Source organism: Aquila chrysaetos, chromosome 4 (genome assembly GCF_900496995.4).
Source record: "Aquila chrysaetos chrysaetos chromosome 4, bAquChr1.4, whole genome shotgun sequence".
NCBI lineage: Eukaryota > Metazoa > Chordata > Aves > Accipitriformes > Accipitridae > Aquila > Aquila chrysaetos.
Genome location: NC_044007.1, coordinates 65,914,051 through 66,150,156, shown reverse-complemented (window position 1 = coordinate 66,150,156; position 236,106 = coordinate 65,914,051). Strand labels below are relative to the sequence as shown.

Here is a 236,106-nt window from a genome sequence, read left to right as displayed (position 1 = left end):
AAGACTCAGAGTGAATTCTTCATGTTTTTCAAAGTGTTTTTCTGTACCACCCATTACTTTCATTTCTGATCAGCTCCAAACGAATAATCTGACATGACTGATGTCTGGCAAAACGTAATGGAGGTCTGTGGAATTTTATATCTTCCCTTCACAGTGATATGTGGGTTTGTTTTTATATTTCCAGGCTGTTCGGGGTTGTCATACTGAATCTTGTGTGAACTCCCAGTGTGGATGAGCTACGCGTGAGCTTTAACACAAACTCCAGGGGCAAATATCACCCACTTTTTCATATTCCCAATATTTCATATTGGGAAATACTACTTCAAAATTCTACTTTTTCAAAGTAGATTCAAAATACTACTTTTAGTCCAGACCGGGATGAATCCAACAAACTTTAAAATGAAGCTCAGATGCATCTGCTGGGTTTTATCTATCATTACAATGAGACTGCAAGATTTACCTGGTTACGTCAGACCAGAAAAACTGACGATGACGGCTCTTTGGATGACCCTACTATGAGATTCAAATGGCAACGAAACCTGAAACCCCGCCAGCCACCACTCTCCAGTTACACCAGTGCATGCGGCAAGGCTTGCAGCCCTCCTGTCCAACCTTCAGTGGTCTCACAGCAGGACCTGAGATAGGGAAGGGCTTCAGGGGTCCTTTGCAACACAGCTGGTGTGCTCCAGACCCGCTTCTTAGCCTTGCTCTTACCTGGTAAAGGATATGCTGGGGTGGCAGGGTGGGGGGTGGTGTACGGTAACCTCTTTCTTGAGATGTAGGGAACACTTAGGGTAAGAAACACACACGTATTTGCTAAGGCGAAGCTTATAGGAATGCAATCAGGTGCCTAAATTGCCAACTCCTTGGAGGAGAGGTCATTTTGTCAAGTCACGGAACAAGGGCCTCGCACAGCGGTGACAGGGTTACGAGTGGCACTCTGGGGATTACTGTAATACCAAAAGTGAAGTTAGAATATAGAAACATAGAAGAAAGATATGTATGTGTATATATACATATATATATCTCTATATATGTAAAGGAAAGTAAGAAATGCTGACCACGCCTACCAGTGCAGTACTGACATGGACACGCTAAAGCTTTATCGAGCTCGCTCTTGGCACCCCTGCTTCCTCACATTGCCAGGGATGTGCAGCAGCGGGGTTGGGGTTTCAGACACAGACCATGGTTTTGTGACCAGAGCGCACATGGGTTTCTGTAGGGCATCCGAAAATCCGTGAATCTCCTCCCGCTCTGGGGTCCACGCAGAGCGCAGCACCCGTAGACCTGCAGACGGATGAACTTCAGCCCATACTTCAGAGGCTGAAAAAGGCCCCGTTTCTCCGACGGGCACCTTCGCCCACCCCGGGATTGCTCCACGCTCCTTGCCTCCCCCCGAGCTCTCTCTCCCCAGGGACCGACGCCGTGGCTCCTCCACGTCGCAGGAGCTCACGTACACACCGGGCGCGGAGAATCAGGATGAAATTACGCACCGTCACCTTCATGCATAAAACATGGCATGGCGACGGAGGGACGGCAGGGCCTCGGCAGCCGCTCGCCCCATCCTCCCGGCGGCCTGGGGCTCGGCCGGGGGTTGCCGCGGGTTTGCCCAGCGGGGAGCGGACCGTCCCGGGTGGCCCCGGGGACGGGCAGCCCCTCGAGCCATGGACCTGTCCCCGTGCCTGCACTGGGTGCGGACGCGGCTCTGGCGACGTGTGGCCAGGCGACGGCGGTTCTGCAGTAAGTGTTGCGTCCGATCCCCCCCCCCCCCCCCGGCCCCTATCCCCCTTTCCCACCCCCGTTCCCTCGCCGGCTAGCACCCATCCCGGCTAGCACCCATCCCGCCGCGCGGATGGGGCCGGCACGGAGCGGAGCTCCACGGCTCCCCAGAGCCCACGGGCATCCCCAGGTCCAGGGCTCTTTGCTTGGTCGCTGAGGGCACGGCGAGAGGGCAGGGGCACCGCCACGGCTGTCCGTCCGTCCGTCCCCTACGGCCCCGAGATGGGGGAGTCCCCGCTGAGCAAAGCCCTGCGGCTGGCGGAGCACCTTTGGGAGAGGCTGGTTTGAAAGGGTCCTTTCCTAAGGCGGCTAGGCGCTTTTTCGCATTTCTAAGAGAGTTTTAAGAGGGGATGGTTTGCGCGTTGGAAGAGGAACGCAGGATAATACCTACCCCGCTTTTTTTGAGGGGCTGCACGAAGCGAAAAAAGTTTGATTGAGAAGAACATAACCAGATCGGTGGCTTGTGAAATGTCACAGTGCAATGTCCTGAGCCTTCCCGCTTCTTCGGCTGGTAGGAGCCGTGCACGTCACTGAGCTAATGTATATATAGCCTTGCTGCAAGTTGCTGGAGTACATTATTCACCATTTCACCGTGGTTTTAGTGGAGGCAGTTTTCTTGCCTTCCATGACAGACCTTATATACTGCAGCAGGTGCTGCTGTACGGAGATCCAGCCACTTCTAGCTGATTTATTCAGGCTCGCTTTCAGCTGGCACCTTGGAGAGATATGCTACCAATGGTTCTGCAGACACTCAGCAAGGGTAACGCATCCGTGACAAGCTGGGGAAACAGAGGGGATTTCTTTGGTTCAGGCAGCTGTAGCGTCTAATTACTCCTAAGGAGATGCAACGTAGTGGCTCAGGACGATGGGCTGAGTTGGCTGGCAAACTGAAGCATCCTCTCCCCTATCAAGGGGGTGATATATTGTAAAAGGGATTTTGAAATAAAAATGCCATTCAGACTACACTGCAAAAGGATAAATATGATAAAATGAGCATGCTGTGTCTCAACACCTCTGCCCAGAGCTCATGTCACTTCACTATCCTAGTTTATCCATGGAGATACCAAGGCCTGTTTGAATTTTTCTAACTCATAGCATTGCAGCATAGACACCCAGCTCTCACATTTACTTTCTTAAATATTGTTTTGTTAGGAGTTCAACTCCAGTTTGCCTTTCAGATTCAAAATACTACTGGTAGATATCAGAAAGTCTGCTTTTCCTAGTTGTCGGTTGGCTGTGCTCAGTTGCTCACTGTTTTTTGACGCTTGCAGCTTTGTGAGTATTTTGGTTTGCCACAGCTTTATGATCAATTTTCTAGTTGTTAATGAAGTAGAAAAAAAGCAATTCTGTTTAATATCTACTTAGGATTACATTTACCTTTTCCATTTGAAGATCCTTGCTCTTTACAAATACGCATTTGGCAGATAGTTTGGGAATGTATATGGAAAATTCTTACCACAACATGCACTTTAGACATTAATTATCCTACGAATACATATGTTCCTTACTCGAGCTGTCCTCTGAGTTGATAAGAACTACTGCCAAATGCATGCAGCAGCACTTAGCTCAAGCTGTAAGAATGGGAAATTTGAGAACTGCAGATACTCTGAATAATTGAAGGAGGTTTCTTTGGTTGACAATGGTGCTATCTTTGCACATCTCTCCCACCCTGTCTTTTTATCTTGCCTCTGGCTTAGGGAAACATTGCAGCACTGAACAAAGAGAAAATGAGGGATAGAGATTTTTTTTTTTTTTTTTTATAATGAGTCTGAAAAATACTAATCGGCTAGAAGAGTGTTTGTTGGCTTTGTTACTAGAAATAACTTCTGGCAGCTTTAATTAGACTGCTTTAGCCTGCATTGGTGAAGGATCACGGCTTTCTGTGACCTGGCGTGGCCGGTACTGAGACCAGTAGTGAGGGTCTGCTCCTTGCAAGTTTCTCATGTCCAGACTCGGCTTGTCCTCCCTAGCTGCCTTCTGCTGAGGTGCTGCGGCAAAACTGCTGCTATTACAGGAGACGTGCTACTCTTCTGTTTGGAAATGTGCAGTTTAGAATTAAAGAAAAAAAAAAAAAAAAGTCTAGTAAGGAAACTACTGCTGGCTGGTTTCCGAAGTCCCTGTGAGCACAGGCTGTGGCTGTACCTCCTTGTTAAAGCAGTCATTCAAAGGAACAGCCAGGCGACTCTGCCGTCGCTCTGCGCCAGACCCTGCGGCCCCATTTTCCAGCCGGGTCCCTGAAGGAAGCTCCCTGCAGGCACGTGTGTGCTCATGGCAAAAACCGCTGCTTTGAACAAAGGCATGTTTTCAAATGGAGAGCGACTCTGTCCTCGCTGCCTCGCTGGATGTGGCCGTCCCTCCGGCCAAGGGAAAGAAACCGCAGCTCGCGCCTGAGAAGCCCTCCGAGAGGCTTTTGACATTCACAAAATTGACTCTCCGTTCTCACCTCGCAGAGGGGGCTGGTTCCAATACTGTGGGAGACATCGGCCAGAGAGCACAAGTTCGTGATACTGCTGTAAAAACCAATGCTAGAACTAATGAAATCTGCTTTCCTGCTGGACGCTCCAGTGTCCACGCAGATGAAAAACGTTGCGAGGTTTTCCCGGAGCCGGGCATCCGGAGCATCCCCCTCTCCGTGGGCTCTCTGGGTCTCATACAGGTTGACTTGCTTTTTCTTTCATTTCCCTTGGCCCAGCCACATGTGGTTCGTGAACCCTGTAGGAGCTTGGGGTCTCCAAGACTGCTGCCTGGCTGCGAGGTTTGATTGAAGCTGGCCAGTGGGTTAAGAAATATTATTGATGAGAGTGTCATCACATGTACAGCGTTTCCTTAGGAAAGCAGGCTAAAAGGTCCTGCTCATGCCAGGGTTGGAAGCTGAGTTTGAATCACGCTTGTAATAACTGCGTGGATCAAGTCCTAAAACTGTGTTGGGAAGAGTCTGAAAAGCAGCTGTTTGCTGCTACTCCCTAAAATGTACTTGGCTTCTGGCCACCAACACATGTTGAAGCCCTGGGAATCTGTGGGGAGGTGGTTTCTCTGGGTTTTCCTGAAATTTAACAGAAGGGGTTTGCACAAAACAAGTAAAACTTCACACAGAGAAAAAGGATTGTACGTCCCTGATGCAGGATGGCAAATCAGGAAATTTTGCTGGCTGTGTGGCTGAGGAGCATTTTGGATGGCTTTTGCTGGTTTGCCACGCCAGCCGGGTGCTCAGAGGTTGCGAGGTCCCCGGTCTTGGGTGGTCTCTGCGGCTATTCTGCTGGGTTGGACCCGTCCATACCACTTCACATATCACTGTAAGCATTTGGTGAAAGGGAAGAGGTGGGGAAGCTGCAGCAGAAACGTTAAGTGACTCATTTAGAACTATAATCCCAGCTGGGGCTGGGAGGCAAGGCATGGGGGGGCCCATCCGCGTGTTCATCCCACGAGCCCCAGCCACCCGCGGCACCGTGCTGGATCTGGTTCGGGGTCGGAGTCCGGGTCCCGGTTCGGGTCCAGGTCTGGGTCCAGCCCTTGGCAGCACTGCCCGTCACCACCACAAACCCATCCTGGGGCATTGCCAGGTATCAGGGGTCCAGCCTCAGTGTTTGCCCAGCAAGAGTGGGCCTAAAAAGCTGTATCCTTCTGGTGCTAATGCACCTTTCACAACCTGTAACCTTTAGGGCAAAGAATCGATGGCGAGCCTTGATCAAATCTCATTAGGTGTTCATTGTTAGGCACGTTTTCACCTCACCAGCAAGGCCTACTACAGTAATGTTGTGAACAGCCTTTTATTATTTCTGCTCCAAACTGGCTGTGCAATTTAGACAGTAAAATGTCTGCTGTGTATTTTGATTTGCTTCCAAGTGAAAAAAAAAAAAAAACAAACCAAACCAATTGCCACCAAAACTAAGAGAAAAGCAAGAAGCTAGGAGCAAAAATGTCATCCAGAAAAGAAAAAAGGCAAAAGCTCAATTTGTACATGAACCGCATAGCCTCACACAATATCAAAACCTACCATATTTCATGGTACATGTAATTTGTTCATAGGAAAAAAAAAGTATTTATACAAGTCACTGGTATTAGGGAAAGCAGTACCAAAATACTGTTCATATTTGTAAATGGAAATAATCTTCTATAAGGTAATAGATAAGCCTGGCTTTAAACTACCCTTAAATGGCAATAAAAATAAAGTGCACTGTTTGTCCTGCTCGTTCTTGGTAACAATGTAATTTTAAATAGTGTTTTTGTTTTGGGAAGGGAGAAGGAGACTGCTTTCCTGCAGAGGAGTAGACTTTATGCAATATTGGATACAAGAGCTATATTTTGCCTCTTACCTCAGGGAAATGTTCTTTGGAAAACATAGTGTAACATACCCAGCGGCATGACGCCCCGTGCAGTGCTGCGGTACTTGTGTGGGCAAAAAGCCTTTCCACTTGGAGGGGTCCATTCAGGAACGAGAGAGATTGATGGATTTCAAAACTGTCCAGGGCACGGCTCTTTGTCTCCTCAGACCTTTAACGTGTGGAAAGAAGAATACGCAAGTATGACTAATGTTCACCCATTGCTGTGCAAAACCTCTTCCCACCGAGGCTTTGTTAGGGCTGTACCCGTGCGATGCTTAGACTCCAGCCTTCAGTGACTGGAAAATCATAATGGGTTTCTAGGTATGTTTTGTATACAAAGTAAAATACTGAGAATTTCACATCAATAAGTACTTGAGAACAACCTCAAGAACATTTGCGTGGTTTGTTTTGTTTTCCTTAATGTGACCCCCCCCAACCATTCATTTTTAGGTGTGTTTCAGAGAAGCTGGAACTGCTTTGTCATTACTCCTTACAACCAGGGAACCTGACAGCTTAATTGTAAGGCTGCAGCAGACCCCTGGCAGGGCAGCTGGTGTTGGAAATGTAGTAGATAACTTTTGTATAACAGCCAATAATTCACAGGTGCCAATATTAAGAATTCCTAGGAAATGGGTGATAATTGCAATTGCCTGAGCAAGACAGACAAAAACTTTTGTAACTTAAACCAGTAGCAATAGTTATTTTGTTTGTTGTGTTTTTACCCTTCCTTTGGAGGGCTATACTCTGCTTTATAGTTATAGACTTAGCATATAAACCCCCCTCCATTTCATCCTTTTGGATACTACAAAACTTCAGCAATTCTCAGCTGAATTATCAGCAAATCTGATAACTCTTACGCAGAGCGATAGCGGTCTCGCATTCAGCATCAGTTAAAAAGTATGGTGCTGATGCAATAACTCCTGTTGTGAGGGCACTACTGCTCCTCACTCTTATCCAGCTCAAGCTTACAGATGTCCAGCGAAGCCTCATCAAAGATGCCTTGACCTTAGAAGACAACTGCTGAACAAAAGGAAGGTGTTCAGCCACTAAACTTCTCCCACCACTTGTGGGACTCACAAAAATTTCATTGGGTCATGAAACAATACTTGCCAAAAACTAGGGGCAGTGTAAGGGAATAACTCTGTCCAACAGCCAAATGTTTTCCCCCTTTTTTTTTGGCATTAAAACTGTTATGTTCCTAAAGCATGGACTTCACTGTTCTGCTGAACATTTGGAAAACCCACAAGCCCTACATCTTCAGAGCAGGCTACATCTCCTAATGCCTTGCACTAAATAGCTTTGGTGACTGCTTACATAAAATCCAAAGGAATTAAATCCCTGAGTGGGCCTAGGGCCAATCTCCCTTAAATCCCACTTAGACTGCACTTTGAGGAGGTGCGTGAGCCTTGCGCTACGCAGGGGAGATGGGAACTGCCCCACAGCATCTTCTCCCAAGCGGAGGGCACAGCGTGGCCTCTGGGTCTGAGCGTAACACCCTCAGCTCCTGCTCTGAAGACAAAGGGAATGGAGCAGTCTAGACATTTTGTATTGCTATATCACTCTCTCCTGCTGAATTACCCCACTGACGATCCTCAGTTCCTCCCCTCTCCTCCCTGAGAACAGTACGTGCTTAAGCTAGTCCCAAAACTTTTAGATGGATAAAATTAGTCAAGATAAATCCCACTCATAGTGATCTTCTAAAGAGGGTTTCAACCCTAACTTTTTTTCAAAATAGGTAAGGATTTAGCAGTCAGCTGAAAAAAAAATAATGAGCTGGTCCAAAGCTGGTCTTTTAAACAGAATGGTTACAGTGTCCGCAGCATAGGCACTAGCAAACCTGTGCCAAATATAATGACTGCTTTACTTAAGCTTTCTAGCTCTGTTAATCCTTTTGATCTGAGTAAGGAGTGACATGTTGGAAAACTAAGCTGGAAAGCAAAGAGAAAGTGATGAAAAGGAACAACAGATTATGCCTGTGCAGAGTGGAGGGCACCAGGGCTAAAGAAATGCAAAAGACACGCAAGACCCTTAAAGGCACTAGTAGAGTCACCAGGCACAGAGTGGTCACTGCCCTGAGCATCTGGTTTGGGAAGTCCAGTTAAAAGCTTGTAACTTTTATTTTAAAAGATGAGAAAGAACCACACTTAGGTCTTATCAGATGGAGATTTAAACCCAAGCAGGATAAGTACGTCATCGGGGTAGATGCTATGGCATGGCGTTTATGATGAAATGGTTTTTAATCCCTTGTGGATTATGATCCTGTGCCGGAGGCAGCTGTTGCATTTCCCAAAGCTTCTGAGTGCTGGTGGCATCAAAGCCACCGGATCCTGAAGTCCTCTTTGCAAGTCACCTTCAAAAGCCAGCGTGGGCTGTAGTCGCCCACGGCTGAGCTCTAGTAGCTCTGCAAGAGCTGGGTGTTTCTCTTGAGGAGAAACTGAATAACAGAAGTATTTGTAAAGCATCTGTATTAAATAATGGAAAGCAGCTACTTTCTAAGTGATGGACAGCTATAGGGAATATCAGTATGCATCACGCAGATTCTGGGAGGAATACAGACCTCCACTGAAATATTACCATTGTGCTATTAAAATTGAAAAATGCTTTTTGTTTAACTTAGAGTTGCCAAATTTTTTCAAGTGAGTTCTTCGCTTTTAATTTTCTTATCAGTTATTCTCCAACATACACACCAAAAGGTGCTTTCATGTTTGTGACGAGCAAAACTCTCCACTTCCAGAAATGTTACACCACTTGCTCTGATGCAGAAGTCAAATTGCTGGGGTAAATTCTCTGGATGCAAACTAGCATATTCGAAAACAACAAAGAAATTAAGCTTAAATTTCCAATTTTGTTTTTAACATCCAGATTTTAGGCCACTAAGACAAAACTGAAAAAAGATTAACATATTCCAAGCATTAAGGAAACAGTGTGCAGTAAAATAACAGCAATAAGCTTGTCACCAAGTGTGCAAAACTGCTTAGCAGGAGTACCCATTATATACTTTTTGCCTAAGATGAACAGCCTTATAATGCTTTCACACAACCACGCTTCAGTGAAACTAGGCCCTTTTATTTAATATAAAATCCGAGATAAAACTTGAACCCTTATATTAAAATAACGTCTGTTGCATTCACCAAATGTTGGCACGGTAGTGGATAGACCCACAGTTATGAAGAAGAGCTCTGCAATGCAGAAGTGTCTCCGTTTCCCACTCCTGATCATCCACAGAGCGTGAGGAGTTTGGCATCTCCCAGTAGGAGAAAACACAGCCAGGGACCTGAGACCCCAGCCAGGGCAGAGGCATCGTCTGATGGAAAATATGGAAGGTAAAGTAGCTCCCACAACCAGCTTTACCCTACTTATCCTTTCTATTTAAAACCTGTGCTGAAGGGAGTTCAGGTTCTGAGAGGGTTTAGTTTTGGGGAAGGGGTGGGCTGATGCATAATTGAATCGTTTCTTGTTTGGAGCAGCAACACAAAGCCAGGCTCCCGCACTGAGTTCCTAAAGTCTAACCCAAAAACGTCAAATCACCTTGAAGTGGAAAAAAACTTCTAAGAAGAAGGTAGACAGAGCAATTCAGTTTGCCTGTAATTGCTTGTATTTCCTTTGCTTTCCTAGTGCAAGATAAACCCAGTATGGTTTAAAACTTAAGTAATTAATATTTTACCTACACATGCATATGGGGTCTTTTTAATACACCCACATGCTCTTTAGAAACACCGAAGTATTTCTGCAAGTTTTTCGGCAGGAATTGAGAAACTGCAACATCTTCTTGATGCTGAGATGAGCGCTAGCTGATGATATCTCTGTAATGAAAATTGGCATTATATTAGAAACCCACTCCTTTTTAAGCAGATGAGGTAAGCCCACAGCTCATGAGTGAACTAATTATTGCTCATTAGCACTCTGCTTGTGGATAAGCTTGGTTAAGCCATTTCCAATTGCCCTGTGTACAATTTTATGAACGTGTCTGCCTGCTAACAGGGACTAACTTGAGAGCTTGACTCAGGCACATACTTTCATGGTGCTTCCTATGCACCTATAATGGGAAAAAAAAAGAAATTATTCCAATCCCAAGATGCTGAATAATGAGAGATGTGCTGCCATGGCCCTAGCCGGAGGGACCTAAAGGGGGATTGCACAAAAATGCCATTTCTGTCCAATATACAGGTGGGATGCAGAGCTAATCAGTCCAGCCCAGCAAGCCTGGGCTCCCTCTGACATGCAGCTGAAAAGCTGCAAGCTGTCAGGGGTAGAGGATAAGGAGAAAAGCTTCACAGCATTTTGCCAGCTACATGGACCACCTGCACAGTGATCGACAGCCACAGGGAAAGGCAGCAGATGTGCGGGGAGAAGTCCCCACGAGAGATGCTTGGTTCCCGGTCCAGAGTGGTCCAACGTGAGCCTGCCATGCTGGCCTTCCCTCCTGGCTGATGGGCCAGCTGGTGGAGGGGAGGATGGACTTCTCCAGGAGGTGCCGCTCCTCACTCCAGAGTGAAATGCTGTCTGCTTAGGTCATTTGCTAGGAAATGTTTTTAGGTGCATACGAAGTGATCCTCTCCCCTTCTTCACTATGTATTTCTGCAGGCCGTGGGGCAGGGGAGAGAATGTCAGGAACGTCTGTACTGACACCTCCTCAAGCAGCTCATAGCTTGGGCAGATGTTCCTTGGTTACACTCTGTGAACAATTTTCACAGTTTATGTTACAGTCACAAGGGTAAGAGATTTTCAATACTTATATAAATAAGCTGACATTGCAGAGAACAAGTTGGTAAATTTTGAGACAAATGAATGCATATAAAACTGAGTCCCGGCCAGCCTGAATAAGTCCCAACCATGATATCTGAAGAAACACTTGTAACTTGTTTAGTGAAATTTTCTGCAGTTGCAGGGTCTGATGGCACAGGTTGGGTGTGACAGTACAGCTGAGCTGATCAAAGCCAGCCACCACTGGAAGTTGTGAAGAGAAACCGCATTAGCAGGTTTAGACCCTCAAAAGATGTCAAAGGTACCGAAGTCCCTTTGCAAATACCAGCAGAAGATACCTAAATACTTTTGATGAGCACGAGTTTGCACGCTTCCCCTTCTTGCAGCACTCAGTAATCAAGGCAGGTGCCACCAAGCACAAGTAAACCATGTATTTAAACGTCGTATCGGGGATGCCAGGAAGGAGAAAGGCTGCCTTCCCTCTCAAACCAGGGGCTGGGTTGTGTCCTGCTTACCCCGCTGAGCCCTCAACTGCCTCTGCAGAAGTCCATGTGTGAAATCCACATCAACCCCACAGCCCTGGCTCAGGACAGGGGCCCAGGGAAACCAAGGAGCTTTCAAAAAGCCATAAGTTCATCAAGAAGAGGTTTCCTTCAGGGCAGGAGACAGCGTGATCCTCCTCCCATGGAGCCAGGGGCTCCTTCACAGCCACTGCCTGCCTCCTCTGCCGTCAGCACGTCAATATTTCACATGATTACTCTGGAAGCACAATGAAACAGTTATTTCTAAGATCACGAGCCATGTTCAAGCGTTATCCTGCCAAAGGAAGGGCAGTAAAACCACCTTTCTTTGCAGCAGGTCTGCACGGCTTCTGAAAGTGGGTCTGAGCTGCAGCGGGAGCTTGCCCGAGCCAAGCCCAGATGATCAAGCACCGACAAATAGTCCTTCTCATTTCTCATTTTGGTATTTCATAACTGTATGTCTTCAGTGCAGCTATGACCTGCCCCCTAAACTCCAGCTGAGCAGTAGAAATTTCAGCCCATGTCACTAATATTTTTTACTTTGGTTGGCAAAGTAAGGGCAGCTTAAGTTTAAGTAAGCACTGGTAACGTACATGCCCTTGGTTTGGTTTGCAAAGGCTGTATCAAATCCAGCTAAAACAGGAAACTGACTTGATGAACTCAAAAAAATCTCCTATTGTGATTTTATCTACCCTTTCTAATAGTCCTTATCGCAGTGTTTGTTATGCCTCAGCATTCGTTGTCTAAGGAGAACACAGTCACCTATTATTTGTCAATCAGATCAGTTATCTGAGACCAGTCATTACTACTGACCTTAATGTTGTCACTATTTAAAAGATACATTTTTTAAAAATGCTTTGGTCTTTGGGGAGTCTTTAACCTGTTGCAGTCAATTTGATACATTAAAATGACAGGAAAACTTCGCTTTAAATAATTTGGGTGCTATTGTCATACTGCCATTTGTATTCAATTGTCCATTCAAGTACCGATCAACAGAGTCTCTGAAAAGGCCAGAGGGAGGTCTGGTAGACTAAAATCAATCATTTCCACGGTGCTACCCTGCTGAATTAATCAATTAGAAGTGTTTTCAAGGATCTTTTATGTCACTTCCAACACTTGTGTATTGCTACACTATATATTCAAAGAGTCATGCTGCATGAATTAGCTTTTGTGGAGGATGTGCCTTTCTTTTATTCTTACAAAAAGACTATTTAGTTGGTTGCAGGAAATCAGTCTTGTCCAGTGAGTGTTCCCCTGAGCAAATGGCCAAAGATGTGTCCATATGAAGGCACTAGCCAAAGAAAATCCCTACCAACAGAATCGCAGATTATATTTTAACACACAAAGAAGATTTGAAAAACAAAAGAAAGTGAGGAACGTGAGAACACTTGAAGCTGATTCTTTGGCTAATTGTGTTGCAACTCTAAGAAAAGGGACTGTTGTGATCTCTCTCTGCATCTTTATGTGACAGGGTGTCCTGCACCATACATCAAAAGCTACACAGTTCTTCTCTCTCATATGCACGTTGAATTAAGCCCTATAAAAGTATTAGTAAAGCATTATCTCTTCTGGAACTATGACTGGAGGTCATAATCTTATTTTTTTGGCACAGAGAAATATGTGCATTAGTTTTGTACTATGACACACTTATTTTGGTATTGCTTTAATTAGCAACCATAATTGCTAATCGAAAGGAAAACAAGGTACTTTGTGTCTCAGGTATTTTCATTAAATGTAATTTACTTTAAAAAAACCACCCAAACAGTAGCAACAACAGATTTCGTGTATCTTCTAAGCTCAAGTTTTCTTCCAGCACGGGCTCGGTGCATACGCATGACAGTAACGGGAGGGAGGTGGACGCGCTGGCTGCAGGTGCTGTGTGTGCCGGGAGGCTGGCAGGGTGCCGTGGGAGGGGATGCTCTCGGGAGGGTGCAGTACCCCCCCACGGGAGAGGAACGGGAGATCTGCACTTCTGCACAGCCCCAAAGACCCCCTCTCCTGAAATTGCTCTCTACTCTAAAATAGCCCATCCTGCAGCGCACTCCCCCGTGGAAGGCTTTAGCTCTGATTTTCCTTCTTTTGTGGGTTTTTCTTTCGCTGTTGTGGAAAAGCAGAAGCTTAAAACTCTCTTGCTGCGGTGGCAGATGGCATTTGGGGGGCATTTCTTCCTTGAAGGCAAAAATGTGTGTCCATTTTGTGATTTCATTTGTGTGGTAACCTTACAATGTGGCTGGAGCAGAGATGCTGAGTTGATTATGCCAGCCTCCTCTAATCAAGTTCTCTATAGAAAGAAAGTGCCAAAAATAAGGGACAATTTTTTTTTTCTTCATGAGGACTGTTCAGTCACATAGAAACAAAATATGTCCAAACACAACTATTCAGGTTGGTATTGCAAGAATCCAATTGGAGGCAGGATAAGGCTCAATAAATGCAAATAAAGTGTGTGCCTGGTAAATCTATATATGCTGCTAAATCCACTTGCATTACTAACACAATATAGGGCAAGTCCACTGGTCACAGCTCTTTGGTGGCACATTTTTGATACAGCAAACACTTAACTGGGGGTTCGAGTGGTCCGTGCCCCCTGCCCTGCAAGATAAACCTGCCTCATTTTCCTTCCACACCCCGTGGGTCCCACCAGAGACTGTAACTGCTTATTTTCCCCAGGAAGGGGTGCAGAGCAAATATCTGCAGCCTGTCCTGCCCACTCTGCAGCCATGCAACCCCCCTATACAGGGACCACGTCTCCTCTCCCAGGTGCTAGGAGTGAGGACCACTGATGGACTTGCAATCAGCTCATCAAAGATGCAGCACAAAGTCCTAAAATCTCCCAAGGGAAAGTTTTCCACTAGATCACCTGAAGAGAAGAAGGTACTCTGGAGGCTGTGGCTTTCAGCATGATACATCTGATGTTCAGCTGTCCCCAAATTATGCAGAATTAGGTACAATTTGTCAGGCATTTATGTCCTTGCAAGTGAAAAAACCCCAAACCAAACAAACTACCCGCTAAAGCGGAGGAAGAGAGGTGTAATTCTCCCATCCTTGGTTTAGGTGAGACCATAAAAGGACTAAGGACTAAACCATCCTGCTCTGTCTGCCAAAGGTTAAGCTTGCTGTGACCTCCTTACTAACAATCATCACAGTCATCCCCTTTGAGGGACCCTGCTCATCCAGCCCACCAACAGGAGAACCAGATCTTCGCTCAGACGAAGTCAGGCCCTGCTATCCCGTCTGCAGTCTCTTATTGCCAAGGTCTCTGCACTCCATTGGGCGTACCGCCTGTGCAGCCACACAAAATAAGACTTACATAGACTCTTCTATCAGCCACAGGTCTCTAACAGAGATCACAAAAGTGTGGCTCCTACAGAAAGCACTTTCATTACAGGCTTACCCTGTGTTGGGCTCAAAACACATGCCCACCTCCTCACAGATGGCTTGTCCTCCCGCCCGCTAATTCATAGGGATGAGTTTGTCTCTGTGATGCTCTTCCCGAGCTGTTATGTCTGGTCTAGAGAAACAGGTTTGGGGAAACCGAGCAGACAAGTCACCAGCAGCCTTACCAACAACGAGCCTCCAAGCTACTCTGCCCAGGCAGACCGACTCCAGCTCCCTCCACCCAAGTTTCCTGATTCTGCGGAGAAAAAAGTCCTGTCATATTCCCAATGCCTTCGTAATTTCTTGCTACAAGAAAGGCAGCTGGCCATCATCACAAAAGGATTTCCTCATAGTATTTATTCAATATTTCTGTAATACACATCATAATGCAACTGCTTTTTGCTCCTAAGCATTGTGTGGCTTAATTTAGATGGAAAAATTAGCACAATTATCAACTGAAGCTAAAAAAGCCATGCTGAGATGATGCAGCTCGTAATATTAAAATGCAAGATAAGATGAATGAATACACTTTTATTCAGATAATGGGGCAGCCTGTAAGGAAGGCATTTCTCATCGCGTGTGAGATGTTTTTCCGAGAGCTGTGATTTTTATAAGATAACAGCTCCCCGCTGGAGCAGAAGCACAGCTACTGCTGGTCGCTCCAGTGCAGGTGCTCTGTGCTGGCCCATACTGGTGCAGGCAGCTGGGCAGCTACCCACCGCCCAGGGACTGCTCATGTCCGAGCAACGCCCATTTTCAGATGGCAGAAAAGGAGAAAAAAACATGAGGGATGCAGAACAGATTGGTTGGAGCAGTGAACAGTACCGGGAACTGGGGAAGGGTCACTGTTCTCCTGTTAGCACTGGCCTGATCCTGCACGGGGAAGAGCTTTCTGCAAAGGTGCAAAGTAAATGCACGGGGGTATGCAGCTGGAGGGTTATTCGCACTAATGTTCCTCCACATTTGTTCAGTTTGTGCCTCCTTATTACTGTGGTCAAGCTTTGGCATGATCTGGAGGAAGCTGACTTTGGTCTCATGACCTTCAGTTCCTGATTTCATGCTAATTAGCCACAATAGTTTCGCGCAAGATTTAAATGGTCTAAACACCTCCCTTCCCTGTCTTTTTCTGTTATTAACTTACCACTGTAGTTCCTTTGTTAAATATCCAGAGATTCTGTAAATAGAGATGTTGATAGAAATTAATTCTTTAGCTTGTTTGAGTGATGCTAAGGACCTGTGACATTCATTAACAGCCAGATACATTTCCCTTTACAGACAGGGCTGCCGGTACCATCCGGCTTTGTCTGCAGGCACCTATAGCTGTCATCTAGAAGCACTGAAAGTATTTTGAATGTGTTGCTAATTAAAGCCCAGAGCTACAAGAGGATTTAGGCGTGGCCAGCATCCCTGACAATCGTAAATGTTGAATAATAAAGTGACACAGCTGCTTTGCGCTGTGCCAAACCACACACTGGTGCGTATGTTAGGAGTACCATGAGCACACCCAGGAGACCCAGCTGCTCGGGGGAATTTTTTTGTAGGTTAGGTTTTCCTGATCGAGCTCCATTAAAAGGCTCATGGTGGGAGTAAATGAGTGCTGGTGTCAGCAGCAGGGTGGATGGGACCACCACAAGACCCGCATAAATGGCTTTATCCTGTGAAGGAGCCTCCTCCTGCTGCCTGGGGAGAGCAGGCTGCTGAGCTGAAAATAGCCTTAGGTCTAAGAGGTGCTCGGATATTCGGTACCCTCTCTGGGGGTCAGTAGTGAAACTTCGGGTATGCCTGCTTACTTGTGAAAATTTTGATGCCTATGACCTTTGAGGAGCTTTGGCTAGTTTGGGTCTCAATGCCACCGGTGGACTGAGGTGGCCAGTTTCTACCAAAGTTGCACTGTGGGTGCAAGCATGTTTTGCTCTTCTTTGTTTGGGTTTTTTCTTTTTCTTAGCCCGTCCGTTGTGCATAAGCACGCAGGACCACACAACAGAGTAGGTGGAATTCTTGTTTCATAACACTTTCTGAGATCTTTGTGATAGGTTTCCTCTGCGCTTCACTCACTGCCTTTTAATGTGTCTAAATTTATGCTTGTAACAACTCTTGTAATTCGGAAAAATATTGCCCTTTCCCTTCATTCTCTCTGCAATTAGCATTGCACCAATAGTCATGAGGGATTCAGGATTGGTAAAATTCTTTGGAGCCTCTTTCTTTTTGGAGAATGATATTAAGACAGTATAACTGGTAACCTGTGTATTTTCTAGTGACCTAGTACAAGTAGATTAGTTATTGCTAAAAGACATTTTTAAGGTGTCAAGAATAAGACCAAAGGTTTGTTTTGGATTGGAAGGCATCCTGCTGGAATATCATTTATATGTGAGTGGTTTTACTTGCTAACTGCTGACATTTAATATTTAGCAATAGGAATACTTAGGGAGGAGAACCTGGAAAAGCTATGAAGCTGCAGTACATTACTAGAGTCTGTGGGAGGACCGGATGCCAGATACAAACCACTAACTTTGTCATTATGTCTAATTATATAAACTGTATAATGGAGGGGTCAGTAATATAACCAAGTTGTTCTGAATTTCAGCATCTTCTAAGTCTGTTCTCTCACTGCGAGCTAGTTGCTCTGTCTGAAATAAGACTCCTCACAGGAGATACGGACGCACACTCACTCACTGGTTTCCACGTTAAAACTGCTCAGAATTTTTTTCGCCTTTGACCGTTGACCCCTTTAAGATAACGAGAACATTTGTGCACCAGACTGCCTTTCTTCAAGTTTTGTTCATTGCCCGAGAGGACCACTAGAAGCAGTGGCAAAAATAGTGGAGAGAAAACCCTTTTACAGCAGTGTTTGCTTCATTTTAACAACAGCAACATTAAAAAGGGAGACCGGGTCATTATTTCAGACATTTGTATACCCTTTGGGCCAGGTGCCCATCCCTTTACTTCATTCAGATGAGCAGGCAGTAGGGCTGACTCTGTCTTCCTAGTCCTCTGCCATATACCCTTTCACTTCTTGGCACAGAGACTGTGTTTGTTTTGCACGTCTATGCTAGTCAACAGGTTCAAAAATCTCTGACGTTAGTGAGACAGAGTAATAAATTAATAGTTGCAGTGAGGCAAGACCGAAGGGGACCTTCTCTTGTTCAACCTACAGATATAACTGAAAATGCAAAGACATGCTTTTGGGCACAGAAGCTCTTCTTCAGGTTGGAAGCAGCAGAGTTTAACACCAAGTCCCATGTACTGGGAGTGAAGTAATAGCTTCAGAAAACTGCAGGGTTTATCCTAACCATGCTAATCTTTTAGATATCTCTCAAGAGAAGAGGGTGGCTTGTAACTGTGGAGTAATGGGGAATGCTAGACAGAAAAGGGGTGATGAAGTCATTAGCCCCTGTCATACAGACAGCAAGAGAGAGGTAGCTATCACATTAAGGTATTAGTTGGGATAAGACATGGGAGAATTATTATGTGCCATGAAATCAATTTCTCTGTTGCATTTATTGTTTTTTAATATTAGTAGAGTTATGAATTTCAGTTCTCAGTCTAGTCTTTAGAAATATTTTGTGGGCCTACCTTAGTTTTTTAGGTTTAGGGGATGTCACGACATGCAGCAAGAAAGTCCCTGCATGATGAAAGCAGAACTCAAATGCAGAGAGTGATGATATTGCAGTGTTGGAAAGAATAACACACCACCTTCCTTCTGTGCCCTGGGCAGACACAAGGCCTTTGGGACACTTCTCTATTTTAGGTGATGTTGTGGGCACTCACGAGGAACTGATAGTGCTATTTAACACCCAGCAACCTGGTTTCAAGAACAAGCCAGCCCACAAAGCAAGAACAGTTCCTACTACGGCTGCATCTTAAACCTCAGTCTCAAATGTCTTCAACCCCAAAACTGTCAGACGTGGATCATTAAAACCAAGTGGTCCTCTCCGAAATGTAAGAGGCCACTGCATGTCACTGTCTGAGAGTGTAGAGCAGTGAAAGGTGTGTGCTAAGTTAATGAGGTTGACCAGGAATGAAGAATAAAGAATTTGTGTAAAAGCAAGGGAGGAAAGCCTGCTAGACTACTTAGATCCCAAAGAAATCGTCACTGGCTGCAACGGTTTTGAAGAGAAGTTTTTCTACTTGGCTATAACTGGGTTTCTGTAAACACAGAAAATGTTGTTTGATGGGTTCAGGGAGGAAAATGGTGGTAAGGGAAGGAGTGCCTGCAAATGCCTTCTCCAAGCATTGAATTCTAGTCTATGTCTCTTTAAGCAATGGGAAGATTTCCCTTTTTTCTCCCTTTTCCTTTTCTTTTTTCTTTTTCTTTAACAAGAGTGTTGCCAAGGGGTGTGCTATGGCAGCAGCATCCTGCAGTACGTTATTTGCTTCCTTCCTAATCAAAATATTATGGAGTTGTTATTGCATATCCCTGCTGTAATTTTGGAAATTTAATCCCCAGCATTTGGGGGATCACACTCCTCCCTGCCATGCAAATTTCCTAAGCAAATTCTCTGCCAAGTTTTCAAGTGTTCCAATTTCAAGTTATTTTGATCTTATCTCCATTGTGTTTCCTTAACGTATCTTGTCTTTAAAGATTCTATATCACAGTCAAAAATTACATACAATTACACTCAGGCTCTGCGAAAACAGTCCATGCAGTCCGGAGCTCCCACATTTAAAGAAGATGGAGCAAAAAGTTACCTGGGCTGCTCCAGTAACTCAGTTTGAGAAGAGGCGCAGGCTTTCTAGCTTCCGTTTGAACTGCTGGAATTTGGCTCACCTAACTTCAGCAGACCGTGTGTTATACATCTAGATGGCCCCCCTAACTTCAGCTAGTTTGGAGTATAAATCTTACTAAAGATTGCTAGACTTTTCTAGTCTAAAAGCTGCAAAGTTCTGCCAATAGAGCCATGCTAGCACAGGTATAAAAATGAAGAAGTTCTGAGTTGTGACTAGTATCCCTGGAACAGAGAGGTGGTCGATGCCCCATCCCTGGAAACATTCCAGGCCAGGTTGGACGGGGCTCTGAGCGACCTGGTCTAGTGGAAGATGTCCCTGCTTATTGCAGGGGGATCGGACTAGATGACCTTTAAAGGTCCCTTCCAATCTAAGCTATTCTATGATTCTATGAATAACAGAAATAGGAAATAAATGTCCCTGATTCCTAAAAGCCTTCTGTAGAGGCAGGGTCTCCTGAGGGAATTCCCCCGGCAGCTGCTTTTCGGCAGTTGTCGAAATGCCTGCCGTGCGTAGCAAGGGCACTGAAGGTTTGAGCTCCCTTCACACCGACTTGCCGGTCGGTTGTCAGCTGCACTGCTGAAGACGGCTCCCGTTGGTGCCTCCCAGCCGCACGGCTTGGAAACACCAGCAGCAGCTCTGGCACGGCTGCGCTGCCTTTGCTCCTCACACACAGATTAGTCCGGAGCCAGAGAACAGCACGTAACATCTCGAATCTTTATGCTGATCCTGGAGCTGTTCTTCCTTAATGGGAAAGAACTTTGTGTACTTTTGGATGATTTCATATTTGATTATTTATTTTTTATAAAACATCTTTCTTGAGCCGCCTCTGTTCTGATCTTTTGGACACGCAGGCTCTCCCAGCCTGGTAGTCCTGCAGCAGCACAGAGCGTTGCGTGGCACTGGGAGGCACATTCGTCCCGGTGAGACTTAGGCGATGTAACCCAGGGATTCATTTGCACTCACACACTCGGAGACTTATTTTCACAGCCTGTGTTAAATTCAGGGATTGGCATACTTGATAGGAAGCGTACCTTCTAGTATGGCTGTTTGGAAACATCCATAGCATCTCTTGGGTCAATGAAACATGTCACGCACCAAAATGATGTATTATGCACAAAGTGCACTTGTGTAGATATGTTGAGGTAGATGGAGGCAGAGACTATAACCAAGAAACCTACGCAATGTGAGGTGCTAAGGTCCCATGTAAAAGCAGAGGGCTTAATTTATCTGCCTCGGAAGCATTTGAGCTTGCTGCTCCACAGTACTGATGACACTTGGCCATGGCAAGGTGAGCACTGCATGCTCAGCCAGTCACTGAACAAGAGGCTAAAGAAAATATTCATACACAGTAGGACATCAGTAGCTCCACCATACCACGTGCTAGTGAGGAATAACTATTCACATCTCCCACAAAAACTGGGTGGGCATCACACCCTCGTGAAGCAAGCAGCAGCAGAAACATCCACAATGTCATTCTGAGTCCTGCCTCTTATTGCCACCCAGGAATAGCTTTTAAAAAGTTTTAACAAATGTTTTTTATCAGCCACAATCTTGATAATGCACAGAAAGACTCTGTGTCAAAACCTCCCTGTGATACTGAGGAGGCAAGCAAAACATTCATTTAGGAGAGTTTTTCTCCCCTGCGTGCTGCTGGGGTTGCTGGACCATGCTTTGCAATCTTGGGTGAGCGTTCCCTTGTTTACACCCTGTCCTCCCTGGGATTTCAGACCTTGTGCAAAACAGCGTTCTCCTGCTGGGACAGTCATACAAATGAGCAACTCACTGCTATTTTATGGCTTTCCTTGATTTACTCAGTGAGACATTTCTAAGCAGCAATTAATGAAAGCAATACCACATAGCATCATCTCTTTGCGCTGTTAGTTGGAGTGCTCTAGCACTTGCAGCTGGGCACTGCACATTCCCAAATGTGGGCTGACAGATACGAACCTCTCTGTCCTCCATTTTCATTATTACTGGTTTTAATAAGCCTTTACTTACGTAAAGTATTTCCTTTGCTTATGAAAACTACCAGTGACAGATGACGTGTAACGCTATTTAGAAAACTACCAGCAACAGATGATGCTAGCCAGCTGAATCAACCCATTCATTCCCCACCACAAGCAACACAGCTTTTGCCCCTCTTTGTCATGTACAAAAAGCGTTTTCCCACCAAGACCAACTCAAAACTGCTTCACCTGGACACGGCTGCTCTCCACCTCACCCTGTACCTCCCACCAACTTGCATCCCTGTTACACCTCATGTGCAGCGCGGTATCAGATGCTCGCTAGCGCAAGCCGCCAGCAACAAGCAGAGCTTGAACCAGCGCCAAGCACGAGGGCTGCGGCGACGCTTAAGCATCCGAAACCTCCCCTCCTGGCAACAACAAGTATCAGGTGTGGTTCGGTTTTCTCCTGCAAACGCAGCTGTGAGGTCAGGGCAGGACAGTGCGGGAGGAATCCCTGGCAGGGCACGGAGAGGCACTGGGGACAGGGAGAGGTGCTTGTGGGGTGCCAGGCCAGCACCGGGATGGGGGACCGGGAGCAGCTCTGCCTTGGATTTCAGCAAGGGGTCCGCTCACCCACGGCAGTCGTCTTGCTGCCCACCCGGTTGGGGTCCCAGAGCCAGCCACTCCGCAGCGAGCCCGGTCGTTCAACCCATCGCATCCACCCCTCGGCACAAGCCCAGGTGTTTCGGCTCTGCAGCCCATGGCTATTGTAAAGTTGAGGGTATGACATGAAACCGCAGCGTTCATTTCACTTCAGAAAGGGGATGTTAGACTCAAAACCGTAACTCTTTTTGACACGTGAATATTTTTGTTTCCTAAAACAATCTTTGCTCTTGTGTCACTCCTTTGGCAAGTGACTGTCAAGAAGGAATTCAGGGGAGAGGCTTGAGATTATTGTGAATAAAGGCTTCCTAAATGTCTTGCTCAAGAAAAGTAAGGAAAAAATCCCTAATCAAGATATTTCCTTTAAAATGTACATAAATTCCACATATTTGCTAAAAGGTAAATGTTGCATCGATGTTTGGTCTTAAACTGTAGCAGGACAGAGCAGGGTTGGACTTTGGGCAACCTTTTTTAAGGGTGGAGACCACGGAGCAGTGGGACAGGCTGCTGGGAAAGGCTCAGATCCCCCATCACATGAAGTCTCAGGGAACAATTTAGCCAATATCTGTCTAGAGTGGACTTGCCTTGGGGCAGGAGGATTAATTTCTGCGGGTCTCTTCCAGCCCTATTTTAGTTTTCTACGCTTCTAGATTTTTCCCTCTGTACCTCTGTCCTGAACTGATGTCCCCGGTCAGCGTTGGGTGGCAGCCACCAGCAGCTCCCGGCTGGGTGCCGAGGGGGAAGGTGGGTGCCCTGTGGGGTACGGGGGGGACCAGGGGGGACAGAGGTCTCAGGCACTTGCCTCGTCCCCAAGCCACAGGGATGGCGACGGATGCAGAAACACCATCTCCCGCCGGGGAGACAGGGCTGCTCCACATCACACATCGCAGGCCGGGAGCCCATCGCAGCCAGCACCGAGCCGTGTCTTCACCGCCTGGCTGGGCTGCTTTTATAATCAGGCATTTGTTGTGCTGAAAAATTAACACAATTACCAAAACGTTGTCCTTTTAAGTTATCCCATGAATAAGATGGTCAGCCTTTAGTGGCACTTTATTTTCCTTGGCTGTCAAAAATCCGCTGACAAGGAAAAGAGCTGAGGGTTTATTTTGTGACAAGAGGGCACAAGGTATAGAACACACCCTGGGATTTGCATAAGGCAACTGAGCACATGCTGCAATAATTTGTAATTATTTTGTTGTGTCATTTTCAACATTTTTTTCCTGCTCTTTAAAGACCGTCTTACTGTCAGGAGGAGTAAAGTGTTTTCCATGAGGCAGAGAGCTCGTTGTCGGGCAATGACCTCCTGGCAATTGCACTACCATGCTCAGGTTCTGCCCTGAAAGGACATTTTGCCAAGTAGCTTCAGCAAGAAATCATTCTCTTCTATTCACTGCCACGGATTTGTCTGATGACTGCAGATGATAAACATTTTGTTGGTCTGTGCCTGAGTTTTCTCAACTCTCAAATGTTCACGAGAGTTATGTGGCTGCTGAGTATTTGCTGGTAAAGTGGGCCCTAGCAACTCCCCACATGACCACAATTTTCAGATCAAGGGGAAATCATAACTGATGGCCATTTCTGCCTCTACCAGAAGTTGCTTAACTTCACTGAGATGGCTTTGCAAGGTACAAAGTGTCCTGTCAGAAAGTTACTGGGGATTTTCTCCAGGAAAAAATTTTCAACTTCAGGTTAACTTTAACTTTCATTTAGGGTTTCAGCATCTCTCTCTGTCAGGAAGTGGCTCTCTGAGGTCTCCTAGCTAGCTGCTGAGTCTCAGCTGGGCCACGGGCTTTATATTTAGCTGATGCTATGTGATGAGTTCCCCAAATTCCTTCCTTCCTCGTCCCTTTTCTCTCCCTCTTTTCCTTCAGGGGAAAAATCTGGCACAGGTGTACCCATGGTTTAGCCGGGGTACCCCTGTGTCTTTCCCCCTCTGCTTCTTATAAATCGTCTTCTTGACAGCCATGTTTCCAGCCCATAACCAGATAAGTGATTGCATAGCCAGTACAAGCTGGTGTTTGGCTAACGTAAGAAGCTCTGCTCATGCTTCTCCTCTGCTGAGGCGCTCCCCTTGCCCACGAGCCTGCCAGTGGCTGTGGATGCTGCAGTCGAGGGTGCGATGCTGTGGCTTTCCACAAGCTGCTCTGGAAGCAGCTGAGGTGGATGGAGCCATCATCCTTCCCCAGCCCTCGGCAGCCTCGCCTGCTCCTCACCGCCGTGGGTTGTGAGGCTTCACATGGCGGCTGTCTCAGCTGTCACCACCGCTGGACTGTCCTGAGGAATGTCACTGGGACCTCTTTGAAAGCCTCCAGCCAAGGGGTTTATCTGCTGGCCGCATTCTGCACAGCGTCTGCAAGCTCCACGATGGGCTCGGGGCAAAAGCTGAGGGTAGGAGACCAGGACTGCTTCCTTGCCCTCAGAAAACCCCAGGAGGCTAGCCCCAAACCAAAAAGCTGACAACTGTGTGCATGGTGCGTTACTCTTGGTGGCACTAGTGTTGGCTCAACCCTCAGTTTTGGTCTGCAGTGCTTTGCGTCTGATGGTTCCTTGGCCTGTCCACAGCTTGGGAGCAGAGGAGAGCCCCTAACCCCAGCAGCCAGCGTTGATTTTTGGTGCATCTGGCCATTAAAAGCAGGTCTTTCTGTGCAGCTTGGGATGCCCAGCTTGGAGGCTCGCTAGCCTCCAGGGGACAACTGAATGCAAGACATGTTATACCCCTGGATCTTCCCATACCAGCCCTTTCCTCAGCACTAGAACACTCAGCAAAATAGCTGTGCAAGTAGTATTTTGAGAAACAAAGTGCAACAGTTCATTAAAGGGAACATTATGAACGGGATCAGAAGTGAAACCACGCAAGCGAAGCAGAGGAAAGCTCTAGGCAAAACCAGCCACCGCTGAGTCCTTGCCCCGGGGAGCGCGTTTCTGCCCGGGGCAGGTGACGGCGGGGCTGTGGGATCTGGGCAGAGAGGTGTGCGGAGCAGAGGGAGAGCCCAGGGCTGAGCACAGCAGGGCTGAGCAAGCGGCGGAGGCACTCCGGGCGTTTTCTAGCCATGCATCCAGCAGTACATCCGCACGGTCTTGTGCCCCGGGACGCTGGCGTGTAACAGCTCCAGTGTCTCCAAGGGCTGCTGCGACTGACTAGTGAATCACCGTGAATGCATCGACCATCGGGAGAAGGACTGTCTTCTGCCTAAGAGCGTTACCCTCTCTGGGCTCCTTGGGGTCATGCCCATCTGGCTGTTCCTCCCATCTCTGCAGCTTTGAGATACTGCGCAGGTCCTGGTGGTGCTCTGAGCATCACCGTCTTTTTCGTTCTCTATTCCACGTCCAGACAAAACTCTCAGTACCGGCTGCAGGTACCTACGTCCTCCTTGCTGAAGAATACCGGTCCTATTATTACGTGTCTGTCCCCCTGCAGTTCCTGAATGCCACCCGCATGCTCGCCTTCAGTAAGGACTGGCTGTTTTTTCAAGTGGCTGGGGTTTGTGGGTTTTTGCTTTGGGGTCTTTTGTACTAAGGGAAAGGTGAAACTGGAGGACTATAAAGAAACCAAAAAGATGTGTCTTCATTTATCCCCTTTTAAACCTGCATGAAACCTCTGACCATCTCACCTGGTCATTAAGGTCTGTACTTCTGTCACAGACAGAAACAAAACCCTGAGTGACAACATTCCCAAACCAGGTGATTTTGAACTCTATATTGCCTGTACCCAAAAGTAATGTCTTCTAACATTTCATTTGGATTTGGGCAGTAGATAGAAGACAGGAAAAGAAACCCTGCTCTTTAAAGTAAGGCTCACATTGGATCTTTCATTTTACACTCTGTGCAGATTTTATCTCCTAAATATTTGATGTTATCCCTTAAATGCCTACTTCCTGGCTCTTCGTTTTGCAAGTGATGAGAACAGATCTAGTCTAGCAACTGTGTATCTTCTGAACAGATCACACTGTATGCTTGTGCTGGCAGTCATTGCACCCTTGATGGAGGAAATGAAAGAAATCAAGTTTTTCACCATCTCGGTGATAAGAGATATTCAATACCTTCATTGCCTACGCAAGCAGAGAGTTCCTTTTTAATCACATCGTACTAAAAGCAAATGAGTCTACCTCCACATCTCCTACCATGGATTCATAACACCTCCCACATTCATCGCATAGAATAATGAATAAATAATGTATGAAGAATGCCTCCTAGCTATGAGTGGCATCCTTATTACAGGAACACATAGCATTGCAGACTGGGGAAATCTGAGGAAACTCACTGAAATGAGTTCTAAAATAGCTGCCATAAAAATTCACAGAAGGCTGGTATGAAATAGAGATGGCTTTTTCCCACCAGAAACATGGCCGGGCTATTAGCAACATGGAAAAAAAACCTATTATGACTATCACAGAAACAACAGGAGTAAGAGCCAGCCGGTACTGCGAGAGCACCTCGGCTGCCGCTTTGATCCCAGTGCTGCTGGTGGGTTCACTGGGCGATGGGTACAGGTTCACCCTGTTCTCGCAGCTGCTTCAGTCCTTGCTGCCAGGCAGCAACCAGGCTGCTGGCCGTCAGTCACGCAGGCATTAGGCCTTTATCACTGCATTTTAATTACTGCATTCTCAGCAAAGGAGAACCTCCCTGTCTCTAATTTCCACACCCTCTGGATAAACTGGCGAGGGGATGCCAACGTAACGTGAAATCTTCCTGGCTTTAACCTCAACATTGGCACCTGGCTTTTATTGGTGTTTTTAGGTTGTGGCCGGGGGGCTATACAGCTGTTGCAGCTTTCTTTTGCCTCTCGCAGAACCCTTGGATGACAAGTGGGTCTCCCTCTTGAACACACTGCTGACGGCTGGTCTGGTGGAGCAGAGCTGAGGACGGGTGGTGCGAGGAGATGCTGCCTGTGCAAGGAAGGGCTGCCCCGTGGGCTGCCCCCGTCAACCCGCTGCTGAGCTACCGCCTTGGCAGGGTTTGCTGGGGATGACAACCGAAGTAACAGAGTGGAAGTAGTATAAAACCCAGTCGCAAAAGAAAACTACATCAATGCACTGCATAGGGTTAGTCATTTATCCGCTGTTGGGTTTGGAGCGGTGAAATTAAAAAAGAAAGACAATAAATGAAGAGTAAAATTTAGTATAGGTGGTTTGTAAGTCAGTCAGCAAGAATCCTATACGCCTTTGTATGCAGAAAAGTACTCATAGTAACTAGCTTTGTAGCATTTTCCTTGTTCATTAAGGTTTTTTATGTCTTCAGCAAATCTCTCATCTTTTGTTAGTTCTTCTCTTGAACTAGCTATGCCATATAGGCATCTTCCTGACACAAGCGTAGCTGCCTTGCTGCTCTCTGCCACCCAAAGTGCTCGTTAAAAGCGTTATTTGTCCCAAGACTGAGTCCTTCATGAGCTTCTATTTGTATTTTGGTAATTCATCAAGGAATTATTTAGCTGCTCACGATACATATGAAGTAGCAACAATATAATATATCAACCCTTCCTGCCTTAATACCCTTTAAATACTCAATTTCCGAACTACCAGTTGGCTGTATGTGAGAAGGGAGCGACACCACAAATGAGCAAAGACCTCACTGCTGGTGGAAACGAGTGGGCTGACCCTCTGGGCTGCTGCAATTCTGGCACTTTGGAAGATCATTTCTAATCACAAAATAAGAGGAAAGGACTGAAAAGGAATGTGCTGCTTGGTGGAGCCTGTACTTCTATTACTGAGAAATAGCACAGAAAATTGCATTTGCTCCCGAATGGAGTCAGGATGTCACTGTGTGGGGATCAGATCATGTTGACTGAGTCTCTTTCACAACAGCCTTTGGATTGACTGTGAGAATCCAAAAGGCTTTTTATGTCATTCTGGTTGAAATAAAATCTTTTCCTTGCTGAAAATTAATTATTGAGCGTTCTGCTGCTTTATAATATATTTATGTGCTCTTGGGAACCTCTCTCTTTTAGAGCCCAGAAAGCATCATCTTAAACACAGCTCAGGCAAGAGAAGTGCCCAGCTCTGCTTTGTGATCCCTTTCCTGCAAGTAGTTCGGGAGGTAAGGCACAGACAGTGCTAACATGCCTGTTGCCAGACCTTCTGAGCACTGGCTATGAAATGGAAGATAACCCTGGTGTTCAGGATGGGTCGCTACTCTTACGCAAAGCGCTTTGCTCAAAGGGCTTTCCTCAAATGCAAGCTAAGTGAGCACTGTGCAAGCCTGCCAGGAGCTGTATTCCATTTTTTGCCAAGGTTCACGGTTGGGCTCATGCCTTCAGCAAGTGCACCCTTCCAGGGGCACGCCAGGCAGCGTGACTGGCATCGGCCATAGCTCCCTTATTCTCTTTCCCTGTCCCCAAAGGGACAAGCGTGTGCAGTGGAGTGTTTTGGTTTGGTCACCTGTTTGCTTCTGGCTTTTGAGGTTTTTTTTTTAATGAACGCAATTATACTGCGGCGCATGTATTATGAAAGGCCAGCTAACGAAGCGCAGTTTGGGCTGGCGACTGGGTCGAGGGAGCTCACCAGCTCTTGCAGTAGCCCTCTCCGCCAGCGTGGGCCAGCCGCTGAGGAACACGCGTCTGTCTCAGGCGGTTTTACTCCGCTCATCGAGCTGCGGAGCAAGCAACGGAGGGGTGAGACCTCACCCGCAGTCAGGTCTAAAAGGCGGAGGCTGTCCTGCGCAGCACAGCTTTGCTCTGCCTTCCCTGTTCTCAGAAAAGAGGGCTTGAGCAAGCAAGAGTTGCTCACCCTCGCTTGCTCAAGCTCGCCAGGGCCAGGCGGAGTCACTTGGCTGTGGCTGAGGGCGAGACTGAGATGAAGGAACAGGAGAGCATGGGCTAAAAGCTCGGTGTGTTGCTGTTCTGGTAGCTCCCGAGAGAGAGGGAAAAGCAATTAAGAAGGTAAAACTCGCAAATTCACGGGGCTGGGTCGGTCCTTCTGTTGCTGTTATGCCGTTAACATATTTTGTGATCCTCCCACACTCAGTTGCTTTCTTCTTATACTTAACCTTGACCACTAAAGAAAAAAAAAATCTGGCAACTGCAAATTTGGTGATTCATTCCACAAGTTATTGCATCTTCTAAAATGCAATCTACTCTAAAGGCTTAATTGCAGGCTTATTGCCTGCCTCAGAAGTCTAGTTTTGGCCTTGAAAATGGAAAAAGCCTTATTCAGGCACACTTACAGAGCTAGGCCTGCAAGCACAGCGGCGATGGATTGCTGACCTATCTGCTAAAGAAAGTAAGTGGGAACTAGTGGGGATTTCATTAAAACCTTCAAGAGAAGACTGTTTGCCTTGCTTTAATCGATGACAAGTCCACAGCCTCGGTCCAGGGATAAGCGGGCACTCTGGGAAGAGGTGTTTGGATGAGTTGGCATTAAGCAGCGTCCCAGCCTTGTGGAGCAAGGAGAGAAGACAAAGAGGCAGGCTGTCAGTCAGACAAGGCACTCGGAGGGCAAATCTCAACAAATGTGAAGAAATGAAGAGAAAAACTCGATGGAGATTTCAGTTTCCTAAGCCCTTGTGTGAGGAGGCTCACAGGTGTTTCCTTCCCACCTCCAGCTTCCCTGCCACCCCAACAACATCCTCCCTGCACGGCGATGCCTCATTTTGTCTGCTCCATTCATCAGCTGTGGGTTGGAACAGTAAAGTTTTGGGGTGGAAATAACATTGCTTGGATGCTAAGAGGAAAAAAAAAACAAAACCCATCATCCTTTGCTCTCAGGAAGGAAAACACAGCAAAAGCGAAGGGCTTGGATTCATTCAATTCTTTATTCAAGATGCAAGCCCTGAATATCAGCTCATGAGCGTAACCAGGTTCGGTTCATGGCCAGTTACCTAGGCCTGGATGTGTTTCAGCCGGGGGGCTTTGCCTGCTCCCCCTGCACACAGGAGGTGTGCAGTGCTGGCGGAGATCACCCCACGCTTCCCACGGCAGCCTCCGGGTTTGCCAACAGTTTCCCAGGCACCGCTGGCCACACCTGGGAACACTAACATAAATTTGTCTGCCTAGCATCTTTCTTTAGCCTCTTCTAAGTCTTAAATTTACCGGAAAAGTTGCCAGCAAGATTCAGAGACCAGATTGAGATTAATTTAAAATTTGGCCGATGAAAGAAGGCTCAGGCAGAGCCAGCGCTGCACTGAATATGTCACCAGCTGCCTTTCTTCTCTGCTCTGCTGCGCTCCAAAAGACAGTCTATCTACTTCAAACGGGCAGCCTTCATTTTCTACCTTTTTCAGATGTTTTTTGAGCAACCTAGTTTCACTGGAGAGCAGTCCATGGGGGCTGGGGTTTTCTTACTTTGAAAATGTGAGACCTTCTGGGCATCAGCTACCAGGAAAGCGCCAGTCACCAAAAGCAGGCGGTTTTGGACACTTACCAAAGCTGCTGCGGAGGCAATTCTCCACGGGGAGGAGAAAGGTTCAGAAATTGTTCTCAGCCAGCTTGGTCCACATGGTGAAACCCTTGCGAAAAGGAAACGGTCTTCCTACGTGTCAGTTTTGACATCGCCATCCTGTTTCTTGCCTGTATTTCAGCATGCTAATTGCTTGGAAAGGTGGGGGGGGGGGTAAAAGATTATACTTAGATCTTCGTGTAGGTGCTGTTGCTAAGTTGCATGACGAAAAAAAAAAAAATTAACCTTTTTTCTTTTGCCTTTGTATCCTGGCCAGCCTCTGCAGAGGAGCAGGGAGGAGGGGTCCCATCCCCGTCCCCCACCAGCCCGGGGTCCGGCGGGAGGGCAGGGGGCAACCACCCGGTGAGAGGTGGGGAGAGGGTCTCCCCAGGGCTCTGCCTCACACCGCGGCACCGACAAAGGTGAGCCCACCGCTGCCCACCAAGCCAATCCATGCCCGGGCTCCTCCATCCCTGCTGCCCTCCCCGAGCGGTAGCGTCTCTCTGCCTATTTCCAGAACTGGGCGGACACCATGAAGTCAAATTGAGATAAAATATAGTCATCCCCCCTCCATTAAAGCTTCTTCACAGGCTGCAGCACTCTCCTTGCAGGGAGCATGCAGTAGGGCATGCCGGTGTGTATTCCACATTAGCTACTTCGTCACTCACTGCAGGTCACTACTTTGCTATCACCAATTTCTTGCCTCTTCTGCAATAGCGAAGCCTGTACCGAGACTGTTACATCAACCACAGCACTGTTCTGTACTAGAACAAAGAGTCTGCCCTTGGGGATATGCTAGTTTCTGGTCTTCCTTTTGGCCAGCGTATGTTATTTTCTATCAGTCATGGATGTTATTTCTGAACTGCCTGTTGTGCAAAATACGAAAACTTATTAACACGTGTTCTTCAGACTGAGCCATTTGTTGTTTACTTTGAGAAGTTAACGCCATGGTCTACTGCTGTTTAGGAGAGCCTCTCACTAGCCTCAATACGTGTGTGCGGGGGGTGGTCTCTGCACAAGAGTTAAGCTTGCTAGAAAAAGAAAATTCAGGCGATGCAAACAGGAAAAAAAGTAATTGCATGGAGTGCCACATTTTGCTGAAACTCTTGTTGCTATTTTTACTTTTCTGTGTTGTACAGTTCTCTCAGAAGTAGCGCTCTCAGCAAACAAGGCCAGGATGAAAGACAGGCTGATTAACAAAATCAAGGCTGCTGAAGAAACACTGATGCAGTGGGTGCTGATCTTTTCCTGAGCCCACTAAGTATTAGTGCAGCAATGCAGCAGGAGGGAACCAAAATCCTCCCCATGTACAGTCAGTGGAAGGCTTTAGGTACGTTTTATGAGTGAAATTTGTTCAGGATACTACAGTCAAGTTTATGTACATCCATCATTTGAAGGTGGAAAGGCTGCTCTTCACTTCCCTTCTTAAACTACTATACCTTTGCGGGGTAGGGAATTGCAGATGCATGTAAATGTTTGCAGGGATTTCCTCGTTCTAGGATACTCTACAAATATTATCATTATTTGTCCACCCAGATGCCAGAATTTCTTCCTGGAAGACACAGATGCGGCTTTTCACGTCTTTCTTTTGATGGGCCCCAAATCCACATCCCTTCTTTTGACCCTCTGTGCTTTGCAGGGGAAGGAGAACTGTTACTCTTCAGTTAAAAGCAAACAAACCCACAAATGCCAAATCAGTCTGCTCTAGTCATTACACTGTTTCTGAGCTGCTAATCACAAACTGCAAAAAAGTGAGACACTGTGCTAAAAAAAAATAAAAATTGAACCCCCCCCTCTTTTCTGCCCTACTTCATAGGAGTAAAAATGAGGCAATTCCTCCAGGAGAGCTGTTACCAGCCCTGTGCACATCCAGTCCCCGCGCATGCCCTGTACCGCTTGCTCAAGGAGGAAGACAAGCAGGGTGGGGATCCCTTGCGGTGAGATTTCCTTTACCACAGGTTCCGTTCTCAGCTATGCTTTTATTCTAGGGCTTCAGAAAAAGGAGAAGTAAATCCTGCTGTTGCAATTATTCAGAGAACTCCATCCCAGAGTGGTACCAATGTACCAAGAGGTTGCAAATACGAAGCGGGGACATTTTTCAGAAAAACTTCTCGAAAAGCTGCCTGAAAGCCAGAACAGAATAGGCCTGTCTCAACTTTACAACCTTTTTGACTTTAACAAAAAAGCTCTCCTCTGCTGCCACATGCAAAACAGGCAATATAAGACAGCTTTTCCATCCTTTGGAGCCAACTGTTTGTTTCTCTGAAACCGAGGTGCTCCTGTTTTGATACAACCCCACTACTAACTGTGCCACAGTCACCTGCAGTGCATGGGTTGGACCAGGTAACTGGGGAAGGATCAAAAGCTTGAGTGCTGGCATTGCCACCAAGTTTGGGCTTAAATGCTCACATTCCCTGAGACCTTGGTACCAGGTGTGAGTGACACCTGGCCTGGAAGAGAGCACCTAAGTCAGGACCAGTATCAGCAAAGGTTTCACAGAAACCGGACTGGGCTAGAACCCAAGCTTCCTCACTGGTGTCCCCAGCCTGTGGTGAAGCTGGTGTCACACTGGCTTTGCAGTTACCTGTGTGAGCTGGGCTGAAGTGATGCCTTCCTACAAAATGGAGGAGGTTCAAGGTTTTAGGGCTGTTCCAGCTCTTGCAAATATAGAGTCTGGCAGAGAAAACCCTGCCAGAGAGGACCTGTGGTGTTTGAAACCTCTCCGTAACACAGCTTGGAAACAAAGGCATGGCCTGATTTTCATACTTCTGCCTGGAACATTATTTGCAGCAGCAGTTCTTTATGTCCACCAGCGCCTGCTAAGTGGTGCTCTGCCAGAGAGCCACAGAATCATGTTAAACAGTGATTTATAGCATTTTAGGGACTGATGAAAAAAGAATGCATTGTGGGTGAGGGGGAAATGCTGAGACTTGACAGTGTCCTGGTGATGGAAGCGGCTAAGTCAGACTGCCTTAGAGAAATGCATGCATGCTCTTTTTGTAGCTGCCCCAGGCAGGGTCTCAGCCATCTCCCAACTGCAGCTGCCCATTTTACCCATAGTTTGCGGGAATGTGGGAGAATGTCTTCAAAAATTCCTTTGGCAGAGAAAAAAACCCCACATTGTCTTACAAAACGCCTGGGGTCAGTGCTGTCGAGAACCAGAACAAACACTGTGCTGGTTGGAGCTGGAAGCAGCAGAGAAGACTGGGGGAGAAGGCCAACTCCTGAACTTCTTCCAGCAGCTGGAGAAACTGGAAACACAGTGTAAACAATGAGGAGCAGTAAAGGCCCCAAAATTGAATAGTCTACAAACAGAATTAATTTCATGTGAAGGAGAGGCATTCATCTACAGGCACCATTGGTTTGACAGTGTGACCCGGGAGTCTAAAATAAATGACCCAGGGCTTTCACTCTATTTCTAATAGTCTACCTAAAGGGAAAGAAAGGGAACTTGTATCTTTACGGAAATATTACTGAAATATTGCTGTGAATCAACTTGCGATATACGTTGCCTGGGATGGAAGACATACAGCTGAATAATGAGATCAGTTTCTTCCCTGTCTTTCCGCCAACACCCAAGAAAATTACTATTGAGGAAAAAATGTTTTATTAACAAATGCTATAGTAGAGAAAATTGGGAAGGCCTTGTGGCTTTGGCATAGGGATGAGAATATCGTAGAGACCTCTTTGGTCAATTTTAGAATTTGTTCAAATTGGTAAAAAGATTATGTAATTGATACATAACCCTTAGTAAGACGTAAGGTTTTGATGCTTAGCAGGATTGGGCATATATGTTGGTTATGCTGGGGATAGCATCAGCTAGTTTGCACGTTATTATGCTATGCAGACTGCTTCTCTTTAACAATTTATGGAAACAATCTGAAATACTTCTGAGAGAAACCCATGGGATTTAATCATCAAAGGATGAAAAAATCCATCATCTATTCTTTGCTGATGACAATGACCTCACTGGATCACAGAGGAATAGGTGTGAAAATAACTAGAAAGAAAGAACGAAGGCAAAAGCAACCAGACATGAAGAGTTCTTGCAGAAGGAGAAAGATAGTAGGGATACTGAAATTGGTTGAAGCAGCAAAGATATTCCCATCCCAGCCAAGAGCCACTGGAATGTGCTGGACCCCTCAAGCAGTGGGACAACTTAGCACTCAGCTAAGTGTCACCGAGAAATAAATCTAACAAGTAGAAATCCAGCATTACTCAATAGCTGCTCTAGCTAAACAGCATTGAGCCTAACCTCAAGAGACCCCCTACTCCCACTGCCCTTCCCTAAGGCAGAATCAACTATTCTTATATTATTCCCAATAGCTACTTGTCTACTCTGTTCTTCAAAAGCTTTACGGATGCTTTGTAAGTTAAAGCAGCACTCTGATTCACTCAGCACTGACTCACCCAAGCACTCGCTTTTGCTGCTTCACTGTCTTGACTGTTGTTAAGTTTTTTTTCCTAACTTGCTTCTTCCTAGTTTCTGCTAGTTTGCTTCCTAATTTGCTTCCTCCATTCTGCAGTCTAAGTCCATGACTTCTTGTGCACCACAGAGGTGGAGAAAAGGGCTTGAGGACTGCTCTTATCTCCTGTATTCATCTTCTCTCCCTCAAATGAAGTGGTTCCAGTTCCTCTTATCTTTCCCTTAATTTCCTGTTTTCTAGCCCTCTGAGCAGTCGGGTCGCTCCCCTCAGGACTGTCACCAAATGGTCTCTACCCTCCTTGAACTGAGATGCCTGAAAGCCGTGTCCTGCCTTGGCAGAGGTCTTGCTAAACCCAACCACAGTGACTGAACTACTTTGTGTATCTGCTTTTGATCGCACCTGATGGCAAGTTGTCTGCTGTTTCCAGGGGATATTGCTGAATCCCGTTTGGGTGCCTCCAGCCTCCTTTCTGAAAATGTGCTACTTAAGCAGCCATCCCTCAGCTTGCATTTATGAGGTTGATTATTCTTTCTCGAGCATATTACTTCACAGCTTGCTCTCTTGCATTTAATTTTTTCCAGACCACTTCTCCAGTTTGTCAATATTAGCTTGAATTTTGATTCTGTCCTCCAGTGCACGTACCCTCCTGGGCAGCCTGGTATCTGCAATTGTAATGAGTGTGATCATATCCATTCTATCATCTAGGATATTAAAGGATATATTGAATAATACCAGATCCAAGGCTGAGCCTAAAAAATCACACTTGACCATTTTCTTCTCTTTTGATAATGAACCACTGGGAACTACTTACTGAGTACAATTTTCAAGATTGTATTCATTCTGTAGGGGTTTCGTCGAGGATGGTTTGCTTCCTCCCTTTGAATTGAAATAGTATTTTGCTATGAGGAGGTAATGATTTACTTTCACAGGCCAAGTGATACTGGAATGAAAAATGGCTCTCTTAGCAGAAGAAGAAAGCCAAAGTCACCTTTGATGGCCCTGGTGGGATGTGCTGGGTGTTGTGGATTGCAGTGACACGCCTGAATGGACACACACACACAACTCACCTCCAGGGCATGTGATGGGTTCACCGCTCACAACGTCGCGGAGAACGTGAAATGAGACAGTAGGGCACCAACAACCCGCGCGTCGTGGTTCCTGCTCACTGCGATGTGCGTGTCCGCCGGGCTAGTGAGGACAAGGCTGTGCGCAGACCTCCCCCCAAGCCCCCAAACCGAGGCGTCCAAGATGGACGTGGACACCAGCTGGGCCAGGGGAGCCAGCCTGCCGTTCTTCAGCCACCATGGCTTTTGCCTAGCTCAAGTGCATCGAGCTACATCCCAAACTGGCACCATAACCTCCCTGGTGCAAGAGTGCAGTTTTCCCAGAGGCCAGCTCATACACCCAGCTCGTCTCCAGCATCTAATGCACCACAGGGGTCCTCAGGAACCACTGTCCTCTCTGTTGGGTGAACGGTTCCTGGAGCCTGCCCTTTTTTCAGCTCTCTGAAATACACAGTGTGTATTTTATAGCCTCATGAAGATTTGTGTACAGGTCTGCTAAGGTCTGTGAAGTTGTGTGGCGTGAGTCATGTCTTCTGCCATCCTGGCCTGCTGACTCTGTTCCAGACAGTAAGGGGGAGAATTTCTCCCAAGTTTTCTCTGGAACTGAATATCCCTATTTAAAAAAAGAATGAGCTTAGTTTTGGGGGAAAAAAGTGCAAGAAGTTTTAAGAGTTGGCAAAGAAAAAATTATACTAAGCTCAGTCAGTCACTGACACAGACTGTCTAAATATAATACAAGTCCCTGGCGTCCCTGTAACTTGCAAATGAGTTAACAACTAGACGAGTTATTGTAACTCCATCCTTCAGGTTTCTGCAGAGGATGTTTACCAGGAGAACTGAAACTGCAGCAACATCCAGAGCAAAACTTTTACAAGTACTCTAAATCTGTGTGAACACTCCCTTTCCCAAACTGACCAGTAACTGGTGTCAACCCCCTTTTCCTATGTCCTCCTTCATACTGTCTCCACTTTAGGGTCATCTGCCCTTCCTTTATCTCTTTTTTTTTCCTCCTTGTTTTCCATGTTATCCCCCCAAATGCAATCTTCACCCCCAAAATAGCCCCGGAACAAAGCAGGGCATTAGCCAACCTTCTGACACACAACTTTCCGTGTCTTGGGAATCCTCCTTGCGCTGGAGCAGGAGGAGATGTGAATAGGGCAGCAGCTGTTTAAGACACCTCCCTTCTGCACCAGCATAGCAGGGCAGAAAATAGCAAACTTGTCTCTCCTGCTGCTTGTGGAGGTGTTGGTAATTTAAGGTAGGGATGAATTAAAACAACCCCACCCAACACTGCTAAATGGCACAATTTTTTACACTTCTTTTTCATTAAGAATATCTTGGCTTTTAGTCCTGTATCTGAAGATAAAACATCAGAACACTTAATATTTCTTCTGGGTCAGAAATTCTAATAAAGTTACAGAGGAAGAAGAGTAAGGTTGGGGTGATTTAAAGGAGCTGTTCTAAAAGCTGCCTCCTCTTGCTTGATCCGCCCTTGTTTTTGACATTTCCCCAGTCTCCCCCGCTTTTTTGTTGACAGGTTCTTAGAGAATGGGTGGTGGCTTTTTCTGAGAGCAGCATCAGATGTGGTTACATGAAAAACACGCATGTGAGAGCTTTGCAGTGACTGCAAAATTGATTCGGGGGGGGTTTTTTGGTGTGGAGTGGGGCTTCATTAGCCAACAGGTGAAAAGAAAAGTTACCGTATTTTGGAACAGCTCAACAAGAACGAGATAAAAGTACTTCTTGTGGGTACAGAGGGCAAAAAAAAAGGCTGATACAAAATAAAGCAGGGAGGAAGCCACTTTGTTAGTCTGGATGGCTGAGATCAGTAAACAGCAAAGATACGGGCATGCAAACTGGCAGGGCAAAATTATGCTGCCCCAAATGCAAAGCTGGAGCGGGGAGAAGGGGGGGCCCGGGCATCCATGCGAAGTGGCCTGGTTTTGTCCGTGTTAACTTATCCTGTCTGGAGGGAAAGAACACGGCGTTCCCCTGGGGGACAGGTTTCCAGAGGAACGTGGCATGCTGCGAGCGATGTAGGTGAGGCTGCCGTCAAGGGACAATGTGGCAAACAGGAACGAATCAAAGCGACTCCTCTTTGTGCATCTGCAATGTTAGGCTGAGTCATTACCATTCATCACCAGCCCGGCTGGTGTGTTCATACTGGTGACAGTTGTTTTCGGGAGAGAGGACAGCTTTTGATGCCTTTTAATTCCTGAAAATAAAAGAAAAAAGGGCTGTCAAGGTAACCGGCATCCGGAGAGGCTGACTGAAAACAGTGGGTAAGGAAATAACTTTAAGTCCCAGGGAAATGCAGCACAAAAAGGAGCTGCCACAATAACCAGGACAGCGTGGCTTGCTCCTTCGTGTTTCTGAAGGAAGCGGTAAATGGCTAAAACTTCCCATGCTTGATTTACAAATGAGCTCCAACTGCAGGACAGCACAGAAAAGTTAGCGTTGTTGTTGCAGGGTATTTTCTCTGCATTTCTTCCTGCTAGGCTGTCTGAGTCATTCACATCTGTATGTGTAGCATCACTCATCTTGCAACTTACTCAAATCAAGCCCAAAAAACCTCCTCAGCAGGAATAGCGAAGCCTCTTCTGGCCCACGCTGGTTCTCATCAGAGATGGATGTGCTCCACAGCACCCTGGGGCAGTTTAGCCATTGACTTTACAGAGGCTCAAGATTTCTCCCATCCACCTCCTGCTGTTTCAAGGATACGATGCTGGGAGCGGCTCTTGCCGGGAAGTTTTAAGGCAAGGTACACCCTGTGACTGCCTTTCCTTCAGCACTTCTCCTTTCCCTCACCCCGGTTGGCCCCACCAGGCTCTGCAAGCTCAGCAGTTTCCAGCTCTGACCGTGGGAGGCTGTTCCCGTCTCCATCTTGTCATTCCTCTTCTCACACCTCTCTCCTTTTTCTTACTGATCCGCTCTCCTGCTCTGTGTCCCCTCATCACCCTGTAATAGTGTTTCTCTCTTTTCACCACTGTCTTCAGCTAGTCACCACCACGGCAGGAGAGCCTTATTGAGGCAGAGGGATGCTCCTGTTGAGCACAATAAGGTGTAGCTACCACCTAAACGGAGATCGTCCTTGCCTGAAGAAATCACTTCAAATAAGCAGGGCAGGAAAAAGGGTGAGGGAGAGGTCTAGAAAGGAGAAGTGACTTCCCCAAGCCTGTCCATCAGGGCCAGAAACAAGTCCTCTGTCTTACCCATTGGGCCAAACTGCCATCTTTACTCCATGGGGACTTCAACAAGTGTAATTTTAAAGCAAACCAAAGCACGAGAAGGGCCTCCTAGGAAGAGAGCTCCTCAAGGAGTCTTGCTGCTGGGGCGGAGGAACAACCAGGCAGTCAAGCCACGCCGCCCCGCCAACAACCAGTCCTAGGAAGCTCTTGGCTTTGGCCACGTCCACCTAGGAGAACACCGCTTCCCAGCCCCGGCAAGGCAGCAGCCCCCAGGTCGTGCAGCCAAGACGCCCAACGTGACGGCGAGGGAGAGCCACGAGCTCCGCGGGATGCGGTGCCACTTTCCGGGGACCGGGAGGCACCTTACCCTGCGCCCAGGGGAAGGCTGTGCTAGCGCTGGGGAGGGGATTTTCGCCTTCCTACGATGACCAAAGTGCTGCCACGGGACTTGCTACAGGAGATAACGAACACGGCTCTAAGGCCTGGGCTGGGGTTAGGTCAGGCACTCCAAAGGGACCTGTCCTGTCTTCTGTCTTGTCTTCTCCATCTGGACTAGTTCAAGTTGTGCACTGCCTAGGAGACCAGCTGTCTCCCTTTTCAGCCCTGCAGAAACCCACTTCTAGACCTTTAAAAAACACAACATAATAATTAGAGATGAGCTCATTATATCGGCTTGTGACTCATCTACCGGAAGCTGTAGCGAACACCGCTGCTGTGCTGGGAGTCTCGCTTTCAAGGGTGTGGCGACACATGCAATTACTAGACTGAGTAATCAAAACTTGGTACAGGTTTACTGTCATTACACGCTAACTTCTGACAGCAGAGATGTGAGGGACTACCGCTGTTAGGCCCCACACCTGTATGTGCACACGCATGCCCGTGACTATCCCTGAGTGGTCCAATAAAGTCAGCAGGACTGTGCGAGGCTGAGACGCTACCTGAAGCCCAAACGTATTTTTGTGCAAGTTTAGAGTAAGTTAGTTTGTAGGCAAGGTCCTCTCCTAAACTGAGAGGCCAGGCAGGAAGGAGTCAACTTGCTTTATAAAGTTCAGGAGACACAGCAACTCAATGGACCGGTGTGATGCAGAATCAGTAGTGACACAGATACTCAAATAATATGCCTACTATTGACAGACAGCAAGTTTACTTTGATATTCTTCTGTTGTTCACCTGCTCGTCAGAAAGGTCCTTAGGTTTGGTAATGCATCAAAGACGGTGACTCGGGAAAGCCTAACTGCAAGAATCACGTCCCTGCTAGTGCATCTGTCCGTGGGACAACTGGCATCACCTATGGCTTTCCAGCTTGTCAACATGTCCATTGCTGTGGGTCACCCACCCCAGCGTGGGTGAGAGCGTGCTGTCACTGCTGCCGTGCTAAATAAAAAAACTAAAATCCCGTGAACACACGGCACTGAGAGAGCCTGGGAGAGTTACTCTGGTCAAACTGTTCCTGGGGTGAAAGTGAGCTGCTCTGCAGCCCGAGCGGGGTGAGCTGTTCCCTGGCTCTACCTCTGCCACCAAAAAGGATTTACATTCATATGCAAAACCCCTACACCCGGGGCTGGCAGGGCTGCCGCTGCGCAGTGGCATTCACAGCGACGGGGCAGGGTGCATTTTGAACCCGTCCTGCCTGCCTCTGCTCTCAAAATCAACTTCTCTCTCAGCAGTGAGGACACCCCACCTCAAAACTCATCTCAAAGGCTGTCTGTAAAAACAAGAAGCGCTCTTCATATGAATGAGACTATTAATGTAAGTGCAGATGCGGAAGCTGTTACCACCAAAATGTTTAGGAAACTGGTGAAAGGAAATAGTTGAGCTGTAGCGTAGGAACCAGTTCAAGCACTCGGCTCTGGCTGCTCCCCGAGCCGCGTCCTCGCCACGATGCAGCACGCCCAAGAAGATCTGACTGCACCCGGAGAAGAAGATGATGCCTTTGGGGAAGGTAAAGTCATCTTTTATTAAACTAATCCCTCTCCTACTCAGACTAGAGACCGGTTTCTAGCTTGGGTGGTATTTCTTGGGTAAATCTGAAGTTGTCTATGGGATCCAAGGTCACAGGGTGACCAGGCTTTCTTTTTCTCCTAAGAGAATGGAGAACAAAAGCACCCCAGATACAATAAAAATAACTTTCACACTGGTTCGGCAGCTTGCTTCCTCAGCAAGGAGGTTACTGCAGAAGAAGAAAGCTGGGGGGACACCAAGTGTGTTTTCTACAGTGGCTGCCCTATGCAAAGTAACGCGTTGTGCATTCAACACCGCAGGTGCAGCTGTCGTTAAAGTAGTAGGGGCTCTTTACGGGGGCTAAAGGCGACTTGCTACTTAAATTGAGCAGAATTAGCCCCCTCCTCTCCGACTGCCACAACCCAGGGCACAAAGCCAGTGCCATAGCTTCTTATCGCTAAAACTGCTTCTGCCGGAGCTTGATCCCTCACTGCTTGCATCCTGTGCCGCCGTTTACGTGTGTGCCGAGTGCTACCAGGTCAAAATAGCAGAGACGCAGATAACAGGACCCAGAGGAGGGGGAAGAATCTGGCCCACAGTGTCTAATTTCTGCCGCTGCTCGCTGCTCCCCTTTGCACTCGAGCGGGGGCCCGGGGGAGAACTTGCTCATGCAAATCTTCTCCCGGCCCCCAGCCCTCTGCAGTTTCCAAGGGAGTTGAAGGCACAAAGAGCTGCCTGGATCCGCTCCAGAGACCGTGAACCTTTAAACTCACTTTCAGCACAGCTTCGGCAAACCTCATTTAAACAAAGCTCGGCTGCGGTTGGTATGGAAAACTTAGCATTGAATAGTGCCAAAGCAAGTTATCTGAGCCCCAGTGAAAGGCATCAATACAGAAAAGAAAGGAGTTTCAATGATGTACTGTCTGTACTCAAATATATTTCTCACGTATATATGACCCCACTCCTCACCCTGTGTCCCAGTTCGGGCTCAGAAGAGCAATGGATTTGCAGAAAGAGAGGTCAAAGCATTTGCATTCAGGAAAAAATCCCGATAGTCCAGGGAAGACCTGATGCCACTGGGCAAATCAACCGGCATCGAAAGTATCCTGTTGCATTCCCTGCATCCTGCCCTCACGCAGGTGGATGCTGTTTCCCAGGAAAACTAGCCGCATGCTCCCACTTGATATGGACATTTTCAAGTGCTCTGAAGAGCCAGTGGGATTTAGGCTTCGTTGCTGTTTCTGAAACCTCTAGCCTATGTTCTTAATCAGAAACGTAGGAGGGAAGGAGAGGAATGTGTGGAGGTTATTCGACATTTATATTGTGTTATCTGAAGGGAAAGATACAGTGCTTAAGAAATCCTTTCCAGCCTCGCAGCTAAGTTGTTTCTGGCAGGGCTGATCCAGCAACAGCTAGAGGAGGCTGGCTTTTCAAAGGCAGGAACATTTTAAAAACCTCTCCATGACCTTGCTTGGAGCAGGAGGTTGGACTAGATGACCTCCTGAGGTCCATTCCCACCCGAGTTTTCCTACAAGCCTATGAGTTGGTGACAGCCTCTTCAAGTCATCTGCGTGTAACTGGGAGCAAATCTACCCCAGCCGCTCTCTCGGCCAGAGGGTCTGTGGGCTCCCAAACCTGCCAGCTGGAAAGCCCAAATAACACAGGCGCGGGGCTAGCCTTCCCCTCCAGCCCCTTCTCCTCTCTCTCCAACGGGTTAGCAGAGAAACATTAACTTTTTTCACCGCTATTTCTGGAGCGCCGTTGACCCTGGACAAGCCAGCACGCTCCCCCGGGCTGGGTGGGATCCGAGCGTGGAGGAGCCGTGCCTGTTTCGGTCATAGGGCAGCCCCCACCCCGCTCACGCTGCAGAGACCTAGGCACTAGCCAAAACTTAGTCGCAGATTTTCAGGCCAGATGGAAGCATTTGTCAGGTGCTGAACTCCGACTCCCAGCTCAGCACAGACCACAGCTCTTAGGGCGTGGGCTATTTTTTTTTTTATTTTCCACATCCGGCTTGATTTGGAAAGCGGTGATGGCAGGTCTCCCATCTACCTTTTTAACTTGTCCCAGTGCTCAGCTACTGTCACAGTTAAAGATAATTACAGCTTATTTCTTCTAGTCTTGATTTGTCGAGTTTTTTGGAGTTTGTTGCCCTTTTGTCCAGGAGAGCAAAGGACTTGCTATTGCTTGTACATATAAATGTCTCATATAACTATCCACAGACTGTATTCAGACTGCTCTTACCCTTTGCCAAGCAGACTGTTATCATTGGCTGTGTCTTTATAAAATGCAAGTTTTAACCTTTTAAGCAATTTCATGGTTCTTCTTGGGACCATCCCCTTGGAGATGTGGACACCAGCATGGAGCCCACAACTCCAAAACTGTTACATTAGGGACAAATCCAGAAGTTACATGATCTGTTCACTCATACTTTATATATATGTGTGTGTATATATATATATATATATATATATATCTCAGGATCAGTTTGAGGATCAGCTAATATGTACAAGGACTGCTTCAGTCCTTTTGGGTCCCAGCATCACATGAGGGTCTCCTCTTCATCAGATTTTCTTTTATAACCCTCAAGTCTTTCAGCATCAAAATTTCTCAGGACAGGGTCAACACTATCCCATAATTATGGCTTATCTCCTTTGCTCCCAGCTATGCCCACACTAAAATCGGATGAATCAGCTCCCTTTCTCAAGTAGCCTGGTCTCGGAATGATTTACCACTTCCCCAGACACTGTGCCATCTGCATATTCAGTCAGTCACTGTTTAAAGTTCTCTTTCAGGTCACTGACATAGAAAGTGTTAAATCCCATAGGGATGGAACCAATCTGTGCAGGTCCTCGCTAGAAACTGGCATCCCCGATGATTCCTCAGCTGGGTTGTATCTGTCATTTGGACTTGTTTTGGATCCATTCAGCATGTCCCAAACTGATCTACTCTATTTTAAGTTTCTTAGTCAAGATCTCATGCAGTACCAAGTCTTAATTCTTACAACAGTCTAAGAAGTACACTATCAACAATTATTTTCTGTAAAACTAATCAGTGCCGCTGATTGTATTCCATTTCCTTTAATTTTGCTTATGTGACTCCTACATCAGCTATTCCGTAACGAGGCCAGGACCACTGCCAGGCTATCGCACCATTAGTGACACAACATTAACTCATAGCTCTCTGGAAATCCTCTGGTGTTTCAGGTTTTTTGAAAAAATCAGCAAAGAGCTCCTTGGATAGCTCTTATCAAAGCTACAGTTTAAAATCCTCCTTTGGCAAAGATAAAGGGAAAAATATTTTCTCATTGATATAGACCGTAAGCTGTCACTGATATTTTCCCACATGCACACAAAAACATTTGTCAAAAACTTCTGCATTTTCTGCAGCATTATCGATAATTCTGACATTTTCATCTACTTATGCTCCAATAGCATCGTTTTTCCTTATTGTACATTGAAAACTCAAGTCACAGAGCTGGGTGTGACAAGCTATAGTATATATATCTTCACAAAAAATCAGGCTGCTCTTGCAATAGGCATTCAAAGCTTGAAAATGTTGATCCTCAAAGAAAATCTGTTAGCTAATTTTCTTGTTTTCTAATAACAACCTTGCACTTACATTGTGCTATCTCCTTCAAAGGATCGGCGGAGACTTTGCGAATGACTGTGCTTAGGTTCAGTGAAGCGCAACTCCCTCTCCTCTGCAACACGGCCATCGTTTAACAGGGCACAGCTGTAGTATGCAAAAGTTTCGAGAAGGAGCTATTTTAGCCTCTTGAAAGTACAGGCAGTGATATGTTTCATTTCTTTTATGGCCTTACGCACTATATTAATTCAAGGCAAGTGACTTCAGTTAGTCCTACATACAGTCAAAACACCTACTTTGGGGAAAATGCTTTTTAATCTTTAGTGACTCTAAGTGCCTGAGATTCTGAAGTTGTATTTCATTAAAAAGAAATCACTTCTACTAGCACAAGTCTTCCCCTCATCACTGCAGCCAAACGGGCATGGGTTTTCCTTGGCTCTGTCTAAGCTGAGGAGCCAGGAAGGCTCCCGGGGCTCCCAAGCCCAGGGAGGGAGGGAGATTTGGGCACGAGTCAGTTCTCTTGGCAGACCCTGGTTTCCCCGGGAGGAGAGCTGACCGCTCACACGGAGGCATGGTGTCACTGCGCCAGGACAGCCTCTGACCGCGGCCAGGGGCTTGGCATGGCAGCAGCTCCTAGATCAACGCAGACACATCCATCCACAGAGTTTGCGAGCACTCAGCAAACACGGCAAGCGTATGGGTCCGGGCATTTCGCTAGCAGTGATCAACATATCCAAACTGAGAATGCACAGGAGAAATAGAAATTAGACCGCGATTTATTGCAGATCTTTTCACGCAGCTGCTCCACACCGACCTCTCCTCACATCTCCACTTCCCACCTCCTGTACGTGCCCTCCGGTTGTACCCGCAGTAACCACGACCTGCCTCTCAGGCCAGAGCCGAGACAAAAATCCCATCGTGTTTCCAAAGTATGGGGAAAAAAACCCAAAGCCGTCTTTTTCGTAATGGTCAGTAAGTAAGTGTGTGCTCCAGTTCAGCAGACCGGAGCCCCACGTTGGACGGTGCACGGCACGCTGTCAGAGTCCCAGGGCCCTCTCCTCGCCCAGGACTGACGCGCTGCTACGGCACACAGGCACGCTCCAGCACTGCCGCCCACCAAGGCTCCCGGCAGAACAGTAACTGCATCAAACTTTCAAGGTATGCTTCAAAAATGTACCAGATGCCTTTACATCCTTGTAAAGCCTGCCTGCCCTTTTTAAGAGAGAAAAGGGTTTTAGCTCTGGGGTTTGGGATCAGCTTTGAAGCTTAGCTGAAATGAAAGGTAGCTGCTGTTCATGGTTACGTGCACCGCCTGGTGTATTGTAACGTCGCTGCTGATGTTAGAGAAAAATGAGGATAAAGTCTTGGATGTTAACTTAAAGTTGAGACATGCTCTTGATTCAGCAACAATTCGGGTTGAGCAATCTCTCTCTTCCCCTAAAGCAATACAAGACACCATGCTTTCTGTGGACGTACAGCTGCAGTGACTTGTCCAAAAGTCACGCAGGCAGATCAATGTCACAGCTTGTCTGTGACCCACTGGGCCAGGCTTCCTTCCATGCCGTAGCTAGCCAGCCGCCCACCCGGCACCGCCAGCCCCGCTTTGGTGAGAGCCAGCTCAGGTATGTCCCCTCCTCACAGAGCGCATCAAACTGATGCAACTTTAAGCAAATTATATCTTCTAAGGATATTCATGTGTACGGTATTCCGGCAGATGTCTACCTCAGGGGTAGACGGAGATACTGGTTTTCCTATGTTTTCACCCCAAACAGAGTTTGACGTGTCTACTTTTTCCAGCATACGAGGGCCCAATATCTGAGAAGGCTGTAGTAAAGATGAGCAGCCTTGCAATGTATTAAGCATGGCAGCTTCTCCTCATTGACTGCTGGGAGACTACAGAGCATTGTCCTGAAAACATTTACAGGTCCCACCAGCCCTACCTGTCCTTTCGGCTTATCTCGCATTCCCAGAGATGGAGAACGCGTGTGCCGTACTCACCGCAGCCCAGAGGAAGAGAAGTCCCATCGCTTCATTGCCAAGGCAACAGTGTCTGCTTCAACCAGATAGGTAGATGGTAGTAAGAGATGTTTGGCCTATAAACTCAGACTTAAGCACCTTTCTCCAGGAGCATGGGCAGACCTACTTAACGTGCAGGACAAGGACGGTGTGAGAAAGCGGGTTCTCTCTTAGGAAGCATTTTTATTTATTCCTGTTTACACTAAATGCTTTGCTCACCTGCTTCTCGCAGCTGCTTCTTTTTGGTTGTGGTCCGTGGGCAGATACAGAGTTATGCAGACGGGTGAGAGAGCTTTTTGTGGTCGGAGGACTCGGTGCGAGGCGCCCGTCCCCACCCCGGGTGCCCCCACACCGACCCACCCGCAGCGCTCTGGCTCCCCGGCGCTTCCAGCTGTCCTGGGCAGCTGGAGGGCTATTTTTAACAGGGCATCGCACTCCATATCTGAAGCAGAAATGATTGAGTCCATGAGGCTCGAAATTAAAAAAAGATTGAAATGAGAGACACTTTCTGCTTTGTTGTCTCCCTGTTTTTTAATTAAAGATCTTTGATCTTGTTATTTCCTTCTCCATGTCTTGAAGGCAACTTGTTTGGTTCGTATTTGTCGGCAATATTTCTAGATCACTAATAATAACAACGGTGAGGGGAAAAACCAGGTCAAATAAACAAGTGGCATTTAACCAGCTCTCAGAGAAAAGAGGAAGGTATGTACAAGTCAGAGAGAAACCACTTATTAGGTGTTCTCGGGGCACCCTCTAAGCTTGCAAAACAAGTGTCTCACCAAAGGCTGAAGCAAAATTGCCTTCCTTTTCACCCATTTTTTCCCTCCTGTTTTTAGATAGCGTCTTTACAAAGCTCCGCGCAACACAAGCTATTTGTCGCCCAGTCCCGTCATTAAAGTCACAAAATAAATGTGGCTTGGCTAGCATGAGCTGGTGGTGTAAACAATTTCACCCCTTTAACAATTCGAGGCACAGCTCAGCTGCCTCTGAAATGAGTTCCGCCTGCCTGGATGCTAAAAGCAAAGCCTTGTGGTTGGTGTACCGAGGGTGTGACAGTCACAAAACAACCAGGTCAGGAAGTGCAGAGTTAAAAGGCGAGGAGTGAAAACAGTCTGAGAACATGAATTAGAGAGAGGACGGAGGAGTCAGGCACTTGACAATGTCACGGAGGCACTATAAAGTTGATGGTGGGATGATTTCCCCGATGGTGGGATTTCTCCTCTATCTCAGCATTGCCTGGGGGGTGAGGGGTGTTGTCAGGCCCCACAGAATTTTAAGCAATATTGTCTTGATCTGGCGTCTAAGAGCAGGGAAATGGCTTGACGAGGGGTCCCGCTGTGGCTGCCTCCTAAGCAATCCTTCCTGGCTGCTGAAATTCACAGCTCAACCTACAGACCTTCTGCCAAGGGGGGTGGGTGTACCTGTGTGCATTTGCACACCCCAGAGAAGGTTGGGTGGGGAGGGTGCAGGAATCATTTAGACTGTGAAGAGCCACTGATATCCCTCTGTCTTTGGCAACTGGAAAACAGGTGAAGAAAACCGCTATGGAAATCCTGAGCACAATAGGCTTAATGCTGCATAACTTATGGGGGCTGACATTGGCTTACTCCAGTTTAATTGCAGGTAGTCTGGGAATTGGAAAGTTCAGAGACCCAGAGCTTGGAAATGATGCCTAGAGTTCAAATAGTTGGCAAAAAGATGGAAAGACAAAAAGTGAGGTGGAAAGAAAGGAAGCCGCAGAGAGAGAGAGAGTGAGAAAATAAGGTGGGATTTGGGGGAAAGTCCCACTGCGACCCAGCCCCTGCCTGAACAAATGGCAGGGGATAAACACATCTAGCTGCAGCCAAATTGGGGCAGTTCAAATCACCTCTATTCCAACCTTCTCAGATATTTAGGGTCCTAACTCCTCAGACTGGTTACCTTAAGTTCCCCTTACAGTCAATAGTGAGTGTGTGTTGTGTGAGGAGAAGGGAGGGCAGGGATGGAAACAAGAAGCCCCTCCAGGTGCCAATCCAGAGCACGGAGATGGGGATCCTTCACTGCTGGAAGACTCCGGCTCTTTCCCTGCCCGTGGCAGTCCCCTGCTGCCAGCCTGGCAGAGGTGGGCACAAGCGTGGCTGGTGCCCATAGGGCAGCGTGCATGTCCATAGGGGTGTCTGGTCCCCAGGCAGGGTGACGATGGGCAGATCCACTGCACGAGCCAGGTAGACTCATCTTTGTGATAGCGGGTCCCAGCTTGGAAGCCCTGCGGCAACCGCCTACCATTAAAGTGATATTCTACTTTTATTTTGCCTCTAAACGGGACTCGGTAGCTAAGGTACTGCCCACACAGGCCTGGGGTTAGGTTCCTCGGGTGCACAGCGGTGCTTTTAGTTATGCCGCATTGGAAAAACTGCCTGCTTTTGGTGCTGCCCTGTTGCACCGTTGGGGGGGAGCTCAGCGCCCGGGCGGCTCCTGCAGCATCATTCACCAGACCTGTGCCAGGACAACGCCTGGTCTTTACTGCCCAAGTCATCGCATTGCATGAGCCTGCCTATAATTAATAACGATCCGTCCCGTAGAGAAGCAAAGACACTGAAAATAGCCCAGCCCCACAAATATTCAAGCCCATAATCCCAGGTGAAATGACCGCTCAGGGAAGCAAAACCCCAAACTGCCCCAAAAACTCGGACAGAACTGTCTGAGGTGCGTGTAGCATCGCACACAAGGGCTTGCAAGACCTCCCCTTTCATCATGCCTCCCCAGGCTGCTCCCCGGGCCAGCCCTGCCTTCCTGCCTGCCCCGTGCCCTGCCCAAGGGGAAGTCACCCGCGGTGACAAGCTTTTGTGCAAGAAATCCTCTCTTCACACCGTGCAGTACCAGAGTGGAAGGCCCCCCAGGCTCCCCCGAGGAGTGTGCCTATGGTTTGGGAACGGCAGCGGCCAAGCGGCGATCCGGGAGCTTCCCCGGAGGGGTGTCAGAGTCACCTGAGGCAGAAGAGAAAGGGACAGCCACTCTGAGGGGCTTGACGGGATGGCTAAAAGCTCTGTGAATATATTGTCATTACCACAGACATGCAGTTTTCAAGGACTCCTGCAGGACCCTCTTGGAGATGAGCTTATAAAATCTTATATCTTTGCCTTACGGCTCTCTGAAGTGTGAGATTAAGGTGCCGGTGGCTAATGAGGTTGGGCGGCATTCAGGCTCCACGGCATAAATGGAGCTTCGTTCGCATCCTTCTCGCTTCATGGTAGCTCAGGGCAGTGGAAAAGCTCTGCTGTGAACATGGATGCGACCTACAAGGCACTGCGTTCATTTTAGCAGGGTGGTTGTGACTGTGTAGAAGTGCAGTTTGCCAACTGAGAGCTCCCTGTAAGTTTTGGAGTCCCGCTCGTTGTGTTTTCTCACTCGAGAAGGAAGAAGAAAGAGATAGGACAGGGCCCGGGTAATGTTCACGGAGCTAAGAGAGGTAGCACCGAGCAAATGAGATCTTTTTCTGTCTCCACCAGCAGATCAGAGGTCGCTGCAGTTTCTTAATGGTGGTGATGTAAAGAGCAGAGCGAGCACAGCCTGCTTCCTCTAGGGAAGTTCTGGGGTGGCATCTGGAGAATCTATGTGATTTATAAATTGAATGATTTGGGGAGTTTGGGTTACATCAGGACTGAAGGATTAGGTCATAACGTGCAGCCTTCACATTGAACTAACAGATTTCCTTCTCTTGAGCGTCTTGGAGAAAAGAGAGATTTTATAGATGTAGATAGATTTGAAGCTAGATAGCATCTCTGAGATCCTCCTACAAACACATGGGAGGAGCGCCACACTAGCAATACTAGCATACGTTTAACAAGTGAGGCACTTTTTTTATTGAGAGGGGTGGGAACGTTGAAAAGGGTCCATATAAAAATATTCTCAAAGCGAAATGAAGCCACAGGAGGAGCAGTGCCCTCCAGCACTGCTGAGCTCAGCACCGCAGTTGGACAGCTATAGCTTTTTTTTAATGTTCCCGTGGAAAAGCAGGCAGCTCGGGAGGTCCTGATCTGCTCTGCCTCTTCTGTCACTCTGGGGAGCTTCCTGCCCTTTCTATTCCTGATGCCTGTTGTGAGCCAAGGAAGAGTTAGCTTAATCAGCAACACCAGCCACTGATTAGTGCCAAGCTGTTGTCATTAATCACTTCAAAAATCACTGCGCTGAAAATAGTACTCAGGGTCAGATGTTCAAAAACTGGTGTGGTTTAACTGATGTCATTTAACCTCAGCCACAAAGCCTGACCACACCCCTAAAGCAACACTATTTCTTTGCTTTACATTACATATTATTTGTAATTTTTTAATTCAAATCCACTCACAGCCCCAGTGACATGGCACAAAAAGCTGCTCTTCACCTTTCCTAGAGGAAACGACTGCTGTGAGTGGTTAAACACCTCCAGGTGAAGGCAGGCTGGACCAACAAGCAACCTGTATCACCCCAAAAGATGCATAGGGCTACTGGCCTGAGGGTTTGGTCGTGAGCTTCTCCGTGCAGTGGACCCCCCCTCTCCTTTGGAATCTCAGCCCAAAAACTTGGCAAATGCACTTGGGGCTCATTACGTTACAGAGGCAGCGTGTTCGTTGCGCTCCCCCGAATGGCATTTCATGTGCGCTGCACTTGTTTTGTATTTGCTATATTTAAGCCACAGAAATATGCGCTGATGAGGAAAAGAGGGCCATGGTGGTATCTTGGAGGCTGGAAGGGAATGAAAATCATTTCTGAAACTTGCAATCCTCTGTGCAGAACTGTGGCCCAGGAGAAGGAAAGAGGAGCGCGGTCAGCTTGGGTCGCTGGCCGCACTGCGGACCCGGCTGGGTCACCCATACCGCTGTCCATCTGGAAATGATTTCAGGGCAACTCTGGTTTTATACTAGCGTAACTGAGGATGGAAATTGCTTAGAGCCTTTGCCCCGGAGGACTCTTCCTGGGTTTCTATTATGAAACCGCCACGTTAGGAACATGCAGGAATACAGGTGTGCAGCTCTGCAGGATTTTTACATGGCGCTTGATTTTGAAACTTGTCTGGCGTTATTTGCTCCTTTCTCTCCAGCCTAGCCTTTGCATCCCTCTCCTACCTGACCACCGTTTTCCCCAGACCATGCTCTTCATCCCTGCAGCTCCTCCCCTTCTTGCCGTGACCTGTGGGACACGCTGAGCAGGAGGAAGGCAGAGGCTGTCTCGATGCTGCTGCTGGAGGGCACAGCAAGGCAGGGCAAAGCCCTGGGTTCTCCCGACCCGCTCTTTCAACCATGGACCTAGGATACCTTTGGTGGTTGCTAACATGTCCCACGGTGTCTGGCCCCATACAATAACTATCCTTTGTGATCTTTGGTCCTTCCAGGCCAAGTGCCTGCTTCATAGAGTGGAGTGGATGAGGATGGGGCTGGCCCAGCCATGCCTGGGACTGCTAACCAGAGTGTGCTTTGGCACGTACAAAGAAAGGCTTTCTTCCTCTGTGCTGCAGAGCATGACCAAAATTTGCCTCTCAAGTGCAGGTGAGGCTGCGAGGGGAGTCTGGAGGCAAACGTGGGCTGGGTCCTCATTTTAACTGCAGTCCTGATGTAGCCAGCAAGTTTCAGCAGCAGGTATTACTGCCTGGTAACTTGGGTAGAGATGGCATCAATCCCTAAGAGACCCCCAAACATAGTGGGGAGGTCAGCCCGCTGTTGTGATGGAAGATGAAGTCTGTGATAAGGAGCCAGGTCTGGGCACTTGAGAGCCCAGAATCAGGAAAGAGCCAAGAGATTACCTAAAGATTCAAGAGGATCCCAACAAGGAAGCTGGGATCAGATCGACTTTCTGTCTACAAAGCCGAATCCTTTCCTGGAGATGGTCTAGCAGGGCCTTCTTGATCTTATACGTGGTGGTTGTACTGGGAAAGGCAGCCCCGAGCGGGTATCCATCTATCTCACGTGCTGCAGACCTGTGGGAAGCACTGCATCCCACCCTCCGCACTCCTCCAGGCAAGGTGGGAGAGAGGGTTTTGAGGCTGTCCAGCAGCGGGACTTCAAGCCAGCCCATTGCCAACAGCATGGAAGAGGTTGTCTGACAGCCAAGCTCCCAAAAATCAGGCCAACAGCACCATACCTGTCGCTTCGGATCTCTGATCACTACCATAGCTTTGATCATCGCATTGCGTAGCTGACTTCCAGCTGTCCAGGAAAGCAAAAATAAGTTTCCAGCAGTTTTTCATGTGCCTTAATTAGAAAACAAGGAATGCTTTTCAAAAACAAGAGAGGGGAAAAAAATAAGGCAAGAGCTGCAGTACTAGACATGCCATCCACACACTTGGCGTGCACTTAAGAGCCGCTCAGCCGGCCCTGGTTGCTAAGCAGTCTGAGAAATGGGAATGTGCTGCTCCCTCCAACCCTCCATGAACATTGCCACTCAAAACCTGCCCAGAAGAGGCAGCGGGGCTGATTTTGAAATGGGGACACTTCTGGGGGAAAAAAATGTAATCGGTGGCTCCTTCGTCCTGCTCCCCTGAGTTATATTCGTGAGGGCAGGTAGGGTGTATGCTTGTGCATCCGACTCCCGGAGTTAAGTTGCTATCTTCAAATGCTGCCAGAGGCACAGGCCGTCGGTGGGAAGTGTTCTTGCTCTGAAGGCAACTATCTCAGACCACCACAAATGCAGCAAGGTGGGACAAAGAAGAGATAAAAGAAGGATTACCTATGGAAAGCGTTATGTCTTGCGGTACTTTAAAAGCTAAAGGCAACTCCCCTTTCCGTCCCTAGCCCCCTGCCTCCGCACCCATAGCTGTTCCTTGCTATACCAAGTGTGTCCTGACCACCGTGCCACAGGGCACAACCACCGCATTACACTTCGGTCATTCCCAAGGATCCAGCTGTGCTGAGCATCTGGCCAGAAGTCCCAGAGGATTGAATCTGTTCCTGAATCACTGCAGAAGATCAGCTCAAGTAACTTTTTCCCACAAAGTGCCCCGAGAGCTTCAGGTGGAAAGCTTTGCAAAAGCAACGTCAAAATAAATGAGGAACTTGAGGGTGGAGCAGCAATGCAGCAATGGGAAGTAAAAGGGGGGAAATAGTTGCACAGTGGTTAGAGGATGTCAGCAGTGAAAAACAAGTGGGTATCAAACTCTTTTAGAAGGAGAGCAAGAAGTGTTACAGGATGACAGTGAGCGCAAGCCAGATGCACTGGGCAGGCTCAGCTGACAAAGAAGGTATAAATATGGCAACGGAGTCAACCCAAAGAGCAGCATGGGCAGGGTGAGAGAGTAGGAGAGTTGTGGCAACACTCTAGTATGTTTAGCTGGAAAGGGTAATGGTGAACTTGCGTAAGGTCAGCAAGGTAAAGCTCGTGTCTTGTCCAGATTTCTTATGGCAGGGGTCAGGCTCTTGTCTTTTACTTCTCCCCTAAAAGCCTTTTCGAGTGATGGTTCTGGCACCTGCCATGCTCCCCACTCTCAAATATGATCATTCACCTCTTTTTTGGACCAAGGTCCCCAGGTAAGAGCGCTCAGGTTTGCTACCGGTGTTCCCACAGAAGGCTTGCCTGGGTGTGATACCTGCTGGACATGTCCTGTGGAGCATCCATCAGCCATATGAAGATGCCGTGTGCTTCCACGAACCCCCGTCTGAGCAAGGGAGTTACACAGAAACACAGCAAAGGGGAGTTAGGACAGAAAAAGCCCGTGTACGAATTGTCTTCCTTAAAGGCTAGGGCAGGCCTGATCTACCTCAGACATCCAAAGCTCAAAGCCATGGTCTGCCCACCCGTCCCCCCGCCTCCTTTGGCCTCTCACTGATCCACGCGTGCTAACGAGAGACCTCCATGCAAATTGCTAGCTGCATGGTCTGCTGAGCGCTGCCACCCACCACCAACCCTGGCTTTCAGGTGAACGAAGTCACCCGGGACTGGGCTAAGTCTTTGTATCTGCATAACAGACATACATCCCCACAGTAAGCAGGGCAACTGCAGCAATACCCCACGTTTTCACGAGGGTCCTCACAGAGTCTTCCCGCAGAACGTCTTATGGGGGAAAGAGGGTTTCCCCCAGACCTCCGTCCAGACTACCGGGTCCTGCTCCCCCTTTCCAGGTTTCTCTAGACACCTCTCCAATGGACCTAAAAGCCAGGGGGTCCTCCTGCTCTGCTGATTCGGGGGATTTAGCGGGTTGGAGCCTGTGGGGCAATGGGAAAAGTGGAGTACTTCTCATTATATCCACCCCCCAGAGTGATGTGTAACTGATGCATATCAGCCAGAAAATCCTGCTCAGCCCTTGCGAGAAGCCTTCCAGGTGCCTGGGAGTAGCAGAGCATTTAGGTATTCTGAGACTATAATCTCTTCTCTGATAATCCTGATTTACTCTTTGGCCCGGGAGCAAAGGCTAATAGAAAGCAAAGTGCTCCGACGAAGCCTAGCAGGTCATTTAGGAACTCTGCCTTAGTTGTCTCAAGTATAAAGTGGGGTTACCACTGCTGGGAATTAGTGTTTGTGAAGGTGCACTGGAGCTGGCAGGGAGATGGAAGTGCAGCATAATTGTCAATTACTGGTTTGGAAAGGTCACTGTTTTCTGGAGACAAAGCTAGAATCAGCTGTTGTCACTTAGAAATTTCTCTAGGGACATTCATGCTGACCTATTTTTAACATAACAGCAGATTACACTGCAATACAGTGAATAATTTATAGGAGTAGTAGCATGATCACAGTCACAATACAATGGCAACTTCGGTTCCTGCCTAATTATGGAGGGAGGCAGAGCTCTCTGGCATTTTCCACTGAATTAGCAAAACAAGGCACACGTGGAACAAGTGACCCGAGCCTTTCAAAAGCATGCGTGTCAGCATGAATACATGTCCGGAAGGACTAAGTGGGGCAAAGATTTTATCTAGAGCATCCGTAAACCTACTCAGTCTCCCAGCAGTTTCGTCAAGCTACAGCACTGGGAGCAGGGAAGTGGGAATGTGTGTAGGGTTGGGGGTGATGGGGAGGAGGAAATCAGTTTTTTGCGTTTGCTATGCAAAACTTATATTGAGAAACCAAGAGAAACAGCTCATACCTCCCTAGCACATGTATTTGCATAGGATAGAGAATATTTCCTTGAAAGAGGAGGCTGCAAATGAATGAGGTTATTTGCATCTGCAACCTTAAGTTGAAAAAATCTTCTGCAAGATAAGACCAAAAGGGCCAGAGGGAATTTGTAACATGGGTTACACATACAGTCATTGCCAAGAACTACTGTAGGAGGCTCAAGGTTGAAGTAAGATGCTGCAATTAGTATATGGCACTGAAAACCTTTAACAAATTAACCAGGCTTCCACAGTGAGAGCCGCCACCCCCTAAAAGGCTGAAATGGACTCAAAAGCATATTAAGTATGCATGATGAGACATTTATAGCTTTCAGCATTGCCACAAATATTCCCTCTCCTCTTCCCCTGGCATTCCACAGCCTGAAGCGCACAGCTGCTTTTTCCAGAAAGCAACTTCTCCGCCTTGGCCTCAGAGTTCACGTCCTCCGTGAAACGGGGGCATAGTCGATTCAGTCAGAGACACAGAAAGGTCACCCCCAAAATTTCACCTTGGAGCTACAGCAGTAGCACGGCGTTGGCAGCGGCCCCTACACTTTTTCCAGTGGAGAAGTGGGTGCCTCTGGAAATGCCACTGCTGTAGAGCCCATCTGAACTCAGAAACCTTGGAAACAGCCGGTAGGCCCCAGAGGTCTACACACCAGTATGAAGAGCATCCTTTTCTGCTTTTACTGTATCTGGAGTCGCTTTCTCTCATTTCTACTTCTTAAGGCTACAGGGCGCTGTTTATTTTCAGCATACAATATAAATAACACATGTTCATTATTCCTGCTGAAAATTACTTAAGACGGTAGGTCAGCTGGAATTGGCAGCCTGGATTTTTTATTCAGTGAGGTTTTTTTTCCCATGCATAATGCTCTGTGAAACCCCAACTCTTCTTCTTTCTTGTCATTTCCTAAATTTCTCCATACAGTATCATCCTCTGTGTGACAGGTCTGTGTGCTCCATGAAAAACATTTGCATTTGAAAGGGTGAGTCTACCTATCCTGACCCAAATGGGGAAAGATACAGGCATATGGGGAGGGTATCAGTATTGCCTCCTCAAGCCACCTTCCAAATTGTGTCTATTTACCAACCCCACAGACTTGCCAGGGATTCCCTTTGCCCCCCCCCCCCCCCAAAAAAAACCCCAAACACTTCCAGCTGCCTAAGAGGCACAAGGGAGAGTTTGTTGAAGGACTCTGCAACAGCTTTAAATGTTGGAACAGCAAATCATATAGAAAATATGACATGGGTGTTTGGTACTGCAGTTGGGTGATGGCTGATGTAAAGTCCAGTATGAAAAAAAGCTGCAGAAGAGAAATGGAGAAGTCCTAAGAGCAGCAATAAATATATGCAGAATCCTTACCTCTCTAGAGAGATGCATTTATAGAAAATAGGACCATACATTTTGGCAGGAAGACTGGATTTGAAGAAAATACCCCACAATACAGCATTCCTGCCTTTTTTTCTTTCTTGGGCTAATAGAGAAAAGATGCTCAAAGACCGAAAGGGAAGGTCCATTCATTGCAATGCTCCTTCATTCATATTCACCTTTTAACTGCTGTCTTCAGCCCTCCCAACATCCAAATGCAGAGCCTGCCCTCGCACACGCCGCCGAAGGCAACGCCGAGGAGCCCACCGCCCACGGGGAAGGGGGCCGGCGGCGGCGGCAGCCCGTTCCCAGCACCATTCCCCCGGGGAAGCACCGGAGGTCTTTTGCGGCTCTCCCATCTTTTGGCCGAACCGCCCGAGAGGCAACAAGCGTCGAAGGAAAAAATGGGAGAGTCGGGGCGAACCGGGGGGGGGGGTCCGCACCCCCCCCGGGGGGGCGGGCCGCGGCCGCGCAGCAGCAGCACCGCCTCCCCCTCCTCCTCTTCCTCCTCCTCCTTCTCTTCCTCCTCCTCCTCCTCTTCTTCCTCCTCCTCCTCCTCCGCCTTCTCCTCCTCCTCCTCCTCCTCCTCCCTCTCCCTCTCCCTCCCGCAGCTCCGCAAGGAAAAGCCGGCAGCGGCTACGCTGGCTGTCAGAGCGGCGGTGCGCTGCGATCGGAGACGGGCTGCCCCCGCTCCTCCTCCTTTTTTTTCTTTTTTTTTTTTTAATTTTTTTTCATTTTTAATTTTCTTTTTATTTTTAATTTTTTTAATTTTTATTTTTTATTTTAATTTTTTATTTTAATTTTTTATTTTAATTTTATTATTATTTTTAATTATGGGGATGGGTCGCCGGGGTGCCCGAGGAGCGCTGGGCGGCGACGGGGGGCGAGCGGCGTCCCGGGGCGGGCTGTGAGCGGCCCCGCCGGCAGCAACAGGTACCCGGCCGGGCTCGGGGGGGGGGACAGAAACCCGCGTGGGAAGGAAGCTGGAGGGGGGACACACACACACTTCTTGCTGCCGAGGCTGGACGTGAGCGAGCTGAGGTCGCGGGGGGTGAGGCGGCGACGGGGTTTTGAGGAGGGGAAAGGGGGCTTCTGTGGGGCTTCTTGGGTGTGGGTTTTAGGCTGGGAATGGGAGAAAAAGTCTTGGTTGTGGGTGTTCGGTGAGGGATGTGAAAAGCTGTGCGGGGGAACTGGTTTAATGTTTTCTCGCAGCGCGTGGAAGTGCTTAGCCTGGTTTCCATGAAAAAAAAAAAAAAAAAGTCTCAGCGTTTCCTTAGGTCTTGCCTTTCTATTTCCAGTGAGCTTTTATGGTATTACTGGTTGGAGGAAAGCTTAGACCCTCTTAAGTTCTCCTTTCAGTCTCTGGCTCATTCCCAAGAACTGATGCAAACATATTACACACTGGCATTGCACTTCAGTTTACCTTTGAATGCCCTGGTTACAAAAGGTCATCCTAATCCTATGACTGATCTTTCTATTGCTGTGTTAACTGAGCATTTTGCTGTCTCTCATTCAAAGTTTCAAAAAGCTTTCTGGAAACTCTGTGCGTGCGTTTGCGTGCGTGTGGCCATTCTGCCTTTGCACCCTTTCGTCCATCTCCCTGGGAAGAGCTGACTCTATTTTCAGCGTAATTTCTGTGTTCATTAATCTGGCCGTGCATTCTGCCACGCTCATCTTAATTACCGTGTTTGAGGCTGCTGTCACGCAGCTGGAGCCCGGGGCAGGGAACACACTCCCCAACAGAAACATTATCTTCATCTTCCCCAGTGGCTAATTAGGTTTCACAAGCATCCTTCTCCTTCTGAATAAACAAAAAAATGAGAGCATACCCAAACAGGGGGCTTGAGGAAGGAGGCGAGAGGAAGGTGTCTTTCCTGGAAGATTCCTGTGCTCGCTGCCCAGCCGTCTCTGAGATCTTCACATTTTGGGAAGAGATTTAATGGGATCTGGTTTATTGTGGCCAGACTCGAGGAAGGTATCCACTGGGACGGGTTAGAAACAGTGCTTTATAACCATAATGGGCAAACATGACAAGAGTGCTCCACACTTAAGTGTGGGTGGGTATATATTACACGATGGCAGCAAAATCTATCTTTTCTTCCGTAAATTCAGCGTTTTCTCAGCCAGTAACTAAATCACTAGGACAGTCGCTTAAGATGGTGTCTGTGCTGCTTGCAAGTGCAGATAAGCACTTGTGCAATGTGGACTTTTAAAATCCCAGCATCCATAACCTGATGCTGGTTTAACTTTTGACATCCAAGCAGCATTTCCTGGACAAGGTGTGGGCTTTGGGGTTTTGTTTGTTTGTTTTGCTTTTTAAGGAGCAACAGGTTGAATTTCTTTCCGGGCTCCTGCCTAAGGAACAGAGCAATTAGCTTTTCTGTGTCTCTCTACTCCTCTCAAGAATGACAGTACAGTTACATCTTAGAGGCATTTCTGTAGCAGAATTAATATTTCTTAAACACGTGGGAATGTGTAAGGGGAGAAGTCTGTGGTTTGTGAAGGAGCATCCCTAGGTGAGAAGGTTGCTTTACATCCTTGAGGTCTCAAGGCACATGACCATTTTATTCACCTGTATCACAGAGCAAATACTCAGGGTGACAGTGGTGCAAAACACGGACTCCATGCTCACAGCAGCGCGTTCAGCACGCCACACAGCATTACCTTTTGCTGTTTGATCTTTTTAAACCTGAGCAAGAAGAAAGGTAACTTCCAGACAAAGCAGGCGGCTGGAAAAGGTCCGGTTCCAGGGGGAAGGCGCTTTGCTTCCCTGCTAGGAAGAAGTGGGAGTGAGAACTAAAAGCAGCATTGGCTTTTTCCAAAAAAGGGATAGCTGGTCTGACTTTTTCTTTTTTTTTTTTTCCTCGTGCTATACGTGTGGCAGTGACAAGCTGCTCACGGACAACCCACTTACTGGGGTATTTTCATCAGCCAAGCTAAGCCGCAAGCAGCGGGGAGATAGGCAGCTTGTGTCTGTGGCCATTCAACCAGCACAGAGCATCAGCTGAAAGCAGACAGGGAAGGAAGCGAGGGGAGCGATGCCTGAACGCACGCTCCTGGCACGGGCTTGTTAGAGAGGACCGGGACATGAATTAGTATCGGGTAGGGGCCTGTCGCATCACTTCCAAGCTACGTGGTTCCTGGGTGACTCTATTAACAAAATGGAAAGAGACCTGGTTATTTTCCTACTTAGCAGGAGCTTGGAGGTCCCTGTTTTGTTCGCTCAGCTTCCAGTGCTCGTTGCTCTTCTGGCAGGGAGGTTGTTAAAGAAGTTTCTCAGTAAAAGATTTTCAAAATTAATCAGCAAGAGCATGCACTGACTGTTTTTCTTCCCTGCCAGTTTTGCACAGACTGTGTCACAGACTGCAGGATGTGCTCGCCCTTTTAGAAGGCAGAGAGAAAGAATTGGGCCCTCTGTGAATTTAAAATCAAATTTAAAGTCTTTTGACAGCAGAAGCAATTTTGCTCTGGGGGACTTCACAAACCGTGGTGGCTCCGCTTTGGATGTGCACCAGTGTAAACGAGAATTTAATTTCCTCCCTGTAGCAAAGTTGCCAACATCTTTGTTTCCCTCGCTGTCCTTCAGACAATTTAGTTTTACCAGAGCAAAGCAGGAGGGCAGTCTGGGCGGCTGGAGAAGGAACGGCAGGATGGGCTTTGCCAACTCGCCGTCAGAGGTCTAGAAAGAGAGCAGCAGCAGGAGCCAACCCTGGATGCAATAAACCGGATCATATTATGAGTCTCTGCCTAATGTCAGGAATGGCTTAGCTAAGGCTGGGCAGCCAGCTCACTTTGAGCCCCATGACCGTCCTTCCCTGCATATCCCAAATCAAAGCAGAAACTGCGTATTTTTCTGGCCACAGCTGCTCAGCAGCTGTATTTCTGCTCCTCAGTCCAAACGCTGCTCTTGCCCTCGCTTACCTGCACCCAGGTGGGCTGCGTGGCTGGGCTAGGGCTGGCTCACTCCAGTTCTGTCCCATCCCGCAAAGCTGGTGCCTCTGGCTCCTGCTCCTGGCAGGTATTCCAAAGGGGAAGCAGCGGGTACCAGGTTAATACTCTCCGGGAGCTGGTTTTACCCCCATTTGGCAATCTAGAGGCAGCTGCCATGACAAAACCTGGTCGAGCATCCTCCTGCGGGCGAGCACTGCTTGTTTGCTTCCCGGAGCACCTTGAGCTCTTCTTTTACTGCAAGTGGGCAGCGGTTTTGTCTCAACTTTCACGGAATCTTAGAATGGTTTGGGTTGGAAGGGACCTTTAAAGGTCATCTAGTCCAACCCCCCTGCAATAAGCAGGGACATCTTTAGCCAGATCAGGTTGCTCAGAGCCCCGTCCAACCTGACCTTGAATGTTTCCAGGGATGGGGCATCGACCACCTCTCTGGGCAACCTGTGCCAGTGTTTTACCACCCTCATCGTAAAAAATTTCTTCCTTATATCTAGTCTGAATCTGCCCTCTTTTTAGTTTAAAACCATTACCCCTTCTGCTTCGCTACACGTCTGCATTCAGGGGATTTGGATTCAATCCCCTGAATTTTGGCTCTCCCACTCTAGCTTTGAAGTATTTTGCTGCTGGGTCTGGTGCTGTTGGGAAGAAAGAGGATTCCCCCCGCCCCGACGACATCCAAGTTTATTGGGGAGCAGCAGAGAGGCTCCAGGAACTGGCTGTATCCCAACCGTTATCCAAAAGCAGGTCCCAGTATGCGCTGCCCCACTCACTGGAAGGTGTGGAGAAGAGCAGGTTCCTTGGTGCTCTTGAATTGCTTTTTGGCAGCCGCAAGCACAGACCTTGCCTTGGTCTTTGCATCCAGGCTCTGCACCCAGTGACCTCCATAAGAAGCGAGTCCTCTAAGCGTGACGCAAGGACTAACTCATTTTTTTTCCTAAAGTTATCTTTTTCTGCTGTGTTTTTTATGTTACAAGGGTATCCTGTAATTTTTATTCCCCAACCAGCACAAAAGAAATGACGGATTAGCACAGAAGTATGTGAGCATCTTTCTTCTTTTCAACGGGAAGAACAAATTAAAGCTGACAGTTCCCTGGAACCAGTGCAACACATGAAGTAGTCACAATAATACATTTTATCTTCCAGCCCTTTTAAAGCATGAGAAGCTCTCCGGTCTCTGATGCCTCCAGTAAGCTGACCTTGGCTGGCAGAGCCAGCCACCTCATTACTGCTGTCCCACTGCTCGCAGCCTGCCCTCTCTCTTGGCCCTCAAACAGCCCGATTAGCTGCAGCAGCTAGAGCTTCCCAGGTCAGGCAGCCTGCTGGTAACCCTTCAGTGACACCAGATCTCTTTCAAATACTCCCTTCTGCAAGAAACCACTTTTTTTTTTTTTTTTTTTTTTTTAATCCAGAAAACCCATTTAGCCGCAACACCCAGAGATTTGTCAGACTTGATTTTGTCCTGAAAACGTCACCAACAGGAAAACTTCAAGCCACCCATCAACTCCAAAAAGCAGTTGCAGCAGAGAAAATCTATCTAGTCGTCACTGAGGTTCTGGTTTTAGTTTGTGCCTTCACCTCTGCAAAAGACCAAGCTAGACAGACCCTATCTGTTACTATTTAAATCTTTCTATTCGAGCTGACCAAAGGGAGGAACTAATTTACAGTGAAATCTGTTGGAGGTAGGCAAATAAGCACCTGCAAATAGCTGCAGGAGGTTTATGTTTCAACAGACGGGGCAAGGTTGAGCACCGCAGCTTCCTTTCTCTTTCCCCAAATTACCATCACACTGTCTGAGCAGCCAAAACAGCTTGATTTGTCCCTCAATGAGGCATCTGTCTTCTTTGTCGAATTTGTCTTGCATCTGCTAGAAGACTGAGGCAAAACAGAGGAAAAAAAAAATGTGGTTTGTAGTCAACGAACCCCTTGAAGATGCCTCCGAAGTCTTGGGGAGCAGGGCTTGTGCTTGGGGCTGAGATGGTGGCACTGGTCCGTGGTACTGCCGCAGGCAGGTAGGGCAGTTCATGAAGTTCTGTATTCAAAGTCTGATGGGCGTTTTCTAGTCGTATAACATGAGGGAAAGGGCGTCTTCCATCATTAAGCAACTTGATGTCCTCTGTTGGAACTTAATTTAAAAATGTTTGGTTTTAAAACTTTAATTGTGGTACAGAATTAGGGGCTTATGTTACAGCTTTCTGCAATAACATCCCCACAAGTAGTCTTTGGCCAGGGAGTCTCTCCGGGTGTGGAGACACCTTTTTCTCCCCTCATCCTTGCAAGCATCGCTGGATCATAGTAGCAAGAGCTATCCCTGTGCACTTTCCCAACCATACAGGCACGTCAGTGGGTGATGATGCTGTTGAAAAAATGCCACTGCTCAATTAAGTGTATAATGTGTCAAGTCTTGCATGACTGACTGCACTTTCCTTGTCTTGTTCCGTACATCCGCAAAATACTGTTTTGTTAGTTCAAAGAAGGACTTGGGTTTTTGGCTAGAGATGATTGTGGGATAGGAAGCAATTGGCTGTGAGGTGCTCTTTGAACCATGAGGCTTTTTCCTGAATTCAGTGTAACGCTTGCAGGCCGCATCTACTTAGATATACACAAAATCTTATGAATAAGAATAGACATCTGCTAAAGTAAACAGAGATGAATGTTTAGTTTATTAGATGTTCAGATTAATAAAGCCAAGAGCTGGAAGTGCTCACTAAGTCATCTGTGCTACACAAAACCAAACCGAAGCCATATTAAAAATGCTAAGACTTCAGCTGAGGCTGGAGAATAATCAGCTTAAAATTCTGCCTGCATATACTAAGGTTTCGCTTTCTTTGAAATCAGAGGGAGACGTTGCCATCATCTCCCCAGATGGCAGCTGGACCACAAAGCCTTGTTTCCATGCATGCAGATGCTGGACTGGACGTGCTCGCAACATACTTGATTTCCATGCCCTACGCTGACAGCAGAAGCTCCCTGAAGGTTAGATGGCTTTTCATCTGCAGTTATCCAGCAAGAGGTTGCTTTTTCCCCATTCTTTCCTGGCTCTACCCTTAAAAAGAAAATAATCCTCCTTCTTCCTGGTAGAGGAGGCGGCACCGGTGGATCCAGCGTAACAGCTCCTATGTGAGCATAAACCGAACGCTGTTTGCGTGATTTCTCCAGCCACTGTATTTCTTGTGGGCATGTCGTGCTGCCACCAGGTGAGGAAGGCAATTGCTTCCATTGGCAAAAGGAGAAAATAGTTTTCCATCATCGTATAAAACCGTTAGATCCTCCTTTTCCTATACCCAGAATGACGGTCCATTACTACGATATGAATTGGAAAATGCAGAAATCTCAACAGAGAAGGAAAGGAGAAAAGAGTGGGAGGGCACCGGAGGACAAGCTGTGGGGTCACTCCTATAAGCTTGTCGTTAGCCTGCAATGGCCCCGGTGGGTTTTTCCTTTAAATGGCAGACTGTGGAAAAGCAGGGCTGTGCTGAGATGCGTGCTGCCTTAATTTGTGCAATGAAAAGTTACGCAAGATAATTACCTTGTAGTTCAGCCACAATAAACGCTGTCAGATCTGTTTAATCCACACTCAGTTTATCCGTAATGTCTCTGTGTCTAAAAGACTCAAATGGTAACTAATCCTATAGCACGACTGGAGCGTATGATGTTTTAAAATCAAGATTTCTTTTTTAAATGTTCACTACAGATTAAATTTACCAATTTAACCTGAATAGATCTACTTACCGTATATTTAAGGTTTTCATCAGATTAGCATTGGCTGTGTCCGTGACAGTAAACTACGGGCATTTGGGATTGTTCTCAGGTACTAATAGGAACAGGAACAGACCAGCCTGTATCCATGGCATTGAAGTCCCCTGTCCTCCAGAAGAGGGAAGCACCTGAAGACTGCTTTGGGAATGGTCCTTGGCCCACACGGCTTCCCAAACCATGCCTGGTAATTGTGTAGGGGAGTGCTAACCGGCCCAAGCCAAATCTGTGCCAGTGATCACTCAAACAGTGTAACCTCCTTTGCCCCAAGGAGCAGAAAGCCCTTGCAGATTCAAGAGGGAACAGCTTTTCTATACTGAGAAACTTGATAGCTACTGAAATGAAACGTGGTTTCAGAAAGCAGTGGCAAGGACAGCAGTCCTCCATAAAATTCTATGTATTTTTTCAAGCTGTTTCTGTAAACGCTTGTGTATCTATGAAGCTGTCCTGCTTTTTGCGCTGGTGGGCTGTGACTATTCCATGTAAAACAGTACCATGGGGGTGGAGACCTGTCCCTCCGGCCATCTGCACATAGCAATGAGGTTCCTGGTTTTGATCAGCTGCATCCCGTTGGTCATCAGACCTCTTCTCCAGTACCAGCATCTTTAACACAAGCTTTTCCAACAGGGACTCTTTACCTAGCACAGAGCCCCCTTACCCCTTTATCCTGCATCAGATCTCTTCCAGTTACATTTTACAGCTCCATTAATGATCCTGACTAGAGAAGATGGCGGTGGTCTGGGGGAAGTTTAGGCTATTGGTGGTATTAGATGTGCAGTTGTCTCCTATGCCTTTGAGAGTTTTTAAAATTGAAAAGATTTTAGCCAGAAGAATAATAACCTCTGCCATAAATTTTAAATAAAAGTTTTAGAGGTCATGCTCATAAGATCTTCTCTAGCACAAGATTCAAGTTTTTAATTTAAATGAACTGAAGCCAAGAGACAGCCTCTCTTGGTTGTGCATGGACAGTGCTCAACCGCTTGATGTACTAGAAGAAAGCTTCAGACACATGCTATAGCCAAATATAAATGAAGTTAACGCAGGACTTTTATGGCAATGCTCTTGAAATGGCCACACTTGTGAGGTGTCAAAAAGATTAAATAAATCCGTTGGTGCAATACACATATCTGGGACAAGAACGTCCAGCTTTAAAGATGTTCTGTCCTAAACATACAGCGATGCATCTTCAACAACATTTTAGTGAGCGATGTGCCATTAAGACACCCCTTGAAGTAGAATGATCATATAAACATCCAAGGCATTTTAAGTCACCCTAATCCCACGTATTTAAAGAGGAGAAGCAAAGCGTTTGTATCTCATTAGCGACTGAAAGGATTTGACAACAATGATGTTTTACTTTCCTTTCAGGGATGAAATGCCTGTCCTATTTGTTTAATTTAGCTCACTTATGCTTATATTAGGGCGTACCTGGAGTGGGTAGCAAGTACAGCTAGTGTTTGTCTGTCTTGGCCGAAGCAAACCAACTAATTTCTAGAGTAGCCCACTGGTTACCTAAACCATCCTACATGTGTTTACTTGATGCCTTTACTTTCCTGCAGATGCAAAGACGTAGTAGTCTCGGCTTGCTGTCCTTGCCCGTGCTGCTGCCGTCTGCATTAAATGAGGGTTGTAAACAGCAGAAGTACTGGTGCAAAGTATTAAAAGAAAGCAGCACTCTTAAGGGTGATTTTATATTAAACACTGCTGGGTCACTGCTTTTCTCTCCTGCCAGCGAGAAGGTTTTTATGTTCATTGCTTACACAGTCTGAGAAAGTGAAGCCACTCTGCTGCTTACACTTGACACACAAATTTAGGTCACCGCTCACGGTCGTCATGGATTTTGCCAAAAGTCTCCCACCAGAGTTGCATGTATTGACATGAGGGCTGACTTACCCTACTTGTTCTCAGATCTTACTCGTGGTCTCGTCCAAATGTTGGTCAGGAAGGGGCACGGGAGACCGCCAGCACCACTCATGATTTCCCAGGCCTCCCCTACTGCTAATGCTTGCAAAAGTGCAGAGTAGGTTGATCGCTTTTTATGACCTGAGCTGAGAAATTGAAATTCCACCCAATGCGTGTGGTCAATGGGGCAGTGTTCAGCGGCATATGCCAAAAGAGGTAGAGAAGTAGCCAGGCTGATGGTAGACAGAGTAATTCCCACAGCCTGTTTTCCATCCTGCTAGTCTAACTGCTTCTCACAAGATAGCTCTTTGTAGTTTATCTCCTAAAATAGGGATAGATGACAGAACAGGACAAAGCCTTCTACCTTTACTATTGCGTAGCGCTGCCGAAATGACAGCGTGATTCATTCCATGGACAGGTCACTCACGCTGAACCTCTGTTACGGATTTGGTGCAAGGTGGGTTTAAAGCACGAGAAGATCATTTTCAGTTGATTTTCAGAAATGCTTTTTCTTTAGATTATTTGCTGGTACTTGAACAGCAGGGGGGCTTTGTTTTTAATTAAATCTTTAATTGACATAAAGAATAATCAATGATGAGTAGAATTGGAGCTGACTTCTAATCAAAGATAATTCTGCATACCGGGGTGGGTTTGAAATGAATGAATGTCAAATCTAATTAGATGGCCGGATTCTGATCCCTCAGCCACACTCATACGTACTGTTACAGACCAAATATTGCTTATCTACACTAATGCCAGCTGAATATAATTGCTCTGTGTTTCTAGTGCTGTACGGGAACGGCATTAGGGAGGGCACCGCATGGGCTCGTGCGCGCGGTCACTCCAGCTGCCAGCGCGAAACAAATGTTGGAACTGAAAAAAAGGAGGTCAGCTACCACGAACCCATCTGTCGTGGGCGGGAGCCATTTAGGATCAAATTTATATTCCTTGGGTTTATTACGGTGAAATAGCTCATTTGCATTTCCCTCGCCTTACGTTTTCGGCACGTGCTATGCCAAGGGTAAGGAGCGGTGCTGTAGGTGTTTCTCTGAGGGGAGGTTAAGCAGAGGAAAGGGCAGTTTGTGGGTCTCCGGTGGGGGAAACCAGGCACGTACCGAGAGCTCTGGTGAAAGGCCAGCTACAAAAAGGGCAGGAAGAAAGCTAATCGTGGTACAAGACAGAAGGGAGGTGCTGCTTTTACCTTAGCCACAGCCAGTCATTATTTCTGTGCTAGTGAGGTGATGAGAGTTAGAGCCAAAGGCATGTTTTACAGTAAAAATAAAAGGTGAAGTTAGGAGTCCCCACGCTGACTTTGGCACCTAGGCTGGTGTGAAAAACGACCGATGCTTACAGAATTTGTGGAGCTATATTGCGGTGGGAGCATCAGGTATCAGGTCCTATGCATTTACAGCCACGTATACTTTACCATTTTGCTATTGACCTGGATTGTTAGCTTTTTTCTTACTATTACTATTGCTTTTAGGTTTATGTACTTCATCCAGTTTGGGTAGGAGGAGCAGAACAAACAGCATGAGCTATTCCAGATGGTAGACAATTTGTGTTTCTGCTCAGGGTGTCTAGTGATGAGCTAGCAAATACTGTAGCATTTGAGTTGAAAATGTCCTTACATACAACATAAAAAATGTTCTTAAGGAAATGAGACCATAAAGTACAAGTCTTGCGATTAGTATGAAGTCTTGGGAAAAATATTATTTGAAACAAAAGCTAAAATTTGATACCAAAATACCCAAAGCTAACGTTTTCGTTTATTAGAAACAGGTAACGGCACCTTGTGCTCACTCGCAGGGATTTCTGCATGACAAAGTAAAGCTCCCAGCTATGGGCTTAAGTAGAGCTGTAAAAGATGCACGAGTTGCATAAACACTTCTTTGTGCATTGTAAAAACTGAATCCGCCCAAACTGAAGGTATTGAAATACAATTAATAAAAGAAGGAATCACTGCAGGCGTCACTGACGCAGATGAAAAGCTATCAGTGAAAAGTGAGCACAAGCCTTCAGAGAGATCCTGCTGGATAGTCAGTGGCGAGCCTTGGATGTCCATGGTGGGGGAAGAGACCCAGCTCAGGCTGCCAGCGAGGGCAGGACGAGCTGCGGTGGGTTAAACTAAGATTCTTGTTGCCGCAAGAGATGGGGCAGAAGTTTGCTTCCTTGCGCTGGGGCAGGAATACGTGGCTACCGACGGCTTTGATGCCCATCTAAGCGTGACCCTGGTGCTCCTACATGTCCCATTGGAAGGAGAGGGAGCCATCTCGGCTATAGCTCCCTCTCTGTGCAATGCTGCTCTCCGCAGCCATGCTGGTAAGCCCACGTGGCTCTTTTTCTGTATGCTAAAATTAATGTTTGAAGCTCACAGATCTGCTGGCCTTTCACCGGCTGATGTAGGCTTGGGAAGTGTGCTTGTCAGTATAGCCATATGCTGCTATTTAGGAATATCTCATAGCCTTGGACTTTGATGGAACGAATGCACGTGATTTTGTTCTGGCAACCAAGAATAGTTCTTCAGATGGAGCTCACATGTCTGTACAACCCTGGCAAATGCTACCCTGCACAAGGGAGGAGCAGCCCAATCACTGGGAGCATAAAATATGCCATGAAAGTTGTAATGCATGTAATCTAATGACCAAGAGAAGACACCCTTCTAAAGGTGCTTCCAGGAGATCCCATCCCACAGAAATGTTCCTGACACATCCAGGAATTATGAGCCTGTGCGCTAATGCCTAAAAGTTTTTGTCCTAAAAGTGTCAAGGTTCTTGTGCAAGAATTAAATTTCTTGTGAAAGTTTTTATAATGCTCCTGAGTGCTCTTACCCATATATTATTGTCAAATTTTTATATTAAAAAATCATCCACAAGAATGTCTACGTTCTCATCCAAGATGCATGCCTCTGTGCCTTCTAGGAGTCTAGGGAACATGGAAACCATAAATTCCAGGTGCTTATTTGGGCTACTGGCCATGCTGGCCTCATATTGCCAGGGTGATTCAATTAAGTCAGAAGGAAGAAGTTGGAAAATAAATATTAAAAATTACTAGACTTTAGGCTACAAAAGCAAGCGACACCAGCCGAAGGTCTACTGAATGAGCTCAGCATTGAACTGAGCCTGAGTAAGTTTAGAATTGAATTGTGCTCTTTGGGTTTATGAATGCAAAGCAGAAAGAATTGGCTGGCTGGGAAGAAGACATGACTTCTAGGGTATAATCAGTTTCTTCCCTTATTGGATTTATTCTTTTGGAGATGCATGCTTCTAAATGTGATCTCATTGCAGTTAAAAGTTTTTACCTTTGTAAGCTAGTCTGACAAGCAGAACGCAGACCTTGACATAGATGACAGAGGAACATATTCTTTTCTTTCATTATTCAAGAAGATACCGGTTCATTTGTTAGGCATACCCCAGGTTTGCAGGTAAGAAATGTTCCTGGCGTGCAAAACAGAGTCAGTTGACTTCTGCAGCCATCCAGTTGCATCAGTTTAGTGGACCCCTTCAGCTTACCTTAACCTAAATAATTATCGCCAATTTTTAACGGGCAGCCTGCAGACCACATATCAGCAGAAGGAACAACATACAAACCCTCTCACTGTAGGGATTGCAGCTCCTTAGATCCAGAATGGGCCTTGAAACATGTGTCGCACAAAAAAATAAGATAGGAACAGGATTATCAAGGGTCGCTTCGGTCATTGAGTCCAACCCCATGTTCCCATTTAATCAAGGATTATACATAACCCCAAAGTATCCTCGAAGCCTCTATTCTACAAACCCTCAGCTGCAGACAGCTGTCTAACACCCTACAGCAAACCCTAGACCCAGAGCAATAACCGTCGCTGCTACAAAGAGAGAGCAGGAGGAATCAAGGGCAGCATCACCACTCGTGTATTTGTTGCAGCTTTACATGGCTGCTAGCACATGAGTAGCAAAACCAACTTCCACTCATCAATATGTGGTGAACAAAAAATACCATCTCCGGATTGGTCATGGGGAAGAAGCGAACAAAAAGGGACTGTGTGAAAGTCAGTCTAGATTTAGCAAATGTGTTTCCGACTGAACTTCCCCGCTCTTAGCTTGGATCGAAGTCCACACTGTTTATCAAATATTTCAGCATTACGGGAGGTGGAGGTCCATGCTGAGGGTGACGAAGAGAGGGCAGCCCTGTGGAAGTGATGGGCTCAATGGGCCCTTCCCCTCTCATTAGCTCAGGCTCAGCTGTTTCCCTGTTTCCAGACTGAAAGGAGAGCTGGGAGAGGGGACTTTTATTTCCCCAGGGACAGAGACATCGTCAATTATATGCCATTCCCTGCTGCAAGCTATTAGTGAATAGGGCAGAGAAAGAGTACTGATAGGATTTCACCTTATCCCTTGACTCACTGATGGGCTCATCGTTCAACTGCCGTGCACTTAGCACGGGCAGTACTAATTATATTAATTATGCTCCTACACAGTGCATGCTTATATTAGCAGTAAGCAGACTGGTGACTTTTTAAAATGAAACATCAGTGGTTCATTAGCTGTATAGATTTAAAAATGTAAGCATACTCATTACATCCACTGCTGAGGTGGATCTCTTGAATCTCAAAAGCATTTAATATCATTTTAAATGTGCAATATGCTTTATATTGAGACCAAAATGTATACTGTATCTAGGAGACAGTAGCATTATATCACTTACTTAACTACTAAATGCAGACTTAGAAACTTGATCACTACATTGGACTAGCACCAAAATCCCCCTAGTAGTGTTCATCTGTAGGGATACCGGTCAGGTCAGCCAGAGATCTGGGTAAGTCCTTGTGGGCTGAGCCTTACTGAAATTATACTAGTGACTACATCTATGAGTATAATCAGAATACAACTGTGTTATTAAATTCAGAGGTAGGTTTATTTAGTTGATAGCCCAGAGGCCTGTGAGTGGTTTAAGAGGCATGAAAATATAATCCTTCTCTACAAAGTATGTTACAACAATGTGACAAATACTCATCACTCAAAGTGTCTTTGCTAGATGTAGGTATCATAAATAATCTATCGACGTGGTGCCCATATGCAGCCACTGTCTATGTGAATCTAGGCTAAGGGGCTGCTGCTGCTAGGCAGAGTCAGTGCGATTTTGTGAGGTCAGTTGGAAGTATCTAAGATGTCAGCAATATAAGTTTAAATCTTATAAACAGATTGTGTTTGTACAGTAGAGTCAACCTCTAACCTGACAAACTGAAAAGTAACTGAACAGAACTGGGAGATTTCATCAGTTCTGACTCTGTTACCTCCTTTTATCACAGTTTTCTTCTGTACAGAAATTAAACATACATTAATCACCAAGATTATATATAATATATAGAGAGAGCACAAGCCTATCTGGGCACTGAGTTCTGACCATTTTAAGCAAAAGTAAAGCAAAAGTAGCTCCAGGCAGGTCTTCAATTTGCATTTCAATTGCACTTCTTCCACACTTCCTTCTGGTATCTTGAGGAAAGTCTTAGCTACTAAAGCATTGCAAAGCCATGCTTGAGCAAAATAAAGAAAATAAGTAAGTACATCCTTTTTCCAAAATTATTAATTTTTTAAGTTTCCCCAAAGGAAAAGAAAACCAAAACGCTTCCAGTGTATCTGGATACGGTCACACATGGACACAAAGATTTTGTTCAGAGCGAAACCCATTCATCTTTCATTCACATTAATACAGAAGATATTCATCATGTGGAAGATGTTAGCATTTTGACAAGAGTTTTGAATCTAAAGTAATTACATTTTTATAGCCAACGTGGTCATGATTAGCACCCAACTTCAAGTTTGGTTTTATTCCTGTTATTTTTTGAGGAATGGCTGATGTTTATGCAGTTAAATTACCTCTGACTGTCAGTGTTGTTTAGCTTCTACCCTCAGAGGTCTCCAGATGCTGTCGGGGGGTCTGTTAATCATCCTGTCAAACGATGCAAGCGAGCGCTGAACACTTGCAAGGGATTTTCTGCTCCTTGGCACTCTGGACCCAACTTTTAATGCAAATCCTTGTACACAAATAGAGGCATAGATCGTGCAGCCTAACCGTCTTAAGGTTATTTGCAAAACCAAAGGGAACTTGCTGCGCAGACCCCCAGAGTACTGTGATCGGGTGGTTTCTGCTTTGTCTCTCGGGAGCTGGTTCTCGGTGGGGTTTGAGCTGTTAGATGTCAGCTGGCGCGGGTAGACGCTGCACTGTCTACAGGGATGCGAGGTTTGACCTTGAAAGCTGCAAAGTGGCTTCTGCCAAGTGCCGGGTGTCAGCAAGCTGGAGCAGAGCTCAGCCCTGCGGAGGTGTGCTGAGAGCTTTAAGGAGCCAGGGGTGAGTGTAGGGCCAAATTTGGGCTCTCATTGACCAAAGACTCAAGTATCTCCGGCTGTGGCTGGAGCATGTTTATCCCTGTATGAGTAAGCCGAAGCTTGTGCTCGCTGCGGTTTCTCCTGAGCCTACGAGGAGCAGCTGCTCCCAAGACCCTCCTGCTCCTACCCTCTCCCCTTCATCCATCTCTCCTGGCCGTGAGTTTCTGCCCAGCGTGGGTGCTCACGGCCCTGGTCTGCCCGAGAGCGACTTCTCTATCCCAAGGGTTTGTCCTCGCTGTGGTTAAACTGGCTCGGCGCTGCGTCCGGGCTCAGCCGCGGACACAAATGGTGGAGCAGCGTTATCTGCTGACCACAGCGGAGGAGAAAACTTGCCCTAAGTGCAGCCCAGGTGGTATCTCTGAGGGCCGTCAAGTCACAGGGGGCAACCCTTGCTTCCAAAGCATACAGATTTACACTGGTTTGGTTGTGCAATAGAGAAAACTTTACGTTACCAGTAGCGCTGGCAGCGCTGGGACTGGAAGAAGTATTTCTGGCAGAGCTCTTGCAGACACGTTCCTGACAAAGCAGCTCCTGGGGCAATGCGGTCCTCTCCACGGAGAAGCAGTAGCTTGCCACGGCGCCTACTGCCGCCTCAAAGAGTATTTGGCCAGCTTAGCACTACAAATTAAACATAACTGGACGGCGCGCAACGTTTCCTCATGTATTTGCTTTCTCCAGTGAGTGTTTGCCGTGCAAGCACCACGTAGCTCTGGTGCTTATCTTTAATAAGTACGTTCGGCTGCGAAGGCTTATGTTGCAAATCTCTGGCCTTCACAAGTGGCTGCTTTTTTGGACGCTCGTGATCCTTGCTGGTGTGTGGGGATGAGAGGGTGGTTTAAACTCGGTCACCCCCTCAGCCCCGTAGGTCGTGGTTTCGCAGAGCATCAGCTCCGTCGCCTGCAGGCAGCTCCAGCCCTTGCCATGCCAACCTGCCTCTGCACCAAGCTCACCCCTCGGCCCAGCTGTTGGAGTGAAATGGACTGGGGGTGTGGGGCATGCTGGGTCCAACTTTTAAAACAAATGAAAAAAAAAAATTTAAAAAAATCTCTTTTTTCGTTTTTTGTCAGGTTATTTTTAAGCTGGCCTAGTTTCTCAATCCGTTTCACAGTGGAACGGCGTTAGCAGTCGTGCTGGTACCCCAGGAAGGGAGGAGGCAGTGAGGGGATGGATCCTGCGGGACAGAGGAGCTGGTCCCTGGCAGCACCTGAGGACCAGTTCCCTCTTCTCCAGCATTCCCCTTCCCCACACGCTCCCTGCTCTGCTGCCTGGCCTCAGCTGGCCGTAACGCTCCTCAGACGGCTCGGTGAGGCCATTCGTCTCACCAGAGCAGCACAAAACTGAGGCAGCGTAAAAGTCTGCTTTGTTGTCTGCCGAGGGCAGCGAGCGCCGGGGCCGGGACGTGGAAAACGGTGGAGCAAGGAGGAAAGGAAGGGGGAGATGTCTCTCTCTCCCCTTGTGGCAGCAGCAAGCTGATGGAGCTATTGTGAACCACGGCACTTGTTTGCTATTTCTTTACGGGTGGATTGAAACCACTTTAGTTTGGTGCAGATGCCGAGCTGGGCGTTGGAAATGAGCACACACAGAGCAAGTGTTTCCTCCCGGGGTGCTGAGCTCTCCTGAACGCATGAAGCGCAGAGCATACGGTGCCTGGAGCTTGTTTACTTGCCTCTCCTCGTGGCAGAGAGCATCCATCTCTCATCACGGCACGCCGTGGCTGCGCGTACACCCACCGTGTCTTCCTTCTCAGCAGTCAGGCGGGAACAGCCACGGGGAAAACGAGCAAGGATCAAAGGGGAGCTGCAGGACTTGATTCATGCTAAATGAACCCTGGTTTTTTTGCTTTAATGTATGTAATAACACTTCACGGGGATGGCGAGAGCCCCCTAAGAGCTCTGCACACTCCCAAAATAATCTCCAGGACACCCTGATGTAGCAGATGGGGACACCGGGGCTGGGGGAGAAGCGTGCCAGGCATGGCAGAAATCGGGGATGGCGTTGGGATTATCACGCTGAAGCATCTGGTTTCTAGTCCCACATCCAGACCCTCTTTGTGCCTCTGGCACATTTTCAGTAGACCATGGGCCATAAGTCAGAAGTGAAAATAGGACAATTTTGGTTTTGAGGCAGGACGATTTGGCAATGCAAACAGATTTGTGCCCTGGCTCGTGGCCCCTCGTGGGGTTCAGTTGCCCCTTACCGTGACTGATGGACACCAGGCAGTCCCTGCCTCACCGCCTGCCTCTCACCCTCCATCGTCGCTGACCTGCTTTCTGTTGTTTTTCAGGAATATCTTCCAGGCTTCCCGAAATCATGTCAATAGGATCACATTCATTCTCTCCAGGAGGTCCTAATGGGATTATTAGAAGCCAGTCCTTCGCTGGCTTCAGCGGGCTTCAGGAGAGACGCTCCAGGCAAGTGCTGTGCTCTCTAAGGGGAATTTCCAAATCAGGCCCTAAGGAGCCCCTGGGGTTTAGGGGGTGAAGGTGGAAAAGAAGCGAGAGAGGACTGCCTTCTCTCTGACTTGCCAAAGAAAGCCTTCTAGGCTAAAATCTCTCTACGTATTGTTTGTATAACTAAGCTGTTACCCTCTGCCTTAGCTACCACGTGCCTGTTTGCCTCTCCCCCATTAATGCAGGGCTTCCTCACATGTCTCAGAGCTCTGAGAGAATTTTGGAGAATCATTTTAATTTGCTAACTTGCACAGCGATCTTTTCAACATGTGAAATGTGCAGGAACACGGTACGCTTCCCACCGCCCCCGATTTAAGACCGTTGCTACCTAAGAGACAGTTTTCTCATTGCCATGCTGCTATGAATTCAAAAGAACTCTGTTTCCTTTGCGGGGCTGCCTTCATGTCCTGCTGGAAACGGGGCAGAGCTTGGCTGCGGAGCCTTTTCTTGCACCGCCCTTTAGCTAGACAGGACTTTGAGTCAGGCGCTTACCAAGTCCTCCGGTCCCCGATGCCCCCAGAGGCTGCTTTACAATTAATTTTAACTTGCGTAAAGTCTCCGAGCGCCCGACCACCAGTTAGTAATCGAGGAGGAATGGCAGGCAAAGGGTCACTTCCCACTGTCAGCTCAAGTCAGGGATGGTGGGTAGATGCTGACCTACCCCCAGCAGAGTCACCAGAGGCACCTATATGCAGCACAACTGTCCTCCCTTTGCCATACAGAGCTACCTATGGTCCATGCTCCAGACCAGCAGCGTGATGCTGTCCTCCAGACACGCTCTTAACCAAGCCCCAATCTTCCTTAGGAGCCCCCAGGCTTTACACCTGAGATTATCTGGGCTCCCCTTTGTTTTTAGGACCTGGATGTAGCTCAGCCCTTTTATGGCTGTGGCTGAGCAACGTGAGGCGGGACAGGCATGGTATAAGACAGAGAAATGTCTGATGAGCCTCAGGCTCAGCCTGGTGTTTCCAGACCAGCATTCATATCTCGGCAAGGCAACTGGCACATCAAAAGCTGACAGCGCATGTCCCAGGCTGCTCAGACCTCTTAACCTGTAAACAAATGCAGTCCTTTAACTGGCAGGCACAGAAGCAGATTCGTTTCTGCTAGCAGAGATAATATCAGAAGATTTCTTCAAGCTACGCTCCTTTGAGATCATTATGATTTATAGGGGTTTCCTCCTCTTTAATGTTCATTTTGCAGGTGTAACTCCTTTATTGAAAATTCCTCTGCACTCAAGAAGCCCCAAGCAAAGGTGAAGAAAATGCATAATTTGGGCCATAAGAACAGCACCACGCCCAAAGAGCCCCAGCCTAAAAGGATGGAAGAGGTCTACCGAGCCCTGAAGCATGGCCTGGAGTAAGAGCCTTTATTCTGCTTGCTGATTGAAGCTTTCTGTGACATTTTAGAGCCTAGAGAAACATATCACAGGAAGAGGGATCCTTAATCATAGGAGAGGAAAATATACCTCTTGGAGTCTGGATTGTAAGACTTAGGATCTGAAATATTTGTATGGGAAACGGGGCAGAATCCCACTTCCACTCCAATTGCTGGGAAAGCTCCCAAAAGCTGGGATTTCAACATTTTTTTCCTCCAAATTTCCTAGATCCCTATCAGAGGCTTGTATTGCCCTTAAGATAACATCCCAGACGATAACGGGGCTTCTACCAGCCAGATACAAGAGCAGCAATTGGAAGGCACCAGCCCCTAAATTAAGCAGCAGATTAGCTTACTTGAAACTGGTTGTTCAGCGTAAGGAGAACACCGAGCTCTTACACACAGCTAAATAAGTGGCTCCTATTTATTCCCAAACAGGCAGCAGGGAGCTGCTTTTAGGACAGATCAACGTAAATGAGTTTTTGTCTGAAAACGCATCCAGTGAGGAAAGCCATTTGTTGGGCAGATTTTCTTTCAGGATGGTCAGCAGCCAGCTTGATATGTGCTGCAAAGCTCATGCATCCCTTCTCTGGTTTGTGTTTACAGCGAGTATCTGGAAGTTCACCAGACAGAGCTGGATAAGTTGACTACTCAGTTAAAAGACATGAAAAGAAACTCACGCCTGGTACGTGTCACGCTTTTTCATCGTGCGGATGCACAGGAACCTTCTCGAGGTGCTGGAGCAGCCAGGGGGTAGGAGTGGGATATCAGGAGTTTGCATTGATACTCTTCTTCCCTTCCAGCCCTGGTCTTGTTTGTGATTTCTATTGACTGACAAACATTGCTTTCTCACGGTGCTGTTCTCTTGCAAAATTAATCACAGTTTCGTGTTTTCTGTTGCAGGGAGTCCTGTACGATTTAGATAAGGTACGTTATTCCCTTTGACACTGGTTTTGCGAGGAAGCGTTAGTATCCGTACAGTGTACGTAGCTGGCACGGGAAGCCTCTCACAGCCAGGTCTACCACCCGGGCCAACACCGCTGAGGGAGAAGTTACCTGACAATTTGCATTTGCGAAGGAAGAAGTCCCGCTCCCTTCCTCTTCCCAAGGGCTCTGGTACTTGCCAGGCACCTCCACCGGCCAGCTATGCTCACTAACCCGGCATCAAACTTACCCCGTCAGCCCTTTCCCGGGGTCTGTCGAGTTAAACTGGCTCCGGGACAGGCACAGGGAAGGAGGCAGACCCCTGCCAGGGGAGGAGGGAGGCGGAGGAGCGAGACCTCCTATTTCTGTCAGCTGCCAGCCATGAAATCCATCGCCTTGTGCAACTCTGCCCTGCCACGGGTGGCTGTGGGAGCCGGGTCAAGCCCCGGCTCATCCCTGCTCCCGCCAGTTCTGGGGAAGGAAAAATTGAAAATATTTTTTCCCCGCAGGAAAATTTGAGTGCAACAAAAGGAAAGCTTTCAAAAATGTTTCCTGAACCAGTCTGGCTTTTTTTCAGTCAGAATGCCAAGCTTGGTTTTGCTGTCAAAAACAGTTTGCTGAGGAAGAGAATGGATTTTGAAATGCAAACCCCAATCAATTTTAATACAGGTTTTCAAAGTACTGAAAATACTATATGTCGTGGTTTAACCCCAGCCAGCAACTAAGCAGCACGCAGCCGCTCGCTCACTTTCCCCTCACCCAGTGGGGTGGGGGAGAGAGTTGGGAAAAAAAAGGTAAAACTCATGTGTTGAGATAACTACCTACTAGAAAGAAAATTAACTCTATCCCAGTGAAAACCAGGGCACTATATTTTGAGCTACAAAAGCTCTGATCTTTTTTTTTCTCCTTTTTTAAGAATTCAAAAAACTAGGGAAATCCCATCGAAGAAGAACTCTTCTTTGTTCAAAAATATATTAGGTACAGACGTCAGTGAGCTCCATTTTCAGCAGCAGATTAATGGTAGTAAGGTGGGACAGCTAATTCCAGATTCATGGGCAACGAAACCCTGTGTGTTTTAAGGAGTTTCTCAGATTCATGGAGACTAGCAGAGCTAGCGTGGCGGTGTCTTACTGATTTATTTAAATGTGCCTCACCCTCTGCCTCTTCCTTTCCTTCAGCAAATCAAAGCGGTCGAAAGATACATGAGAAGGCTGGAGTTCCACATCAGCAAGGTAATGAGCGCTCCTATCATCTTTCTTCTGCATCTGCTCCTGTGTTATTAGGAAAACAAACCCTTGGTCTCCTGCTACCCTTCTGCTCCGGGGAAGCTGCCTTGACGATGCCTCTCCCAGATTCAGTATTTTATGGGCTGGTGGTCGAAGCCAAAGAAAGGGTTTCCACGTGGTTTGTAGCCCCCAAGGTCCAGCCGTGCCCTGAGACACTCCCACCCGCTTTTAGGTACAGAGAGAACACAGGGTCAGGCACTTGCTGGGAAAAATCTATCTCATTGCATGCTTATTGTTAAACTATAGGTAGAAAGAGAGTTGCATCTGAAAGTAATTTAATTCAGCAGTTGTCTCCACCGTACGCAGCAGCTAGATTGGATTTATTCCTGGATTTCACTGCTAACGCTTTTGCTGCTTGGTTTGGGGCCCACATCCACTTGATTACATCGGTGACAATATTCAGTAGAGGTACTTGTGATTTATACTAATACATTTTAGAGCTGGACAAAATCCACGGCGTGTGTTCTCTTAGTTATAAACATATCTGCTAGCGATTAGTTGCTTTTCTGAGCCTGACAAAAGAATGAATTATTTTTGATGGATTAAATGTCTTTTGAGAGTCATTTGAAAAGCGTTCGCACAGCTTGAAGTGCTCCAATTATGACAAACCATCCAAACCTTTTAATTTCAGACTTCTCTTACTCTTGGAGCCAAAAAAAAAAAAAAACCCCATAAGGTGATAGACTGAAATTTTGTTCCCCAAACCACCTTCTCTCTTGCTGGCAACATGAATGGCAAAATTAGTGCTTAAGGAACATTTCCATTCAAGTCCTTCCCACTCCAGCCTGCTCAGAGCTAATGGTTTCTGGGATTATAATAGGACTGAAAAGCACCAAAAGCAAGAGGTAACGCTGGTCAGTATTACTCAAGGTTGCCGAGTACATTAGTTCATTTTCTGTAACCCACAGCAACAGAAACAGAAGGAACCGAGCTGTGCTGCATTAAAGCTTACGGGCTCGGGCAGGTAAGGAAACATCTTTGTTTCTAACGATAGAGAAGGTCTTTTTCAGCAGTACCGAATCAGGGCCGCAGCGATGCCTTCTGCCGTCTACCCGCCGCTGCTCCGTACGGGAAGCAGAGCGAGGAAAACGGGATGTGCAGCAGCAGACCCCACGAATTTCGGGGGGCAGATGAGCGTGCCCTAGCCGCGCTCGCATGGGCAGGGGCAAGACATCAACCCCGGCTTAACGCTCCACCCTGATGGCAGAAGTAAATACCAAGTGACAGCTATTTATAGTAGCTGTCTTTAGCTTGCTGACTTGCAAGAGAAATAGGAGTGGATATGACTCCAAGAAGCTTTTTTTGTAACTTTGAAATGGCAAAATGCTACCTGTGCCTCCATTTCTCTTCGCCGAACTCTTTCACTTTGCAAAGCAGTCCCTGTTTTGGTTAGAGATCCCTCAAGTCAGGGGCTTCGGCCATCGGGAATCCAAGCTGGCCTTGTAAAAGTTGACCTAAGGCTTTGAAGCTGTCAGGAAGACCAGTCCCATTCCAAACAAATAAGCAACAGTGCTTTTTGTTAGAGGTTAAGCAGGCTTGGAAAATGGGATTTGGAACACGCCTGGATTGTCACATCAGGCTTATCTCTAATGCAGCAACACAAAGTCGTAGACTGAAGAAGCCAAGGTGCTGGATGCTTTCACAGAAGGAAATTCTGCTGTGAAAATCCACTACTGAGCAACAACAACCATGGGGCACAGGGTGATCGCTTGATGTCAGAGATAACAAAGTAAGAGTGTTATTCTAGGTAAAAACCAAATATCATCCTATCTTAGCAGGGACATTAGAAGTAGAAAGAAAAGACAGCTTCTGCTGTTCCTTTCCTTCTCCTCACCCTGACAAAGTCAGATTAGAAAACCTACATCTCCTGTATCTGCAGATTACATTTATATAAATATATACCACTATATATACCACTATATACAGCTGATATATATATATATATATATATATATACACACACACCAGCTATACCACTCCCAGCGACTCCCAGCAAACAGCTCAGATGGAGTAAATGTATACATTCAGTGCAGGAATCAGAGGGAAAAGGGAAACCAAAGCATAAGACACATGTAAATCCATTGCACTCTGAAGGTAGATCCAGGTGAGACTTCAGACTGTGTGAGTAGGTTTTGCAAAACTGCCAGAGTGCTTACAAAATGTTGGGTGCTTAAGTCATGCCAAAGGAGTTTAAGAAGATGACTAGGAAATTGCGTGAATGCCTGGGGGGCTGAAGTTCCAAATACTTTCTTAATTTGACATCAGCTGTTTCTAAGCCCTTTACTTGTGCTGATTCTGACTATGACTCCCAGTTTCTGGAGGATGGGCAGCAAGAATTCAAAAAAATCACTCCCTGCTTCCAATACTACCTATTAGTCAAGTATTGCAACAGCCTCGATCCACAGCTGACGTTAGCCATACAGAAGACATTGCTGGCCCTGTTAATGTGCCATTTAACGCATCCAGTCCCATTTGGCAGTGTAGACGTTGCAGTTTTCTTTGAAAGAGCTCTTCCACACCAATACATTGGAGAAGCCTGCTATATGCCTGCCTTACTGTTACGATTGGATGTAGCCCAGACGGGGGAGAGGGAGTAGCAATGGTTAAAGGCATGCAGGGTGAGCAGGTGAATTGCTGGCAGCACCTGGTGTTGCTCTAAAGAGATTTTTACAGTGGAAGTTACCTTCATCTTGTGTTTCTTTTTCATAGACTGTAACAGTATCACAGCTTCATTTGCTCAGCCCCCATTGGATCTAAGAATTTGGCTGAGTTTCCTTGTAATGCAAATGACTTCATTGTTTGTTGGTTTTATTTTGTTGGGTCAACACACCCTCGTTGTTCCCTCTAGGTGGATGAGCTTTATGAAGCCTATTGTATCCAAAGACGTCTCTGTGATGGTGCCAGCAAAATGAAGCAAGCCTTTGCAATGTCTCCTGCCAGCAAAGCAGCTCGAGAGAGTTTAACCGAAATCAACAGGAGTTACAAGGAGTACACAGAGGTACATCCTCATCTGTTTAGTCTTTTGCTTTCACACTGTTTGAAGGCCGCGGGAACTTTGCCACTGATTTCATGGAGAATTTCATCCAGATAAGAGAATTACAAGCAAAATCAGCAAAGAGGAATTATTGTTTCTTTGTTCACCTTCAGGTGAATACCTGATGACTTACAGAGATGGGTGACATGGGCCCAAAGAGCTCCTTGAAATAATAATGTTTATGCTCTATGAGGGCAGGGTTATACCCAGGAACTGCTGCATAAGAAAAAAACATAAATCTGCCCCAAACCTACATAAATGCTAACTCTGTCCTTCCCACCCTGCAGATTTTGGGATAGCAGGTTGGCTGGAACCCATGTGTATACAGATATCTGCTGCATCCTATCCTGTTTTACTTGCTGTGATCAGCAGCTGTTTTATTAAACAGGCAGTATATGAAGAAGGGTCTAATAATGTCACAAACATCCCAGCGCGCAAGCTGTGACAGCCTTCCAAAATCTGAAGGAAGAACTGGAGAGGGTCCGGTACCCATCTCCCACAGTCTGTTTTTTTCTTAAGGTGGTCCCCGTTTCTTGAGAGATTAAAACCATGCTGGGAGCCACTCTGGCATGGAGCTGCTGCCGCTGGCACATGTCCTGGCTGGAGAGGACTGGGGCAGTGACCAGGTGACGTTTCAAGGGCCACAACTGCCTTCTGCCCACAGGAGGATTAGAACACAACAGAAGAAGAGCACGGGGTTACATTCAGCTCCGGCACGAGCAGGCGTAGCTGCCATTTTTAGGGCCAGACCTCGGTAAACAGCAAGGATGGCTCTGGCAGATTGACTTTATTGCAAAGTATCTTTCAACTGTCTAGCAGCAGCTTCTCTTTCCAAATAGACCTTTAAAAAAAAGGCAGAAGGAGGGTTTGTCTGACCCAACTATTCTCTTTTCCAACACAGAACATGTGTACCATAGAAGCAGAGCTGGAAAACCTATTGGGGGAGTTTTGCATCAAGATGAAAGGTAATTGCCTTTTCACCTTTCCCTTCTTTCCCCCTGAACAGTAGCGGTCTCTGTGCACGTTAATGAGGGCATCGAGACACGCTAGCGTGACGTGTATTTGTGATAGGTGTGGTTTTCCCCCACTGCACCCATTGCTGAGCCTTCAAACCCCCAACTTAGACCTCTGCCCAGTGGAAAGGATCACAGAGCTAGGAACATCAAAGCTTACAGAGAGATTTTCTGAGATGCCTCTTGTTTCCAAGGCTAATTACCTCCCACAAACACTCCTCCCAACAGCCAAAGCAATTCAGTTTCTAAGGCTGCTGTACCTTTTGCCTCTATTTCCATAATCCTTTAAGAAGATGACTGGGAAATTACGTGAATGCCCGTGGAGCTGAAGTTCTAAATACTTTCTTAATTTGACATCAGCTGTTTCTAAGTCCCTTACTTTTGCTGATTCTGACTACTATTTTTGAACAAATGGAAAAAAGCAAAGACCTGGGGTTAGTTTATCAGTTAAACACCTAGATAATTCAGTGGTGGCATTCACCTTTTAGTTTTATTCCTTGTCTTTATGACAGGGGACTTTGTGGGTTTGAATACAATAGAATCAGTTTTACCTGAAGCCTCGATGAATCACTAGGTATTGTTCATGCTGTTATTGCTTTAAGACTAAATGTCTTGAAGAGATTGTGGAGGCATATCTTTTTTGGATCTTCAATCACTGGCATGAAAATAGTTCTATAAAACAAAATCAGCATCTAAACATTTGTGCAGTCTTAATTCTTCACTTGAAATCTCACCCATTTAAAAAACCCACGGTGTTGCTGGTGGAATTTTTAGAGTTCACAGATGTCATGCAGGGTTTTGCTTTTGCCTGCTCTGTCACAGTTGTGAGTTAGTTGTGTCCAGGGGTTGCAGTGCATGGTCATGATCTAGCCTAGATCAAGTTAAAATAGTTACTCCATGCTTCCATACTAGAGAAAACAAGTGCAGCAGCTATCAATCATAGTTCTAGCTCCACCCCACAACACCAAACCTCACATTTTAAAGCCCCCACTCTTAGGTACGGGAAAGGTAGTCAAAGATGCATAGATGTAAAGTTACAAGATGGACACACAGAGCCTGAACCAGATATTTCTATACAAAAACCCACAGCAGAACTGCAGCGTGGACACGCTGAAGGAAACACGAGGTCACGCAGCGTGGAAAGGGAATTGCATCAGGCCAGGTCCCTCGGAGTGTTTCCTTACTTGCTGTAAAAGCAGGGCAACACGCAGTTCCTGACAGCAGGACATGTTGCAGAAGGCGTCATGGCATCGCAAACGGCTGGGCTGAAGAGGTCCGGCCCCTTCCCTTTTGAATGCCCAAATCCTCCAGCAAAGCTCAAGGGTGCTCAAGGAGCCAGATGCTGCACTCACATGCAGGAGCAGAACACGGACCACAAACAACTGCTGCTTCTGAACACAGTTCTCATAACATAAAGAAGCCCAAATTAGAAATTAGCAAAGAGAAATGCTGTATCATTAAGTATGCTCCAATTAGGACATCTCAGATTTCTATCTAGATAGTTTTCCTTAGGAATAGGAATCCAATAGGACAATCCAGCCATCGCTATTGCTAAAGCTCACAACAGCTCTAGCACAAAAGCCTGCAGATCACGCAGCAAGCTTCCCCCTTAAGTTATACTGCATGCAGCGTATCCAGCTAACTTTAGGATCTAATTTAAAATCAAAGCATTCCTCTCCCCAACGCTTATCCGTTCCTAGCCATTCCAGTGAAAGTTATTTTTATTTTGTGCCCTCTGTCACTTACACGGAAAGCAAGCCAACCTACACAGTGCTGTCAGGAAGCAGGGGACCCACACTGTGTTTTTATGACTGATATTTAAAAAAAAAAGCCTAATCATTTTTCAAAATAAAGATAATAAACTTGCCAGCAGGCTTAGATTAGTGCTCAGGATTAATCAGCTGTTGAAATTAAACAGGGAAACCCAGCAAGGAAATTTAGAAGTTCCTCTGTGGAATCTGCGTGTCCTGTTATGATGTATAGGGAGGTGCCCCTATACCTGTTGGGAGTGCCAGGGCAGCGGGAGGTGAAATGCCCGGCCGTTTCACACAGGGAGAGCAATACTCTGGCCTGACGCACCAGGGGCTTTGCAGCGTGGAGCCCAGCACCGGCAACCACAGTCCACGTGTCCAGCATCCTGCACACGAGTGGGGCTGTACATGCTGCGTGAGCTTCAGGTGGCCCTGCCACCTTACCGCAGCCACGTACTGACCCTATCCCCTAATTACTTACGTACTGACCCTATCCCCTAATTACTTATGCTGACACCCCAGGAACAATCTCCAATTCCATCTGCATTACAAGCCCAGTGCTTTTACAAAGGCGTGACATTTGAAATGGTACGATAGAGCCATTGGCTCTTGCCAGGCATTTAGTCCCCAAAAGCCATTCAGTTACCAAAAAGTTGTTTCCTATGAAAGTACTTATCCCCTGTGATCAGGCGCTTAGCCCCCTCTTCATCAGGCTGAAGAGACTTGGCCAGCCTGGTTGGGCCAGTCACCGCTCACAGACCCCGGCCTCGGACGATGTCCATGTGGAGTTTTAAGCTCTGTTTCCTCACCCTCCCACCCCATCCACTGAGCAAAGAAAGGACCTTTTATTTTCCTCAGATACTTTCAGTGATGTGTCCCAGCAGAGATCAAATTCACTTATAAAAGCATGCCTGGGGAGAGAGAAGCAGCGGTGGAGTGCTAGTAAGCTTAAATTATTTATAAACAGTAAATAAATTTGAAAGGAATTGGTAATATGAGCTCTGTGCAAGGGCCTCTCCGTTCTGCTACACAGTAAGATGAGCGAAGAAAACTCTTTTCTCGTCAAAGAAATGGAAGAGGAGGATCAGCAGATCATGGGGACAGGCCATGACTGTGTGCAGGGATCTAGTTGCTCCTACAGTCCAGCTAGCAGGACTAATTCAGCCTGGTAGATAAAGCCAACACTAGGGTTCATCATCCTTGCCTTGATTTTAACACACCCATATAAGTTCAGTCATGGCGTTTTAGGTAAATGCAGCCCAAAGACCCCAGCGAGTTTGTTTTCATTCCTTTCTCTGCCACAGCCTTTGTGTGTGTCCTCAAGATGGTTTCTTTGGGCATTGCAACGCTAGAGGCATAGTTTTAGGCTTACCCGGGCAAAGATGGGTAAATTTTTATACCACAGCAAGTGCAATAGCTACCTACTGAGGAGATCTGTGAGAAAGGAGAGGTTCCCTCTGTGGAGGGAGATGGTTAGGTTAATGAAAAACAACCAGCTGAATCGTGTAGAAGAGCAGGTCGCAAGGCCAGGAGAGGGACAGTAACTTCTCTGGGATTTCAGCATAGTCCCTCAGGAAACTTTCATTTCATATGCACAGTGCCAGTATAGAAATAGCATCATCGTGTCCTACCTTTAAAAATAAAATTTAAAAAAAAAAAAAAAAAAATCAAGCAAACATATACCACAAGTGCTTTGCTGCGCTACTTCTGCTCCTCTGGGGAAAGATGGGATAAATCTTGTTACAGATGTCAGTCATGTTTTGTGATGTACTTACTATTGAAAGATACTCAGCTAGTATGGGAATGATAACGTTATGGAAATGCCAAGCAGAAGGAGCCCCTCAGTTGCTGTGTCTCTATTAAGATGTACTAAAAAGGAATCTGTGTTAAAATGTATAGCTCGCTCTGATTAGTGTTAAGCAGCAAGCACTACATGGTAAGCAGCTCGCCTACACTTCATGATAGTAAGGGCGTTAAGCTGAGTTTCTGAAACCAGATGACATCAGGAAGCTGTTTCTTCTTTTTCTATAATTATTATAGAAAAGGAAACTTTGAGCTCTTGTAGGAAAACAAAAGCTGGAAAGCACAAATCTTCCATATGCAAGAAACCACAACCCAATGAATTTTCTACAAAAAAAAGAAAAAAGAAAGAAAATTAAGATTGGGGGGGGGTGGCTGCTGGGGTTAGTGTTGGGTGCGGAGGCAGCAGTAAGAGGGGGGGTTACAAACACCTCCCGGCAGAGCGGCTGTGCGGGCTGAGGTGGGGGGGCTGCCATGCCACCCGCTCCTGTCCCAGCACGGCGGCCCCGGGCCCCCCCACTGCACCCCAGTGCACCCCAGTGCACCCCAGTGCCGGGAACCGCTGCGCTCGGCAGCCCGTGCCCTCCCACAGCCCCTCTGTGTCTTTCCTTCTCAGGTCTGGCTGGCTTCGCTCGGCTCTGCCCGGGGGATCAGTACGAGGTACGTCTGCGTCGGTTTATGGTTTGTTTAACAGCAAAAGAATGGCAGGTTTCTGCTGGTTTTTACATCGTGGTGAATAAGGCCTTTTCGCATCAGCACCCCGAGAAACAGCTATTATTTCTCCTGTATAGGCTCTGAAAAACCTTGGAGTTCTCTTCATGTCTGCCTAGGTCAGGACACCTGTCAGAAGACCTGAAAATTACATTCAGAGCACTGGATGATGGCTATTCGAAGAACTACATGCCCTTTTTTTTTTTATTATTTTAAAAAATTAAATTTAAACACCCCCCCAGACCCACAGGCAAAGCCCCCATATTTTTTAAGTGTCTCCTGGAATGAGGGCATGCTTCTCATGTCTTATTCGTGACAAATGTTTCTAATTCCCCTGGAAAAAAAAGCGTATGCCCCATCCCATGCACATAGAGCAAATTGAACAAGTCCTTGCAAGCATCCTTTACTGAATGTTTAGACTTTACTTCATCGTAAAGCAGAGTAGCGGAAAGACACAGAATAACCATTTCTTGAGACCCAGATGTTACCTGCTGGGAGGCTGCATCAGGACCTCCGGTCACTGCAGCGTTCCAGTGGAGAACATCAAGAGCAGTTTAATTAGAGATGGATTAAAATAAAAGCCTCCAGCTCTCTCCAGAACAGAGCTAACCCTGCAAGAAATTCGCAGCAGCTTGATAACGGATCCCCCCCAGCTTGTACTTCCCAGCTGTCTTGATCGTCGATTCATTTGTTCCCACTCTCGTTCCCCGTGACAAATCTCTCCTGCTGCTGTCACGCCTGCAAGCAGCGTGCGCTTTCCTCTGCGGGGCCCATCAGTTGGTGCAGGTCTCTCCCAGCCAGACCCGCAGCCCCAAATCGTCTTGCTGTTCTTCAGATTGTGTTACTGCACTGGGGGTCTCATCCGTTCCCCATCACCAGCCGGCCAAAGTCTTGCAGCTGGGGAGACCTCTGATGAGGGATGGCCAAAATCTCACCTACCCCCTCCCCAGCTCCAGCAAGCTGTAGATGTTAGGAAAGGCCACGGGGGCTTTCATCCTGCTCTCCTAAATCTCCCCTACACCCCCCCGCCACTGCCACTTTCCCTGTAAAAGGGTTAAAACTCCTGCAGCTTCTTCGTTATGAGTCATCTAGTTACACGAAGGTGAAAGCTGGGGCGAAGGGTACGTTACCAAAAGGAGCGATTAGGAATGCCGAGAGGCAGAGATCCTGCAGGACAGACCCTTCCCTTCCGGCTCGATGGGGAGCAGAAGGGCGGCACCTACACCACTAACTCTTCCAGCCTACTTCAGACCCTTTCCCCGGTTCTGTTTCTGATATTTGTGCATCCTGAGAGCAGATTTCTCAAGAAAATAAGAGGATTTACCTTTTTTCAGATTTTCATGCGTTACGGTCGCCAGCGGTGGAAGCTGAAAGGCAAAATAGAAGTGAATGGCAAGCAAAGCTGGGACGGAGAAGAAATGGTTTTCCTCCCTCTCATCGTTGGACTGATCTCCATTAAGGTACGCCTGCTAACTCCTTTGCCTGCAAGCAAGGCAGGAGTCAAGAAGCTGCCTTCTCATGCACCATCAGCAAAAATGCAGCAGCGGATCATTAAACTCTTTGGAAATGAGCCATCATTAGTATTTCCAACACACCTACTAGAATGAAGTGCTATAGTATTGTTCCATCTAGAGAGCAGCATCTGCTCATCTGGAGAAATACAGAGGGCTCTCATCTGAACACACACAGGGCCAGCTGGGCATAAGCTGGAACAGCCCTGAGGTCCAGTCCCATCACCCTGCGCACAACAGCAGTGCTACACTGTGAGGTAGCAGCGCCGCGAGGTTTTTGCTCGCAGTGAGATGGAGGCGCGTAGAAAAACCACTCTGGCTTTTTGGCAGCTTCCTAGAGCACAGCAGTTCCCAAAATTTCTTTATGAAAGTCCCTCTGATTCCATGGCCTGTCCCCCAGGGAAAGAATTTTTGCAACTCCTAGCAATCGGCAGCGACTTTTCCTCCTAAACTGGAGTCTTTCCATCACTGCTCCATCCCCTCGTCGCCCCAGAGTTACAGGAGACAAATACGTAGAATAGGGCTCCCTTGGGAATTACTAAGTAGGCCAGCCACATCCGGAGATTGCGTGACATGAAAATTGGCAATTGCTGAGAGAATATTAGACAGGAAAACATCCAATATGCTCTCCCTCTTCCTACTCTTGCCTTGGGCTCTGCTTATGGTCACTGCAAAAGACCAAATACAAGGTCAGATAGCCCCTTGGTCTGAGCCAGCATGGTTGTTCTCTTCTGACACCTGTAAAAACATAGAGAAAACATTGAAGCGTGATCATATGCAACTATGCATTTATTAAAAAAATAATAAATCTGAATTTTCCCCTAAGTTACGAAGATGCAACAAACATGGTCGTATTTTAGAAGCCTTTTAGGAAGGGGTCCAGGCCAGAAAAGCAAACCCATTGCCTTGTAATTAAGGATTGCAATGCCTTGTGTGGTCCTAGATATCCTGTTCTTGTCTCTTACAGGTCACGGAAGTCAAAGGACTTGCTACTCATATCCTTGTGGGCAGTGTTACCTGTGAAACAAAAGACCTGTTTGCGGCTCGGCCTCAGGTGGTTGCGGTAGACATTAACGACCTTGGCACAATAAAGCTGAACCTTGAAATCACCTGGTAGTAAGTAGAGTTGGTTGGTTGGTCACTGGGTCCAGCAGCCATAAAAATTCAGCTAAAGAGAAAAGGTCCATCCATGTAGTCTCTTCTCTCCATCTTGCTCCCTGCTGAGGCAGATGGGGAAGGAATTGCGGCACAAGTTTGGGAGATGAAAAGTGACTCATGGTCAGCCACAGGTTCCCTGTGTTACCTGTGGCAAATGGGGTTGTGCCTAGTTTCAGCTGTTAAATTAGTTTTGGTAAGTACTGACATTACGAGACATGTGAAACAGATAGTGATAAGAGATCACAGAACTGCCTAAAGCATATGCTTCTTCCCCAGGCCCAAAAAACGGACATAACGGAGTGCTCATATATTCATTAAAATTTTTTAATATTAGTGTAAAGTTCAGTGGAGTTGCCCTGGATTTATGCTAGCATAGCCAAGTACAGAAGTTGGCCCATCTTTAAAAGCTGGCTTTTAAGGGCTTCATACACCATGAGGGTGGTGGGAAATCTCTAGCGTTGTCTGTCTGCATTGGTCAGCATAGGTAAGCTGATGGTGTAGGGATTCAAACCCAATTCTCACTATATTTTAATGAAATAGGTAAATGTCACTTCTGAAGAAGCATCGATGCATTTAACTTTTACAGTCATGTATGCTGTTTCTTGTAATGCAATAAACATGAAGACAGCAATAACAGCTACTGGTTTCCTTTATAACGCAACAGCTCTATTAATAGCAGAGCACCTTTCTCATTAGTATGTGTGACACTTGGCAACTCAAATCCAAGAATACTTTTCATGTGAGAAGAATAACATCAGACTACACTATATAAATGATTTCTGAGAGCAGAACACTTTTATCAGAACTGAAAACCACATTTGTGAGCCTGCTGTCTAATTAACAACATTTTCTTTTAAACCCTTCTGTTAAAAAACTTGCTACCTCTGGGTTTTGATGTGCTAATAAACCACCTTTTCAAAAATCCCTTCCATGGACCTGAAAGTCCTTCTCGCTCAGCCTAACAACCTTTTTTTTTTCTCTACTTTTGTGTCCATAGCCCCTTTGATGTTGAAGACTTGACCCCGTCCACAGGAAACGTGAGCAAGGCATCTGCTCTCCAGAGGAGAATGTCCATGTACAGCCAAGGCACCCCTGAAACACCAACCTTCAAGGACCACTCATTCTTTGTAAGCTCTGTTCAGCTTCATGTTTATGTAATGAGGAGCCCTAGAGCAGTTCAAACACTGCAAACACTTCATTGCTTTACACGTCTAAGCTTTTTTTCTCCAGTTCGAGCAGGTTACCCTTACAAATACTTATAAAGCAAGAGCATTCCTAGCTGCTAATCCTAAAAGAAGGTGACTATGATCCTGGCATCTTTGAATCTATGTGGCCAATTATTGCATACCTATTCTTCTTGCCTGACTGCTGTAATACTTGAATAATCTTTATAAAATGTGTCTTCATTTGGTAACAGTAGTTGAACAACCATTATACCACTAGTATTTTTAACATATCCCATGATAAAATTTGCCCCTATACTGAAGATATTCACAGGGTGCTCCTACATTTTGCATGTATCAAATTCTGAATGCTTAATCAGGACTGTGTATAAACTGAGTAGGCCATCTGTACAGATACGAATTTTACAAGTGCTACATCCCCTGCCTGTAATTTAGTACTCTGCTACAAAGCATTCATTTAACTTGCCCTTCCTCACACCCTCTTTGCTTTAACTGTTGAAGAAATGGCTGCATCCCCTGCAAGACAGGCCAAAGTTGACAATCTTAGATGCTCTGCAAGACACTTTCTTTGACAAGCTTCGTCGCAGTCGCTCTTTTAGTGACCTGCCATCGCTCAGGCTAAGCCCAAAAGCAGGGCTAGAGCTATATGTGAGTCCTGGTTTTTGTTTGGTGAAGGATTTTTTCGGTCCCCATGTGGCATCTCCATTCCCACGCATGCTTCATGTGTTGCTCTCTGTTGTAACTCACTCATTTTGCTGACTGATTAGAGGGGAGAACATGACTGTGAGCCCATGCTGCTTGCGTTAAATCAAAATTCCTTTGGGTTTCTACAGGGATAATGATCAGAAGCCAACTATCTGTGGGCAGAGAGCAGGGCAGGAATACAAGCCAACACGGTATTCTTAAAAATAGCCTGTCGCCTGCTACACTGATTGATGTTATACATTTGCCTAGTAACATGACTTTCAGATGCTAAAAGCATACCCATGTTGAGGGAAAGAAGAAATAAACCTTTGAGTATAATTATTTGTAGGGAAAAAAGCTGCTAATAGTGCTGGGGAAAAAGATGCAAGTTTTGGGCACTTTAACCTTATGCACCTTACCAACATGTGAATGCCTACAGTTCTTTCCAGAAAATTGTCAGCAAAATAGTAGTTGCCTTTCATCTGTGCTGTGCATATCCCTGAGCGGGCCACATAACAAAGCAAGATTTGTAGGTCAGATAGGCCGGTTGTGACTTTTATAGTGATTTTTCCCCATAGGTCAGTCAGAGAGGTGAACATTTGTATATGCTGTGATCATTTTTGGGTCTGTATATGCTGGTTTTGCTTCTTAAATGATCAATGTCCTGGTCAATACACCACCACGCAATTCTTCTGTTTCATTTCAGCAGAAAGTCATGTTGAACAGGACTCCTATGTAACTCACGTTCAACAGTTATTAGAGATCCATGCCACATGCTGAACATACTTTCAACAGAGAATAAATAGCATAGTAATATCACCATTAAAATGCCGTGACACTAGAGAAACTTTTGGAGCAAACTGTATTAAATTGTAGGGGTTGCTACTGTAGAAGTCAGAAAATAAATACAACAGAAATCTGTAACAGGTAGGAAAATGCAGACAAGGTGGCTTAAGTACAACCCCATTAAAAAGAGACATGCTGCAGGAACTAGAGCAGTGCACTGGAAATGCTCTCTGATGGAATCTGGTAGGACGAGCAAATTTTGGGTCTCTGTTCTGGGACTCGCTCCCCAGAGCTCTCTGCTTACCAGAGAGGTGCTGAGCCCAAGTTTTCCAGCAGTTTTCCTGCTGAAATCAGGAGCCATGCCAGATGAAAGCAGAAGTTGGATTTGAAATATTTTTCCCATCTCTCAAGTCTAGGATGCTTCTTTAATCTTTTTCCTTTCATTTTTCTTTCCTGGGCACATACTGGTTGGTTGGGTTTTTTTTCTCTTTCCAGTGCTGCGTGAAAAACATTTTCTCTCTTTCTCTCTTACCTTTTCAGTCGAATTTGCCAGACGACGTCTTTTTTAATGGTACGGCGACCACCGAGAAGCGGCCTCTTTCCTTCACTTTTGGCGACCTGCCTTATGAAGACCGCGTGCCCCCTGCCAACTCGGCAGAGTCCTCTTCTGCCCACGTCAGCTCCAGCCCCGACATCACTGCGACCCCCACCCAGCACCGAGCTCTCAAGTCCTCCAAGAGCTCGAGCCTGGACTGCAGCAGCAGCGACTCCCGCAGAGACTCTGTCGCTGAGCCCAAGGACCTGCCGTCCCAGGGAGAAGGAGCGGTGGTTGAGAGCAAGACCGCCCCAAGGGCAGCTCCTGAAGTTTGCCAAAAACCCTCTGATGCTGGGAGCGATCACGTCTTTATCGAAACAAGCGTCCCGGTGTCTCTCCTGCAGGACACGGATGAAGGTTCAGAGCTCAAGCCTGTGGAGCTGGATACCTATGAGGGCAACATCACGAAGCAGCTGGTAAAAAGGCTTACGTCAGCAGAGGCACCCATGACCCCAGAGAGGCTGCCGTGTGAGGGATCGATTAGTGGGGAATCAGAAGGATATAAGTCTTATCTCGATGGAAGCATTGAAGAAGCCTTGCAAGGGCTTCTCTTAGCTCTTGAGCCACACAAAGAGCAGTATAAAGAGTTTCAGGACCTGGACCAAGAAGTGATGCATCTAGATGACATCCTAAAAGTGAGTACGTTTCCGAAAAATGAGCGGGTAGAATCTCCTCCCCTTCCTCGCAAACATCAAAGTAGGGTTTTTGGAGATCAGTAAAATTCCTCAGTAGCAGTAGATTTGCTCCTGCTTGGAGCACCCTTTCACAGTGTTGCATTTTGAAACTTCTGCCGGCAATGTGCTTAGCGTAGCCTTGTATCCTCAAGCGATGGATCTTTTAATCTGCTCGAAACCTGGGGGAAAGAGAAAAAGGTGCAATGGCAGAGGGGTAATTAAATTATACCCTTCTCTGAAGAAACTACTTATGAACCCGTTGCTTGTGCCATACTGGAGATCAGATTATAGCCAACCTTCTGCCTTTGAAATCTATGGGTCACGTCCTCAGTGGCTGTACTTTAGCATGCTACCCCTGAACTCTGTGGAGCTGTGCAAAACTACACCAGCTGAGGATCAGGCCTTGTAGCCATAGAAGCTGAATTTTCTAAATTGCCAAAAGGATTTAGAAGCACAAGTATCACTGAAGGTTGCCATCCCCACGTCACCTAGGGCTTCTTCCAAGCCTTTTCCTTTTTCCCCCATCAATTTTTAAAATGAGAGACATCCTGTCATTACACCAGGATGGACAGAAAGTGTTGAAAATTAGAAAGAAGAAAAGGGGTTTGCATGTATGTTGTTAATACGTTTACTGCTGATCACTGTGACTCGTATCTTGCCCGTGGATAATAACTCATGACACATTACTGTGCAAAGAGTATTATATGGGAAATAATCATTTCAAATGCTTCATATTCATATGCACGTTGGTCTGCTAGTCATTTAAGCCTCACCATGCAAAAACATGGCTGAGGAGGAAGGAGGGAAGCATTTGTCCTTCAGCATTATCTTTTTACGAAGAAACTTTGTTAACAACCTTGTTTCCATTGGTGTAGTTAAGTACTTTTTTGACAGCCTGCAGCCCCTGTTTCTTGCACTATTTCCCAAGGAGGTTCAAGCAGGCAAAGTTACCATTGCTATTATTTTTTAACTTTGTGGCTGCTCTGCAGCTTGTACAAAGAGGTCAACTATCCAGACAGCAGAAGGACAATGGAGACTGTTTATTTACACTACTACCATCAGAAGTTACAAAGGGACAGACATGGGAAGGGGGAGAGAGAGGACAGACATGTGCGGACAGGATTCCTGCACGCTGCAGAAGGAGACCTCTTCCAGATCTGCTTATGTCTGCGCGTCGCCTATTGATCAGCTTGCAGCACTCAGCATCGCCAGCAGCCGTGCGGGGCTCCCCATGGAAAAAGGTTGAGCTGTAATCCAGCTCTGGCTGAAGAAATCTCTCTTGGCCATATTAGATGGGCAGAGAAAAGGAGAAGCCCACATGTTGCTCTTTGCTTTTGCCTGACGAAGCTGCACTACCAGCCCTGAAAGAAATGGTAGCTAAAACCATCGGTGCTGCAGAAGCAGTGGGATACAGCACCCACCTGTGTCACAGATGTGTTGGGAAGTGCGTTCGATCAGCTTATGCCTGTACGGTCGGTTTAAGGAATCAAGCATCCTAAGTGCTAACATATGACCATTATAGCATTAATATTGTGTGCAAATGCATTGGAAACAGAACTCCAAGCCCCCTCAGCTCTATAGGAGCCAGTGCCGAGTCTGAACACGGAGGCATTTCTTTCTACAACCAGACAAAGTCCTGGTTCCTGCCTGGGACTGGAAGATGTGGCTTGTGTAACAACACCGGTGGCTCCTGCCTGTTTCTGATCAAATAATCACGTAGTGCTAAAGGTGTTGAAGTCATTGCACAAACCAGCGGAGGTGATCCCTCAAGTTACTTCTGATCCTGCAAGGTGACCCGGGAAGCAGCTCTGTGGGCATGTCTGGATGAATCACCACGTGAGACCAGGGACTTTGATACTTCCTACAGCAACACCAAGGTTTCTGTCACATCTCTTCCCAGCAGCAAGATGGGATGGCTTCCCCCCTCTCTAGCCCTGTTAATTTCCAAGTTACAACACTGACTTTCCTTGTCATCTAGGAATCTGATACCTGATTAGCTTTTCCTTGATAAGCCATGTGGCTTCGAAGGCCACAAAAGTCCTCTCATCCCATGAATAAATCTGCAGATATGGGACCAAATTCATTACTCGTCAAGGTCCGTTGGAGTTACATCTGGAATAAATCCGATAGTGCCATTGGATATGTATAAATTGGCTTCTGTAGCTAGAACAGCAATTATGGAACGTGCCTTCCCCTTTCAACTTCCAGTGCGTTAACTGCTGTCTCTCCTTTTGGAGGACGCCGAAAGCTGCGTCGCTTGGATTCAAGACGTTCTTCTCGTTTCTATAAAACACATCAAATTTTGCCTTTGAGGGTTTTCCTTTGGGGAAGAGAGGGGGTAGGATGGGGAGGGGAGGAGGAATGGAAGGGGTTTTCCACTTCTCAGGCTTTGCTTGTATATGCTATGAATATGAAGGTTTGAAATGAAACACCCAATAAAATGAAGTTTTAAAAATAAAATGAAGAATTTGAAAGTTTTAAGCTTTATCCTTTTTTTTCTTTTCTTTCAGTAGTAGCTAATATCTGGGGTTTTCATTGGTTCGTTCTGCCTTTGCAGTGCAAGCCAGCAGTAAGCCGAAGCAGGTCCTCCAGTTTAAGTCTAACAGTTGAAAGTGCTTTAGAAAGCTTTGATTTCCTGAACACCTCTGACTTTGATGATGAGGATGGTGGTGGTGTGGAGGTTTGTAATGGTGGAGGAGGTGCAGACTCAGTATTTTCAGATACTGAGATTGAGAAGAATAGGTAAGTTTGTAGTAACTGCCAGCTGTGCTTACGCCAAACTGATACCCTAGCTCTTTGTCGCTAACAGGGGATCCCGGTGCACACATTATTCAAGGAAGACTGACTAATCCTTGATGAGTGTATAGGGTCAGAGGGTTCCCCGTGGCTGCTGCATACAAAATCTTTAGCTTCCAGGATCATTTTTTTTTTTCCCTGTTCAAATATACGCAATCTGTCCTCCAAAGGAGAAGGGTAAATTAAATTAAGCTGACATCAATACTGGCAGAGCCTCTTCCTTGACATAGGTTTGGACCTGGCTTTCCTTGGATGTAATTACTAACTCCTCTGTGGTTTTTCCCCCCTCCCTTTGTCTTTTCTCTCTAGCCGAATGAGTCTTTGCAGTGGATTAAGCTTGTCAGTAACAGTAACACAGGGCCAGATTTAAGCAGCATGGTGTAGGTTTCCTTTGGAATGTAAGAGTGATGACTGGTACTCTGTTCATGGCCCTGCGTGTTACCTGCCCTTCTTTCATCACTTTTGGTCTTTCTGAGAAAAAAAAAAAAAAAAAAAAAAAAAAAAAGCTGTGGTGTTTGTGCTGTGGTCTGCCATTGTCGTGTGACCTTAAGATGCTGTGTTTCATTCAATCCTAAAAGCATGTTTGCATCCTCGGAGCTGACACGATGCCCAGCAGGCATGTAAGCGGCACTAGAGCCGGAAAAAAAGAAAAGAACATGGTTCCCTTGTACCCTACGCTTTCCAACCAGGGAGCTATACTTCTTGCAGATTATCGTGGCCTGTTTAGAACGATTTTGAATGCAAACAAGCAACCACGATGCAGTTCCCATCATCTCACTGCATAGCCTCTTTCCGGAATAAGACTTGGTGGGAAGAAAAACTTGGAAAATCATGTTGCTTGCTTGCTAAACTGGCACTCTGAGCTCAGTTCAGTCTGTGTTGATTTAAAGATCTGGCTCTAACCAGGCACTTCAGCATAAATTTAACATTAGCAGCAAAAATTTAAGTTAGTTATAAGCAACTAAAATCATTTAAGTTGAAGTAGAAGTTAAAATTTCTTTTTTTCCCCTCTGGCTCATCCCCAGACAGTGAGACAGTGTAGATTCCCGCTTCCATTTTTAGATGTGCGTGTGACTCAGTGTGAAGGTTGCAAGTGTTGAAACTTCTGAACCTGCAGCCAAATACACTTGCAACCTGGGGACTGACCTCGGGCTTTGCATTTAAAGACAGGCAGGACCATTTGTGCAACATGGCAATGTTGGAAATAATAATGATTTAAATCACGGTGAGACTAGCTTTACGCTCTTACAGAAACAAAGCAAGCTGTACACATTGTGCCTAAAACAGCGCATGAAAACATCATGTCTCTTACTGCGGCAGCGGTTTTCCTTTCCTTCTGCAACGAGCGTTAGATTTGGACACGGAAAGCACAGAGCTCTTCTTAGCAGCTCGGTGCTTGGGTTGGCACAAATTGTAACGGCGCTTAATCCAGAGCGATGAGGGGGACGATTTTCACCAAGAGACGGGAGAAAACCGTCATCGCAGCCGCCGGTTGAAAAGGCTTTTGCCGTTGAGGGCGTTGGGTCGCTCGAGGCAAACCGGTCAGCGGGCAGCGAGCCGTCCCCTCGGTGGGTACAAGCCCCCCGCCGGGGCAGCGCCGCTCCTTTGCGATATGATGTGTTCATCGCGAGGTTTCTGGCCGCTTTTTCCGCTCTCCTGCCGCGCTCGTTGCTCTCGTCGCCTTGCGTGAGCGTTGCGTGCGTGTCCGCGGCGGCAGCGGTCGGTTCCCCCCCCCCGACCCCAGCTCACCTCCCTCGTCCCTCCCCAGTTACAGGACGGAGCACCCCGAAGCCAGAGGCCACCTGAGCGAAGCTCTCACCGAGGACACGGGTGTGGGCACCAGCGTGGCCGGCAGCCCCCTGCCCCTGACCACCGGGAACGACAGCCTCGATATAACCGTAGTTAAGCACTTGCAGTATTGCACGCAGCTCATTCAGGTACTGGGGCCCGGCTCGTTTAGGGCATATATTTTAAAAAAGAAATCTTCCCCGCGGGGCACGCGGCGTGGGGTACGAGCAGGCTGGCGAGGTCAGCGCCGCTGGCGGGAGCGCAGGGCCGGGACGGCCGCCATGCTGGGGCGAAGGTGACGCCGGAAGAGCCTCCATCTTTTCCGTCCTGGCCTGTCTGGGAGCAGAGCTGGTGTGTGCAAACCACGGGGCAGTTTTTGCATCCCGGCGAGGCCGACGGGCGGCAGCACGACGGCAGGGGCAGCCCCTGCTCTGGGTTACAAATACCCGCTGGCTTTGCCGGGAGGTGGTCAATGAGATCGGTCCCCGGTTAAGGCAGCCCACGTCTTCCGAGGTAAACCCACTGTTTTAGCCGAGCCCCAGGCGAGGCTGCGATGTTCAAGAGCAGAAACGAATTTCTGCGTGTGAGCTGGAGAGATTGTCTGCGACGCACGCGGTGAAGGCGGCGCGCGACGGGCCCCTCGGGACACCAAAATGGTCTGTTCGTGCTCACGACTAACTAGCACAACCTTTTAGCGTTGGTTTTTTTTTTCAGACCCCAAGCACAGCCAATGTGATTTTAAACCTCCAGCAAGCCACTTCAGCAAGAAAGGGCATCAGGGGTTTCCCAATGAATCAAAACATACTGCAGCTTCCTCTTTGCAATTATTTGATTCTTCCACCTTACATATAATTCGCTTTATTTTCCCAAAGGCCAACTGAAGCAATGCAGAGTGATCCTGATTCCGGCACCTTTAGTGCTGAGCTGGACACTGGGCTGACTCACAAGTATGAGAAAAAGGGAGGTTTTTGGCTTTTAAAAGCCAAAAAAAAAAAAAAAAAAGCTTTTTTTTTTTTCCTTTGTACAAGAGTACACAGTATATATGCAGTTGGGGGAGGCAAGCTTGAACTATGTCCACACACTGAGCAGATTTGATATGAACAATATTTACACGGACTGCTGAAGAAAATGCAGGTGTCAGCAGCAGGGAGTGTTAGCAAGACGAAAGCACCAAATTAATAAAGGCACCTGGGTAGTTGATCAGAGCTGAAAGGGAGTGGAGAAAAAGCGACCTGTGGCCTGCCTCCAGGCATGTATGGCCTGAAAGTCCACAGCCTATGTTATGCAAAAGTCAGACTAATATTCTTTTCTGGCTATTCTTTTAAGGCTTATGATGATGGATTCCTTTAGCTTTGCAGAGTGTATAAATCAGAAATTACTTATGCAAATGGCTGCTTGGATACTCAAGTGCCTATATCTGGATGTAGCTGTTAAAGATATAAGCAACAATGCCTATCAACCAGGACCATAAAATATCCCAGAGACAAAAAACTTTTGAAGTTAAGGAGATCCTATTGTTCCCAGCAATGAATTTGCCACTGTATTTCTTCAGGTGCCAGGTGTTTTAGAGGTTTTTGTTTTCTTCTGAGGTTTTTTTTGGTTCAATGACTCCTTTTCCTCCCTTCCCATTTGTCTTCACCAGCAAATTGTGTTCTCCAGTAAAACACCATTTGTGGCAAGAGACCTCCTGGATAAGCTGTCCAGGCAGATCCTCGTGATGGAGAATATCGCAGAGATCAGCACTGAGAATGTGGGAAACATCACTTCCCTTACTGATGGTAAGAGACAGGTTAGGGGGTTTCCTTCTGAAAAGGGTTTGTTTGGGCATGCGTGCCTGCTGAAATAATCGCTGTGCAGAGCTCACCATCACTGCAGGAGAGGCCACCGTAGTAAGGTCAACTCACAGTTACCAGCAGATGTAGCAGTCACCAGAACTGGTCAGGGGCCTTATTCTGTCTTCAGCGCTGGTATCCAGAAATAAGCAGGTGAGAAGAGAAAGGACTTATCCTTATCCTGCTTCATGTGCAGAAGATGCATGGAGGTCGTTGCTGCGGTGGGGTGGGGATGCTGCCACCTCTGAAGAGCCAAATTCTTCCTCCACCTCTCTTTCCTGAGGAAAGGCAGGATCTGCCTTATACTATCAGAGGCATAATACAACCCCTGGAACATTTAATCCGTTTTATTTTTAGTCATCTCTATGGAGAATTATTTAGTTATTTTTCTTGTTGTTGCATCTATTTTAAGACGTTGGAAGACTTTGACAAACAGGTAGTTACTCACCCTTGTGAGCACTCTGGCAGGATAGGTAAATACAACATGGTGTATTTACTTTGTTTATCAGAAAACAGGCAAAATTGAGTGACTTACCCAAGGCCACAGAGCAGTGCTAGGACAGGGACCAGTCTTGTGCAGACCATTTGCAGTATTCCCCTACTATTTCATGGTATTTAAAAGGATGAGACAGCAGTGCCCAGAACTGGATCAGGAGCAAATTTTCTCACAGGCTACCATGGGAATTGGAAAAAAAAAGTAACAAACTTGGGGTGAGCACATGATCACGCTCTGTGAAGGTACTGGCATGGGGTGACCCACCAAACAGTAATTGTCCATCAGTGGGCTGGGGTGAGATTTCCTCCACTCTTACCATCTTTTTTCTTCTGGAAGTCGATGCTTCCAGCACGGCTTTGTTTCATCGTTCATTTTGTCTTCCCCGCCAGCAATTCCAGAGTTCCACAAGAAGCTGTCACTGCTGGCTTTCTGGATGAAGTGTACTGGCCCTTCAGGAGTGTATCACACATCTGCAGACAAGATGATGAAGCAGTTGGATATCAATTTTGCCACCACTGTGAATGAGGAGTGTCCAGGACTTGCAGAAACAGGTACCAACTGCTGCAGAAAAATTGTGTTGGTCATCAAAATGGAGAACAGCTGTGTGCTGGGCTTTACTCAACCTTCATTGCTTTGTGTTCCAACCCCTTGGAGGTCTGTTTGGCCACGGCTCCACGATCTCATTTGAAAACTAACGCTACAACTCTTGAAACAGTTTTGGCCCAAAATAATCAGATGAGAATAGGAAAAAAAGGTGAGGTCAGCAGAAGAGAAAATACTGTTTTAAGGTTTATGAGCTAATAGGAAAGTAAGTCTATTCCCAAATACAGGTTTGTAAGTGATTCAGTGGAGTAGGAATCCTCTCACTTAATTTTATGTGTCTGCATAATGTCCACACCCCATAACAGTTCACTGGGTTGGAATTAATATGCATCCAAGTGAGACTATCTGAATATAGGTTCCTACTTGGAGTGAGATGTACCACATCGACTAGCTCTCCCTGGGCTAGAACGGGGATGTAGGGTGACTTGCTTCAGGATATCGTTTGGGTAGAAAGGATGCTGTATTGATCGGATAGGAAGCTGCACTAGCCATCTGTAAACTGGCAGGGGTTCATCCTTACAAAGATACCCTCTGGTGATGAGAGCTAGACAGGGAGAAGGTCTGTCTAGCTTCTAACCTAACCATGGTTGAGGCTGGAAACGTTGGGAAGTATCTGGCTTTGCAGGTATGGTTCTTTCTTTCTGGCTTGGAAGTGGACTGCGGCATTTGCCCACAGCTTTTGCTCTCGCTAACGTGTCCTTTTGTCCACGGCTGCCTGCAGTCTTCAGGATCCTGGTGTCTCAGATTTTGGACCGGACGGAGCCTGTCCTCTACTCCAGCATGTCCTCCGAGATCATTACCGTCTTTCAGTATTACAACTATTTTGCCAGCCACAGTGTTAATGACCTTGGAAGCTATTTGCTGCAGCTCGCAAAAGAAGGTAGGGTATATAAATTCTAGTGGCTAACGGGAGTACATCTGTGTACCTCTGAGCTCAGCACACAACATTCAGCCCTGAGGCTGATTTTACAAAAGAAAGGGGGAAAGGAGACAAAGAAGTGCCTTGGATACTAAGTCTGAATGCACCTGAACAGTTGTACATACCAAGGGAAAGGAGCTGATGCAGATACACCCTCAGTCATTTCTATTTCCATATTCGAATGGGAAAAAAGAGTTAGTTTTTAGGAAGTGGCTGATGGTGGCAGGCCGGGCCCAAGGTCTGGGAAGTTTTCTCTACCCGCAGCTTGGATGATGCTCCGGTCTTTCACCATCCTTTATGGAGAGACCTTCTGAAGTGCTGAGCAATTCTCAGGAGCCAAGAGATCACAGCACGTCAGTGTTTGGCAGGCTCTGCCACCGAGAGCTAAAGGGGGAAGCAGACGCTCCACAGAGCGTGCTAGACTGCAATCCCTGGCAAGCCAAATTTTCTTCTCTATTTGAGAGGGAGTCTGAGGATCCTTGCCCAGTTTTCGTTTTTATTTGGACATACTGGGGAGCTTTTGCTCAAAAACCTGGAAGGCAAAAAGCATTTCAGTCCACCTCTGAAACACATTAGCCCTGGCTCTTGGTAGCGGACATCAGTCTGCCTAGGAAAACCTCTCATAAAGATGCTCTGGAAGTCAATGCACTGACAGGGATATTGGGTTTCACTTGGTACGGGGAGGATTTACATCTTCCAGCAGAAAGTGAAGATTTGACAGGTAGGCCCTTAGCTCTGGGTAGGTGTAAGTGCTGCAGTGTCCCACTTAGCCCATCTACTCATCTCCTCCTTTGGAAGAACGTCTGAGAAACTGGCCCAGCTTAAAGCCCAGACAATTCCCCATGCAGACACACTGCAGTGCTACAATTGCACAGATGGGGATTTTTTTTTCATGTCCTTTGTGTGTACAGTATGAATTGAGGATTGCTAGTGGGGAAAGGAGCAATCTGAAATATTGAGAGGGTAAAATAAGTAACAAGGATCTTTCTCTTGCACTTGTAGCCTCTGTGGTTCAGGTGCTGCAGTCAGTGAAAGATGGAAAACTGCAGCAAAACGTGGCCAAAATAAACTCCAATAACCTTCCACCACAGCAAGAGGTTTTGAGAGCTTTGGCTTTACTTCTCAATGAAAATAAAAATGAAGTCAGTGAGACCGTGGCATCACTTCTGACAGCTACCGCAGAAAACAGGCACTTCAGGGAGAAGGTAAGTGGCAGAAAATCACCTATCGCATAAGAGACCCGTATCATCATGACATTTTTTCTGCCTGTGTGTCTCAAATGTCTATGTGCATAAAATAATTGCTCCAGGCTTGATTTAAACTGATCCAGAGGGATTTCCTGTCTAATTTTTCTGCAGATATGCAGCTCTGTTTCTGTTGTTATGCCAGTCTGCTTCTACCTGTCATTACACTAAACAGGTACTAACCAAAACTCTGCAAATCCTTACTGAGTGCTGTGCTCTCCAGCTATCTTCCACACTTCAGCATTTCTGCTGGCCTGCCTCAGACTTGGCTTCAGTCCAAGGCTTCAAGGCAACAGTCCCCAGCATCACCAACACGCAAAGACGTAGGGCTGCGATTTTTGTTTTTTTTCCCAAAGGAGACTGGCATCTGTGGCACCTCCCACCATTTCTGGAGGGGATGGACTGCCTTGGGCAAACACAGCTCAGCTGTGAGATCTAAGATTTGAGTCTATCACAGATACCAAAGGCAACAAGCAGGGCCAGATTAAACACAGAAATGAAAGAGAAGGGAGAAGAGGAATAAGAAGAAATTAGGGGTTGGCTTCTACCCTTTCATGGCAGACCTTTCTCTACTGTTCTTCTTGTTCCCTGTCAGGACAGAGTGAAAGAAAAGGCAGTTGGAAGAGGAGGAGTGGTGGAAGGAAGGCAGAGGGAGGAGAAAAAGGAGCTCACTCTTTGCTGCTCTTCTCTGTCGATCCAGCCCCCTCTTTGCTTGCCCTCCCACTTCATCTTCCATTTTTGCAGCCTCTTAGTATCTCATACCATCCTTCTCCATCCCCAGCTTCATGGAGGCAGCATCTCAGGGAAAATACAACCTTCTCCTGGAACAGGCGTGTGTAGCCCATACCTGGTTCACTGCCTGCAGGAAGGACCACAAGGTGCCTTGTGCGAGGACATTACGCAGCCTTATGCTGCAGATGAGCTCATGGCGCAGCCGACTGCCGCTGAGGTTTGCGGCTCACACTGGTTTTGTTTGCTCAGCAGTAGCTACTCATTTCTAGGGCCAAGCAGTAAACTGGTCTAGCAGCTCTTGCTATCTTTGCAATAGTAATTTGCAGTGCCCCTAGGGTCCATCCCAGTCTGTTCATTACTATCCCTACATTAGAGAGACCATCTCAAGGGTCAGCTCTTGAGCTATTTAGACTGCAAGGCCCGTTTAAAGCTCGCTCTTTGGCGATTTATGCTGAAAGGCCCTCAAGGGTGCCAGATTGGGCTTCTCACTTTAACGTGAACTTTTCCTCACCAAAAGCTGGCCTGAGACTACTAAGCTGTAACTCGTGGCCTGGCCTGGATCTGCTGTAGGGAATTATCCCACCACGTTACCTGTAGCAGGGACTGTGCCTCTCCATCCCACGGGCTCACTGTCCGGGAGGTGGGCTGCAATCCCTCTCCCTGTAGTAGGGTAGCAATGCCTCCACGCTCCAGCCTTCTGCTCCACGCAGGCACAGACATTTTCATCGCTACTCTTCTTTATCTGTTTTCAGGCCTTGATTTATTACTGTGAAGCACTAACCCAGCCCAACCTCCAGCTGCAGAAAGCAGCTTGCTTGGCTCTAAGATACCTCAAGGTAAGAGACAAGGAATTCACTGTGGTACTTGGCTTTGCTCTAAAGAAAGGACATCTGATGGGTACAAACAACAAAATAGAAACTGCAATAGCAGCGGCAATAGTGTTTTTGTTTTGCCTTGCTGCACTGCATCCTTTTACAGATACCGTGCTGTTTGGGAACGGTTTAGAAGCTTCACTGCAAAAACAGCTGGGCTCTGTGACGATGACAAAGTTTATCTTTGGCATGTCATCTTTTCCTCCCTCTCATATTGACTTTAGGGGGCTTACTTCCACATCACAGAGGAAAACAAATTCATCCAAGAGTACTGACTGAGAGGGCGAAAAGACATCCTTTCTCAGGATAAAATTGGCTGTAATGCGTATAGGTTGCAGCAGTAGAAGAGAAAGGGAGAGACAGGCCACAGCTCATTTTATGACAAATAACTGGTACATCTGGGCACTACAGCTTCAGCTAGCATCTGGTACCATTTTTGCACTCCCTCTCATGACGGGAAGGAAAAATGCACTTTTGTTTTGGCTGTATAGGGCCATGGGAAACAGCAGCCACCCAAGCCCGACTGATGCAGAAAGTTGGGGCAAAAAAATGTGTTCTGTGAGACAGACCCGCCGCGGGCTGACTATTTCTCCCTCAAAACTGTGCCCTGGAGAAGACAGCTCTAAAATGTAACTTCATCCCAGCCAGAACCGATACCATCCAATACATAATGCAATAGTTTAAATATGAAAAAACTGTTTTCCCTTAAACGAGATGCTAGCAGGCATCCCTGAGAGGCAATGGAGAGGGGCATTACACCTCTGCTGCATGCAGGGCACAGTGGGGTTTTTGATCTCAGGAAAAGCCAGACAGTGGTGGGAACTGGAGCTAGACACATTTAACTTGAGCAGTGTGGCTCCGATGCATCTTGAATAGTGAGAATGGCAATAGCTGGGGAAAAAAAACCTACTGAGGGGAAGTGTCCTCATTTGGAATCTTCAAATAAAAAGCTAAAGCCTTTCTGGAAGATATTATTTCAGAGATGGGAATGCCACAATGGATAGGTGACCGTGGATGAGCTAATCCAATGGCAGTCTCATCCACATCAAACCACGTTGGCTGCACAAGGTCCCACTGTGAATCTCATGAGAGGTTTCACAGGTCGCAGCAAGCTCTGTGTGGCTGTGGCCCCATCACTCATAAGCATTCGAGCTGTAGTCACCAGCATGCACCCAGCACAGACTTGCCCCGAGTCAAGCACAGGCGACCACGTTGAAGATGGGGTGGTGAGATTTAATGGCTCTGGTAGCTAAGCCTTCATGCAGAGCATCGTAGACCAGACCTGTGCCCCTCAGATGAACAGGGTTTGTACAAATACTGACTCTGTGGCTCAGCGCCTCTTCCATGTGTCGCACCGGGGCTGTACCTGCCCTTCCTTTCACTCGCCGCTCTTCTTGTCGTATTAAATAGCCTGCCAGAGGCACTATGACAGCTGCTGTCCCCAAAGGCTTGACATTTTTGTAGCAGAGAACAGGATGATTCCTTGCTTTCTTCCCAAAATAGCAGAGGCGAGGCAAAAATGTGGAAATGTTGGTGACTGCAGGTGTCGGTGAGGAGCCTGCGGTGAAGTGGCTGGGCTGGCCAGCCGACGTGCCCCTGTAGAGACAGTTAGGCTGGCGAGAACAGCCTTCTCAGACCTACCAGGTTTGACGTGCTCAGTGTGAAACTCATTCCCTTGACGCCTGTCTCCCGTTCGTCTCCCTGCCGTACCTGTGCCTTGGCACTTTCACAGCCTTGTCCCATGGCCCATCACCCAGCCTACAGTCAGAAGGGGCACGCATAGCTGGTCAGCCAGATTTATGCATGGAGCGCATAGGGTAGGAAATTTAGAAAGAGTCCACACCGACAGCAGAAAATATGCCTTCTCCTAGATGCTCCCTCTCCGGGAAACCCCGTTCCTCATGTCTCCACTAAGGCCCTTCCCTTGGAGTAGGAAGGGCAACATAGAGGATAGTGACTATTTCCACGCAAGGTTGTGAAATAAAACCACAGCGTACTACGCAGTGCTAATGCGGTTCTTTTCGCACTTCCCAGGCTACTGAGAGTATTAAAATGCTGGTCACACTCTGCCAGTCTGACAACGAAGAGATCAGAAAAGTGGCGTCCGAAACCCTGCTCTCCCTTGGTGAGTTGCCTGTTTTAGACCAGTAGTTCATTTTCTAACAGAGCAGCATGTAAGACACCCGAGTTATACAAACGTGAGACTCTAAATTGACAGAAAACTTTACCTAGAGACTCAAACAGGTTAGAAAATATATATTCTTAAAAATCATTCGGTTTGAAAATCATGAAAATGAGCCAAGAGAGAAATTGAATTGTGTGAGTCTGGAGGGGGAAGTAGAAAAGGAAAAATAGCAAAGGAGAAGTTGACGAACAGAAATAATTCATAATGAATTTGAAAACCAAGCAGCATTTAAGGCGTCGGGACCGGCACACTGCCTGCTGGGTCTCATACACCCTCCTCTTGGGGATCCCCTCCTATCACTCCTGGAGTGCCATTATCACACTCTCAAGTGCCATTAGCACTGCCAAGTGTTTGTTTAATCTAAATTATCTCTATATGCTTATTTGGACAGACCCTAGCCTGCAAGTCCTCCTTCACACAGTACCTCACGCACCTTGCATTGACCCTCATTTGTCCTTGAGACAACAGATACCCTGTTCATTAACCTGTAATCTAGCTCTGTAGCAGTGTGTGACTGCAAGTGTGGCTGCACTGTTTCAGGGCACCAGTACTTCAGTCGCACAGAAAAATTGCATTTTTCTGGCCTTTAGGCTAGGCATGAATTTCTGCTCCATGGGCGTGTGTCCATCTGTGATTTTAGTTATGCAAACTCTTCAAACATACACTTCTTCATTCACCGGTTCAGCAGGAATTCACTCTGCTGCTGGACGTGTTATTGCTCAGGTTATAGAACAACTAGCCCGGGGACACTTTTGTAAACTCTGGGAGATTGTACTGGCATTCTTCTCGATGACATACAGCGACAAATTTGGTTCCTAATGGTCAATTCAACACACTAGGCTCAATGCTATCTGCAGGTACATATAGATGACAGTACCTAAGTGGAAAAGGTTTGAGACACACAAATAGTTAAATTTAGCAAATACACTGCTTTCTCTTTTTCAGCGGTATATAAGTAAAGATGTGGCTAGACTCACTTATTTAAAGCACCAGGAGTGAGAAGTGAGTAAACTTTATATTGTCCAAAGTAGAAGTGGATAAACATCATCTGTCTCAAGTACATCCCAGCTGCAGCTGAGACCTTGACAAGCACCATAGGTCATTTAGTAAGACAAGTGTACAGATACTGTCAGCTAATCATACAAGCCATGTCTGCTTCTGTTTTGCTCTAGGTAGAACCAGCAAATTACATGAGAAAATAAAAAAAATAATTTGAATATTCAGACCATGCTTAATTTTTCCAAGTAATTTCTGAAGTTGCCTTCAACAAGATAAATTTTAAGAAGGGGAAGAAGTTACTGGCTGATCAGTACTTTCTAACAGCAGAGAATCCAGTATTTTAAATGTTGTAGGGCAATGATATAATACATTATTATGCTTTAACATTTTGCATTCAGGTGAAGATGGGAGACTGGCATACGAACAGCTGGACAAATTTCCCCGGGAATTTGTAAAAGTTGGAAGCCGCCGTGGAACTGAAGCTGCCACAGCTTTTTAGGTGGAAAAGAACCTGCCTACATTTAACAGGCATTAAAGTAGGATGGAGCTGCGCTTCAGTGTGGGGAGCAGAAGGAAGACTTGGAAGAATTCTACGAGATTGTCCCAAAATGTAGCAATTTACAGACTTCTTAAGGAAAAGCAAAATCTAAAATCCAGCTTCAGGGTTCCTATTGGCTCTTCTTTGCAGCTTATGATGGAGCAGTTGGATGTTGAGGAACAATACTTTCTTGACTGATTCGTAACAAATAATGTAATTGCAGTTATTCAGCCTCAGCAAACTTCTGTGAGTTTTTAGAATTTGGCATCTTCATATATTTTACTGAGTATTACATTTACTTCCTTGAAGTTGTCGTGAAAGCTTGAGACGTGCGATACTGTATCTAACAAGGACAAGTAGGAGGCCACCTGAGCAGGACTGCAAAGAAGCTTTCTCTTCAGCCCCGGGCTAAGCATCTGCTGCCATGCAGTGTCCCCAGCAATGCTCCAGCGGCAGAGAACATCACTCGGCTTTCTCAATTTTGTCTCAGTAATAAAATACAGAGCAAGTTTCTTCAAGTTTTGCCTCCAGAAACAGCATGATGTAAACCCTGGGAGGTGTCACTTTGGTGACTCATTCTAAATGCCTCCGCTGGTCTTTTATTTCCTTTCTCTTGCCCTGCAGCAACAAGCCATCATTAATCCAGAGATTTGTGAGGGGGATCAAACAATCACGTAGGCTTCTGAAAACTAAATGAAAAGGTAAAGTGCATTTATTTATTTCGAGAAGAAGGAGTGAATACAGCTAATTGCACAAGTCCCCAAAGCCATTTTGTCCCCTAAGTTGCAGGCAGAATTAGATTTCATACACTCTAATTAGTGGATCATAGCTTCTATAGAATGATTTCAATATAAAGAACTAGAACAAACTAAAGTGGACCTCGGAGGCAGTAATAAACAGAGGGTGAAGTGAATGCATTCCCTTCTCCCCCTCACTGCAAGGATGAAAGACAGCAAGTGCTTCAAACTGTTGATTACGAGCCTTAAGTTAACAGAGGAGGTGAATAGAATTTAACAGAAGAGTGTTCCTGTACTGTGTTCATTATGCATGAAATGCTATTTAGATGTCAATTAAAGTATCCAAATTTGCATAGACTACATAGAAAAGATTGCAAACAATTCACATCAAAAGGAAGCCTTGTGCGCCAAACATTGGCAGGCAGGGGTCCTTTTGTTTTGGGTTTTTTACTGTGAATGTTACAAAAATGTACATATCTGTATATTTATAAATATATATATTCTTCCTTTAATTAAAAGTACATTTTGTACAGTTCAAAAATGCTTGTTTACTGAGGGATATAGACTCTTTTTGCAGAAGGTGAAATAACCATGTTATGGTTTTTATACCATACCTATCCCATCAGCTGAATTCTTCCAAGGTGTCCTTTTGTACTGACTTCTGCTTTTTTTTTTAATTTTTTTTTTTTGCTTTTAGTTTTGTGGCATTTGTACTCACCATATTTCCTATCACATTTAAGTTATAATAAAGATTATTTTTTAATTACTAAGCACATCAGTCCATATGTATAGTCACTCTTTCTATCAGCAGCCTCTCCACTGTGAGGCTCATACAACCTTCAAACATCATGCGAGTCAGCTCCCAGTACCATAGGTGGCTCAGTAAAAGCCACCTACTTGCAGCTGGATTTTGGGCAAACTGTTAGGGAGTTGTTTAATCATATTAAGGGAAAAGGCTTCTAGGGAATATTTGTCTTTTCAAGCCTGGTCACCAGGACACGACTTCATGATAGTCTCAAAACAGTTTAGCTAAATTAATGAAGTCATCTGCTAGATTTCTGACAGCGTAGAAATAATTTCATATCACATAAACTTTGTTAAGACTTAGAAGAACATTTTACAAAAATATCTAAATTAGAGCAAGTGAACAATACACGTAGCAAGGACTACTGCCTGAGGGTGGACAGAGAACTGCAACTTCTTGTGCAGGGGGAGAAATGGTGCAATACTAACTTGTGTTTTAATATGCACAACTCCTGCATTTTCATCTTTCCACTGGCCAAGGGGGGATAAGTGGCAAACTGTTTTAGTAATTGAAATAAACACACAAACCACAAAAGTAGGAAAGGTAGACAAAGGATGAAACTATAGTGAAAACAACTACTCTTAGTTGTACCTCTGTGAGGTGAACCAAAGCACATTTTTAAAAAGCCAGTTTTAAACTAAAATGCTATTTTGGAAGCAAGGGGAGGACTGTGCCCTCTCAGTGTTCCTTCTCTGGTTGCTTCAATGTGTGTGTGCAGGCCCTTGCTCCCGTCCCAGAGCATCAATCAGCAAGAGGCATACGCTATTTAAAAAGCAGATGAGAATATTCTTATTGTTCCCACATCTGTCAAAAGCTCCTACGTGTAATACATACTGTCAAAAGCTTGCTTGTAGTTTGCGTATCACTGTGTGCAACATGACTTTGTTAAAGCAAAAGCTAGGATGTCATCAGGTTGCAGGTGCCTCTTTCTGAGCTGTTGCTTAGGCACGAGTGAAATAAGTTTACTTTCAAGCAAGCACTAGTGCCTTACGTTTCTAGCTACTCCTAGTTTAAGTTCAGAGCAAACCAGCTTTGCGTATCATTCAAGATGCTTACCAAGAAAGGCTCCACAAGGACTAGCAGAAAATATGCTGAAGAGGCTCCAGGACTGTTACCAAACTTCTGCTGATTACATCTTCCCTTTTGTGAAGACAGACTCGTCTCAGACAGAAGACGCTCCTTTTCCTCTTGCAAATATTCAGGCTTAGGGCGCAGACCTGGGGAGCACAGAACTGCCTATGGAGCAGAGAGCCAAAGCTGCAGAGAGCACAGGGCTGCTCACATGTACAGGTACCATGCCAAATGGAGCTTGTATCTGCTTACTTTCATCTTATTGTAGTTTTAAATCCACCCTTTGAGAAGTTTATTAACCTAAAGCTGATCTGCCACACCATTATGACCATTAAAAACCACGTATCCAGCTCATACGAACCAGATAGGAGCAAATCCTGCTCTCAAAATCGAGGAAATCAATGAGGAAATTCACAGGAATTTTAGTGGGAACAGTTAGACCAAATTTAGTACCTGTTGTGGCATCTGAGACTGACAAGCTTGAACCTGGCATATAGACGTATAGAGGCTAAATTTCACTTTAAGCATTTATACTGTTTTAGAAAACTAAGTAAAACAACGAATCACATTCTAACATGATTCATGACAACATATGAAAAAAAACCCCACACTCAATTTAAGAACAAAACCAAGCAAAGTCCCATGAGTTTCTGCCCTCAGGGTAACAAACCCTTGAAAAAGTGAACAAACCTTAAAGCTTCCAAAATGAGAAGGCAAATTAAAAGGAACAAACTATGTATTTGTCTCGTAACTTATGCATTTTTATGCTCGCAGAGCTGACAATGCTGCCCTTTCCTACCACGTTAATGCAAGAGCTCTCCTTTGTGTAGTAGGAAAAAACAGACGCACAGAGATGAATGTAACAAGACAGATGCTTACTGACTAGCAAAGAAGGAACCAGCAGGCAGTAATTATAAAACTTCTTTCTTAGGGCTGCAGAAGGTTGTTGACTCAAGCAAATTTCAAGGTGTGGGCCACAGCAGAAAAGTATGTTAGGAAAAAGTTCCTGTACCAAAATAACTCGGCAGCAGTGCAGACTGAAGAAATAGGGAGCTTGCCAGGAAAAGCGTACTTGGGAAAGGGGTTTGCGTGGTGGTTTTGTTGGTGGCTTATTCTTACCTTATGCTTTTCAAGAGCTATGGTAGTTTTCACTACCGCTGCCATGCTATTGTCTCTCTGCGTTCTGCCCAGTAGCTATAAACCTGTAGTGCCTTCACTCTGCTACCAGTAAGAGTCCTCCTCTACCCAGTATACCTTCAGAGAAGGTATCTACTATAGCTTTACCCTATGCTGCAGTCTGATATATACAGATTATTGCTGACTTTAAGCATTCAAAATTAGGAGTCAATACGACTGCCAGACTGGGTATCTCAAGTATGGAACCCTGCTTTGCTGATTTGCAATGGAATTATCCTGACGATAGGATCCACAGCACCTCCCTTCAAATGGCTGCGGTGCTCCCGGGGGTACAGCAGAGGTATCGTCATACCCAAGGGTTTCACCTTGAACAAGGCCGTCCACGTTTCATTACAGGCGGTTTTTGGCAGATCGACAAAGCGGCAGCAAATTCAAGTTTCTCAGAACACCACTATCATTTGCTGAACTACTTTGTGTAGTTACAAGAATGGAAAGAGAAATTAACAATACACAACAAACATTTTCTGCTGAAGAAAATGTCGATGGTAACATTGCAGTTCAGTCTCAAGAACAACAGAGCACTGGAAACACACTGTCTTGGCAAACCTTCTGCCCAAAATCTCAAATGCAGTCCTGAAAACAACCTCACATGGCCCTTAAGGAAAAGTAAACGGATATGCATCATGCTTCCTTGCAAAAATCAATGACCAACTTCATTGCTTATGCACAGGCTGCAACATCAGCTGCAACACGCGACAATGCCGTAGGCCCTCATGTAAGCGATACAATGCCAAACACCAAGTGAGTTTCAGTTGCCTAGCCAAGTAGTTATTATGGTCTAATTCACTTCTCCACACATTGTCTTAAATACAATGGGTGTTTACACTAAAATTGTTATTTTTGCTCAACCAATTAGAAGCTCTTCCTCACACAAACCATCCAGCTGCCCCACAGTTTGCCTGCCTTTGCTAGTCCCTGCACAGCTGTTCCTTCCTGAAACATCTGACACCTGCAAATGGCCTGTCTCCCCGCACTTCAGTCTTACATATCCGAAATTCTGTCCTGTTAGGACACGCACATTTTATGGGAGAAGTGCTAGGACACAGTAGATGCATCCCACTTCTGAGCAGCCTTAGGATACTCCAGTGAAAGATGAGATTATGGCCATAGCCTCTGCAATGAAAAGGAGTTGGCATGCTGGTCAAGTTGGTACACAAAAGCATTTATGACTTCTTGGAAAAAATCACATTCTGCAGTTAGCTTCCAGAACTGGTAGTTTTATTCTGCTAGACAGAATGTTCTCTGTAATTTAGCTGGATATGAAATTTGTCTTTGGTGATATTCAGCTGTTACATAGCTATGTGTCAGTGGTAAATGAGAGTTTCCCTATATACTTAAACAAAAATAAAAGGTCAGATTGTTGTAAGAGAACTAATTACACAAATCTCTATATAATTTCTGCGCATTTGACAAACCTTTCACACATGCATACAAAGTTCCTAGATTTACTATATAGTTCTACTGCATGCATGTTTTAAAAAACACTCAGGAATTTTCAGGACAATGAATGAAACTTGATCCTTTTAGATTACTTTTAAGCAGCAATTAATGCATCATCATAAAACTTCTGACATTACTTTCATACATTAATATTTCTGATATAGTAGGCATAAGGAGATTGTTTGATCAAGGTCCAATACATCCATGACAGAGAGAGCATGTATATGGCTTTTATTCCTATGCCACAAATCAGCTCTCATGCCTGGTCTTCTCCTGCAGCATGTTTTTTCCAAGACTTTATACAGCAAACTATCCTCTATGCTGATGAATTAAAAGTTAATAAAACCATAGCAGCCTTGGTTTGAAGACTTTACGTGCAAGTGTACATATTACTAAGTAGCACATGTCTTTTTGATATAAAAAGTTCTTCTATTACAGGTGGGCCAAATGCTGCAATACATCCATCAGCTTATGTGAAGAACTTGCACGATTTATTTTGTACACAACCCATTTCGACAGAAGTAAAGATCCAGCTACTTAAGGGACTGTCTTGTCTGTTATTCAAATAAAATCAATCAAGAAAAAGCACAAGATTTAAATCAAATAAGCATTCTTCTTTACCATTTTGATGAAAATAAGGAAGAGCCAGATGCAGATAATGCATGCAAATTCTGGATTTGTTGCTTTCTGGCAGTTCTTTGTTCTAACAACAGCCCTTGTATTATAGCAGTTCACAGAGCAGGAGGTAAAACGGTGGAAAAGAAGTTGCACTTGCTGTCTCAGTTGGACTGGTCTGCCTGGCCAGCTAACTATGCAAAAGTGCTTTCTTCCCTTCTACAGTCTCTGCAAATGCAAAATATTCCTGATGTTTAAAAATAAAGCCACCTCAATAATGACTGTTAATATGAATAAACTAAACTGCACTGCATAAAGACTATTATAACAAGTTAAATTTTATGTTTCCTTATTTTCTATTGTTGAGGAACTACTTTGATGTGAAAATTGCTCAGAATCTGAGATAGGAGGTTTAAGTCACTTGACAGTATTATCTATTTCTTTTGATCAGAAAACAAAGGTTACTCTACAGAGCAGTTATCCAGCATCCAGTTGTTTGTTTTTTCCTCAAACATAGCATCAGTACAAATTAAAGGACACACCTTTGTCACCATTTCTGCGCTGTGATGGAAAGGATTATGACTAAGCACCCTCCAGAGCACAAATTAGAAGGTATAATCTTTTGTTTACGAAGTTCCCAGGAAAATGTGATGCCTCACCTTCTGGTTACCAGATTCAAGGTGAAATGGAAGCCAGAAGGAACATTACTTCCTACAACAGTTGGGACATTCACAACTGATTTCAGTTGTGAAACATCTATTAAGTGACACCCACAGGGAGACAATAAGATGGAAGGAATCTAAAGGTGCCAATCTGATGGCTCCACAGAGGTATTCACACACAACCTGAAGCACCCGTTTTGGCAAAGCCCAATAGATCCATAAACCAGAATCCCGCCAATTATCTCCCCCTCGTGAAAGCCACTCAGCTTTAAGCTCTTCACAAGATATTGCAATGGCCACCATCTTTTAAAGCCTATACTTGGAAGACTTTGTTACAGAACAACTGCTGAGTTGACTCAGGACTGGAAAACCTGTATTCAACTTACACTCCCCTTCTACCTCAGTCACTTTCAACAGCAAGCATTTTTCCCCCACCATATGGATACCAGATAAGGTGCTCAAAGCTTAAAAAAAAAAAGAGTTCTTTTTATTTCTGTAAACCCTTCAGAATATCACTGTCTTGATAAAAAGGTGCCTTATCTCTTGGTAAATACCAGAGCAGTACTTTGAAAACAGACCTTGAGTTTCCTTTCAGAATAGCTCTGCAGTGTAGGTTGCTTTCTCTCAATCTAATTTTCAGTACAGCTGCAATTGGGAGCAAGAACACCCCACCTTTTCTTTATAAGCCAATAAATGTATTTCTAAAATAGACTGTCTAATACTTTCTACTTATATAAGCTCTCATCTATACATCTTGGAAAAAGCTATTTTAAAAGACAGAGTCAATTATTAAAAAAAAAAAAAACTAACAACCCACAACCCTGACTTTCATTACCCATTCTTGACTTTCTGAACATCACCAACAGCACACAAGTTTTGCCTCCCCTCTCCACCAAAACCACTCTGTTCTCCAGAATTCTGGAAACCCAAGGAGTTAAAAACTGCCCAGGCACTCCCTACAAAATTTGAAAGCTTCCATCTACAGTAGTCACAATTGACTTAAACCTAGAACTAGCCATTCCCCACTCAAAACAAGAGGCTATTTTGGTAAGGCAAAGATTTATTTATCAATTTGCATATATCATGTCAGACCAACTGATAAGATATTTACACAACAGTTTGAAATACACAGTATTTGCATTTTATACAAGCAACTAAGAGCAGCCTGTAGTAAGTTTTCTATGCAGTATCCAGATAATCCCACTGCTACATAATTCCAGTTAAAAACCAACATCTGTAATGCTTCCACAAAAGTTCCTATACCTGAGAAGTTTTAGTATATCCTTTCAAGAGGAAGTCTGCAATTAAAAGCCACATACATAAGCCTATTTAAAGGTTGTCATTCCAGCTGCAAGTGACTTGCTTCCTTTGAAGCAAGATCCAATACACTCTCCCTTAAGCCACATGATACTTGTGATGGCCCTTCTTCAGAAGTGCTGTCTGCATCATCTCCACAGTTAAGCTCTTCATTTTCTTGTTTGGATTCCTCTAGAGCCAGACTCTTCAGTGTCTCAAGATCATCAGGTGCTTGCCCAGTTAGCCTCTAGAAAGAAACAGAAGACAATGAACTTAATACTTTTTCTACTTAATTAGCCAGTGAAATAAGATTGTGCATATTGAATTAAGCAAACTAGTTATCTTCATTTGGAGGTTGTTGATATAATTAAAACACTCCTCAGTCACAAAAATCTTAGACACTTGAGTTCAACTCAAATTGCTACCTCTAACTCACAGACCACATCTGCTTTGTTGACTGTTAAGTCTTCCTTAGGTTCTTCAGTAGGACAGGTTTTATCTTAGGCAACCTAAAATATGGGAAACAGCTCCCAAGTTAAATATTACTGTAGTACTATATAGGTTTAATTTTAGAAAAATCACTATACAACAGGTTAGGTTCATAATATTTAGTCAGATATAATGAAGCTACATTAAGTCAAGAAGACCCAGCAGTTTCTAGCACTTGATGATCAAACTAAAAGTTCCTCACCTAACCTGATCTAAGGAAGAAAAACAGGACTGTAAGAGGCTGCTTTTGAGGCTTCTGGTTGTTTGATATATCACTTAAGGCTCATTAAAGCCTCAGAAGTAAGCAGCTTACAACTAATAAGTGAACTCAACTGTTGAGGAACTGCAGAGAGGTTTCCAACTACACTAGTTCTTTAAGTCCTTAAGTCATTTATCTTCTGCCTGTGGGCTTATCACTAGCAAGAGCAACCCCTGAACACAAAAAAAAAATTCAAGTGTAGCAAATTAGTGGAGTCTTTCAAGACTGATCTAAATTGCACTAACTGAAAATTAACTTGATCAAGTTTACTTCTTGATTAACCAAGTTGCTTGCAATAATCCTCCATTTTGTTTCCACCTCCCCAGTCTAATCAGAGAATCAAAATATTTACCAGGCACACAGCTTCATACTCTAGTTGAGAGCTCAATCCCTACAAAACAACCTAGCTGATAATTTTAGTATCAAGGTTCCATGGCTATATATTTATCACAGCTTCAGAAACTGTTACAGACAATCCATTCCCAGTAGAAGAGTCATGGAATCAGTGACACAACTACCTGTCCCCAAGGGATTATCAGAGGAAACTGTTTTGAAATTTACAAGTTTATGAACCCTACAGACTTTGTGCATTAGCCCTTTTTGGGCCATGAAACTGGCAATTCCTCAGTTAAACCTTGACTTTAAAGAGCATAGGTGCTCCTTTCTCCCTCTCACTGCTCCACTTCATGTCCCTGTTTCAAGTTTAGTTCCTCAAAGGACACAGCCAGTACAAACACTTCATTTAGCCAGCAGCCTCACACAACCTATTAAGCATTTGAATTTAAGTCATCTCAGAAAAGTGTAAACAAACACTTCCTTCCCTTGTCACAATATCTAACTTGCAAAGCCTGTTCTGTCAAGACAACAGGTTGAATCTCCCCCTCAGAAAACATCATTCTTAGTACTTTTTCATTATTCCTGTGGGTTCTAAGGTGGAAAAACTCATCCCCTGGAAGGGGGCTTTATGCCCCTGGATTAGAGCAATCCCACAGGAAACAAGTCAGACAGTAATTTAATTTTAAGAGTTGTGTAAGCACACAAAACAGAAGTCATGATTCATTAAAAATACCTTTGCTGGTTTCTCACTTTTTCATTCTACAACTTTAACTGAAAATTCCTTTAAGTACCTCAATCATGCTGGTCATATAATGCACATGTTCAGCAAGGGACATTAGCTCTTCATTTTCTTCTTTTAGGCGGGCAATTTCACCATCTTTCTGTTCGATTTCTTTGTGCAACTGAGTTCAAATAACAAAACGTTAAAACCAGGAAGACAATGGCCAGTGGTAAAGAAGTTGGTTATCTTTCACTAGCTACCTTTTCATTTTCTTGAAGCACTTCATACAGAGCCTTCCTCCTTTCTTCAGCCACTTCTTTCCAATACTGAGATGAAGGACTTCCTGAAGTAAGAAGCTACAGTAAGTCTCTGCTAAGACTGGATTCTTGAGATCACCTTAAGATATTCAACTTGTATACAAGTGTTCTATAAACTGTGATAATAAGAACTCATCCTATATATAGTTTTCCCAGAGATTAGTTCTAAACTTACAACTAGAGACATAAGCTTACAGAAAACAGAGTTCCTACACTGTATTAATGGCTATACAGGTAGAGTCAAGAAGCTGCCTCAAGCATGGCAGCAGGGTTTGCAAGATGGTCACATTTGCAAATGTCAGTCTTAATGTGTACTTTGTGGAAGATAAAAGTCTTACTCCCAAGTCACTGTCCATATTGGGCTTAATAGTTCTGAGAAACTGCAAACACAGCACACTAGGCCAAAACAGGGCTTCATTTCAATTTAATTATTAGTCACTCAAAAGCTCGTAGCCAAGGGAAAGTAACAAACTACAGGACTTCTTAACACTGCTTGCACACAGTGGTTCTCAGCTACTGGTTAGGATAAACTCATTCTTAAATATTAGATATCTATACTGTATTTACTATACTGTAGAGGATAAGTATCATTAATTCCTGCTAAGCATTAAAAAAAAAAAAAACCACAAAGCCCGTATCTAACTGACAAAGGAACCATGTTTCAAGTTATGTTCCAATGCCAGCATAGCATTTTAAGCGCAAGAAAACACTTCAGGAATTACCATATACCTTTTATCATGAGATCTACAGCTTGAATGACATCATTCATATTCCCATTTTCTTGCTCCTTGTCCACAGACACCTCAGCTTTACAAGCCTTTGAGGTGAACTTGTTATTCCAGAGTTTCCTTTTGACTGAAGATTTCTTCTGCATAACACACAAGCAGGTTTAACTTCAGAGCAACATTTCAGCTTTTTTAAAAATACATACTTGTAAGTCTGCTCACTCATGACTGCAAATAAGTCTTTATAAGCTCCGCTTTCTTCACGTTATAGTTCTAGTTTGCAGACATCTTCCTTGATTGCCATAGGTTTAACAAAAGAAAAATCTCAAACATTTTCCTGAAGTACTCAGAAATTCCTAGTTTTTAATATTGTTTATTACTAAAACAATAGTAAGCTTAAGTTCTGTCACACATCTGTTAGCAGATTATGTTTTTTCAAATATATTAGTTTTCAGTTAAAAGCTCAAAAGCATTTCACTACGAGTAGAAATAATTACACATCTACAGGTTATCTTTTAATTCATACCTCATTATGTCTGCCAACCAGGCAACCTGTTGCTGAAGGCTGAATCATTTTAAGAGTCCGTCTTGGGGCAGCACTGCATGTGGTGTCTGTGAGGTACTTCTGAAAACACAAATATGGCTTCAGATGATTGCCAATCTTCTCCATATGAACTGAAACTTAGGAATTTGTCATGCTTCCATTAAGGTAACCCATGGTTCATCTTCTCAAGACAAAAGATGATACTTTAGACTATGTTAAGGCTTGTGTAAAGAATGGGATCTAGTTATTTGTAGCAGGGATGGATCTTAGTCACATGAAGTTATGTTCAGTCCCTCTTAGAAAACTCTTACACCCTTCATAAAGGAACCTGAACAGGTCTTACAGCAGAAATATTCTGACTAGATTTCAAGGCCAGTTACAGCGCAGTGACGCACGCAAACTTTAGCTGAAGCTCTCAAAGTTATATTTTTGACAACAGCAGTATTAGATTTTGGTGGACAGAGACAAAAGTGACTGCAATTGCAAGGTCATATGGTAAAAAAATTACACACATCACTTCAGGCAGTGCCTGGTTTTTGTTACCTGTGAACACACCCTCAAGTGGTGCTCATTTAAATAGATGTGTTGCTTCAATTATTCATTAAAATGGATCTAAAGCTTTCTTGCTTCGATCCAGAAGGCTATTGTTTTGTATAAACAGTATGTTTATCACCTTTCCTGTCATGCATAAGTACCCATTTCCTGCATTAAACCTTTCTGATTTGAGTTGGTTACACTGCCACCATGGGATAGCAAACAGTGGCAGACAACCAAGCAAGAATAGCCAGAATACAATGCCACACCAGCGTGAGAAAGTTACCGATTCACACTGTACTTCATATGACCAGAGTTCGCCTTCCCACGGTAGTTTCTGCCACCAATTATCCTACTGTTGAACTAAAGGACAAACACTAACTGCTGTGGGAACAAGAATCACTCTGTGTCAGACACTGCTTGCTGCTATTAAAGGTTAGAGTTAAGTATACTCTGCCAAGAAATTATTGACTAATACTCGAGTTAACCCACTGAAAGTGCAAAAAGCCACACTGAGGGATTTATACCCTAGAGCCACTATAGGACAAGATTACCATGTATATAAGTCAGACTTATCAATTGGCAATTTTCATTAATACCAGAAATTTTCATCACAATCACTCTACGCCTCATGATAAAGGGCTTCTAGCCTCTATTTTATATGGCATTTGTACAATTCCGGTTAGGGCCTACATTAAACGGTTTAACAAAAGTCTTGTAACAAGACTGGAATAGGTATAAACTGTAGTAACTTCTTACCAGTCACCCCCTAAAAACTTAACTCCTTTACACATTCCCACCAATTCCAAGGCAACTATGGTTCATGGGGGTGACTGTAGAAACAGAACTGCCTACATTAATACTTCAGTTAAACCATGCTCAAGTTAAGACAGATTTAACTCTTAGCAAGTTCATCCCTATAAAGGGCAGGCTACAGAACCTACTCTACAACCCCTTAGTAGCCAGACTGATTCAGTAATCAAACTAAGGCAGGTAGCCAGCACATTAAAAAAAAAGTGTCACATGGAAAGACAGCAGCTCAGTGTCAAACAGACTTGCTGAGCAGTAAGAAAAAAAAGTAGTCATAAGCACATATGCCCAAGCAGGACAGATTGTTCCCAAGCCACGCTGCCTGCCAGGAGGTTACTCAAGCCAACAGGACATAAGCCAGGTGGAAGCACATTGCAACAGATCCCTTTGTATTCCGTCAGTGGATGTAAAACTTGTGTCAGAGGGACCCGTTCCTAGAGAACTGAGTGCAAGCCTCGCAACATAGCAAATTCTGCGTTTGAGATACTCTTGGTAAATTTCATCTTCTATTTTCTACCCCTTATCGGCTCCCATATTCTAGTTCCAAGGCTTTAAAGGCTATACCTGCAAAGATCCTGATGATTTCTCCGCGTTCAGTTTCTGCCTCATTTTGGAATTCATAGGATCACTGCAAAAAAAAAAAAAGGTAAAAAAAATAATAACAGCCGGCTACAACTGAAGTTCAGGCTCACTCCTGACAGAATATTGCCATTTCAGTTTATCAACATTTATGACAATGGTGGTGGCGGGGTGGGGGGGGGGTCCTACCACACGCGCACACCCAAGATGGCGGGGGGGGGGGGAAGGTAAGCACCCTCCCGCCAGCCGCGCGCCCGCAGCGCCCCTCCTCGCTCGCCGGCGCGGCCAATGGGGAAGCGAGGCAGGAGCCCGCCAAGGCCCAAATGCGCGAGCCGCCCCCGCTCACCGCCAGCCGCTGCCCTTCGCCTCCCGCCAGCGCGCGCACCCAGCCAGCCCCCTTCCACCCGCGCCCGCCCTGCGGCTATAAGGAGCGCGGAGGGCGGGGGGGGGGGCGGTCACGTGATCCGCCGGCCGCTCTCCCAGCCAATCGCAGGGCCGCGCTTCTGCCATCCCGCCGGCGGAGCCACGCCCCGAGGGCCGCTGGCGGGAGGACGGGGGCCGGAGGGGCGGGGCGGGGAGGGCGGCCTGAGGGGGCCGCGGAGGGTCTGTGGGGGGGCTTGGGGGCCTGAGGGGTCGGAGACCCGCAGGAGGTAGGGCAGAGTAAGTGCTTCTGTAGGTGGCCTAGGGAGAGCTCTTCATCTTGAGGAAGGTGAGAGGAAAACTCAAGACTACAGCACTGGGATATGAGACACCTCAGCCATGAAGTACCCATCCCGGCCCTGCCAGTTGCCTCGGCGGGTGGGGGGGGGGTACAGGCCTGTGTGGTGCACTCTGCGCCGTGCCTGGCGTCATCGGAACGGAAGCTGTAGGAAATGAAACACCCGAGCATTGCCTGGGGCTCATCTTGGCTATTGCAGCGTTGCGTGGGAAGTCTGCTGCTTCCACATTCAAAATCTCCCTGGAGCTTGAAACTAGGTACAAAGTGTCTCTGGCTGCTTCCTCAATCCCATTATTTGTTGTAGTTTATAAAGACGTTGTACCAAACCAAATTTAATCACGTATCCACTTTATTGTTATCACTCCTATCTAAATACAGTGCAATCTGCAAAACTGGGGAAGAAAACTAGCATGCTTAAGCCACAAAACCTGATACACAACAACAATTTTACATATGATACAGACTGCAATTCGCCATTAATTATGCATAAGGTATGCTGTTAAGTTTGTTAGAGGCCACTTTACAATTATGTTCCTGCAAATATTTTCATGTTTATCTTTTATTTATGCTAATGGTATCTTCTGTGGTCTTGTGAGTAAATGTTTGTAGAGTTAAGGACACATTCCTTGCAATAAAGGTCTCAGCTAGCTTAGAGCAGCTATCAGCATTTATTCCAGGCAACATGATGGAGCTATTAGAAATTAGGATAATTACAGAGAGAAGTATTTATTTACTGTGCCCATCTGTCAGTTTTCTGTTTGGAAATAAACTGTATGGCACTTATGAGAATGCCTTAAGGGGAATGTCATGGTCTGATGAAAGAAGGGCAGAACATAAAAAATGATGAATTAGGAAATCTTTAAACAAGGATAAGGAAATAAAGCTGATCTCTCTTGCATGAACTTGTTCAGTCTCCCATTGACCCATTTAAACTTTCATTGTCCACAATATCCTTTGCCAAGTACTTCTACAGCTCAAATAGCCATTGTCTGAAGAACCTCCTCCTTTTCTTTTTTAATTTTGAACCCCATTCCGATAGCTTCATTTGACGGCCCCAGTCCTTGCACAGGAAGAGACAGATTACCCTCCAGTTCTCTCTCCCAAGTCTACTTAGCCATCCTTTACATGAAAGCTGTTCCATCTTTCTGCTCTTTTGCGAACTGTATGCTGTTTTGTTTGCCTTTTTAACCACTGCTGAACATCAGGCTGAGATTCTTGTGGAAATGTCTGTCATAAGTCTGAGATCTGAGTCAAGGGCACCCTCAGTAAGTTCGCAGATGACACTAAGTTGGGAGGGAGGGTCGATCTGCTCCAGGGTAGGAAGGCTCTACAGAGGGATCTGGACAGGCTGGATCGATGGGCCAAGGCCAACTTGAGGTTCAACAAGGCTCAGCGGTGTCGGGTCCTGCACTTGGGTCACAACAACCCCATGCAGCGCGACAGCCTTGGGGAAGAGGGGCTGGAAAGCTGCCCAGCAGAAAAGGACCTGGGGGTGCTGGTCAACAGCCGGGTGAATATGAGCCAGCAGTGTGCCCGGGTGGCCAAGAAGGCCAACGGCATCCTGGCCTGTATCAGAAATAGTGTGGCCAGCGGGAGCAGGGAAGTGATTGTCCCCCTGTACTCGGCACTGGTGAGGCCGCACCTTGAATCCTGTGTTCAGTTTTGGGCCCCTCACTCCAAGACAGACATTGAGGTGCTGGAGCGTGTCCAGAGAAGGGCAACCAAGTTGGTGAAGGCCCTGGAGCACAAGTCTTACGAGGAGCGGCTGAGGGCACTGGGGTTGTTTAGCCTGGAGAAAAGGAGGCTGAGGGGAGACCTTATCGCTCTCTACAACTACCTGAAAGGAGGTTGTAGTGAGGTGGGTGCTGGTCTCTTCTATCAGGTGGCTGGAGATAGGACAAGGATATGGCATCAAGTTGTGGCAGGGGAGGTTTAGATTGGATATTAGGAAAAATTTCTTTACTGAAAGGATTGTGAGGCATTGGAACAGGCTGCCCAGGGAAGTGGTAGAGTCACCATCCCTGGAGCTGTTCAAAAACCGTGTAGACGTGGCATTTCAGGACATGGTTTAGTGGGCATGGTGGTGCTGGGTTGATGGTTGGACTTGATGATCTTAGAGGTCTTTTCCAAATTTAATGATTTGATTTGATCTTATTCTTGAACGATGGTCAGTTCAAAGTCTGTTGTTCAATATGTGAAATTAAGATTTTTTTTCCTATGTATGTTTTTACATTTATCTACATTGAATTTCATCGACTGCTGTATTTGCCAGTTACTCAATTCCATAATGTCCTTCTGCAGTTTTTCAGTCAGCTGTTCCTATTATCTTGAATAATATAGTGTCATCAGTAAGCTGTAATCTCAGTAAGCTTTGTCTTCTATCAAGAAAATAACACATGCAGAAATGTCTATCTAAATCACTAAGGTTCTGTTACAGTACTAAAAAAAAAGTTCATGCTCTTAAGTTAATTTAATTCTTGTTGATTCTAGAAGAAAATTTGAAATTTCCATATTCCAAAACACTAGCTGATATGCTGAACTCTGGTCAAACATACATATGAAGCATTAAGTCTCCTTTCAGAAGGATCGGGATACAGGTAATGTGTACATAAACACAGTATCAAAACCCTCCTATTTTTATGTTTTATGTATTGCTATATAGCAATATAAATATGCAATATAAAATACATTATACAAAAATATTTAAATTATATGCACGCATAGATTTATATACATAAAAGGCAATGTGTGTATGTCTGTGTCCTGATCCAATGTCGGGGAAGGTTTCGATATGATCCCAAGAGCGAGATTAAGACACAAATGAGGTCAAATGCCCTATACCCAAACCAGCTTTTATTATCAAAAGTAGAAAATAATAGCGATAGGATAGAATGGAAGAAAAAGGCAGAAATCAAGCAAGCACTCGGGATAAGGTTGCAAGAATAGTCACCACCATGGATCCAGCAGCGTCCTCTTGGTCCTCAGCCTTCAGCTCTTCGGTGGCGGGTGCACCCCACAGCTTGTCTCCATAGTTTTTCATAGGGCACGGTCCGATGCATGCACATACGTACTGTTCACACACTGTAGGTTTCATCTATCACACAACCTTCACGTGATCAACACCAGAAACCAGTACGTTATCTCAAGGACCACGGTTTCCATGACAATGGCAGCCTCCGCATTCCTGCGTGCTTCGGGCGGCTCCAGCCCCGCTCCTCCTCGGATACCTCAGTGGCCTGATAGTCGTCCTTATCGCATTCAGCGGCCCGAGGAGTGTCCTGCTTAAACAAGCCATCCCAGAGACAAATGGCTCGAGATAAATAGTTCACAGTTCAGTCTCTCACACCACCCCATGGTTCAAAGATTGCTTCAGGTCCCATGGTGGTTTTGAGAAAAGATAGTTATGTAGAAAAGGCCAGAAAAGAGCATTTCATACAATCCATACTACCAATGGCATGGTTTGACGCACAGCGCGAATTTGTTTAACACCGTCAGGTGAAACAGTAGTTACAAATTGCATATTAGTTACAACAGGTTGAGTCAATTGTATAAAACATGGAATGATACATGGTAAAAACAACAACATGGCAAAACCACATAACAAGTAGAATAGGATTCGCTTAACCCATAGACCACCAGGGAGCCAGGAAAACATATCAATGTACCAGCCTTTCCATGTCTGGACAGGAACATGGGCCAGCTTTTTTATTCCCATGGTAATTTGTTTAACAATTTTCCCGCTGTCATCAATTTTTAAGCAACAGTTAGAATCATTTAGTTTACCACAAACAACTCCTTCTTTGGCTAGCAGGTAATCGAGAACCATGCGATGCTGTAATATTGCTGTTTGCATTTGTGTGGCTTGATCCACCAATAGATCAAGGGCATGGGCTGTCTCATTAGTAATGATCTCTAGAATGGCTTGTAACCAAATGATGCAATTTAAATTATAGATAGGTTCTCGAGCACTGCTAACCCACTCGTTGGGGTTCCAGGTGGCAGGTCCATAATGTTGTATGATATGTTGAGCGGTCCACTCATCTTTGCCCCAGGTTTGACCACTTCCACCTGCTATGGAACTATCAGTGGACTGCCGATATCCACTGAGATCATCATATACCTTAACACCCAGTCTGTCACCTTCATCCTCCGGGAGCAGAAAAAACAAGGGGCAAATTACCCCCACATAACACACTCCAGTCCAATTTGCTGGTAACAGTTTGTAGGCATGTTGGCCACACACCCAATAGTGGCCCTTTAAGGCTAGGGTACCATTTTCAAACAAACGGGTGGGTGTCTGTGGTGACTGGAAATATGTTGTATTACCTACTCCTAGAGGATGATGTGATGGACTGTTCATCAACAACCTGTCCACGGTTTTTCCTACCTCCTCCGTGGTGCCCCAACAGATAGGAAGTCCATCCGGACCTATGCTCAAATGTCCCTGACAGTGGTCTTTATTATCACTTGACCACCAAATTTGAGTCCCGTCAGGGAGCTGAGAATATGTTTTATCAGTGAATTTGCATTTCCAGGCACCGGAACCGTGGTGCCAAAAGCAGGTAACATTAAGACGGTTATTAGACTGATCAGTGGAAGACCAAAAATCGGCAAACTGTTTTCTGTGCCCTGTTTGATTCACCCAAGCCCATTTGGGCCAGCAAGGTACAAAATTTGGAGAACTGGAGCTCAAGAGGCAACAATATGCCTGGTCATCCTTTTCTGGCAATGATGCGGTTGCCCCGTGGTTTGAACAATCAACTGGTCTACAGCCATCAGTGAGGCAATGGCTGCCGTAAGTATAGGTCCAGTTGCACTTGCTATTTCCTACAGGGACACCATCTTTCTGTGTTCAGTTCAAGCAATATTCGCCTTGGACTGGGTATTGTATTGCCCAGGGCTGTGTGTCTTCACCGCAATAAGAATCCTTTTTGACCTCACTGTAATTACTCGCTAACCATTTCGGGGAAATAGGGACAGCAGTCCGTGGCCAGCTTTCCAAACCTAAGGGCCCACCACATACCCAACAGTTAGTCAGATTAAAAGTGTTGGCCACTTGCTGGCCTAAAACAATAAATTCATTTTGCCATGACAAGTCAAAAAGGGGGGGGGGGGCGCAAGAGTTCCCCCAAATATTAAAGGCAGCAACAAGGGCTGACCAAAACAACATCTGCGGTGGTATGCCAAACATCCTATAAATATTAACAAAAGAATCACCGACAAAACCACACAGACAATCAACAGCTTCACATGTTCCTTCAGGCAGGCTCCAGAGTCTTCACCTGAAAGAGAAAAGAAAACAGACTCGGTTCGTTCTAAGGAACCGGAAACAAGTTGTTATTAGAAGGATGGAATAATCCACCTGGTGTTGATCTTATGTTCTTTTCCATGAGCATCTTTTGCTTTCCAAGCATATTTATTCGTCGGGGTTTCCAGTACCAGGGGTACAGCCCCCCACCATGGGGAGTTCAACTAAGACTGGTTGGCCCGGCAAATGTGATGGATTTCTGGGATGACCCAGGCCATCTGGGGCTGGTATAATGGTTGGGGCCTTCGGGCAAAATGCTGTAATTTTCAGGCACCCATTTACTCCCCAATGACTTAACAGTAGTCACTGCATCCCATAGCCGTTCAGCCCATCCTGGCTTATGTGGTTTGAGGAAGCATTTCAGTAGGCCATTCATTCTTTCCACAATTCTGTTTGCCTGTGGATAATACGCATACCCACAAGATTCCTTCGTGGGTTGCCCAATCTTGGACTATTTTAGCAGTAAAGTGGGAACCATTATCCGACTGAATTGACCACGGTTTGGGGAAGGTGCCAAACCACTCTTTCAAAGCTTTCACCGTGTTTTCCCCAGTAGCTCTGGCAAACGCTTTGGCTTGGACTAACCCTGACACTATCTCTACTCCAACTAACACATAATGCTTTCCTTCTGATTTTCAGAAAGGGCCAATGTAGTCCACTTGCCAAGCTTTCCACAGCCCTTTCCCTTCCCTTGAGTGTAGGGGGTCACCTTCCAGGGGGTGTCTTTCTAAGCAGGTACGGCATTGTTCACAGGCGGACACACAAGTTTTACGTTCTTCCCTGGTAACTGGCCAACCTCGAGCATGGGCTTCACAGTAGAGATCTTTGACCCCTGAGTGTTTCCTCTTTACATGTAGCCATTCTAACAATCGCTCCCAGTCTTCTGCTATTGGGGTGTTCTGGAGGGGAGCTAATTGCGCTAATTCGTCAGCTTTGCCATTCCACTGGCTAACAGGCTAACTGGCTTGGTGGGAAGCCACCCAGGCTACTGCAACCTTTCCTTGTCTAGCAATGGTTAGAATATCTTGCCACCTTTCTTTCTGCCATACAGGTATCCTATTGACCTCCCACTCATTCTGTTCCCAGAATGGAAGCCATTCAGTACAGCCTTTAAATACGGCATAGGAGTCAGTATAGATATAGACAGGAGAGGTAGATTGGGCTTCATGCTGGAAAACACTCCGTACCACAACTAATTCCCCTACTTTAGCACTACTTTCCCCTTCAGTGATTATTTGTTCATTGGTGTCTATGCAGAGTGCTACAGCTCAATATTTCCAAGTTTTTCCTTCTCGCTTAGAGGAAGCATTGGTAAACCAAACATCCTGCAACTGCTTGGAAAACAGAGGGGCCACTTGTATTACAGGAGGGAGTTCAGGTGTTTCTCTATCTGGGCTCATCTCTTCTTGAATGGTTAACGTCTTGGCAGCTCCCTCAGACACTGTAAAAATGTCACAATAATGCTCTATCTGGGCATACCACTTCCACACAGAGGCTCTCTGAGCCACCCCGTCAGGGGGTGGAGTTCCTGCTAAAACCATTTTGGTTACCTTAAATGGGCCTCTAAGCACTACAGGCTGTTGCTGAATAGTCTGTTCAGCCTCTCTCAAGGCTAAACTGACTACAAACAAACCCTTCTCCCAAGCAGTATGTCTTTTTTCCACATCCTTAAAACTGCGAGAATAGAACCCAATAGGTTGAGTGGGTCCTTCGGGGCCTTTTTGCCATAAATGTATTGATAGCCCGCTCTTGGCAAATCCCCATTCAATATGGACGGGGTCTGTGGGGTGAATGGGACCAAGAGCTTGATGGGCAGTCACCTCAAACACTAGCCACTGCAATGCTTCTTCGTGGGGCTTAGTCCATTCCCACTGAGCCCGTTTTCGCAACAAGTTATACAGGGGTCTTGCAATAATTGAAAAATCAGGGATATCTTTTCTCCAAAACACAAGTAATCCTAGTACGTGCTCCAAATCCTTTTTTGAATCTGGCATTTTAATCTGATCTAATGAGGAAAGGGTGTCTGGTGGAATACATGTCATTCCTCCCTTCTACCAAATTCCTAAAAACTTTACTTCGCTCGAGGGTATTTGTATTTTCTCTGATGGAATTTTCATCCCCAAGCTTTATAAGTGGGAAATTATTTTATCCTGAGTTATCTGAACTTCTTCTGTCTCATCCCCTCCCACAAGAATGTCGTCGATATATTGGTAAACACTGACCTCCTTCTCTGTCTGAACTACTTCTAGCTCCTGCGCTAACGCATGATGGGCTAGAGTGGGGGTGTGCTTATATCCTTGTGGGAGTTGGGTGAAAGTAAATTGCTGACCCTCCCAAGTGAATGCAAAGTGGTCTTGGTCCTCTGGTTGCAGAGGGACCATAAAAACCGTATCTTTAACATCCACTGTTGCCATAATCGGGTGGGCTCGTTCCTGGATTGTGGTTATAAGCTCAGCAATATTAGGTACCGCAGCTGTCAATGGATCAGTATTTGCATTAAGTCTGCAATAATCTATAGTCAATCTCCACTTGCCGTTAGGTTTTTGTACTGGCCACACCGGGGAGTTAAAAGGAGAGTGGGTCTGCCACCCTGTAACCAACTTTTCTAATTTGTCTGTTGGCAGCCTGTCCATTATGTCACGTGGGATCCCCTTCTGCTGTCCCTCTGCCCACAGCCTATTACGTTTTTTCGGGATGTCTCTCCCTCCCAGCCGTTTGGTGAGGGATGTTCTCTTGTCACTCCCAGGGTGCGGAACTGTTTTTACTTCCGTTTGCCTCAAGCCCCTGGAGTCCATTTTGGTGGCTGGAAGGTTAACAGGAACATACTTGCGCCCGTAATTAATCAATTCCTGGGCTACTTCTCCCCAAGTCCACATTTTCCTACCTGGGGGTCGGCGGTGCCCATCGGGCGTGAGTCCTTCTAAAGCAGCCGCGACTCTCTCACCCTGGGGCATCGCCTGTATCCTTCCTTGTAATTGTATACCAAGGTGCTTCAAAGAATCGGGGAGCCCCCTTATAAGGGGAGTCATTCGCTCAGGATCTACCGGCATCATCATGGGGGACTCCTGTCTAGGCTCTAATTTTCGATCATACATCATCTGCAGACAAGCCGCCTTCTGCACACTCTCCACTAATTGATCAACAGTCCCCGTAATCGCGAGGGGATCCCCCCTCTCCAAGGGGTTCAAACCCCCCGCCCAATAGGCTGCCCGTTGGGTTAAAGACCAAGGGGCACGGTGGTTCCCAGTAGTTAAAACCACTCCTGGTCCCCAGTACCCTTCCGCCTCCTTTTCACTTAACCGAATGTGGTCCCCCCCCGACAACGATACTCTCCACACATACTCCGTTTCTGACTCCTTAGGGGTTCGGCCAAATTCCTTTTTTAGTTTCGCCAACTCGGTGGCGGTATAGGGGACCTCTTTAGTTGTAACATGGGGGGACTGGTCCTGCTCATCATCGTAAATATACTCAGTTTTGACTAAGGGTTGCGACGAAGGCGGTTCTAACTTCTCTACTCTCTCTTTTGCTGCCTGCAGGTCGTAAAGGGGGTAGCCGATTTCTGATCTTGGGGGAAATTCCTCGCGGACAGTATCCGCAAGGAGCCGCTCCTTAAGAGCAGCCTGCAAACGTTTCACTTGGTTCTTTTCTCCTTCGAGCTGTTCTTTTAATTCCGCCACTTGTCCCTGAAGGGACCGAGCGAGCTTTTGGAGGGATTCAGCAAGCTGAGATTCTGCAGCGAGGCGGCAATCCCTAGCCTCTATTGCTGCGGCCAGGCTGGCACCGAGAACGGCGCAGACAACCGCTTTTCCCTTCCCTGACCGCACTCGAGCGGCTTGCTGTAAAGCCACCACCCGATCAACAACGCTCTGCAGATTATACCAGTTTCCCCGAGCCCAGTCTAGCCCTGGCACAGAGGGTCGCGCTTTATGTTTTTCTAAAAAATCAAACAAAACTTTTTGCTCCGCAGGGGCAATTTTAGTGTCACTCATCTCGTCTAAAGCGGGGAAGCGGTCGCCTCGGAAGGCAGCACGTAGATTTTTAAACAAACGCGACCCAAGCTCGCCCCCTCACGTTCCTCAGAGGTCTCACGTATGTGGGAAACAGGACGGCACTCTCCTCTCAAGGGATCCTCTCCGTGACGCTAATTTAATGTCCCGATCCAACGTCGGGGAAGGTTTCGATATGATCCCAAGAGCGAGATTAAGACGCAAACCAGGTCAGATGCCGTATACCCCAAACAGCTTTTATTATCAAAAGTAGAAAACAGCAGCGACAGGATAGGATGGAAGAAAAAGGCAGAAATCAAGCAAGCACTCGGGATAGGGTCGCAAGAATAGTCACCACCGTGGATCCAGCGGCGTCCCGTTGGTCCTCAGCCTTCAGCCCCTCGGCGGTGGGTGCACCCCACGGCTTGTCTCCACGGTTTTATAGGGCACGGTCCGATGCGTGCACATACGGACTGTTCGCGCAAGCCCTGATCAACACCAGAAACCAGTACGTTATCTCAAGGACCACGGTTTCCATGACAATGGCAGCCTCCACATTCCTGCGTGCTTCGGGCGGCTCCAGCCCCGCTCCTCCTCGGATACCTCAGTGGCCTGATAGTCGTCCTTATCGCATTCAGCGGCCCGAGGAGTGTCCCGCTTAAACAAGCCATCCCAGAGACAAATAGCTCGAGGTAAATAGTTCACAGTTCAGCCTCTCACAGCCTGTGATACAATTTTTGTCATACTAATGTTTTCAAGTGAAACTTTCTCAAGGACTGCCTTTTCAAAATTCAGTTTTCATTCATAAAAAGTTTTCGGGTAGATACACGGTTCAGAATTGGAATAGCTGCTTTTGGAAATGCTAATAATGGGAAAGGACCGAGGTAACAGGAGATGGTTCTAATATGACAGATTTGTTTGTTTTTCCTTTTAATTTGTTCCTTGCTGGAGGTTTATGACAAAGGTGCTGCTCCTTCAATTTGTCCAGCTGAAGAACATGTCCTGTTATGAACTACTGTGGCTCCAAGTCTTCCTTCAGTTCAGTTTCTTCAGTTTGAAAGGTTTCTCAGGAGTCCCTTCACCATATCAGAAAGAACTCTGAGAGCTTATTATTAGAAGCTTATTCATAGTTTTAACTGTGGGAAAAACGTAAAATTACATAAAAATATCATGAAAACGTTTCAGGTTACTTTATTGTAGTAATTCTCATTTTTGTGGCTGAAAGTTAAATTTAATGACAAGGTATGGCATTTTTAGGGAACTACAGACACAGGGGCAGAGGAAGAGACACACACACCCCGGACATGGGGGGATGGAGGTGGGGGCAGACACTCCCCCACGGACACGGGGGGCAGGGGGAGGCACACACACACACACACACACACCCCCCCCACTGCCCCCCCTGGACACGGAGGCATAGGATCCGGGCAGAGACACGGCCAGGGCCGTCTGCCCCCCGCCCTCCTTACGGCTCTCCCCTCACCATCTCCCTTCGGCATTCAGCTCCCCACTGTGCATCTGCAGCAACAAAATAAAGCAAAGTCAACCAGATGCTGACAACTACCCCAACCAACGGTAAACCGTCCACGTTTTGACGTCTTCACTCCACTAACCTTGTTGATCTGTGCTTTGCGCTCCAGTCTGCCATGCTGAGCCAGTTACATCAGCAAGTTCAAGAAAAACAGTAATACCCGTGAGAAGCATGCACCCATCCCTCTTCTTACCCCCACCGCAATAGCCGGACTCCCCCTTTCCCCCAGCAGCCTAACATCGCTCCGCTCTCCTCCAGTTAAATCTGACCTCCAGGGTCAGTGGCCGCATCAGGTGCCCGCGTGTCTAGTCGGGCCGGCTCTGATGTCTCGGGAACCGCAACCTCCGATGCCGGGCCCGCCTCGGGAAAATGCAGAGAGGCACACACAGATGTTATATACCACTTCCCAAGAGAGAGAGCCTGCCGTACAAAACGGACTGGCAACTCCTTTTGACCGACTTAAATACTCGGGCAGCACAGAGACCCCAAAAGAACAAAACCCAAGCAATCGACCTCACTCCCCATCGCAGCCCACAACACTGTCCGCTCGCCTTTGCTGTTGTGCCTTGCTTAACTGTCCTGCTGTTACTAACTAACTGTTACTGCCGGATGATTCAAATACAGGTAGAGGCTGAGAGAGCTCAAGAACTCACAACAGACAGGAAATAATTAAAAAATAGCAATAGGCAGCTTCATCAAAGTAGACATAGCATCATGGTTTAACCCCGGCTAGCAACTAAGCACCATACAGCTGCTCACTCACTCCCTCACAGTGGGATGGGGGGGAGAATCAGAAGGGTAAATGTGAGAAACTCACTCATGGGTTGATATAAAAACAGTTTAATAATTAAAAATATATTTAAAAAAACAGTTGTAAGAGGAAAAAAACCCCTAACAACAAAGCAATTGAAAAATAAACCCCAAGAAAAACAAGCAATGCAAATGAAAACAGTTGCTCACCACCAACTGACTGATGCCCAGCCAGTCCTAAGCAACTGGCTACAGGACAGAGGGAGGAATAAAAAAACAGGATCAGGGAGACAGGGGAAGACGTAGAAATTAAATTTTAAAAGTAATGGTGTACCAGGCAGCGTGGAAAAAATAAACAGGGAAAGGAAGCTGGTAAGAGAGAGACATATTAAAAATTTAAAAGGCAATGGGGTACCGAGCAGATTTGGCAGGAGAATAACAAAAGTTTTGGGAAGCCATACATGTAGGTGGGCAGGCAGAGAGGGAGACAGAGGAAGGGGCAGGCAGAGAGGGAGATGAAGGGAGGCAGGCAGACATCTGAAGAAGGGTGGCAGGGATGGGCCAGGACATAGAGGAGAGGACTTGCAACTCACTACAGCTCCTGGCACCAGGCAGGAGACCTTCACCTCTCGGATGCTTCTCTCTCTGCCTCTGCCCCTTCCTCCTCCGCAGTGCCGCCTGCCCGACCCTCACCCTCAATGCTCCTCATCCGCAAGGCTTCCTCAGTCCATGGTGGCTCACGCACGTAACTGATGGAGGCCAGGGACAGCTGATACATTGTACATTGAGATAAAGACAGTTTAATAGGACAGAAAAGGAAGGAATAATAATAGAATATACAAAACAAGTGATGCACAATGCAATTGCTCACCACTCACTGACCGATGCCTAGTTAGTTCCTGAGCAGCGATCCCTCCCAGGCCAACCACCCCCCCAGTTTATATACTGGACATGACATCACATGGTATGGAATATCCCTTTGGCCAGTTTGGGTCAGCTGTCCTGGCTGCGTCCCCTCCCAGTTTCTTGTGCGCTCCCAGCCTCCACTGGCAGGGCAGTATGAGAAGCTGAAAAGTCCTTGACTTGGTATAAACACTGCTTGGCAGCAACTAAAACGTCAGTGTGTTATCAACATTCTTCTCATACTAAATCCAAACCACAGCACTATACCAGCTACTAGGAAGAAAATTAACTTTATTCCAGCCAAAACCAGGACAAAGGGCCAGCTTGCTGCCATGAGGACAGGGTTTGGAGGCAGTCAGTGGCCATGGGACAGGCTTCAGGGGAGGTGCTGGAGCTGGGGGCAACTGCATGGGGTGAGCAGGGCCGGAGGAGTTCTGTTGAGTTGGAGAGGCACCCAGCACCTTTTCCAGGGAGTGGGAAGGCCTCCAGGTACGCAGAGGGATGGGGGCAGCCATCTCCTGCCCCTCTTCCTGCTTTCTCTCCACCAGCTCTCAGAAAATCCCTGGGAGCTGCCCTGATGGGGTCCGACTCCAACTGACCATCAACCTGTTGCACTGGTGTCGTGGTTTAACCCCAGCTGGCAACTAGGCACCACAGAGCTGCTTGCTCACTCCCCTCGCAGTGGGATGGGGAGAGAATCAGAAGGGTGAGAGTGAGAAAACCCATGGGTTGAGATAAAGACAGTTTAATAGGTAAAGCAAAAGCCACGCGCACAAGCAAAGCAAAACAAGGAATTCATTCCCCACTTCCCATGGGCAGGCAGGTGTTCAGCCATCTCCAGGAAAGCAGGGCTCCATCACACCTAACGGTGACTTGGGAAGACAAATGCCATCACTCTGAACGTCCACCCTTCCTTCTTCTTCCCCCAGCTCTACATGCTGAGCATGATGTCGTATGGCATGGAATGTCATATATATGGTCAGTTGGGGTCAGCTGTCCCGGCTGCGTCCCCTCCCAACTCCTTGTGCCCCCCCAGGCTCCTCGCTGGTGGGGTGGGCTGAGAAGCAGAACAGCCCTTGGCTCTGGGTAAGCACTGCTCAGCAATAGTAAAAACATCCCTGTGTTACCAACACCGTTTTCAGCACAAATCCAAAACACAGCCCCATACCAGCTACTATGAAGTAACATAATTCTATCCCAGCCAAAACCAGCACAACTGGTTGGCTAGAAACATCTTAGCAGCCCATTGGCACTCTCAGGCAGGCATCCCCCCCTCCCGGCAGCACCATCCCCTGGGGCTGCAGCCCTTTTACCTAGAGGGGCCACGGCCATCAGCCTCACTGGCCCTGCCTGGGGCTCCTCCAGCCCCAGCCCACAGCTGCAGCCATGGCCCCTTAAACCCACTATTTAACCTGCTCCCCTGGACTCTCTGACAGCCACTCACCAAGTGCAAAGGGCTACAAACACAGCCATGAGTGCAAAGGAAACAGCAAGTGTTTATTTATTAATGCGTGGAAGTCCCAGGAGTGAGTCTGCTACGGGGCTTGGTGCCTGTACACTCGCCCTTCCCCTGGGACAACTCGGCAGCTGTTACTGGAGCAGCGGATAGAGAAAACGAAAATACAGCAATGGGGAGCAGGAAAGGAACAGAAAGAGAAAAATAAAATGTGGGAGAAGGACTGAGGAGCAGAGAAAGAAAGGTACAGGGAAAAGCACAGCGAGTTGGAGAAATCAATAAAAAAGGGATGAGAACCCCTGCAGGGACATAGTGGAAGAAAAACAGGGTCATGGAGCAGGACAGATGTAAAGAGAGAGAAAATGATGAGTGGGGAGCAGAACAGGTGGATCAAGAGAAAATGGATGACAGGAATAAGGAATGAAGGAGAGAGAGAAAAAGAGATAGGGAACAAGCCACAGGGATTGCAGAAAAAAGAGGGAGAGAAAGATTATCAGGACAAAGAGATCGAGAAAGAAAAAACAGTGATCATAGAATAGCTTTTCATCCATCAATACCCCCAAGTCCTTCTTGGCAGGGCTCCTCTCAATCCCTTCATCCCCCAGCCTGTATTGATGCCAGGGGTTGCCCCAATCCAGGTGCAGGACCTTGCACTTGGCCTTGTTGAACCTCATGAGGTTCACATGGGCCCACTTCTCAAGCTTGTCCAGGTCCCTCTGGATGGCATCCCATCCCTCAGGCATGTCAACCACACCACTCAGCTTGGTGTTGTCTGCAAATTTGCTGAGGGTGCACTCGATCCCACTGTCTATGTCACTGATGAAGGTATTAAACAGTACTGGTGCCAATACAGACCCCTGAGGGACACCACTCATCACTGATTTCCATCTGGACATCGAGCTGTTGACCACTGCTCTCTGGATGCGACCATCCAACCAATTCCTCATCCACCAAACAGTCCACCCATCAAATCCATATCTCTCCAATTTAGAGAGAAGGATGTTGTGGGGCACCGTGTCAAAGGCCTTACAGAAGACCAGCTAGGTGACATCCGTAGTTCTTCCCGTGTCCACTGATGTAGTCACTCACTCCACCATAGAAGGCCACGAGTTTGATCAGGCAGGACTTGCCCTTGGTGAAGCCATGCTGGCTGTCTCAAATCACCTCCCTGTCCTCAGCATAGCTTCTGGGAGGATCTGTTCCATGGTCTTCCCAGGCACAGAGGTGAGGCTGACAGGTCGGTAATTCCCAGGGTCCTCCTTTCCGCCCTTTTTAAAAATGGGTGTAATGTTTCCCTTTTTCCAGTCACCAGGGTCTTCACCTGACTGCCATGACTTTTCAAATATTGTGGAGAGTGGCTTGGCAACTACATCAGCTAATTCCCTCAGGACTCTAGGATGCATCTCATCAGGTCCCATAGACTTACGTATGTTCAGGTTCCTCAGATGGTCACAAACCTGATCTTCTTTTGCAGTGGGAGGGACTTTGCTCCCCCAGTCCCTGTCTTGCAGTCCATCCACTCAAGAGGTGTGGGAAGAGAGGTTGCCAGTGGAGACTGAGGCAAAAGAGTTGTTGAGTACATCAGCCTTCTCCTTGTCCGTTGTTACCAGTTTGCCAGCCATGTTCATCAGGGGGGTAACGCTTTCTCTGACGTCCTTTTCTGGATGGCATACCTATAGAAGCCCTTCTTATTATTCTTTGCATCCCTTGCCAAGTTCAGCTCCAGTCACGCCTTGGCCTTCCTGATCCCATCCCTACACAAGCGGGCAGCATTCCTATACTCTTCCCAGGATACCCGTCCCTGCTTCTACTGCCTGTGCATTTCCTTCTTGCCCTTCAGTTTGACCAGCAGGTCTCAACTCATCCATGCAGTCTCTTGCCTTCCTTTCCTGATTTCTTACACCTGGGTATTGAGAGCTCTTGCATTCTATAGAAAGCGTCCTTAAAGATCTACCCGCTCTGTTCTGCTCCCTTGTCCCTAACGGCAGTTTCCTAGAGCATCCTGTTGACTAAATCCTTAAACAGCTGGAATTTTGCTTTCCTAAAATTCAGGGTCCTGACTTTACTCTTCACCTGTCCCATATCCCTCAGGACTGCGAACTCCAGCCCAGGCTGCCTCCAACCTTGATGTCACTGATTAGCTCACTTGCGTTGGTGACCATTGGGTCCAGTATCGCATCCCCTCTGGTAGGGCTGTCTATTACCTGGCTTAAAAATTTATCCTCCATGCACTCCAGGAGTCTCCTGGATTGCCCACAGCTCACCATGCTACTTTTCTAGCAGATGTCGGGGTGGTTGAAGTCCCCCAGCAGAATGACAGCCTGCGAGCACGATGCCTCCTGTAGCTGGAGTAAGAAGGCTTCATCAATAGGCTCCCCTTGATCAGGCGGCCTGTAGTGAACACCAACTACAGGGTTCCCTTTGTCGCCTCAGTCTCTAATTCTTACCCATAAGCTTTGAACCTGCTCGTGGCTATTATTCAGACAGCTCTTCACAATCTATCCACTTCTCGACATAGAGGGCAACCCCTCCGCCCCTCCTTCCTCACCTGTCCCTTCTCAACAGCCTGTAGCCATCGATAGCTGCACTCCAGTCATGGGATTCATCCCACCAAGTGTCAGTAATGGCAACTAAGCCGTAGCTTTCTAGCAGCATGGTGGCTTCCAACTCCACCTGTTTGTTGCCCATGCTGCGTGCACTGGTGTAGAGGCACTTCAGCTGGGCTGTTGGCCATGTCACCTTCTTAGAGGAACTTCCTTTGAGGTACTTCACCAGTGTTTCCCTGTTGGCTCCTCTTACCTCAGGAGCCCCTGGCTTATCTCCATAAGACCTCAAGTGTGCTCCAGTGTACCCAGCACATCTCAGAGCAACAGGCTGAGGGCCCTTACTAGCACCCTGTCCCTCTAACCTTGGTGTGTCATCCCACAGCTTGTCATGGGCAAGCCTGATATTATCCCCCTTCAAGTCTAGTTTAAAGCTCTGTCAATAAGCCCCACTAGCTCATGAGCAAAGATGCTCTTCCCCCTTTGAGAAAGGCGAATCCCATCTCACGCCAGCAGGCCTGGTGCCACGTAGACCATCCCGTTACTGAAGATGGTCTGATGGACTGCAGGATGAGAAAAAAGGCCAGGGAACAGGACAAAGGGGAATAATGGGACAGCGAGCTTGGCAGGAGGACACAGCGAGAAACGATGGGATAGGCAGTAGTATGGAGATATACAGACAAAAAGTTAGGGGGAAGACAGAATAAGAGAAAAGGGACAGGGAGCAGGGCAGAGATCAAGAAAGAAACATTAGAGATGAGAGAGGAGGAGAGTGACAGGACTGAGGCAGAGAGATGGAGAAAGGAAAAAAAGGCAGTGATGTGTAGGCAGGACAGAGGGACAAGGAAAGACAGGAGGAAGGACAGAGGGATATAGAAAACAGGTGACGGACAGGGAGCCAGAAAGCGGGATACTGTGAAAGAGAGAGGGATGGGGAGCAGGACACTGGGATAGAGAGCCAATGAGAGCAACAGAGAGAATGACAGAGACATGGAGCAAGAGAAAACACAGCAACAGAGAGCAGGACAGAGAGGTGAAGCAATAAATAATAGGGACAGGGAGCAGCACAAAGGGTCAGAGAGAGTAAGAGATGAACAGGAAGGGGGATGGGGACAGTGAGATGCAGAATGGAAAATACCGACAATGAGCAATACAAAGGGAGAGAGGGAGAAAGAAAAGGAAGGAGGGAGAAAGATTGGAAGGCAGGGACATGGAGAAGCACATAGTGGTGCAGAGAGGAAAAGAACACCAGGGAACAAGCCAGAGAAATCGTGGGGAATAAAGAGGCAGATGCAGATCAGGACAGAAAGATGGAAAAGGAAAAAACAGCGACGTGCTGCAGGACAGAGATGGAGAATGAAGAAAGGAGGGAGAGGGAGCAGGACAAAAGCACAGAGAGAAAAAGAAAAGGGAGTGGTAGAACAAGAGGGAGGAAGAAGGAGCAGGATGGAAGAATAGAGAGGAAAGGTACAGGGAAGCAACAAAAATAATCATAGCAGCATGGGAAAGAGAAGCGGCCAGGAAAGGGGCAGGGCGGGCCTGGGATGCACAAGAGGGGCGACAGCGCCTCAATGGCCCTGGGCTCATCACAGCTCTAGAACGGCCAGAAGCCCCCAGCCCCCAGCACCGCCTTGCTACTACTACTACGGCAGCAGCCTGTTAATTTCTGAACGTTCAGGAGGGTGAGAAATGACTTAACAGCCCAGTTTACACCATCCAAAGGTGGAAACTGCTTGCTGGGGGGTACAGGGTTTACATTTCCCTGCCCTTTTCCCACTCACAGCCCAGGCAGTAATCTTCATTGCCTCCGTACCAAAAAGCACCCAACTGGCTGGAGCATTTCAGTCCCTTGCATTTGACTGCTTTAAAAATCTGGTGGATGCTTCTGTCCGTGCCCCCCACGCCATTACCCACGGAGGAGAAGGAGCACAGGGAACCTGTGGAACGGGGAGGGGGGGGGTTCCCCCGGAGTGAGCCCCAGGGATTGCTGTATCGGTCTGCGCCTCACATCGGGGTTGTGGGAGTGACAGCGTTGTGAGGTGAACTTAACAATTCATTAAACGACAGTAAATAACATTGATAGCTCAAGGATGCTTGTGAATAGGCTTCCTGGTTAACCAGAGATAACTGGAACTAAAGAATGCTTACGTCTAGATAAGCGCCGAAGAACCAGTTGAAACTCACAACTCTTGCAACAATCTGAGACCAGATGGTTGATGGGCCAACTCGTGACCATAAAGAGGAACCCAGGGTTCACGGCAAGGACACTAAGAAGTGCCCTTTCACAAGCACTAGGGACCACCAGGCATCTCTAAAGAACCCCATGGAAGCCCCTCAGAGACCCAGGCCACCTGCGTAATGACTATGTAAATATGATAATTAGTCCCAGGAAATAGACTGAATAAGTATAATCATTCTGGGAAACTTAATGCATATGTATGTAACAGGGTAATACAAGCTTTGACTGATGCAACGTACGGCATGCACGATAGGCTGAGCGATCCCCTGTGCATCCGGCGCTGCAATAAAGAATGCCTGCTGCTTAATACTACATTGGTGTTAATAAGTTCATTTCCCGATTTCGGTGACAACAGCAGCGAGGCGAGAGATTTAAAAAAAATAAGGCAACACGGATGACGTCCTGAAGGCAGGCCAGAAGAGACCGAAAGCTGCTTTGGGTGAGAGGGGCAGCTATGCTTAGCAGGAAACAGCGCGTCTGAGCAGACCAGATGCGAGCGGCTGATCTGCAGATGAGCGATACGCTGGTGATCCTTGGGCTTTTTTGCGGTGGTTGCACCTTTCCTCACCTCTGGGCTATCAGCACTCTGCTCTCCTAATCCTGCATACACACAAGGCTGCCTGTGCAGGCTTTGTCACTTAGGTAAGAAACACCACACGATGTTACTTACCACCCTGCCCTCCAGCCTGCAAAGTAATTAGACGTGAAGCAAGGAAAGCAAAGGGGCACGACAGTATATTAGATGTCCTTAGCAGATGACTGTAGAGCCCTGGAGGTTCCATCTTTGCTCGGTACAGGAGCGTGGCTCAGCACTCCGTGCCGCTCCTGCCAGCAAGCGTCGCAGTCGCACTTTGCTGGCCGCAGCACGCAATACTTAGTGGGCTGGATGGGCTGCTCTGCCAACGTGTCGGCTGAGCAGCTCAGTTCCTTTGGCTGCCTAATTCGCCTCCTTAAAACAAACACTTGCTTTCTTTAATTCACACCCCTCTCAATCTCTCCTGGCCTGCAAGACATTTTCAGCTAGCAACACAGCTGAAATACAGTGCTGGTAGAAATCTAGCTGTCTTGCTCTGATGGCAAAGGGCTTTTGTAACTTGAACCCCTGATTGTTTTGGCATCAAGACCGCAAGGCAAGAAATACATCTCTACTTGAACAAGTGAGACACCTGCCAAACAGCTGGGCACAGTGATACGTGGCTGCCTGTGACCGACACCTTTTTCTGCTAAAAGAAGAGCACGGTTCCCTTGTGACGAGCCATTAGCAGCGCAGAAAGGACCTCAGCTTTTCCTGCACCGGGTCCCCAGAGAACGGCGTCTTAGTCTGCTTGGAGCGTGCAGCAGCCTGTTGTTGTCCCAGCCCTTTGCCCTTGAGAAAGCGGCTGCCCGTAGCAGAACCGCTGCTGCCCAAGGGGAAAGGAATGACCGGGTGTAAAGCTCGCCAGGGTGCCGGTGTCCCGTGCAGAGTCAGTGACCGTGGCAGCCTGTACACAGTGCCAAGCTGACAACCCGGTGGCAGTTTCTGCAACAACCGTACTTTCCAGACGAGCTGGACAGAGTAAAAGGTGAGAGAAAGGGGCCTGCTGAGTCCCTTGAGAGGCAGAATCACTGTAGATTGTGCCACGGCCGTTTCGCTCTTTGCCTTTGGCAGAGTTACTTCCCAGCGGTTGGGAGACAGCTACGCTCGCACGGCCTGAGTACTGCTGCCTATGGAGCAAAAGGCACTATAAAGCAGCAACGAAGAACAAGGACGGCCTATCAAGATGGTAGGAATAACACGGAGAGCCTAAAGCATCAGCCAGGCAGGGCTTGCGACTAACCTTGTGCCGTGGTTTAATCCCAACTGGCAATGAAGCACCACACAACCGCTCACTCGCTCCCCTCCCAGTGGGACGGGGGAGAGAATCGGAAGGGCAAAAATGAGAAAACTCATGGCTTGAGGTATCAATAATTAAAAAGAAATAACAACAACAATAAATGGTAAGGAAAAGAAGAAAAAACCTAACAGAGAAAAATAAAACCCAAGAAAGGCAAGTGATACAAATGAAAACAATTGCTCACCACCAGCCAACCGATGACCCAGCAGCACACCCCTCACCACCCCCCCCCCCAACCTCCAGCCCCAGTTTTATTGCCGCGCATGACCTCATGCAGTCTGGAAAATCCCTTGGGTCCCTTGGGGTCAGCTGTCCCGGCTGTTGTAAGCGCCAGAACAGCCCTTGGTGCTGTGCAAGCGCCGCTCAGCCATGACTGACGCGGCCCCCCCTGCCCAACGCTGTCCCCAGCGCAAACCCAAAACACAGGAGGAGGGAGACTGGGGTGGGAGTGGGGTGCAGGGAAGCTGGTGGGGGGATGTCAGAGTTTGGGGGGGGGGCAATAGGCGGGTTTGGGGTGCAAGCAGCGCCCCAGGGGTCCGGAGGCAGAGGGGTTATGGGGGGTGCGTGGTGTGGAATATGGCGGGATGGAGGGGGGCTTGAGGGGGAAAGAGGGAGGGGGGGCACGAGATAGGAGGGCAGGGGATGCGGGCGGTGTGCTGCGGGGGGAAAAACTCGCGTGGGGAAAAACTCACGTGGGTAACGGGGGTGGACAGGAAAGACAGACATGGGGGTGGGGGGAAATACAGACACGGGGGGGAGGCGTGGGGGAGACAGAGACAGATGGACAGCGCGGGGAGGGAAGAGGGAGACAGATAGACAGGGGCGAAGAGACAGACAAATGGACATGGTGGGGGGGAAGAGACATGGACACGGGGGAATAGACACAGCCATGGACAAGGAGGGGGGGAGACACACTCAGGGACACGGGTGGGGGGCAGAGACCCACCCATGGACACAGAGCAAGGAGGGAAACAGACACACGCACGGACGTGGGGTGGGGGAGAGACACACCTGCAAAAATCTGTCAGCCCAACACTAGCAGAATATATATTTCTTCAGACCGAGTGCGATATAATGCACTTCAGCTTATTTGTTTAAATAAAAAATAAAAGGCTCTGTCACGAATAATTCTGACTATTTGCAGTGCAAGCCAGCCTAGGCAAACACGCTGAGGTTTCCCATAGAGCTCCGCCAATTTGTTAGATTATTCGTGACAGTAGAGAATGTGTACTATTTAGGGCTTTTATACTCCATTGCTATCGATAAATGTTAGCAGTTTTTATAGCAAATGACAATGGAAAAAAAGCTTCTTGGAGGGCTTCATGTGCCTGGGAACATGGGAATAGGTGGGAAGGCACTACCCGGTCCCCAATAACTCTGGGGTACACTCTTGCTTAGATGCCTGCGTGTGGAAACTTCCTAAGCATTGTACAGAGAGAGTTTGGACTTGGCCATCTGAATCAAGTACTGGCAAAACAATATTTCTACTTGACAGCCACATTGTGCCTTTTGCCAAGGCCTTTACAGTAATCCACAGGTAACTACCTCGCTCTGGGGTGCTTAAGGACTCTTTATTTTTACCTGCTACATTGAGTGCAGGTAAATTACATTGTAATTTTGTATTTTGTAAATTACATTATTATGTAAATATCATAGATGCTTTCCTATTTATTAGTATTTAATGTAAGCAACTGCTGTAACTGTTTTAGATGCAGAGAACTACTGTGCAGAGGGTCAAGGGAGTCCATGCAGCGTTGTGCCTCTGAAGCGCGTGAATGTCGTACCTCAGTCCTGCTCCGGGTGCAAGCCCTGCAAAAGGCTCCAGGGAACCAAGCCCCGAGGCTGGGTTTGGGATCTCTGAAACAATAAACAGGAACCTTGGCTCTCATGGTCCCTTTCTGCTGTTCTCCTGGCCCTTCTGCCCAATAAAAAGATCATTAACCGAAGGGATAAACAGGCTCCCCGCAATCCGCTGGATGACACTATAGGTAACAGCATGGCATCACGTTGGCTAATGCTTCCCTTCCCTCAGCGTCTTGTTCCTGGGGTATTACGTTGTATAGACAAGTGTTTTGCGTGTTACCAACAAGAAGTTAATGATTTGTCTTCTTTTCCCTAGGTTAATCAGCATGGAAGGTTGCATGCTAATGAAACTCAGTCCAAAGAAAGGATTATATACACAGCACAGTGCAGGTATAATTCATAATGCAAGCCGGTTTTCAATGACGGCCACTGCTATTAATTAAATCTCTCCACAGAATCTGCAATTTTCATGTATTAGAATAAAAGATTGTCCTGTGAATAGTGATCCTTAGTGCTTCAGAGGTGAAAGGTTAAAAGAAAAATCTACATCTCACCTTATGAATTTTCCCCTAGTTATGTACTGTGTGAGTCACTAAGACATCCCTTAAAACACTGTTGGGTCCTAACCTTCTCAGCTATGGATTTACCTTGAAAAAAAAATCATTTCTGTAGTGTAAGATTTAAAAATGAAATATTCTCTATAAAGGCTAGGAATTATTAATCTAAAGCTACTTCCAATTCTGTTGACTACAAGTATTTAGAATATTATTTACAGACTGAACAGATAAAACAAGTTGTTTCAAATTTTACTCTTATTCTTGCAAGCACCTGCTGAGCAAACACAAACCCTACATTGGAACATGACTATCTGGTTTTGATAGATCAAACCAGTCTAATAAAGACAAATTCATTTGCATATCACTAACTGAGAACATAAGTTAAAGATGACACAGCACAGTGACAAAAAGTCCATAGTCTTTCAGACACCAAAACACTTTGTCCAATGGAATTTGAATTGCAGGTTTACGTACAAAGTGCAGGCAAGGATACTTGTTTTTAATGTGCATTTCCAACATTTTCAAAATAAACGCAAAGTTTTAGAGACAGAACGTGTGTTTGTTACACAAAACAAATGGCCAAGCTGCTAAAGAAATCAAACCTACCATACTCAAAGAGGCAATTGACTGGGTGTCAGTGTTTGGGGAAACTATCATCTCAGCAAAGGCACTGACAACCTTTAGTTACTTTTGACATCATAACTGCACATACTCAGCACTCCTAAACGAGTGAGGAAAGCACAAACTGGACAAGCAGAAAATGAGAACACACATAATCAAGTGTATTTAAGTATATGTATGTATATATACACACACACATTAAGATGGAACAAACCCAGCAATATAGTAGGTATAGTTCAGCCAAAGTTTAGGATCAATATCTCCTGTGCCCAAGAACGTATGGCCCGTTTTAAGACCACAGCCCTACAACTAGAAGGCAGGACATAGGGAAGTGATGAATGAAGCTTAATATTGTAGCAATAGCTGTGCAGTGGATATACATTTGTCCACAGCATGATGTGAAGAATGTTTTATCCATTAAACGTTGCCATTTCTCTACACAAAAGCATTCCTGTTATGTCTTAGAAACGAATGTTTTCTCTAAAGGCAGGAAAGAGTGAATCACAGTATATTCTGAAGTATATGAAAGAGTTTAAATTGCCACCTAATTTGTTTTGTTTGAATTTAGAAAGAATACTGATTTATTTTTGTCGGATGCATAAACATTTGGCACTGAATTAATCACAGTTCTGTTTTTGAAGCGAGTAGCTTCAGGGCTGGTACAACTCTAACATACACAGCCAGTACAGTATGCGTGGAAAGTATAAACAGAAAGATAACAGAATCCATTTCATCTCTTCCTAACTATAACATATATAGCAATTTGCTGCAATCTGTTAAAAACTTATTATTATCTAGAAATTATTAAGTAACTAATTATTAAGCTGGAAATTAAGAGCAGAGGCATTAGAGTACAATCTTGCCCATACGCTTATGAGTAAATATTTAATTCTGAAAACATGAGTTAGATTCTGAAATCCCATAAATTTTGGAAAAAAAACCCAACAAGGTGTTTCTATAGAGTTATCAATCCTTTTTAATTTACAGAAAAAAACACAACTTATTATGCAACCGAAATGTGAAAAAAACTACAGTGCTTAATTTCACTGAAAATGGCAAGGAAACAAGAAAATGGTGAATAGAAAATACAAGTTTTTCAGAGCAGAAAAGGAAAAAATATACAAGCAACCAGGCATTCCAAACTTGCAGTGCTTCTCATAACTACATTACTCAAACACTTTCTCTCCCAAGGAACACATTTTTGTGACAAGGTCTTTCCTACCTAATCCTCCCCCCCACCCCGCGGCTGCAGAAACCAAAGTCCCTAGGGATGTGCGTGCATTTGATTCCCCAAAGACTACAGGACTGCAGCTACATGGTAACGTACAAATTCCTCCTCGCTTTGAGTGGCAGAAAGACTAAAGGACACCAAAGTTAACCAAGCAGAAGGTGACCCACTCTACTGACTGCTTTGCTCAGCCTGGATTTAACATGCACAAGAAACACTATTTTTGCTGTGCTAATGGGACTGAAGCCTAAATAAAAAACTATTACATATTTTGCATATACTGCCACAACCTACTTGTCAGGTGTTTTGTATACCACGCACATTTCTCTCTTCTTAGTAATAAAGTTTATATCATTTTAAACTAGATTTGAAGAGAGGCAGTCTGTCATTAGACCAAGTGTTATAATGGGAAAACACACACCAGCTTTCAGGCACACAAGCCTTTCTTATAAACGGTACAACATTGCATAACCAGTAAAAAGCATAACAATAATATACAATTATCTGGTCAAGAGAATTATGGCTCAATAGCATATAAATATTTATTTTGCTAAGTCTTAACTCTCCATTCAGTGAGAGATGTTACTTAATAATACATATTTTCACTAAGATGCTGATGTTTTTCTACTATATGAGCTTCATCATTGTGCACGATGGAGGAAAAGAAGCACAACTGTATAAAAGTAGGACAAGACTCAGCTCTTACTCATGGCTTTAGTAGTGCAGAAATTTCTGCACATCTATGTATAATAAACATACTTTGGTTGGTTGATGTACTCATTTGCATAAACATCATCGGGATCTCTTTGCTAGCCCATAAGAGAAAAGAAAAAACTCTTCTCTGAGTTTGGTAAGGGAGGTAGTTGCCTATATAAGGAGGAGCAGCAACCTATACACAGGGAACCTAGAGTGATTTCAGTTCCCCATTCCCTTCTGAAATGTTGTGAAAGGATTTGAGCAGCCTGAGTTTCCAGAAGACAGCTGGTGGCTGCTTAACATGCAATACTCTGTACCCGATCCCCATTTCCTCTAGGTGTATATATATATCTCCTCTAAGTATATATATTCCTCTCCTCATAGCTCTTCTAGAAAGTCCTCCAGAAGAAAAACTGTTCTTGGCTAGCACTACATTTGACAAAATTTTTTGGATGCATTCCTCAACCCAGGGCTGGGCACCTGCCTACTCCCTTGTGACAAAGGGCAGTAGCTGTGGCTGCATCCCTGCACTCGAGAGGGCAGCTGGAGTTACTGGGCTGGAAGAAAACTCCTTCCTTTCTCCTCCGCAGGCAAGCAAGGTGCCGGTTCCCTCGGAGAGCCTTCTGTGCCGGGGCGATCCCCACGTCAAGCAGTGCTGCTGTGCCGGCACAAAGAGGGTCACAGGCCAAGTGTGAGTCACGGCTTAAAATAGCAGCGGGCACAAGACGGGAATTTCAGACTGCGGCACAAAATGCCGTACAGGGCAGCATGGCAAACAAAAGTGCTCTGACTGAAAAAGCGGGTAGCTAAACACAGCTCTCGTCAAGGGCAGGCTGATATTACAGTTAAAGAGTGTTGCCATTTTGAAACAGTCCCAGCAGTGCAGACCTAATGTAATACCCCTGTTTAGATGTCTTGCTTTTTACCTCCAAATAAAGGGTTATTTTCAATAGGCGTTGCCATTAGGAGTGAACAGCAGTCTGTAAGTGGGTAAAAATTACCCGTTTCTGCTCTGTTCCTGTTCAAACAACAGGGGAGCGTTCCGGGTAACGCCTATGACAGGGAAAGCAAGATAGAGTGTTTGCATCCGAGGGCCTGACTGATGCCAGGTGAAGACAATGAGGTCTAAGGGCTGTGACAGAGGACAGGCAGGAGGAAAGTCGACAAGGTGTCCAAGGGAAGTGCGTGAAGGTGTGCTAAAGGGAGATAGCTAATATGAAGGTCAGAAAAGAACAAGGGAAACCAGCAGAGACAAGTAAGAGCAGAGACCAAGGGAAAAAAAGACTGACATCTACCTGAGTTTATTGGAGAGTGCCATGGCCATGCTGCGTGGGCTTGGAAAGACAACCAGATGAGATAGACGGTGCCCGCACTTGTCTTCCGCTTGTAATCTTTTTAATATCGTTGCCGTTCTGGTGAGTCACAGGCGCCAGCTTCCAGAGGGAAGGTGGGAGAGACGCCTTCGCCCACCTCCGCAGCCTGCCTCTCCCTCAGCGAGTCACCGTCCCCTTAGCTCTGGCGCAGGTGCCGGGCGTTTTGGAACCTTACGTCCAGCCTGGGTAATTCTGGATGGCGAGGCTTCCCCTGGCACGCCTGAGGGGAGACACGAGGGGTGGGCCATCGAACGCCTGGGCCGGGCGCGGAAGATGGCGGTTCTCCCGCCTCGCCGCCGGCCTTCCCATGCAAAGCACCCAGGTCAAAGTCAGCTGCGTCGCAGGGGAGGTGAAAGGAGGGAGGCATAAGCCTTTCCTTGTAGTATAGAAATAAAAATGCTTACTTTTCTCCGAGGATTGGGTTTGCGTCTCTGCAATAGCCATGACTTATTTATAAAAATTAGGCAGCCTCCTCAGGAAGCATTACGAGCACCGCGGAGGAACGCGGATTGTCCTACACGGGCTGGGCCCTGGTTTCTGTTGCAAGATCAGTACTGGAGACGCCACGTAACCTTTTAGTAAATGTTAGATATTTTTTTTTTTTATTTAGAGTTTACTTCACGTATGTACGACGGGCCGAACACAAATCCCAACGAACGAAATTAAACAAAACACACCACTACAAGACTTAAAAGCTGTATTTACCAATAACATCACGACGCTTAAGGTTGAAAAAAGTTTAAATATTCCCTTCATGTACGAAGGCGGGGGGGGGGGGGGGGGGTGCCCCGGGCAGATACCCCCTCAGGGAGGGGAGGGGGGGGGCAGCGTCCCCTTCCTCCCGTTGTGCCTTCCTGCCCTGCCCTCGCTCCCCCCCCTCCGCTGAGAACTGCGTTGAGCAACCCCATCCGGGTCCTTGTCCGGCGGGCCAGGCCCCACTCGGCATCACGTGGGGCAGGAGGGCGGTGGCACGAGGCGTGACAGTGGGGGGGGGGGGGGGAAGAGCAGGGAAGTGCGACCCCAATTCTTGGTGTGGCGACGGCTCGGAGATGCTCTGCCGCCGTCGTACTCTCCCCTCCGTCTCTCCCGAACAGGAGTGTCTGTGGCTAGCGAGGCTACCGCTGAGCCTTACTGCCTGGAGCACAACGTTCTGTGCCCCCCCCCCCCGGGAGGGGGGTGGGGAGGCTCTTGCGCTTGGTACGCGCCCGTCAGAGCGCGCCTGCGTAGTGCGGGCAGGGCGGTGTCTGTGTGACTCAGGCGCTGCCATTTTGAGTGGTGGGTCCTGGCCGCGCAGCTCCGCTCCGCGCTCGCTCCCTCCCGTGCCGAGGCACAGGCGCAGACCGAGGCGCTTCCGCTCGCTCCTGCCGTCGCCGTCGAAGACGTCCCGGGACCGCCTGGGCGAAGAGAGGCTCGCCTCAGCCCTTTCGTCCTTCTCCCGGCCGTCCCCGTCCTCCTCCTCCGCCGCCGCTCCGGGATCTCTATGCCCGCCGCCCTCCGTAGGAGCCACTAGCGCAGGGACCCGCCGCCGTCTCCTCCTCCTTCCGCTGCTGCCACCGCCGTCGCCTCTTCCTCCTTCTCCTCTTCCTCTCTCCGCCACCATTTCCCCACTCCCCGGCACCGGGGCGCTGAGCTAGACTATGGGGACCAGGTTGGGGCTGAGCAGCGGCAGAGCGGGCGGCCCGGTCACCGTGTCCACTGCAGCAGGGATGGGGGGGCTCCGCGGCTTCGTGGCTTTATCTTGACATGGCTCCTCTCCGTGCTGCTAGCAGCGCCGCCGCCTCCACTGCTCCTCCTGCGCCCGCCGGCTGCGGGTAGCGAGTGGGCCACGGTCTCGGTCTCTTGTCTGAGTCTCTCAGTCTCTTGCTTAAGTGGGGGGGGGAAGTTTTGGGAGGGGTTCCTTTTTTTGTTTTTTTTTTTTTTTGTTTTGTTTTGTTTTCCTTTCTTTTTTCTTTTTTTGTCAAGAGAGGAGGGGGAATACTTTTTCCCCTCTTCTTAACCTGGTCTGACGAATTTGCTAACCTAAAAACTTTTAACCCCGACTAATCAAACACCTGGGGGGGAAAATGTCTGGAGAGAGGAAAAAAATAACCTGATAACCGGGGATTTGGTTTTTGGGGGGGAGGGTGTTTTAGAGGTTTAAAATTGCAACCTAGACTTGCAATTGAAAAAAAAAAAAAAACTCGCAAAAATTTTGACACCGAAAACCTGTTTTGCGAGAAAAGCAGGAGCAAAACTCTCCATGTTTTCCAAGTCGTGACCATGAAGTGAGAGGGGAGACGCCGTGCTACTGTGGGTGTCCCGCTGCCCTGGGCACAGGTCGCCCGCTGCAGCCTCTGCCGTCTTGTGTAGAGAGAGGCCTAAGGAGAAGCGAAAAGCATTGGCCATGCACAGCCTCGGCTAACTGTGCTCGCTGTGGAGCGCAGCAGCAGCAGAGAGAGAAGGATCCCCGGGGGATCAGCAGCCCAGGGAGCGTGTGAGGTGTTGGGGGATGTAGGGCTCTCCCACTGGTAAGGAGCCCGGGTTTGGGGCACTGGTTTGGGTTTTAGTCTCTAGGTGAGATAATACTGTCCCTTGAACCCTTGCCCGCCCCTCGTCTATGGCCATCATGATCCCTCTTCTCTTTGGCAGCAGTAGCCTCAGGGCAATGATGTGCCTGATGATGAGCAGGATGAAGTTAGAAATGACTCCGCTGTTTTTTCTCTTTGCTCCCCTGCAAACCAGCACTGTGTTGTCTGTAGTTGATTTTGTTGTTGGCAGAGAAATGTCATACCTCCCAGGATGTGCACTCCTCCTTTGCACCCTTTTCTCTGCTCTCCACCAAGTCTAATAATTTTAAAGAAAAAAAAAAAAAAGACGGGCAACATAGCAATAGTGGAAAGCTGGGAATAATAATCAGTAGAGTCATGAATCTGGCTGGGGTAAAACGCAATTTGTAATTTCAGCTTCATTTTTTTTTTGTAAGCAGAGCAAAAGTACCCCCCCCATGGATTGGGCTTGTGCCAGTTGCTTTTTATTGTACACATAAATTGTGATAAGATTTGTTTTGTTTTGTTTTTTTTCTCATTCTTACCCACTTATTCCTGCGGCTAAACTGTTCAAATTTTTGTCTTCAAAATTCTTAGGGTTTTTTTTTCTTGGTTTATTGTAAAACCTCTTGTCCAGCCATGGCTGGACAACTACTTACTTTGTTTCTTGACCCCTCCGATACGACATTCTCGTAAAATATTGCCTGAGGTGCGGTTTTGGGTTACATTAGTGTTTTATCTATTCAGTCGTATTAGCAGGAATAAAACGACTTGTTTCTGTTGTACTTGAGTCTTACGAAAAGGTGCCCATAGTTTAGCAACAGTTTCCAAAGGCTTTAGTACCACCTGTATTACAAAATGGGGGACCCAAACTCCCGGAAGAAACAAGCTCTGAACAGACTTCGTGCTCAGCTTAGAAAGAAAAAAGAATCTTTAGCTGACCAGTTTGACTACAAGATGTACATTGCCTTTGTGTTCAAAGACAAGGTAACTTGGTTTTAATGTTTCTCTCTTACTGTGTTGTCTGTTGCAGTGCATGTTGACTACGCTGTGCAAAGTCTTGCTGCCTGATTGCATCCTATGGTTTATCCTTAATAAATTCCATTGACTTTCTAACATTTTTTAAATGGCTAATTGCTATAAAATTTACTTAGTTCATGTTTGCAATTTTGGCTTTTTGTATGTTTGTAGTTTTCTAATGCAGAGGGTGCTAGTGCCTCATTAAATGATTACTTGGTAACTTCTGTATTGGGTAAATATTTTTCGAAGTTACTGTAACTCATTAAGCCTAATTGGGGTCTGAATTGCATAATTGTTGGCTGTGAACAGTGGAGTTGGAAAGGGAGACCTGGCTGGAGCGATTGCTAAAGTTACTGCGTTTATCTAGTTAAAGCAGAAGGGAAGACCTGGCAGTTGAAGGGAGGAGTTGTAAAATGCAATACTGAAATGGCCCAAGCACGCAGGCATATGTGAAACTGCTGCTACCATTTTGAAAGGGAGTGGGGAGGGAAAAGAGGAAGTATTCATTTGCTTGGCTGCCTGGCCTGCTGCTGAATGCTGCGTGTCTGGGCCAGGGTGGTATTTCTAAAGCTAATTAGACCCAGAATTGTAGGAGAGTTTCCGTCCACAGAAGATGAGGAGAAGTAGGTGCTTATAGTAAGTGAATGTGCTTAACAAATGATGAACAAGTGAAAATAGAAGCAAGTGGCGACAGGGTACATAATGTGCGAAATGCATGTAGATAAGCACTGAAATTCTTTAATCCCCTCAAATGTGTAGTTTTTGCATTTGCTGTAATAGTTATGTGTGTTTTAATGAAGACTCTGTTCTTTGAACTCTTAATTGAAAAGTTTCCGTGAAATTCCCAAGTTCAGTTTGCTTTCATTCATCAGTTCTAGTGCAAACAGAGATGGATGTAGTGGGATGTAATTTCTTGGTACTGTCTCACAGTCATAAAGAGAAATACGAATGTTTAGTCAGTGGTAACAATTAGATTTCCTTAGATATGACTTTAACAGTTTTAGTTGGAGCATTCATACTACTTTCTGGTTGCCTTGTAAAAATTTGTTGCAAATGCCTGTTTTAAATCCTGTAAAATTTTCTGATCACAGTGAACTGAAGATGTCCATCCAGTACCAGTTTGCTTAAAGGAGTAGTTCAGCTCAGCCTAGCTTGGTCAGCAAATAGTTGCCTGTTATGTATGTTCTGGCTGGGGGTGTGAAGGATTATTTGGTAAAATATGCTTTGCCTGTTATGTAGTTCTTAAATAGGTCAAGACTTCTCATGAGCTATAAGAAAGCTGTTAGAAGGAGACATACAACTTTAAGCGATTTTACATACAGCAAAAACTCTTCCAAATTCCCCATAATGTTTTGGCCTTGTTTGAGAGATACTGAAATATTTGTAGTCAGCATAAAGGTTACTTAGCAGATTAAAATAGTCCTTCTTTGAGGAGGTTATGACTTCTAGCTAACTTCAGATTGGATCTTGATCACGCGCTGCTACCAAATTGTGGCATTGAAAGACTTCACTTTTCATAGAAGGCCAACTTTAAATTGCAGAGGTGGGGGGGGGGAATGGGGATGGGGGGAGTGTTACTTGATTTGCAAAGAGAAGCTTGCAGAGGGCTCTTGGTCAGCCCAAAGTCATGTAATCTATGTGATAAAAGGGCAGTTCTGTTAATGTTTGGATACAGCTTTAATGTTTGCAAGATTGGCATGTAAATCTGTATCTTTGGAGACTACAAAAACATCTTCAACTTCTTATAAAAAGTTGTTGGACTGATTCTGTTTAATTTATAAAATTTTGCATGTAAATTTTAGTGTGGTTTCTGTCAAAGTTCTAACTTGTGATGTGCACTTTATATATGAATGCTAAGAGAACATCATAAACTCTGAAATAAACTGTTACCTATAATTGCCTAGAAGGGATTGTAATCTTGATGTAACCTGTGCTTTTTTTTTTTTAGAAGAAGAAGTCAGCGCTTTTTGAAGTGTCTGAAGTGATACCAGTCATGACCAATAATTATGAAGAAAATATCCTGAAAGGTGTGCGGGATTCCAGCTATTCTTTGGAAAGTTCCTTAGAGCTTCTGCAGAAGGATGTAGTACAGCTTCATGCACCCCGCTACCAGTCTATGCGCAGGGTAAAGTTCCTCTTGACGCTTGCTGAATTCTAGTTTTTCAACACTTGTGCTTTTCCTTGTGAATCTTAAGGCTAATCTTGCTTTTTTTTTTTTTTCAACTCCTGTGCTGCATGAGGGTTCTGCAGGCGTGTGTTTATGGGATCTAGTTTGAAGGGTTAACAGCCTATGTGTTCTGTTCTGAAATTCTGTTTAAATATGTAGTGCTCAAGCTTGACCTTTCATCTGTCTCACTCAAATATGCTTTGGGAATTATATCTTCTTGCCATCCTTGTCCTTTAGTAGGCATGTGTTAATTCTTGCAATAACTCGCCGTACAACTAAGTGGGTTTGCTCTATGAATATTGGAAGATAGTCTTTGCTAATGTTTTCTTAAAGTTGGAATTTATATTAACTGGATTCTGATACTAAAACTCAGTGGAAGGCCAGGAAGACTTTAGTTGTGCTACGAGCAATACAAATGGAAAATTACACAAACATGGTAATAAGTACCACCTTTAAATCATGTGTCTGTATAGATTAAGTTGCTTATCTGTATCTTTGACCATAATGGAGGGAATGTAAGTGCAGAACTTTACTACTTACAGGACGTGATTGGCTGTACTCAGGAGATGGACTTCATTCTTTGGCCTCGTAACGATATTGAGAAGATAGTCTGTCTCCTGTTTTCTCGGTGGAAGGGATCTGATGAACCCTTTAGGCCTGTTCAGGTATTTGTTTTTGTTTTTATAACTTCAGTAAGTAACTTACACCTGGAGGGGAAGGTAAGTACTCTCTCTTCTTAACCAGTAAGTTGATAAGGTATGTGACTTCTGTGGATGTTAAAGTATGCTGTCTGTTTTTATTTATCAAGTAGTCAGTGTTTTGAATGCCAAATTCTGGTTCCTATCTTTATGCACTGTTATGTTAGCACTTCCAAAATTTAAGCGTCTGAAGGACCTTTGCAAATGACGTGTATGTATAAATACGTGCATGATGTTAGTATTTGTACAAGTGGATTAGATGTGGCTTTTAGTACAGTTGAATCTTTGTCTAAATATGATGGTGTCATTAAGGGTCTGCGAGTTTCCTAAGTTGCTGTATTTTGTTAGATGAAAGAGGGTCTGAGATGGAATTTTTTCGTAATAATTTTACCTTGAAATAAACGTCAAACACTTTATTTTTTCAGTAGCCAGCTTTAGCCGTTTACATTCAGATTTTTGAACAATGTTACATGTATTTTCTGTGCTGGTTCTGCAATAATGGGAAGCTGGTGGAAGAAATGTGCTGTATTGTTGATGCACAGGGATGTTCTGCCACAACAAGCTAAATCTGGTTTTATACATGCAATTAAAGTTGTACCTTTGAATTGTTAATCTATTGTTGCAATGACTTAACGTCAATGTTGGCAGAATGAAACTAGGGAATGCTTTAAATAGTGCCAAGACTCAAGTGTGGTGGTGTTGCCGTGGTCCCCAATTTTCTGCTTTTCATAGATGAGAAAAGGAAAGAAACAAAAGTCATGGTAAAGCCCCAGATTGAGGAAGATTAATTGGTTAAATGTGAGCTTTAGCTTAATAAATATTTTATTCCCTTCCCTCACACAATGCAGGCCAAGTTTGAATTTCATCACGGTGACTATGAAAAACAGTTTCTGCATGTTCTGAGCCGAAAGGACAAGACTGGAATTGTTGTCAACAACCCTAACCAGTCAGTGTTTCTCTTCATTGACAGACAGCACTTGCAGGTAAGTTTATTTTGTCCCTCTTCTTAACAAGTGTCTTTTAATGATAAAATACTTTTTCTTAGGAACATCAGTGATTTTACTGCAGAATACTGAAGTAGAAAAACTGATCATGCATTCATGCTTGCATTTCAGCAGTTTCAGAGGAACCTTACGCTATAAATAGGATTCATACATGCAAAAACTAGCTATGGGCCACAGATGTGTTCACATAGAATGAATTTAATGTTCTTGTATTGAAAATTAAGTAAGTTCTAAAATAGACTTAACGGTGTTTTGGAAGAATTAAAACATTGGCTTAATGTGGGTGATACTACAGAAATTATTCAAGTGAAGAATGAACAGAGTAGTGAAAATATTTTAGGCATTACAGGTCGCAGACTAATTTTGAGTTTGGGCTGTTTATGCGGATGAAACAGTGGCTTTTAAATGTCTGTGGTTCCACAACCAGTAGCAAGCTAATAATTGGGCTGAATCTGCTGGGGGTCTGCCTGTTAGTCTTGGGTTAACTTTCATGTTTAATAGTTTTTCTTTGGGTTTTCTTTGCCTCTAGACTCCAAAAAACAAAGCTACAATCTTCAAGTTATGCAGCATCTGCCTGTACCTGCCACAGGAGCAGCTCACTCACTGGACGGTTGGTACCATAGAGGATCACCTCCGTCCTTACATGCCAGAGTAAGGTACTGGCCAGCAAAATGGGGAAGATCACAGAATGCAGCAGTGGATTTTCACTTTCCTCACCACTTTATTCTTTCAGAATTTAGAAGAAAATGGACTCATGTTCAGAACACTATACATTGTGAAACTTGATCATCCTGGATTTTTTTTATCATTTGTATCTCAGAACTTTACAATTTTTTTTAGATGTTTTCTGCATGGACCTTGTGAAAGAGAGGATGCTCTGCACGCTTCTGCACTGCATCAGCATCTTACTAAAATGTGAAATGAAGGGACTGTACACTGAAACAAATGTATCCGAAAGCACAAAGTGATCATTTGTGGTGGTGTTCCCATTCGTGCTGGTCATGCCCCCTAACATCTATAATGTTAACCATCAGTATTTGGAGGGTGAGAAGTGAATGTAACGGGTATAAAAGCCTTATAGCTTTGCTGTTAATGATTGTATCAAAGAGCACTATCATTCATTTTAATGAACAGAAAAGTGGCTATTACAATAGGAAGTAAATGCGGGAAAGAAATCTTTCTTTAAAAAAAAGCATCTCATTTAATGTGTAGGCATTTTTTGCCTCTTTTATTTTGCTGGGCCATGTCTAAGTTTACTGGCACTTTTGTTTTGGATCTCTTTCCCCAAGTTGCTGTATAACTGTATGAAAGTATTCTTTTTGAGTTGGATGCATTTATACAGATGAGGCAGACCTGGAGTCTGAAGTTGCTAAAGCAGCTAAAAATAAAGTAAAATAATAGCTGCAGAAACAATGTTGGTAAAGGATTATTTTTTCTTGAGAGTTGAGACTTGTAAACTTGCAGGTGAACTGTGCAGGACATACTGGTTTCTAAAACATTTCTTATGGAAAACCCGTTGAGGTTTTTTTCTTTTGGAATAGACGTTATAAAACAATGTAAAATAGTGTTTGGAGTGTCAAAAGTTGGTTCTGACAGAACATTTTAAGATTGTGCAATGATAAAAGGAAGACTACTGTATAGTTTTGATGACAAAGAAGGCTCTGCTTAAGGGTTGAGTACTTTACTGGAGTAAAACTGCATAAGCCTGCTCCCTTTGGATAAAACTAGTGCTTACCTGTTAAAAACTTGTATTTAGCTTTTGTTTGGAATTGGAAAAAATTGGAACTTAAATAAAATTAGGTGAAAGATGACTGGTTTTATTTATGGAAATCCTATGAATTGAATTTTAGCAGTCTTGCATCTTGGCAGTGTCACCCATTGCAAACACTGAAAATGTACAGGCTGTAAAATGGTATTAACAAAGATTAGTGGCAGAGGTGTTCTTCTGTATGGGGGCAATATGTTTGTTCTGAAAAGTAGCTGTTGGAAATAATTGAATTACTAGCATACTATTGTATTGGTACATGGATATTTTTAGTTCTTTGGTCATCCTACAGGTTAAACTGGAGCTCCCTAGAAAAACACCACCCAAAAGCTGCAACTTCACATTAGTAAATGCCTTAAGTTACAAAGAAATATCCTGAAAATGCTGCTCTACAGAATGCCAAGACTTTCTAGAATATTTAGTAACCATCATACCTGCTAATAGTACTTAAAATTTCCCAGCTTTAAGTGCCCCTTCAAATGGCCTGTAAGACATAATACCAAGTGTCCACATGAAGCTTGAGAGACGTTTTGTAGGGTCTTGAATGCTCAAGTTTCATGAGTTTGGATTTTGTTTCCTCGGTGCAATCCCTTTGTTTGTTCTTAATTTGTTATTTTGGACATCTTGCAGCAGTGGGAGTATGGCCATGGTTATCTTGGTTAGCAAAGCAAATGACTTAGTTCTTGCATTAGGAATTTTGGTTTTCTTTGTTCTGATTTCTCGTAGAAGAAGCCTCAAGATGTTAGCCTGAGTGGCTGCATACAATGCTTTTTTAAGTGTCAGCAATGGTATGATCCTTAACTTTAATTCTCTGTATTACAGGGAACAACCTCTTCAGTTTAATTGCTTTTTTAGTTTTGTGTGGGATGCACAGGCTACTTATTTGTTCTTTGTGACAGTGATCCCAGAGTTAAATAATACTGTGCTTTCTTGGGAGAACATGGTTGTATAATTCTAATTTTGTTAAATGTGGTCTATTCTACCCAGCTAACAAACGTTATGCTTTTGCTGTGCTATCAAGTTGAGTTGATAGCTATCTGCATTCTCTAAGTTGTGGCAAAAAGATAAAGGGGAACAGTAGGCTTCAGAGCATGAGAATCTCGGGGAGCGTATGAGAGTTTGTTCTGAAATCATTTGGCATCTTTGAAAGCTGTCTCTTTCTCCGCGTAAACAGGATGACTTTCGAGGGAAAAGATTAAACCTGAAATTGTCCCACTCTTCCTCAATGGAGCTTCTAGTTCAATCTTGGAATATTCTTCTGTTAAGTTACTTCAGCAAAATGCCCTCCAGAAGTGAATGGAAGCCGTTCACAATATCCAGCTTTTGGTTTCAGGCCCTCTTTATATCACCTTAGTGGCTTTTTTTGTAGGCTTTCTTAACTTCAAAGTGTAGGTTTTATTTCAGAAAACTAATGTTTACAAAGCAGAGTTTGTGACTGTGTAAACCTTATTAGTTTGTTCAGTGGAGCTGTGTGTAAATACAAAAAGGCCTCTTTTTATAAGACAAGAATTTTCGTTACTACCTGCTGTCAGCTGTTCGTGTGGCTTCTTTGGATGTGCTAATACCAAGGATTGAAATATGCTCAATATCTCGCCTGAATATGGCAGTTTTACCAGGCTATTGTTTGAGGATTTGTCATGTGAACTTGGCAAGTGTGAATGGGGCCAGGATAAATGTGGAGGCAGCAAAATGAAGTAGAGAGAGGCCCATTCAATCTCTTGCATCTAAATGAAGTGTCTGGCGAAGGGACGCTTGTGTCAGGTGCTTCCCAGATGACGGGGAGAAACTTCTTAAGTGTCATAGCCTATACATGGCTGCATAGTTTCCCTTCACTTTTCAAGCTTTTTCAGCTGCACAAGTGTTAACAAAAATATGGCAAGATGGACAGAACGGCTTGTACAAGCTTTGTACAAATGTAATAGGCCTGTAGCTAGTTGGCAGTTGATGCCCTTTGTCACATCTGTCTCAAACAAAGCATAAATTGCTTCTCGAAAGCTATTCCATTCCACTAAAATTGCTGTGTTAAGCGATACATCAAGTACTAGAAACACTTTGGGATTATTCAGTGTTTCTCTTTAAAAAAAGGAAAAAAAAATGGTTACTCAAACTAGAAACTAAATCTTGGTGCATTGAAAGCTTTAGATCAAGGTACTGATCTCTTGCTACAAGTTGATTTTTTGCATAGCAAAAGGTTAAGCCTATGAGAAACAAAGCTGGTGGAAAGATGGTAATTTTGCCAGTTTAAATTTTCTAGACCTTTTAAAAAATTAAATCCCTGAAAGATCTACTTGATCTGTATTTGCAAAATAGAAAACAAGCAGAGGATCAGTTTTCACTACATGTAGGTGCTCTGGTCCTTGTGAATATCTGCATCTTTTTGTTGACAAATTAAGGCATGATGTATTAGTTTTAAAATCCCTTTAAAACCCCATACAAGTGCCATAAAATCCTGCTCCTTGTATGTACTTCCAGCTTGTGAGCTCTACAGGCGTCCATCCCTGCCTGTTTCTGTTTTGCTACCGGGAGAACACTGGATTTTCTTGTACTTGCCATGTGCCAAGTCATTAGGTGACTTGCAGTTAATGAACACCCATCTCATGTTAAATCTGGATCTCTGGGGGTTGAACAGTGAAAATGGTCACTTAAGGGTTTTTTGCTCCTTAAGTGTGAGATTATTCTAATGGACTGCTACAGGCTTCATTTAAGGTTATGTTAAGGTTCCTGCCACTAGTATGGTAGTTGTTAAAGTCAAGAATTAGTAGACTACATTTACTAAGCAGAGACACATGTGGTGTGAGTTTACTTAATTGCTGTTTTACTTTATTGACCTGGAGAAGCTTCTCCCATTTTTAGTTTTGTGGTTTGCAGCAGCAAAATCAGAAGCTGTATAAGCCTACAGATTCTGGAACAGCTTTCCGGAATGAAGTAATGAGATAAAGGGTTTTAATAGTGTTTTACAAAAGGGAAAAAAAGTTTAGCATGGCTGTTTGAGGCATGGGACTAGTGAGGGGTGTTTATTCTAGAATTCCTTTTGAGGAATTTTTCATTTTGGTAATCTTTACATATAAACCACTCTTTCCCAAACCATAAGGCCAGTATTACTAGTTGTCCCTTATTATCATTAGCGCACAAAAAGGACATTTCTGTGTATAGGTTTGGCCTTCGTTTGCACCTGTATTACTTCGTGCCATGCGGGTGTTGTGAGAGCAAGGCCTCAGCTGGTAGGTGTCTTCTGTACCTGCTAGGCTACTTCACTTCGCTGCAGGAGCTCAGCATGACTGTGAGTTAAAAGGCTGAGAGTGAGCAAGTGAGCCTCTACACTGCAACTGGAAGTTCCCTTAGCTCTTTCCCTGCTGTAGCGCACAGGGGCTGGGTGCTTTGCATTAGTTTGGTGTTTAGATCTTCCCTGTTGCGGTGTTCTTGGAGTACGGATGGACTCTCTGCTGTCAGAAATATGAGGAGGAAACTGCAGTTCCACCTACGGTAGGAGACGCTGCGCTTTCTGGTTTGTGCACCGCAGGTGGGTGCTCACAAGGCTGACCGTACAGTGCTGATGTTGTGGAGGGGTGCATCACCTCTACAGGTTAACTGAAGCAAGCTAAGTGATAAGCATCATTTCTGTTCTGCATGGCTGACTGAAATGCTTTTTAGGGCTGAAGATATCTGACCTAGTTCTGCTTGGAAAGGATTTACATATGGAAAGGTCCCTTAATTTGAGCACAATTACTGTATGCTAGAGCACACACTCTACAAGCTGCTTTCCTGGACTCTTGAAAGCTGTTCGAGCAGCTGCTGCTTTTAAGCAAAAGAAATCAAAGATCCAGAATCTTACTGCAGTGGTACAGCCCCAGGTACTGTTTTGGTGAACAACAGTAGTTTGGTGTTTTTTCTGGAGGACAGCCAATGTGTCTTGTGTGATGAGAGCTTGCAGGTAATTTACTCTGGTTTAGGCGAGAGCTGTATATGCTGCAGTGTCCTACAACCATGGCAGCTTGGGACCAGGGGATCTGGTCACCGCAGTTGTTCAGCGAATGCACTGCAGAATCACACAGGTAATAACTGTATCATCTCTGAACTCTTAAGTAGCAAAATAGGAATCAAAATACTTTTTTCTTCATTCCTTTAGACAGTGGGGTAAGGGAGAGGTTTTTGAGGTTTCTACTGGCTAAATGGTTTCTGCAGATAGAGGATTCTAAAATGGTTGGTTAGTGATAAAACACAGTTGGAAATTCTTCCGTACGCCCTGGCAGTGGCTCAGAGCCAGTCAATGAAGCTGAACAGAATTGAACTGCTGTTCAGAACAGTTACTTAACAGCCTAATTCTCCCCCCCCGCCATGCCCTTTAGGTGGCAATGCTTGCCAATTTGAGAATTGTAAACCAACTAGTTTGTAATTAAATTGGCAGAGTAACCTGGGTGAAGCAGCTCAGCCAGGAGACCCCTGTGACAGGTGGCTCAACCTGAAAGAGTAACAAGGAGTCCTGATAGTTTAATGCCTGTTTCAGCAGTGATGTCCTTCCTTACCCTCTCCTCCCCACTGTTTATCACTGACAAGTTGCCTCTTCCCGAGAGCTGGAATCCTTAATGACTAAATCCCTTCTCACAGCACCTTAATCTGTGATCGGTATTTGCCCTGATTACTATCTGGACTCTTAAATGCCAGTGTGAACGATTCTGTTCTGATTCCTCATTTTCTCAAGGGATCTGTAATGCACAGTTCTACCACGGTGCAGATGCCTGTGTGTCAGTCTGAATGCATTCCTGCAATAGCAGTGACATGAAAACAGCATGAAAGTCTTGGCTGACCAATATTGGCACGAAGTGGGAAGCTGCAGTTACTTTCACTGATAGAAACAAACTGTTCCACAACATGTCACGTACGTGTGGCCCTCTGTAAGGACAGACCTTTAGACAACAAGGAGTATGGTGTTGGTGTTTGGTATGTTTAAAAAAAAAAAAAAGACCAGAAAAAAGAAACCCCAAACAGCACAATATGGGAATGACAGTCTCATTTGCAGCTGTAAGATATGGAGCTTAGAGATGTCTGTCAGTTATTGGATATGTAATCTGGTGTACTACCAAGACTCACAAGATGATCTCATCAGGTCACTTTATTTGCTTGCTTGTAAGGGAATTATACGTAAATCTGCAGTGATGGAACCAGGTCAGCCCCACAGGAGATGTCTGTTCTGATGCCAGGTGGAACCATGTACCATTTGTCCTTATTACGGTAATTTTCTTCCATTATTTCCTTTGAGATTCAGCTGAGGTAAGATACAGATTTTTCAACATGTAGGTTAGGGTGAAGTTAGTAAAGAACACTTCCAAATATTAAGTCTGATGTTTGACAGTTTATTCCCAAAGCCAAGCAAGCTCAACTGCAACAATTCCTTCTAAGATCATCTCAAAGCCTAAGTTAGTTGTGAAATAAATTAAGAGTGACACATGCTGCTGCTGGTGGAGGGATAACAGACAAGGTTGTCTTAAAATAATCAGTTTAATGAACCACTTTAAAATAACTGGCCTGCATATTAATGATGTCCCTCTTATTAATTGGGCAGCACTAAAATACTGTGGTGAATAGTCTGTTACAAGGGAGAAGAGAATTCACTTGTTACGTCAGGAAGGGTTTTTTTTTCCATTTCCCTGTCGGCCTGCAACAGTCCTTGCCAGGCTTGAATGGGAACAGGAGGATACTGTTGTTTCTGGTGTTGAGGTTTGCCACTCTTAATTTGCCTGGACACTTTTCAGTTGTAATTATGTAGATACGATGAATGCTAAGTGATAGAATGAGACCGGTTAACTATAGTAGGTTCCTGACGCAGCCAGCTTTGATTGAGGGAAGTCATGTTAAGTTGCAGTGGGACACTTACACAAAGAGAGTTGCGCCAGCACGCGGAGCTGAGCGCGTTCCCAATTTTTGGCACGTATTGAATTTGGCACCTCCTTCATTCTCACCCTCTGCCTTTTTACTTCAGATAATAGTTGAAATCACTCTCGTGTTCCAGTGAAGGGGGGTGGGTTTATAGTAGTTGGGGGAGCAGTTTTAATCCTCACTTCTATTTCCTTGCACTCTACTACATGGGTGACCTCTGGAAGAAAAGGGGTAAACTTAAGAATGAGAAAAAAAGATGACTGGAGATGCCAGAACATGTTAATAGGAAGACAACCAGAACAGAATTGCTAAACCCACTAGGTGTGTCTGCATGCTATGGTGGATTCTTTCTGTCTGCTCATGCCAGTAACTGCAGAGGAGCTGGACATGCTTAAGACTCAGTAGAGCTCCAGGCAGAGGAAGCTGTAAAGTGAGAAACAATTTAATGCAGTGAAGCATATAGTTCTGCTGAGCAAAGATGTAAACAAAAAAGGTTGCTCCTGTAATAAGTATCTTCACAGAACTGCTTTAGCAAGGCATTGTGTTTCTATAAGTGAGATTCAGGGATGATTCTGAGCATGAGTGCAAGTACTGGGGAAAAATTAATTATGAACGTACTGTGGAAGAGAGGATGCTACTATTAAAAGTTCAACTAGCCACAGGCATGTAAGCCACATATGCTTCTGAGACAGTCTCACGGAAAAAGCTTTTGTTGAGAATGTATATAGCACAAACAACTGTTCTAAACTTGCAGCAAAAATACATGCTGATAGCCTGAGCCCACTGTAGGTTTGTTGTGGGTTTTTTTGTTTGTTTTTTTTTTTTTTTTTTTAGAAAACTTCCACTGAAGGGTAAATTATCAGCTATATCACTTGTTTGAAAGTAATTTTGGAAAGATTGCTGATGTATTAGTAAACTTGTTCAACTTCATATTGAAAATCAGTCTGCATGAACAGGTCACTTAACTCATTGGAAATTATTTCTTTAGGTTTAGGAATGCACAAAAAAAGCCCTAACTGCACATTTAATCACAAAATTCAAATCACTGAAAACAATGAGTCAACTCCCATGAGAAAAAGAATTAGGCATGCCCTTTACTAACGTAGATTAACTTTTTCCAGTCTCCCACTAGAGAAGAAAAACTAAGGTCATGGTTTATGTAAACTTGCACTGCGTATGTAGTAGCATCAGTTTTTTTATTACAGTGTGATAGCCTTGCCAAGCATCATGTGTCATCAGTTTGGAGAAAGCAGTTAAACCTGTCCACAACAGTGCATGAGGAGACAAGTCTTCAGCTGATAAAAAGCAGCTTAACTCTACCACATTCAACCCAAGTCAGACAATCTACAGCCTTAGCCTGACGAAAGGCTCACCAAATTTATTGATACATCTTTAACTCTCAGCTGATGATTTTTAAACAAATATAGCCAGAACTTCAGGTAGGTAGAGGTGAAAAGCCCTGATCATGTAAGTGCGTGCATTGTCACATTCAGGAATCGCAGGGAGATGATGAAAAGTCAGGTGATCTTGTGTACAAGGGTTCCACTGCACCCTCTCTCAACCACTCCATGCTGGCAAGCTTTTACTCAGTGCAAAGAGCTTACAAAACTATTAAATAATCTTTAAAAAGGTAGTTTCAGAAAACTTTATTGAATACTTTTGAATGTTACAGTAAATCACATTTTGTATTAGCCTGCTTTACGCTTTCAAACCAGTTTCACGCTATGTTATAGGAAGTCTGTATGACCATCTTACAGAACAAGCAGTTTAGTTTGTGAGCGTGTATAGTGTTGTTTGAATGTGACTGTGACAGGCCTGAAGACAGGGTTGCTTTGTCACATGACGACACCACAGGCAAAGAAAACAGAGATCTCTTAGAACACTGACATGCTGGTAAACCATATGGCTTGTACAAAGGCTCTTCCCTTCTGCTATCTTGACCAAAAAAAGCCAGATGCATCCCCATGCTATCATGTTGTTCATCCCAAAATAGGCACTAATTTTAGGCTTGTAGCAATTTTGGTGGTAATTAAGAAATTCGTTTATTATGGGAGTGAGATAAATTCACTTTATATAGACTATCACAACTTTGTGCAGATGATGTCTTATTGCATAAATGAGAAAATCATTCTATATAGGATTCTTAAGCCCAACATTATTATTTTTAAAATTACTTTCTTAATTTCCTAGATACTTTGTATGTCTACCTTGTGCAATTAACTTTCCTGTTGCCTTATTTGTTAAATCCACACTGGCAAATGCAATATTTCTTCCTTGCTTCAAAATCTGAGCTGTAATCAGTATCTCTTCTCCAATCTTTGCAGCAGAAGTGTATCTTCAATGAAGAACAAAATGAACAGGTAAGAGGCTGTACAGAGCACAAATCCAATAATATTCCTGCATTTTAGATTATCATGAAGGGAGTTAGCAAATGTGAGTAATAAAGACACATCTAACGCTTGCTTGCAAATCCCCACTTCTTAAAGTCCTTGAGTTCCTCTGCGTACTGCAGTGGTAATTCAGTATAAGAGTTCTCTGAGAAAATGGAGGACAGAAAGAAACCCATTGGCTTGGTTCTGAGGAAAAGTCCATTTTGGAACACAAACAATTAGGTATCAAAGACCCCAGCTACAAGTTCAGCTACAAGTCCTATTCCAGCCACTGCCAGCTCCCTAAAGCCTTTCTAAACCAGTCTGGCTGGTTCAGCTGCAAAATGTCTCCGTTACAAAGGCTCCAGAAGGTCATTTCTGTATAGAACCTAAGCATAGGTTAACTGCTTCCCATACCATGGTCAGAGAAAAGTCATGGAAATCTGGGAGGCCTTCAAACTTCCCAGGTTTAATGCTGTTTCCGTTCATTAGATAACTCTCTGGTTTTATTTACATGAGTAGGAGGGTGTGCTTTTAAAACACACTCTCCAGGGAACAGGAAGAAATTCCCCCACAAAAAACCTGGGAAGAATTAGGAGGAACATGATCCAACCATGATCTGAGGTAAGGGAACAATATTAAAATGTTAGAATTACAGAGGAGAATGTACAATTACTTGATATAAATCTTATTGAGAAAAATTTCATCAAGCAGTCCATTTTTATACATGACACCACGTCAAAAGGACGTCAGTAACGCCTAATGCTGATGTAGCACAAGTCCCATTAGTTGACAGGGGGCAGGGTTTCAGACTTGTTTTGTTCTCAGAGGCTGCTGCTGATCCTCTTGTGATTAAAAAAAAAAAAGTTTCTCTGTTCTTTCCATTACCGAAATAGTTTCCTCATGCCAATTTTTAAAAAAGTTCCTTCCGAAAAAGGAAGAAGTTGTATTATACTAGTATTTGACATCCAGTATCACTTGTTTAATGAAAGCAGTAGTCTGGGTTAAACAAAGCTATTAATATTGCTTCACATAATATTTCCTAAAGGTTATGCTATGCAACCATTTTGGATCACCTCTGGAGAGAGAACTTTCTTACGATTTTAGCCCTTATGTAATTGGCTAGGCATACTTGATAGTGTAAATAATTCAGGTTTTAGCCTCTTGCTATACTACTGTAGGGAGAAAAACATAATCATAGGAGAATTTCAGGTTTTCATTTCCAGTAGTTTCCTAGTTATCACAGTGGTAGTATAAAGCTTAAATAGATGCTCCGGTCCCACCCCTCAGTGGAGAAATCAGAAGGTGCTGGGCGGGGGGGGGGGAAGGGAGGGAACCTGGTAAAGATATAGATCACTCCCCACACACTTTTAGAGCTTTTTTTTTTTTTTTGAAGACAGTTTTGATGAGGGTTTACTTTTCCAAGATTTTTAATGCTCTGTGTTAGTTATTCCAAGTAGGATTACTTTAGTTCCAATCAGTCATAATCTCTTCATTAAAAGTAATGAATCAAAGTTGACAAGCTATAATAGCATGATCAAAGAAGGTTTCAGAACAACTTTTTCTTTTTTTTTTTAAAGACACTGTGCTTTAAATTTGCATTACAGGAAGAACTATTCTCAGTATAAAACTACCTTTAAATGACCTAGAGCAAAGCAATCTTCCTCCACTGAGAAATTCTGATTCAATCTGTAATTCACCCTCTATGTAAGCATACAACAGACCTGAACTGTTTCCTGGTTTAATATTTTTCCTGTTCTAACATTTTTTGGACTAATACTAAAAAAGGGTTTATAGAAAGCTGCTTACCCTAGATCTTGGTGTTTAAGGACACGGTCTGACACATCTTTGCAAGCGAAGACAGAAGTCGAGCCAATTTCATAAGACTAAAATTTACCACATATCAACATCCCTTTACATTCTATGAACGAATGGGAACTGTCTCTTAAATGTGTGTAGCAAATAAAAGCTTAAGTCAGTCCAACTTGAATTTTGCAGCCAAATGGCAATATCCCCAAATACAATCCCCCCTTAATTTATCAAGACAAGAGTTCTGAAACCAAAGAGGTGAGTACTACAGCATAGAAACAAAGTACAGTGGAACCAATACCGTATTAGGGGAAAAGAAGTTAGTATGTTCTGGTAAACATGGTGGATGATACCTACGTGATGTTCATGTCCACACTGACCCCAGGCACTGCTCTTTCTGTGTTCAGCAACGCTGCTGTTGACACCACATCCACAAGTGTGGCTGTCAAGCCTCCATGTAACGTGCCACCTCTGTTTGTATGCTCCTCCTCTACTTTCATTTCACAAACAATTTTTCCAGGAGTTGCAGACAGAAGTTTCATCTGTATGACCAAAAAAGGAACAAACAGCTTACTGACAATAGTACCAACACTGAATACTGCCCTGAATCAAAGGGAAAGTAAATCTTGTTTAATTCTGGACTCATGAGACAAATTAAAAGATGGAAAATACAGGAATTCAACTGTTACATTAGGTATTTCCATAAATTTTGAGCAGAAGATTGTTGCCTTAGAAAAAATTGTATTTCTACTGCAGATAAATATTTAAACTGACAGCTTAACAAAACTTCAATACTTGCTATGCTCTCAGGAATTGCTTAGGAGACAACATTCTTCAGTTTTCCTTTTGCTTTAATCTGTGACTGAGAAGCCAGATTAGAGGGAATGCAAAACTGCTCTATCTGTGCGTACCATGGCCGTGAAGGTGTATTTGTTAGCTCACAAAATGGAAACGAGACGGACAGTAATTCATTAATCATTATACTAGAGCAAGCTCAGTAAAAATCAGTATTTTGAAATGAGCACTGGAAATGCTAATCAGATAGGCCTCCCTGAACTGAAATTCATATTCCTTGGTAGAAGTATCCAAGACTGTATCACACTGTATTACAGCATCGTGATTTACGTATACATTTTTATCCCAGCCCATGGGTGTTAAATAGAAAATTACAGTACATCTATGGTACCATGCTTCCCCCTGTAGCCAACGCAAGAAGCTGGATTTTTGAGACCAAGAAGTTACTGCAATTCAGTCTTTTAAAATCTTTTTTTCAAGTTTCTTCAGTTAGTAGCACTATATTCAAAATGTGAAAGCAGGTGCAAAACTGGGGTAAGTTCAGCATATATATTTACACCTACAACTAAGACTCTGAAGTAGAATCATAGAATCAGAATCATTTAGGTTGGAAAAGACCTTCAAGATCATCGAGTCCAACCATTAGCCCACTAAACCATGTCCTGAAGTACCCTGTCCCCTTGCTTTTTGAATATCTCCAGGGATGGTGACTCAACCACTTCCCTGGGCAAAAGTACCTTTAGACAGTACCTTTAGACTGTCACAAGTGAAATGTGGGCATAATATTTATTATAATTCCTACTAACTTTCTAGGTTTGTTAGAAAGTTTTTTTTTAACTTATATGTTTCCATACCATATCAGCTGAGTTGACTTAAATCTTTTTAATCTTAGAAGGAATTAAGATTGAAGTGTCTCCAGTTCCACTATTCCTTATTTATAATGCAGTGTAAGAGCTCAGTTTCAGCCCCTGCCCCTTTCTGATAGGCCAAATTTTATCCGAATTTTGCAGAGAAATGATACTAAGATAAATGATGATGTAGTACTGTTGTGGTTTAACCCCAGCCAGCAACTAAGTATACCACGCAGCCACTTGCTCACTTCCCCCCTACCCTGTGGGATGGGTGAGAGAATTGGGGCGGGGCGGGGGGGGGGAGTAAAACTTGTGGGTTGAGGTAAGAACAGTTTAATAGGACAGAAAGGAAGAAAATAATAATAATAATAATAATAATAAAATGACAACAATAATAATAAAAGGATTGGACTATACAAAACAAGTGATGTACAATGCAATTGCTAACCACTTGCTGACCGATGCCCAGTTAGTTCCTGAGCAGCGATCCACCCCACACCCACCCCCTCACCCCGACCAACTCCCCCCAGTTTATATACTGGGCATGACATCACATGGTATGGAATACCCCTTTGGCCAGTTTGGGTCAGGTGCCCTGGCTGTGTCCCCTCCCAACTTCTTGTGCCCCTCCAGCCTTCTCGCTGGCTGGGCATGAGAAGCTGAAGAATCCTTGACTTGACATAAACACTGCTTAGCAACACCTGAAAACATCGGTGTGTTATCAACATTCTTCTCATACTGAATCCAAAACATAACACTATACCAGCTACTGGAAAGAAAATTAACTCTATCCCAGCCAAAACAAGGACAAGTACACAGTCCGTCTACAAACGGAAAAAGCTGCAATTAAGCAGAGGGGAAATCACTGAGCCAGTGTCCTAATATAGAAAATAGCACCTTGATCAATGAAAATCCCAAGTCCTAAACCAGGCATGCTGTGCTGTACTGACTGGAAGCCTAAGTTTCTGACAGAATTTCTAACGAGGACTTCACGGACGCTTGACACTGGGAGCAGATGGCTTCCACTACAGTCAGGGAGTGCTCCAATCCATCAGCCAGGCGAGGAAAGCATCTGGTTTCATTTGTCATTGCTCTGATCTGGCACTAGCTGCCTGCTCTCCTTAACGAAAATAGTTCAGTATTTGAACGCTTCCAGGACTTCCACAGGTAGAGCTGTGTTTGTACTTCTCACAGCCCTTCTGTGCCTGTCCTCCCACGCGTCTGTCTCAGTGAACAGTATGCTGCTTCGGCTTCCAACCACTACTGCGATGCTCTACTTCTTTGGAGAAAGGGCTTTCAAACCCACAGTCGTTAAGCCCTATGTAGATACCACACTGGAATTAAACCAGAAACTAAGTCTGATGCTGGAACTGAAAAGTTTCACACTAAAATCTATCTTTTCCAGAACAGGAAAAAACTTGACTCATATTTAGTTATGGTAAGAAAGGCTTCAGGTGTCTCCCAGAAAAACAGCAGATACTTTAAATTCAAACAAAACTGTACTTTGATATTATGATTATGTTCACAGCAGCATAATTTTAGAAGGACATTGCAGAAAAAGTCTAGAAGTATTCCAGAGCAAGGCAGGAAGCCTGTCTCCCACGGCTCACTTCTAGCCAGTTACCTTTGTGAGCTGAAATACTACATTTGCTCTCCATTTAGTAGGATTTTAAGGTAGAGGAAAGTTATCACAGTGAAGAGGTGACTAAGAACTAATTAGACTCTATAAATAAGTGAACTTCTTAAACTTAAAGCTTTATACTTTTTCTATACAAGACCAAAATGCTTTGGGGAAACAAGACAGTAAGAGTTGCTTTACAAATAGTTACTTTCTATTAAATGTATCGGATCGTGGAACTGCCAATGATAGCACTGCTTCCAATATTACATTTGCTCATGTACAGTGCAAAACATACAAATTTTGACACGGTTGGTTTTCTTAGATATATTTACCGCATCACTCCATGTCACAGTTACACAAATAGAAATTAAATGGAGAATTCTAGCGTTGCAAAATTTAATGAGGACACTGAAACTGCTCCACGGGACCACCCTACGCAGCGGCTACACGCTACAAAGCTGAAGACAAACACAGTAACGTCTCACTTCAACTTTTATTGATCCTAACGTAGCATTACCTCAGAGCCGTACCAGCCAAACGCACCTCTTTACACCAGCCCTCGCGTGGAAACCCACGGAGCACTGAGGCGCAGGAGACCGCGTCTGAGGAAACGCACCTCAGCCTTTTATTCCGAGAGGGTGGAAAAAAAAAAAAAAAACCAACCAAAAAACCCCCAAAAACGGCTTTTAAACGAGCAGCCCCGCCTCGCCGGCCGAACGGCCGTCTCTCCAGTCAGCGGCTGCCGCTAACGGCCAGCCGCCGGCGGGACGCCCGCCCGCCCTCCCTCTCCCCTGCGGCCCGCCCGTACCTTGCGGAGCACCCGGTCGAAGCCCTGCGACTCCACCATGTACTTCATGGCCTCCCTCAGGCTCTCCACCGTGAACCCCATTCTGCCCTCCCCGCCGACGGCCGCCCGCGCCCCGGAACGGCAAACCCGGCGGGCGGAGCTTCCCGCCGCCTTCCGCCCGCAGCGCCCTGCGGCGGGGGAGCCATGGAGGAGGCGGCGGCGGCGGCGGAGGAGGTGGACGAGGCGGCCCGGTGCCCGGCGGCGGCAGCAGCAGAGGAGGAGGAGGAGGAGGAGGAGGAGGAGGAGGAGGAGTTACACCTGGCCAAGCGGAGGAAGGTGCTGTGCTCCGAGTTCGCCGCCATCACCAGCAGCGACGCGGCGGTGGCGCGCAGCTTCTTGGCAGGCAACGGCTGGCACATGGAGGTACGCGCGGGGGCGGGGGGCTGCCCCGGCGGCGGCGGCCCCTTCCCCTTCCCTGCCATCTGCCTCTGTGTGTTTCAGAGGGCGCTGAACGCCTATTTCGACCCGCCGTTGGAGAAGGAGGAGAAGGAGGAGGCGGCAGGCGGGGTGCCGCCGGCCTGCGCGGGGCCCGGGAGCTGGTAGGTGACCCCCGGGCCGGGGAGGTGACGGGAGGAGGCGGATCGGGGGCGCCGGGCTTGGCGGGGCGGGGGCGAGGGGAGCGGTGCCTCCGCACCTCCCCGCATGCAGGCCGGTTCCCCTCCGCTGGAAGGTGCGGGGGGCCCCCGCAACCGGGGGGGAGCCATCTCCCGGGTCGCGGCGGGTGTCCTGTGTCCCCCCACCCGCCTGCCCGGGGAGCAGCGCTCGCTCTCTCCGCCTGACTTCGCGCCTCTGCTGACATGTGGTGAGGCAGGTAGGTTCCGTTCTTCGCATTTCCACGCTGGTTCTCGTCCTTTCTCAAGGCTGCCCCCTTCGAGGGGAATAGCCAGCTCCTCTTGAGAGGCTGCCAGGCTTGCGGGCTGCGCTTGCCCTCTGCGGATGCTTCAGCCGCCTTCCTCTGGGCTAGCAGGTAGTGAGCCTTTCGGAGAAGGGACAGGGTCGTTTTTCTTTTTATTGTCTTGTCTCGTGCAGCGATACATAGGCAGATTTTACTGTACACACACACACACATTTGTATACGTGTAAACTGTGCATGTATGTCATGTACTAGATGTACGCGTGTTTATATTTCTATAAATAAAATTGACATGCCCATGCATACCTTGTTAAACATACCTGTGGAGGTCATGCAAGACCCAGATCTTAGAGCCTACACAGATGATCTCACGGCCTACCCATAGGGTATACCAAAGGTATTGAAGTTTTACAGATCCTTGCCCTTCACAGTCCTGAGGGAAGCTTTTTTCCTATGGACCTATTTATCATAGGCTTGCATGTTATATAGAAGAGCCCTTATGATCTTTCTAGTTATGAGTAAGCTGTAGTTGATAACAGCATACCTGGTTTTGCTTGATATGTATGTATGAAAAAATGCAAGCCTACTGAACATTAGCATTGGTCTCTAGGTAGTCCATGATGAATCAGAATACATCTGCATCAAATTGGCAGCACCTTTTTCTTTTCCAGCCTCTGTCTGTCTTTGCACTGTGGGCACTGTCTTGAGCTGCTGTATGCAGGATGTGTTGGGAGGGAGGACTGTTTGGAGACCTCCCAGTCAGGGGAAGATCACTGCAGACCACACAGACTTTCGTATTTCATCTCATAGTCCTTCAGGTTACAGTATAAATATAAAAAGTCAAAGTGGAAATATTGGAGGCATAGACCATGTTATTTACCTACTTAAATATCACTTAGCTTCCCCTCCTTTGTTTGCTTTTCTTTTTCTGTTCAGTTTAGATCACACGCGCATGGTAGCGGACTCTTACGTTGTTTGTGCTGCACCAAGTACAAAACCAGTACAAAGTTCTAGGGAATAGATTTGTTTTGGTTCCAGGCCTTATTTTCATGTGCGCATACAAATTTTGTGTTTAAAAACAAAACTCTACTATCCCAACTTTGCCAAAATACAGCTTGTATATATACAAGCTATATATAGCTTTTGTATAGCTATAAGACTATAGCTAGTCTTAGCTATAGTGTTTAATGTATTTTGTTACAGACTTCCCTTTACTCAAGCAATTTACATTGGATCAGTGTGGTGGTTTAACCCCGCTGGGCAGCTCAGCCCCACAAAGCCACTTACTTCTCCCCTGTGAGATGGGGGGAAGAATTGGAAGGGTGAAAGTGAGAAAACCCATGGGATGAGATAAAGACAGTTTAATAGGTAAAGCAAAAGCCACGCACACAAGCAAAGCAAAACGAGGAATTCATTCCCCACTTCCCATGGGCAGGCAGGTCTTCAGCCATCTCCAGGAAAGCAGGGCTCCGTCACGCCTAATGGTGACTTGGGAAGACAAACGCCATCACTCCCAACGTCCCCCCTTCCTTCTTCTTGCCCCAGCTCTATACGCTGAGCATGATGTTGCATAGCATGGAATATCATATATATGGTCAGTTGGGGTCAGCTGTCCCGGCTGCGTCCCCTCCCAGCTCCTTGTGCCCCCCCAGGCTCCTCGCTGGTGGGGTGGGCTGAGAAGCAGAACAGCCCTTGGCTCTGGGTAAGCACTGCTCGGCAACAATTAACACATCCCTGTGTTATCAGCACTGTTTTGGTCACAAGTCCAAAACACGGCACCATGTGAGCTGCTATGAAGAAAAATAACTCCATCCCAGCCAAAACCAGTACAACCATGTGTTAGCAGGTAGAGTCTGGTTCTCTTTAGCAACACAGTCCCCAAACAGTTACTAGGCTGGGTACTCAAACTTTGACAGTGTTGCTTAGCCTTTATCAAATCAACTGGGTAGACAGGCCTGGCCTGTGTTTTTAAGGTGGGATTTGGGGTGAATATTCCCAAAGAAAAGGACCATCAATTTGTCACAGAGTGAGTTTGCACGTGTACCTCCCCCAGGGATTTGGCAATTGGAAGAATCTCGGCTGTACTGCAGAGGTGGGCATATAAAAGCAAGTCCAGGATGCAGTTCTTTGTTTCTAATATGCTGGAAAATGTTTCAAAAACTAATATACACAGCCTGCCTCTCTCATGGGGAAAGAGTTAAATTATTCAAGTGCTTTAGATTGCATTGGTCGCCATCTGATGAACTTAAATCGGAATAGTAAATGTTATCTTGTGTCTATAAGGAGGAGGAAGAACGTTAACTCATTTGTTGGGAAAGTTTTAGATGGCTACCTGTAAGTTGTGATGGGTCTAGAACATTTTCCTTTAGAAGATAAGGGAGGTAATTGCAAGAAGAATAGTATTATGCATGTTGACAAACAAGTAAACTCTCTCTTTAGTATTGACCTCACAGCAGATGCAACTACTAGTAATGCCAGTGTCAATAGTGCAGACTCGAGGCAACAAGAAGATGACAGCAGCTTCTCACTGATAACCTGGAACATTGCTGGGCTGGATCTAGGAAATCTAAAAGAACGAGTTAGAGGAATCTGTTCTTACCTGGCATTGTAAGTATACCTTTATCTTTGTATTGTCATGTACCCAGCTTTAAAGGAAAAAGCAAGCTGCTTCTTTTAGATATTTACAAATCTTCACACCCAAATTGTCTTAATGTTGATGCAACAATACAATCACTTTATAAATCCTAAGTAGCTGAATAAAAGTTGATATACTGGTTGGAAGAGGTGTGAACTTATGCAGCATCCCAAAGGTTAAATATTTTGCGATGGCTACTTCAAAAAGCTTTTTTATCATGAACAATATTGTTCAAGTTGCAGTCATACATCAAGAGCATACTTCATACTTCCATCCTGTACGTGAGAGAAGGGTAAAACTGCAAGAAACTTGTTTGTCTCATTCCAGTAGTATTGAATAACTTCACGTTAGAGCAAACTTTGAAACAACAAAAAAGATTTTTTTAGTGGAATGTGAAAAGTGGCTCTCTTGCTGTTACTGTAACTTGTCTATCAAAAAAGAAAATGTGCCAGGTAAGGTGAGAGCAATGGAATCTGTGATTACCTTTTATAGTTCCACCAGTGGAAGCCTCCCATGAATATATTTATGAGCAATTTAACAATTACATAAATCGATTTATCTTAATACAGTAACTTATCAGTGTAAATTAAACGATTTAAACAAGTGATAATTTAAGTTTCTCTTGAAACAGCAGAAACCCCTTAACTAAATCAATTATCACTTGATTTTATTAATCTGTGGTGACAGTATTTTTCTTCTGTAAATAAGGCCTTTGGTTTGTCCTTCACCTGCATAGAGCAGGGCTATTCAGCAGTGTAGCAAAAATAGAGACAGCTGTAAAGTCATGTCAGCATTTTCAGGACTGCTGCCCCACATGAACTGTTAGTGGTTACACAGCTCTAAGAAATAAAAGAGCTTGTCATTGTTGAGACTGGAGAAAATGAATGGCAGGTTACCTGCAGGGGTCTGTTGTGAGGGAATGAGGTGGTGGTTGGAATGTCCTGGAGAACTTAGATGTTGCGGAACATGTTCCAAAGCTGCTTTGCAGTTGAATTCCTCGTGTGTGTAGTATATGAAACCTGTGCAAATGTTTGTAAGATGAAGGTATAAGGAAGTCATGCATTTTATTACCATGTCTGTTCCATGTCCATAATCATAATTGTTTCATCCCTTTTAATAATGGTGATGTGTCTACATGCTACTAAATATTTTTCTTTTTTTAAAAAACAGATTCTTACAATATCTAGGAAGACGAGGACAAGGTGCAACTGAAGTCGCTGACCCTGTTCCCTTTGGCCTCAGTAGTTAATTTACTACCTTTCAGTAGTTAATTTAAAATCTTGTCTTGCCGATTTCAGGTACAATCCAGATGTTGTGTTTTTACAAGAGGTCATCCCACCACATCTCTGTCTTCTACAGATGAGAGCAGGCAGTTACACTATTATTCCAGGTAAGAAATAACCCTCAGTTTCTAAAGACAGAAACCAGAAAAGTAAGTTCAGTTTTATTCTGTCTCCCTTGCCAAAATCTCAGACTGTTTGTAGGAATGAAAAGAGTAAAGTGAAGAAGAAAGCACTTTAAATTACTTTCTGTGTTTTGATATCAGGATATAGTTTGATGCAAATGATGCATGTGAAAAGCTTGCTTGCTTGGTGGTTTCATTTTTCTTTTTTCTGCATTTTGAAAGACTGATAGCAAGGGTAGCCAAAAAAGTGCCATAGATAAGTCATTTCTTAAATATTTGCATTTAAAAAGCCTGAAAAATTCAGAGCGCAATTATGAAACTTTTAACTAATGACTTTGTACGTCTTGCAAATTAACATGATTCTCCCAGATCATGGTAAAAAGGTCTCTTTCAGAACCCTAACTTCTTTATAGCACAGCAGAAGACATCTTTGACCATTTCTTTCCCTGTTCCTCTTTAGGTAACGTAGATGGCTATTTCACTGTCATAATGTTGAAGAAACCAAGAGTGAAGCTACTGAAACATGAGATAATACCTTTTCCAACAACTTCCATGATGAGGAACCTTTTGGTTGTGCATGTGAGTAAGTCAGTATGTACTAAACAGCTGTATTTCTGCCTTCAAAACAGAAGATCCCGGGAAAGGCTGGACTGGCTTTACTCTACCACAGCCTCAAACAGCAGAAAAACTTCTTGTCCAAACATACAAACCCAGTTGCATTTGATACTAACAAACCTAATTTTTTTCTCTAAGTTACTGGCCGTGCCTTGTTTTCAAGTCTCATAACCTCTGAAAACAAAACTAGAAGCCTGTCATCCTCCTGTAAGCCACTTTTCTTCAATGTAAAACTAATAATAACCAGAGCTCTGTCATTCAGTAATTTACTTTGTGATTAGATTTTTGTCTTTTGAACTTCTTATCATGGTGTGGATAGTAACGTTGCCTTTGTTTCACGCACAGGTGAGCATATCTGGTAATGAACTTTGCCTTATGACCTCTCATCTGGAAAGCACTAAAAATCACTCCAAGGAGCGTATGAAGCAACTGCAAATAATGTTAAACAAAATGCAGAAGGAGCCTGAGTCCACCACTGTTATATTTGGAGGGGATACAAACCTCAGAGACAGTGAGGTAAATAGAAATAAGTGACCTTGTTATTTTGAGAAGGTATTCTGACAAAATCTTCGCAGGCTTTTCTGTTTTTATGAGAAATGACCTGCCTAGGCAGAATAGACATAAGCAACATTTATTCTTAAAAAGTGGAAGCATGACTAATTAAAAGCTGTGGCATTGCTATGCGGAGGCTTTGTTATAGCTGAGGTGAGGTATATGAAAAGCTTCCCACCCTCCACAATAACAAAATGCTTTATTGGCAATATTTATATCTGAGAAGATGCAGGGGTAGTCAATGAAGTTGCAATTTCAAAAGCATCTTCTAATTTTGAGAACTTGATCTTTATTTGCTCAACTCTCCAATTCTCAGAGTTAATGCTTGTAGAATCAATGAAAGAAGAGGGTGCTCTGGAGAAATCGATCTTGGGAGTTTAAAATTAATCCCCCATCGAGACATAATTAGAAATAATTTTTGGCTGCTGATATTAAAAGTGAAATTTGTGCATTATTACTAAAAGGTCAGTGTTTCATCTTTCCTTATCATGAAATTCCATTGCAGTGAACTGGAACAACATTGTTTCAGAGGACATGATGTTGACCCCCATACCTCAAAATTTCAGAGCTGAACGTTTATTTTGTAACATGTTTTCCATTTAGAAAGTACTATGGGAACTGGTCATTCTTTAGAGTATCCTGAGAAATACCACAATTTAGAAACTTCTCCAGTATCTTTGTTTTTGACAACTCATGTTTTGCAGGAAAAAGTGATATTGTGACAACTCAGTTCTGTTTTCGAAGGTAAAATCTGTGAATTCAGCATCTTGTGGATTTCCCCCCCCCCCCCCCCCCTTCTACTTTCAGGTTACTAAACTAGGTAACTTACCTAACAACATTATGGATATCTGGGAGTTTTTGGGTAAACCTCAACACTGCCGTTATACTTGGGACACCAACTCCAATACCAACCTGGATGCAGAGTACAAGTGCAAGATGAGGTTTGACCGTGTTTACTTTCGGCCTGCAGCAGATGGAGGACATATTATTCCACGAAGTATGGACTTAATTGGATTGGAAAAACTAGACTGTGGCAGATTCCCTAGTGATCACTGGGGTCTTCTGTGTAACTTTGATGTGATACTATAAAAAAGAAAAAAAGGCTTGCATTGTTAGTTTTTAGGTGATCTGTTCTTGTTTTTACAAAATATTACCCTCTCAGTTTAAGTAGGACGTATTTAAATTTTAAACCCTAATGCATTCTCTGCTCTTGACTTATGCTTGAATGGCTTCATTTCAAGCCAGAGTTCCCTTTTCCTCATTGTATGCATCTGTTCTTGAATCACGTTTTTAAATACTTATTTTTAACAATGTACGCAAATACAAAAACAAATTCTAGTTTTAAAATGGGAGGAAAAACCTGTAAATACAATTCATAAACATACTTGGTGGTTTAAAAGACACTTTTATTTTGGCATGTATTATAATTTCACTATAAATGCTGCTTTTTTTATTTAAAGAATACTTCTATTATGCCTGCTTTGTTTCTTTTGTAACCATTTTCATCATCCTTTACAACTCTGTCTTTTGTAGGGTGTTTTGTATTAGCTTCTGAAGTTTGTGTTGTATATATGTATGCTTTCAGGCAAGACAATAAAGGAGCTGAGGACACAATGACTAGATTCTCACAGAATAGGGGTTTCTTAAGAATTAAAACTAATATTGAACAGATTTAAGAATGAGATGCCTTCTGTTTGACAAGAAAAGGATATAGGCAGATGCATGGAAGTTGTTCACTTGGGATGGTGTATACCTTACTTTGTGTTTATTAACCTGGATATGAGTTGCAGATGAAAACGCATTATCTTTCCAGTGAGCTTCTAGAAACAATGCTCTTATAAACTACTGTGCAAAGCCTGAGTAGCTCAAGGTCTCACTGACTTTGCAAAACATCAAACAGGCTTTCTTACTCAAAGAACTGTGTAATCAATCTCATAGAACCTGTTGTTTTATAGATGTGCAAAGCACTAAGCTGATTTAAAATGGAACGTCTCCTAACTTTCTGACGTGAAGTTCAGTGCGCAGGTATGGAGAGGAAGCACAGACAAGCAATGTCAGTGATGCAAAGAGAACACTGACAGCCTAAATTCCTTTACTTCTTTTTGTTGTTGTTGTTTGTCTTTGGTCTTAAGCCCAAAGCTTGCAAACAACTTGTGTTTTGCTGGACTTTGGTGGTGCGTTGGCCCTGGCTGGTAGCCAAGCTCCCACCCAGCTGCTCGCTCAGTCCCCCCTTCCCCAGTGAGATGGGAGGAGGAAATAGGAAAAAACAGCAACAAGAAAGCTCATGCGTTGAGCTAGAGACAGGAAGATCACTTACCAATTACCCTCATGGGCAAAACAGACTTGATTTGGGGAAATTAATTTATGGCCAATTAATATATATATTCAATTACTGATTGGGGTATTGGGAAGGGAGAAGAGGAACATTAAAACACACCTTTCCTCTCCCTTTTCCCTAGCTCAGTGTCACTCCAGGCTCCTCTCTTCCCCCTTGCTATCGCCGCAGGTCACGCTCTGTCCCTTCAGCAAGGTAAGGAGCAGCACAGGACCTGCCTCTTGGCTGTGCCCTCCCTCTCCCGCTTCTGTGCTGGGTTCAGGCACTGTGTGCTCCGCCATGGAGCACCTCCTTCTCCTCTGACCTTGGTCTTTACTCTGCTGTTTCTCAACTCTTCTTTTTTCCCTCTTGCTCTGCCTGCTCAGCGTTTTCTGCCCTTTATCTTACACGCACTTTGCCCAAGGCACCCCCACCTTGGCTGCGGGGCTGAGCCGTGCCCGGCGGTGGGTCGGCTGGAACCGGCTGGAACCGGCTGTGTCCGGTCCGGGGCAGCCCCGGCCTCTCCTCACAGGGGCCGGCCCTGCAGCCCCTCGCTGCCAGCGCCTGGGCACCTGTGCCCACTGCAACCGTAAAGAAAACCAAAAAGTATCTTCTCACACAGGCAAACAGCGGTGGCACCCCTTGCGGCCCTTCCCGCCCAGCAAGGGAAACTCCACTGACTCCACTATTGCTCAGCCTAACGTGTCTGTCCGCGTGCTCCAACCAGCCAAGCGCAGGGGAAGAAGTATGTCCGAACATTCCCCTTGCTGCTTCTGTATCGCACCCTGAAAACACAGCGAGTGGGGCTTGGCGTGGTACCAGCCAGCAGAAGACAAATTTGTGGATCCCTACCCTGAAATAGTCAGGATCCAGGAACGGGGAGGCCTGCGGTAGACGTGGTTTTCCGTTGATTCAACAGGAGGCCTAGGTGACCTTACTAAACAAGCAAATAAAACCCAGGAGGTTTATTCATCTCCACAGAAATCAGCTGCAGAAATCTCCAGTTCTGCTTTTGCTTCTTTAAACATCAAACCCCAAATTCCTTTTACTAAAGGTAAAAGAGACCGGCCTGTTTTGGGAAGGATGTCCAAATCCTTGTGGACTGATCATACTCAGCATATCCCATTATTTTGTAATTACTCAGCTTCAAAAACAAGGAGGGAGAAGTCACTGATACTTTTTTTTAACTCATGTTGGGCCTGTGATCTCTCCTTTCTATTCCCAAATAAATAGTTCTATAAAAAAGTGAAAAATATCTACAACTGCCAGGATTTTCCTTCTGGGTTTAAAACGGAGCTGGTGCAGTCACACTTTCTGACTTGCTGTGCGCTCTCTTCTTCCTCACCAAGAGCCTTCGAAGAAATGTCATGGGGTTTGTTTTCACCACTTCCACCTCCTCCCCCCTCCTCGGTAGTTACAGCCAAAGGATTTGTGGGGAAGGTGAAGGCAGGGGATAACGGTTTAACTTTCCTAAAGGTGTTGGAGAAGGGGAAAGACCAATAAACTCATGCTTTGTCACAAGAAACGCCAGTTTATGTGGCCTTCTCTATTATGGCTGCTTTTGTTTATGAGGCTGCACCTTCTGGACTATTTTGGAAGGTATGAAAAAGGGTGATTGCTGTTGTTCTAGGATAGATTTTTAATTTGGGGAAGAAAGAGCAACAACAACAACAAAAAGGATACAGAGCAGTGTGTGACTTAGTTTGAAGCCTAAACTCCAGCCCCCATCTCTAGTATTGACTAACTGATCCCTCCTCTGATCGGCAGTCTTTCTTAACCTTTGAAATAGATAGTGAGTGGCGACATAATATTTTTATTAGGAACAAGCAAAGACATAACACTTTGTAAGGGCCAATTCATTTTTCTAATTATAAAAGATAGGCAAGAGGAAGGCTCTGTTCAGTGCAATTAGTGGTTAGTCATTCTTTCAGAATGAGGAAATTGTGCTTGCAGCCTTTAAAACTCTTCTTCTTGAACTACAGAAAAAGTAATACTTAAATAAATTTAAGAAGACATAAATGCTAAATGTTTTACTATTGGATGTGAAGCAATAAATCTTTAATTAAATATACTTTATACCACTTAATAAGCATCCAAATTGCTGACAATCAAGAGCATTCAGAGCCCTTAAATTAATTTGCCTCTTAATTTAATCAGTGATGTAAAAGCTAAAATATCTGCTGAATATGGCAACTAAAACTTAAAGGGACAGAAACAACAAAGTTAAACCAAACAAAAGATTTCTTGGCCTACAACTCGTAATTTGATTTGTTTTCCTGATTCAGTAACATAATATTGTGGCATCTATACATCCCAAAGGACTTACACAAATGTGAATGTGAGAAAATGCAATCATTGTCTCCTATTAATAATAACAGCAACAATGGACCTTGTGGAAATCATGTACTAGTGGAGGCATTATTTTATGAATACTTTGATTCAGGTATCAAGAGTAGCAATTTCTTCTGAGGACCCAGCCAGTCTTAAACGTTTCTACATCAAAAGAGCTTGGACTTACTAAAAGAGAAGAGATATATATAGAACAAAATAAAGAAATGTTAAAACATCTAGGGAGGTAAATAATAAATAGATGGATTAAAGAAAAATGGAAAAAAATAGTAGCAGGCAAACACACAGTAGCAGCAGAAGATGACATCATGACTGAAAGTATATACTTAAAGAATATGTAAGCTCTTGACTGTAGGGAGTAATCTGAAACTATAACTAATAAAAATTTGTTTTACAAAGAGGAAGTGCATGGAAGATTAAAGCTATAAACATCAGACATCATATACAGGTTTGGAAGTCAATTTGATACAAGAACAGACGACCTATACAAAATTACTAGATCAAAATACAAAAATGATAACCTGTATTATGTCAACACCTGCAGAGCCTATTGTGGTTATGTTTGCTGTACAAAATAAAAGGTGAGAATACACAGGAACGGATGGGCTGTGTTTTGATGAGCAAATGGCATGATTTTCAGTTGTATCAGCTCAGCATGGTTGAAAAACTCCACAAAGGTTGTGTTATCACTTCTGCATATCTTAATGTGTTTGTATCCAGTGGCAGGCAATCTGGTACAAAATCGTGCTGCAGACAGTGCCTGTGGGTGCTGTCTTAAAATAACCCAACGCGGGTAAACCCCACACAGGGGTTACAGAGTGACTTCACTTAACTTCATTAGGGTAAATTTCCCAGGTTTGTGTTCACTAAGAGTATAATAAAGACTCATTAATGATCATTCATAAATAGTATCTTTTTATTTCTTGGAGACAAGGCTTGTTGTGTAACATCAGCTCAGAGAAAACAGACTCCCAGCGACTGAGAAGCCATCAGCGTAACACTGCCATTTTGGTAACGGCTGAGAAAATATAAGGCTTAAACAGGAGGTGCAGTAGGCGCAAATGTCGCAAAATTACAACAATTGAAATGAAAGTAATACTGTATCTGCAACAACCCACAGTAAAATCACTAGTGTTACCTTTATTTATGTATTTATGCACATATGAAAAGAAATTTGCCTACTAAGACAAGGAAATATAGTAGATCTACAGTTTTGACCAAGGAAAAGGATAAGAGTATGTCTGCCTCGATGAAGGATAAGAATTCAGTGAAAGAAGGAAAGGAAGGATTACACCATGTCATTCTAACATTTTGCGCTATTGGATTTCCTGATACTGTTACTGGTGGGGCAGAGAAGCTAATGAAAACCTACTCAGAAGTCATTAGTTGAGGCAGAAGCTTTACCTGGACGTGGTAGTAGATACTGCGTGTGAGTACAACTGACAATGCTGGACAAATATGGCTGAGAAGGGGAACTCGCCTCATTGTGGCTTTCAAAAATTCTCCCAGTTATTGAAGAATCACAAAAAAATCTGTCTCAGATGCCCTGGAGGTGAATATAACCCTCTTTTTCTGTGTTGGCAGACCCTTGAACTGAAACAGGTGAAGATTTTTACTCATTTGAGATGGGAGGTGGGGGGAAAAAAAGTGTTTCTGGAAAAGCACAACACAATCTAACAAAGGTTTGGTAACCAAACTAGTGCATCTCCCAGGCCTTCTTTGGAACAGATGTCATGTGAAAAACTTCAAAGCAGCTGGCAGAGTTGTGAACAAGCTGGGTGAGAAGGGGAGGGAGAGCAGGGTGCAGGGTGCTCGGCGGGCTGCGCCAGCCCTCTGCAATGGGAGGAACCTCCCTGCACGCTGCAGTAATGTCTCCCCTCGAGTCAGGGCTTCCCTGCCACCAGCAGAAGAGCAATTTGGTGGTGATGGGGAGGGTGCTTATCAGGTATCCAAACTACCTCTGGATGTCTGGCAGTGAGTTAGCTGTCCTGGCTGATGACAGCTTCACAGGGCTGTTGTCTGGCCAACGGAGTGCGCCTACTGCTGAAAAGAGCTGGAGGTAACCGGATCAACGTTTACCAGGTAGGCTATGTTTTGAAGTTTTAGTGGTCTTTTAGATAGCGTTACAGCACACTCAGCCTGTTATTTCATCAGTGTCAAGCCTATTAGCTCAACAGTGTTATAAAAGGCAAGAATTGGCTCAGCAAGAAAATACCATCTTCAGCTCAGCCATCTGCAGTAATCCTGCTTTCTTGGTCTGCTCCTCCATTTCATAATGTTTCTGGAGTTCATAGACGGTGAGTAGGCAATAGGTGCTGCTGCTAGGTTTCCTGAGTGGGAGCTGTTTGCTCTGACACCTTTGTGTTTGCACGGGACTAGCTGCAATGTTTGTTCAACAGAGAATGAAGTCTGTGTGCGAGAAAGTCGAGGGCACTGGACCAGCTACTGCCGTGCAGAGAAAGCAAACGGGGACAGTTGCTGCTTTCATCTCCCCCCCCCTGCTTTCACTAAGATGGTGGGAGGTACCTCCTGACAGGATGAGAAGAGGGCTTATCTCCCTAAGCCTGCGCTGCGCCAAGGAGCCTTTTGCATACTGCACAGATGGTTCAAAAAGTGCTAGCATTGAGTATACAAGTGAATATTCTTTCCTGCAGAAGAAATAAAAAAAATTGTGCAGCTATAGCTGGTGCTTTTACAGTCACTAAAATTAGGAACTCGCAACCATGCAAAGCCTTGGAGGACAATCATCTTCCCCCATTGGGTCTGTAAATCAACGCTCGGTGCTGACAGGAAGGCTGCAAGGCATGAGAAATGGGGCTGCCTCGCAAAGGAAAGATAGCCAGGCTTCCTTTCTCCACACACACCTTCCTGTTCAAAGCCAAGCAGCCTTGGCCAACATCAGAAAAAATGTAACATTCTCACTGATCCTTTGGTGTTTTTATTAGAATAATTGTTTTTACATCAGATAAGCAGCCTTCAGCCTCCATAAGTCTGGCCTAAACATGGAAATCACAGAAACTGTGGAATCAAAATTGACATAACAACGTAGCATGAATAGATATTTTTAAAAGTGCAATTGGACAATTCCTTTAGGCTCCTTCATATATATCCATAAGCAATCCAGTATTACAGTTCAGAGATTAAATTCCTTGCTTTACAGAGCAAGTACATGAGTTACTATCTCCTCGTACCAAGGGAGATTTGAGTAGCTTCAGGAAATGTCAGACAACCTATTGTTAAAAAAATCAGTAAGGTGGGAATCAGAAGGAAAGTAAAAAGAGGAGGTAAAAACAGTTGTCTGCCGAAGAGATGACATTTTTATGTCTTTAGAACATCTGTTTTTTCAGTCATCCTGTAGCACCTGCAAAATACAATTTTCCTGAGTGAAGCATTGTCAGTTTATTAAGCAGAACTCAGCAACTGATGGGAGCAGCCATAAAGGTGACCTGGTTGTAAAGGGAAAAATACTGAACAGAAGATGCCTGCTGAAATACTGACAGGGAAAACGCCTGCCAGCCTGGGAACCAGGAGCATCCTTGAGAAGCGCAGCTGGCATCTTTGAAGTGTGGCTGAGTACTGAGAAACTGGAAACATCCTGAGATACCATCGATAAGCGCAAAACTAAGGAACTGTAACAGCAACTACTTATCATCTGGAAAGGTGAAAAAGAGTCTGGAAAAGGGGGGAAGCATGCTGAAGAAGGTAGGAATTGGCAACTGCCATTGGCTGTTCTACCTGGAAGAAAAGGAAAGCAGTCTGGAAAAATAAAAATTATTCTGAGAAAATAGAAACCATCATTATCTATTGGCTGTCCCAGGTGAAGAGTGGAAATTAACAGCATCCATTGCCTGCTCCAGGTGGTGATGTCCTATACCCCCTTATGTCTCTGTGATACAAAACCTACTTATTTTTTACCCAAAATTGAGCCTGTCTTTCTGAGAACTTCCCATGCACGAACCTTTTCTATGAGATCTTCTAGACAGACTGGACCCTTGCTGGGAATGCCTGGCTGACTCCAGACTCTGTGACAGGATCATCATTGAAGTGAGACTCTTATTTTATTGGGCCCCCTCTGGGACCCCTTCTGAGAGCGATTGCAATTGAACCCACTTCTGGGATTCATTTGGTGAGTGCGGTACCAATAACACTTCAAACATGCATGGATATATATTGTTGTAGAGGTTAGGAAAATATGAACATCTTTGAACCACTTTTGCTAATAACGTTAATGAAATATCCACTGTTTATTGCATGTATTACAATATTTTTATACCCTCTGCTTGTTCTGCCACAGCAATTACATGGCTCTGCTCCTAGGTCTGTGCTGACATCCTCCATTACGCAGCTTCCAGACAAAGCTGTTTTGACAAGCGAGACAGAGCATGGTGGCAAAAATCCTGTTCCCTCCCTTCATGGTAGTCAGCAGGATGCATCGTCTTTGGGTGCTGTGCTCCTTGTGCCAGGGCCTGCAGAGAGATTTTAAACAGTGAGAACCGGCCAAACGCAGCCGTGGGAGTTTGTGCCCTGGGAGCATCCTTGTCATAAATGTGCTCAGGTGTGTGTGGGGAGTTCTGTACATGGCTTTGGATATGGCGTGTGGAATTTGTCCTTTAACAGAATTATCTAGCTTTTGGATTTATCTTCAGAGTTCAGAATAGTTGTTTTGACTGTCAACCTCTGGGAGATCAATAACATGAATACATTTAGAAATCTGTACAGAGTAAACACTGCCAAGGTGCCCAAAATGAAATTCTGCAGTGCTGTGCATCCTTGAAGTGCAACATCTGTGATGCATTTATTGTCTTTTTAAATTAGTAGTTAGCTGCTGATCTGTTAATAGGATGAGGTTTTTCAGATCTTAGCAGTAGCTGGAATCTGGCTGTGCTGATGATAAAATTTTTCAAATATTTATTCAATAGGTTAAGCCTGGCTTGACTCTTGATTGTATTGCATTCTCTAATTCTGCTGTACCCTTTTTGAATGGATGATGTTAGTTGACGCAGTGACATAGCATTTTTATTTTACTTCCACTCCTGTCCCAATAACTCCTAACAATTCTCTTTGCCTTTTTGACTAATGATGAGAATCAAACTGATGTTTTTTTCAAAGACCTAGCCACACTGACTCCCATATTGCCTTCCCTAGTGCTATATTAGTCCAGCACTGCATAGATACTTAACGGTTATGCTTCCATAAGGCCACTATTCTGCAATATGTCCTTGTTTTGGTCTATCAAATAAAAGCTTATATGGTGGGCTGTGAAACAGGAACAAGTCAGGGAGGAAACTTTTTACTGGAGCAAATTTTCCATTGCATCTCAGCAGCTTTTGCTTCTTCACTGACCCCTGAGTGATAAAACTAGGGAAGAAATAAACTATGTTCCATGCATCTCTCCTCTTGATCTAGCTACTGCATTTCAGTACAGAGCTTTCACAACTAGGGAATAAGTATCTTGTGCTTTTGCTTTTGCGAAAAATCCTACCTTTATTGATGTCTGTCTTTTGGGGATGCCCATAAGCACAGGGAAAGGGTCAGGTCTGTGAAAAGCTGGGAAGCAGGTTTTGGATCAGGGTTGGAGAAATACCCTTCTGCAAGGAAGAGATTACAACTTGCCACTGCAGGGCTGTCGCCTTCCTGGTCTTTGGAGAGCGGAAGAACCATTATTCTCAACTTTCCTTCTTTTACAGAAAAGCAACGGGTAAAGTAACAGGGATCATTCACGCTGTATGTGTGATGGGTTTTCCACAGACCACCTGCTCCACTGATTTGCAGTCTGGGGTAGATAGTTAAAACTTACCCATCTGTCTAAAAGTTCTCCCACATCTGGGTGGCTTAGCTGGGCAGTAGACATGCTCCACATTGTAGTATTATCTGCCGTTACAAAACATCCTGGGGAGAACACGGGCACTGAGTGAAGTGCAACGTTTTTGATTTCGTTGCAAGGAAGGGGAGTTTGTCAGGACTGTAAGGTCAGGCTGGCAAAGAAAATAACTTTCTGTGGTAGGCTTCTGTTAATAAACTTTGCATGCTTTCTCTCCTCCTGAGAATGAGGCAGGGAAAAAAAGGGACCCTTTTTGTTATGGCTATTTGAAATCTAATTTGCCAGGCCAAAAGACAGTCTCAATGACCTAACAGTTTGAAGGACCGAGGTGAAGTACAAATTGTAGAGGATCCAATAATTCTGTTTCAATGGATCAGCTTCTCAGGCAGTATCCTTCGGTTGAGACTTTTCAGATAAGTGAAGTAAACTAAGTTGAAAACAAAATGCTGCTTTCTAAGCTGTGGTTTTCACAATGTAGTTTTGGTCTGGTAGGAGCTTGGTAGCTTTTTTTGTCTGCTTGAGGCCTACTGAGCTGCATGTACTGTACTCTCACAAAGCTCAGTTCCTTGCAGCTCTGAGAATAAAATACTGCAGTTTCTTCTATCAACTGACTGAAATAAAATAATCTATGATGCATGAACAAGTCTAAATGAAATAATAATACCCTTAGCAGTGAAAACTGGATTGGTAATACAATAATTGAGCAGATTTATTGCCATCTCCTTGGACTAGCCTGCTGAAACAGCCTGCTATTTTATTTAATCTCATATCAGAGGAATTACTGGCTGGTAATCCATCGTTAAACATAATTTAGAATGATGGATGAAAATGTCAGCTTTTCCAGCATAATCAATCCATATCTCATTAACAGATATTATTTATGATTCTTATAATGGGACCTACAGGGGTTTCCAGGGGGAAATAGAGACATCAGCTGTTGTTGAAATGAGATATACTGTAGCTTATGAGTTAATAACTGCATATAAAAAAAAACTTGCCCACAGTATCGATTGTCCTTTACCATTTTACAAATGAATTGAGTGCCTTGGCTTCCCCTCTTGCTGTGTATGGCAGCTCTTCCCTTTATTCATTTTGTTCCCTCTATCCATTTTGTTACTAATAATTCAGTGAGAAAAATATTAAAAAGCATATAAGAAAGACCATTCTGCAAATTATTTCTAAGACATGGTGTGGGGAAAAGCCCTTGAACGTAAAGTAATAAGAAACCCTTTACCGCTCTGTTGCTGTTTGCTAAGGACTTTGGGCACTTTTTCCCCCCAGAGTCCCTATGCAGACAAAACTACAGCACAGCTGCATTTTAAGGATACTTTCTACTGTGTGCTGCCTCAAAGATGAATGAAAAGGAAACCTTGATTCATGGACTTAATGCAGCTGATGGTGCAGCAGTAGTTATGGTCACAATGTCAACTGTTGCCTCGGTTAAACTACATTTGAGAATCATTTTATGCTTCAGCTCATAAACATCAATAAAGGAAAATGTGTAGTAAATGACTGTCTAGAGTACAAAAGACCAACTCATATTTCAGATGAAAATGAAGACAAATTTAGCTTTGATTTGCCTGTGGAATTCCCATTAACTGCACCACTGGCAGAAGGGAGTTGGATCAATAGTTGGCTGGCCACAGGAAACAGTTTCTGTCTGTTCAGCAGCCAATGCAAAAGAAAAACTGTCAAAGTGTGATCTTTATCAGGTCATCCTCATTACACCGGACCAATGATAAATGTATATGCTGGTCAGCTAGGCGTGCTTTGAATTCCTGGTCCTATTTGTGCTCTGAGCACAATGTGCTCACAAATTATTTCTTTATATCCATAAAACACCTTCAGTATTAATCTCTCTTCTTCTTTTTATAGGTAATCCATAACTGGGAACTTTCTCTTAAGACTGCTTTACTCACTCAGAATTTTTAAAGAAAGGGCTGTATCAAAACTTATCTTTCTTCCTGCTGAAGACGAATCTGCTAGCACCTTTTCTGGCTGTTGTTGCTGAAGCTTGACTGAAAGATTTACTCTGTATCCTTCAGTAAGTTCTTGGAGGGTATTTCTACTTTATTATTTTCCGTGAAGGAAAACCAAACATTCTCTATGAGCTGTTAGCTTTCCAGGTGGCAACTTGTACATATGGCAAACGATATGTAAAACACAGTGATCTCATATTTTTCCCTACCCTAGACCTGCAGAGCAGAGGTATTTTACTTCTTTTCAGTGTTCTGTAATTCATATAGCTTCACCTTATTGTATGTGAGGTGAGGATCTGTATACACAAGACAGCAATTTTGGCTTGGTTGGTGCACGGTTCTTGGAAGAATAGGTTTTCAGAGCACAGCACAGATTCTGAAAATGTTACTACTTACAAATCTAAAGTAGGAGGAAAAAAATTACTTCTTCATGCAATGGTGGCATAAATTACATTATCAAATCCTCTAGCCTAATCCTAAAATTAACCACATTATTTTTACACTTATTCAGAACTCTATTAGTGAGCTACTACAAAACTGGTTTTGCAGAATGTATCTCTTTAGAAATTACAACAATGTTGTCTTCAGATTAAACAAAGGTACATTTTATGGCAGCTGAAGGAGTCACACATTGGAAGGTGGAAAAGATGTCTAACTATGAACTGTTTACAATTTTAAAATTGCAGAAAACAAATATACTGAAATATTATCAATATTTTAATATCATTGTAGCCCCAGAAGTTTTAAATTATGTAAATCTTACAGATTATTATTATTGTTATTATTATTATCATTGTTATTATTATTATTACAGTACATTTCAACCTAGTGAAGTCTCAGTTTTCCCTGACAGAATGTGGAGATTTGGTTGAAGAATGTCTACCCAGCTGAAGTTATGTGTGATAACACTACCACAGAGAATTATGTAGTGTAACACATAGCAAAAGGACTGCTTTTTGCATATGCTTATACTGATAAAGAGATAATGTTTTCAGCACACTTCCAGATTGGAAAAGAAGTTCATAGATTTATTAACACATTGGACTGTAGCTGATGACTCCTACAAAATGAACTTTTTTAGGATAGTATTTCACTTTCTGTCCAAATCTCAGTGGTGAACTCCAGAACAGAAATGGGGATATATATTATAAAAAAATGATGGAAGTCAGAAAACAATGTTGGTTTCTCTGAATAAACCAGAAAACGTGCACATACCCGGTTTAGTGCCTATCTCTAAAATGCACAAATACATCACAAAAACTCTGAAAGTGACATTTGGCGAATTTTTCTTATTCATCTCTCTCAGGGGAGGGAAAATAGAATAAAAGGTTGTATTTTATATTACGTTCTCTCCCACACAACCACAGTTTTCTGAAAAAAAGATCCTTAAGATTAATCCCTAAGGATTTGTTCAATCAGTTTTATGGCAACTATGGGACAGATACTGCCCTTGGCAGCCCATATAAGATGGTTGTAAATATATTAGATGAGGCCATCTTGCTTAGCTAGCCCTTTTCAGTAAGGCTACTACTGGGGCCTATTTGCTTTTCCTATCAGTTAGGAAATATATCAGTAAGAGGAGATGCACAGTCTACCTTTTCTAGCAATCAGAATAGTTTTCCACAAATACTCTGATTTTTTTAAAAGGAATGTTTTTCATTTCTCTGAGTTTAATTTTGACAATACTGTAAAGACTTCTAAGCAACCTGATGATTCAGTAAAGTTGTTCCTGGCTCTTTAGTGCTATTGTGCTTTGCCAGCAAATGAGTCACTTTCAAGAAATATGCAATTCAACTTAAAAAAAAAAAAAAAAGCAATAATTTTAGTCTGATCCTTTCAGTTGAATTTTGTTTTATTTGTCTAAGCACAGGGCAAAAAAAAAAAGCACCAGCAGGGTGTGGCTTTTGGAGAGAAAAATCTGGGCAGCACCAACCACAGCAAGACTATCATTAAAGCCAAATTTCATTCTGCCACAAAGAGGGGCAAGGTTTTAAATTACTACAAATTGAAAATATATGACAATCAAAAACTATACCTGAAATGAGAAAAAAATGTTGAGAATCAGCAGGCATCAATGGCCTTTTAAAATATGTTAATATTTCACTTTCAGTGAACAAGAATTATCCGTTTAGGTAACTGAAATGCATTTTTGAGAAAAGATGGTGCTGAGAAAGAGAAGGTTTTGTGTTCATTGTTATTAAACTAGGTATAAGCTCCAAACAGAGCCACCAGATAGGGTTTTTTTTTGTAGTCCTAAAAAAAATGAAAAGTCAGAACTTGAAAAAGGGCCACTGAAAAAAAGCAAAGAGGAAGTAGGACAGAGGATCCAAGGAGCAGAGAGGTTGCAACATGTTTGGGGTGAGGGTGAAGTGTCTGCCAGATGCGATTAGATAATGTATTATTCCTTTGTGGGATGTTATTCTGTGATAAATACTTCAGGGCATTGCTATTTTTCATAATTTGCTATATGGCTTATAATTAATGCTAGGTTACTACTTTATCATTAGACTACAGAAATAAAGGCATGTCATTCTTCTTTTATAGTAATGGCTGATGCTTTAATTAACTTTTGAAAAAGTAGATGGTAAAAGAAGAACCAGATGGTGAACTTTGAGAATACTAAACCACTGCCACAGACATATTGAGTGCACAGCTAAGACACAGATGAGTATCATTTTAAGGCACAGTTAATGTGGTACAGCTTTTATAAATATTTTCCAGGTGGCTGGAGAATTTAGTAGTATTCCACTAAATATTTGTGCTAAAATACTATTTTGTGCAGGAAGATAAACAAACAATATAGCACCCACTTTGATAATTGTATTCATTACATGCATTATCTGTATGAGCCCATGATACTTCAGATACAGTGTAGGACGAGTGTCTTTTGCATCACTGATTTTAAAAATAAACATTCTAAGTAAAAATATTAAAATATAAATATTTACTACCCTTTACTTTCTATATAAATTAGTTTCTGGCTTCTTTTGCTAGGAAAAGCCAACCCTTTTTGCACTTAGTGGTTATGTAGCTTATTGTATTGAATGAAAGCACCAGTGTGCACTGGTTTATGCTAGGAACTATCAGTAGTATGGACATAATATATTGTATTGAATGAAAGACTTCATAAATCAGTTATATAAGGGATCATACAATGCTTTTAGTGAATTTCCAAAGAGTCACAAAACCTAAAAATCAATGTATTTTTGATTAATCAACTCACAATGTCAATGGTTTTAATTAATTCTATGTGAATCCCCAATGTGCCAAGCTAGTTTGTTTTAAAGTTGAAGTCTCTGGAATTGAATTGTGAGAGTAAGGGGAGATTAAGACACCAGAGTATACTAAAGGATGATTTCTACAAAGTAAATTATGCTAGGTAGACTTTTCAGATCATTACCAGCGACAATAAGAGGAGTATCATTCTTAACTGTGGTGGTTGACCTTGGCTGGACGCCAGGTGCCCACCAAGCCGCTCTATCACTCCCCTCTTCAGCAGGACAAGGGGGGAGAAAATAAGATGGAAAAAACCTTGTGGGTCAAGATAAAGGCAGTTTAATAAAGCAAAAGCAAAGGCCATGCGCGGAAGCAAAGGAAAACAAAAGATTTATTCTCTGCCTCCCATCAGCAGGCGACGTCCAGCCACTTCCCGGGAAGTAGGGCTTCGTATGCATAGCGGTTGCTCTGGAAGACAAATGCCATAATAACGAATGTTCCCCTCCTCCTCCTTTCTCTCAGCTTTTATTGCTGAGCAGACATCATACGGTACGGAATATCCCTTTGGTCAGCTTGGGTCAGCTGTCCTGGCTGTGTCCCCTCCCAAGATCTTGCCCCCCCTCCAGCCTGCTGGTGGGGGGGGAATGTTGGAGAGACAGCCTTGATGCTGTGCCAGCACTGCTCAGCAGTAGCCAAAACACTGGTGTGTTACTGACACCTTTCTAGCTACCAGTGCAGAGCACAGCACTGTGAGGGCTGCTATGGGGAGAATTAAGTCCATCTCAGCCAGACCTAATACATTAAAAAATCTGGTACTTGTCAGCGCAGACCGGCCATTTGAAAATGAAAAGCAATTCCATGGTAGGATCAATGGGAAGGAGCCTCCGGCCACACAGAGATGCACTAATTTACGCTCCATCGGAGGACACAACTCCCCAGCTAGAATATTTCAAGTGAAAGAATCCAGTAGCTTTGAACAAAATTCCAGTTGAGTACAGCTGTCAGTAATTATTAATCTCATTGCAGATATGAAACACCACGCGATCAGTAACCCATATTTCTGTCTCAGAGAGGTGTAAGTTGATGTAACTCAAGAATGAATTGCTGTGGTCTTATCATCTCCTGTCTTGACTTGTTCTGTTCCTCTTGATAAAATACAGCATACAGCGACAGTAGGGCAGACCACAATTTCAGTTATCTGTGGAATAATGCTTTCAAATCCCATGCGAGTACTTAAATACTACACTGTTCAGGTAAAAATTACAAAATATTTCTCTCCACTACTAATTTGGCAGGACTGCTAAGGCTAACACTTGGTTTATGGTGTTGACAAAAATTTAATGCAGTGTAGCCTACTGATTTCAAGGAAGACATTTCAAAAATATGGGAGAATAACATGCTTTCTTTGAGCCTCACTGAAAAAAAATTATTTTTAATACATAAATCAGCTACCCATGAGCTTCCCAGAATATAAAAACATTTGACAGTAAGCATAATCCCCTATGTGTGTCTCCAAGCCAAACTTTACTTTAAACTAAAAAACAAAGAAATGCTTCTAGTACAAGGGTAGTAGCATCTGCCTCTTGCTCCTTCATGGACAAATCCCATACAATTTCATAGAAAGTATATTTTTCTGTAATTCCAATAGATTTTGATTTTGATATACACCCATGGGGTAATTACAAATACATGGAGATTTTACTTTAGGTATTATATACGTTTAGATAATTTCTTATAGAGCCCTATTAAGTATAACCCTGCAAGACTTTCCATGTATTTAAAACCATAAGCAAGTGACGGCACATGCTGTGCAGCTGGTGCTGAGGAATCCTCATTCTGATAAAGACTGCAGGTTCTTAGCTCCAGCCTCACAGTCAGCAAGCAGGAGGTTTGCCTCGCACGTGCATTTTGCTAAGATCGAGGCATAATGAGAGTTTCAATCCTAGTGCTTTTTCACTAGTAAGCTCAGGGTATTGATTTTCCATTGCCCTCCCTACAAAGGAGGGCAGTGCAGGTATAAGCGTTGCTGGTATGATTTGGTAGCACTTTTGCACTCTCTTCAGAGAATTGAGAGAAAAGCCAGTTTGAGAGAAAGAGAGGAATTTTTTACATCACTTACCAGCATATTTATGTTAAGCATAGTGTAAAGATATAAACTGGAACTATTCAATACATTTTTTTATTTTATTACTGAAAACAGCATTGAAACTTGAATTTTTTTAAGAAGCTACTGCTTGGTGACTACCATGTGCCAAAGGTTACTATTACTGTCTGCTTCTTAAAACACCTTGGAGATAGCAGAAAAGCTGAAGCCCTTAGAGATTTGAGATGCTTCCACTTTAAATTCTATCCAAATACTGATTGATTACTGGTTATTTCAACAGTGAAAACAACGTACTTATAACTTAACAAATGCCTATTCGTGAAAGGCATGTTTTAACACCAGTGTTCTGAGCTAGTAATTCACAATTGCTAAGAAAGATATTTTTCAGGAAATCAAAATATCAACTTTATCTTAATAGTCAGTCCACGCTCTATTCATGGTATCTCAGATATTTTCATTTGTTTGTATTATTTCACATTGAATAAACCAACTCTCTGTTAAAACTGTTTGTGCTACTTTTTTCCAGATCCTAGGAGCATATTCTCAACTGTTTGCTGGGTTTTTTAAGAAAAATGGAGATAATTCCTTTCTCAGGTCGCAAAGGTCTTGGGTGCAACTCTGGTCCCTAGGTCAGTCCGATGATGCTACTGCACGGTCCGCGGCTGGGGCAGCGTGTGGGGAAGAGGAGGGTCCCGATCCGACACAGCGATGCTCCAACCAAGTACTCGGTTGTAGAGAGCCTTACTACAGGCGTAAATACTTAACAGCTAGGAACTAATGATGCCCATCATAAATCTAGTAAGATTTAGTGTTTTCTTGTGGCATTCTCTGGATACATGGGAACCTTGTCTTTCAGAGCTTAGAAATTTAGAACAATTTCTGTCTCTCATGATTGCTGAGAGGAGTTCGATAATGTTAAAACACATGCACCACAACTGCAGAAACCAGAACACAGATAAAAAAATTAAGCTTTAGGTTTGTTTGGTTTTTTTTTTAGTGTTGTCATATTTTGAAGATAAATTCATGACATCTTATAATCCAAGTTGTATTCAGTAACTTCATGCTGACAGTAAGGTATGGTTAATAGAGTCAGAGGTTTATAGACATGGTAACAGGCCCACCCCTCAATACCAAGCACGTGTAAGATCATAAGATCATATGTAACATAAACTTTATCAAACGTTATCATACCTACTTTAACAGACCACCTTTTCTTAATTTAATCTGCCTCAGCATGACTACCTGCCTTACTTTAAGTAGCATGTCATATTTTCTTTATTTGTCACATAAATAACGGAGAGATTGAATCAAACTAAACAAACCTTTGTAAAACAACACTAAGTATCGTAAATGTTACTAATCCCGAGTTCATGGGAAGATTTCAGCCTTAATAAAACTAAGGGTGTGTCTGTTTGAGGCAATGATTGCCAAATCCCTCTAACATCATCAAAAAGACTGCAGGCAACTACATTAGGATGAGAGAAGGAAAAAAAGAGGTCTAAAGAAAATCTAGGGAATCAGCTCAGATATCATAAATGAATATTTGATCAAATGGATCCCATTCCTCACATTTACAAAAACTAATTACAAAGCACATAAAGAGATGGTGAAATGTTCTTACCTGATGCTTTGTGTCTGGTACTTTCCTTTCCTTTCCTGCTACAGATATAGTTACCACAAAAGGCTTTTTGTGCCTTTGTAACACAAGTAAGGAAATAGTGATGCAAATAAGAAAACTTTAAGTTATGTTCATTAAAGGGTAGGTAAATTTGCTACGTATATTTCTAAATGTACTTTACAGAAGATAGTTTCTCAGTTACTCGGGGGAAATTGTCTGATATAGGACAGTATGGAAATGGAAGAGATAATAAGATATTTCTATCATACCTTCTATGAACAAAATTCTTGAAACATTGTCATTTCTTGTGTGGTTTTGTGTCATAAAAATAACTTTTTATCTTTATGTATACATTGCAGAATACTTTCTAATAGAAAGCCTTCATCTGTCTTTACCTATCTTTGCTGAATGCACCTACCAGTTCTATTTTCCCTCAAAGAGCCATTTTAGAGAGGTAAGGATATTTGTCGTTGAAGAGTAAGGGAACAGCAGTATCCAAATTCCCTAGCTCGACTCAGAGCTGTAAGCAAAGGTAGCACCACTTTCACTTGTGTACACCATGACATCTACCCTCAAAGGATTACTTTAAATAAATCTCCAAGAAAAGTCAATCAGTTCCGACTTTCACTAAACCAGCTTGTAAGTAAGTCTTTGTGCACTGTCTCTGCTCTAACACAGTGCACTGTGATGAGCACATAGACCCCCATCTTCAATAGTTTTTAAGAAGCCTTTGCAATGATGAGTTATAGGAACCCACAAAGTCAGACATTACAGAATGGAAGAGGAAGTTACACACACCTCTGCAGTGTTCTGTATGAAACCACCGTATGCAGCTTCTCTTCCTGAAAATATTCTGCATATTAGGAGCGCAATATATGAAAACCTGTTAAGGTATAACTTAACAGAAGCCTTGCCATCAGCACAAATCTAGACAGGAATTCAACCCAGGAGATCGTTCTTATGTCCAAGCATTTGCAGGAACAGGATACTGGGTAAGAGCTGTGTCACGCTCTCTCACAGTAATGTGGAATGAATACTTTTGCTCTCGGTCATAATCTTTAATGTAAGAAAGTCTCATGGGCATGCCGTATACTTCTAGTCTTCCAGGCATTCAAAGTAAGTTTTAAGTATTGCTTTTCCATTCTTGCCTTTCAGAACCTGCTTGATAGTTACCAGATGCTAAGACACTGGTATCGTGCTGTTGTGGTTTAACCCCAGCCGGCAGCTAGGCACCGCACAGCCACTCGCTCACTCCCCCCGGGTGGGATGGGGAGAGAATCAGAAGGGTAAAAGTGAGAAAACTCGTGGGTTGAGATAAAGACAGTTTAATAGGGAAGGCAAAAGCCCCGCGCACAAGCAAAGCAAAACGAGGAATTCCTTCCCCACTTCCCACGGGCAGGCAGGTGTTCAGCCATCTCCAGGAAAGCAGGGCTCCGTCACGCCTAACGGTGACTTGGGAAGACAAATGCCATCACTCTGAACGTCCACCCTTCCTTCTTCTTCCCCCAGCTCTACATGCTGAGCATGATGTCGTATGGCATGGAATGTCATATATATGGTCAGTTGGGGTCAGCTGTCCCGGCTGCGTCCCCTCCCAGCTCCTTGTGCCCCCCCAGGCTCCTCGCTGGTGGGGTGGGCTGAGAAGCAGAACAGCCCTTGGCTCTGGGTAAGCACTGCTCAGCAACCATGAACACATCCCTGTGTTATCAGCACTGTTCTCAGCACAAATCCAAAACACAGCCCCATACCAGCTACTAGGAAGAAAATTAACTCAGCCAAAACCAGCACATACAGTCTTGCCGAGTTTATAAGATATTTAGAAAAATGCATGTAACTGTAGCAGTTTAAAAGCCTTGACTGTTACTGTAAGTACCACTCTTGGACTAAATCTGGTAATGCTTTTTCAAAATAAATATTTTGAGCAGGCCCTGCAGTGGAGTGCAGCATTCTGATTAATTTATACAATAATGAGGCAGCCTTTTTAATTGATAGTGATTAGCGAACTTTCTAAATCTGTACAGCTTCAGCAGGCTTAAGCTTCCAATAAATACCAGTGTCTATTTTTACACCACATCTTCCATTTAACAGAACAGGAAATACCTCAGCCTGAAGCTGCTGGTGCTGCAAACACCAAAAAATGGCTTTTATTTCACCTACAGTGCAGCAGGAATGTCTGCCCACATCATTTTTTATCTGACCTGCTCCAAACAGAAAGCAAAACCTAAGTATTTTTATCACAGCATTATCTAGAAATCAACAATTTACCTGTTGCTACAGTCTTGACCCAAACTTATCTTAAGATCAGTGATTAACCAGACAAGAAATGAGGGTGAGTAGAAGTAAGTTTAACTTTACCCTTTCATTTTCTGCCGTCTGATTATGACCACTGCTTGTTTTGTTTTTACATTTGATTAAAGAATGCTTGTGTACAGTACAGCAACTTTACCAGTTTCCTAGCACAAGCTCTGGAAATTTGAAAATTAAATATATACAAATTACGTGACACCATGATGGTCTCAGCTGGAGCTCCTCTTGGCTAGGCTGTGTGTAAATGCACTGGAAAGTGCAGGGGGGAACTGGTATAACAGTGGTGTAAAAGGCAGGAGAATTAGAGCTTTTTGTTTAAAGTACTTTCATATTCTGACCATAGCCTTGTCTCCTCATACCTGCTCTGCATCACCTCTTTTTCTGAGCAAACTTGGGTTGTCATCAGCCACATGAGCAGGGCTCTCTTCAGAGCTGGATCAGAGCCTTTTCCAGCTGTTTTGAATAGGACTGAGCTTCCAGTCTCCCTGGGCAAATTTTTCCACTGTGTAACCACTTTTAACATGGAGAAATTCTAGCTTAATCCATGTGGAATTTCCCTTGCTGCAACTTGTGTCCGTTGTTTGTCCTATCACTGTGCAGCTGGTTTTGGCAAGGGATCGAGTTGTTGGGATAAAAATAATCTCAATAAAAGCTAAAGAGTAGCAGCTTCCAAAGGAAGAAATCTGATAAAATTAAAGTGTGATAGACACCTCAAACTGGGTGATCTGACCTAATAAGTTATTAGCAGGGAATAATTAATGCTCATGTGTTTTTTTATTGGTAAGGCATTGCCTTTTTGTCAAGAGTAGTGGATTATAAATTATTTGTGCTACACAACATAAATGATCCAACCTACTAATAAGTCTTTGGAAGATATGCTAAAACGGAACTGCATTAAAAAGAGTGCCAACAGAAAATAAGGCATAATTAATGGGAGCACATAAATAAACCAGAAACAGAGGGAAAAGGACATTCTCTCCATTGTTCATTTTGAGGATTAATTGCTGATATGCTTTAAGGACATATGAACTATTACTGTTTTTATAAGGACCATTTCACAGAAGGTGAAATCCATGTATATGTATTGCAATTTATTGCCAGAAGATGATGACACTGTTCACATACCTCTAAACAGTCATTATAGTTTTGAAGACTAGAAGACAGAGCTTAAAATGTAATATACAACAAAGGCTTGTTAAAGTCTGCCAGTAAGATAGATATATACATAATTTTTTACTGATATTCAACTACTCTCTCACCTCTGCATGTTTATAGTACAATGGCCCAGGACAAGCCACACTGAAAGTCAGGAGGTGGGCAACAGCACTACTGCTGTTTTCCAGGGGTTAGGGCCTTGGAGATGCAGGAAAATATTTTTCATATCTCATTCACATTATGGAAAAAGTGAGTAGAGTTACACAGTGGACGAACACTCTGGTCTTCTCCATTTCCCAACATATATAAGGGTTCCTTGGGTCTCGCAGTGCTGCCTCCAGGGTGTGTAGCTATGTCTGGTTTTCACAGACTTACAGAAACTTTCAAAGGCTTTCACTATTAATCAGGAATGTAAATACGAAGCTTTATTGCTCAGTCTTTTCAACAATATATTAGATAGTAAAGAGAAAAATTATTTTGTTCACAAAGTCCTCTCTTCTGGGCAGAAGCAGAGAAAGAAGATCCATTCATTAGAAATATCCTTGTAAGAATGATATCTTACAGTGGTCTTTTTAAACTGAATGCAAAGTACATCAGGGCTTCTCTATTTGAGTAGTTGTGGTTCGTTGATCTTTCAGTTATATTTAACAGATTGAAAAGAGAGCAAAACAAAATTTGGGAGGTGATGCTGATGCACAGTAGCAATTATTAAAGAAGTGCAGCTCTTCTGAAAAAAAGAAGTCTGGAGTCTCCTCTCCTCACCTTAGGGAGCAGATTATTGTAACGCAGATTTTCTGTCTCAAGGTTTCTGTCTTCCACAGACTCCACTGTAATTAGAGAAAACCAAAGTGGTGTACTTTAAAGCTTGAAAGGAAAGCTGTCACCTGAAGTTTGCATGCCTACAAGAGAATAAATAATGGCCTGCATAGGAAGCAGATGTTTCATCATCAAGTTGCTTATATTAGCAGGTGAAAGACTCCTCTCAACTGCTTGGAGAGTTCAGAGCCGTATTCACCAGTGCTGTATTTGGTGAGCTGCAGAGTCTTTATGTGTTATCACTGGATAAGCTGAACTCAAAACCTGTTTGCTAATCAATTGCTCAAAATTAGTTGGGGTTGCTGCAGTCGCTTTTCAGGTTTCTCATGGCAGCAGGGCAGCTGCATGGAGCTGGTTGGTGTCACACACCCCTCACAAGGCAGTTAGCAAAGAAAGAGTCTGAAAAACCTGTTTACGTCCCTAAAGGAGATTATTTGTGAGTTAATGACAACCTCGCTTTCACTCACAACGTTGAACTCATAATCATCTGTAAATGTAGTTCAGCATGCCCCAAATGTATTATTTCTCTTTTCAGTTTGTGAGAAGATAGCAAATTTGTGTCCCATACAAGACATCTGAAGTCCGTCTAAGTCCATCTAGGAAAAAAACCCCCTGTAGGTACTACTTCAGCTCTGCCTTATTCCTATAGCTTGCTATACTCGTAACATAAACCATATAAAAGGATACCACGTCCAAATTATTTCTGTGTTTTTTGCCCTCCAGTGGCTAGGATAAGAAAAAAGCATGAAGCTGTGAGATGCTTCATGAGCCAATTGCTTATGCGTGAAGCATTACTGTCCCCAGAATAGCTGCTTAAAAAAGCTGTATTGCTGAATCGTGATTTGCACATGAATGCAAAGAAGGGGAAGCTATTAATTGGAAAAAAAAAGCGCCGAAGTAGTAAGCAATAAGAACAACGCTTCCATTTAACTTTGTTTAGTACAAAAGATATGATATGACAACAAAATTCAAAATCTGTTTGTGTACCTGACCCAATTAAGAGTAGTTTGCCTCTCACAAGTTAACTCCTTTAGTCTGTTCCACATGGATCAGGACCGTGGATGTGGGCATAGTAAAAGAGTTTCCAAAAATATGGGTAGTTTCAAGTTTGAATCTTGAGTTGTCCCTGGTTTTATGATGGATTAACTGCTGATGCTCTTTCTTATCCATTTTGGCTTAAATTTGCATGCTTCAAACAGAGATGAGAAGTCTAATTTCAAAAAATCCTAGAAGAACTTGCAACTTCAGAGAAAACACATTTTAAAAGCAGCACAGCATACCCAGTCTGACAATATTTAATAGACTGCATCACTTCTCTAATTTGCAAAAGGCACTGTCCCTTACAACTCTTGCTCCAAACTGCTCAGTTTTGGTATACACCTGCCCACTCTCTAAATAATGTTCTCTCCTCTCCCTACTCATTCAGAAATAGTTGCCAACATTAAGAAACTGAGTTGTTTATCATACAGACTTTATAAACCCACCTCATTATCGTCCCATATTGTTCTACAACTTCCAAGTCCTAAACTGCACTAGTATCCACCGATTGTCAATCCTAGTGTCTGACACAAGTAGCTCTGTTAAAGAGACACAAGATTAAGAAAGACTTAAAAGGGAAATATGTAGAGAAAACCTCTTGCTGTTGATAATGATAAAAAAGTATTTATATCTGGTGGCACCAACTACTACCTAGCAGGGAAGTGGAATATCATGAAACTCGTAATTTCACGTTCCACCAGTGAACAACATTGATGATTTTAAACACAAGAAGTACCCACTGGATATAAATCCCAGCTACCTCCCAAACCACAAGTCCTTTGCGTGGGTTAAACCTGAGCTACTACTCCATGCTACAAAGTTTGTGCTTCTGGTTTTGCTACTCTGACTCCTTACTTTTCACAAGTGTTCATTTGGTTATTTACAGAAGCGTATCACTTACATAAGAGGGCTTGGGGTTTTTTCTTTTTCCTTTTTTGTCATGTTTATTCATATAGACCCACATCTGTTCTTTGTGAGACAGTTTTGTAGAAACATTAATTAGGACTTCTGATGTAATACTAAAACACCAGCCTACTTTGTATATGTAAACTAAAGTTTCATGTTATTTGTGCTTTTAAATATAACCCAGTTTTGCTTCTTCTTATCCTTACTAGCTTAAAGCACCTGACAATCATTCTACAATTTTTGTGCATCTTACTCCTGTCAAGAGTTCTTGTCCTCATAAGGCCATCCTCATAACCTCACGCTCAGCAGCATGCAGAACAAAGACAGCCCCAGAGCTCAAAGTGCTCTCTTCCAGAAGAAATGGCGTAAGGAAGGGGGATTGCTCTAAAATATTTTGTCCTTCTAAACCACATGATGCATTCAGAGAATTAAATTTTCAACAAGTCATTTGCTGATAGCCCCTCTGGGAGTGCCACTCCTCCAGCTTAAGTTTCTTGTGGTTCCACAGATATTTATAGGATGGGGCTTTGTTTTGGAAAGATGCTACATGGGAGCATTTCTGTTTGTCTTTCTTCACCAATGTTTGTTCTCTCTGAACAAGGTCAGAAATAACATCAGGACACCAATATCTGGAAAAAGTGCACTAACAAGATAAACATGGACTTGGTGTCATTTTGTTCCTTGATCCCTTTCCTGTTATCTCAAATGGTCCTTTTTTATGGATGAATACTATACCAAGTGACAATTACAGCCTGAATTGCTGTCTTCTGAAGTGAAAATGGAGCAGGCTTTATGCCATCTGCAAAACACCATATGCAGTCCACTTTGTGAAATGACTCCTACTTATGCAAGGTCAGGTGCAAAAGGAGCTATTTGATAAAACAAGTCCTGCTGTGTAAGATAGCTGTCAGTGAATGGAGAGAAGACAGGATTGCATTTTTACTGATTATTAAGCATTAATAGAAAGTCCACTTGATTAGAAGTGGGACTCCTTTATTATACATGATCATTACAGTTTATAGGGGTTTTTTTAGTTCCTTCCTTCAACTTGATTTCTCTGATGATAGAATGCAAATGAGTACTCTGATGGCTCCATGCCAGTTACATTCTTCCCCAGTCACGTCCCTTGTCTGACCTTGACCTATAGATAGGCATCTAATGATAATGGGGCTTGTGATAGCAGAAACTGCAAAACGGGATCTTCCCAGTGTCCTGAAGCCAGAGTGTTACTTGTTAGCTAATGGTTAGAATGGAATGGTGATAGTGATGGGTGGAAAAATCTGAGATTTTGCATTTCTGTTAGCTTGAAATAAGAAGAAAAATCTGCACTAGAAGTATCTGTGATCTTGCAAAGTTTCTTGGATTCTGCAAAGGGTGCCTTTGTGAAGTTACAGTAAAAATTTATTCAAATATTTTTGTCCACATATCTAACATCCATTAATGTCTCAGTTGTGTAAATATGGAAAACATTCTTTCTAGAAAAAAAACCCCAATCATAAGTTCATATTTTTCTTTTCCCCAATATAATTTTATTAAAAGAAACCCTTTATGCAAAGCAGGGAGTCAAAGTGGGAGTCACCCACTGAAATAGATTGATGGAAGGAAAAATGAAGGGCAGACTTCGACCTGCCTGTAAAACAGCTTTTCTTCTAGCAAGCCAATAAAGTGAAGTGTGTAGTCAGTTATGGTCAAAGTAAACCCTTCACTCTGCATAATGTCTCACATAACTTCCAAGGTAGGAAAAGTCATAAGGCTCTGGTACACATTATTTTGACCATGCAAGCTGTAATTGTTGATATGCTGGTGCAACTTGACACTTTCGGTAAGCTTTTGGTGCATGACTGCAGTAACTTCACTTTCCACATTGAAGTTTATGATCTGCTCCTCATTTCCCTACCAAAAAATTGTCATCACATATATAGCTAGCATACAGACGATTCCAGTCTTAGGCATTAGTCATTGAATGACATCCATCACTGTTTTAATACACTGAAATAATTGATAACAAAACTGGCATGATAAAACATGTGTCTGCCTGGAAGGGGTGGTGAACACCATCTGCCTGTTTTCAGCCAGTACGGTACTACTGCATGGGTACCCTGGAGGCTTGAATTCAGCAAAAAAATTCTAACCATGAAATGAATCTTAGAAATCAGAATCTTGCCACTATTTAAGACAAAGCTTTACTTACCCATCAGAACATCGTGCTTTCCACCTAAATATTTGCCTGAAATGTAAAGTACACTCTGGATCCTTACTGCATCAATACTGTTTTGATTTGTTATCTATTACACTTGCAAGTCACTATCTGCTGGAGCTCCCCTTTGTTAAATAGGCTCATATGTATGGTTCCCACATGTGACTTATATCTAAGAGCAGATATTATCCCTCTAAAGGGAAGCCTGCATTCTAAAAGAAGCAAACAACCCCCTCATGCTTATCCGAAACCAGAGTGTTTACCTGGAGGAGTTACACCAGCCCCTGTATTCCAGTGCGCACTCTTTGGCTACAAGATTATGTTGGTCACCGTCCCATTTAGGGAAGCTTTAGGTCATTTTTGACAGACTGGTACCTACCATGCATCCTTTATCTTGAGAAATATCTCTTTTGACTTCAGAGGGAATTCTCCCCTGAATAAAAGCACGAAGATCAGACCAGTAAAGTCTAGGAAATATGAAATACAACACTGAGGCTCCTATGAGGTTCCAGTACAGCACAGTATCTAGCATTAATTAGTACTGCCTGTGTAGCAGACGAAATAAAAAAAATCAAAGAAGGGGGGAGTCAATTTAAATCAATTATCAGATACTATTTATCCTTTTTGAGCAAGAAAATTCTGTCAGCCAATATATGTTATTCAACCTAATATGAAAAGTTTTGGTTGGTTTTGGCTTATTCTCTTCACTTAATTTAGCAACAAAGATGTCTAATGTAATTTTTAGAAGTTATATTTAGAAGTCAAACAAGGTATTTGGACATTATTTTCTACTTCAGCTGAAAGTACTTCCAGTTTGGTAAACATCTTTCAACAGTTTTCCATTTCCTCAAAATCTTTATTTCCATTGGTAAATAAACTGGTTCTTGACACATTTCTGCCCAACTCCAAGTAGTACCTTGAAGCCAAGTAACCAATATGCAGGTAGTTCTATTCTTAGAACACTAATGAATTCAAATAAGAAACATCATCAGAAAATAAAAGTCTTATTTGATATAAAAAACAGTGCAGAGTTTCACTTCAAGCATTTTACGGTCAGAATGCTCTGCTTCCTTGCAAAGAAAAGGTACTTTGACTTTCTAAATATGCTGTCATATCTGAGTAGGATAAAACCAGTGGAACAAATTGCACAACGACATACACGATTTTTGCGCAGGGTCCCAGTCCTTAGTACCAGAAATAACAGCGTTCCAGAAATAACAAAACCCCATTAAAATGTCATTCTTCCTCTGGCTCTATGGTACATCTCAAGTTCTCAAGCTATACTTTTCAACTACAAGCACATACCACAGATATTGTTTTGGTGCTCGTTAATACCATCAGCATCTAAAACCATTTTTGAATGATGCAGTGTGCAAGAAGTATGCATAATTTCAAAGACTCGTGAGGAGAGAGTCAGGAACTGTTGTAGGTCCTGGGAAAACCCAAATGAATATTCATCCTCCCTTTCTCCCCACTGGCTTCCCTCAGGCATCGCTCCCTTCCCCATCCTACGCTCCATCCCTTCCAGTTACCAGAGGTGCCTCCAGCCACCAGCTCCAAGTGGGCTTGCTGGATTACAGGAGGAAAACTGTACTACAGTGCCTGCAGCGGGCCCTACAGATTGCTATCATTAGCTGACTGTGAATATTTATCCATTTCTAGTGGCGGGGATTCAGATTCTATAGGAATATGGCTGTATTCAGACAGCACATTTGGGGATATTTTTAATAAACCAAAAGCCTGTATTTCCTCAGCAAGAAAAAACAGAAGAGAAAGTGGCCACATAACACAAAAATAAGGAATTATCTTGAGAATTTATACATCTGCACACAGAAACCGCCATACAACCAGTACATAGAGATAATAAAAAATATTACTTACAGTCAGTCTTCGATATCTATGTACTTTCAGATTTTTATAAGTCACCAACAAGAGGATAGTTTTTCAGGAGCCCTGCTTCTGCAACACATGCTGTGACTAAAAATTCCTCTGTATCCCTTAAGGACCTAAGCTGTGCGTAATGAAAAATATTTCCTAGAGTGCAGAGCTCTGACCTACCTTGTGGCTGTTTTATGGGTCGTTTGTGCCTACACAAATTTGCACTGGCAGTCTTTTAGTGCTGTACCTGGTTGCAGGTCTTTTTTAAGAGAATATTATCAGTTTGCTAACTGAGAGTGAGAAGAAATTTTGTGGGAGGAGGACATCTAGCGATCTGACAGGTATTTACATGCTTATCTGTTAGCAAGTTACAGGATTTTATGAAGAGTAGCAAAGAGGGGGCAGGTATGCAGTTTATTTTGCTATGAAGTAGTAGTCTTGGGGTGTTGCTAAGACAACGTCCAAAACAACAGCAGCTATTTAAACACTTAATTCTCAAATCAAGCTCTTTGAAATTAAATGTTGCAAAGATTTAGTGATTATTGCTACACTTCTCAGCTACAGCTATGCCATCTCCCAATCTGTATTTTACTGACATTAAAGACCACTTACACAATTCTTGCAGAGTAGCCATTAAAATACTGATATATTTAATCTCAAAAGCTCCCCATTGAACCACGCAACTGCTCACCATAGCAACATCTTTGAAATAGTGACAGTTCTTTTAAAATTCCTTTAAAAATACTTCTTTTTAAAAATTCTCCTGAAAGTATGATTTATTACATCTCAGCCTGATGAAAATTATAGTAGTTATTCAGCATTGTAACTCCCCATAACTAGGTTTTAACAGAGAAACACTGGGAATTTGTGACTATAAAAACCTCAGATAAATAACAGTAATGACCCATGACACAGAGCAGTCATTGTTCTTGAACTGCATATCATTTGGAGACAAAAATGCCAGATTTCACTAATATAAAATAAGTATCAGTAACAAAGACATGTGAAACCATTACCATCTCCATTTATACCATTTTCAGATATATCAAAATATCACATTCATATTTTTAAAAATAAACCAGATATAAACCAGATGTTAAAATATTAAAATAAATAAGGAAAGCAGTCAACCTATTAAACACTGACAACATAAAATACATTCTAAAAAATGTTGGTTTAAAAAGGACCTGTATATTTTCATAGCCATAGAGAAAGTCTAAAAAGACATGCATTTGCTTACATACACTTGTCTGTTGTTTTGTAATGCAGGGGCTAAAACTAACCGCATTAGTAAATCTGTATGTGCACCGTGAACATACTTTTTTCCTACTGGACTAGCAGTATGATTAATATGTCCCATAAAATCTCATTCCACGATTGATCCAGCAGGATTATCTCACCAGGATATTGTCAAAAATGCTCTTGCATCGTGGAGGAAACAGGAGTTGATCAATGAGGTTGCTCCCATCGATGAGATGTATAACAAAGAGAACACTCGCAGCGGATGTAGCTTCCGATTCAGGCTTTTGTATGTGTGTTTGTGGGAGAATATCTCTGTAGTTCATATTATTAATCTCTGATAGACTGGATTTCTCCCGCACGACTTCATCTTGGAAGAAAACTTGCTAATAACATACAGCTTTTCGTGGCTGTCTTTGCACTGAACTGGTAACTGCCTGGGTTGAAGCTCCGTGCGTACGTTACAGGCAAACACCAAAATAAGCGATTCTCAAAGTCACAGGGCACGTGCAGAGGGCTTAAAAAATCTGTTCAAACCATATTAAGAAATCACATGCTTGATTCTGGACTGAAACGCACCCATTAATACTAGAGCAAACCCTAAACTCAGAACGGACTTTTTAAAGAACAGCTTATATTGGTAAATCCAATATAGCATGGAAATTCTAAACCTGCTTTGACTTTGAGAGGGATCAGTCCTGCCCTACATAATCTTAGACTTGTTTTACCGTATGATCCTTTTAGGTGGCATCCTCTCACCTTCCCCACAGACACAAATATTCCTCAGAAGATCTGATTTTTTCTGGGAAGGCAACAGCAGATGATAGCAGATAATAGAGCAAAGCACTTCTTAAGGCAGTTCTCCTTTTTATCTCACTGCCTTCCCCATTCCTGAAGTAATGCTAACTAGTGCAACCTCCTCTGTAAAACCACTGCTCTCTCCGCTGAAACGTGTTATTGAGGGTGGAAGGAGCAGCAGAGATCCTCTCCTGCCCTCCCCTGCCAGAGCTTTGAGGCTCTGAAGGTGCTGACCCAGAGCCAGGAGCAGAGGATTTGGGGAAAACCAAGTCCCGGCAGGGCTGAGCTGGTTAGGCTGCCCAGTAAAAGCCAGAGCAGAGCACAGAACTGATGCTCTTACGACACCATGGCAGTACTAATGACTACACTTGTGAATCAGTTTGCATTGTCTACGTATACCATGACGATAAAACAAATTACTTTTTCAATGAGAACATATGGAAACAGTGAACTTTGGAGGCTTTGGGTAGCAGAGTGAATAAATACGAAGTAGTTTGATTTTCAACATGCTATTTATCTAATGTTTTCATTGCTTTTAATTCCTGTCTTGATATTCAGGAACTTTCTATTTCCACTAATAGCAAAATCTTAACTGGAACGGAAAAATGTGTTGTACTTTATTTCAGGTCATACACTGATAAAGAATTAGGAAAGACATGTTCAGTGGAAATAAAGTTAGATAAAAATGAAACCCTTCTTTTCATCTCATTGCAGAACCCAAAGCAAGTATCTAAAGTAATTTTTAAGGAATTCAATTGAATTCTGTACTATTGCCTATTGTCACATTTCCTCAATTTTTAATACTTGTATACAAAGCATGTGACCATTTTATATAGAGAGAAAATGACTTAATCTTCTTTCATTTTAGCCAACATAGTCCACTGAAGTTAGCAGCAGCAAGAAGACTGAGTAACTTTTTTAAGGAAAAATAATGCTGGGTTATTACCATAACTTATTCTTAAACTCCATTGATTATTGAACTAAAAATTCAATTTCCCCTGCACATGGACAATTTCTTTCAGGGAGAAGAGTATTTTCTTTGACAAGCAGAAAATTTTCATTCCAAAGTTTGCTAACCAAAATTGGCTTTGACATTGCTGTGATTATTACAGTCAAGCTTCTGATTTTTAATATTTTAAATCTGACAGATTTATTTCTTCTCAAATAAAGAAAAATCCTTCTCAGAATAAAAAGATATAGCTTCCTTATATTTCCTGATTCTGAAAATTACCAGGCACCAAGCTGTGAACATAAGGAAATTGAAGAGCCTCAAGGGTGACCTGAAGAACCACAATGGTGAGGAATTGTGATATAGTGGTTTAGGCAATTTCATTGCAGCTGCTTGGCACTAGAAAAATGAGAAATGGGTTTGCTGTTACTAAATATAATGAATTCCCTTTCTGTCCTGTCACAAATTGTCAAACTTCATTAATGAGAAGAAAGATGTGGTGCATGCACATATAAAGGGTAATATGAATATACATATTTAGAATGGAGAAATACTGCATATTGCCAGGGGGGATCTTTGTATCAGATATTGTGTAATTCTTTCTAAATAAGCAGATACAGCGATGTAACACAGCTTCTATATCCAGAGCAATTTGCTATTATTTGCAAAAAATGGCTACATTTTCAAGTGCATACATACAGCTCAGTGTTTTTGTTTGAGGATAATATTTAAGCCACATTTACTTTATATCTGTGGGTATGCATTAGAACAAGGCAACCACTTTTAGTTAGAATTAGGTTTAAATACCTTCCTGAATCAGAGCATAAAATACTTCATCATTTAATAATAACACAACTTACACTTTTAATTGTCTTTGCAATTAAATTCAGTGTGGCTCAGTTTGATCTTGAGGACAGCAATGACTATAATTTATTGTTTTATGCAACAGATAAGAAAATGTACTGTCAGTAGGAAATGCTCAGATTTCTCTTGATATCACTGTAAAATACTCATAAATACTATTTCAGTTGGATTTATGACAACAAAACTGGAGGAACCCATCTCAGGCAAATTTCGATTTATCCCCAGCCTTTAGCCTAGGCCTTTGCTAGTCAGCAGAGATACAGTAGAGGTCACTGGAATCACCCACGACCCTACACCTGCATATTTCACAGAGCTCTTTAACCCAGCAGATGTCCTGAGGGACATCATGAGTTACACTCAGGATGAATTCCCCTGCGTTCCAAAAGCCTTGCTGGTGCAAGTCCCAATTTACATTTCCCAGCTCTAGTGAGAACAAATTATACCTAAATTTTCCAGAACGTATAAGTAACATTTAGACATTTAGTAAAGGTAAGACTTCTATGCCTATAGAGATGAAGCACGTCATTCACTTTTATGGTCCTTGTTGGCAAGTGAAACGAGGTGGGTTTCTTCTATGCAAAACTGAAGGAATGATGGAAGTCATCGAGCAACTTGAACACACCTACTGTCATGGTAGAGTAAGTGCTTCATGGTAATTCAAAATATCCTACTGATTTGACACCTGAAACTGCAAGCTCTGAAACAGGTAGCAGAGAAGTGTGGCCACCTGGAGCATTTATTTTCATTCTTCCCTGGGGTAGAACAGCATAGCTCATTTACAGTATGTTCTCAGGGAGCCTTCAGCCCCAGGTCTTGTCCCCCCAGGCAGGGGGTAGTTCACATGCACACAGGTTTTAGCCATGTGCAAAGGCAGCACAGCAGTCGTCTTGTTTAAACATAGCCAAAGAGTTTTGACAGATGACTTATCCCTCAGAAAATATCCTCTAGTACTTTTTCTTCTGTTTGTGCTTAGAGCATTGCTCTGTCCCACTTATTTAGAACATGCTTGTTTCTGCTGTTTACTTAGCAAGCCTGAATTTGCTAAAATTTGAAGTTCTGGAAACTAAAACAGAAACAAAATATTTCCATGCAGTAATAAACAGAAAATCTACATTTCAGTTCTGCGGAGAAAGGTAGTTCCCTCTTCCTGGAGTCTGCAGGAGCCCATTGCTGTTCATGCCCATATTTGACCTTACAATGATGCTCTTTTAAGTAGAGCTTAAGGCTTAGTTATCTAAACATGAAGTCAGAGCATGTATGTCAGGTATTTGTCACACATGGCTAGCCATATCGGAGACTTCACCCAAACAAATGCAGTTGCACAGGTCTGAGAAAGGGAGGTCCCTGGTAAATCCTGTTCAAGTCACCAGTAACTTCACTAAAATTAACAGAATTAAAAAGTAGTGCAATCAGGATCTGCTAAGGATAAAGGACTTGTTCTTGGAGCAAGAGGTTTCTCGGTGCTCCCTGCAGAGATCTCTAGTGGAGAAAGAGTAGCAGGGCTTCAATTTCTTTGGAAACCATGAAACTGAATTTCATTTTTTTAACTAATCTGGTAATCAATCTGCGCTCTAAACAGATCACATGTAATGTGTTCAAGAGAGCAGTGAAGGAGAAGACAGGGCAGACTGCACTCATCAGGCGCAGGACATGGCCAGACAAGTGTACTCGTACTGACCAGTCAACTATTGACACGCGACCGGCCCTTTTAATCCTCTTACCCCTCTGTTTTCCCCACGCTTGTTCCTCCCCAAATCACCTAAATCCTTCCTTTCCCCCCACCTTGGTTTCTCCCCTAAACATCCCATAACAAGTCCTATGCCTACGCTCTTCCAAAAATGCTCTTGCCCTGCATCCCACGGGGTGTCCCACAGCCCCAGGCAGCAGCCCCCCTCAGTCCAGAAGGTGCTCCGGGTTTGCGGTGGTGGGTGTCACACCTGGACCCTGGGGCTGAGGCTGTCCTGGGACAGCCCTGTGAGTCCTCTGAGTCCTTGATTCAGGATCCTGAAGCAATAAAACCCCCTCCTCCCTGTAAATAGCAATGGTGCCAACAGAGCTGTAGCGACTCCAAATATTAATACTAGAATGCAGAGAACAGTTTTGCGCAAGATGCAAAGGTAACAAGTCAATAAATAATTTACACTGCCACACTTATTTAAATGTATTTCACATTTCCTAGGGACACAACATAACTTGGATAACACTTACTGACAGATGACAGATTGGCTCCATAGTTTTATGGAACCTATGCTCTGCAAAATACTGTTCGCTACCAGCAAAATCAGTGCTTCGCATAAAAACTGATGGAAACTTTTTTTTCTCCTTTTGTCAAGGTTCTCATGTTAAACCATCTCAGTTCAACATAGTTAAAAATGGAGCGAGTAGTATAAATACAGTATTATAAATATTAAACAAAATTTCTACTCAATCGTGTGCCAAAAGGGCATGCATGGAACACAGATTCTGTTTTCTCTGGATTGTCACAGTAATAAACATTTGAAGTCTTCTCATCAAGTATGATGTAACCCTGGGATATCACAAACCCAAGTTTCATATTATAGAAACTACATCACGTAACTAATAAACTACCTTGCTCAGAACTGCCGGGTTGTATCTCATTTTAGCTGGCATGATAGAGCGAAGAAACATACTGGGGTTTTTAACAGAATGGGATCTTAGTGACAGTTAAATGTTGCACAGATCTTGTCCCAGATTTTTGGTTTTTTTAATTGTTATTAGAGTAGTGTATTTCACTTGCCAATTATCATAAACTCACCTCCAGATTACCTGAAGACTCTGTAGCATCTTTCCTCCGCTGTCCCACCTGAGCATGGAGGACTTCTTCAAGACACGGGGTTATTTCGGCTGAGCCAACAGGCTGATACTCTGAGCTGTGCCGAGAGTATAAAGCTGTCTTTTACGAGTGAGAGGCAGTGAGTGGGCAGAAGTAAAGCAGTTTCTTATAGGAGCAGTCAGCCTCAGGAGGAACAAGATTGATGGCTGGCATTAACAGCAAAGATAAACCCAAGGCAGGGTGCCAAGTATTATCCAACTCGCATGACATGCGTTTGGTACCCCTGTCCCAAAGGCCGCCTGAGATCTCATATATCTTGCTGGGCGGTAGGCAGACGGCTGCGGTTTCTCTCCTGCCACACATCCCCGGTGGGCAGAGTTTTTGAACAGGTAACATTTTGTCTTTGTTTGCTTGTGTTGCCCTGCAAAAAACAGCCTAGGAGTCAATTGTGATTTCAGGCTGGGAGACATCCAACATGAAGTGGAGAGAGATTGGGGAGAAACTGGTAAAACAAATAAAAACATCCCACGTTTAGTTATGCCACAGGCTAATATTTAAGAGAGTAGGCAGAAGTGTTATATTCCTTCAATATCAGGTGTATGCATTAAGCAGCGTAATCTAGTAGGTGGCTGTTCAAGACCTCAAGGTTGGGTGGGAGTTGCTGTTTGTTTTGAAAAGGAGTGATATACCACTCAGGAAGAATTAACAGACCTACTTATTTATTTATTAAAATTTTAATTTAGTTATTTATTATTAAGTGTTTCTTTTCTGTAGTCCTAAAGTCTAACCTGTCCCTGAGAAGCCTGGTGCTATGCGATTTCTTTTTACTTGCCTCCTGATCACGAACTATGCTCCTATGATGAAACATCAAACAGTTCTTTGTTGTCAGCCACGACAAAACCACTCATAGCTTATATGCTGGGTGTTGAATGCCTATGACAAACTTTTCTGTTCACAAGCAATCTATGGGATAAACAAACCCATGGAACATCCTGTAAATTACAAAAAAAAAAAAAAAAAAAAAAGAAAAGAATAAATGAATCCAACTCTTTCACTGCTTGAAGTCCATCCCAAAGCAGAAAAAGCCTGAAATACACAATAAAGTTACCACAAAATGCATCACACAGACATACATCTACTGAATTATATGTTTGTATAACATATAACAGTATTCCAGTAAGCCCTAATCATGAACCATGACAAGCCACTCCAATCACTGATATAAATGAAAAAATTACACTATTTCCATGCAATCACTCTGAGAAACTTCTCATAAGTAGAATGCAACAAGTGCTTACAACTGCCTTCCCCCCAGCTTAAATTAAAGGAGTATAATTGTGCTGTGCTTATAAAACGATGTTAACCTAGTTTTTAGGAGACAAATGTGTAAATGGTGAAGAACTGGAATATGATATGTACAAGAAACCACGGGCAAATGAGTCAGCCCTCAAGAATTTCTGCTTATTCTGTATCTTAAACCCTAAACCTCGTCTGTTCTTGCAAGTGAAAGTATTTCGTAGTATTGACGTGCCTTTGCTGCACGTCCCAGAAGATGGCAGTAGTCCCACAGTATTTCACGGATATAGGGCAGCTGTTTCCTCTCCTGCCTGGCTGTGGGTTTTTTACAGCTAACTTTCTCTATTTTACCACTTAAGAGGTAAATATTCATTAGCATTACTTTGGTGCTGACATAAAGTTTGTACCTGAATTTTTTTTAGCACCTATTCATAGTTGGTTTTTTTATTTTTATTTTTAAATCTAAATAAAACTAAAATGAAAATAAAAACATTTGTATTAAAATGCCTAAAAAGATATCTGATACTATGTATTTACTGCTTGACTCTAGGGAGGTATTAAAATCTGTTCTGTCTCAGATTGGAGAGCAGAAATTTGTGCTGTCAGTTCAAGCCTGAGCTAAGGCATTTTTAAGCCAATGATAGTTAAAGCTAATTTAATTGCAGCCCAGAGCAATGAGGAAACTTAACCATTTGAGCAAATGTTATCTGTGCCTGCTGTTGCATAAACTGAGGTACAGAGGAAAGCTTTCTGTCTTCATGTTTGTGTTGCTAATTCTCCATTTCATTGGAAATCTTGTATTTGGCATTCTCTTACACCCCATAAAGTGGAATTGTAGCACAGTAAAAGCGTTAGCTTCTCTTTTTGAAAAAAGTCTATCATACTGTGGTTGCAGAGGAAATTGAAGATAGGAAGCTTCAGAACTTGACAGCAGATGGTGACTGCAGAGATGGTATCTGTGTATCTATGTAGGCAGCAGCATCATATTTTGGAGATCACTGGCGTGGCTTGAAGTTTAGCGTGACTACAAATCCCATATGAAAGAGCATAAGAACATGGATGGATTCTTTCCAACCGACACTGCCTGCTGCATTTATGGCCTCTTGCTTACTGTAGAAGTTCCTGAGTTGCAGATGCATTACTGTGTTCAAAAGACTGTACCTGGTGTGTCAAAACCTGAAGGACACCTGCCCGTGTGTGTTTTGCTGAGACCCTGCCTCGTCTCTTTGTGTGCATCTTCTCAGTACTTTTACACAAGAAAACTTGAGTTTGATTGGGACTTTTGGATCTTGCTTGATTAAAAGTAATACATTAATACCACCTTCAGTATTTCTGAAGGTCAGTTTCTCCCCGAGTGTCTTTCAGAGTCTCTAGTTTCTATTTTTTTAATCTAGGAGCCAGCAATTCATTGCATTGTGATTAATACATTTTCCCTTGCTCGCTGTGTGAACTGTGGCGTACATTAGAGCTATTTTGAAGACAATAGATGAATTGTAAAGCAGCATTTGTGAAATTACCACTGTGAAATCCTAGCAAGTTCTTCCTTGACTGCTTCTCCTCCTCTTTCTCTGTTCTCTGAACTCAGTTGAGTTCCCGTTGTGATGACTTGAGACTACTTCAAGGATGAGTAAAGAACGATTTAATAAAACAATAATCTCTCTTGACCTTGTTTCTGAGGGAAAAAGAAAAATGTGTTCAGAATAATTCCAAATCCTTCCCCTGTACTTCAGCTGCCAGGAGCTGAATACATCTTCATTATCTTTGGAAAAATGACTGAAAGGCCCAATTTCCCTCTCCAAATCCTCTTGAATGTCTACCACAGTACTGAACTACAATGAGGACGATACAGGGCATTAGAGACTTGTGCAAAATCATAAGGAGCCCTTTGAGAGCCCAGTTTCAAAAGATCTAAAAGCATCAGGTCCCTAAACTTTTACCAGCGGGTGACGATGGTCTAGTGGAAGCTGAGTTTGCGCCCTGTGCCTATGACAATCCATAATTAACTTGATTAATCACCATTTTTAAAGTAAGCCCACACTTAAATGATTCAGGGTCAGAAGATGATGGTGACTGGTTTAACTGGGACTTGAAAGCACCTGCAATGCGATGGAATGTGGCTCTGGCATAAAGAGAGCTGCTGCACGGGTAAGGTGGCAGTTTAGACGACAGAAAGGGCATTGCCTCCTTTACAAAGCTGCATAAGAAACAAATGAGTACAAGATTGCAGCAAGGGAAAAACTAATTAAGTGTTCACCCATATATTTAGAAGAACTAATGAAGGCTCTACAGCAGCACAAGATTTTGGTCTAATCATTTTCATGTAGCGCTGCTCTACAACAGAAAAGACTGCTGATTGATACCCGTCAGGCTGTTTTCAGGCAGGGCGAAGTTCAGCTCCAACAGACCTGGCAGCAGGAAAGGATGAACGGAGTCAGGCTGCAATCTCAGCAAATACAAAGCCAGAGCATTAAGCCCATGTTCCCAGGGGTGAACATTTCCATACGTTATCCACTGCACTGTGCCTCAGTGCAGAGCGGGTGGAGCAAGTAGTAAAACAATACAGTTTCTTATGCATTTGCTGCTATTGTAATAGGTGAATAATAGCTGAAGTTGCCTTTACTTCCTTATGAGCAAAAAAAGGAAACTATCCTTTTGTGAGGATGCAGTGAGCTACAGACCAGTTGTGGTCCCCAGGAAGGTTATGGAGAAAATCCTTCTGGCAGTCAGGTACAAGAAGAAAAAGAAAGTGCTTGGGAACATCCAGGTTGCATTCACTGAAGGCAAGCTGGATCTGACCAACCTGATGACCTCCTATGAAGAAGGGGCTGGTTCTGCTGACTAGAGGACAGCAGTGGCTGCTTCCTCACTTTGACTATACCAAGGCTTTTTACAGTTTCGCACAATAACCTGACAACCAAATTGCTGAAATATGGTTTCGATAGGTGGATGGAAAATCGGCTGGCCTGCCAGGCTCCAAGGGTTGCAGCCAGTGGCATGAAGTCCCACCATCAGCCAGTCCCTAGTGGCACCCCTCAGAGGTTAATACTGGTACCAGTACTTTAAACGTCTGTCTTTATTAAGAACCTAGACAATGGGATGTAGCGCAACCTCAGCATATTCACAGATACCAAACTGCGGGCAGCAGTTGATAGGCAGGAGAGCAAGGCTGATGTATGAAGAGACAAATCTCATGAGAAATCTCAAAAGCTAATGGAAGGCCCTGCATCCGGGATAGACTAATCCCATGCAACAGAACAGGCTGGGGGCAGCTGCCTGGAAAGCAATTTCACAGCCGAGGTCCTGGCTGACAGCGAGTTGAACATGAGCCAAGTGTGCCCTTGCAGCAATGAAAGCCAGCTGCACCCTGGGCCGTGTCAGCAAGACCATAGCCCTTGTTGCTTGCTAGCTTGGTGCTAGCCCTTGCTATCACTTCCCAAGAGGGGACGTGGTTCTTCCCCTCTGTTAGGTATTTGAGGCCAGTTCTGAACTACTCTCTCCAGCTTAGGCTCCCCAGACAAAGAAAAACGTTGATATACTGGAGCAAGTCCAGTAGGTAGGTGCATTTGATATGACTCCTATGCAATTTCATTTTTATCTCAAATAAATGGATTATGTGGAAGAGCGGTAGACGTCGCTTTGAAACCCTGTGGGAATTAACAGCTAACACCTACCTTTGAGTCTAGTTCTATAGTAAGGTAAGATTTCTCAGCTGTTTTTTAACCATCCTGTAGCACGTAGAAACTCCAGCACTCTCTGTTAAACACGTAGGTCTTACTCTTTTTATTGAAAATTCAAGTACAGTCAAGAATACACCAGCCCAGTCAGTAAGGAAATATGGGGACTCTTAGTTCCTCCTCCAGAGCAGGAGTTTAGGGTTTGAAGGCGAAGACCCACACAGTAATTTGAGCACAGCACAAGGACAGGGGGAAAGAGAGGCACATCATGAAAGCGAGATGCTTTCAGCAACAGCAAGCTGGTAGATAGAGTCAAATACCATGTCACTGTCTGAAGTCATAACTAGTCATAGTCATAACTAAAAGCAAAGCGTTTGCGATACACACTTGTGAAGAAATTATAGATATTTACGGTGATGGCTATTATTAAATGCTTTAGTACACATCGAATCAAATTCCTCAAGCGTGCCTACAAGAATCCAGAGCTGTGTTTTGTAAATGTGGCAGTTTGGTTAAATGGTTCCACTTGTACTGCCTTGGCTCGTGAAGCTGGGGGAGGGCTGATACGGGCTTTGTGAAACTCCCATGGGCAAACTAATCTTCTTGATTGCACGTGCTGGTACCTTACTGCTGTTTCCTCATCTTAAGCAATTTACATTCTGTTTCCTCAGCTATTCCATCGAGGTTTAACAGAAACCTTAGAGAACTATTAAGAAATAGAAATAAAGAAAACATTTTCCTAATAAAGAAACCATTTTCTCAGATTTGCAGTGAAAGTGCATGTACTTTGTTTAAAAAAAGCTCTTTTTTTTACTTTAAGGAGGAATAGTTTAGATTAACACTCAACATATATTAAAACAACTACACTTTTCATATGATGACAGCAGGAATAAAAGCTTCGTACCATATATAACCTGTAAGTAATTATGATGGTTTTAGCATTACTTATATTTTGTCAGTGCTACTGCTATAGAAGTACAGTCTCATGACAGTCTGATGTCCTGAAATGCCTAGCTGAGAGGCCAGACTGACAACAGAAACAGATGGATTATATATGGATTTAGTGTTGGAGACTGGAATGACAGCTCCTAATTTCATATTCCTGTAACAATGCCAGGGCCACGTCTAGGATCTCTTCTAAAAATCTGTTCCTTGGCTTCATAAGGAGCCTTGAACCCACCCTGAAGGCTCTGGACACCAGCTCCAGACTGAGGAGCCTCCTTGCATGCTGTGAAGATTATCTGTAAGAACTGAATGAAACTAAAAAAGTGAAGAGAAAGGTGGAAACAGACAGTTTACATACCTGAAAACTCAGTCCTTACTCGTGGTTAGAAAGAAGTCAGATAGCAACGGTTGCCGGTTTTAGTGTGTAAAAATGGATTCTCACAAAGTTTTCTTCATACAGACCAAATATTTTAGAGCAACACGGTTTTGATTATTTAAGGAAGGTTCTGGCCTACGGAAGTGCAGAGAAGGGTTTGAAAAAGGTGTCCCAAAGAAGTTCAAGTAAAGCTAAAAGGCAACCTCTGCTATGTTCTGGCATCTCAGCATTTTTAGGTGACTTGTGATATTGGGGGTCTGGCTAGAGATTTTGAAAGCTTGAACTCGACAGCACTGAATGAAGCACTCTGAATTCATGTTTGGGACTAAAACCAGAACTTCAGATTTTAATCTTATGGTGGTTATCTCATTTTTCTTTGTCTTGCCTTCATTTAGAGAACTTGGGGTGAATAAGAAACAACCGATCAAAATCTAGCAGGTTTTAACATATGCTTTCAGCTTCTCCCTTGATTTTGTAACTTCCTATAATACCCTCTGGGGCTTTTTTGAGAGCACTGATTCCTGAAATCTATACTAGATGTGAGGAACACTAAATATCAATCTTATTTCCTTCCTAGCACTCTATTCTTTCCCTTAAATGAGCTGGCACCAGTGATAAGTGACAAATCATACTCCCCTAAAAACAGATTCACAATAATGTACAGAAAGTTAAGAAAACTCTTCTGCCCTTTCACTTTTAGCAATCTGTAGTTAATTTAGAGGCGGAAAAGCCCAATTTAAATAATCATGTTTTCCAATCTTGCCTTGGATGCTTTCTTTGACCTCACAGACTAGCCTTCGTAAAGCAGTGAACTAAGATAATGAGGTGATAAGAGTTGAATTTACACTTATCTTCAGGTTATAAGCACCTGCAGCTTTTTTACATTTCATACATATGGAGATAACAATTACAATATTTTGCTTTTCATAAACAAGAACCTGCCAAGGGAATGCTTCTTTCTCATTCTTCCCCTCATACTCCTAGATGCAATACATATTTATGGCAATGAAACAAAAATTATGTGGGAAGCCATGTCAGGTGCAGAAATCAGAGTGAGTTAGATCGGCCACAAATCTGAAGGGATTGAAGGTTTCTGCTTAACAGCTACTCCAAACCAGACATTTGCACACTGGTGCATGGGTGTTTGTACCTGGAGAAAATTTTTATTACGGAAAGTGCACGCAAGTGGGTCTGAAACTCATTGACACATGTCCTACAAAACGATTTCCATTTTCCTTTTCTGAAAGCAATTTTCACAGTGCATGCTAAATTGCTGCAGATAAATATTTCTCTTGAGCCACTTCATTTTTATCTCTGCTTTCACTCTGCTCAAGAAAATGAAGTAAGGCTGACTCATATAATCTATATTCTCCCAAGCAAAGAATTTGTTCTCTACATTTGCCTACCTAATTAAAGCAGCAAAGCAGGTTTAGAGGTGAGGAAAAAAGGGGGATTATCTGGGGCTTCAGTCAAGGCAAGTTATCAAATAGCAGCTAGGACATGGGAAAAAGATATTTAATAACTTTGAGGCCGCCGTTCCTTTTTTGCCAGCTTAATGCCACCTGTGGCTTTCAATTTTCTTAGCATTGCATCTGTGGTTCAAGGAAAGCACAGCATAGGATGGGATCTGGGACTATAAACCTTGCAATATCTTCTTCTGTGGAGATGTGATATCAAAGCGAACTGATGTTTTCAGAAAATCATGAGGTTCTACTAGCTGTATAATATATGCTCAAAGCAAAACTGCAAGTATTAATAGTTAACTGATACTTGGAACTTGTCAGACTAGGAAGCAAAATGTCCCCTAAAGAATACATCATAAAGTGCCATGTAAGCCTGCTGCAGCACAGTGCAGTTGTGAAAGCTATGCAAACACATCAGGGCATGGGACCTCAAACCTGAATTGTCATCTCCTTCTAATTCTGACCTGACTGCATGGCTCTTCGTAAATCATTTCACCTCCATTTCTCCTGCTTTGTCACAGAGCTTGTGAATTTTCTTTTAAGTGAAGGAGTTATTAGAAGGAAGATGTAATTTTTCTGTAAATTTTTATAGAAAGACAAGTAGCTGATGAAGCTGTCACCACTGATGGGAATTAACTATTTTATGGTGACAAACAACAGAGGATGAAGTAAGAACAGAGTCAAGAGAAGACCTGAAAGGGACAACAAGTGTTTTATATTTGACATCATGCCTTTGATTTGATAAGACTTCTTACAAGCTTCTATTTCAAGGTCCACCTGTGTGAATTATGGGAATGACACTTCGGTTTCAGGTTGGATCAGTTACTGAGCAGTGTTGATCAAAACACAGGAAAATGATGGCAGCTGGATATTCTAGGAGCCTGGTATCCATCAAGGTTAACAGCAGTCCTTTTTGCTTATCATCAGCTCTGCTCCTTCCGACTACCTTCTAGCTTGCAAGTTGCACAAATGGAAATCCTGGACTTGTAATCAGAATCCTCAGACACACTGATTTTTGTTATCTTATATTTTCATTCTTTTATCCGAGTTGTTTTCTGTAAAGCAGCAGTGTCTCTCATTTTACCTGCATTTACAACTATGGAAACAAATGTTTCAGAAAATTCTTTGTATTTGGGTATTTCAACGATGCAATGCTAATGTTCTCCACAGAATTGATCCAAGACTTTAGAGAGACTGCTTTAAAATTATATAAAATACAGCAAGCTCCTGGTACAACAAATTTCAAAAAAGCCCAACAAATGGACAGTTTTGTTGTTTAGATGCACGTACCAATATGAACATAGGTTCCTTGATGACTTGCCTCTTCCTAGTAAGATGTAAGTACTGTGGAATATGATGGGTGCACTAAGGGCTATAGGTGCACTCCAAGGGAACACAGGGATCTGTAAAGGAGGGGATCCCAGATTACTGTCTTGGGTGTGGTATTCTTCAGTGTTTTCACTGACAACTTGGCTAACAAAAGAGAGGTCACCGTTACTCAGTAGAGAAGCAATATCAACCTGGAAAAAAAGGACCTGGAACTGAAAACAACTCTGACTAACCGGAGCTGAAATAAAATTCAACCCAATGAACACAATTACAAAGAATACCCATAGTTAAAGATAAGCAAAATGTAAATGTAAATGTGAAAACTATTGTGTTATATGTAAAAAAATATTATTGATGTCACTGTACAACCCTCAGATTACAAGCCTGAAGTACGAGGAATTAACACTAAGTCAGTGATGATTCTGTGTTTCTATGTCAGTCTTTTATATCTTGCAAAAGCAATAGGGTGGTAATACATTATTAAGGATCCTGACATTAATCTAACTTCCAGCAAGTAAAACTAATCACTGGCTTCTGAGACATATTTATGGTGCAGATCCTTACGGTATCTGCCCCTGGGGCTGTCGTCTTGTCTCCTAGGTACTGACAGTGCCAGCTATTCTAGAAACAGTGACTACAGGCTCATCCAGTTGCATGGCAGATGCGGATGTTTAGATGTAAATATATATGGTGCACTAACTTTATTTAAAATAGCTTTTACTCATAAATAAATGGACTTTATTTCAAAGAAGTTAAAAAGAGAAAGCCATCAAGTTCGTATAATTGTCATGACAACCGAGCAGCTGTTGGTAAGCTAGGTACAACTCCAGCAATATTCTTAAACTTGAAAGGGAACCTGTTAAATCCTACTTTTAGTGTTCATGGACTTTGAAGCCTGAGAATTTCTAGAGCAGTACCTAACATTTCAAGTCTTGCTTACTCGTTACTAAATAACCATCTAAACAACCAATACTAAATAACCAACTAAATACCATCACAAATCATTAACTACAGATAAAAACATGACATCGACAAAATTTCTAAGTGTTGCTTCAACAAAAATATACGTCTAAAAAAGTTTTGTAATAAAAATAAATGCAGAGTTTATCATAGATACTCAATGGCTAGATCACACATCACATGCAACTTTATAATATTTTAGGATCAATCAGATCCAGCAGCGGTTCTCATCTCCCAAGTCAGAGTGAAAACCCAATCCACATCTTGACTGCCTTTATGCCATCCTTAAAGACAAGAAATAAGTCAGAGAGTTGGGGTATATCAGACCCTTACGCTAGGCAGTCTGCAATAGCTGTATTATCTCTGCCTGGCTCTGCATTGTGACAAGAAGACTCTTTTATCAAGAACTACATCCAAATCTCTTAATGGGTTTATCTTCTGTGTGCTTCATTATGTGCCATAGCATTCGGAGCCATATTATCCCTCTCTAACAGGACAGCCAACTTCAGAACAACAGCACCTTGTGCCAGTTAGACCCTCCCGGCATCCCCCATTGCTGGTCACATCCACTTTTCAATGCAGAGAAATTGAAGACTATTGCCGTAACCACATGCCAGACCAGATTACTGCCGTCAGGATTTCTGATGAGTTCTGTATTTCAGAAAAGATTTTTTTATATTTGGTTATTGCAATTCCTTCACCAGATGGAAAATCACAACCAATTACTGTTCCCAAATACACACGCAGCACTCGCTGAAACACAAGAGAGCAGATATACTGGAGAGTGCAACCACACAGAAATACCTCATGAAATAATAATCTTGCAGAACGAATAGAAATTAAATAATCATGAGGCATAGTTTAAATAATCCTCTGCCTTCTACCTGAAAGGGGGAGCACAGATGTAGGACATGTTTCTGAAGGAAGAGTGCCTGCACCCCACAGATGAAGGTCTCTACCTTAAAACTCTTGGCACCTTTGGCCCCGTGACTCCTCCGCCAGCATCCTGCTTCCCGCATGGCTGGGTACTGTGACAGCACGGTGGGTTGGCAGAAAGGCAACTGTAAGTTTTGTGTCACCACTGAGGTGTAATTTGAAGTGCCTAAAGCCCATGTAGTTCTTTTCGAGACCTTCAGTGTGAATTTTTATACCAGCATCAATGACTTCCTTGCTTAAAATTGCATTATCCCTCATAGAAAACGGAGAAACCAATATCTCCTAGAGATACATATACGGGTAGACCAAACATAAGGATGATGTTTGCAAGGTGTTCAGTACACATTTACTGGCTCAGTTCTGACATACTGTCAGATCTAAGGCACTTAAATACTTTTGACATCACCATGAGTGACACAATGATAATAGATTGTAAGTAGCAAAGATTGCTGGCTAGGAAGTGGCCCAAATGCCCATGTTGCCTGGCTTGAGCTTAGGTAAAAGGAAAGTGATACCTGCAGATTATTATCACACGGTAAAAATAAAAGATATTTAAATTAAGGCAACATTTTAGTCCATTATCATAATTACCCTTGAACGTTAAAAGAACAAAATACAAAAAGCGCAGTTCTGTTACATTATAATCCAACAGATGCTTGCCTTTTTAGTTCTGAAGAGTAACTATAGCAAAACAAGTCAGCTATATGAAAAGGTGATGAAAGCTTATGATATGGCTGCAAAATCTGAGTAATTTTGTGCGCACCCAGCAATTTATATCTAATACACTTAACGGTAGAGTTTGGCAAGGGGGAGAGGGTGTGGGTACAAACCAGGATGCTGCTCAGTTAAAGCTTACAAGGCTGGATTCTTCTAACTTCCCCTGCTCTGGAAGGATCCCTCGGATGTCTCCGCTGTGTCCTGGCAGCGGGCACTGTCAGCATCTCTGAGCATCAGCTCCTGAGTTAGCTGAGGGTGAGCTCGGTGTGCGCTTCAGACCCAGTCCTTCCTCCACGTGGTTCAAATGCACCTCGAACGTAGCAGAGCCCAGTCAGAGCAGGGGACCAGCACATCTGGACCCCCCCTAAATCTTCCTGTGGCCAATGCCCGCAAGGCTGATGCTGCACTCATCCAGCAGCGGTCCAGGGAGTTTGAAGCTTGGTGGCATATACCCACAAAAATCAGGTGGTGACTGGGACCCTTGGCAGAGCCCAGCCTCGAGCCAAGGCTTCTTCAGTCCTGAAGGACTCAGAGGCTTGGGCTCCCCTCAAAAGCGGGAGGCCAGGCTTCATCTCTGCCTTTAGTGAGCGATTATTTATTATTACTTACAAAAAGCTCCCGCATCCTCACGCTTACTTCAAGTTTGACATTGTAGCTCTGTGGATTTTAGTATCTTGAAAAGATTGTCGGTATTAGGGGGCGGTTTGTGCAAGAGAAGAGAAATTAGATTTATTTTGATTCAGGATATAAACCAAAGTTGAAAGCATCATTTAAAAGCTACAAGGGAGGATATGAAACAATGGGTTTATAGGGGCATGACACTAGTCAAACGATATCCAGGTACTCCTGTGATCCAGGTATCACAGGTATTTCTGCTTGTGGGAAGAGCTTTCTTGATAAAGAAAGAAGTTTTCTTGATGCTTAAGAAGCCAAGGTGAGGCAAGAGACATTTTAGCAATGTTTTATGCTTTGCTTTAAGTTTGGATGTTATTTTTTTGAAGATTACTTTTTCTCAAACACAAGGTTTCAGCCTAGCCTAGCCTAATTCATGTACCATTACTTGAATTGAGAGCTCTATTGGCTTTCATTATGTTGAAAAAACATCTGTGTAATAATTTTTCTACTTCAAGCATTTTTATGCATGCACTGCTGTCTGGCCTCTTTTTTGTTTGATTTTCTAAGTGACAGTCACTCAGAAAAATTGGATAATGGCCATATCACCATATCTATAGTCTTAAATTATGTCTAATAACATCTCTCTTGATTATTCTGCATTTTATTAAGAAGGACATTTCCTCCCAAGAACTTGGGAGTCACTAAACATCCAAATAAGGAGAAGAGCTTTTTGTTTACATACTTTAATTAACTTTTTATAACTTATACCATTAACAGAATAAATATACATCTGTTTCCAAAAAATAGCAGTGATATGATATATGTCTGCAAATTTACATCTGCTTCGTAATGGGTAGTTCTCTCCATATGATGTACTTTTGCAAAACAGGTCAATACATTATTTGGATACCAAATATTCACTATTAAAACCTATTATCCAGTATAGCATTATAGATGTGAATGTGGCTACTTTAGAAAATGTTTACAAGTTATTAAAGTAAGTTCTAGCTAACGCACTAAGGTATTAGAACCAAACACACTAGAAAAATAAGCGTGAAAGACAGCAAATTTGGATTAACTATTTCCTGATTAATGATCTCAAAAAATGACAAATCCTTTTAACGACTGTTTTGCACTACCTCTACTATTTAGGAAAAGCATTGATTTCAAGGGGCCTCACACAGAACAGACACGTTCTTAAATGTTCCTCCATGAGCCTACATTCAGGGTTGTGTAAAGCAAATGGTGGCCTTAGTCTTTTCTTCAAGAATGGGATGTGCTACAGGTATGCCAGGTCTTCCTTCTCACAGCTTAGAAACAAAAACAGAGTAATAAAAAAAGGATCACAGCAATGCTCTCTAGAGCTGTCCGGAAGCTATAAACTGAACAGAAATCAGAGAATCAGCTTTTGGAAGAGGCAAACTATGATTTAGTTGTCTGCGCATGTTAATAAGATGATGCACAAGAAAAGCATTCATTTTTAGTCTTGTTGGGAGAGTGAATATATTTCATTTAGATGAAGTTTACAGAGTATTTTTTTGGTATTGTACATTGCAAATAATTCAAAAGTTATTAGATCATATGGTTATCTTCTTTAATTTCTCTAATATTGATTTTAGAAACTTTAATGCTTCTATTTAACTCATTTAGGAATATTGACCCTAATGTAATAGACTTTAGGCATTATGTTAGGATGAATATGGTATCGGATAGAAAGGGCTCCAACTAGCTGTATCAGTAAAGCCACATCTTAACAACAAAGGCTGCAAATCCCTTGATGGAAAGATGTATGACATTGTTGCTGCAGTGCATTGGAATGATGTAATATAATCTAGATTGCTCTCGTCTTAAATATTCTGTGATTCATTATGAGTTTCATGAAATCTTTTCATTAGGTGTTTCATCATAATGTTGTTTGCGTTTGTTTCAAAGAAAGGTAAAGAATAAAATGAATATTAAAATGAATGAATGGATTCATTAAGGAATAAATCAAGTGAATTTGATATCAGAAATGGAGTCTACCTATTATGATGGCAATAAAATGAAATTGGGTAAAATTCTGCCCTTATTTGAGACAATGGCACAGTTCCCATTGTGTTTTAAAACCAACAGACTAAATTCTACTTTCATCAACCAGGGCAAGAGGGTGTAGACAGTGGGATTTCAGTAGAATTTTTAGGGATTTATCAGTGTTAATCAGAGTAGAATTTGGCTTAATAGCTCCATGTGACATTGGAGAATGCCTACGGTTACCTTTTTTAATATCTTCTTTTTACATCCTCCTATACAGCACCAGCAGTGTCTTCAGAGTAGTAGAATGAAAATTGTTATCAGGATTTTAATGAATCATGAATAACAAAATATAAACGTGGAATCTGGAAACAGAAACTTAATGAAATGTGTATTTGGGTTCATTGTGCCCAGTCATGGTCATGAGTTAAGAAAAACAAAACAGAAAGAAAATGGTTGTGGTAAGCAGCAAAGAGGAGAGGCAGTTTGGCTCCATTTATGAAGTGCAGGAAAACTGGCATGGAAAATAATGGAGACTCAAAAAGGGGTCCCATCAAAGAAATGCAACGTGGTCTCCAGAAATCTCTTTATAGCAATGCCTCTTAGTAGTCCAGCTGAAAACACAATTTCTGCTTCAAATATTGTGTAAGATTTAATGTCAATCAATAGATGTATGTTTAGAAATCTATATTTGTAGAAGGCTGCAGATTTAAGTGATAGGGGTGAGAAGCAATAGTTCCTTTTATGGTCACATTAGCATCAACATGCCTGCCTTTGTCTTTTTCTTCCTCCACTTTGTAAAAAATGCATCTTCCTTGTAAAATGATCTTAAAGCTTACTTCCCCCCCCCCCGATTTTTAATTTTTTTCTTGGAGGAGAGAGTTCAGTCTTCCATGTCTGAGTCACTCTTTATCCTTGCAATGCCTCCTACCCAAGAAGTGGAAACAACCGACTGCTCGAAGTTATCACATGCATTTTAAAAGGTGATAAACTTTCACCAGATCTTTAAACTCAGCAGGGAATGTGAGCTTGTAACGGTCTAGGCCAAATCTTAAAATTAAGTGCTATGGAAAGCTAAGAAAGCACGGGATGAGGACTCTGTTACAAAATGGGTAAAGCATACAATGCAGCCTGGATAATAAGCATGTCAAAGGTTCTCTGCTCGAGGTGAGCAGGGTTTCAGCTGCTGTCCTACGACTGGCTTTCTCATGGTGTACGTGAAGTCTATGGCCCTGAAGTCAGGGGAGGCTGACAGGTAGGAGAAAACATTAGTTAGATGAACCTAGAAGCATTTTTCCTCCACCCAACTATAGATGAGAAGACGTACGTTTGTGCAGTGAGGGTAAATGACCATGGGGATATAGTATATTCTCCACCACTTCCAGTTTTCACAGTAAGAAGAAAGATTTTAGGCAAGTTATTCAGTCTCAGAGGTCTCTCAGAAAGCAACACAACAGAGCTCGATGTCCTTGCACATTTACCCAATAGACAATCTATGTATGCTTTCAGTTACTCAGGTAGGAAAGGTTGGTAGGGCGTGGTGATATCTTTAATTAATTTTAGTCATACAGGTTGGAAGAAACAGAGGAGATTTCAGCATATCAGCCTTTCTCCCAGCCTGAAAAAGATGTTTCCTGCTTCTGTTTTAGACCAGAAGTACAACTCGTGTCCCCCTTCCCAGACCTTGTCTGTGATTTTTTTCCAGGCTACCATAATTTAATTTAAAAAATGCTTTTCCTGTATCCTTAGACCATCATAGTAACCACAGCATTGCTACCAGTGCTGTAAGAGCAGCAGAAGGAGATTTTAAATCCAGAATAACTGCAGAGGGCAGTATTAACTCGTCATTTAAACCCCACAGTGCCAGGAAATATCAATGCTCCTTGAAAATCCAAAATTATATTTTATATGTAAATAACACAGGGCTTTGATAAGCAAATTCAGCATGTATTGCCAAGAGCAAATATAGGAGAATTTTGTGATACATGATTTGTTGAAAAAGTACATATCTGTATTGCATTAAATTTTTTACATTCTAAATGGATGGAATAGGATTTGTGCTCTGTAAGTACCTATTTTGTTTATGCTTTATTGTGGTATGTTACAATACAGTAACGTTCATTAACAGCTGATAGTTTTTTACAATATGAACACAACCACAAAAGAAAGATTGACAGGAAAACAAGTTTGACGCTGTTCTTGTTTTTCCCTGGTGCATTTCAAGTCAGTAAGACTTACTACAACTAGGAACTAATTCTCTTTAACATAATGTATATTTACATGGATATCCAATTTTTAGTAGTAGTGAAGTTATTGTTCTTTTTATAATTTCTGTGACTATAAGACAATTTTTCAGGGAATAGGGCAAACTCAAATCTTTTGTCATGGATAGGTTGTCTTGTAAGCGCACTCTCCAAGAGAAAGAGTTCAAAATATGTTCCGCCCTTGTGTACAAAGTAAGACTCCCATTTTCTCATTTTCATCCCAAGGCTTACTAATAATATTTCCCCATTTGCAAGTATCTGGTTTTATGGGTCTCAAAATTTTGTGGAAGTTCCATCGCAAATTTTCAGTGCAGAAAAGAAGCAATAATGCGCACTCCATTCAGATAGGCACCTGCCATATTTCTCAGTCTTGCTCGGTAGATCATTATTTTCCAGCAGTACTTCCAGACTCCTGCTGCAGTTCAGAGAGCTTATCCAACAAACTTTCCCTTCTGGTCTTCTGGTACTGTTTATTCCATTTAATCTGACCTTGACTTCTCCCTTTTGTTACTGCCTGACCCCGTGTGTATATCTGGTAAATATTATTAGAATATGTAGTTGCACATTTTTCCGTGCCATACCTATGTAAAATTTATCTTCCACTTCAGTAAAATTAAATGTTTCTGCTTATGTATGTACAAGGGGTGGTGTGTGTATACGCATTGTGCTCCACCTGAAAAAGCTCTGAAGCTCACTCCTCTGGTTGCTCATCTCTGTAGATTCAGAAGATCACAAGAGCCTGATGGGAAACCACCTTTTCTTCTGAGGACACCTCACAGTTACTTGCAGCTGCCATATCTGCTCCATTTCTAAGTTTTACGCCAAGAAATTTAAATTTTAGTTTATGCTCTCCATGTTAAAAAACAGAAAGCAGATACCAGATCTCGCCACGAAACTACCGTTTAAAAAATACAAGCTGCACCAAGAAAGATGGATCTTCCCATCATGCGGAAGGTCTCCAGTCTTCACTGTCTCCGTAGCAGCACCAAGTGGGATGTTTTAGCCTGCGACAATATTTGCCTAAAATTTATGGCCCTCCCCCATCTGCTTTTTCTAGTTCATGATGTGTGTGTATACATATATATATACACACACACATATATATATATTCCTCCTAGGATTTATTTTAATAGAAAAGTTCACTGTTTAAAACAGATTTGGGTTAATACAGAGTTTTACTTAGAATTTTCTAAAAAGACTCCACAGATGCAAGTGGATGCTAACTGCCTGCTGCTATAACAATTTGTCCTCCATCCTGAATAATATGTTTAATCATGCCATAACAACAACAGCCAGCAGTATGTTGACTAACACTGCTTCAGCCTGCACGCTGTGTAGAGACTGATTATGTTGGCGCGTGAAGATAGGCATGGGAATGGATTTAAACAGCAGTCAGAAACTTTATTAACATGTCCCTGGGAAAGAAGCTCTGGCTTTTCTACTTTCTAAAGTTGTCACATATCAGTTATTAAAGTGCGGACAACATGGAAGTTAAAATAATACAGATGACAGTGCTATGATATTTGTTGTTTTCAAAGCCTTTTGTCACAACAGATATGGAAATAGATTTTAGGATTTGAGAGGATTAGCTTGTTGGTTTCTAATAACAGATATAAGAGCATTTGGAATCTTGGATGTAAGAATGAGGTAAGTCTTTATCAATGTTTTATGTATATAGATGGTATATATAAAAAGAAAGGTTATATGATTCATGTTAATAGTATAACAACAGCATTACACTGCTGGATATTCATGTTAGGTTTGACCTACATGCAAACCAAGTAATGAATGTTTCAACACAAGGGTCCTTATAGACATTTAAGGTGCCTTCATAGTTAATATTTGATGACGCCGTTATCCAGTTGACATTATAAGGAAGATTTAAGTGCAATTTTTCCAACAGATAAAGGTATGTTCTGTGTTTCATTAGGTAAAACCCAATAGTTTGTACATAGATAAGTGAATCAGGTGGGTTATGGATTAAAAACTGCAATTTTGAGTTTTTTATTCTGATGAAGGAATGGCTCTTTTGCTAAGAATGGGTACCTGTTGTTCATTTGGCCCATTTTCCACAAAGCCAGATAGACTCTAAGCATGGAAACAAACCATTAGGATAATGTTATCACCATAATTTTCTAACAAACTGGTAGCTGCAATGCTGTAAGAAGGAATGCTAAAATGTGTCTTGCTGTCTTTACTGTACAGCAATTCTTGAGATGATTTTGCCCAGTTTCATGTCACTGCTTCGAAAGATGAACCTAATTAAGGGCTGGCTGATTAAACATCTGGCGTAACTTGTGGCCAGAAGGAGCATCGCTCTGCAGCTTCCCTGGCAATCAGCTCTGTGGTGGGTTGACCCTGGCTGGATGCCAGGTGCCCACCAAAGCCACTCTATCACTCACCCTCTCAGCTGGACGAGGGAGAGAAAATATAAAGAAAGGCTCATGGGTCAAGATAAGGACAGGGAGAGATCACTCACCAACTACCACCATGGGGAAAACAGACTCAATTTGGGGAAAAATTAATTTAATTTATTACCAATCAAATCAGAGTACAGTAATGAATAATATAACCAAATCTTAAAAACACATTCCCCCACCCCTCCCTTCTTTCCGGGCACAACTCCACTCCTGATTTTCTCTACCTCCTCCCCACCAGCAGCACAGGAGGACAGGGAATGGGGGTTGGGGTCAGTTCATCACACGTTTTTTCTGCCACCCCTTCCTCCTCAGGGGGAGGACTCCTCACACTCTTCCCCTGCTCCAGCATGGGATCCCTCCCACGGGAGACAGTCCTTCACAAACTTCTCCAGTGTGGGTCCTTCCCATGGGCTGCAGTTCTTCACGAACTGCTCCAGCGTGGGTCCGTTCCCCGGGCTGCAGTCCTTCAGGCACAGGCTGCTCCAGCGTGGGTCCCCCGCGGGGTCACAAGTCCTGCCAGCAAACCCGCTCCAGTGTGGGCTCCTCTCTCCACGGGGCCGCAGGTCCTGCCAGGAGCCTGCTCCTGCGCGGGCTTCCCACGGGGTCACAGCCTCCTTCGGGCATCTCCCTGCTCCGGCGTGGGGTCCTCCCCGGGCTGCAGGTGGAGATCTGCTCCACTGTGGACCTCCCTGGGCTGCAGGGGGACAGCCTGCCTCACCGTGGTCTTCCCCACGGGCTGCAGGGGATTCTCTGCTCTGGCGCCTGGAGCATCTCCTCCCCCTCCTTCTTCACTGACCTGGGGGTCTGCAGGGCTACTTCTCTCCCATATTCTCACTCCTCTCTCCAGCCACAGTTGCTGTTGCACACCAACTTTTCCCCTTCTTAAACCTGTGCTCCCAGAGGCACTACCACCGTCGCTGATGGGCTCGGCCTTGGCCAGCAGCGGGTCCATCTTGGAGCCGGCTGGCATTGATTCTGTTGGACATAAGGGAACCTTCTAGCAGCTTCTCACAGAAGCCACCCCTGTGGCCCCCCTGCTACCAAAACCTTGCCACGCAAGCCCAATACAAGCTCATACTTCAGAAATTTCCCAGCACCTTCTGTGTGAACTCCCTCTCCAGCGCTCACCTGTCCTGACCAGGCTGAGACCACTGGGGCTGTAGGAGCACCAGGGTGATACCTCTTCGGGCAAGACCCATCTGGGGGTATAGCATATGGAGCTATATAGAATCTTATTCTCTGAGACGTATTGCCACTGTCACTACAGTAATCCAGCTACCAGTGAAGGTGTAAAAGGCTCTGATACACGGGCTAGGGTTTGCATCAAAAATGAAGCAGTATTTTAAAGCAATTTTGTCAATAAATTAATCTGTAGCCACGGTGCTAATGGCGCGTGTATCACACTGATAAGAAGCAGTAGTGCAGCAGGAGCAGCGTGCGGGGCTCTCCTCTGTGCGAGGCTGGTTAGGGAGTCGTGGTCGGAGGCAGAGCCGCAGCACTGCGGCTGGGTGGGAGTCTGACTCCTGCATCGCTAGAAGAGGAGAACAGATACCCTGTTCGTATCAAACCACAACTATGCACATTGTTCTGCTCCCAAACCTACTCTGTGAGATAACAGAGCGAAGCCTGTAAATCATTTCCCTTGCGGCATTGCTGGGTGCCTTGCTATTACCATTGCAATGAGAT

The 236,106-nt window shown here is 44.3% G+C and overlaps 8 protein-coding genes and 1 long non-coding RNA gene across 14 annotated transcripts; 4 read left to right on the top strand and 5 right to left on the bottom strand.

Annotated features, from left to right (window-relative positions):
- The first annotated feature begins 40,816 nt into the window (after window positions 1–40,816).
- Window positions 40,817–110,452, top strand: RIPOR2 (RHO family interacting cell polarization regulator 2). 3 transcript variants are annotated; one of them, XM_041123029.1, is made up of 23 exons: window positions 40,817–41,028; window positions 75,288–75,414; window positions 76,657–76,812; window positions 77,437–77,515; window positions 77,734–77,757; window positions 78,933–78,986; window positions 81,889–82,038; window positions 82,976–83,039; window positions 87,255–87,298; window positions 88,684–88,809; window positions 89,828–89,976; window positions 91,016–91,145; window positions 91,704–91,850; window positions 93,213–93,902; window positions 97,047–97,117; window positions 98,506–98,674; window positions 100,168–100,303; window positions 101,243–101,404; window positions 102,178–102,336; window positions 103,378–103,580; window positions 105,104–105,187; window positions 107,258–107,348; window positions 108,806–110,452. In XM_041123029.1, exons 1-23 carry the CDS (start codon window positions 40,968–40,970, stop codon window positions 108,904–108,906), a joined length of 3,177 nt encoding a protein of 1,058 aa, XP_040978963.1. In that variant the 5' UTR covers window positions 40,817–40,967; the 3' UTR covers window positions 108,907–110,452. The 3 variants fall into 3 exon arrangements, with proteins under 3 accessions (XP_040978963.1, XP_040978962.1, XP_029867738.1); XM_041123028.1 differs by lacking the exon at window positions 97,047–97,117 and adding an exon at window positions 96,499–96,683; XM_030011878.2 differs by lacking the exons at window positions 91,704–91,850; window positions 97,047–97,117 and adding an exon at window positions 96,499–96,683.
- A 6,062-nt stretch (window positions 110,453–116,514) lies between these two features.
- Window positions 116,515–122,530, bottom strand: GMNN (geminin DNA replication inhibitor). 2 transcript variants are annotated; one of them, XM_030012728.1, is made up of 7 exons: window positions 122,429–122,530; window positions 122,068–122,131; window positions 120,142–120,240; window positions 119,620–119,758; window positions 118,834–118,916; window positions 118,644–118,754; window positions 116,515–117,015 (listed from the first exon to the last, which is right to left on the bottom strand). In XM_030012728.1, exons 2-7 carry the CDS (start codon window positions 122,122–122,124, stop codon window positions 116,812–116,814), a joined length of 693 nt encoding a protein of 230 aa, XP_029868588.1. In that variant the 5' UTR covers window positions 122,125–122,131; window positions 122,429–122,530; the 3' UTR covers window positions 116,515–116,811. The 2 variants fall into 2 exon arrangements, with proteins under 2 accessions (XP_029868588.1, XP_029868589.1); XM_030012729.1 differs by having other exon boundaries at window positions 119,620–119,755.
- Window positions 122,531–125,646: 3,116 nt separating this feature from the next.
- On the bottom strand, window positions 125,647–132,795 carry LOC115340722 (endogenous retrovirus group 3 member 1 Env polyprotein-like). Of its 2 annotated transcripts, none has more exons than XM_030012694.2 (2): window positions 132,450–132,795; window positions 125,647–128,082 (listed from the first exon to the last, which is right to left on the bottom strand). In XM_030012694.2, exon 2 carries the CDS (start codon window positions 127,158–127,160, stop codon window positions 126,231–126,233), a length of 930 nt encoding a protein of 309 aa, XP_029868554.1. In that variant the 5' UTR covers window positions 127,161–128,082; window positions 132,450–132,795; the 3' UTR covers window positions 125,647–126,230. The 2 variants fall into 2 exon arrangements, with proteins under 2 accessions (XP_029868554.1, XP_029868552.1); XM_030012692.2 differs by having other exon boundaries at window positions 132,453–132,795.
- On the bottom strand, window positions 128,076–132,457 carry LOC115340721. The gene has a single exon (XM_030012691.2). It carries the CDS (start codon window positions 132,095–132,097, stop codon window positions 130,235–130,237), a length of 1,863 nt encoding a protein of 620 aa, XP_029868551.1. The 5' UTR covers window positions 132,098–132,457; the 3' UTR covers window positions 128,076–130,234.
- A 16,785-nt stretch (window positions 132,796–149,580) lies between the features above and the next one.
- On the bottom strand, window positions 149,581–151,268 carry LOC121233227 (5E5 antigen-like). Of its 2 annotated transcripts, none has more exons than XR_005932156.1 (2): window positions 150,073–150,356; window positions 149,581–149,888 (listed from the first exon to the last, which is right to left on the bottom strand). XR_005932156.1 is itself a non-coding variant. In XM_041122834.1 (2 exons), the coding sequence occupies exon 1, from the start codon at window positions 151,266–151,268 to the stop codon at window positions 150,408–150,410; it is 861 nt and encodes a 286-aa protein (XP_040978768.1). In that variant the 3' UTR covers window positions 149,581–149,888; window positions 150,374–150,407. The 2 variants fall into 2 exon arrangements, 1 of the variants encoding a protein (XP_040978768.1); XM_041122834.1 differs by lacking the exon at window positions 150,073–150,356 and adding an exon at window positions 150,374–151,268.
- A 334-nt stretch (window positions 151,269–151,602) lies between these two features.
- On the top strand, window positions 151,603–158,893 carry C4H6orf62 (chromosome 4 C6orf62 homolog). Its single transcript, XM_030011891.2, has 5 exons — window positions 151,603–153,180; window positions 155,162–155,338; window positions 155,923–156,045; window positions 156,927–157,061; window positions 157,612–158,893. Exons 1-5 carry the CDS (start codon window positions 153,052–153,054, stop codon window positions 157,735–157,737), a joined length of 690 nt encoding a protein of 229 aa, XP_029867751.1. The 5' UTR covers window positions 151,603–153,051; the 3' UTR covers window positions 157,738–158,893.
- A 7,459-nt stretch (window positions 158,894–166,352) lies between these two features.
- On the bottom strand, window positions 166,353–173,174 carry ACOT13 (acyl-CoA thioesterase 13). The gene is given in 4 exon segments (XM_030011938.2): window positions 166,353–167,056; window positions 169,257–169,441; window positions 172,975–173,063; window positions 173,066–173,174. Coding segments are annotated over 4 exon segments (525 nt in total). The 5' UTR covers window positions 173,160–173,174; the 3' UTR covers window positions 166,353–166,899.
- Window positions 167,044–169,250, top strand: LOC121233228. Its single transcript, XR_005932157.1, has 3 exons — window positions 167,044–167,081; window positions 167,613–167,714; window positions 168,671–169,250. It is a non-coding gene; the product is annotated as an uncharacterized LOC121233228 (long non-coding RNA).
- TDP2 (tyrosyl-DNA phosphodiesterase 2) lies at window positions 173,125–180,744 on the top strand. Its single transcript, XM_030011937.2, has 7 exons — window positions 173,125–173,376; window positions 173,455–173,552; window positions 176,306–176,473; window positions 177,800–177,891; window positions 178,367–178,485; window positions 178,867–179,037; window positions 179,881–180,744. The coding sequence occupies exons 1-7, from the start codon at window positions 173,158–173,160 to the stop codon at window positions 180,160–180,162; spliced, it is 1,149 nt and encodes a 382-aa protein (XP_029867797.1). The 5' UTR covers window positions 173,125–173,157; the 3' UTR covers window positions 180,163–180,744.
- The last annotated feature ends 55,362 nt before the right edge of the window (window positions 180,745–236,106 follow it).

Excerpts from the sequence above, each read along its gene's own strand:
- RIPOR2 (XM_041123028.1), top strand. The coding sequence starts at position 40,968 with ATGCAGCACGCCCAAGAAGATCTGACTGCACCCGGAGAAGAAGATGAT. Across the intron at positions 78,987-81,888 it reads TGGAGTTCCACATCAGCAAG|GTGGATGAGCTTTATGAAGC; the intron begins GTAATGAGCGCT and ends TGTTCCCTCTAG. Across the intron at positions 107,349-108,805 it reads CGAAACCCTGCTCTCCCTTG|GTGAAGATGGGAGACTGGCA; the intron begins GTGAGTTGCCTG and ends TTTTGCATTCAG.
- GMNN (XM_030012728.1), bottom strand. The coding sequence starts at position 122,124 with ATGAATTCCAAAATGAGGCAGAAACTGAACGCGGAGAAATCATCAGGA. Across the intron at positions 118,917-119,619 it reads TGTAGATCTCATGATAAAAG|GAAGTCCTTCATCTCAGTAT; the intron begins GTATATGGTAAT and ends TTCTTACTTCAG. Across the intron at positions 118,755-118,833 it reads TGCTTCAAGAAAATGAAAAG|TTGCACAAAGAAATCGAACA; the intron begins GTAGCTAGTGAA and ends ATTTGAACTCAG.
- LOC115340722 (XM_030012694.2), bottom strand. The coding sequence starts at position 127,160 with ATGAACAGTCCATCACATCATCCTCTAGGAGTAGGTAATACAACATAT.
- LOC115340721 (XM_030012691.2), bottom strand. The coding sequence starts at position 132,097 with ATGAGTGACACTAAAATTGCCCCTGCGGAGCAAAAAGTTTTGTTTGAT.
- LOC121233227 (XM_041122834.1), bottom strand. The coding sequence starts at position 151,268 with ATGGTGGCGGAGAGAGGAAGAGGAGAAGGAGGAAGAGGCGACGGCGGT.
- C4H6orf62 (XM_030011891.2), top strand. The coding sequence starts at position 153,052 with ATGGGGGACCCAAACTCCCGGAAGAAACAAGCTCTGAACAGACTTCGT. Across the intron at positions 153,181-155,161 it reads CCTTTGTGTTCAAAGACAAG|AAGAAGAAGTCAGCGCTTTT; the intron begins GTAACTTGGTTT and ends TTTTTTTTTTAG. Across the intron at positions 155,339-155,922 it reads GCTACCAGTCTATGCGCAGG|GACGTGATTGGCTGTACTCA; the intron begins GTAAAGTTCCTC and ends TACTACTTACAG.
- TDP2 (XM_030011937.2), top strand. The coding sequence starts at position 173,158 with ATGGAGGAGGCGGCGGCGGCGGCGGAGGAGGTGGACGAGGCGGCCCGG. Across the intron at positions 173,377-173,454 it reads GCAACGGCTGGCACATGGAG|AGGGCGCTGAACGCCTATTT; the intron begins GTACGCGCGGGG and ends TGTGTGTTTCAG. Across the intron at positions 179,038-179,880 it reads CAAACCTCAGAGACAGTGAG|GTTACTAAACTAGGTAACTT; the intron begins GTAAATAGAAAT and ends TTCTACTTTCAG.